At 41.1% G+C, this 288,358-nt stretch overlaps 4 protein-coding genes across 8 annotated transcripts; 3 read left to right on the top strand and 1 right to left on the bottom strand.

Moving 5' to 3' along the window:
• Nucleotides 1-41,109: 41,109 nt before the first annotated feature.
• SQLE (squalene epoxidase) lies at nucleotides 41,110-57,079 on the top strand. Its single transcript, XM_075141168.1, has 11 exons — nucleotides 41,110-41,827; nucleotides 43,944-44,196; nucleotides 44,512-44,692; nucleotides 47,338-47,434; nucleotides 50,061-50,174; nucleotides 51,814-51,985; nucleotides 52,194-52,289; nucleotides 52,884-53,026; nucleotides 54,156-54,252; nucleotides 54,791-54,878; nucleotides 56,538-57,079. The coding sequence occupies exons 1-11, from the start codon at nucleotides 41,543-41,545 to the stop codon at nucleotides 56,728-56,730; spliced, it is 1,719 nt and encodes a 572-aa protein (XP_074997269.1). The 5' UTR covers nucleotides 41,110-41,542; the 3' UTR covers nucleotides 56,731-57,079.
• A 13,884-nt stretch (nucleotides 57,080-70,963) lies between these two features.
• Nucleotides 70,964-99,717, bottom strand: WASHC5 (WASH complex subunit 5). Of its 3 annotated transcripts, none has more exons than XM_075141163.1 (29): nucleotides 99,564-99,717; nucleotides 98,343-98,643; nucleotides 95,940-96,085; nucleotides 94,757-94,841; nucleotides 94,385-94,485; nucleotides 93,235-93,427; nucleotides 91,101-91,253; nucleotides 88,446-88,559; nucleotides 87,147-87,318; nucleotides 86,133-86,260; nucleotides 85,146-85,275; nucleotides 83,904-84,016; nucleotides 83,095-83,261; nucleotides 82,387-82,462; nucleotides 81,583-81,693; nucleotides 81,325-81,465; nucleotides 79,796-79,876; nucleotides 79,014-79,115; nucleotides 78,205-78,384; nucleotides 77,376-77,500; nucleotides 76,808-76,970; nucleotides 75,941-76,043; nucleotides 75,751-75,830; nucleotides 74,618-74,721; nucleotides 74,003-74,132; nucleotides 73,786-73,882; nucleotides 73,225-73,378; nucleotides 72,856-72,943; nucleotides 70,964-71,391 (listed from the first exon to the last, which is right to left on the bottom strand). In XM_075141163.1, exons 2-29 carry the CDS (start codon nucleotides 98,526-98,528, stop codon nucleotides 71,335-71,337), a joined length of 3,480 nt encoding a protein of 1,159 aa, XP_074997264.1. In that variant the 5' UTR covers nucleotides 98,529-98,643; nucleotides 99,564-99,717; the 3' UTR covers nucleotides 70,964-71,334. The 3 variants fall into 3 exon arrangements, 2 of the variants coding, with proteins under 2 accessions (XP_074997264.1, XP_074997265.1); XM_075141164.1 differs by lacking the exon at nucleotides 99,564-99,717 and adding an exon at nucleotides 99,234-99,328; XR_012672256.1 differs by lacking the exons at nucleotides 70,964-71,391; nucleotides 72,856-72,943; nucleotides 73,225-73,378; nucleotides 74,618-74,721.
• A 15-nt stretch (nucleotides 99,718-99,732) lies between these two features.
• NSMCE2 (NSE2 SUMO ligase component of SMC5/6 complex) lies at nucleotides 99,733-236,324 on the top strand. 3 transcript variants are annotated; one of them, XM_075141165.1, is made up of 8 exons: nucleotides 99,733-99,919; nucleotides 101,003-101,061; nucleotides 103,038-103,185; nucleotides 130,047-130,153; nucleotides 164,840-164,993; nucleotides 232,190-232,290; nucleotides 232,611-232,717; nucleotides 235,949-236,324. In XM_075141165.1, exons 1-8 carry the CDS (start codon nucleotides 99,751-99,753, stop codon nucleotides 236,106-236,108), a joined length of 1,005 nt encoding a protein of 334 aa, XP_074997266.1. In that variant the 5' UTR covers nucleotides 99,733-99,750; the 3' UTR covers nucleotides 236,109-236,324. The 3 variants fall into 3 exon arrangements, with proteins under 3 accessions (XP_074997266.1, XP_074997268.1, XP_074997267.1); XM_075141166.1 differs by lacking the exon at nucleotides 99,733-99,919 and adding an exon at nucleotides 100,177-100,819; XM_075141167.1 differs by lacking the exons at nucleotides 232,190-232,290; nucleotides 232,611-232,717; nucleotides 235,949-236,324 and adding exons at nucleotides 182,562-182,695; nucleotides 182,842-191,503.
• A 9,563-nt stretch (nucleotides 236,325-245,887) lies between these two features.
• Nucleotides 245,888-251,550, top strand: TRIB1 (tribbles pseudokinase 1). Its single transcript, XM_075141162.1, has 3 exons — nucleotides 245,888-246,460; nucleotides 246,891-247,183; nucleotides 249,282-251,550. Exons 1-3 carry the CDS (start codon nucleotides 246,158-246,160, stop codon nucleotides 249,748-249,750), a joined length of 1,065 nt encoding a protein of 354 aa, XP_074997263.1. The 5' UTR covers nucleotides 245,888-246,157; the 3' UTR covers nucleotides 249,751-251,550.
• The last annotated feature ends 36,808 nt before the right edge of the window (nucleotides 251,551-288,358 follow it).

Here is a 288,358-nt window from a genome sequence, read left to right as displayed (position 1 = left end):
TAGGACTGAGGTAGGTTTTCCATCCCACTTCCTCATGTCCTCTCCGTGGTCACGCAGGTAAAACCACAGGGTGCCCCGGGGTGTGTACCCACGATGTCTCCTCTCTTGAGCAGAGGGACGTTTGCTCCTAATGGCTGAGACGCTGGCCCGTGCAGGGGGGAAGCAGGACATATCCTCTTTGATTTGCTGGACCTCCTGAGACAGTTTCTCCACAGCAGAGACACAGGCCCGTAGGGAGGAAGAGAGACTTTCTTCATATTGCCGGAGTTGGCCAGCCAGTTCATCCACTGTTTGTTCCTCTCCATCTCTCCAGGTCATTACTGCCAATGAGTTTGCATGTGACGCTGGTGCGCTCCGTACAAACTTCCGCCACATGGGTCGGGTGCATTTGACCTCATCTGGGTCTTTGGATAACTGCTCGTTGTTCAGGTCATCATAAATCACTTCCAGCACGGCTAATTCTCTCAGGTACTGGATACCTCTCTCCATGGTGGTCCACTTGCCTGGGTGGCATATAACATCTTCCTTGAAGGGATACCTTTCCTTCACACCTGACAGGAGTCGCCTCCAGAGGCTGAGGACTTGTGCCCCTTGTCCAATTGCTTTGTCAATGCCCCCTTCCCTAGAAAGGGATCCCAGCTGCTTGGCTTCCCTACCCTCTAATTCCAGGCTACTGGCCCCGTTATCCCAGCATCGGAGCAGCCAGGTGACAATGTGCTCCCCTGGACGACGGCTGAAGTCTTTTCGCATATCTCGCAGCTCACCCAGAGATAGGGATCGGGTGGTCACCATCTCATTTACGGGTTCTGCCTCCTCTTCCTCCTGTTCTCGTGATGGCCCTGGTTCATCTTCATCCCTTACTAGACGAGCTGATTTTCTTGTGCATTTTCTTTTTTGTATAGGGGCGACTGATACCGGTGTGGGTTGGTTCTCTGTCGCAGGGGGCGGAGTAGCTGCCGTGCCTGCCCTGGGGGGTGAGGGAGCCGCTGTGCTTGCCGTGGGGGGTGGGGTAGCCGCAGGGCCTGTTGCTTTGTCATCAGCTGCAGAGACGTTTCCTTCCCCTTGGGGGTTCTGAGTGGTGTTAAACAGGGCTCGGTAGGCGTGGGCCAGGCCCCAGCACATTGTAGTGATTTGCGTCTCCCTGGAATGGCCAGGGTGACAGCATACTTCTTCCAAATATTCTACTAATTTTTCAGGGTTCTTCACTTGTTCAGGGGTAAAGTTCCAGAACACTGGGGGTGCCCATCGCCCTAGGCATTTGCCCATGCTATCCCACTCGCCCTGCCACTCATAACTATCCAACCTTGGGGCAGATCTCTGGATGACATTCTTAAATTGCTTACTAACCTTGGAGAAAACCGCAACAATATTCCCAAGGAGTACCAAGAGATATATCTTAACTACCCAGGGATGTTCAAGGTACTGGCAAGTTATTTTAACAAAGGAGATGAAGGTAGTGAGGGTGCCATTCTCTATTTCCTCCATAAAAAATCTCTCGGAGGAAAAAGTATAATTGCTAATGGTCTCCATGAGGTGGTACCCGAAATGCAGAAACGGCTTCATTACGAATCCCAAATACCAAATAACCCCCAATGCCAGCGTTTTAGTAACAAATCTCCCAGGCAAAACATCATTAATCACGGCAGAGCACAACAGACTACAAAACCCAACTCCAATTTTTAACAGGTACAGTAAAAACAAGAGCATGGTGCAGAACAAACGAATATGTTACCAGATATAAATTCCTTAATATGTTCTAAATAATCTGTCGTTATCTCAACCCTTCGTGCCCCACGTTGGGCGCCAAAAAGGACTGTCGTGGTTTAACCCCAGCCAGCAAAAACAAACGCCACGCAGCCGCTCGATCACCCCCCCCCCGGTGGGATGGGGGAGAGAATCGGGAGGGCACAAGTAGGAAAGCTCCCGGGTTGAGATAAAAACAGTTTAATAATTGAAATAAAACTAAGTAGAACAGTAACAATAACAGTGAGAACAACAACAATAACAGAATACACAAAGCAGGCAATGCACAACAGAACCGCTCACCGACCGCCGACCGCGTGTCACGAACGGGGGGCGAGCCCCCCCACACACCTGGTTTTTATACTGAGCATGATGTCACATGGTATAGAATACCCCATTGGCCAGCTGGGTCCACCACCCCGGCTGTGCTCCCCCCTCCCGGTGCAAGCATCACCCAGCAACAGCCAAAGCATCAATGGGCCATCAACGCTCCTTTCACACCAAACCCAAAACACAGCACACCCCCCAGGCTACTGGGAAGAAAGTTAACCCTGTCCCAGCTGGAACCAGGACAGGCAACCAAAACCTGGTCCAACTTGCTTATCTGACATACAAGGTGTTGCATTTAATGTGCATTTTCTACTAGTTTTGAAGGATTTGTACCAAAATACATTGAATACACTTGTAGATATTATATGCTAAAAGGTCTATGACCTGTATTGCACAGAAGGCCCAAACTCAGACTAATTAAGAAAATGCTATGCACATAAGCACCAAACTTTTTAACTCCCCCTGAAACAAGCAACACAGTATTTCTGTTGTCTCTGTAAGTCTGATTTTCTGAAGAGTTTATGCAGTCAAGCTATCTGTGTGTTCACACGTGTTTATGTATAGATGTGCCCACCCTGCAGAATCTCAGAACAGTTGAGCCTGGAAGGCACCTTTGGGGACCATCTGGTCCAAGCCCTGGTCAAAGCAAGGGCAATTAGAACAGCATTCTCAGGGCTGCATCCAGTTGGGTTTTGAGTATCTCCAAGGATGGAGACTCTACAACCTCTCTGGGCAACCTGCTCCGGTGTTTGACCACTGAACAGTAAAAAAGTTATTTCTTATGTTCACACAGAATTTCCTATATTTCCTATTTATGCCCATTGCCTCTCTGGTCGTGTCACTGGGCACCACCACTGAGAATTGTCTGGCCCATCTTCCTTACTTCCCCCTCCCCTCCAGTCAGGTATTTATACACATTGATAAGGTCCCCTGCAGCCTTCTCTTCTCCAGGCTGAATAATCCCAGCTCTCTCAGCCTCTGCTTGTATGACAGATGCTCCAGTCCTTTAATCATCTTTGTGGCCTTTTGCTGGACTCACTCCAGTATGTCCATGTCTCTTTTGTACTGGGGAGCCCTGCTCTGGACACAGCACCCAGATCTGTCTCAGCAGGGCTGAGCAGAGGGGAAGGATCACCCTTCACCTACCCTTCACCTGCTGGCAACACTTTGCCTAATGCAGCCCAGGAGGCTGTTGGCCAACTTTGCCGCAAGGGCACATTGCTGGCTCATGTGTCATTTCTCCCAGTTTTTTATCATCTGCAAACATGCTGAGGGTGCATTTGGCCCCATTATTCAGGTCACTAACGAAGAGAGAAACAGTTCTGGCCCCAGTATCAACCCCCTGGGGTTGATGGTGACTGGCCTCCAGCTGGGCTTTGAGCTGCTGATCACAACCCTCTGAGCCCAGCAGTTCAGCCAGTTTTCAGTCCACCTCACTGTCCACTTACCTAGTCTATACTTCCACATTTTGTCTTGAGGATGTTATGGGAGACAATGTCGAGGGCCTTACTAAAGTCAAGATAAACAGCATTTACTGCTCTCCCCTCATCCAATGAGCTAGTCATCTCATTGTAGAAAGCTATTAGGTTGGTCAAGCATGACTTGACTTTTTTAAGTTCATGCTGACTACCCCCAATTACTTGGGATTATTTGGTCCATCACTTTCCTAGGGATCATGGTGAGGCTGACCAGCCTGTAGTTCCTCAGATTCTCCTTCTTGCCCATGTTGAAGACAGGAGTAACATTTACTTTCTACCAGGCCTCAGAAATCTCCCCCAGTTACCACAACCTTTCAAAGGTAATTGAGAGTGGCCTCGCAATGACGTTGGCCACCTCCCTCAGCACTCATGGGTGCATCCCATCAGATCCCATTGACTTGTATATGCCTAGTCTGGCTAAATGTTCCCTAAATTAATCCTCACCCATCAAGGGTAAGTTTTCCTTGCTCCAGACTTTCCCCCTGTAGGCAAATCTTACCATTAAAAAACAAGGGGAAGAAGGCACTAAGTACTTTGATCTTTTCCATGTCCTTTGTCACCAGTTTCCCTGCCCCATTCTCATCTCATCATCACTGCATTCAAGGCTACCCCTGACTTTCACACTGCTGACCAGTTCTTCCTTGTTGGTAAGGGTCAGGTAGAACAGAACACTTCCTTTGGCTGGCTCCTCCATCACCTGTGTCAAGAGGTGGGTTATCATCAATGCACTCCAGAAACAGCCTTGATTCCTTGTGCCCTGCTATGTTGTCCTTCCAGTAGATATCAGGGTCGTTCAAGAACTAGGACCTGTAAACATGAGGCTTCTTCCGGTTGTCCACTGCTTCTTCCCAATCGGGTGATCTGTAGCAGACACCCACCACAGTTGCTCACATTGGTCTGCCCTTTAATCCTGACCCATGAGCTCTCAGCTGGCTCATCTCCTCTCCCTAGGCAAAGCTACGTGCACTCCCACTGCTCTTTCACATGAAGCTCTCACACCCTCATAACTTCTGAATCTTCTAGTTGATTTCAGAGAAATATCTGTCTCAAGCATGTGAAGTTCCTACTACATTTTTCATGGAAACATGTCTCCATAGGTGGGGGGAGAGTGGACAGATAGACACACAACAGGACAGTGGGATGCAGGAGCTACTCAACCCTTCTTAGACAGTGGAAATCCAGTTATAGGACCCAAATAAATGGGGATCCAAATAAAGGGGAAAATCAAGCTACATTATTTCTACTGTGTACAACACAGTTCTGTATTTTTTTATAGAAGCATTGTGAGGCTTTGGACCTTATAAAATAGAAAAAAATCTGAATGTTATTCTCAGAAGAAAGGAACAGCTATATCATAGGACATCCCAAGGCAACTGAAGAAAAGAGTGAGATGTTCCTTACACAGCAGGAGTCCAGATCACGAAGTCATTATCCAGTCCTATAATTGCCCATACTTTCCACAAGAATTTTGACTGAGCTACAGCCCCTTAAAATAATGTATGGACTTAAGGATTTTGTACTATCAGAGAAAATATGAAATATCATTCATTGGGTCATACACATTGGGGCTCTCATTTCTAAGTATCTCATGAGCACCGGAAGCTCCCACTAATGTAAGGCATTTTTATAGTTTTGGCACCACACAAGCTATTACCACTTATTTGTTCTTTACTGAAGGCCAGTAACACACTTATACCAAGCTTATAGAGAAGAATGAAATAAAAAGCCCTAAGACTCCAAATGTAAAGACACAGCTCCCACTTGCTATTTCAGAGCCCCTCGACTCTCAGATTTACACAGGAGGGAGAGGGAATGAATCCAGTCACTGGATGAAGTTACAAACCGTCCTTCAAATCCTGAAGAATTATTCTGATGGCTGTTGTTGACAATATGTTTATTAGTTTCCTGGTATAAACAGCCATATGTTCTGTGAAGAAAAAAAAATTGGATTTAAATCAGAGTTCCCACAGCTTGTTTGCAAATATGAACTTCTTGGAATTGTTTTAAAGCTTATCACTATTTCTGCTTTCTAAATAGGCAGGAATGAGGAACAAAAACATCAGTTGTTACCTCAGGCAAGTATCTCTGCAACAGGGCTACTCAAGTGCCAAAGTCCGACCTTGATTCGGGGTTGCTGCAGGTCGGCCATGGAAGAAGCCCTCAGCATTGGGTGTCCTGCTGAGCAGAGCTCGGTGCTGCTTCCAGCACAGCGAGAGCAGCCCTCACGCCAGGGAACGATGGCACAGCTGGCCCTGTGCTAAAGAATTAGAAGCTTCTCTTTTGAAAGGGTTCTTTGTTTCCATAAATAATGGGTAAAATTCTTAAAAGTGCAAATCATCTGTCTCAAAAGTGACAGGAAGCCCTTGAGCTTGAGTCTCCAACGCAGCTGCAGACAAGTTACCTGATCACAGGGATCCGTAGGATCCAACATGCCCAAATACTTTGGAGAATCTGGGCCAAGAGCTTGAGTTTCACCAAGAAGAAATGGAACAAGGACACCAAAGTGCTTTTTTTTTTTTTTTTGAGTACTTAGCTGTCCTAATATGGCATTGTGAAACACATCAGTAGGACCAAAGTACTCCTTGTAATTATACAGCTAAGAATTTTTTTCTGTGTCTGGTCTTTGCTGGTTTTGAAAAGTTTACCCCAAATCTTGCCTGCCTGTTCAAAAGCCCAACCATTCTTGAGAAAGATCTGCTGTCAGTTACACCCTGCAAATCATAGAATAGTTTGGGTTGGAAGGGACCTTTAAAGGTCAAATCATCTTGATACCAACATACATGGTGGCTAGATGCCTCCATCAGGCCAGAACAGCACTTTGCTAGGAATTTGAATGAAGTAACATTGCACAGGGGCAGTCCTCATAACCGTGTGATCTCTCCTCTCTCCATTACTGTGTGACCAGCATTAAATATCATTCCAGGCAGAAATGAGAGTGTGTCAGATGGAGGCTGAAAAACAGCCTTCTAGGCTCTTGTAAATCTGTCCCCCCTGCAAGAGGACCACTCCAGGGTCAATGTCAGGAGATTTCTGTCACCAGAAATGTCCTCCTTAGAAGATCTTCTGCAGCTCTCAATCATTTGTAATGAATTATTGCCACCACGGTCATAGAACACCTTAAGCACAGATGTCCTCCCCAGTCTTACTGCCAACATTCAGGATGTCTGTTTATCGAGTGTTTCTCTAAGCAAAGGTTTTCTCTCAGGTACAAAGAAGCATTTCAAGTATTAAACTTGCCTCCAGTAAAATACTGCATTTTGTCCTCCAAAGAGGACAAAACCCTACAGTCATCCAAAAGCAGTGAACGGAAGAACAGAAATTTTTTACTTAGTTATAAATACAAGCAACAGGTAATATTAAAAAAAAATTAGACCCCCCCCACTGAGCTGGTATTTTCATTCACTCATATCTGCCCATACTGCTTCCATATGAAAATGACAATACTGTAGAATTAAATTCAAAAGTGATATAAAAGAAATTTCATCTAAGTTGAACCATTTTAGTAGACCTGACGCTGACCCAGCCTCTGTGGATTTTTTTGCTAAATCAGAGTTGTTATTTTTCTTGTTGTTGTGTCCATGGGCCAGCAGAAGCTCAGGGTGGCTGCATGCCATCCTTCCAGAGTGACGTGCTGGAGATCATTCTGCGGGAATGCCTTATGTTAGCATTACTGCAAACTGCATGATGTTCTAGTACAGATGTCAGGTGAGAATTTCACAGTTACGATAAAAATCGGTACAAAGCCTGCAGCTGGCCAGCGTACCAGGAAACCTCTCCAGACTTATGCAATCCTGTTTGTTTCAGTTACGTCAATCAAAATTGCCCTGGCTCAGGAAAAACAAAGCAACTACAAACAATTATTTTCAAATAACAAAACTCCTGAAACGTAATTGAAGAAACTCTGAACTCTGCTTTATTCCCATATAAAAAAACATTCCGTACATATCAGGGATTCGCCAGAATTCCCCTTCCTCTGTCTTGCCTTCTTGTAAAATTTACTTTTAATAACTGTCAGCTTCCTGAACCACAAAGCTCTCTCTTCTGTTTTGCTGTTATTCACTGGGGCAAAATAAAACGCTAAGGCAAGAGAACGCAGGTGTGTTTATCCTGGTTCAGGGCAAAAGGAATTTGCACTCCAGCAGGAGTGGAAACACAAGCAAGGGGCTAATGGGTTGTTTCCAGCCTTTGCCTGCTGCAGTGGGAGGTCTCCTAGAGGGGCTTGCTAAAGGACACCAGCCAAAACTGCACCTCCACCTGCACCTCCTACGCCTACGTGCTGCCCACCGTGATGGCTTATCTTGGAGGGAATGTGGTCATCCTCTTCCTATTGTAGGAAGTCCCAGATTTGCAGAGAGCAGAGGAGTGGGAGGCATCTTAAACCCTGCAATTTCCCCCCGAGAAACCATCCCTCTTCCCTCGCAATCTGAAACCTTATCATTACAATCAGGGAGTAAGTGCCAGGGAGAGGTTTCAATGCCTTTCATCCCACCAGTGCCGCCGAACAGGGAGCTTGGAAGTGAGTGCAGAGCAGATGTTACAGTGCAGCTACTGAAAAAGTCTCCCTCTTAATGCAGTGCTCTTCTGATGAGCCACAAACGGCAATAACCTTATGGAAGAATATGATGGCACTGCGCAGAGGTGATGGGCCAGGTTTTAAGAAGCATTGAGCTCACTGCAGAAGTAGATAGATCTTGGGGAGAGATTCAATAATGTTTAAATCCCATCTATTTCCATGGCAATTAGGTGTTAGTCACCTTTCAGAAATCCTACTACGCACCATTCCTTCATACCCTGGCTTTTAGCTAGCAATGGACAGTGCCTATAAAACCATGTTTTGTGTGTGTGGGAAGAAGGTTGAGCCAATGACTTTGCTGAGAAAGTACAGGGAGAAATGAAGCTTAAGAAACTGAAGCAAAAAGAATTACACTTTGAACCTGCCATGTAGAATTCTATATAAAACATATAAAAATACTGAGAATATAGCAGTCAGTTCAGGCAACTAGCTTTTTTTTTTTTGCTATACTTTATAGACTTTGCTATAAAACTCTTGTATAATTTCATCTAACACCTAACAGAATTATTTTCCAGATCCAGCTCTCTACTTCTTCAGCACACATGCAGTGTGTCAGTGCAGTAACAGGCTATTCCTGGTGCAGGATGATGAGAAGATACATCTTTGGTACATACATAGTGCCATATTGACCTGGAGTATTGACTACAGACCCACATCCCATTCTGCCAGGAGCTGCACAAAGAGTAGAAAGAACTGGAGAGCAACCAGAAAGGACCTCTGCAAGAGCAGGGAGTGAAACAGAGCGCATAGTGCTTTTATGATCGCTTTGCAGTTAGGTAGAGAGTGATCTCTTTCCAGTCCCGGGAGGAGAAAAAAAAAAAAGCAGTTGTGAGACCTGCTTCATACCCGCTCTCCACAATACTGACTATCCAGTAGTAATTGTCCTTCTCTAAAGAGAGCTTTGCCAAGGTAAGCACATTTCCATAAGCCAGCGTAAGCACATAAACACCTACCATGCATGCAAATCAGGTATCCTCCTTGGTCTTTAAATCTGTGACCAGTTAGAGCATTCATGCTAATTCCTGGTTACAAACATAATCTTAAATTATGAACAAAATATTGTGAAGGAATGCTTGCATAGATAATAGACAAATATTAAAAACACATGAGAAAGGGCTCTGTTTTCCAAAGTAAATTCAGCAGTTGGTCTTCAACTACAAGCATGGTCCAATAGTTTATTACACCAGTTTGAAGCTCATTGCTTGATCTATGTATAGTCCATATATGAGCCTATTTGAAACTGTCTCAGCATAAATGCTGGCATTTCTGACCACATTTTTAACACCAAGTCTCCTCACCAGAAGATGTTTTTACTTGCTAAAGATATTCTCACATATGGATTTGTTTGTCAGGAACATCCACAGAAAGTTTTCTACATATATTGCAGAGTACAACAAAATCAAAAGCCAGCATCCTGCCAAAGCAAGCACCTGAAAAACAGCATTCTCTGTGTATACATGGGGACAGTTAGGACACTATTCAAGAAAGTGGGAGCTCTGGGCTCGTAACCTCTCAGGTTGCCATTAGGCTAAAAGACAGAATCTTCCTCCTCTCCCCCAAACCACACTGCTGCCCAGGTACATTAGACATAGTTTTGAGTGTATTTGATTTCCTATCAATACCTTTGGGAATAAATGAGAGCACTGGCCTGGGCTCCCAGGCAACTTAATATCTCCATTTTCAACCATCAATTGATTTTAAGGTTCACTTAACTTTCGAAGGCACATGAACAGCCTGAAGAAAGCCACAAATTAAGTGTCTCACGTCTTGACTAGGTGGAATTTAAGTCTAGGGTAGTTCTATATATTCAATGGGAGCAGCTCAAATGTTGACTATTAAATGCTTGTAATCAATTTTTCACAAAAATCAAGGAAAGAATTGGTAGAAAATATTTAATCAAAATGTAAAAAAAAACCCCAAAAAACAAAGTGCAGACAAATATAATCTACTCATTAACATCTTACAAGTAATAAAGTGTTGTGGTTTAACCCGGCAGGCAGCCAAACACCACACAGCCGCTCGCTCACTCCCCCCGCCCTACGGGATTGGGGAGAGAATTAAAAAAAAAAAAGTAAAATTCGTGGATTGAGACAAAGACAGTTTAATAGAAGAGAAAAGGAAGGGAAAATAATAATAATAATGATGATAAAATATACAAAATAAGCGATGCACAATACAATTGCTCACCATCTGCTGACTGATGCCCAGCCAGTTCCCAAGCAGTGGTCACTCCTCCCCGGCCAACTCCCCTCGGCTTATATACTAAGCATGATGTCATATGGTATGGAATACCCCATTGGCCAGTTGGCTCAGCTGTCCTGGCTATGCTCCCTCCCAGCTTCTCGTGCACCTGGCAGAGCATGGGAAGCTGCAAAGTCCTTGACTAGTGTAAACACTACTTAGCAACAACTAAAACATCAGTGTGTTATCAACTTTATTCTCATACCAAATCCAAAACACAGCACTATACCAGCTACTGGGAAGAAAATTAATTCTATCCCAGCCAAAACCAGGACATAAAGTTACTCTGTAAAAAAATTGACAGGAGCCACAGCTTGAACTGTGCTGCAGATGCCCTCAAATTCCTGATTTTTATCCCAGCTAGAACAAAGCATCTCGCAGTCCTTTAATACCAAAAGACAACAGGGTGCTCTGTAGATAGAAGTGAGCTGTACCGTCGTGAAAAATCATAGCCTGCAGGGACAGGGAGAGTAGTTGAAAAGTTTTCTTTTTTTTTTCCTGTCTATCTGCAGGCTGGTGGGCTCAAAGGAACATGCAGCAGCCACTGAAGCGGAGTCACACGAGCTGCCCTCCCCTGAAAGCCAGGATGCAGAGGGCTTCTGCCTTCTAGGGAAGGTCCAGGCACTTCTTCCTGCTTCTCCCATGTCTCTGGGAAGTCACACGCAATCCTTTTTCCCCGACTGCTTTGTGAGGCAGGAAAGCCCTGAAGAAACCCAAGTCTTAACCTCCTGACTATAAAATACAGACCGAGGCAGCCAGCATGCCTGAGCAGGCGTATGCGTGACAGGAGAAGGCAGCTCAGAGATAGGGGAGGAGAGGACTGGGACAAAGGCAAGGTGAGTAGGCTGGCAGCAACGAGACTGGGCAGGCCCGGCTGTAACAAGGGTATGAAGTTCAAACGGGGTGATGCACAGCGAGGTACAGGTTCTGGCCTCCTATCCACACTGCAAGGTGGCACCAGGAAAAGTAAGGTCTCCTGAGATACAGCAGAGAGAGGAAAGCCAAGTCAGGAACATGGCCTGTAGTCGAACACCTTCCAAAGGTTAGTGCTTTGAAAAGAAGAGGGTGATCTGGCAACAGTGGTGGTTGATGGGGAACAAAGTGGACTCAAAATCTTTTTTTATACCTTGCTATAAAAGTATCAGCAGTTAAACTATAGACCATGTCTCACATTCCTCTTTCCAGGCATTATCATTTATAGACATTTTAAAAAACCACCCTCCAGTTCCATCACATTATCTATTAGGCTATAAGGAAGCACAGAGAGGGGGATCCATGATTTCCCTGCCTGCAAAAGGCTCATCTGTGATCAGAAATATTAACTCAAACTGTCTAAATGATCACCGACTCTCCAAACAACATTTCTCTTTCCATTAAAAGAGTTAAGTAGTCAAATGGCAAACCCCCTAAATCCATTAATATAAAGGCAAGTTTTTCTGAGGGTGCCTTGGCCTTCAGAAGCTGTTTTGCTAAATTAGATATTAAAAAGAGAGAGAAACCTGCATAACTAAAACTGCCCAGGCAATGGTAACCTGGTCATCTCTTTCTCGGCCTCACATCCGTGCTGACCAGCAGCAGCACGCCCCTGCCAAATGGGCAACACGGCCCACTTCTACAGCCCCCACACAGTATGCATGTGCCGCCCTGCAGCATTACGCTTTTAGTGCCCAAGCAGTAAGGCCACAGATGGGTCTTTCCCACTTCATGCCCCATGCAACAAGGCAACTGCTGGCCCATGCTCTTTTTCTCTTTATTTCCTGCATTTTCAGCAGTTTGCAGAGTTAAAATATACTCAGTTGCTTAACCAGGGCCATCATCTGGAACACAATCGAGATTAGGAAATCTGCATTTTGTGCCTTTCTGTACAAAGTGCCTTTAGGTATCCTGAGATAACAGAGTCATTTTCAGCTCTGTGTCAGCAACAATTTTGTCTCACCCCCTCCTTTTTTTTTTTTTTTTTTTGTTTTAATATGAAATGCATTCAGACAGAACCCAAATCTTTCCAAAGCTAACAAGGAAAGGATTTCTTCCTCTGAAGTGGAGTTAGCAAGTTTGTGATGAAGTGCTGCATGCCGAGACCTGTACGATGCCGGCAATGAACATGTATTAAGATGATAGGAGTCATTGTAAAACTCTGGGCAAAGGGGTTGGGCCCATCTCTCTGCAGCTTGATGTACACCTCATGTACACCTCATTATTTCAACGGCAGACAAACAGCAAGACCAGATTGTTTACAAGAGCGTGGCGGTAAATCTTGACCGTATTTTGTTTCTTCTGTAGTTAGTGATGACAGAACAGGTGATTATGAAAAGCAATCAAAGTATTTCTTCCCAGATTGCATGATTTAAACTCCTTGATGAAGCCGTTGTCTCCAAACCAAAGGTTGTTGAGGACGGTGAGAGGAGGAAGAAGGAAGAAAAGAGAAGGCACAAAGAAGTAACACATTGCACTTGCAGCGCTCTCTGCAATTCTGAGCCACCCCTACGTGCATTCCTTAATGAGGAACATACAAATGAGCACGCAGTCCAACACACAGGTAGGAACAGGAGTAAAACATTAAAAAAGGTACAAAAACAATGCCTACATGGAAGGCAGAAGATTAAGTGCAAGCAATAGTCTAGACAGTGGGTCATGCACTTAAAGCCCATTCATAATTTCTCACATTAAACCATCACTCGGTATACGCCAAAATGAATAAGCCTGAGTAAAGCTCAGAAAAGTCTTTGTCGGAGCACAGGGGCCAAGACAGACATAGGTTAACATGTGCTATATCCTCACCTGCCTTACTCAGAATAACTAGAACAAGGCCAGTGCAGCTGTGCCAGTTTACACCAGCTTAAGCTATGACCTGTTTAAAAATTTTTGGATGGAGTCCAGCGATAAGAGTCTAGACATTGTTATTCAGAAATAACTTGATCTTCATCTTTTGCTTTTGTACAGAAAGGAAGAGGAAATGTATGTCACAAAGCAACATTTCATGCAGAACAGCAGGGAAAGACAGGATGGTAACCCAATTAAAGGCAGATCAGAAATCTTTCAAAGCCATTTATAAAGAAACATAAACTATCTCCATCCTCCTGTGACCGAATGAAAAGAAATTGCATGGAGCAAGGAATCAGGTGATCTGCCTTGCAAAATCTTCTTTGCCTCAGAGAGCAAAATTCAAGAGCCCATTTCATCAACCTTGCCCCTTCGGTCACTGCTGCAATCTTCTGCTTTTATCTTCCTCAGTTCCTGATCTGGCAGACCCAGCACCCAAGAAAACGAGTCTTGCTACCGTCTGCTATCTCATGTTCGCAAGGAAAAAATCTAAGGAGTTTGCAAGGTCTTCTGTGTTTAGGGGTTATGTCAAACAGCATTGGGGTTTTTGCCCCTAGTTGCTTACTATAAAGATTGTCTGAAGCAAAATACCTTCTCTAATTCGAATATTTTGTATCTTTCTGGTCTTCATGGCCTCTAGGTCTCCTGGTCACAAAGTTTTATTTTTAGCTTACTTCTCTTTATGTAACTTCCATGGAAGAATTTGGTATGCTCCTTCCACACGAATATCTGCACTAAGAGCAGGGAGATGAGGCATTCTTTGAAAGGAACATCTGTGAAGTCTTTGTGCTACAGCTTCCCGAAGGCCCTGACATTCTGTCTCTTCCTTTGTTTCTACATCAGCTTCTTGTCTCTTCATATGCAGCTTTTAAGAATATTTTTAGATAGTTGAACAATTCAAACAGTTTGCCTGGAGCCAGCATTTAAACTTAGACCTATATTTTCAGAAAAATAGATTTAAAGTTAGAATGGTTATTTAGAAGTTTCAAAAAGGTCAATCTCCTGCTGACATTTTTATATACCTTATTTTTGTAGCTGCTTATATTTCAGACGAAAAATTTGTACGTTGTAAAGAAACATCATCTGTTTCAAGAGAAAGAAAAAGAGGTCACTAAATTCTATCATAAAATGGCAGACTTTTATTTATTTACCTATATTTCCCAGGCTAAGCTCAGTGGGACTGCTTTAGTACAACCCAGACTACAATCTGATGAGGTGCTAAAGTCTGTGTTCAAGGTCCTAGTACTGCATCTCAAACATCATGCACACCATGACAAGGACTGGTTCAATAAAGCCCCCCTCAATTTGCTAGTTCTTTTTTATCAAAAACATCTTTGTAGGTTAATGTGGTGGGGGTAAGCAGTATGCTGCATTGCATGCTGTCTGTTCTCCTGTAGCTGGCCAAAACCAGCACAAACAACTTCTTGGGAGCCTTTGCTATTGAACAAAAGCACATTCATGGCCCACACGCTAGTCTGATCCAACAGGGCCCAGGTTCTACTTTTAAGTGGGGAACCACAGCCTTAGAAGATTCATGGAGAAGAAAGCCAAATGATCTCAGCAGCTATCAGAATGGATACAGTGGTTGGATATTCAAGAATAAAAATGCTGAAACACAGCCCCTCATCTCACAGGTGTGCCCCATCTCAAACTGCAGGATTCATTGGAAGACAGCAATCGAGCTTGACACACAGATTATTTCTTCTTTAAGAGAACTCCAGCTGTCACCACCACAGCTTGTCTTCCAGCTCCAGGGAACCCAAACTTCCTGACCTTACTCAAGTATTTGTTGAGAATTGTCTCCATCAGCTATGTGAAGACTCTACAGAGAGATGAAGGATGGTGAATTCCAACGGATTTTGCCTGGAGAAGAAAACAGTGGTTCCCCAAGGACCTCACCCCTTCCTGGCCAGAAAAACCTGTCTTAGGTACCCAGCTGGCCTCTGGATGATCTGATGATACCAACCTCAGCAGCTGAAGACTTGCTTCCTCCCACAGGTGAGATCTATGATCAGCAGCAAGGCTGTGCTGGCCCTAGACACCATGTCATTATAGGAGTAACATAGGAACTGCTAGAAAGCCACTAGTGTGGCTCAAGGGTCACAACACAGTTACTGCTGTCTTAGCCATATCTGCTTACTATGGGATTGCTGCTGTTATCACCTGCCTACCCGCTCCCCTCTATTGCTGCTATTTCATTAAGGCTCAGACTACTAGTACAAAACCAAATAAAACCAAACATTGCAGTTCCTTGCTTTCTTCTGGCACCACTCCTGGTCTGACTCATCCACCAATCACCTCTTCACTTTATACTTGCTATTTCTGCTGGTGCTTCATGTCCCTCTCATGCCTCCCATACAAATGATACCAGCTACCATCCAAACATCAGGATCTTCAAAGACTGCCACAACTGCAGTCCTGATACTAGGATACTTCCCTTTCCCACACTGCTAGCAGCATACCTTTTCCTGGCAATTACTTTGGACGTAGCCTGTGATGTTGAGTTAGAGGAGACTGAGCAGAAGGAAGACCAGAACACCAGTGGGGTGACTTGACCTTGACAGTCAAGGAAAATAGTATTTAGATGACTAGGACAGCAGATGGAAGGGTTCAGACAGAACGGGACTATGTAAAGAAAAGCAATTGCGATGGGGCCGTACTGGAAGGCCAATTTACCACTTTTCAGCTCATCTCCAGGTTTTCTCCACGGTAATGTGTTCTTATCTACAGCACATGTAAAGTAATCCAAAGAAACTTAGTCTTCTCATGGCCTCAGAATGGAAATCGAAAACAACTGGATATCTTTAGTATTTGCTTATCTGGGCTTCAGCTCTCCCTTAGTAAAACAAGGAATTATACTCATCTCCAGAAAGGTATAAAAATTAATTCAATAATATTAATGATAGTTCTGAGAACCACAGAAGAGCCCATTAGGAAATGAACATTTGTGACTTTGGCGTAGTGTTAAATAGAACCCACTGGAACATGGTCCGACACTGCATAGTGAAACTGTTAAAGCTGATCATTCAGCAGACATCAACCCTCTTTTGCACTGAGCAAAGCAAGCATCATATGGAAAATACAGCATGTAGTCATGCAATAAAACCCTATATCATAACCCTATATCATACCCATAGAAAGGGTATGAACTAAGGTAACACTTATCTTCAGAATTACTGCATTTGTAACTCAATTTTCTTCTAATACAGCTTCTTGGATGAAACACCGGTATATGCTAGCAAAAGAGAAATTCAAACCAGACGACTGGATGTCATTTTTTCCCCTCTAAGGAATGTCACGTTTGGAATGGCCCAGTGGGCAAAGGCGAATACATAATGGTTATTCAGAAAGCAATTAGATTCTGACCGCAGGGAAATGTTTTCTGAATGGATTGAGCTTTAATAGAATAGACCCAATAGTCTTTTTTGTTCCTCTATTTCTTATATAAGGAATCTTTTTTCCTTAGAGTTAAGATCTGGGTTAACGATGAACACATAATTATACTCTTCACACAGTTCTTCACTATGAACTCATACATATATCTTAATAGTTACAACAGCTGCATTCTAAGATAGATATAAATAAAAAAGTATCTAAAGATATTTTGAGGTAAATGACTTTATACATGCACTTAACTACAAGCACAGTTACGCTAGTGAATTTTTAGCCTTTTCATTTACAGAGACATGGTATCACAGGAATAGTCAGTGTTTGGGGCTGATACAAACAACAAAAGCAAGTAGAAACCCAAGTCAAAATTAAAAGGAATTTATTTACCTTTGAACAAATTCTAATGATTTAGAAATCTCACATCTTTTTGTGCTGTTTCTTTCCATTCTAAGGCATGAGAAGTTACACTGTATTTAGAGACCTAATAAATAACAGGCCTAATTCTGCTCTCAACAACACAGGCAAATCTCAAAGCAAAGGAAAGAGGGTTCAGGTAGGTTATGTAAGCCAACACTGCTACCAGATCTCATCAAAGACTAATCAGCGGGGGAAAACAATAAGGCTGCTATAAATCAGTGTTTGATAACATAAGAAAAGTTAAGTCTTTACAATATCTAATCTCATACCTCTGTAACGACAAACTGTAAACATCTACATTACCTGAAAAAACAGCAATAGGCAAGATTATGTAGTAACACAGCACAGGCAGTATAGACACTGAAGAAGGGTGGAGAGAATAAAAAAGGTTTTTCTTTGTTTTTCTTGAAGACATCCTCATACCAAGGGCAGGATGACAATTTGCCCCAACCTAAAAGGTGCAGGTAATACAGAATAGAAGTAGCTTTACTGCATAGCTACAGAGCAAAATACGCTCTTCTAGGTAGTGAAGTATTATCAGAGCAGCTTAAATTACTATTACTGGTTTTGGATTATTCCCAGTAACACATAGAGGCTCTACTAAAAGAGCACATTACTGCAACACCTCAAGAAGCACTGACACCTTACAGGCTTGTTTTTCTAGAGGGTTTGTTGGTTCTCAGTTGTGGCAGTTATGTACACCAGGGTTGTTTCATAAAGGTTTGAATATACCAGCTGTTGCTGGTCTTCATCAGAATCAATTTCAAGTGTCTCTAATTAGCCAGTGAGATCAGGTGCTCTCATAAAAGACTGCAGTGTTGGCTCAGCTTCTTTGTGCGTCAAAGCCAGTCTTCTGTGTTTGGTAGTGATCAACAGCTGAGGTGTGAGTGAAAACGCCTGAGGTTACATCATCACCTTTTTGATACCAGGTATAACATAAGGTGAATAAACCTCTTTTCTTCCCATTTTATTAAATTATTTCTTCTTTGTAACTGGGAGGAAAAAAAAAAAGTCTTTGTTATTCAATACATTTCTATGTCTGAGCAGCCAGAATACCTGTACATCTGTAGTACAACTCAGTTTCGAGGTCTGTGACGATTTAAAAGAAAAAAAGACTTCCTTGATTTGGTAGCAGTATCTATAAGAATATTTACTCTGTAGTGAACAGTAACCCGTCATTAAGTAGAAGAAGGGGCTTTTTTGTTATTAGTGACATGCAAATAGTGAATGAATTCTAATCATGAAGGTTGTTCATAAGAAAGATAAAACACCTGCTTGGATAGACACCAAAGTTAAAACACATGAATGATATCACGAGTCATCAAGTGATAAGATCTTGCTCTTATGAAGTGTTTTTCACTGGTATGCTCAGATCGTAAAGCACACTTAAATGGAAATCAATACTACGGAAAAACAATTGGGAAGCTAGTAGACAGAGAAGTGAAGAACATACTCTGCCAGCCAAGAGGTCAGTGGGAGCAGTGGGAAGAAAATCCTTGTCTCTCAATTCCCCGATTAGTTTTCTGTCCATCACACTGCTGTAGATTACTGTCATTTAATGTTGTTTTTTTAAGAGACAACATTATAGAGACAAGTGCAAAAAGACCAAAAGAAAGATAATCCTTGTGGATCATCCTTTCAAATTATTACAATACAATAATGGGAGTTTGTCCACTGAAACCGAACATCTTCCACATCACCAGTTCAGACTTCCAGTAACATATGGGAGAATCATGTTTTATGGTGTTCAAATAATGTGTGAAAGAAAACATATACTGTCAATTGTTTTTACAGCCACTCCTCAGCATATAACCTTCAGAAAGAATTATCAGGATTATGTTCTGGTATTTTTGAGAAGTGTAAAATATCTATTGTCATCTGCTATACAAGTCATTTCAAAGAAATGCTGGAAGAATGGCAACTGTGTTTTCATTTATTTTCTGGCTCTCTGTGAAACTGAAGGTAATGGTTTACTGCCTCTTCCTCCTTTCTCTATAACGGATCATTTAATTGGAAGCTGATAGTCTAGTGGATAAAAATATTAAAAAGCCCATAGAAATGTATTCAGTTTCCTGCCTTTTGCACGCAGGCCACAAAAAAATCAGTTGTGAAGATGTGATGGCAATTGATCTAGAATTGGAAAGATTGAGCTTCTCAAATATTTTTGACACGTACAATATCTGTGTATTACAGACACTGAAGTTTACCTGGTTTATGATCTTCCCTCTAAATCTCTCTGTTTGAGCCCATTGGGTTGGATCTGTGAAGGGCCCTGAATACCTGAAGTTAGACTTAAGTGGTGTTAGTTAGATGTCATATGGTATGGAATACCCTGTTGGCCAGTTTGGCTCAGCTGTCCTGGCTATGCTCCCTCCCAGCTTCTCGTGCACCTGGCAGAGCATGGGAAGCTGAAAAGTCCTTGACGGTGGTAAACACTACTTAGCAACGACTAAAACATCAGTGTGTTATCAATATTATTTTTGTACTAAATCCAAAACACAGCACTGTACCAGCTACTAGGACAAGGTACTAACTTCAAAATATGCAAATCTCAAAAATTTCACTTAGCACTACAGACATATTAAGTCTGTAGACATCTAAAATTTCACTCAAATTTTCCAGCAACTTAAAGTTCTGCTTCTGGACCTGCTCAGAAACACCAGTCGAGCTCTACAGTCAGGTCATCGCCCTACCTACATCTCCTGAAGGTCCTGATCCAATTGCTGTGCTCACTTAAACAACACCTATAACATCCTTTTCTTCCTATGACAACTGCCCCTTTTGTTTGGAGACACAGCTAGCAGAAACCTTTCAGAGCATATAAAACTTATTTTGTAGTTTAGATGCTCTCAGGAAAGGACAGCAAGGGGTTGCTAGCAGACATGAAGAAGAAAGTGGCAACCTTTTCCTGTCTCCTCAAAAGTACATCGGGATATTCCCACAAAGAATATTGTTGATAAAGAATTGCTGTATATGGCCTTAAGGATCTCTTCTTTTTTTTCCCTTTTTTTTTTTTTTTAAGCTTTGTTGCAAAATGAGTCATTTGTTTGTTTCTTTTTAAAAAGAGCAGAACAATATTTCTCTTTGAAATGTTTTCATCTTTCCTGGACACAATAGGGATTATCAGCGGTGTTACAAAACCTGTATAGAGTGTTTCTGAAATGTTCTCTGTGGTCATCCAAGCTTCACAGGGCTTCTTATTAAACAGAGAGAATAGCAGAGAAGACAATTTCATATTGTCCATAGGACACAGCTACGCGGCATAATTTTTTTTGAAAAGTGCTTTATATTGGATGCTACAAACAGATTTTAAGAGAGTGTTGTTTTAAGAAGTACATGAAGCTCCTAAACCTCTTTGTTCCTATTCCAACCTCAGTCTCAGTTCTTCTTAGATGCCCCAGGATATGAGTCAACAATGACACTTAAATCATATCTGTATTGAAGACAAGGAAAATTTGCAACAACCAGCAAGTCTGTTGTCTCATGATATGTAAATGCATTAGCTGCATTAGACGCACACCATCATCCTTGGTATAAACCCTGCTAACTGTTCCTGACTCTTCTTTCTCTAATCTTCCTGACTTTTACTGTATCTTACTCTTAGGTAAAACCTGAAATTTAATGGATTCTTTTAGTATACTCACGTTTCCAAATTCAAAGCTAAAGTTTGCAAGTAGGGTCTTAATAGATTATAAGGTGCCTTTCACAATTTTACACATGGTAAAATATTAAATCAATTTATTATAAGAATATATTGCTACAAGAGTGAGTCTTGAAATCATGGATCATCAACCAGAGGACACAAATTAGCCATCTAATGTACTCTGTGGGCTTTATCTTCTGTGATAATCCTGGAAAATGTTTTACAGTTAATTTTAATGCACTCCCTGGGTCAATTTTGAGCTGCAATTTGTCATGCATCATTAATTTACAAGTCTAAACAAGACCTGATATTAATTATTACTTCATAGCAGCCAAACATTTTATAAAACTATAATAATATTCCTGTTCTTCATCTCTACCTGTAAGCATCTGGTTGCTGAATATTTGGTACTCAGTGCTTGTTTTGTCTCATACTTTGAATTTTTTAGTCTGCACTTACTAGGAAAAATACTACAATATAAAGCATGCAATTATGATATTCATTCTTTAACCTTCTGTGTGGTATTTGACACACGCAGAGATTTTCCCAGCTCTGGGAATTGTTGAGTCAATGTTGTCTCAGCTACAGACCAGCAATCATAGTAAATGTTTTCAAAGCTGTCAGAAGCTGCATTCTTAAATCCATTATTTATACCCTTAGATAAAAGTTGATCTGATTTTTAGAAACATAAAAAACCCAATAAATTCCCAACTGAAATCAATGAAGAGTAATTATTAGCATTCCTAATTAGCAAATAGAAACAATAGTCTATATTGACTTTTATGTACTTGTGTCTAGTCATACCTCTTTTACCAGGACCAGTTTGGCCCAGACACTCCCATAAAACAGCCTGTTATATTAGAAAAGCAGCTCTTAAGCTTGGGATTAATATTTCACAGCCGTGTCCAAAGGGACACTATAATCCAGGTCATACCAATAAATGAATTGCAAGCAGTATCTCAGAGAACAGATGTCTGATAGTTTAGAAATGAATGTGAGTAGATAAAAATACCAAAGTGTAACATGGCTCTAAAAATTTTTCTTTACATACTTAAAGAATTTGAGAATGTTTTAATTCTAGAGCCAACGAATAGCTTTGTAAAGGCTGATAAACGAAAGAGGGGGAAGACTATTGTCAAAGAGCTTTCCCTCAGAGAATTGCCTGGAGGACACGGTGGGAGAGGTGAAGACTCCTTCCCATCACGAAGCTAAGAGGTGGAGGTTTCTTCCTTCACTGGCAGTGACTCCTTGGCCTTTCCTGCCACCCTGGCCCTCCTTCCTGTTACTGCAGGACATGGAGATGAACGCTGCAAGTGCCACACTGATCTCCCAGCCCTGCGAGCACAGAGCCTTCAGCCACTGCTGATGTTGCAAGGGGAAGGGAGGGGAGGAGGAGGAAAGCACTCCGAAGTTGGGTGGGGTAGTAGCAAGGGGAAGGCGCAGTCTTCTTCATGCTGTATCCAAACAGCAGTTGGCAGGAGGTACCTTCATCCTGCCTTCGAATCAGGACTCTGAGCCTACCCCACCTATTTAAGGTGCCTGGGTTTATGTTTCCTTTGCAGCAGTAGTGCAGCCTGGCCGGTCTGGCTGACCTCAACTGGCAAGCCTACAGCTGAGAGTCTCATTATAGCTCATGGTGATATGCTGTACTTTTATATCAAGAGCTGAAATAACAAACTCGGTTCATGCAGGGGGCAGAGCTTTGGACTCATCTCTGCTTGAGAGGCCTGGTTATTTATTAATTATATTTAAAGTTTTATAACAGCTTAAAAGGAATGTGAGCCAGAGGCAACACTTCCAGTGAAGCCTCCCTTGTGCAACGCTTGTGTAATTCTCTTGTTTTAGTGCTGGTTTGTGTAGCTACGAAAGGCTTCAGTCTGTTCCCTTCTCTAATGCCTCCACTGGTCCTGGTGATTTCTTCATCCTTTGACATGGGACACACAGACCCCCAAAAGCACTACTTTGTTGTGAAATCCTACTGCATGGGAGTCCAACGGGCAGACCAATGCAAAATCTTGCCCAATCACTTTCTAAGGAAAATCTGCAAGATTCCTGCCTTTTGATACCCACTCTGTGAGATTGGAGAGAATGCTTTGCAAGCCGCTTCCCTTGTCCGTGAAATCCCATTCACCATAACAAGGCGAGTGTGGTTGGTAGGCTGCAGGATCCAAGTTTCTGATCCAGAGCCTGCCAAGATTAGAGTATTAAAGGGTGGTGTAATTGAACGAGTTCAGGATAGTTAAGAATTGATGTATACCGGCTCGTTGAGTCAGGAAAGGCCTTCATAAACATATGTATGATTTGCCACGGCCTTTTGCTTGATGCAAAGCAACCATTTACGCAGTAGTAGGCACTTCTGAAGTAGAAATTCCCTGGTGTGAGTGGTTTGGACTTCAAAACACTGCACGGAGTGGGAACGGGAAACTGATTTTGGCTGAGCCTATTTGGGGCATGGATAACTACGGATCGGACTCCGCCATAAGGCTGCTTGTAAAGGTACCTGATGTTAATCACTTCAGTGAGCCTACTCCGGGTTTCCTCTGGCATGGTGGAAGGTATTCTAGGAGCCTGCCCCACTCTGGGGCAACTGCTGGCTTGCTCCTGCATCCTGAAGGTTTCTGCACTAGCTCCTGCAAGGCACAACGAGAAGATCGGGTGTCAATCTTTCATACCACCAATGTCTTTTTAAACAGACTGCACTTATTTATTTTGAGAGCAAGTTCTCATTCTAAACAGATCTTTTGAGATCTTTATTGCCTTTGTGTTCTCTCTCTTTTTGTATACACTCCCTCTCTCTTTTATACAAGCCAAGATTTACTTCCAGACACTTAGCGCATACTGGCTAATGAAAACATTGCAGTTTTGCAAAAGAGATTAGTATAATTATACCCATTTTGCAGCAGAGAGTACTGAGAAGTAAGTCAGGTGAAGGTTCAAGGTCTCTCAGCAGCATTATTGGTATGGGCTCTTGTCTGACCATTCTTGCCTACATGGTTTGATACTTGCTGGTGTTTCTTGAGATGCTGGCCCCAAAGAAAGAGAGGGTGGGAGATAAGATGTGCTGCACCCTGTTACGAAGTATATGAGGAGTCCCTAGAAATCATTTCACCCTCTGTCCTTCTCTACTGCTGAATTTAGCTTTGCAGGAGTGCAAGCAGGGAAAGGCAGGCCTAAGAAACCTGACATAAATTCAATGTATTGTAGATGAGCTGCGGGTTGTACTTTGATTAAATGAATTTGCATAGCCAGTATTAGCTATATCCTAATGTATTTAAAAAGATGTTAATCAATTAAGAAGTGCTTAGAAAATGATATGCAAACTAAATAAAATAAGGCATAGGAAGGCATGCTTAAGGGAGTGGTTCCTGAGAGGTTTCTTTGGCATGCTCTCTGTGGATAAGATGCCATCCTGCTTCAGCAAGGCGTTATCAAGGTAAGTCAGTAAGTGACTGCTTTGATTTTAGCAGTAAAAGATATTATCTGTGCTTCTTGATTTCTTTTAAATTAACATGCAACTTTCTGTAGTAATGTTACAGGTTTCATAAACAAACCCAGCAAAGGTAACAAATGTTAATTGGGCCTACTAACCTCAATTTAATATGATAATCAACATCTTTTGTTTTTTTCCCTTCCTGTGTTGCTGACTGTCATTTCTTCCCTATTCCCCTGCTCAGTGCATTAACCCTTCAGTTACCCCATTGATTTAATTTTTCCTAGGAAAAAAACATCTTCCTGGCCCATTATTTGTCCTTTCACATCACTGGCCTTTGGTGCTATCCAAATGAATAAAAGTGGAACACCTTGTCCTAGAGCTCTCGCTGTCTAAGACTGTTACAGAAAAGAAGTGGATGAACAAACTGATTGTGGTGGCAATAAGGAAATAAAAAAGATGTCTGTGATCTACAGTCTCAGACCAGTTTCAGTCTCCTTCTGCTGGCTCCCCTCTGCAGATATCCTCCTAGTAATATCACCGAAAGTCTACTTCCTAACCAAGGTTCAAGCCTGCACATCATCCTCATCCTCTCTTATGTATCTGTTGCCCTTGACACTACTATTAAATGCTTGTCCTTTCATACCTTGTCGCATTGGACATCATGACTTTTCTATGCTCTTTTTCTCTCAGTCTAGACTTACTCTCAAGCATCTCTCCCCAAAGCTTTTCCTCCCACCTCAAAATGTAGCCCCCTCAAAACCTCCTGGTGCCCCTTCCCGTCCACCCTCAGTTCTCTGTCCTTGGGTGACCTCTTCTGCTGATGTGGATGTAATTATTACCTCTATGCCTTCTAACTTTAAAATACTTATCTACTGCTGATCTTCCACATATCGGTTTTGCATCTCTCTGCCTCTGTAGTGCTACATCCTGACAGACACCTTGCTACCAAGCTCACTGAGATCCAAAAAAGGGATTCATTAAAAAACAAACCCAACAACACAGTTTTCCCTAGCTCTCTGGCCAGCAGCCAGTGTGTGTGTCAATTTTAATGTCTTTGATATTTAAATTTAGCTCTCTCTTACTGCTGATACCATTTGGCAGAAAGTGTACTTACAATATTATTCCCAAAGCTATTCATCAGGCATCTGTTTCCTACACTCAAACCTTCCCAGGAATTCACTTATGTGAATAAAATGTAGGGATGAGCAAACTATCAGTGCTGTCCTAATTGGCTAAAGGGATGATTTTCTTGTTTTCACTCTCTTCTTTCTGCTCTTTGTATGTTTGTATGCTGTATCAAATCTTCCCTTCTAACCAAGGACTGTCTTTAATTGTTCATGACGTATCTTCAGGTTTCTTGGAAAATTAATGTGTGTTTGTGCGGTTTTTTCATAGAATTACGAGGAAGAAAAAAAGTATTTCCGTAACAGCACAGTATGACTATACAGCTCCAATGCTGAAATGTGGTATCAGAGGCAGATGTATTATCTGCCTGAGAATGATGTACTTTTAGGTCCCACATTTGACACTAGTTGTGCAAGTAGTGCAGATTGGACTAAAGCTTTTCACATGTTGAATGTCTTGGTTTAAGAAGAGAAAAAACCTAAGTTACCCGGCAGCTAGACTCAATAAGATTCTTTCGATTATTTTAAGGGTTTTTTTTAGGAAACTTCAACACTTCAGAGTTGTGTAAATATTACCTTCATGTATTTCTTAACTTATGAATTCTTCTTCTTCTAATTTCTCTTTTGAGAAGGATCTGAGAAATGATTACTCTTGGTTTATTACGATTCAATTCTGTAAATTTTTAAGACATTACAGAATGTTGAAGTTACACAATTGGGATTCAAGTGATTCTATGTAATTGTAGGTGTTTTTGACCAAAATATAGGTGCTATTGGTTGTAATAAATGAATAAATACATTTTTAAAAAAGAGAAAATTAGTGACAGTTACTTAGATGTTGCCAAAACCTGAAGATCTTTATCATGCCTTGATACCAATATCTATGTCATTATAGCACCCAGATACTTTGAATTTAGACAGAAACCCCACCTAGATGCAGAGGACAAATTTTTTGCCCCTCCTATTTCACCTGCAGGATTTGATACGATATATATGCTGACATGCAATTCCATACAGCCATGGCTGAAAAGAGTCTGCCTTTTTTTCCATAGTAGCTCAGAAGTGAGTCATTCACCTATATCTAATTTTTCTCCAGTTTTTGTCCCAGGACATTGGAAGTGGCTAGGTGAGCACTATAATCACTCAGATATTCAGGGGAGAATTTCTAGACTCTGTTTTCCATAAAATGCTTAAATACTAATAAGAGTTGGGCACAACACCCACTTCTTGAATGCTCTAATGACCATATTGGAGTATCATACTCATTTGCTTTCCTTGTCGTGCTGAATATTCAGGTATGCCATACAAGCAAAACTTCCACAGGGGACCAGAATATCCTGCAGCAGATGGGTAGAGCGACAGCAAAGAGGAGCGAGCTCTGCATTTAAACCTTCTCCAGAATAATGGCACCTGGACTTTGGTGTCCCACATCCTGGATGCCTTACCCGGACAGCTAGATAATTACCCTGAGCATTTAAGTAAATGGTCAATCCCTGGCTATCCTTTGAAAGGGCTGATGACCTTCATTCTATCTCAAAGGGGTTCTTCCCAAGAGGAGTTCTTCTACAGCTCAGTATGTGTAGAATCAGAAGCCCAAGTGCAAATGGTTAGAAAGCAGGAAGTACAGTAAAGCTCCCATTGATAAAGTCTTGTAACTAGATAATTAATCTTTTATGAATGACTGCAAAAAAGGTCTCCCTTTTCTCTTGCCCCCTAGCCCTTTTTTGTTCATGAAAGCCTTATTATTAAGCTCTAGAGAAGACCTGCTCCTTTTAGCTCCTTAGAACTACCCAGCAGGAACTTTAGCAGGAGATACTTAAAAATGCAAGTTACATTAATTTTACGAGTAAATTTGGCAGATATAAAAATTCATTGATTCTTCCAGCAACAGCTCAAGAATAGTATTTAGCTGTGAAGTTACCTATGACTTGTTCTGTATTGCACCTTTTTCTTGCACAGTTTTTGTTCACAATATAATCCAAAGCCTGTTAAATTTAGTGGGAACTGTGGTGTTGCTTCTGTTGCTCAACTGGAGTTTTTCTCATGGTGCTTTAAAAGCTCTGCAGAAATACAAGCAGGAAAGTTTCAGTCTGAGAAGACTGCTTGACATAAATTAATTATTGAACACATATTAATATTAATAAGGGACCCAATTATCTGGGAAAGTCATAGTGATCTTATTTGCTGATTAGCAAAGAAAACACTGACATGATATTTTTCTTAAGTTCACCTTGTTGACTAAAATTTGTGTCAATGAGCAAGTGCAAGGTTAAAATGGAATAAGAGGATAATCACACTGGTGAGATAATAACTGCTGAAGTAAAAGTGACAGAAATGCAACTGAGTGATTTTTCAGCAGGTAAGAATCATTGAGTCATAAAATAATTTAGTTTGGAAGGACCTCTGGAGGTAGGCTGTCCAACTCCCCCATCAAAGCTGGGCCAAATTCAAAGTTACATTCCTCAGGGCCTGCAGGGGACACTGCAGTGTTAACAAAACATGAAACGGGAAATGCTTGAGCAAAGGACGTAGATATAATTAGGTATGAAAGGCATACTTAAGGGTTGTTCTTTTGAGTTTCATCCAGGGAAAAATGTTTTTTTAACTCATCATGCTGTCCTGTTTGGCCAGGCAGTGTTAAAAGTAAGCGAGATAAAAGGCTGAAACCCTATCTAAAATGAGTGCTTTAATTCTGATCATAAGGGAAGGTCTCCCCATTTTTGCTAAAATAAACCTCAAACTTCCTAGAAAAATGACAATGATTCAGGACAGCCATGAATGTAGTAAGTAGCAGCTGGGCCTTATCTAACAATTTAACTGAATAGTCAGCATCCCCCAAAACTCTGGATCACTTAATGAAGGGCCACTGCAGAAGTGGCTCACAGGAGTCACCTGCTACAGGTCTCAGGGGCTGAGAAGAGAGCTTCACAGCACAAATGTGTAGGGAGAATGGCCAAGCTGTACCAATGTCTTCCTGAGACCTGGCGTGTGATAAGCAGCAGCCCTACACGCACAAACACGTAACGAAGAGCAGCACGTCCTGTTCACAGCACGCCTCCTGACACATACTTACACTGCTCTCCATCACATATATTGAAGCCAGAGAGTACTAGTTTATTCCCATTCCTGGGAAGGGTCACCACCTCAAGATTTTATCCAGGATGCATTCAACCTTGTTACAGCTCTGCCTACTGCTGTTTATCTGACTCACGTTGAGGGTGAGAATCAAAGGCAAGTGAAGTTCTTGCGGGAGCTGACCTTGTTCAGCAGGGCTCTGCCATCTTCAGACAATTTTCAGGTTGCCTCTATACAGCAGGAAAAGGCTGACTCATTTGGTTGTTATGATGCAAAAAAGGTACTCAATATCTTCCGGGAACTTTAAAAATTGGATTTTGGTTTATATCATTTCCACACTGAGAATGTTGCCATTTTTGCAACGTTGCTGAGATGGGGCTAATTTGACAGATGGGGAAAAAAAAATTATAAAGATTCTCATGGAACAACTTGGATTTTTTTCCCCTACATCACTTACAGTTTTTTTGAAAGCCCCAAAATTAAAAGATTGGGAAACTTACTAACTTATGTGAGATTTTGTGAATGCCTAATTTCTCCTTACATTTGCTCCTTATTTTTCTCCCCATTGTTTGCTTTCTGTTTTGAACTACCCATGCCAGCACAGCCTTACTGACTGCGCATGTTTCATTATTCAGGTCTGATGTATTGGTGATGAAATTTTTGGGATCTGCCAGCTATTCTATTGTCCCAGAATGCTGTAACACTTGCTTTAATTTTGCAATGAAGGATTAAAAAGACTGCAGTCAGAAAAGCATGTAAAAGTCTGATTAGAAGGTTGTCTTTTCAGTGGTAGTTTTGGATTTATGTAAGAGTCATAGACTGAATTTTTTGTCCTTTCTGAAATGTTTACTAAAACATACGATTATTTTTGTAACGTGACCTCTCCAACACAAGTTTTATGAAAAGACTACTGTGGGTACAAAGGGAAGATTCTGAATAATATTAATTTGCAATTATAAAATTATTAAGTTAATCTCAAATAGTGCCTTCTCTATGCTGTTTTGAATTTAAAGCATCAGAAGTTCCAGACTACCTCCCTGAGAAGATCAGCTTGAATTGCCCCTCAGTCTAGATCTGCTTTCAATTGAACAGGAACATACATAGCCAGAGCTAAGGAAGATAAATTAAGAAAGGTTTTAGTGGTTGGAAAAAAAGAGGATGGGGTAGGGCCTGTAAGCTATGAACAACAGAAAGGCAAGGGAAAGACTTATGGGTGTGATCTTGAGAAGCTGAAAGATGGTCTTTATGGGTCCAGGCCCTGGAGTCACACACACCCACTTTTATGGGCGATGAAACTTCCTACCAATGTTTGCTTCTTCTGCATACACAGAAACAGGATTTATATAAATTTTTTGCAAATAAACAAGATTATACTAAGAGCATATCTAATTTGTATCAGAAATTTTTATTCAAGTAGAAAAAAAATCCTTGCAAGGCCTTGCAATTTGATGATCCACTTGACCGAAAAGGGCAACATTATTCAATAACATCTCAAATGCAAAACTCTTCAATAGACCTTGAAATGCTCTGGAGAGTTGACTTTTAGTTAGCATTTTGTTCTGCGACACTAACAAAGTAAACTAAAACATCAAATTACATTTCTGGTTTTTCTCAAATGCTGAAGAACAATGTGTGTAATTGTGCACAATAATACAAGACTGAAAGAAGAACTGCTCAAACTGATCTCCAAAGCAGGCAAATCTGGACACAGCAGACAAGCAAACAAACTGAAAAGGTTTGGGAAAGAAATAAATGAGAATCAGCAGAAAGTCTGAAAATGGACTAGAGATCTCAAACATGTTTGGTACTGCTACAGCAAAGGCAGGACTTTACATAATGGGAACTTCTACAGAGCTAATTGGAAATGCAGAAGAAAATTTTAGGAAAACAAATTTCTGAATTATTGACATTTATGAATACTTGACACTTGTGAGATACTGAGAGATAAATCTCTTTTTTTTGAAGGCAAATATATACTTGTGTATATATACACGTACTGTTTATTTATAGACGGAAAATTTCAAACTGCAGGAAGCTAATAAAATGAAACATCCATTTACTTCATAAAAAAGGACTAATACAAAGTTTTCATAGATGACAATAAATTGGATTAAAACAGGATTTTCTTGCAGCTGCAGATTCATCTTTAGGTCTCTGATACATACGCAGTGACAGATTAAATCTGGTTGGCTGCCAAACCTTTACAGCAGAGCTAATGCCACAATGTTTTAAATCTAAAATCCAAAAGCGAACTAACCCTAAACACAACTTGCCTTATCACAGTAGCCTGAAAACAGCAGCGGTCCAAAAGCTGCTTCACTTGCCGTTTACTTATCCCACAGCAGGGTGGGGCACATATGTGGGGTGGGCTGAATCTGCCATCAATTTTAATCTGCCATCACGTTGTATTCAAGCATTAAGTACAGTTCTGCTGCTGCAGAGAAGAGGAAACTTCATCCAAGAAATGTCATTGGACAAGACAAACTGAGAAAAAATGTTCAGTCTGATCTGTGAGGAAAAACATACTGAAAGCACAAGCCAGAAAAGCTGAAGTTTGTGAGTGAGATCCGTTCTGTAAAAGGTATTGATTTATCTTTAACTGCTTAGCCCATCACCTGTATCTTGGAACAAGATGTAGAGAAAAGAAGAAATACCCTTATTCATGCAGCTCTTTTTCTTTATAGCACAGTAGCATGAATGTGGCCAAAACCATTTCGACCCTAGCTAATGACTTCTTTCACCGGAGAACTGCCCACTAATTTGGACACTCTTTGCACAGTCTGCTTGTCATTACAATCCCTTGCATGGTTTTGAATGTGAAATCAGGACTTCTCCGGGCTCTGGCTCCACATAACAAGAATGCAGGCTGGTGTCCCAGACAGGGGAAGTTAATGGACAGACCTCACTTGACTTGACTCTAATGACGATGTTTTGTCTTTGCTACTCTTTTAGTAAAGTCCCAGCACTGTTTCCTCAGACCAGATCTCCCAGGAATATTTGCATTGCTACAGCCCATTAGGTAATTATAGACCAGGATTTCTCAAATGCCAGAACGTGGTCTGTGTTCAGGCTCTGAGCAAATCAGCTTACCAAGGTCTGGCAAAACTGAGGAACGACCAAGACCATAGGGAAAGCTCAGTCAGCAGTGCAGTAGGCACTGTGCATTTGAGGACAGGCTGCTTGGGCAGCAGGGTGCATCCCTGAGGGGCTGGCTCTATGATGCCTACTTGTTCAGTCCTACTGCTGCTGGCTTTCCTGCCAGAGCACCCCGAGACCCTCTCTGAATCCCTCCTGATGCTTGCATTTGGCCCTTTGGTAAATAGCGAAGGATGAGGCTCATCTCACTGATACCCACTTCTAGCACTTCAGCTTTGGCACAGAAGCTGTTGTCCAGCAACACATTGCTTGCTTTCACTCTTGAAGTGTCCCAGCCACCAGTCAACAGGGCTAGAGGTGCCATGGATAACAGAGTCTGAGTATCTTTTTGACCTTGGCAGACTTGAGGAGTAGGCAAACCTCATGAAGTTCAACAAGTCCAGGTGCAAGGTCCTGCACCTGGGCCAGGGCAATCCCCAATATCAATACAGACTGGGGGATGAATGGATGGAGAGCAGCCCTGCCGAGAAAGACTTGGGGGTACTGGTGGATAAAAAAATGGACATAAGCTGGCAATGTGCACTTGCAGCCCAGAAAGCCAACCGTATCCTGGGCTGTATCAAAAGAAGTGTGGCCAGCAGGTCGACGGAGGTGGTTCTGCCTCTCTACTCTGCTCTGGTGTGACCCCACCTGGAGTACTGCGTCCAGCTTGAGGTCCCTGGTACAGGAAAGACATGGAACTGCTAGAGCAGGTCTAGAGGAGGGCCACAAAAATGATCAGGGGGCTGAGAGAGTTGAGGTTGTTCAGCCTGGAGAAGAGAAGGCTCCGGGGAGACCTTATTGTGGCTTTTCAATATATGAAGTGCACTTATAAGACTGAGAAAAAATTTTTACCAAGGCCTGTAGTGACAGGGCAAGGGGCAATCATTTTAAACTAAAAGAGGATGAATTTAGATTGGACATAAGGAAAAAGTTTTTTACGATGAGGGTGGGGAGACACTGGAACAGGTTGTCCAAAGAAGTTGTGGATGCCCCATCATTGGAAGTGTTCAGACAGGTTGGATGGGTCTTTGATCAACCTGACCTAGTGCAAGATGTCCCTGTTCATGGCAGGGGGGTTGGACTAGATGATCTTTAAAGGTCCTTTCCAACCCAAACCATTTCTACGATTCTATGATTCTTCAATCCAAGCCCAAGTAAAGAGTAGATGGAAAACAGGGATTAGTAAAAGGGAACTGCTGTAGACAATAAAATAGAAGAGGTCCCCTTTTTCTAGGCTCTTCTTTGTCCCTCCAATGGATTTGCTTCAGACTTGCCTTGGCTTTTCTCATCTTCTTGCAGTTACTGTACGTTTGGGAGTTCTCTTTACATACTGTCCTGGTTTCGGCTGGGATAGAGTTAAATTTCTTCCTAGTGCTGTGTTTTGGATTTAGTATAAGAAGAATGTTGATAACACACTGATGTTTTCAGTTGTTGCTACGTACCCTGCTAGTCAAGGATAGCTCCCATGCTCTGCCAGGTGCATAAGACGTTGGGAGGGAGCACAGCCAGGACAGCCGGCCCAGCTGGCCAACAGGGTATTCCATACCATGTGACGTCATGCTCAGTATATGAAGGGTAGGCGTGATCCAGGAAGTAGCGATCACTACTTGGTTATCGGTCAGTGCGGGTGGTGAGCAATTGCATTGTGCATCACTCATTTTGTATATTCTATCATTATCGTTATTATTATTACTATTTTCCCTTTTCTGTTCTATTAAACTGTCTTTATCTCAACCCACGAGTTTTTCTCACTCTTACCCTTCCGATTCTCTCCCCGTCACATCATTTTACTTTTCCTACTCAGTCTGCCACATCCAAAGATTGCTAACTTTAATACCTCTTGCTACAGCACTGTCATGGTTGTGCATGTTTAGTGATTTTCACAGTTGCTTCTTTCCACAACATAGTCCCTCATTTTATATTGACTGAAGTGTCAAGAGAGCTTTGAAGACCTGTGACCCTAAAAACAAATAAAACATGAGATAAGACTCAAGTACTCATTAGTTTTTAAAAAAATTCTGCATCAAGCAGTTAAAAGAAAACTAAAAAATCAGAAAAAGCTAAAGACACAGATTGAGAAGTCCCAATAAACAGAAATTAGTGATTAAATTGAAAATAAGTTAAATTCCTCTACTGGAATCGCCTCCCGTCTAGCTTTGGCCCGTTTGTATTGCAAAGTAGTGCTGCAGGCAGCAGCGTAGCTGTGAATCAGACCCTGATTTAGAGAAAAAGTATGGGACAGTTTTGGCATGTAATTTAGCAAAACTCCACAAGAGGGGGATACTAGCCACAAGCAAAGTCTGCTCTGAAAATGTAAATATAATCTGACTGGGTTGGTCTGCAGAGGGTTTGGCAGTGAGGCTTAACTTACCTGGCAGCGCTTCTGGGGGCTCTTTGGAGATGGAGATCCAGCCCCAGTGTGGTTGCTGCTCAGACAGCCCTACTTCAGCTATTTCAGGATTCTAAAGTAGCTGAAATACTTTCTATATAAAATAGTTGATAATTACATGTATTGAAGTAAACATTGATTGAAACTATCCTATCTGTCACTTCGGCTTTTGACATAATGGGAAACAAACTCTGACTCTAAAAAGAAATACAGCGGCACTTAACAGTAGAATTTGTTCCCATGCCTTTATAAGAAAGGAAAAAAACCCAGATATCCCTTTTTTACAGGGAACGTTACTGAGTCAAAACTACAGATCTAATTTAAGCCAGCACTGTTCACATATCACGGCACCATACAGAGCAGTATCTAATTCCGTATTTAACCCCTTTTCTTACCTTTTGGCCCCAGATAACTTTGGGTGGGTTTTTTCCAAATTTGAGAGTTTGAAACAAGAAAGTCTCAAACTTGAGTCTTGTAAAATCTGAGTTTTACATGTTGATTTTCAATGCAGCTCCGTTCTCTTTTTCTCAATGCTGCATGCTTAGTAGAGAAGTACTTCTGTAACCAGGACACTGTGATAGCTGCATATCTGCGGAAGAAAAAGCTCAACCTTAGGGTCCTGTTGGGCTCATTTCCAGACAATCCAGCACATATAAATTTCTCCAGCACTGATGGAAGCTGAAAGCAACTAGCGTTCCTGAAAATCATCCCAGTTTTAGCTAAGAAAAACAAACCTGAGATTGTACCTGAAAGAACCTTTGGGGAAACGTGTAATTTCAGGTAAATTCAATGTGTTTATGTTTCTTGACGTTTATGTTCCCTCTGCAATACATGTGTACTCATTATGCACTCCTTTCTCTTTTTGAAAGCTACGTGATTGCTGGTTACCTCTGCTGTTGTCCTGGAGGTAAGCCAACCCGCAGCTGTTGTAACTCAGACCTATTACAAGAGATTTCAGTAGGAAATGCAGTAACTGTAGCCTAAACTCCTGGTCTGGAGGAAAGGGACATGGGCTGTTGTCCCATTAGAGGTGACTATCAGCTCATCACATGCAAGCAGGGAGTCCTGTAGGAGGCCACAAATGCTGTTAAAGTGCTTCCTACAAGGGTTACATGCAGGAATATTCATCTACACTTTGACAGTGGGGCTTAAGAGCATCTAGAGAGTGACCATGCTCTACCATGGGTAGGGCACTTTTGGAGACACTGCTCATCCCACCATCCTGTGTATCTGCTAACCACTGAATGAGCCAGGGAAGGGAGATAACCCAAGTAGAGTGTGAGTCCTCTTGTCCTTCCACCAGTCCCCAGCACCTGTGTTTGTGGCCGGTTGTAGTGGCCAGCTAGAATACAGACAGCAGCTCTACAAAGCCTGCCCTCCTCAACGGCTGTACAGAGGATGTTCATCACCTGCCCCGCATGTCATTTGTCAGGGACCCAACCTCTCCCTAGAGGAAGAGGCAGGCCAGGAAGGACCATCAGCAAGCCTGATTCTGCCCATCAGCCTTGACTGTGCTGAAAGAGGCTGGCATTCTTGAAAATCAGCCTGGTCTTAAATGCAGAAGAACAAATTTAGGAGCCAGGGACCTGCCCTAAGCTAGGGGAGAGAGAATCCATGGGACTTGGCATTGACAAAAACACATGAAAGAAGCTAGAGCAGAGGTAGACCTAGGACATTCAGCAGTCACCACTAAGAGATGATGAGGCAGACAAGGGCAGAGATAGGCAGCTGTTTTAGCAGCTGTTTATAATTGTAGCAGTGAAGCAAGCTTGAGCCATGGTTGTGGGTACCTGAATAGTCCCATCATAGAGAGACTATGCAGTGAGCTTTCTTTGAGGTACAGGTAACACCCCTCTGGTGGAGGAACAGTAAGTTAGAAGGCAGTGCACCCTTTCATCTAGGGGTTCCTCTGTCTCTCATCCAAGACCAAGTTTGATGTAGTACAGCTGAGTGAATTTAAGTCACTTTTATCAAGAAAATTGTTAAGATGTCAAAAAATACATGAACTAAAGCCTTGCCAGATAAGAAAAATAAAAAGCAGAAGTGAGGCTGTTGAAATCCTAGCAGTTAGCAGCATAAGGATTAGAGGAGAATTATGATATGAAAGGCATAAAATCCTAAAAAACAAATCAGGAGATCAGAAGATAGCAACTCAGCAACCCTGAGGATCTCTTGTTCTCCACAGAGCAATGGAAGTCAGCCTCTCCCCACTTGACTGATGTTCTTCTGAAAAGCAAAGAGCCATAGGGCGTCTTATCTAGGGCAGTGAGCATATGCTTAGACCAGTAGCTCATTAGTTCTAGCTCTGTATTTGTTATGTGTTTTGGCCAACAAATTGTTGGGTTTTGCTCTTCACTTGTGTTTATCCTGCCTGAAGAGTTTTAGCTTGGACAGTAAAAGTTACCTGAACCAAGTGGCTTCTGATATCCGCAGCTGGTGAGGGTGAATCACTATAAAAATCAGTATCCTTAAGGATGTGAAATAAGAGATTAATGCCACTAAATTAAGCTTGGACTTCAAAGGAAAATATTCAGTCCTCCGATCCAAAAGACTATTTTGTCAGGAGTACTTTTTCCAGTTTTTAAAAATTAAGAAGCAATTGCACCTCCTAATGAAAAATTAGAGTAGATGCAGAAAAGACTGAAAAGAAACAGGGAAAGTGAATGGCAAGGAAAATATACAGAACTGAGTGGAAGAACTTATCTGCACCTTGAGATGATGAATTTTCAGAAGTTTTTATCACATGCTCCTACATTCTAAAGAGACAATCTTTGGTTCACAAAACAACCAACCAACCAACCAACCAACAAAACTGCTAAATGGAACTTGCCAGCTGTGTGGATTCTCTCCACCAAGTTCTGTAGGTCAGGCATCTTGCTGTAATGTGCCCCTCCAGGGCCTGTAATTACAGGCTGTCCCCATTTTTACTGACATTTCCAACTCCTAATCTTCAGTCATAAACTTTACCTATCCTTGACATTTATAGATGTCAAATGATTTATGTGTAAAACACTTCTATTGGCAAGCAATATTGCTTGTTATGAAGTCATGTGGAATTTAGTATGTGGCAATTAACCCTCTTGGGAAGGAAGTTTGCTCAGCAGCAGGAAAAGTCAATGTGTCTCAAGATTTTTTTCGTATTTGTTAAGCTCTCTCTTCTGTTCCATTCTGGTTGCCTGGCTTGTCCTTTCTATGTGCCCTCGAGAGCTCACCTGTTCTGAAATTCTAGTGCATGGATGGATTGTCGTTGATGTGTAATTTGCAATTCCAGCTCAAGGGAATTCACTAATGCTTTCCTGTTTATAGAGCTAGTGCATGTCTTGCTTCAGCATTGCTCCATACTGAACTTGATAGTCTTGTGGGTGAATCTGAGCTCCAGCTATGCAGAAACAAACTGCTCTCTGAGCAAATGATGGAGAGAAATGGCCTCTGGGATCCAAGCGAGGTCTGCCGTAAAGAACCATTTGGATTGCATGTGGAGAGAGAAACTACAGAGGCTGCATTTCTGTTAAATGCTGCGTAACTGCACAAGAAGACAGACTTTTTAAATAAATGCCATTGCAACATTGATATGCTGCTCTACCCTACCTCTGTCTTCTGGTTCTTTAACCTCTTTTTCCACTCTCGGTATCTGTAGTTTGTCTGCTATCTATTAACCCTATTCCCACATTGCCACCTTCACACCTCAAGCCTGAGGACTGTATATGCCTGTAGTGTCTTGCAAAAACATTTTGCTGTCTTCAGCAAGGCTTGACTAGGAAATGTCTATGGAACAGAACTTCAAAATCAGATTAAAACAAAAACTGTGTCACTGCTGGTGAGGATTGTAATTTTTAAAATAAAGGAAAATTTCCTTTTCCTTCCTTCCATCCCAGTCAGCTGACTTGCAATTATGGATATCATTGACTGAACACTCGCTCACTCTATACACTAAGAAAAAGAGGTAGACACATCGATAATATATTAAAAAATCACAATCTGCAATCTAAGAGTTAAAATGACAGAAAAATGGACAGCATAATGCCAACCTTATAGAGAAAACAGAACCAAGAAGGGGACAAGTGTTTACAGATGTAGGTATTGGGGCTGACACAGGGGGCACCTGGCCACTGGCTATACGACAGCCCGTACATTGCCTGTATTCCTCAAGCCCAAATAACTAAATTACAGCCTGGACTCCCCAGGCATTACAGCTTTGCCCCCAAAGAGGTACCCTCTTAAATATTCTGTACTATCAGACTGCAAAGAACATAATAGCTACTGGCTTTAATTCCCTAATTATGCATTAATAAGAGACAAATTATTTTACAATCTTCCTGCTGGGATAGAGAGAAAACACTGCTGAGCATCCCTTTGAACACTTTATAAACACAGTATGTCATCAGGATGAACTTTCATGATGTGCTGCATAATATTTAAAACTTTAGTGGATTTCCAATTAATGCATTACATATATATTTGATAACGTTTTTGCTGTTGCTCAGACATTAAGCTGTTTTTTTGACATTTATTAAAAACATATTGAAAACATCTGCAGAGTTCTTCATTGTGATCAGTCTTGAAAATATCCAACTGTACTGCACTACTTTGTTAGAAAAATGAATTAAACCACCCAACTTCTCAATATAATAAAATCCCCACATGAAGGATAACAGTTTTTTATTCCTCCACATACCCACTGATATATATGTCATGATTACAGCATTTTATGCAAGTGGCCTTTTGCTTCAAAGCTCAAAGCGCCTCTAATTCTGAATAACTGCAGTTTCATAAAATCATCCTCCTCATTTTTCAGCAACCCTACCACCTTCCTCTTCCAAACATTTACCAGGCTCTGCTTTTTCTCATAATGATTAGTGAAACATAAGGATAGATATTTTTCTTTCATCTTTTAGTCTACACACCAGACTTTCTCCATCTATCTACCAGTGTAGGTAGATGACCATTAATTGGATGCGCAGTGAGACCAGACACTACATCATGTGTAGCATCTCCACGGACAGCAAAGGTCAGTCTCATGCAAGTTGTGCGGCATATAAGGAATAGGTCTGATACCTCCGATATTGGTAGTTGTGACTGCAAACTAGGGGCCTGTCTTGTGTTTTATGGGTCTGCATCTTAAGATGGCATACATATGATGCCTGCTTCTGCACAGCTGGCAAAGTCTTCACCAAGTGATTTACTTTTTATACCCTGGAGTTCAGCCAACCATTTCTGGTTATTTCAATTTCACATTGCTGCCCTGCCAACTGCTGGTTGTCTGAGCCTGAAAACAGCATTTCGCTGAGTGACGCTGCTTCTGGAGAAGGGCTAAGAGAAAAATCTGCTCAACTCCAACCTCTTCTCGGGTGCCTTTATTTCCTGGTTGTGAAGTTGTTATGGAATTTTAGAGTAAAATTTCATTTTCTGCTTTACTGCAACCTACCAAAAACCCCTCTTCACTAAACTGAACATAGGAAATCAAGTCCAGATGTATTTAAGAGGTTCAGTCTCAAGTGGTTTAAAAATAAAACTTGCTGACAGCTATAATAACCCTAGTTCAAGCTGGGGAAAAGCAGCTCCTGCTGTGAACACACTTTTACAGGTAGATGCCTATGATTATGGATGCCTCTGCTGCACCAGAGTTCATTTCATCATTGAGGGAATAACCATCATCGTTGGATGAGACATGTGTCTTTACCATGTAGGAAAACCTATGCTTGACCCCTTTAGCTCACAGGATCTTTACTTTTAGCCTAAACCGATCTGATGAATGAACCAACCCCCCATCTCTTACTGGCTCCTCTTTTTGCTTTTAATCTTCCTTTTACTGCATGAGAAACCACTAGTTTTTCCCCTCTTCAAAATCCACTCCATTTTGCCACTGAAAGGATACTCTCTCCTTTCTCAAGCCGGAGTGTGCTGCTCCATTTGCGTGCAACTGGGTTCCCTCATTCTTTTACCAGTTCTGGAGTGAGGTCCTGACGTGTTACATGGCATCATCACTTTTAAGTATTCTTATACGGCAATAGAGAGACATGTTCAATATTGTTGCGCTGCCACAAGTACATAGCCCAAGAGAGGTCCCTCTCTCAGAGAAAAGGGAGGACCACACGTGTGTGCCTCTGCGGAGCTCAATGCTAAAAAAGGACTATTTCTGTTTTGTTTGTTTTGTCCAGCCATACAAATCATCCCAGGAGCAAATCTCCAAATTCCCCATCCCATCCACGAGGCTGAGGCACAGGGGGTCTTTTTTATCTTTCACTCCCTTCCCATTTCTCCCGTGGGTTTTATATTTCTGGGCCCAGTTTGCAGCTGAGCAGCTACCAGCCTGCCCCTGCCCCTCTGCACCCTTACGCCTTTCCCTTGGAAAACGTTTTTAGATCTCCTCAAGAGATTTAAAACTTCCTGCAGGACGCTGCCGTCCCTCAGCACTGACCAGCGCAGGGACGAACATTTGCCGCCCCCTCAGTTCTTTGAGCTGTTCGCCCTCAGCCTCCTGCCCCCCGCAGCCCGGCAGGCGCCGAACCGAGCACGGGAGACCGCGGTGCCGTCGCCTGGATGCCACCGCCACCCCCCGAGGCTGCCCGCCGTCTCCCGCCCGCTGCTGTTACCCTCCCCGCTGCCCCCTCAGGCATCCGCGCCCCTCTCGGAGCGCATGCGCGGCCCCCGTCAGGCAGCGGCGCGGGAGGGGGGGAGCGGGAGCGATCGCTCCGCCGCCGGCCCGCCGCGGCGAGCAGCGACCCCCTCATCCCGTGACCATGGCAACCTCAGCGCTCCCGCCCCGCCCTCCCCGTCGTCACATCGCCCTAGAAGCCCGGCGGGCGCAAGCCCCGCCTTCCTCCCGCTCGGATTGGGCGCCTGGCCATAGCGCCATCTCGGCATAGCACCGCCGATTGGCAGATGCCGCTGAGGCACGGGGCGCGCGGTACCTAGAAGGAGGCGGAGGCTAGTTGCGTATTAGCATAGCCCCTCCCCCGACGGCCGGTCCCTCCCCCCGCCCCCCACGCTCGCGGGGTGCTCCCTGTTAGGCGCCGCCGGGGCCCGGGGCGCCGGGCGGGGGTTTGCCTGGTGCCTGGCGGCCGGGCGGGGGGCCGGGCCGGGAGGAGGCGGTGGCAGCGCCGCATCTTCCCTCCGTGAGGCGGCTGCGGGGGGCCCTGGCGCGGGCAGGTAGAGCATCAGCCGCGCCCCCCGGGGCGTGAGCCTTCCTCCGCCCGAGCCGCCTGGTGGGTGTGTCACGGGCGGCCGGGCGGCCCCCTCGCAGCGCCGTCGCCTCCCTGACTGGGCGTGGGGGCTCCGGTCGCATCGACGCCGACGGAGGCGCATCCGTCCCGGCAGCCGAGGCGGGGCTGGGCACGGCGGAGGGGTGACCCCGGGAGGCGGTGGGGAGGGAAGCCCCCGGGCCGCGGCGCGGACGAGCTCCAGCTCCGCGAGCATCGCGTGTGGCGGGCGGCGTGGTGCATTTCCTTAAGGTGCTGTGGGGAGCGCGGTGATTTTTAAGAAGACGTTTTATATTGATTTTTTTTGGGGGGGGGCGTTTTTGGAACCTCACTCTGGGCTCCTGTGGCAGCCCAGGGAGGCGGGGCTTGTTCCTCTACAGGGTTTCGTGGAGCTCCTTGTTTTTTCATTGAGATCTCTCTCCCATCGCAAAGCAAGTCTTTGCGTTTCTGTACATATATTTTTTCATACCTTGCACAAAACCCTGTTTTGGGCAGCATCCATCGACGGGAAAGCTTTGGAGGAAGCAGCCAGGAAGAGTGACCCTCACGATGTGGACCTTTCTGGGTATCGCCTCCTTCATCTACGTGTATAAAAAATGCGGAGACCTCATGACTTACGCTAATAAGGAGGTGCTACTCTCCGTGTTAGTGTTTTTCTCCCTCGGCTTGCTGCTATCGTACAGGTACCACTTCAGGGGGCCCAAGCAGCAGCAGCAGCGGAAGACCCACCTGGGGATGCTCTCTGATGTTCTCTCAGCTTTACCGCTTGTTGGCTTCTTCTGGGCAAAACCCACCCCAGGATCTCAACAAGTCAAACAACCCAAATCCAGAAAGGTAGGTTGAATTCAGATGTGGCATGTGGGGTGCAACGTCCTCCTGCTGTTCCCTCTGGCCACTGGCCCTCTGCCTTGGTGAGGGAAAGGAGCTAAGACAGGGTTGGAGAGGGTTTGTCTTTAGATGCTGGATGTCTGATTTGTCATGTTTTGTGTTAGTTTTGGATGACAAAAGAAACAGTGAAACACTTAAGTGGTAGAGCAGGGGTTTTGTAGAGTCAAATCAAATGTAAGTGTTTGAAGAAAGATTTGTGGTAAAGGATTATTATACTAGCAGAAAAATATCTTCGGTTGCCAGTCTGTTGTAGAGATGAAGGACTGGAGCATCTCTCCTATGAGGAGAGACTGAGAGCGCTGGGACTGTTCAGCCTGGAGAAGAGAAGGCTCAGGGGGGATCTCATCAATGTATAGAAATACCTGAAGGGGAGGGTGCAAAGAGGACGGAGCCAGGCTCTTCTCAGTCATGCCCAGTGACAGGACAAGAGGCAATGGGCAGGAACTGCAACATGGGAGGTTCCCTCTGAACATTAGGAAACAGTGTTTCACTGTGAGGGTGACCGAGCCCTGGAACAGGTTGCCCAGAGAGGTGGTGGAGTCTGCATCCTTGGAGATACTCAAAACCCAACTGGATGTGGTCCTGGGCAATCCAACTGACCCTGCTTGAGCAGGGGGGCTTTGGACCTCCAGAGGTCCCTTCCAACCTCAGCTATTCTGTGATCAACTTCCTAATATTTCTGTATAAAACACATTTGTCTAGACAACTGCAAATATGTTTTTTTGAAAATTATTGCTAAATTATTGCTTGTACAATAGCTACAGGGCTTGAGCTCAGATGGTCAGTCTGTTCCACTGAGCCCAGCGTGAGACTTGCTGTGAGACAGTGGAGAGAGCTGTAGTTCGTGGCTGGAGCTTAGCTGGAATCCTGCCATCTAAGACTACCGACTGGATGTGCATATTCAGTACATCTGTGGGTCGGCACTGTTTGGCTACTTTCCTGTGTGCTTCTAGGCATTTTCAGCTGGGCACTGACCCCTTGCACAAAAGAACTTGAAACTATTTTTGGCTGCAAGTCAAAGGTTCTGGATTTTTATTTTGTTTTTCTGGTAAAGCCTGCCTTTACCCCAATTTCCTGTATTATCTGAATTCAGATAGATAGTTTTGCACACCCTTGCTGCATTGTAGATATAAACACGACACTATGCCACTAGAAATCCTGGTGTCGGTGTTGTTCTGGGCATTTGTTTCACTGATGCAATCGTGTTTTTACCGCTGTCAGCACTGTGGTGCTGAGGTATTTGTGAAAGAGTGAAGTGGACTCTATTCTACCAGCTAGAGAAATGACTTGCAGATTTGGACTGGAATTGCGCTTACAATTTTTTTTCACTTTGAAGTGTATGTGATTAGATGCTGGTCTTCAGGTACCACTTTATATGTTAACTGATATGTAATCTGATGTACGTCAATTCTTAACAGTTTTAAACACAGGTGAATGGTAATTTTGCCTGTACTTTTGACTGTCTGATGAGTTTTCATTTCGGGACCATTTCTTTATAACATTTCCCAGGTAGCTGGTTCTGCTGACACTTTTCCATACTGAGTATTACCATAAGCTGTTATTTTGGTAGGTAGGTTCACTTACAGTAAAATTAAAGAGAAATAAATTTTCCAGTGAATCTAATAACCTTTTTCATTGCAAAGTGCTAAGGCCTCCGTGTAGTAGTGACTCACTGGTATGAAGGCATTGGTGTGTTACTTTACAGACCAAGAATATGGGACAGCCATGGCTTACTGCCTTTTATAGGAACTTGACTTTCAGTCTCTCTAAGACTATGTTAGTGGTTTGTCTTTGATCACTGGGGCAAGTACTTTAAGCAAGTACCTTGATTTTGTTTGGGGGGTGTTGTTTTTTTCTTTTCTGTTTGTTGTGTTTTTGTTGCATTGTAGAGTAAAACTGATTTCATTTTGGGCAAAACTAAACTGGAAGATGCTCTCCAACTACCAATGCGCTCTCAGTCCCCTGGGTCAAAGTAGAACTGGTCTGAAGTCAGCCCTCTGACAACAAGGTTATGGTACAGATACATTGGCATATGTAACTTTGTTGGCTTTCTTTTCTAAAGGGTAAAAGAGAAGTAAACTTCTCAGATGTATATCTGACAGAGACTGCTCCAAATACAACATTATCGCCCCAATACGATCCAGAAATTATCATTGTGGGATCAGGCGTCCTTGGTTCTTCCTTGGCCACAGTGCTCTCGAGGGATGGAAGAAAGGTGACTGTGATAGAGAGGGATCTGAAAGAACCTGACAGGATAGTTGGAGAATTGTTGCAACCTGGAGGTTTTAAAGCACTTAGAGACTTGGGTCTTGAAGGTGAGTGCACTTCAAAATGTAAATATATCTATAACACAAAAGTTACTGCACTCAATTATTAGAAAAAGCATGCCTACAGAGAAAATGAAAAAATACATTATCTTGCGTAATACTTACATACGTAGAAATGCAATAACTATGCTTAATATTTGAATTAAAGTTGCATATTTCCAGTCTGCCATTCTGAAAATATTTGTCCTTCAACATGTGTTTTGATTAAGAAAATTGGTCTCTATGTAAAGAAATAATTTTCATACATAATTAAGCTTTCTCAAAAACCTTTTTTTAACTCATCTATTGGCTTATATTTTGCAGATACGGTAGAAGGTATTGATTCACAAATAGTAAATGGTTACATAATTCATGACATAGAGAGCAAGTCGGAGGTTGAAATTCCTTATCCAATGTATGAGGATGGCTGCGTGGCCAGTGGAAGATCTTTTCATCATGGCCAGTTCATCATGGGTCTCCGAAGGGCAGCTATGGCAGAGCCCAAGTGAGTCACCTTGTGAACATCACAGCTGCGATCCAGAGATTCAGAAGCACTGTTCCCAGCATCCGTGAGATTCCTTAATCATTTCACTCTGTCCCAGCACAGAAGGCTGCAGTGAACAAGGCTGAGAGAAAGTAACAGCTATAGTTACTCGCTCTGATTTTTGTGGACATGTTCATGAGTTGCGTATACATCATACGCTAGCCTTTGGGACAAGTTAATCTTTAAACTATGGGAATATAGGCTTTAAATATTAGGCAAGGTACTGGCCCATCCATGTAAGAGAACAGTTCAAGGATAAAGAGTTGGTTCTTTTCTACTGATTCTTGGGTTTGGCATTTTTCCAGAAGCAGCGACCTCTTCCCAGTGAGCAAGGCGTAGAACTTCTTTGGTCAAGAAACAAGTGGGAAATCTGGTATAATGTCTTAGAATCATAGAATGGTTTGGGTTGGAAGGGACCTTTAAAGGTCATCTAGTCCAACCCTCTTGCCATGAGCAGGGACATTTATTTCTCCCACTGATGTTATCTGTGATGCCAGAAATCAAGCTTCTTTCACATTTGCATGTTCTGCTTTTTCTGATAACAAGAAGTCAAGCAAAAGAACTAGAAAGGAGCACTAAATGGAAGTAGCTCTTTCCAGTTATTAACCTCTGTTTTTCAGAACCTTGAAGACACCTTCTCTTCCTAATGAAATAAAAATTAGTGTTTGGTATTTCCTCTTTAACCAATTGCTTTCTTTCATACAAGAGATGAGGAGGAAACTTTTGTTGAAACAGAATAGATTCTAGGTGCTGTTTTCTGTGGGGTGTTCTTTTGTTTTGTCTTTTTTTCCCCCCTAGATAATGCTTACAAGGGAAACATGGCTTTATCATCTTTTTACCTTACATGTCTTTATTCTGAACTGGAAAATCGCATTCTTCTATCATACCTGTTATATCATATGAATTATTAAAAGTAGCACTAAAAGATAGCAGCTCTGTAGTACAGTTAAAATTAATGACAACCGCGTTTACTAGCTATAAAAGCTAAAGCTTTGTTGTTGAGGCTTCAAGTTCAGTGAAATTTGGGCACCTGTTTGTTCAACTTACAGGAAAGCTCTAGTAGCTGTACACAACCTTTGAAGCAGAAACTTGCAAAAGCTAATGTTTGTGACTTGTATTCAATTCTTGCCCTTTTCCCACACTCTCTTTAATGTTCATTTTGTGTATGTTTGTTTTCCGTTTTAGTTGTAGCATAGAAAACTGCATGTTAAATTAAGATGCGGGAGAGATCAAGAACTCTTAATAATGCCATGAGCTTTGTTTTTCATCTCATAACTTGTGAAAATATAGGGGATAATTATTACTGATTAATATATCCTCTTTATAAGTACTAGGCAATATGAATTTATTTCATATGAGTAAAATCAATTTTGCAGAGGGAAGAGGTAGGGCATCATTAGTTAATCATTTTTATAGTGGATGAGAACCAGAAAAAGAAGTGAGCGCTTACTTAGATCAGTGAAATGACAACTATAACAGAAATTTAAAGCTGATAGGATCTGCAGAACTCTGATTTACCTGCTATTAACCTGACATGTTGCTGCACTCGCTTGCTGTTGAAGTTTTTGTTAGTGTGCTTACACATAACCATTCGTATTTTGATACAGCTAACCTGCCTCTTGCCTGGCAAATTAAGCCAGTCACGATCTGCTCTGAAATTTCTGTGCTGGCTGACATGTAGAAAAAACATGAAATCAGTTGCTCATGTTCCCTCTGAGAGCCTAAAATACCAAGCTGTTGTATTCTCACATGGACCTTTACCTCGTTTCTCCAAGTTGTGGAATTCCATCTGGATATGAAAATATTTGTGAGGGAGAGAGAGTGTCCCTTTCGAGCCGCTAAGTTTGAACTGCTGGGATCAGGTCTAACAGCTCAGACCCAACAAGGGATTTAAGTTTACAGAGATTTAATTTGTGAAACCCAAATAGCCCTGGTGGAAGTTGAGGATGCTCAGTTTAAACTCCAAACATTAGCATTAGCAGAACTTTAAAAGCATAAATAGCCAATTAAAAAAAAAAAAGTGTATCCTGAATTCCTGAGGTGAAAAGCTGGATGTCTCTGTCCTAAACAGGTTGGTTAGATTATTTTGGACTACTCTGAGAATTAGGTACCTCACTATTATCTAGTGTACATGTTAAGTGTTGAAGTGCTACTTCGGATCTTGCTCCTGAATTCTGCTTGGAATTAGGTCTCACCCGCACTGTCAGCATTTCCCACCATTTAGCAGGGATGACTTAGTCAGCTGCCTGATTTCTCACCATTATTAGGGTCAAACTTCTCTCTGCATCTCTAACATGGCCGTGGAGCACCTGAAGCACAATTGGGGATTCTGCTAAGTGTTTAAGATAAGCGCTACAGTTTTAGAATATTCTCAAGTATCAAACCAAATGGTAGTGTTGAACTGAAAATAATGACAAGCACTTTTTTCCATGGGGCTTCTGAAGGTGGTCAAGAACACAGCTTTGTCTGTAAAGTTTAAACAAAGTGTTTGTGTTGGCAGAGACAAGATTAGTGAAAATCCGGTTTTCCTTCTGTGTCTAGTGCCTTGAAATGTTGGCATCATTAATCCTCTTCCATTCTGTTCTAACCCCTCTATTTTATTTCAGTGCAAAATTCATTGAGGGGACTGTGTTACAATTGCTTGAGGAAGATGACTGTGTCGTGGGTGTTCAGTACAAGGACAAAGAAACTGGAGACACTAAAGTAAGACAGTTTTCTGTTATGATCTTTGTTAAACTATTGAGAAAATCGAGGGTTGGTTTTTATAGATATATATATATATAAAAAAAATTTTAAAAAACCTCTGTTTCAGAGCACTGGTATAGAAATAATGCAATTATCAAGAAAGCGAAAGCTTTAAAAAAGGGAGATTACTTTCTAGTGCATACAGTCCCGGCATATGGGAATTCTTGTTATAACTTCTTGTGCAGCTTCTCCTTTCAGTGTTTCTGGAGAATTCAGTTCATTATTTATTTCAATATTCATATGTCTGGAGTTTAAAATCTTCTGAGAGTTACTCGTGGAAAAAACAATATATTAAGATTTATGCTTTGCCTATGTGTAACAGTCTACATTTCCACATACGCTTTGTACACTTCCACCAGAGTTCTGGCCTATTTTAATTGCATCACTGATTTGATTAATGTTCTTTGCCTCAAATAATGCTAAACCGCTGGCTAAACGCTATGAAACTGTATGAACTTACAAGAAAAAGTTTAGGAGAGATCACTGTAGGTAGAATCTATGTGCTCAAGTTCTGGATTCTGCCTATTCTCTAGAAAAGCCAAACTTGAAATCTCCCCCTTTGTTGACTTTAAAATTGCTTTGCTGCCTAAAGTTACGTAGCCGGTGTGTTCAGATGTGCTTTGATGGGGAAGATGGGAATCTTCTGTCTACGCTCTGCTGCCCTCCATACAAGATTGAGAAAGTTCCTGAGTAGTTGGAAGATCCTGCTCTGAGCATTACTAACAAAATCTCTCATCTTTAAGTAATTTAGAAATGGAAATGGTGATATAAAACCATATGTAAAAGAGCCTTTTAAAAGTACTTGCCCAAGATGTAGGAGAGCTGGTTTTAGACCCTCGTCAGGCAAAAGGCATTTCAGCCCACTTGAAGGCAAAGTGCTGTACGTAGGAAGCTGTAAAAGAGTTGAGTGGTAACAACATCCTTGGCCCCTCTTGAGGTAGCTAGAGGAAGGGGGATTTCCAAGTCCTGTTCCTTGGTCTGTCTTACATGTCATGTGAAATGTATAAAACCATATTAGGAAATCCACTCTAGTAGAATAAGCCATTGAACAGCACGTAGGTACTGGAAAGATAGGGAGTTTGGAGAGGAGGAGGTTTTTGGGTGGGTGAGGTGGTTTGTTTTTTTTTCTTCCCCCCAAATCCAATTGGCTTTATCATGCAGCAATGTAGAACGTTTGTTTTGTTTGGGGGGTGGAGGGGGATAGCGCATATTTTGCTTTGAGATTTGTTTTTAAGCTTTACACATTTATGGATATTGTTGTTGTAATTTTAAGTATGACTTATTTGACCAGCAGTAGGGTGACCAGTGTTTTAGCCTGCCTCTTTCTTGAGAGCATGGATGTTGTTCTTAAGGCTTTGAGTTTCCTATCCGTATAATGGGGATAATCAAATTCATGTTTTGCTCTGAATGCTGAAGTTCTGTGTCTGGAAAGATTTGTTTCATTTGCTGTCCTAGATCTCCTTTGATTGTAGAAATCTAGTGTAAGAAATCTCCACTAAACATTTCTTCTTAACTGTGTTTCCCTACCTGTGACTTTTTACAGCTGGGAAACTACTTATGGAAGGGGGGGGAAAAAAAAAACCACCAACCAAAAAACAGAGCCTGTTTACATTCCTTAGCCTGTTTTCATAAAGAAAGGAGGCTGATCTATGTTGTGTGTCTGTGTTTTTCTGTTCTCTCCATCCCCGTTTTCCACCACATTACCTTTGAGATTTTTATTCTCTTAAATGAGGTTGAAATTAGCCAGTATGCTAAAAATCAACTTATAAAATTTATCAAAACCAGGCAACTGAATAGAGTAAAGGTCTTAGTATGTTGACTGTAGAAAAATTGTAGCATCAATGTTCAGATCATTAGACCCTAGGGAACCCGTATGGGCAGGTGACCTTGCTCTAATTGCAGGAGTAATTAGAGCTTGCAATCATCTGAGACACTTATCCATAGAAGGAGGTTTCATCAGCTCTACTTAGGAGCTCAATTCTGTAAGCTCAGACACCATAACATATATTATTTTACTTAGCTCTAGTCTCATCTGATTTTGCCCGACTTCCCTTCACACAGCAAAAGATGTGTGACACAAGTGACTGAGTCCATTCCTATGCAGGAGAGAACTGCTCATAGAGGAACCCATTCACATACTGGCTCACCAGATGCTTCCATCCAATAGTAAAATATTTATCTTTGTTTAGTTGCTTATGCATGGTTCTTTAATTTAAAATGTCGTCTTTGTTTTCTTTTTTCTCCAGCATTAAAGGCTGAAGGGAGCAATTACTCTACTTTCTTGTCTTCTTTTTATCCAAGTTCCTACACAGTCCCCATAACTATGTTATCTGATTGCATGTCTAAAAAAACTAGAATATATTGTTAGATCACTTTTAGAGGAAATAGAGTTAAATATGAATATGAGGAAGGAAAAAATACTGTATTTCTTATACATATATTATAAATATGGTCTGTGATCCTCTTACGTGTTTATTGTGTTGTAGAACATCTAATGTGCAATTAAAAATGAGAGCTTGGGAGTTGTTTTCTGAAGTAAAATGGAAAATGTCATACCTTTTTTTATTTTTTCTTTACGCTGCAGGAACTTCATGCACCACTTACTGTTGTAGCTGATGGACTTTTCTCCAAGTTTAGAAAAAACTTGGTCTCCAACAAAGTTACTGTTTCATCCCATTTTGTTGGTTGCATTTTGAAGGTAACTTCTATGTATAATACTATATAAACCAGTATGCTGCCATTTCTTAGTGTGGGTCTGAATTTCACTGAATATGTTGTTGTTTATTATCTTTTCCAACAGAATCAATTAGAGCTATGCTTTTAGATATTTATCCAGCTGTTCTATCAGTTTCTGTTTCCCTTCGAGGAGTGCTTGGAAATTTTGGTCTATGTTTTTAATGCTTAAATTATTGATGCATATTCCATCCCAGGTCTAGGATAGCTGAACTTGCTATGTCAGACTTGACATATTTGATACATTTACAAGTCAGATTTTCAACTCTTAAAACACTTTTAAGTAACTGTGAGCCAGGTTTGGGTTTGGTTTTGTTTTTTTTTTTTAAAGTGGATATTATTGTTAAAAGTTAGATTTCTGGTTTTAAGAGTGGAGTACGGTGTTAATCTTAAGCACATAGTTGAACAAGTGAGGGTTTAAGAAACTGGATTTAAAAAAAACTGGATTAGGATAGCTAGTTTAAACTGAGCACTGGACTCACTAGACCAGTTCATAGAAAATACTTCTTTTTTTTTTAAAGGAAAAAAAGTTTCAGCATCTCATAAGGTAGTTCTATGTGTGCTATTAGTGCTGTATCTTACATAGCACTAATCTCTGGATTAGAGATAGGCACCATTATAAAGCTGGAACCTAATTTGTAAAATTATTTCCCTGGATATAGGTGCTTTGACTGGTTTATGTTAAGATATCGGTAGCTAAGATGGTGACAGTCATTTTTTCACAATACTTATGGCAGTTGTTCAGGGAGTGGAAATCTTGAGTTTTAGATCATCCTAGCAGCTGTGGGTCAAACCACCTATATTTTGTACTCCAGAATACCCAAACTGTGCTCCTGCCTGAAGGTGGTACTTGTAACCAAGTACATATATACCTGCAGGACCTATAAACTTTTAAGAGAGAAAGTGGGAGTCTAGGTTGGTAGCTGGTGGTTGGAAAGCTCAGGTAGGAATCCTGGCTGGGTTTTGCCCTCTGTGGCTGCTGCAATAACCATTGGATTAACAGCAAAAATAATTGAGGGAGGAGGAACCAAAACTACAGCACTTTCACTGGACTGGGAACACTGACTTGGAGGAACTTCAGCAATTCTTGGGTCCCTCCCCCTAGAGTTACCACTGCCCAAGTGCCTCCTCTTTCTCTACTTTCGGAAACTTGTTTAGGACCTGGTTAGATAGGACCGTATGATTCTTCCTCAGTTGGTATCTCCATGTAGTCGTATACAGACTAGTATATTTCTTTCCCTCCCACCACCTTCTTTGTGAAAAGAAAACAAAGTGATCTTATGGAAAACTACTATATTGATTACACTACAGGTTTTCAGTGGTATGTATTAAATGCTAGTGAGGTGTTCAGATGAAATGTATAACTTAACATACATTCTAGTAAATATTAAAATGTATTGCCAAAAGAATTGTAACTACACTGAAGTTCAGAACTTTCTTTTTGAAAACACGTCTCTTGTTTGTTTAAAGAGAAAAATAACACAAACTTAATATGATGTGGGATTTTATTTCAAAATATTTCAGAAACTTATTTTTTATATCTGAAGTTTAATATCCTTTCATTAATTGGTCTCAATCTTTCTCCCCCTTCTTTTCTTTTTAAGGATGCACCACAGTTTAAAGCTAATTATGCTGAACTTGTTTTAGCTAAAACTAGTCCAGTGCTAATCTATAGGATTTCTTCAACTGAGACTCGGGTCCTTGTTGATATTCGAGGGGAAATGCCAAAAAATTTAAAAGAATACATGATTGAGAACATTCATCCACAACTACCTGGTAAGTCTGGAAAGAGTTCCGTCCATGATTGTCACAATTAAATGTGCCAAAAAAGGCACATTTCATTGAATCCATTGAACTGTGTGGGCTTTTTCCATGTGTGCAGTTACTGTTTATAGGATTATATCTCTTAAAAGAGGTTAAAATGGGTTGTGTGCAAATTATTTTAGACTCTAAGTAGCGTAACTTAAAAATTTGGTTATTGCAGATCACTTAAAGGAACCATTCTTAATAGCAGTTCAGAATGATCGTTTAAGGACTATGCCAGCCAGCTTCTTGCCTCCTTCAGCTGTTAACAAAAAAGGTGTGTATTATGAAATAAAAGGAGGGAAAAAAGCATTATAAACTTCTTTTGGGACTTAAGGCTTTGTTGTCATAGGCGTATGTTTGTTGTGCAATACAACTGTCTCATAATTCTTCTGTGAAAAACAGTATTTTGATAAATGTGTACCTTCGGCGTAGTTTAATTGGAATGTTTATATTGACACCAGACTTCAAATCAGTGCCTGCCTTGCTTTTAAGTTTAAGTCACTCAGTTGCTCAAGCTCATACAAGTGTGGTCTTTTTAAGCAAAACTTCATTAAAAAAGTAAAGGAATTACCTTGGAAAAGGTGTGTGTGTGTGTGACTGTGTTCTTTGACAGACGCATGCATACCTATAGGGAAAAAATATTTTGTCCTTAACAGGCTTAAAAAGGTTTTAAGGTGATCAATTTCAAGACATCCTTTTTTTTTTTTTCCTTTCTTTTTTCTTTTTTAATTTTTAGTTGTTATTCATCTTATTTTCTGGTGGGAATGAATTCTTACTAAGTTTGATTTTTAAAAAAAAATAGAGGATTTGAGTTCTAATATTACGTAATGGTCATGCAGTATCCCATTAATTTTTCTCTTCTACCTAGGTGTTCTTCTTTTAGGAGATGCGTATAATATAAGACACCCTCTCACTGGTGGAGGAATGAGTGTTATTTTAAACGATGTTAAAATATGGAGAAGTTTGCTCCAGGATATTCCAGACCTTTATGAAGATTCTGATGTTCTTAAGGTGAAGCTTTATTTTGGACTTATTTTAGGCAGCTTTTGCTGCAATTTAATGACACACTTTTAAGTTTTATGCAACCTGGGGACATGCAAGTTATTAGTGAAGCACAGCTGTTTTCAAAGCTTTGGATAGATAAATCATACATTAGGCATTCACCAGTAAGCGGAGTGGCGATTTGTGAGTGCTATGGCTGCGTGACAAAAGGCAGATTCAAAACTCTGCTCACTGACCTGTCGTGTTTTGCTTAAGGAGACTGGTGTGCTGTGTCTAGTCAGCATGCTTTGCTAGTATAACCTGATATTCCCATATTAGTAGTGTATTTATAACGTATATTGGTCTTAAATGGGGTGGGTTTGGACCATTACACTTGTGTGAGTGGTACTTAGAAAATAATGAGCATATGTACTGAGTTTTTCAAGATGCATCTAAATGCTCCGCTAGCTTCTTGGCTGCTGCATTAATCTCAGAGCAGTAAGTTAGAAGTCATCCTTCTTTCCCAGGAATCAGCACCATCAGTGTTGATGCTGGGTTTATTTTTTCAGTGAGATTTATACCCAAAATTCTGATGAGTAGGTAATAAGATTTCTTATTTATATTTTTGCTGCTTTTAATTGGGTTAGGCATATTGTCTTGGCTAAATTACAGCTAGAATAATTACATAATTACTACAAGTAAATGATTCAAAAAGTGTATTTGAAAATTGAGAAGCACTTAGAGGGACCCTGAATGTCAGGACAATACAGGAGTTACCTGACCAAATGCAGATGCTTACATCTCAGCTAGTCACCTCAGACTTTCAGTTATTTCCTACTTATTCTCAGTCAACAGAAAGAACTAGGTGAGTGTTATCCTTCAAGTTTCTGACCTACCTCAGCCACCTGCTATAGGATGAGATGAAGCACACCCTGGAACTACCTTTTTTTTTTTTTCCCCCTCTATATTTAGTGTAAAAGAGGAGCCTAGATAGCTGGTTTGACAAGTTTCCAAAGTTGCTTAATGATCTAGCTTAGATCCAATCTAGTGTATCATTAAATCCACTCTACATTTTCATTACCTCCTTTTCGGGAATCTTTTGAATGCTCTTCTGTATTGACTGACAGAAATACTTTTTTTTTCCCCCCCACCTTTTCAGGCAAAAAGAACATTTTACTGGTCAAGAAAAAAATCTCATTCTTTTGTAGTGAATGTTCTTGCCCAGGCACTTTATGAACTCTTCGCTGCCACAGATGGTAAATATATTTTAAAGATAACTTCTGACGAATTACAACGTGATAAATAAATATGCCTGGGGAGGGGATGTGTATGTGTATGAGCGTATGTCCATGTGTTAATTTGTATATATTTATAAATATGTGTGTATGTATATATGTATATTGATATATATTAAAAATACATCAATCACAGGATTTTAATGAGTTAGCTTGTGTTCTCTGCCTAGTTGTTTAGTTCTAGTGTTATGTAAACTGAGTTTTAGCAATGTGAAGGCAAGTCTGGAGTTAGTATTAAAACAAAAAAAAACAAAGAAAAACCCCACAAACAACAGAAAAAACAGAAATACACTTGTTCTTGTGTCAGTTAATATTCAAGAATATGTAGATATTCTGTAAATCTATCCTTTACTTAAATAAAACTAGCTCAAAATCCAGCTGAATTTAACAGAACAACAGCTTACCGCAGTCCTGGATTTAATATCACTGTTGTGTATGCCGAAAAGGTTTTCGGTATGTGTTGAATATATTTATTGAGTCATTTTAATTCATTTTGTAGATTCCTTGCATCAGCTAAAGAAAGCCTGTTTCCATTACTTCAGACTTGGTGGAGAATGTGTCTCAGGTCCTGTTGGATTGCTGTCTGTGTAAGTTCAGTGTGATGATAATAGTTAATGTGAACTGGTTCGAGCATTGTGAGCCTCTGTGAGGATCTGCTTTGCTCCCAATCGGATGGCTCTGCACAGGGAGAATTATAGAATCACTTAGGTTGGAAAGGACTTTTAAGGTCATCGAGTCCAACCATTAACCTAACACTGCCAAGTCCACCACTAAACCATGTCCCTAAGTGCCACCTCTACACGTCTTTTAAATACCTCCAGGGATGGTGACTCAACCACTTCCCTGGGCAGCCTGTTCCAGTGCCTGACACCCCTTTCAGTGAAGAAATTTTTACTAATAACCAGTCTAAACCTCCCCTGGCGCAACTTGAGGCCATTTCCTCTCGTCCTATCACTTGTTACTTGGGAGAAGAGACCAACACCCACCTCGCTACAACCTCCTTTCAGGTAGTTGTAGAGAGCAATAAGGTCTCCCCTCGACCTCCTCTTCTCCAGGCTAAACAGTCCCAGTTCCCTCAGCCGCTCCTCATCAGACTTGTGCTCCAGGCCCTTCACCAGCTTCGTTGCCCTTCTCTGGACACGCTCCAGCACCTCCATGTCCTTCTTGTAGTGAGGGGCCCAAAACTGAACACAGGATTCGAGGTGCGGCCTCACCAGTGCTGAGTACAGAGGATGGTCACTTCCCTACTCCTGCTGGCCACACTAGTTCTGATACAGGCCAGGATGCCGTTGGCCGCCTTGGCCACCTGGGCACACTGCCGGCTCATGTTCAGCCGGCTGTCGACCAGCACCCCCAGGTCCTTTTCCTCTGGGCAGCTTTCCAGCCACTCTTCCCCAAGCCTGTAGCGTTGCCTGGGGTTGTTGTGGCCCAAGTGCAGGACCCGGCACTTGGCCTTGTTGAACCTCATACAGTTGGCCTCGGCCCATAGATCCAGCCTGTCCAGTCCCTCTGCAGAGCCTTCCTACCCTCCAGCAGATCAACACTCCCACCCAGCTTGGTGTCATCTGCAATGGTCCACATGAGCCTATATTTTTAGGATTATACTAAAGGTTGGAGCATTATTAGAAGCTATGTCTTTAAATGCTGACTCTTTTTTTTTCTTTGTAAATTGCCACTAAAAGCTGGAGATGTTAATGTAGGTGGCATGGGAGTTTGAATGAAGTAGAGGGGTCCAGACTAGCAGAGGAGCTGGTGGAGACATTTCATGCTTGACAAGTTGAGAATAGTAAAGGATGAGGTCTTCCATAAAAGACCATAAGGAAATCGGTAACTATCAAGGTGTTTTGAATGACCCCTCAGAAACTAGTAAATGTACAAGAAGTCATACTACTTTGAATATGTGAGAATGCGTGCATTTATATTTCCCCCTTTTTGGAATAAGAGCTAAAATTGATAGAGCCTGTTGAGAATAATCCCCTGGGGGTTGATAAAGGCAGACACAGACTACTGGAAATGAAGAGAAAGCAGCAGTGTGTGTTGGCTATACTGCAGACAGGAATACAGGGTGTGTAGCAGCTCCAAGGCAACCAAGTTCGTATTTTTAGTTGAGATGGCAGGACCAGAGCTGCCTAAATCGGAAGACTCTGTATAATCTTGAGTGGAGATGTCTATTTGTAAAATGGAAATTTGTCAGTGCTTTCTGATTCTGTTTATTTACATGTTTTATCTATTTATTTTTAATACAGGTTATCTCCTAAACCAACGGTACTGATTGGCCACTTCTTTGCTGTGGCGTTATACGCTGTTTATTTTTGCTTTAAGTCAGAGTCATGGATCACCACACCTCGAGCATTTTTCAGTAGTGGAGCTATTCTTTACCGGAGTTGCTCTATAATATTTCCACTTATTTACTCTGAAATGAAGTATTTAGTCTATTAAAATCCAGGGGGAAATGACTGGAGGAAGAAAACATGAAAATCACGATGCCTTCAAAATCTTTGGACATGTACTATTTAATATTATATTATGTTTTCTTCTCTTCAAAGTGCAATTTCCTTGATAAGGATTTGACTTAATTTTGGTTTTGTGGTTATATACATATATATTATATGTAAATACTCTTTTCTTTGCAATTAAAATTCAAAAAGGAGTTAACTGTTTACAGGGACCATAATTAAGTGTTGACATGTGGTAGATAATTGCCAGTTTTGTCAGAATTTCATTCCTTGCTTTATCCATTGCTGAGTGCACCACTAATATTAATAAACTGAAAAGTGAAAACTGTAAACCATATGCCGCTATTATCCTTCATGCTTTTTTCTGTTCAGTAGTTCCATAGACTGTTTCTTCATTACTGTGATATATTGTAAGAACATTCTTGATTTGGGTTATTTCATTAGGATTTGCCTCTTCTTTTTCAGTTGCAGCTAAGATACTAGTCCACTGACACTTAAAAGGACACTGTAAAGGACTTCAGATCTTAAAGTGTCACCATATCTTTAACTTCAGTCACTGTTGCAAGTGCCATGTTGCTCTTCTGAAATCATTCTTTACACCAGAATTAATTTAAACAAGTAATAATCAAACCATAGTTATGTTGACTACTGCATTGCACTCAGGTACTGAAAGCACATGTTTTTGAAACTTTCTTCCTATCCTGCTTCCTTTTAAAAACTTTGGGGTTTTGTTTTGGTTTACTTGGTGTGTGTGCAATTGAAGTTTAACACTGCCGCGAAGTGAAGCACAGCAACAAACTGTATCCACCGAAACAAATTCAGTCCAGGCTATTTCCAGTAGTCAGTAATCTTTAATATTCTTAAAAGTCATGACAAGTACCACAAAAGTGTCCTTTTAATACTTGGAGTGTGTTTTTTTTTTTCCCCTGTAGAAATTACTGCATGCTACTAAAGAGTTCATGTTTTTTACTGTTAGTCACTATTCCTCTCAATGTTACCTTTATCAATATGCTTTCCTTTGTTGTGTATTTTCATTTTTCCTTCCCTTTCTTATGATTGCTTTGTGTATCGTTTTATGGCTCTCCTATTTTGGCTTGCCTAAACAATCACACATCAGTGCAGCCAACAGGTTAGAGAGCAGTAACAGATTATGTTTTTCTGTACTGGCGAAACTTTGACTATATATTTTGAAAATGACAGATTGCGTAAGCTGTACATAAACATACATTTTACGTTGGACTGTAAAAAAAAATTTGTGGAGAGACTTTTTTAGTATTTTATTTGACGGATATTTCAAATGACCTGTTCTTTTCCAGAAGCAAAAGTATGTATATTTTTCTAATCATATCACTTTTGATACCCTCTTGAAATTACATGCATCATGAATATGTTTAAACTTTAGGGTAAAGTACTAATATTTTCAAATACCATTATATATGGTAACTAAATAATACCCCTTTAAGGGTGTACAAATTTTGCAGAATTTATACAAGTGTTTTCAAAATTTGTGACAATTTTGAAAATATGGATTAATTTTACATTTTCTTTTTTTTTTACATTATTTGTGGTCAGTCTCTTTAAAGTCAAGGATAAACAGCCCTGAGCTAAATACGCATCCTCAGCTAACTTAAATAAAAAGTTACAGTATCTGTAGATTTTTTTTTTTGTTGTGTATCTCTGGTTAATGAGTTTTGTTAGGTCCTGATTTATCAGGAAGTACCAGTGTGCTTAAATTTACATATATGTTTAAGCTCTTTTTTTGTTTTCTTTTCTTGAACACAGTGCCTGGTTAAGTGTCTTGATGATCAGGGTAACGATCACTTGTGGGAGAGAGAAAAATCTTGCATGTATGTGTAAGGAAGAGCAACCTGAAAATATGACTCATGAAATGGTTACATGCCTTGTCCTCGGGACAAGATGAAGGACTGACTTTGAAGTATCGAACAAACTGGGATCATTTGGACACAGGACAGCACAGGATGTGGGCTTCTAACTGAAATTACTGCTGAGTTAGTCTTTGGTAGTGTTTGACAGCATTGGCTGGGCTCCTACTCCAGCTGGTCAGTGGCACGCAGCAGCAGCGCTGTGCCCTGGTGAAGAAAAATCGCAGGGCAGAATTTCAAGCTCTGTTCTGCCTGCGGTGTTTTTCTCAGGGACACAGAAGGAGGCTGGGGGGTGAGGAGGAAGTCATGGAAGAAGCAGTTCTTGAGCCAAATGAGAGTAAGAAGAGTAAAGTTGGCAGTGAGTGGGCAATGTCTATAGGTAAAATGGAATCTAACAACATCTAGCCAAAGTATGCAGCAGACAGTCTGTAGGAGTCCTGGGTTTCATTTTCTACGCCTGTATGCAGCAAAGGGAAGCGGTACGCCAGGAAAGATGTGTCACAGGCATGATTCAGAATCTGAGAGGAACACAATGCACATACAGACAACTCACAAGTTGCATCAAATATATACGATTTGTACACTGCAAAATTTAATACCATCCTGTACCCCTAGCAGCGTGCTTTGATTTGTGGGCACATGAGACATGCATCGTGCATATGTGGTCGTCCCTATGTTCCAGGACCAGTTAGCTACAGCTGAGAGAGCAGAAGGAACAAGAAAAGCGGCTATACGTAGTGATAAGACTGTAGCTAGTGACATGGTGCAGGAGTATGAAAACTTGCTAGTGGTGGGGAGGAAAGAGGAAACTGTGATTGCCTTCTCTGCTAGTAAGTGGTCTGGAGGCTTGGTCATAGGTGGGGAGTCGGTTCATGCATGCAAGTGCCACATTTCTTGGAGCTTGTTTGAGAAATTTGTATCATGTAGGTTAAGTGTTCTTGGTCTTCTGGTTTTTGGGGTTTGTTTTGTTTTGAACAAGCCCTTTACTGGAAGAATATATGGGACAATGAGAGTATTTTTTATTACAGCTTTAAAATGCCTGCTAGTGCAGGCATGCAGTGTTGGATTTCATGTGAGGAGTGATGCTTGCTTGGTCTGTGCTTAATGCCTCCTCTAGCTCCAGTGCGAGCAAGTAAAAGGCAGAGTGGTCGTAGTTTTCCTCCCACCTTCACTATAATCACCTGGAATAAAGAGAAAGCCCTTGATTAGTCCTGGATCAGCTGATGGATTTTGTAATTTATGACTTGATTGTGCTTCTGAGATAGTGGTAGTATAATGTGATGTTAGAACTCTCAAGCATAATTACAGTGCCTCTCTGAGGAGTTGTATGAATAGGGGCTTAAATAGTCTCTTCTGCCACTGAAGAAAACAGGAGCGGGTCGTTTTCTGTAGATGTAAATGATTTGTTAATGATGTCTGAATAGCACTTGGAAAACTTTACACTTGAAACTATCACCTTGATATCTGCAGTACACTCAGGGGAAAAAACAACAACTAATAACGAGGAATACAGGGTATTCCTCATCTGATTGCCCCACCTCTGTTTCAGTTGAACGATGATTTGGTTTTGAAGAACCACACTTGAGTTTGGTAGTAATCAAGCTGTTCCAAAGTCCGTGCAACACCAATGCTGTTAGTAGGGTTTCCAAACATCTGTGGAAATCTGAAAAAAGGGGATGATTAAAACAGATTTCTCCCTCCCTGATAATGCCAATTTCTGTGTAGTCTTTGTCCCTCATGCTCGTGTCATACGCCTGATCTCTGCCTTCTACCACTCAGTTTTCTGGTCCTTGCTCCGCATTCCCAGCCAGAAGCATGCTGCCATGTAGGACTCAGTCACTGCACTGCAGAAAGTTTAGTTAGGAAAGGTGTGTTGGGTGTGTTGCCTGTACTGGTTTCCCATGTGGAAGCTGTGACCTGTGCTACTTCAAAGGCTGCTCGCGTCTCCTAAAACGCACATGTTGGTATTTACTGTGATACTGTTGATGCACACTGGTTGTTCTGTGTCAGTAGGGCAGTAAGTTTATGGTTGGCTCACGGTGCTTGCACATACTGCTCTCTGGAACCAGCTTGTGTATTCTGGACAAAAGCAAAATCCATTCAATCCAGAATAAATAGGAGCAGTTGATAAATTATGCATCCTGAAATTCTGGCTTGCTCAGCATGACATTATTACATGGAAAATAGTGTCAGCAGTTCCTAAATTGTTCCCTGTGGAGCTCCAAAGAGCTGTGCAAGCTCCCGTGCTGCGCATAGCAAACAGCAGCGTGACAGAGTTTGCTGAGATAAAGTTATTCAAGGTACTGAAAATAAAACCTGAGGGGGTATTTTAAATAGTAACTGAAATCCACTGTTAATATAAGCGAAGTAACATAAATAGGAAAAATAATCCTGGTGGTGGAACCCAGCTGTGAGTGTCCTGGCATCACCATGACTGGTCCTCTCCAAGCTTCCACTCAGTTTGCAGCAGCAGTCAAAAAGGTAAACAGGATGTTGGAAATTGTTAGTGAAGGGCTAAAGCAAAAAAACACAATTCTGCATGAAATGAGCCTTTGCACTAACTGATGTATGTCAGAGCAGGAGCTAGTAATGCTTTGGGCAGAGTCAGGAGAAACTGTAGAGTGAAGCTTTGGGCCTTTGCTGGTATCCGTTTCCGAAGGTAAGGAGGTAGTGATGAGCCAAGGAAGAACGGGCTTCTGGTATCGCAGCCAGGTTTTAGAGCTGGTCCTCAAGCACGGCTTACCAGGCCAGCCAAACACAAACAGCAGAACCATAGGCCAAATACTGAAATACTTGTTAAATTAAGGCAATAGGCATATACATAGTGAGCAATTCTGGAGAAGCACCCAGATGACTTAGTGGGTGTGTTGCATTCTCATATACGATTTTATACGGTTCCACCTATGCTATTACAGTGGCTAATTTATTTTTCCATGGGAATGTTTGGGTTTTCTTCAACTCAACACATTGTTTACCTGTGGGTCACTCTTAGGCAACTACTGCTTTTTCAAGTGTCTGTGATACAGCTAGTTTCCTTCAGATGCAGATTCACATTGTCCAGGCAACGGCATCTTAACGCTGTCTTCCTAGGTGTGGTTTTTGATAGCCCTAATATAGGGGCTGATACATATATTGTCCTGAAAATTTACGTTGCCTAGTAAAACTATACAGAATTATATATATAAATATCAACTGCTTCTAACTGTTGTCTATATACTTAGAATCATAGAATCACCAAGGTTGGAAAAGACTTCTAAGATCATCAAGTCCAACCATCAACCCAACACCACCATACCCACTAAACCATGTCCCTAAGGGCCTCATCTACACGTCTTTTAAATACCTCCAGGGATGGTGACTCCACCACTTCCCTGGGCAGCCTGTTCCAAGGCCTGACCACTCTTTCAGTAAAGAAATTTCTCCTAATGTCCAATCTAAACCTCCCTGGGCGCAACTTGAGGCCATTTCCTCTCATCCTATCGCTTGTTACTTGGGAGAAGAGACCAACACCCACCTCGCTACAACCTGCTTTCAGGTAGTTGTAGAGCGCAATGAGGTCTCCCCTCAGCCTCCTCTGCTCCAGACTAAAGAGTCCCAGTTCCCTCAGCCGCTCCTCATAAGGCTTGTGCTCCAGGCCCTTCACCAGCTTCGTTGCCCTTCTCTGGACACGCTCCAGCACCTCCATGTCCTTCTTGTAGTGAGGGGCCCAAAACTGAACACAGGATTCGAGGTGCAGCCTCACCAGTGCCGAGTACAGGGGCACGATCACCTCCCTGCTCCTGCTGGCCACACTAGTTCTGATACAGGCCAGGATGCCGTTGGCCGCCTTGGCCACCTGGGCACACTGCCGGCTCATGTTCAGCCGGCTGTCAACCAGCACCCCCAGGTCCTTTTCCTCTGGGCAGCTTTCCAGCCACTCTTCCCCAAGCCTGTAGCGTTGCCTGGGGTTGTTGTGGCCCAAGTGCAGGACCTGGCACTTGGCCTTGTTGAACCTCATACAGTTGGCCTCGGCCCATCGATCCAGCCTGTCCAGGTCCCTCTGCAGAGCCTTCCTACCCTCCAGCAGATCAACACACCCGCCCAGCTTGGTGTCGTCTGCAAACTTACTGAGGGAGCGCTCGATCCCCTCGTCCAGATCATTGATAAAGATATTGAACAGGACCAGCCCCAGTACTGAGCCCTGGGGAACACCGCTCGTGACCGGCCGCCAACTGGATTTAACTCCGTTCACCACAACTCTCTGGGCTCAGCCGTCCAGCCAGTTTTTTACCCAGCGAAGAGTGCACCTGTCTAAGCCGTGAGCCGCCAGCTTCTCTAGGAGAATGCTGTGGGAGACAGTGTCAAAGGCTTTACTGAAGTCCAGGTAGACCACATCCACAGCCTTTCCCTCATCCACCAGGCGGGTCACCTGGTCATAGAAGGAGATCAGGTTGGTCAAGCAGGACCTGCCTTCCATGAACCCGTGCTGGCTGGGCCTGGTCCCCTGGTTGTCCCACACATGCCAGAAAGCTTTTCTGACTAATGACTGCTGCCTATATTGCATTTTTCTCCAAGGTCTCAATTTTTCCTGCCATCACCAGGCACGAATCAGATCCAGTACCTGAGTTTTCAACTCCAGTTGTCTTTATCGCTGTCAAACGTGAGCTGTAAAGCGGCACTGCCGTATGCCGTGGCCATACGGTAACTGGGTAACCACAGGTAATTACACAGCGGTGGAAGCTTCATGTTGACTTACCATGGTTTCCTCTGTACACAGAGTACACTTGCTAATTGCTATAGAGCATACACGGAGCCGCTCTGTCTCTCAATAATGTATTTGGTGTCTGCATTTTTATCTTGTCCAGAGCTATTTTCTCCTGCAAACGACATCTGGAAACAGCTAGTGCATACAGTTGTTATTTGCAAGCCCAGCTTGGGGCATTTAAATCAGAGGTCTCTTGTTTTCATGTGTCTAATCACATCAGTATCTCTGGGCATCATTCTGCTCCATATAGTATCTACACAGTACCTGTCAGCTGCTGTATTTGTCACACACCATCTTTATAATCAGATAAATTAAAGCCTGTAATGGGAAAGCATTTATCCTCTCAGACTTCTGCATTACCAGTCATCACTGCCCCGTGCTGCTAAGATGACTCTTTTGATGCCCTGGAACAATACTCTGGGGAGCTGCACACCTTAAAAATATCATTACAACCTGCTTTTAAGGACCGACATACCTGTAGAAAGGATTATCTTGATTTTATTCAGTTATATTTGGACAAGTAAATGAAGGTGCTTATTTGCTAAAAGCAAAATAGGGAAGAACACAGCATTCAAAGATTTAAAAGACACGAGCACACAGAAATGAGGTTGTATCTGGATTAGCCTCGTGTATAACGTCAGCTTTAAAAGCCCAGTGTGATTCAGCCAGTAAGATCCTTGAGGCTTCAAAATCTTTTATCCCGGTATAGCCAGTGCAGTGCTGGGGAGTGTGGCCGGGAGGGAGTCCTGCACTGGGGCATGTTTCTTTTTTAATGCTGGAAGAGTCTCGATGGAGATTCTTGTCTGGGGTGGTGATGCAAGTTACGGATGCCTCCTCTCCCCAGGAAGGTGTTTCAAATGCCATGTTAACGTGCAGGCTAAATAAATGCAAGCATCCCCTGGGCAGATCAGGGTGTGAGTCTTGGACTCAAGCTTATTTGAAGGCAGCTAATGAGCTTTCCTGGGCCTGGTTAGCCAATTAGGCAATGGATAATGGTCCTGGGAGACAACACTGTCTGCCACTGTCAAACTTAAAGGTAAAAGCAATATCATGTCTTTCGTTTCACGCCAGAATGTGAACTGAGAATTACATTTTAAACATACTACTAACAACTTCCTCTTGATTCCCACTAATGCTAGTGGGAACCAAACAGCTTGCGGTGGAACTGGCTGTAGGGTGAGCTACAGCCGCGGCAGCGCCGGTTTCTGGGCAGCAGTGGGACGTGACCCCTCGCAGGAAGGCTCCTGCCGCTGCTCTCAGGCGTCCCGGGGACGGGTTCACAGGGGCGTGGAGTGACCGGCACCCTCTGCGCAGAGCAGCAGCTCAGTCCTGAGTCCCTGCTCCAGTGGGGTTTCTTGGGAGGTGAAAACTTAGATTTTCTTTCCTTCTTGCCTGATACTTAATTTTTGCATTACAAAGATTTATAGATGGAGAATTTGAAGATGGAGGACATTATTTGATGTTGCTTCATTTGTATATAATTGGATTTTCATTAATGTCTTATTTGTTGTTACTTTTTTAAAAATACAGAATGTGAAAGCTGGAAGCCTTGTTTTCTGTGGCTTTCTACTTATTTTGATTATGTGGAAGGATGAGAAAATATCATGGGTATAACTAATACATGTCTGCTAGAATTAGACCTCTATAATTATTCTAAGCATTAATTTTTCTGTTTTCGTCTGAAAAGCCACAGGACTTAAAATTAAGCATCATAATTAAAAATGGCATAAATTGCATTTTAACTTCTGTGGCACGCTACGTACTGGTCGGTTTGTACGTGCTTGAAGTGAAAGGGAATCCCTGCACTGGTGTTTTATACCCCAATAAAGCATGAGATGGTAATTTCCAGGGAGGAATGCCGCTTAACTCTGGCATTGTGGGTACGTCCCAAAGCAGATGAGTTCAGAGTCAGGTCTTCATAAAGCATTATTGAGACTTTGGGCGTAATATAATGTTTTAAAGAAGAAATGCAGGGATATATTCCCTGCTGAGGCATACTGCAATGAACTAGAGCACAGGAAAGATGCTTGCTGATGTTTATGGGCTACTTCAGCTGCAGAAACTAATTACAGGTATTTTTCCAGAGTTTTTATCTAGTCTGTCTGTGACCACTAGTTTTCCTTAATAATAAAATCATTATTGATTTTTCTGCTTGCTGAGTCACAGCAGTAATTTACACTGCCCTTGAACTGCCCCTTGTAATCCGCTTTTCCCCCAGGGCCCAGTGTAACTCTTAAACAGGAACTAAAACTTGAAGCTTATTCATGAATAATTGCATTAATAATAAAGGCCCTAATGTATTAAGAGTTTTCTGTGTGTTTTAACTTACCTTAACCAACTTCAGGAAACTGTACTTCTGTGGTGGGGACAGGATATTTGCTTTTGTTTTGGGAAAATTTAGAGCTTTCTAAAGGAAAAGCTTAAAAATAAATTCATATAGGGAAAAAATAGTTACACCAGTTTGTATTCTTCCTCTGTTGCTCTTGGCTTCCCTACCCACTAAAATAGGAGTACGCGGTTCTAGCGTTGGCTAGACATTAAAGGCTTCAGGTTATTAATGCTGGGTGGTACCTACTCCCCTCCTCCCCCATTTCACCCTATCTATTCTTTTTTTTTCTGCAGTCTTACCCTTGTGTTCCCTCTTTCTCCTGCTGCGCATCTGCATTTGCCTATCTGGTGTCACAGGTGAGTTATTAAGAAAGTAATCGTTATGATGTTAACTCAAAGGGTTTTATTAATGATCAAACAATGATCAAATGGTAATTAATTGATGACCGAATGAAAATCGAATGCTAATCAAATGGTGATTAAGCAATAATTGAATGTTAGTTAAACAGTGATTTGACGATGATTTAGATGGTGATTGGACAGCGGTCAAACGCTCCACTACGCTTCTAATAATAGCTGGATACATAAATGTCGCTAGCGTACAATATACCTTGAGGCCTAATGTAAAATGTCGCTTACCTCCTTATAGATACCAGATGCTGGGCAAGGGGTCTCTCGGTCTGGAGGGGGAACCTCGAGAGCGTCCCTGCTCGGGGGGAGATCGCCGCCGTGCAGCGCTGCCAAGCCCGAGAGCTCGGTGGGCTCGGAGGGGCTACACGTTCTTACAGCACGAAGCCATTGACTCGTAGTCAAACCCCGCTTTGGTGTGTGTGCAGGAGTGCAGCTGCAGCGGGTTTAATTGCGCCCAGTCTCGGCTCGGGCCGATACTCAGCTGCTGCTAAGTTGTGGCCCGGGCTCCTTAGCTGCTGAGGAGAGACGGCCTGGCGCAGCTCTCGAGGCTGGCGCAGCAGGGCTGAGCTCAGTCGGGCCTTCTTGTCGCTGTGCCTGAACCTCCCTCAGAGCGCGCACCCGCCGCAGCTGGAGGCAGGGGCGGGGGCCAGCAGGCCCTGCCTGCCGGTGGGGAAGCCTACGCTGTCTCTCGGCTGGCGTGAAGACGCCAAAGCTCTGGCGTGGGCAGGGAGACGGGCGCTGGGCAAGCCTCTGCCTGCTGGAGCGGGAAGGGCTGTACTCCTGACGAAGCCGGCCGCTGGTGCAGAAGGCAGAGTTAAAACCCTTCCCCCTGAAAGCCGAGTTTCTGTGACACAGGTTCAGCCTTGCAAAGGTGAAACAACAACGCTCAGCGGCGCTGAACCCCACAGATGAGGACTCGGTCCCTCAGCAGAGGAGGACTAGGTCGGGGAACATTTAAACAGCGTGGGTGTACACAAGTCCGTGGGAGCTGGCGTGGCGCACCCGGGTGCTGGGAGAGCTGGCAGGTGTCAGCGTGAGGCCACTCTCAATTCTCTGTGAACGGTGGTGGTGACCCTGGGGCCTGGATGACAGCAAACGTCGCTCCTGTTTTCGGGAACAGCAAGGAGGAGGATGAGGGAAGCTGCAGGACGGCCAGCCTCACTGCGATCCCTGGGAAGGTTATGGAGCAAGTAGACCTGGAAACCATTCCCAAACATACAAAGGACAAGAAGGTGGCTGGGAGCAGTCAGCATTGATTTACGAAGGGAAAATCAAGTTTAACGAACTGGCTGAAGGGCTGGGCCCAGGGGACTGTGATCAGCGGCACAATGTCCAGCTGGAGGCCAGTCACTAGCGGTGCACCGCAGGGGTTGAATCTGTTTAACATCTTCATTAATGACCTCAGCACGTTTGCAGGTGATACAAAACCGTGAGGAGGGGCTGACACAGCAGAGGGTTGTGCTGCCGTTCAGGGGGACCTGGACAGGCTGGAGAAATGGGCTGAGAGAAAGTTCATGAAGTTCAGCAAAGGGAAACGTGAAACCCAGCACTGGGGGAGGGATGAACCCAGGCACCAGAACAACTGCTGGAAAACAACTTGGCAGAAAAGGCTCTGCGATCCTGTGGGACACCAGTTCGCTCCTGCACTGGCGGCCACCAGACTCCTGGGCTGCATCAGGAGGCAGAGCATTTCCACCAGATCGAGGGAGGTTATCCTTCCCTCTGCTCAGAGACATGGACGTACTGGAGTGAAGGGCCATGAAGACGATTAATAGTTTGGAGCATCTGCCATATGAGGAGAGGCTGAGAGAGCTAGGACTGCTGAGAAGAGAAAGCTCGGGGGAATCTTATTCATGTGGATAAACATCCAATGGATGGAGGGAGTAAAGACGACAGAGCCAGAGTCTTCTGAGTGGTGCCCAGTGGCAGGACAAGAGGCAATGGTCATGAACTGAGACACAGGAAATTCCCTTTAAACATAAGAAAAAACTTTTTTTTACTGTTCAGGTGGTCAAACACCTGGCCAGAGAGGTTGTGGAGTCTCCATCCCTGGAGATACTCAAAACCCAACTGGCCCTGACCCTGAGCACCCTGTGCTGGCTGCCCTGCTCTGACCAGGAGGGTGGACTGGACAGTCCCAATAGGGGACTTCTGACTTAATTTCAAAGCAATGGAGACAAGAAGGGTACAGCCCCACACTGCGAAGAATAGACAGGGCTTAGCTAAACAGGAAACCATCAAAGAGTTCAGTCCTGTTTCATTTTCCTAGCAGTTTTTCTCCCGAGGCTTTCAATCATCTCTTACATGTAAAAGCACTGAGAAATAGGAGGAGTGCTGCCTGTGCCAGTCTGCTCACACTATTCTAGAATTTAATTTACAAATGTAATAAAAAGCCAATACAAAATAATGTTAATTCCAGGGACCTGAAGCAAGCCGAGTATGAGCACAGTGTTGTCCGTCCTTGAATTGTGACCATTGCACAAAGCCATTCAGCCTCCTGCTGCTCGCCTGCCCTCGTTGGAGCTGCCCATAAGGCTGCTACGGAACTTTAACTTTTAGTATGTTGGGCAGCACCCTGCTGCACTGGCTCCCGGGTGGTATCTGGGTGTGTGGGATGCCCTGGCTTCGAATCCATCTGTCGATGCCATCCACACCCAGATGTCCAAATTTTTTGTGGGCCCGCTTAGTGAGAGCTTCATCATCGGACAGCAGAGCACCAGGGGATGGGGTATCAGGAAGCAGCGCCATGAATTTTACCTGATTGATCAGCTGTGGCATTGTGCTCCTTGCTTTCCTGACACCCTGGGCGACATGAGCGTCAGCACGACCAAACCACAGGCGTAAATTCACATATTTCTGAGTTAAGGGCTTCCATAAATCCTTCCATAAACCCACCATGGTTTCCTGTGTATTGTCCAGCTGTCCACTTACCACTAACCCATGCAGTTAATGCCTTATATACCACCCAGAAGGCAGTATATAACTCAGGAGTGGTGGTGGGGGTCTCCTCTAATATCAAGAGCATGGCCTTTAGTTCTCATACTGGCTGCTACCCCCACCTTGCTGAGTAAGCTTTGCTTGGCAGGATGACAGGCAGCATCCTTCCACTGCCTCATCCCTGACATATTTTGCTGGGGGTGTGTGGGGGTGTCTGTGTGTCTGTGCGTGTGGCAGGGCTGCCTGAGACCAGGCAGGGGGTAGCGGCCTTCCTTCACCTTTTAGCCTCAAACTCCAATGTGCAAGATCATGTCCCGAAACGAGGAAATCCAGCTCAAAAGGTTTCAAGGCTGCTTAGGTCACAGTGCAACCACAGGGCAGACAGTGTGCTGGGCTTGTTTGAAAGCTCTTTTTTCATCTTTCCCCCATACAAACTGGTTCCTCTTTCTCACTGCTTTATACAGGGGCCTTAAAACCTGTGCTTACTGCGGGATAAACTGGCACCAGTATCCCAGTAATCCTACAAAGCACTGCACATCAACCTTGTTTTGGGGCTCAGTGTATGAAGTTTTATTTGTTTCTGTAATCTGGCAGGCTCCTTGCCAGATGATGCCTAAACATTGTACTTCATTTGCTGGTCCTCGTACTGATTTCCCAATCATGCCCTCGCATGGCGCCCATGACACTGCTCAGTGCCTCCCCAACATCCTGCTGGGTTTGTCCAGTCAGCAGGATGTCGTCAACATAACGGAGTGGGTGACATACTGGAGACAGGCTGCAGTCCTCCAAGGGCTGAACTGCAACCCCGTGACGAATCGTGGGGCTGTGCAGGTATCCCTGAGGCAGCAGCCGGTGCTGTTTGAAGGCTATAGGCTTGGCGGGGCGATCAGCACAATGGTGGGAGCCAGAGTCCTCCCTGCCACAAGCTCCGGGGTCCCAGCTGGTCAGGTACCAACGGAATATTTTCCTCTAGTAACAGATCGTGCCCTGTGATATGTTCAGGCACCCTCGAAACCCTCACTTGATCCAAAAACTGTGGGTACCCTGCTAGTTGCAAGATAACAAAATCTTCTTGATCCACCTCTTCCCCCCCTCCCAAATTCGTTAATATTACTCTATTTATTCTTGCGGTAATGGGACTGATTTCTATGAATTAAAGCTGCTTCTGCACCAGTAACCAGTAGGGCCCTAACCTGTTATTTATTATGCTGGCTCCAATGTAGCACAAATGGAAGGCATGGACAGACACCTCCCTGGCCAGATCCCTTCATCAGCCGTAGTGGAGGGGGACCGCACATTCCCTGTTCTTTTTTCCAGGGAAAAAGGTTGGGGTATTTAGGGGCAGATGAAGAAGATGCAACTTCACTGCAGAGGGTGATGCAGATAGGACCAGTGTCATGGGGCTCTGCGCTTCCCATTGCCTTTTCTCCTTTGCTCTTTCTTTCTTAAACAAGGAGTCGATTTGCCATCTAGCCACTCCAGCTTTAGTGCCATAACCACCTCTTTCCAAGTAACCTTTCCCTTCAGCTGTTGCATTTGCCTTCTGTTTTCCAGTCTGATAATCACCACGCTGTCCCAGTGATAGAATAACATCCTCCACTAGCCTTCCCACAGCAGCTCCTAGCAGGAGAATTATGCCAGGTGTAAAAGGTTCCATACCAAGACTGAAAGTTAGGTGAATAAACACCTTGCGCCCAACATTAGTCATGTTGAGTTGCACTGGAAGAAATATTTGTGCCTTTAAATAGCATGACAGGACTTTTCAGCTACGGCTATTTAATTATTTTTCTGTCCTCTATAGAGGAAAACTAACTTTTTGTAGTACAGAGACAGACACCAAACCTCTTTTCACTGTATATTCATTCTCACTAATGGTTCTTTTAACAGGAAAATTGACACTTTGGAATCATCAGTCCTGGCAAACTATCCAACACTTTTATTTCCAACTTCATTGTTCATTTGTGATACAAAAGTCAAACTTCCACAAATAGTTCTTCAGAACAAAAAACTAAATGATTTATACATAAACAATTACATACAGCATTTATAATGTGCAGTACAAAATGTACACTGCTTGGATGAGATACAAATTGCGTATCATGCCAAGATCTAAACAGGTGTTAATTATATAGCCTAGTGCTGATGGTTACATTTCATAGAGACAGTTGTAGGTACTGCCTTAAAGCACAGAAAAGATACAGTCCTGAAAAGCTGTACTTGTCTCATCTTCAGTCCCCAAGTCTCCGTTTCAGGTTTGGGGGAAAGACATGGTCCTTCTCCATATTCATAGAACAGTTCTGAATTCATCAAAAATGAAGCTAGGCACATGTGCTTCAACAACCTAAAGTAAACAGGGAGGCACAGTTAGGTATTTTCTTCATTTGTATGCTCTATCCACCTGCTAACAAGCATATCTAATCTAGGAATCAAGCACACAACACGATTGACCTGAACCACCCCGGCTTTAGTGCGTGCTCTCGCTTGGTGCACACAGCAAGGAAGGAGCACGATGTCAGGCAGGTAAGGCACGCCCTGGGCTGTGAGGAATTGCCGGGACCACAGGTACTGTGTAAGATTGGAGGAACACTGACACCCTCTCTGCTGTTTCCCCATGTAGCACCAGGCTGAAGTGGAAGCTGACACAGGTACCAGATACATCAGCTGCAAGACTGACACGGGGACTGACACATTGCACTGTGGGCTGGGAAGAAGAGAGAAACTGGAAGAATCTCTCTTTCTTTTAGCTGTGAGTATTAGCTGGGAAATGGCTTATTCAAGAATCATTGAGGTACAGCCCATAGCAAATAGGATAATGACTTATTTTTAATACCATGTGCAAATCATCTTCAAATGCAGTTCAGCTGCATTTAACCCTAAAATAAAGTCTCTCTACAAGCCCAGGCTTTCAGAACTTCCCTTGCATGTGAAATAAAGCAGCTGCCTGGGAAGCCATGCTTTGGCAGGAAGGAAAGGGAAATTGGACATTAGGAAAAATTTCTTTACTGAAAGAGTGGTCAGGCCTTGGAACAGGCTGCCCAGGGAAGTGGTTGAGTCACCATCCCTGGAGGTATTTAAAAGACGTGTAGATGAGGCCCTTAGGGACATGGTGTAGTGGGCATGGTGTGTTGGGTTGACAGTTGGACACGATGATCTTAGAGGTCTTTTCCAACCTGTATGATTCTATGATTCTATGAAATCAAGGACTGGAGATGGTGTTTTACCAAAATTTAGACTTGCTAATTAGCTTTTTGCCCTGCATTTAGAATATTGCTAAGTTTATTATTACTTAATTCTGCAACATCTCAGAACTATTTTACTTCTTCCCTTCCCAAAAGCCCCCCAGCAATGTATATGCTCTCTGAAGATTAAATGGAACAGACTCTTCTTAAATCCGCTCAAAGTTGAAATCCTTTCTATATTTTGTATGCTCTCTGTATTTTCTAGAAAATAATTCTTCCGTAAGGATACTATGACTAGTATAGGAATAGTTACACAAAGTACGCAAGTAGCACAATTTATAGTTCGTACAGAGTAAAAGAATTCATTATGACCCAATTCCTATCAGGTAACAGATACAGATTTTTCATCTGTATTTCTTTTGGCAATCTTTTACAGAACATCTGAAATGGTTCAATAGTGCTTTTTGGACAGGATTAACAAGTCCATTATTTTGGATATGTGTTTACAGATAATGCCACGTTCCAGAGTGGGTACGAGCAATCAAACTGCTAGTACGTAACCACAGCTCATCTGAACAGGACTCCTGCTCAGGGCTACATACAGAAAACATGGAATTCTTTCTTACCTTTCTTGGTAACTTTGTGTAGCGAATGTAATCTTCCAGGAACATGAGGGCACCCACTACATCAGCAGGCATTTCTGGTATCTTCTGGCTAAAATTAAACCACCATGAAGATCATACTATTACTAGCCAATCAGTTATTTGCATAAAGTTACACGAAAATGCCAGCCTTCAAATAACAACCGTTTCCACTAGGTACCATATGGTTCCATTACAAGAAGGAATAGTACTTTAATCTTACCTTTAGTCAAATTTATTGTTATTATTATGTCAAATATACTCTGCTAGAAAAACATACTGAAAAAGCAGTGATAATACTACTGAAGCCCGCTTCACAGGGTGATACTTAGGGAAAAAGTAAAACATGGATACCTTGTGCACTGTTCCATTGTTGAACGAATAAACTGACCGATCAGAGCCAGAAATTGTTCTGTGTATCTTGAGTGAAACTGTTTCAACAGGGTAAGGAGTCCCAGAACTAAAGGAAGCCAGTCAATTTGATCAGCTGGCCGTTTGCACACCACTCCTGCACAGAAAAAAAACCCCAAACCAACATAGGTTTATAAAAGAGAACATATTCTTTATAGCAGAGGCAAACTTACATAATATACTCTCTTGAGGTTTTTTGCTGTGCCTCCCCTTCTGCTTGCCCACACATAAAAACTAAAAACTAATGTAACAACTGCATTTCTTCCATAGTTAATATCATTAAGCCATTTGCTAAGGCTTAGGATGGAATGAGAAAGTCAGGAGTTTGGATTCTGTTTCCTACTCCATTGTATTTGGCTTCAATATTATAACAAACCTTCCTGGACATGATGGACCAATATCAGAAACCGAGTATTTTCTATGCAGATAATTTTACTATCTTCTCTACAGATAATCTCACATAGGTTTTCATTAGATTTAGACAAACAACAACTTACACAATACCTAAATTTCTGTTGTACTGGAGTTTCGGAAACTGGGAAATGAGAAATAGGAAGTTGACAGTGGGAAAATATGGCAGACGTTTTGTTGTTATGTAGATCTGAGAGGGGAAAAAAAAAAAGAAGGACACAGTTCTTCCACATACTATTTTTTTTTCTCAGTTAATAATCAATAAAATAGAAAAAGCAAATTGTACCAATCACCGGCATGTAAGTCTGACCTTATTTAATGGATTGTGAATGCCAGCTGCTTCCAGATAAGCTGTGATTTCATACAAAAGAGTGTTGTCTTCTTTAGGATAAGGTAGTGATGGGTTCTGATAATGTGCTTCAATGTCAGCCAGTATTGCTCTAAAAGGAAAATAAATTGATTATATTAAATACTTATTTAAATTATCCCAAATAAACCTTACACGATGCCACGTCATATTAATTTAAAAGCTTCAAAGACACAAAACCTGTAAATAGTTACAAGCAAGAGTAGATCACCTTTTTTGGAATATCTTTTTACAAACATCACATTTGTTTCAAAATCAGCACGACACATTTTCACTGTTCTTACTTCTCATCCAAATATGACTTCAAATCCAGGTATAACCAAATGCAGTTAGTAGCTGTGTTGTCCACTAGCATGTTCATACAGATTACTTGCCAAGTTATTTTTATATATATATATTTAATGTTTTTGTTGGGTTCAAATTCAAATACTCATCAACAAAAACCTGAATACAATCAGCCTCCGTATTTTTCCGTAATTTTGATTTTAAGGATTGCTGAGCCGGTAATAATTACATCACAGTGATACAAGCAGCTCTTCAGCACATTTTGCTTCTTACTTATTGAGATTTTCCAAAGCAGCAGCCAAATGCTTGGAGTCAAACCTGCAGGAATAATTTAATTCATTGGTAATCTGTCGTCTTAAAATTTGCATCTGGCCAACCTGTTGAAACAAACAAACAAAAAAAGGGTAGGGGGTTATACTGAACACAACAAAGGAGTAAAGTCAAACTACGGAAAAACTTAATGAGTAACAATTTACAGTTAAATAGATTACACAAGGTCCTCATTACACCTAACAGCCTTTGTAGGGCTGCCCAAAGCAGCGACATACGTAGTGGTTGGAGCTATTTCCTCGTTTTGGTAACGGAGCACTGATTCAGACTGCCTGCAGTCAGAACTGACAGACCCCAACTGTGCAGTGCAGTCAAAGGAGAGGAGCATTCACAGCGCTCAAGATTTACACACAGTTCATGGTAGCAAAAACAGGCAGTGTGAAAAGGGCACTAAAAAGGTAACAGATATAAAACCCCAGTTACTTGCTTTTTTCCCACTGGTCAGTGAAAGTGCTTGTTCTCTTTTCCCCACCTCTCCCTAGACCTTAAGGTCAGCAATGTCAGGGATAAAAACCAACAGAAGCTTGTTGCAGTCAACCTTCCCCTTCCTTCCCTGACCTTTCCTCTTCTCTTCAGTAACACAAACAAACATTCACAGTACTCTGAAAAGCATGGGTCGCAAAATATCATTACACAGACAGATAAAGAGACATGTTAATGGGATAGCTTGTTTAAATTTTCAGCATGGTAGACTGCCTTCTGCGTGAACAAGGCAAGTTCAGGAAATACTGCTGCTCCAGACTTCAGCCTTAGGTACGTTACATTCACAAGGCACTGTGGGGAGTCTCAGAGCTCCTGATACTGAGCACTAACTTGGTCTTCCCAGATCAGATCTCCAGTGCCAGACTCCATTTTTGGCAAACTATTACATATGAATCTCAGCGCTAAGCACTTGTGAAGTGTGAGCTGTCCATACAAACGAAGCTCAGGAGCTCTTGCAAATCCAGGCCTGCTTCACTTGTGATATTACAGAATTCCAGGTCAACATAATACAACATTATAAAATAAGCAGATTAAAGTATATAACCAAAGAGCCTAGAGTGAATTCTGCATATCACTAAGTCATGTAAACCTACCTTCATAATGGAGTCTAAATATGCTGTCCAGATCTTCTGAGTTTTTGCAATCGCTGCGGAATAAACCTTGCTTGAATTTGCTGAGAAAAGAAGAAGGGTGAGGCATTAAAAAAAGAACAAGTAAGAAGAGAAATAAATACAAGTGTACAAAGACAACGGCTTTCTTCCATCTTAACCAGTAAGCACTTACCTATAATTCCTTTGAGAGGACTGACAGCATTCATAAGTGCTTTTAAGGTCTCCTGTACTGTCCTGTCACGCAATATATTTTTCTGAAACATACTGAGGAAATTCTAAATAAAAGAAAGAAATAAGTAAGTAAAATCCTCACACATGTACTCTATGCTTAATCTTGGTGGTACAAGAGCCACATTTTTTAACAGCAGGGAAAGAATATTTCCACAGATGAAGGGTGGAGAAATTCTGTAGTCAAGACTTCGTGCTTTTCTGAGTTATGCTAATCAGTGTTAGGACAGTTAGCAGATCCCCCTCATCAATATGTAATACCCACTGTAGACAACTGTTAGTTCAATTTTTGAGGAAGAACTGTTTTCATCAATTCTTATTTTCCTTAAAATCTTTAACAAGGCCAGGACTGGATTCTTCTCAGAAAACAAAAAAACTTGGTTTCACATAAAGGTATTAGGGAAAAAGTCATTACATAGGATTGACAGCTTATTTATATCATGGTAGACCCAAACAGTCTAATTCTTTGTTGATATCTAGACAGAAAAATAGAAGTTGACCTGAGATCAACTTTTAAGTATACACAAAGTGTACACCTTCAAAAGGCACGCTTTGCAAACCACTGTTTAATGTAACACACAACCTGGTGTTACACAGCACCATTTACTCAAGAGTACCAACTTTCATAATTATATCTGTAACTGAAATTCTTACCTTTGGGTTTGAACACACATTTTTCAAATGCTTTTGTGAAATCAAAAAAAAATTGAAATATTTACCATTTCAAAAATTAACAGATTTTTTTATTTCACTAGAAGTTATTAAACAATAAAAGCATCGTGACCTTGAGAAACCAAAGTTCAAAAATTACCTGCAGTTCCTTTACAATCATGAAACACAGCAGCCTGTCTAAACCATTGAGACCAAAGGTACCTAAAGTATCTTGGATCTCTGAGAAGAGACGACTATTGGTTAATTCCTGATGAGTTTTGATATCATACCAGGTGTTCATTTGGTCAATGTAACACGTGATTCTGAGGAAAAATTAAACAAACAATTACTTCAGAATAAGCAGCAGACAGCTCCTGTGATAATCTGAGTACTGAGTTATTTTATTCAGGCAGAGATTAGAAAGACTCTCTAAGTATCTCAGGTGATGTTTAGTTACCCCTCTCTCTGCAAGGGTTCTGTCACCCTTCCCTGGTTTCTCTCTCCTCTATTTGTGTAACACACTGTTTTCCTTCTTAGACTAAAATCACAACTTTTCTAGACTAATATTAAAATGTACAGGATGGATTCGGTAAATTTGGTTTTAGATAAAGATGGTGATATGACAGCTAAGGAAAACCTATTTGTTGTGTATTTTGTTTGTATATGGTGGAATTGGAGCAATTCAATGCACGGTGCTATAATGCAAGCTTGTGACATACAGTACTTACTTTGGGTCTGTGATCCTCAGGATTTCTCTACAAAGCCGACCAATAAATGTTACAGATTCATCCACAGGTGTGAATTTTGGTATGGGAATATGAGTAGACTGGTATATGCTTTGCCAGTCTTGAATCTGAAAAATAAGTTTTAGAGTAATTTGCAGTGTTACCATTGCACATTTTTAATTTGTTTAGAAATTTTATTCCTTTTGCTTAATTTAAAAGTAGTGCATTGTAAAACAATATTGTAAATTACACACAGTAGAACACTATAAAATGAGAATAACGCAAAGAGAAGAATGAGTCTTATGACAAAAAGCAAGCAGAAGGTAAGTGTGGAGGCTGAGGGAACTACCTACACTCCTGGTAAGAATTCCATCTGCTCCTTTCTACAGTAAGACTAGCCACCATTTTGTTAGTTAAATTTAAGATCTATTCATTCAACCCCTTGTGAAATATCACAAAACGAGCTGGTAACTACTGCAATCTTTCTAAGCCTGCATTCTCATGGTAACAATAGATACAGAGAGGACTACTGTGATTCAGTAGTTACTTTCTGTTTTCTTTGAGAAAGAGAGGAAGGATATTGTTCTCTGGCAAGAGATATTAAAATATTCTGTTTGGGGTACTTTGCTCTTCTGTACAACTAATGCAGTGGGGATGCTGAAATCATTCGGAAAAAGCTGGGGGCAGATGTTTTACACACTAGTTAGCACATTTAGTTGAAGTCATAGCAGTATGGATTGTGCACAATGGGGTACATATGCTCCATCATTCACAAGCTTTAACATCCAAATATAAAGACATTTATCAACATTTTACTCATTCTTGACTAGACCTTTGTTCTTAAGAAGTTATTGCACTCCTGTTCCACATTGTAGTTAATAATACGAGACACTTCCTCTTGCCAAATTTTTAAGCCGTATATGTTGACATAATCCTGGATATATTCAAATGACCGATGGAACCCATCCATTGTGGCTGCCATTTCTTTCAGTTTGGGCATCAGTTCACTTGGCTACAGATGGGGGAAAAAAAAAAAAGATAAAAACAAAACTGTGAACAGGTAGAATACAAAGAAAATGTAAAAGGCTTCTAAATGCCTTTACACAGCAACCTTGAGAGGATTTCAATATGCTCCAGCCAGAACTGAAAAGTGCTGAGAAATTTATCAGTGGTTGTTTCATATCTGAAGTAATTATTCTTGCTAAATATTTCTTCCTCCTGCTTTTAATGTTTATTTTAGGCTTCAGTGGTACTATTAATTGATCTGGGAGACTCAAGAATCTGGACACACTCCTTATTCTGTCATTGTCTTTCTATGTTTACCTGGCTTATACATATCATGTGTTGTCATCAGTCATCACAGACAAAGACAGAACTGTGAACTCAGAATTGATAGGACACTTGGCAATAGAATTAAAATATGCTTTTTAATTCTATGTACTCTTAGCAGTTTATAAACTCATTTTCACATCAAATAAGGCATTCCAAATAACCTTTAAGAAGTTCAAAAAGTGTACTTCTTTACCAAAAGGAAATCTGCACAGAAAAGTACAAATTATTTTCTAGAAGGTAGTATCATAAAAGAGGTCCCAGAAAACCCAAGATACATTAAAAAAAAAATTAAATCAAGCTATTACACACCTTGGCTCTAGGATTAAAGATGAGTCCCCTGTGAAGAGCTAGGGCTACCCGTTTTACCAGCTCCTTCCTTATTCCATCCTCTAGTAACTGTTTTGGGTCCACCTAAGTAGAAGAAACATTTTTTTCTTAAAGTCAGAAAGGTATAAAAAAATACAAAGGATTTCATTTGTCCCAAGACAGATATTAAATACTTATGACGAATTGGAAAGCACTGCTAACAGATGCACTTTCCCACCACTGCTTGTCTAAAGAATAAATATTTAAATACTTCTACTAGACAATAAATGACTCCTTTAAGTTGAATGGCAAAGGTTTGTAGTCCCCATGTTCAACCTTTGTTAATGATGCATTGAGAATGTCATACAATTATAAGAAGCAAGTACACATTAAGAAGTGTATATCTCTTCAACAATACTTGCTCCTGGTCCTGAAAGAGGTATATCTTAATGTAGGAAGAGCACTCTTTGCCAATGGAAGAAATAGCTCTTCAGAAAAGCTTGCAGTCACTTTTCGGGGGGCGGGGGGGGGGGGTAGAGGGGTGGGAAGAGTGTCAAGTAAGGTTGATGAATCTATTTACAATGAGGACTATGGGTTCTTAACAACCTTAAATAATACAGTTCTTATCTGAATGCCAAATTAGGCATCGCCATTTGAAAATTTGTATGCAAACTTATTTTTTCCCGTCTTTTTATCTTTCCTCAAGGTCTTGCTTAATGTCCTGAAACATCTGTGCTAAAGTGCTAATTGAATGACTTCTTCCTACTGGAATAATGGAACATTACCTTGATGATACCAACTAAAGTAGTTTTCATCATGAGGATACCTTCAGTGAAGATTGAAATCGCGTGGGTTAGCTTGGCAACCTTTAATAGAAAGAGAAAATACAATTTATTGAAGTGATTCAATAGATTCAAATAATTACTCTAAAAAGATATATCTTTCCCAATGGTAGCTTCCTATTTTAGATTAGTGTAATTTGCACTGATATACTTTCAATTTTACATCTTCTTCTAGACTTACTTATAGTACAATAATAATCTTTCTTTTAATTAGATCAATATAGGTATGTAACCAGTAGGAAAGAACAGGTAACTCTCACAGGCTTTACCGAGATTACGGGAGGAAAGACCTAGCTGGCTAAATCATGTGTGTACCAAACATCATGGACAAAACTCTAAGCTGTCCCTTTGAGCAGGCTAGGGACACAGCTTGAAGTAGTTATTCCATAATAAAGCCTGCTGCCAGCAATGAGTCCAGTATTTCCACTGATTTAATACAGTAGCACATTTACTTAGTTTTAAATTATTAGGTGAGCACCCTTAGCTCAGAGTTCAGACGAGCCAGCCTTTTGCCGTTAAGACATTTACAACATAGAATAGAGACAACATAGTTCAGACTTACAATTCCACAGTAATCAAAAGTGAAAAGCTTTTATGTGAGATGATTAGTTTCCCCTCTACCTCCTCAAAATAAAAGAAATATTGAATACTGCCTCTTCCTCCATCCCTGCCCCCCCAAATGTCTTTCCAAAGTTTAATGGGGGAGTCTGAACCTAGTGTTTAGGTCTGTACGTCAGCTTAATCCGAGACCACAGCCTGTTTATATAAAACTCCTAACAAGTGAGCACTTTGAAAAACTGCTGGAAAATGCTGGCATCTTAACTGATAATTGGAGAGCTAAAAGATACGTTCTCTGAGGGAAAGAGTTACTGGTCTACTCAGGATTTTGCTCCTCATCTTCCTCTATTAAAAACAAACCCAAATAATTTTAATGTTTGCTCACTCTTCCAGACTGATAACAGTGCAGAAAAAAAACCTACAAAAAGCCAATGAGCAATAGCAGCTTTATCTGATCAAATCAATGTGCCTCCATCCTGTCTTCACATTTGAGGGCAGCAAAAAGCTTAAGCCTGCTGACTTATTCAGTCTTCAACCTTCTTCTCCTGGAACAAGCATTCCAATTCTGGAGAGCTTCATTTCAGACTCAGGTTTTTAGGGTTCCCCCCACCCCCCTTACCTAAATAAGCCCCAAAATCTTTAACTTCATTAATAAATATATTTAGTTTTCCTCTTCTTTTCTACAAGATCAAAAGTTTAAACTTTTACAAACAGAAGAGCAGAAGTTACTCATTTATCCTCAGGAAACTTAAGGTATACTCGTGATAACACTAGTCAATTTTAATTCTTACTCAGTCAACAAATCCAACTTCACTATTAAAGTAAAACTCTATGGAGTGGTACCTATTTAAACTTAGGTTGAAGTTGGCCACCTATAAGATACGCTTTTTCAGAATTCCCTGTTTTAACTGCACCTCGTATCGTGGTCCAAGCTGAGCATAATCTCGTAGCTTGTCCTTATCAAGGCGAGTAGGCACTTCAATGATATCATGAGTCTGAAGCTTTATAATTTTGAGAAGAGATGTAAACATGCTTTCGGGAATTATCTGTAGAACCTTTGTAAATGAGAGAAGAAACAAACGTAGTCAGCATATTCTCATTAAAAAAAATAAATCTTCAATTAAGGAAAAGTAGTTAGAGAACAAGACAATTACGTCTCTTCAAATGCCTACCTTTCTAACATAGGAAACCAATTCGCCAGAATAATACTGTGATACGCTGAGAAGATCAGGACTGTTTGCTTGATTGATACGGAGAAGTGGCAAGTCAAGAGCAGAAGCAAGCTAGAAATAAAGTCAACATTTTAACTTCACATGTCTGTTTTTCTAATATAAATTGCATGCTTGAACTCTCTTGCTCTCTCAGGCTCTTAACCTATAACTCAAAGCACTAAGTTCTTCCTAAGGAGCAGTGTTACAACATCAGGTTTGTCAACAGAAAAAAAAATTGTTAGAAGTCAAAAGTCCAACAGTCTATAACGCTATGCTCCCTTATTCATTTTTTTAAAATCTTACCATGAGATACTTTTTTCCATGTAATTTTACACTCCTCCCCATGCTATTTCCCATTCTTATTTCTACAGAAAATATTTTCATCTGATGCCAGATCTTCATCATGACAGACAAAGGGCATAGCCAACGTAACTTTTGCAATTCCTTCAGCCTCCTCTGGTACATATGCAGAGGATGCCACCTATGCACCAATGTTTCCAGCAAATAACTGTAATGAGTAAAGGCTGGATGATGAGACTTATTTGCCTAACAGCAGCAATATAACTGGTTGCATAAAAAAACTTGGTTTTCTTTTCTTTAAAATAACCTTGAGTTAATTTAATACTGTCTAAAAACTCTGGATATAGACAATGCTGGTAAAACGAAGTTTTGACTCTCTTGTGACTTCACAGCCTTAAGACCTATTTAACAAATGCTTTGGTTGACCTGCAGCATTCAAGTACATTCACTATTGTTCATACTTACCTTGAGAAAAGTGGCTCTGAGTTTAGTTACCATAGATGGACTGACTCTTATGCTTTCCTGCATAATAGATGTAAAGCTGGAGTAGGAAACAAACAAAAGAAATCAGCTTCTTCCCCTGAAACTCTTATTTTCAGCTCTTAAATCATATGTTACCAGCACCAGTGTAATCTAGAAATGGCACAGGAGATCACTAAAGATCTTCACTAAAGGAGGATTTTGGTCTGAAGAGATACTGACTAGGAAAAACCTGTAAGATAAAGGGGTAGGTGGGGCAAAAGAAGAGGGCGTCAGGGAGCGTTAACAGCCAAGGTACTGAAATAGCAGCTCAGCAAAATCACACCATGGAAAAGGAGTTCTCTAACATTTGTCTTTTTGTTTGTTTTTGGTTGAAACAGGAACTCCAGCATTTTGGAGAAGACTTAATTAGACTAAAGGCTGGAGATAGAAGCTTAACAAAATTGTTACAGTTAGAACAAGATAGACAGTAAAAAGATACAGTATCACTTAACCTGCAGCTAACATGACAAGGATGGCTGTTAATTCTTATTCAAGTTGATGAGAGTTAAATATACCTAATTCACAGAACAAAGCTTCAAGATTGTTTTTAAATTGGAAAAGTTTATAGTATTAATAATATTTATGCATGTTATTTCCCACAAGTTTTGCAAATGATGACTGATTTAGAAGAAAAAGCTCCTGCTAAGATACCTGTCAATTAATTGCCAAGCATAAGAAAGATCACCAACTATCTGCATGGTGATCAAGACCTCTTCTTTGATGTTGATAGTTCGGATCATCTGATGGAGAAATTTGCGGGTGTCAGCCAGAAACTGGCAAACTTGCAGGTTAGTTTCCAGCTGGTGAAACTCTTGGACCTATATTTAAAAAACAAACAAACAAACCAACCCCATAAAACAACCCCTTTTTTTTCTGTCCATCTTTAAGGACAGCAATACAAATAGAATCAGTAAACTGACATATTTCTTCAGGATTACTGTTATTACAGTAAGACACTAACAAATCTTGGCCTACTTTAAACCGCAGTTAAATAATAAATTTCACAAAGTTACTTGAGGAGGTGTACTGTGAAACACCATACTGAATATTCTTTTATACCCTGGAAGTAGAAGAAATGTACACATAACAAATATGGATATTTTTATTTTGCCTTTCAAATTACCCTCTCTAGTTTCAAATGAATTTATTTTCAGAGTTTCTAATAAAATAAGTAATGTTGCCAAATAATGTTTAATACTGAATTCATTTCTTTGAAAAACCCTACTAATCCTCAGCTGCAGGTGACATGATTTTTCATGCTATATCCCATATTTTACAATCACAAGGTCTATAAGCAAGTCTTGCTGACTGTATATATAAAACTGCAAAGATCTACAGACTTAACAATTGTTAAAATGCAGATCTGTTTTGTAACTCATCTATCGGAAATCCGTGCATGTGTATCAAATGCTATTTTTCAAAAGGACGAAGTAATTTATCTGAAAATTTCTTTGCCATACCTCCTCCAGTGCCTGTATTAGCTGCACAGTTTTTCTGCCTGCTGCGGTGGAATCATCATAGTTTAGAGACATTATTTGCTTGGAGATTTCTCTGAACCAAGCCTGAAGATTTTCTATGTAAGAACAAGAAAAATTTAATCAAATCTTTGCATGTAAGGTAAGTAACAAAGACACAGGGAACTTGCTAGTCAAAACAAACACACACACACACACCCCTATACATTTAGGAGATTGTTTAAAAAGTTTTCATCTTACTCTTTCATTTCTAGTCTTTCAACATGTAGACTTGTAAAGTGGCAAATGCTCAGGTAAGTTTCACATACAACATTAAAAAAACAACTACCAACACAAATGGGCGTTATAAAATCTATACAAAGATGATAAAGCCCTTTAAATCATAAATTTTTGTTTTACAAACTGTTTTACAATGTTAATTGCCTTGGCAGTTGCAATTTCTATGTTTCAGCTGCAAGCTTGCTGACATCAAAAAGATGAAGGGAAATATTTCAGTAAGGTAATTCTGCTTTTAAGTGGAAGCAAGTGAGAAAATTGCCTGTATTCTAAGTTTTGTTGTTTTGGATTGATGACAAATGTTGCCCTTACATTGACACTTTATGCAGTGTTCCTGATCAAATGAGAGAGTTATTTACAATTTTTATTCTTATACCAGTTCAAGAAATAAAAAAGGTATTTCAAAAAACAGAGCAAGAAATTTGGAAACAAATACAGGCTCAAGGCTTTTAAGTCCTTTGAGAACTTGGAGAATACCACTCAGTGCAGATGAGAAGTAAAATGAGGTTTGAAAAAATGCTGATACAACAGAAATCCAGGTTACAACTAGAGAGAGAATGAGAAGAGAGGTTAAACCATCCCCATATTTAATGGGCATCATCTTTGCACTTCTTTATACATAGAGCACAGTAATGTGAACTCCATTATACACAGAAAAGTGAACTCACATTTCATAGTCTTACCTGGCGTATCTAAATAAAGTGATAAAAAATATTTTTAAAAATATGGCCATCTAAATATTAGGTACCTAAATACGGCTTACATATGGAATATATGCAGGAAACCTAAATAAGACAGCGTGCAAGAGACCTCTGTGGTAGCTAAGGGGAAAAAAAATGAAAATTTTTCTCATTATCTGTATTAGCCTCATGTGTTTTCTTTTGGTATCAGCTTAGAAATAAAAAATAAAATTACTTTTTTTCCCCTTACAGTTTAGTTTTTAATAATTACCATTTTTCTCCACTCTAGTAAGAGGTTTAACTCCTGAGAAGACGTCAGCAAGCTCAGTCATCCTTTCAGATCCCTCTTTTTTATAGTTCTCCCATTTTGTTTGTTTTTCTGACAGCATCTGCTTGAACATCTATTGAAAAATGAAGCATTTGGTTTACAAAACTGGCAAGAAGGCATACTACAATAGATGAAATAAAATACTGAAAACAGATGGAACTGACTTACAGTGACTACTACGTAACTTCAAGATCTTGCCAGAATATTAAATACAAAATTAAAAACATTAAGAAATACAGCCAATGTGATGGACATACAATGACAGAAATTAACTGAATTTGAAAAAACAGTATGATGCAGATATTGTTAATTTTTAGTCACTTATAAAAATATCCAGTAATTTTTTAGCTTAGAGATCCTAGGAAACTCTCGTCTAATATTGACTTATACTTCACATAGTCATCTTGGCCTATGCAGAGAATTCCAAGGCAAAAAAGCATGTACTTGAAGTTAAGCATACTCTCATATATTCCACCAGGTTAGTAGCAGAGCATTAATGGGGAATCTTTTAGAAATGGCAGAACTTCATACATAGGTGTAGGAGTTTTCTTAGCAGCTTATGTTCAACATACATAGGCTTTCGTCTCTGTTTAAAAGAAAGCCTGAAAAAGAGAAGTATGGCAGCATAAAATCTTATGCAGCTTCCTCAATAGATTTTACTATGCCTGTTATCAGGATGTTCATGCAAAATTCTGAGTAAATATAAACACGCTGGGTAAGAATGAAAACTGCCAATTATTGAGAAGACTGCAAAAGTCACTTCCAAGCAATAGTAGTTTGTAATCTTCTATAGGAAACTCACAATTAACAAATCAAAATAATCGTTCTTTATGTAAGTGGACTGTGCAGTAAATGTACCCCTACTATGCAAGTCTTCAGCTCTGTTCTGCCATCCAGGGGAAAACTCTGAAGAAGGCAGCAGCACATTACCTCTTTCAAAATGAATTCAAATTGAGCTGTATCCAGAAGAAGCTGGAAAAGGATCCTGGGATTGTACCTTGAGTCTGTTAGAATTTGATCCTTTATCTGGCGGAGACGTTTGTTATTTGGATCACAAGCTGAAAACAGAAAGACAACATTTCTCCACTGTTACAGAATTTGGCCAAGCTTTTCAATCTTTGTAAATAGACTCTTTTTTTAATAGCTTGAAAGCAAAAACATTTTGCTCTGATATGTAAGTCCCCACTTGTTCTCCATTTACATGGATCTCACCACCCTAGTACAACCTTTCCTTAGAATAGGAAATAATTAAGGTTTCTGTGGTGCTTCAGCCTTCTTAAAACTCTTCTGCTGGCTTCTGCAAACCAAATGTGAATTTAGTACACCTGACTGAGAAGCCCAGAGATCAACATTTCTGAAACCGTTACAGAAAATGGATGGAGGTGTAACAGAAGCCCTCTCACATACCAAGAAGCCTCAAAGACAGCACAAGCATTCAACCAAGAGAATGTCTACATAAGTAAGTTTACAGACCCAAACTCACGTCAGAGACATTATTCAACAGTTTCAGTTGAATTTCAGTTCAACAGAATAAAAACCTTGATTTTAAACTATTAATTGCTAAGATATTGAGAAGTTGGCAACTGCTTTCCTTTTGGTGCTAGGTAAAACTTTCAGAATGATGCTTTAAGTGATAAGGCAGAAAAAGATAAATTTCCCAGACTTTTTCTGCAGAGCATTATTCAACAGGATCACGACTTCTTCTACTACTTTTTATACCTGTGTCTAGCTCGCAAGAATTACGGAAATGCACGTGTGCCGTTTCAGCCGAAGACTTTAAGAGACTGTTAGCAAAAGAACAGCTCAACAATCTATTGGAAACAGTAGATGAAACTCTGCTGACTTCAACAGCAGCACACACTGAACTTCCCTCGGGACATAGCATGAAGCACCAGTATAGCAGGATTGACCGCTCTGTAATAAAAGTATAGCATGATGTCTTACCTGTGTCTGCAGTGTGAAGCATCAGCCAGCGGATTGCTACGTTGCAGTCTCGCAGGCAATTCAGCAGCTTGGGAATGTTGTCCAGCACTAGCTCTTCCCTTAGACAGCCTTCTTTGAGAAACTGCTGCACCTGGGTGTGCACTCGCTCAGTGACTGCAGCATATCTGCTTGCCTTAAATATATAAAGCTTGCATCAATATAATCCTTGCCTCAAATGGAATACTTCATGTACAATGTGACTGTGGCTTCCGAAGAACTTAAAGGGCACATAGATCAAAAAAGTGCTATAAAAATTATTACCATTACTAGTAAGCAATATCATATACTGCAACTGCATGACAAAGGATGCAAGCTAAATTTTAAAGCAAAGAGCCTACACAGGAAGCATAATGTTTCAAAAATGCAGACTTGTAAACTTCCTATACTCACTTACGTACTCTATAGAAACCATTCCTAAAAAATAGTACTAATATTTTGTTGCCTAATGCAAAAGAACAACAAAAAAAATCTATTCCAGAACGGAAATACTTGTTATGAATTAAATGTCAGTTTTACTTAGTGAAATTCTTCCCTAAAGACTAAGGAAAATTGTCTGCTCATATTCCCTAAGTTTACTAGACAATAAATAGTACAGTTCTCTTAATTAGACACTTCTGTATGTTCTTTCCTGAGCACTGAGGTCAGATTCTAAGGAGGCATTTAGCTATCATCAGTCAACTGATTTGTTGATTGGGCAAACAATCAACCAATTCAGTATTACTCATTGTTTTTTAAGTATGGAAAAAATGATTTCACATAAAAAGAACTAACTGCATTGCATCATACAATATTCCAGTATCATTTTTTTAAATCAGATGCTTTTTCCAGATTATTGTTTATTTAATTTGGAAGACCCCATTTAAAACTGAGTGCCACACACTGTCAGCATAAATGTGTAACTTCTAAAACTGTTATCTATGAAAGACCAAAGTCACCTTAAGTCATCCCAATACTGAACAACATGGCAATGAGTGCTAGCATCGGTTCAGTCAAATCACAACCCTGAAACTTTTAGGGGAAACAAACACTGCAAGAGGAAGTAAAACAAGCAGTGCTATGAAGACCAGATTTTGAAACTTGGAAGTATTTTTAACTCAAAGTTATGTACAAAGTTATCTACTCAAAGTATTGTACTTGAATGTAATACAAACAATTGTATGCAAGAAAAAAAGACCCATGCATTATTGATGTCATATAACATACTTGAGATGCCCACACAGCTTGAATCTTGCTAAAGATACTTAACTCTCGCTTATGTACCTGCTCTTTGACATTTGAAAGATCCAGCGTGTAGTTGAGGGCAGTTTTAGCAGCTTTGTAGGGTTCCCATGCTTCTGCTAGATTTACAGTGATTCCCATGTAAATGCTAATAACCTAAGATTGGAAGCAGAAAACAAGAAGCTTACATTCTTATTAAGAGAAAGACATACTTTTCATTTAGCAATATAAGTAGAAAGTGATATGCTGTGGGTATAAATATGAGACAACTAAACCTTTTTGGTAGCTCCATCACCTTTGGAAATCAAGGAGTAAGAAGACTTTGAAATAACGGGTACACAGTTAACTAGAGGCTTAGTTCTGAAGACAAGCTGACAGTTCTTTCAGTCACTATGTATGATCCTTGGCCTCTATTTTTTTCTGCCCATGAACTTATGACTTCTTTTTCATTTCCATGATGCTATGCAGGAGACTGACAAAAGCAACTGGGGAAATGACTATGTAAAGGGAAAAACTACTACAATTAATCCTACTCTAAGAATGCCCAAAGGTCAAAATTGAAATGTAATGCATCTTCTACAGTGACCACAAACAGAAGGAAGTTATGATTCCATGCTGTGATTTTTAAGGAGCAAAGAGAAATTGATTTCAGATCCCTAGCCCAAGTTTGAGTGTGATTAAAAACACAGAATTGCGATTGACTTGCAAGTGTTTGTAAGATACTTGATTAAAAATGGAAGTCTTGGGTTACCGACAGACGAAGGATATATAGAGCTGTGGCATTATGAGCTTTGTCACACTATTGCTCTAATATTCCCCCATCCTGGAGTGATCACATCTAGGGGGACACTGTCAGCCTTTGAGCTCTTCTGACAGTGTCAAAAAGGAAGCCAGTAAAGGCAAATGGGACACTGGTCTGCTGATATGAGGATCCCTCTCATATTGCTGAAGTGAAACTCATCATTTCCTGTAGATGACAGTTCCTCAAAAGGCTGCACTTCAACTGCTAACAATGATTTGAAACCAGCCTAAGAGTTAAGTATTCTGTATGATGCAGCTAACTCATCCATACCTGATCACAAGAAGATAGGTGTTGTCTTAAAATAACAGTTTGTACTATCAAGTCAAGTGAATAAAAATGCTGGCATAATCAAAAATTCACAATGTCAAGTTCTCATTTATAAAATAAGCTTGCCGTTTTTCAGAAACTGATGGGTTCTAATGTCTATTAAAACAGCCAGCTATTACAGTTTCTTCCCTCCTTTCTTCACTGTTTCACTTATGGTACAGAAGAATACAATTTGAAACCAATAGAGATACACAAATTAATTTATAGATTCTTTGTTAAGTCTGATTCCCTTTGATATAGACTACCTGGGGACTCTATTGTTACATGCCAGTCTACTTCAGTAGCATTTTTTGCAGACTAGGGCTTCTGAGTGGAAAACCTAAGTCTCAATAATGAGACACATGGTAATTCCATTTTGATCAATGCATCTGAAAACATCTACAGAATTGCAGAGTGACAGGTTTTGCTTCTAAGTTATTTGGACAACGGCATGGAATGAATCTTCAAACAAGTTTTCAAATAACATCAGGATGGGGGGATTTGTTAGAGAGCAAGACTGCCATCCAGAGCACCCTTGACAAGCTGGTAGAATTCACCAGCAGAAACCACACGAAGTTCAATAACGATAAATACAAAGTCCTGCGCTTGGGACAAAACCAAACCCTTGCAACAGCACAATCTGGGAACTGACTGCCTACGTAACAATTCTACAGAAAAGGACCTAAGCGTCTGGTGGACAAACTGAACATGAATTAGACATGCAGCCTTATGACAACAAAAACTAACCATACACTATGCTACGTCAGCTACACTGTAGCCAGCAGATTGAGGGGAGTGATTATTCTCATCTAGTCAGCTCTCATGAGGTCCCATTTAGAGTCAAGTGTCCAGATTTGGGCTCCTCAGTATGAGACAGACATGAACAAATGGGAAGGAATTGAATAGAAGGCCACTAAGACACTTACAGGGACCCACTATGAAAATAGAAGCTGAGGGAGTTGGGTTTGCTTAAGCTGGAAGAAAGATGACTAAGGGCTCTGACTGCGGTCTTCCACTACCTAAAAGGAAGTCATGAATAAGACAGAGCCAGACCCATCTCAGACGTGCACAGTGAAAAGACAAGAGGCAACAGTCACAAGCTACAACAAGGAAAATTTCAGTTTTACAGAAGGAAGAAATTCTTCACCATGAGAGTGATTAAGCACAGCCACAGGTGCCTACAGAGGCTGTAGATATTTTAGATATTTTCAAAACAACTGGACAAAGCCCAGGCAACCTTACTTAACTTTGAAGCTAGCCCTCCTTTGAGGAAAAGGCTGGACTAGAAGATGCCTATATCACCTTCCAGGCTACATTTTTCTATGATTCACTTTACCATAATGGTATCAAGAGTGGTTGATTTAAGTATTTTAGACAATAACGGATATTTTTAAAGGGTAGCTTTCCACGCTTATCCAGAGGTTTGACTCAGGCTGCTTCATTCTGAACAAAGTAAAATTTCCCCAGGGAAGAACCTATTCTAGTTTTAGGACATTATTATTTTCTATAATGCATGTCGTAAAAAGAAGGGAAATTGTTCCTATTACATTAAATCCAGGGAATCATTTTAAAACAGAATTATTTTTTACCCAATTATCTGGAAAGTATTTATCCACTATCTCTCTCATTTTTGCTTGTTGAGTGTGAAGAATAGAAGGGTCAAAATACAGTATCACATAGAGCATAGCAGCCTGAGTAGCCAGGGCAGTGCTGCGGTGTTCTGGTAACGGATATGCAGAAACCTAGGAAGAGGGAACAAAACAAAACAGAACACAATATAATGCAACTTAAACCACTTGCAAACATTATGGGGCACATTAAAGAGTATGGTATATAGATACTAGGAGGTAAGGAGGATATGTGGGTAAGCTGAACATGCTTACACATGCAGCATATTTACCAGATATATTTTACAGAATATAAAAGTTGACTGTGTAGACGCCTGCTAACATTAACAGGATATAGTAAGATATTACTATGCTGTAGATGAGTCAAAGGAGGGATGAACCAAAGAGCTTAAGATGAGTTGAACAGAGCAGAGTTAGAAATAAGTATTTCATAACAACTGGGTATGTTTAGTTCATCGCAGATAGAAACAAGTATTAATTTAACTGAAGTAAGAGGCAATTAGGATGCAGATAATTCAATTATTCACCAATTCCATGTACCAGCAAGATCAAAAAGAATCAAACTATCAACCGAATTTTAATTTAAAAAATCCATAGGATAATATATTAAAAGACCTCCATGCTAGAAAAAAGTTGGCATCAAAATCATATTCAACAAGACATAATGATTTGTCATTAGGAAAACAGTTCTTTGCTTTTATTTAGTAACATTCTATTTTTCTTTAATTTTCCTTGGTTATTTTATCAGGTTAAATGTCAGTAAGAAAAATCAGGAGGCTTCTGCCCACTTCCATCAAGAATAAGCTGCAAGTATCAAAGGAGGTAACACCTCAACATAACATAATTTAGTGAAACAGGCTGTATTCGGTTTGGGTTGAGCTGAAAATTTCTATCCTACTTTTTGTACTACATTTGGAAAAAGCGCATAGGTTATAATCATGCTTTGTATAGAAACATGAATGTTTTTCATTATCAACTGTAAGCACTACAAAATAAAAATCACAAATTGTAATATTATTTTAATGCAAAGGCAATAAACCAACAATATTATATAAAAACGAGAAAAAGTACTTTTGATACAAAATATCAGCTGATTTAAGTAAGAATTCTAGGTTAAGTACTTTACAAACTCACAAACAGTCCTCACAAACACTTCACAGTTTCCTATCATAGACATAGATTATGTCATAAAATAGGCTCTCTTCACAACTTGCTAAGTTCTCTTTTTTTGTTTCTAGAACTCTGCACAACTTAAAAAATTCTTACAGTACAGTAGTACCTGAAAAGGCATTTTTTTCCGCTTTGAAGGTTAATATGTCTGTCCATAGTATCAAAGTGTTTTCGATACGGTCCCTTCTTTTAAATTATTACTCCTGTCTAAAGACTTAAACTTTTGTTTATTTCTTACAATCATTCGTTAATCTTCAAATGCTTGTTTTCTTAAACTGCTTCAGTTTTCCAGGATTCACTAAAAGTGTGCCAATAATTACAGAAATAAGATTGCTTGTCCATGCTAGAGACTGAATCCTGCTCAAAAGCAAATGCTTTGTTAAAGATCTCTCACAGGACCCATATTAGAAAAGACTGTAAATATAGCAGTCATTACTCATATGTTGCTTCAATTTTTGTTCTTTTACTTTATTAATACAATTGTCATAGTTAGGAAGTGCGATATTAGCGTTTCTTTTTAAACACAGTCTACTATGGGATGATGAATCTCTTTGCAGAAACGAAAAGAATGGGAATCTCCAAAGGAATTAGAGTTATTAAGAGTGGCCAATCATTTATGATTTAAAGGCATTAAATAATAAAGTTGTTTTTTGCTGTGAGATTGGCCAAACACTGGAGCAGGTCGCCCAGAGAGGTTCTGCAGTCTGCACCTCTGGAGATACTCAAAACCCAACTTGATGCAGTCCTAGGCAATCTGCTCTAGCTGACCCTGCTTGAGCCAGGGGGTTTGACTACGTGATCTCAAGAGGTTCCTTCCAACCTCCGTGATTCTGTGATTTATTTTTTCTGGGCTTCATGGTTGAGTAACCTGAGACACAATTTTATATTCAGTTTTAGATCCCTCTTCTATCTCACAGTAGCTTACCTGGTTATAAATGTCATCTGACCGTAAGCGGCCAATAACCATGCTAATGAATGTTTCACTTATGGGTACCCTGCTGAAGTAACTCTCGGGGTAGTTTGGAGGTCTTTTAGCTCCAGGTTGGCTTGAGTATCCAGTGCTTCGAAGCAATTTACAGATATCATCTAAATTGGAATCAGCAGAGGATCGGGCTGCACTGTTTTACAAAAGAAAGGAACAAAAATTGAGCTGTATGACCTAACCATTTCCTCTTCTCCCTCCCCTTGTAGCCACATCTTTTCCTCCAAGAAAATGATCAGATACTAAGATCTGGGAGATTTTTGGTTGTTTACTCCATGAATATAAGGTTCACCATATTACAGGAAGACACTGATAAATGTCCATACCAGAATCCCAGATAAGCACACAAAGCACAAATAAAAAAAAAAAACTTTATTCAGGAACAGAAACAAGTAGCTTTAAATTCAGAGGAGGAGTTTTGTTCTGTTTTTTTTTTAATTTTTCTTTTTTGCTCCCCATTTCTGAATTCCCCTTGTTGATCCACTCCTGCATTCCAGAGTTAACGAATCCTCTCTCATTATATACTGAGAGGCATAAACATAGTCCAAGAAGCATAGGAACAGGACACCACCTTTTTTATATGTGGGAAAGGATTTGCACTGATACCCCTTGAGATCCTAACTGTCACATACTGATGCTGTCAACCTACCCTGGAAACTCATTATTGATTTGACTAATCAAGCACTGTAACTACAAGAAGTCTAACTCGCAATACATTTGTCGTCTAGATAGTCAGGACTTTTCACCAAGATTTGGTCACACATTTGGGAACCTGTGATACCTTCATAGCTGGCACTTGCAATGTTAAAGTTTTAGCTGAAAGTTTATGTCAGTGGACTTCAAATTTCTATTGTGACAGCATGAAAAATCTGTTGCTTCAGTTTTGCAGCTAGACCTGCAAAACCAGCTAATGCAAGGAGTTCTACAGACATGCAGAAAGCTCTGCAGAATTATCAGAGTCTATCTGCATGGTCAGACAGTCAAAAAGTTGCTGATATTTCCATTTATCTTAATTCAATAACCTAGTTAACTGAATATACTGCATGTTACATCCTTTCAGCCTCGAGTGCTTCTGAAAACCAATATACATTACCTGTATCTGTAGTAGGAAACCAACATTCTTTCTCTGACTTCTCCTTCAATCTTCTGGTCAATGACCAGTAGCATGACTCCATATAAATAGAGAGCTTCACACTGTTTAGTAAAAGGAAGAACGAAGGGAAGAAATCACATGAATACAATTTTGCAGGAACGTGTAAAGACAAACATGCACTGGCAAACTAACCCAACATCAACTACGTAGTCAATACAATATGAAAAATGGCGGGCTATACATTTTTGGACTTTGTCCTCCTACAAGTGAGTCACAGCATTTCCATGCATTCAGTAAACTTACATCTTTGTCTAGTTTGGCACTAAACTAGTTGGTTCATTTTCTACTATTACAGAACAGTTCAATACTTACTAGAAGCTGTTTTCCATCTTCATTAAGGAGGACCGTTTCTAATGTTTGCTGAATGTAAATTCCTTCATTGAGGTCATCTAAATATCTAGGGATCATAACAAAGAGTTGGTCATTGACTATTTTGTTCTCAAATCGTATGTCCTCAGAACTCAATTGGCCAATTTTCTCTGAAAGTCAACAGACACATCAGAACATTTCCCTAGTACAAGCAGCATGGAGTTTTTCAAAGGAGAGATGTTCTACTATGAAATGAGAGGCTAGAACTCCTAACTACAGCCTACCAGTTGGCAAAAGCCTCCTTCCATATCCTGCTGGTGTATGTGAAAGAGACTAGAGGATACTTTGTAACTTACAACCAACATCCTCTTGAATCTTCTTCTGGATGGACGACAGCCTGAGAAGAGAGTACTGAGAAGGCTTTTACTCCAAAATTTAGTAAAACTGTCATTTTCAAGTTACCTCAAAAATACCTCCTGGAAATACCATAAATTCATCTCAATTGCAATTTGGAAGGTAGAGCTAGAAATAGAGTATGTTCCTCTCGATTAAGAGAAGATTTCTTCCTATTAAAGGATTTTCCAGTAACACTAGTTATTAATAAGTAATGTTAAACATCTGTTAAATCTTTTAATTAATCTTTTCATATAAGATCAGTAACAAAAACAATTCTTATGCTTAAGATTCCCTGGAACTTTTTCTTAGAGTATTTCATGAAGTTTTCATATTGTTTTTTACACGTAAGAGTAGCAAACTTGAGAATAATAATAATAATAATAATAATAATAATAATAATAATAATAATGATGCCAGTGAAAGTTAAAGAAAAAACCCTATCTGATATTCTGTTTTGCAAGACCACAAAAAACTTAGTTTAATAATATGAAGTCTCCTTTCATTAAAAAAATCTTCAAGACAATCTCCAAGATAAAGAAGAAAAATTAGCTCTAATATACAATTGAGGAAATGAGGTAGAGAGGTTAAATGTTTTCAAGTCATATATTAAGCTGGTAAGCAACAGCAGGAGTAAAAGTTAGTGTTTGCTCCAGCAATCCAGGTTTCCAGGTGCATAGGAATATGATCCAACAGCAAGCGTATTGGGTCTCTAAGGAAAAAGCTTCCCATTATTAAGACCAAACAGTAATCTAGTCTTCAAGAAAATCCACATGTATTTAAGATACCATACCTGTTTAAATCTACAATGTATTTATGTACACTCTGAAAAGCTAGATAAAATCTTGTCAAAATTTCAATGTTGTTTTCACGAAACTCTTCATCTAAATCCAATAACTCAGGTTTGGCTTCCAATCTGCCTTCACATGTCTCAGGCCCCTAAGAAAAGAAATTAATCTTTAGAGACAGTATTTGACTTTGACCTCTATTTGACATCTCTTCAGTAGGACACAGAACACGTACAACCACCGCTGTGTGCACAACACCAGAATTAACATTTCTTACTAAACCAACCAAGCTACTTTATGATTGAACATCGATTCCATAAAGATCAGTTTTACACTTCGTTACAATCTGCAATGATTTTAAATACAATTTATCCTACGTACCCAATGGAAAAGAATAATTAACACTTTGGGTAAAGCCCCAGTGCATTTGAAGCCACTGTGTGCTTTTTGTAGAGCTAACTATCTCCCTGCTGGAATTTTTTCCTTTACACATTTGATCTGATTGATTTCTCAGCTAGAAACCATAACATTGAGGCCTCACAAACAGTGGCGAGCTTAAGTAGCTTCTCATACATTTAAACTGCTTGAAAGTATTAGACCTACGTGAGAATTTTTTTACAGATTCTGGACCTAATTCAGCGCTAGTCCCCCAAATTAATGCAGAAACCATGTCATTAAGAACCGTGGGGGTTAAAGGGTTGGGATGAAGAGCCTGACTTCCTTAAAGCAATGGTACAAACTTTTTTGACCATTTACCACTGTCAACGTATCTCATAACCATCATTTGGTCTTACTACCACCATCTAAATGAAAATATCATTAGTTTAATTGAAAATATTATTAACACTTAATTGAAAATACGTCATTCCACAGAACGTTTCCACAGCATGAGATCATTGCTTAAAAGGATTTAGTCAACACAAACGCCATAAAACTAACTTAAAATAGAGTTAAAATAAAGTATCAAGCTTAATACCCAGCTGACAATTTTTTTGTGGTTTTAAAAATGCTCCTGTTCTCTTTTTGTGCAAAATACCTACATAAAACAAAGTATAAAAGCAGGCCCCAAACCGCCTATGAAGTTCAAATACAGGAACTAAACAGCCTGAGTTTTGAAAATCTCAAATCTCTTCTCATTAGGTAATTCTAAGAATCATGAATACAGCAATGGTGCATTCGCAGTGAAAATATCTGTAAATTCACTAATCTCTGCTGTGTAAGTATGCCTTTCACGGATTTTGGTGCTCTGAAAAGCAGCAGCACTGTTGTGCTTCCTTAACATTCAAAAATCTTATAGTTTCAAGGATAATCGTATTTCTTACCAATTATTCCTATCTGCTTTTAAATTTTCAAGTAATTAGTGTAAAAAAAAGACTTCTAAGAAACACTTAGATCTGAAGGTATCTCAGAAATTATTTGTGCTCAGGGTTTTCAGTGTCCACAGCTCATAGTTAGCACTTGAAATTTACAATTCTTACTAAAAAAAAAAAAAAAAAGCCCCCCTCCCCCCCCGCTTTACTATTAACACTTCTTGAATTGCACAATCTAGATAAAGTCAGATTAGACAGTCTCTGTAGTTCCTTCTTAATCATGCTGGAGAATGATAGAGGGAAATAAGTACTGCAATAAGCTTAATTTTTTAAGGGAAACAAGGGCTTTTCATGGACACTACTCTTTGATTTATTTGTTTATTAAGCGCATGTGACAAGTCCAGTGAATGAACAATCACAGTACTGTCAAACAGGAAAGCGGAAAGCAGTTTTCATGGCTGCAAAGAATAAGCTACAGATAACCAAAGGAAGATGGGCATACTGCCCACAGTACTGCTCCAAAGGAAAACAACCAACTGCACAGGCTCAGAACCTGCTGGTGAAAGTGTAAGTTAAAGTTTCTGCAGGAAATAATAATAATTTAAAAAAAAAAACCCAGAACCAATACTCAAATCTTATATAATCAGTATCCATCAAAGTTCACAGGCCAGATGACTCATCAAACACTTTGAAATGTGTAGCTGGAACTGCGCTGGTACGGATGCACTTAAAATTGCCTCCTCCTTGCCCTGATACTCTCAGTGCAGGTACCAGTTATATTCTGCCTAGGGGCCTAAGCAGAGAACCTTCCCTAGACTGTTTCTGCTCACTGAAATGAGTAAGATGAGGCTGAGTATGGTCAGAAGCACATAAAATACAAGACAGCCCAGAAGCAGAATGTTAGCATGCAAGCATATCCCGATTGCTACCTCAGTTTGGTGAATTTTTGGTAAAAACTAAGCAAGTAGGAAGTCATGACAGTCAACTCTGAAAAATGCTAATAATAAACACAATAGTCAGGAATGGCTGTTTCATAACCTGAAGCATCCTCATGCAGGACAGCAATGCTTTAAGAAGTTTAACAATAAAAGGATTTACCTTAAAATAACTGAAATCAAATATGATATCCCCATACTTCTGTTGATCAGCCTTGTCTTTTAGCCTGAAAACACCAGGAATAAATTCAGAAAGTCTCAGAAGTTCTGCAATGATGGCATTTCCACAGGAGACAATCCGAAGAATTGCCTGACCACAGAGATTGTTTTCAGCTAGAAAATCAACCATTGTGGAGCTGGACGTGACAGAGCAGCAGAAGTACTGCAGTCAGATTCTGATCGTTAGTCTTTAGGTTATTTGAAGAAGAAAGTCTGATGAGAAAACTAGCTGCTCCATTAATAACCTGTAAAAACAAAACCACACACATTCAGAGTGGTTCATATTCATATTTTTGATAGTTTAATCTGTGTGTTTTTACGCATACTCTCAAATCTTTCAGTTTATGAAATCTAAATTATCCACAGCTTTGTAAAATGAAAAAAATGCACTGAATTAATCTTCAGCACATACACCGTGTTTGCCTCAACGATCAGCAATACTGAAGCAATTGAGACCACACAAGGAGATAGCAGCAAGGAAAGCAAAAACATGTTACAAGATGTGTTTACAACAGTCACTTCAAAAATACAACCCGTCATTGTAATAGGCTTCAGCAACAAGGAAAACTTTTATAGCAAATGGAAACGATATAGCTCTATTCCTTTTCTGTTGCTGAAGGGTTAGCTTCCGTGCTGTGCATTTCCTGGTCAGTTTTATTTATTGACGTGTTTCCTGCAAGATAGAGAGTGCAGCACTGCTAAAACTAAGCTTTTATGCTTAGAAACATTTATGGGAGGTTATGAGTTGACCTTACTTTTCACCAATAACCTTAGAGACCACTGAGATATATTTAAGATGCTGTCTCTGCCCCAAAATGAGAACCAGGAACCCGACCTTCCCGTTAGGCGAGACGCAGGGCGTTGTTACTGCTGCAGCGAGCTCCTCCGCGGGGCCCACAGCGGGCCCTAGACCCCATAGCAGCCGGACCGGGCTTTAAACTGCATCCCACCCCCCCTCCGCCAACGCGAGTCACCGGCCCGTCTTGAACGGTCCTGCCTCCCTCCCGCCAACGCTCTCCCTCACGGTTTGAACCCCGCCTCGGGGCAACCGCCGCGGCGCGAGACTCAACCGCCCCGGAGCGGCGGCGGCCCCCCGCCAGCTCCCGCCGCCTCCCCTCACCCAGCGGCCTCCCCGCCGGTGCCACCCCCGCTCGGCGGCGCTCACCCTCCCCCGCCGCCGGTGCGGTGAGTGGCGGCAGCGAAGCGGGTGGCCCGCTCCGTCAGCGCCTGCGGGCCGGGCCGGCGGCCGCCCGAAGGGAGCTGCGGCGGTAGGTGAGGCGCAGGCAGCGGGAGGCAGAGAAGGAGGCGGCGGTGGCGGCCCTGCGTGCGGCGCGGCCGAGCCCTCCCATCACATGACGGCGCCGTCATGTGGAGAGGCGCCGGCTGATGAGGCGGTTCCGCCGCCCGCCTGGACCGCCTCCCCCGGGCCCAGCTCGCCCGCCTGCTCCCGCCGCCGAGAGGGTCGGTGCGGGGGACGCCTGCGGCCCAGGAGCTCCGTCGGGCCTCGGCGGCTGGGACTAGGTAAGCAGCAGCCGCTGGTGAGGGTGGCTGCCTTCGCCGCCCCCTTCCCCGCTGGCGGGGTGAGGGCAGCGGCGGGGGAGTGCGCGGCCCCGCTCTCCCGGCCGATGGAGGAGGGAGAGGCGGGCGGGGAGGGGACGTGGGGCCGTTGCCCTCCGTGCATGACTGACAAGGGGCAGGGTGGGCCGGGCCGGCTGCCCTGGCTTGTCATGGACGGGGTAGGGGAGTAAGGTGGAGGGCTGGCAGAGCGGAGCTTCCTGCTCGGTGGGCTCTGCTCCCGACCTTTGTGGCAGGGAAGTAACCTCTGCCTTTGATAGATGGCCACCGAGTGAGTCTAAGGAAGTCGACACTAATCCTGGTAGTCAGTGAGCACTTGTCACCTATAGATCTTGTGTTACAGAAGTAACTTTTTTTTGTTATCTCTGCTTCATAGTTTGGGATGTTGAAGCATGGAGAAATTAGGTCATTTGCTCAAATATTTAAAATAAGTGGTGGAATAGAAACTGTAATTTAAGTTTGCTGCTTGGTAATCCTGTCTGGACCATTTGGTCACTTACTGTTGAAAGAAAAAAAACTGCCTTGGTAGTCTCACTTGATCTCCTTTTCAACTCTGATTTTGCTGGTTGTATTTTCCAGAAGTGAGGGGGCTGGGGCGTGGGAGTTGCAAATTTTAAGTGCTTCATTGATGCACCCGTTGAAGACCTTCCTGGCAAAAAAGATTGCCTTAAAAACACTGCTGTGGACTCAATTCCAGTGAGGAATGTGGCTTTTCCTCTGAAGGCATAATGGACAGCTGCAAGCTGAAGTTGAAGAATTCACTTATAAAATTCAAGAGTGAAATCTTTGCTTGGGATCATAAGCAGTTCCTAAGAAAAATAATCTTTTATTTAAAAAAAAAAAGAGGTAAATTTGTCCAAGGGTACTTAAATTACCTTCCAAAAGACAAATTGAGATGAAACTATCAATGCAATGGTATGATTTAACATTGTAAACAATAACTTATGCTCCTGTGTAGTTTGTTCGGTGCTTCCACAAATGTCAAGAAATGAAGAAGCCTTTTTAACTTTTCACTATTTTTTTTTTCAGATTCCTGCTTTTCACAGTGTGTATCTGTGAAATTTCCAAAAGAACAGCAGGCTTTCTCAGTGAGTGAGCTTTACCAAGTTCAAGAAGGGAATTAGGTTCTCACTGTTGATACACTTTGATACACTAAATGGTCCCAGAAAGATAAAGCTGCTAACTTGATTTTATGTGTCTATTTAATAGTGTATATTTGGATCAAGAGGTTCTATACAAAGTCTTGCTAACATGGCAAACAGGGGTTTAAAAAAAAGAAGTTAAATAATGTAACAGCTGAAAGCATTGGTTGTTAAATCTTTAAGACCATCCTTTTCCTTTACTTTCAAGGAGTTCTGTAAGGAACTTTTTCCTTGTCTTCTGTTGTTAGTTTGACAGCCTCTAAAGATCTCTAAAGATAGCAATCACAGTCTTTTGGTGGGGAGAGCATGAACTGACATAACTGGAGCTGTTGGTGAAGGGCACTGGCTCCTCTGTGGCAAGATGCACCTTTAGAAGGAGATAGAGAGCAAGGCAATTTGTATGTAATTCAGAAGTTCAAGCGGTGAACTTGAACTGTTGTTAAAATGTTGTTGGAAGCACATGACCTAAAAATGGTCTTGATAGTCTTGAGTGGCCAAGCGCATTTTTTAAATGGACAAAAAGAAAAAGATATGAAAGAGAACATGAGGAGAGAAAAGAGTGTGACAGCAGGTTTTTACGTCTCATAGTCTGCATGGTATTTGCGAGGAGTGTGGCAATGTTGTTCAGGTTAGGATGAGCGCAAGATGTAGTTCTGGAATCCCAGAGAAAGTAGCAGAGGGAGATACAGCCTTGGGTATGCAAAACTTGGGCAAAGCTTTATCCTTTCTATTTAGATATTTTCCAGATTTCTGTTGGATTATAGCCTGTCAAAGGCTATGGTTGATAAAACAGTTCGTCCCCTTGTTATGTTGTATGATTCAGATAAAACTTCTGGTGTACCCCAAATTTGGTTGTGGATTCCATTCTCTCCCTCCCCCAATATGATCTCAGTATAGTCCTTGGACATACCAGTTCTTCTTTACATGAACTAATGCGGTATTTCTGTCTGTCCAAGACTCTTTTGGGTCTGTGTATCTAAAGCTGAGCAGAATTTTTCTCATCTCCTGCAACTTGAAGTATAAAATTCTGCACACCAGGTTCATGTTTCTTGTAATAGCTACATGTTGTCCGAGCGAGTTATGACAAAGCATGAAGAAGGAAGAGCAGAATTTGGAATTTTTGAGAAGAAACCAACTGATGTGAACAGTGTGCATAGGCACAGCATAAGCAAACCCACTTGAAGGTTGTATTAATGACAGAGGAGAATCAGTTAAACCTCGCAAGGCTGTAGGTTGTGCACCTGTATTGGAAAGGAAGATGGTGGTAAAGAAGATAAACATGATTCCTGAGCGACACTATTTTGTGCTAATGGAATGTTGGTACTAAAAATTTGTGACATCTTTGGGGGAAGTAGGCACCATTTGTAAGGTGGGCTTTTATTTAAAAATTATGCTAGATGATTTACTGTTAAATGTGTTCTTGGAGCAGTTGCCCTTTATTAGATTATTTTTTCCGAGGGCTAGCTGTTGAAACAGGCTTGTGGTTGGTGAGGCTGAATTGGATGTGAGAAGTCGTATTTCTGTCTAGCCTAATTGATAATATCCCTAGAAAACACAAACAAGTTTTTGGGGCTGTGGGCTTCTTTGGATCTGTAATAGAGCAGTAATTTTCAAGCGAGCATAATCATTGAGTTTGAACCTCATTGTGGTTTAGCAATAGGATTGAGCAGATGAAAACTGCAAGTTGCTTTTTATGTTGTAGTTTTGCTTAATATTGAATAGAAGGTGAATTGAAAACCTCTGGTGAATTGCAGTTCCACTGAAATTACTGACATCTTGGGAGCTAAGATTTCATCCCAGGTCTCTGATGGTTCAGTGGTTCTGTTGACAGTGCTTTATGGTTAGCTGTCTGTTCTTCTGTTTTCTCTCCCAAATTCTTTGGGCGTAAACTGCATTCAAAATGTTGTATCTGTTATTTCTAGAGTAACGATTTCAAGATGCCAGGCGGTTCAAGAATCTCATTCAACTGTGTGGATTCTTCTCTTTCATCTCTGAAAAACTGCCGGTCTTACATAAATACTGGAATGGATATTGCTACTCATGTTGCCCTTGACCTTGTGGAAAGTTTCAGTAAGTATATTCTCTCTTGTATTGCATCCTGAATCTGACAGATGAGTCTTAGGCATATTTTGACGTAGTTGCTGTCAATATCTATCTTCATTATAGGAACTGTAGCTCTTCTGGCTAGACCAGGGTGTTTTTATTTCAATCACTTCATTGTCTTAAATGATAAATTCAGTGAAAATGTAAATATCAGGCAAACATTGTCCCAGCTTTTGTAACACCCAAGACTATTTGCGTTCCAGTGGTTGTTACCCTACAGCTTTGTAAAAACTTCAGTGTTGCTGAAGGAGGTGGAGAAGGCCTCTGAAGTGGGTGAATAAAATGACTTTTCATTCTAATATTGCTTCTTTGTGTGTGTTTCATTTGATGTTTAGGGCAAGATATATTAAAATAATGCTAATGATTTTGAGTACAAAGCTTGAGACACCTGTTAGGTGATGCAATTTTTTTAAAATGCTGTCTCTTTCTCTGCTGAAAATCAGGCCCTTTTAGGGTGCTTCAATTTGGACACTTGCAAAGTGGGGTACCTTAAATCTATAATCACTTCTAACAGTCTCGTCATTGCTATTTCACAGTAACAGGTGCACTGCAAAGCTACTTTTCAAAGACAAATATTAGGCATCCCATTTCTCTGTCTTCTTAGATCTATGGTAATGTTTTCACTAGGAAAAAATAAAGAACTTTAAAGCTCCAGAACCCTAATAGTTTTAATTATGAGTGGAGAATGAGAATCCTCTGAAACAAAAGTTTTGCTGTTCATTATAAATCTTGCACTTAGCTAAGCCAAGGTTTATGTACAATGAAGATGAATGCTTTTATCTTTGTTTAGTGTGATAGTTCTCTCTCCTTTGACCTTTTTATCCATACAGCTGTCAGAGACAATTGACATGCCATTTCTAGTGGGGTAGAGGAAATGGAAAGCTTGTCAACTGGGGATTGCCTCTGAGGTAAAACTGGTATAACCAGTTCTGTTTCCTCTCTGCTTTTGCAGTCACCATCTCTCCTACTTTGCCGCAAGCAATACATGGAAATACACTGAATATATTGAATTCTTTCAATCCCAAGACCGCAGAATGATCCACAGAAATTAGTTATTGGTAAAAAAGTTAAGAGCTTTGATTAATTTCACCTTTCAGTAGAAGGCCCTGTCGCATTCCCATTTGGAGGGGTGAAGGGCAACGTAAGCTTCATTGTGCAGGTCTGCAGCTGGAAGTCTGTGCATTATATTCCTAGGAAATGTCATTATCTTCCTCACTTACCTGCTTTTGACACATTAATTACAACCTTGAAATTATTTTGTCCATTTCATTCAGTAACCAAAAGGACTATATTTAGCATTCTATCCTGAGAGGAGGAGATTACTCTTGATGAAATACCTATGGTCATTGTTACGGTTAAGTTATATCATGTGACTGGAAAACAGCTCGTAGACCATAACACTCATTTAATTTTAGCGGGGGCAACTTTCCTGTAGAATCATAGTTACAGAATTATCAAGCATGACCTTTTAACATAGTCCATCCCATTGCTCTAGAGAAAAGCTATTCCAAACTTGTAGTTTATACCTTTTTGGTCTGGTGTTATGGTGTTAGCTTTTTACTTACAATAGTTGTCGTCTTCACTCCTACACTGTTCCTTGCAGATGTATGTACATGTGTAAATGAAACGAACGAGTGAAGCTCCTCACTTTTATAAGGTTTGGTTTTTACTCCCCTGACTACTCCACTTGGACTTCAAGTTCTTATGTTCCCTATACAATGCCATCAGGAAAGATACAGGGTTTCTGTGGCATGACATACTTTGTTAAACAAATACTTTTGGTGTTTTTAAAATTAGCATCATCTGATCTGCCATACTTGACTGTTCAGCTCTTACCTCCAAATGTGGCGATTTGTATTTCCAGAATTGTTACTCATCTATCCTACTTTGCCTTCGTGTTCTGAGGCAAAATACTAATTTAATTTTGAGCCAGCATTAGATAATATGTTTCTGCATTCTTGTTCCCATCCCATTTGCAATTTGTCTTAATTTCTTTTACAAAAACTTCTGACAGGTTTCATTGCCAGGCTTTGTAGAAGCAAAGAATTCTATTGTGACTGTTACTTTATTTTACAAGGACTATTTCTGTGAAGGTATTTTGTTCCTTTGGATTTTCATATTGGACAACACTTTTTTGGGAATAGTACCAAAAATTTTCATAGCAAGTACATGAGAGAAGTTACATTTACATCTGAAGATAACTGAAAAGGCAGGCAAAGTTAGTGCAGTAAGTGATGTCTGTTTCCTCTCTTAGTTGCTATTCTCCACAAGCCCAATCCTGAAAACATTTACTGGTAAGCATATTTATTAAATAGTATACAGTAGTGTTTGCTGGACTGGCTACTGTTTAATGCAGTATCATGGAGGGACTTCCCATAAACATACCTGATGCTAAGCTAAATCAAAAGATCTAACTGGATCACTTTTCCCTGCTTTCTTCGGTATGATAATGGGTTTGCTCTGGTGCTGTATTTGAGATGCTTTCTAGGCAGCAAACACCATAGTTTTTGGGGGACGTTTTTTGGTTCTTTTTAGCAATTAAACAGTAATTTGTGAAAGAACCTGTGTGTGATTTTTTTCTAACTTCAGAGCTCTAGTAAAGCAGAGAAATATAAATTAACAAATTTAAGTTTTCTTTGACATGTTTAAAGGGATTTTATGGTATGCCAATTTTGTCGATGTTTCCCTGTTCAGTAAAAATCACTTCCTGCATATTAGCACTCTAGGGCTAGAAAAGGCTCTTCGATTTCTGATGTGTTCAGAGGAGAATGATATGAAGAACGCTTCCAAAGGATGTAAAAAGAAAAGAGTTTGGTGTTTCAGCACTTTTGTATGCATATAAATTATAAAGCAGCCACATGATTATTCAGGTAGAGTGAAAATCAAAGCTCACTAGGGGGCAGAAGAAGATAGGAAGTCAGCAGTACTTCCATTTCAGTTAAAAAAAGCATTGAAAAGAAACTGGCCTCTTTACCTGTCTGTTGGTCTGGCTACGACCCTTGAGTAGCCTAAAGTCCTCTCCAGTTAAACCATCCAGAGAACAAGGAACTCTTACACTGGTTATGGAAGCTACAAAATCCTCTCAGAATGATTTTGAATTTAAGCTTTGTAAACAGATGGTGGTAGCGTTACATAGAATAAAGAGGGAATAAAACTACTTGTTTGATTGTGAAACCAGGGGGCTGCCAATAGGAAGAGGTGCCAGACTTGTGGGCAGGAATTGGCTCAGGGTATTCCATGATTTATAGTAACCTCGTAACCTATAGTAACCTTTCTTCAGACATTTCAGATGCTCTGCAAATACTGGCTAAGCCTCTCAACTCTCTGGGAGGTAAATAATGGTTACAGGGATTACTTACTTCACCACCAGTGAAATGAAACTCTTTTGGGTGAATAATGGCTGCTATATAGAAACATTGTAACTGTATCATAATCCAAAAGAGAAAAATAAAATTTCCTCCAACTGACTGAAACAACTGAGAAAACTTTATTAGAGAAGACAGGTAGAGGTTTTTGAGCTGGACATCAGGGACATCAGATTAAATTGCTTACTCATGAATAAATATCACAATAGATCTTTCACACCTTCATTTTGACATAATGTTTGAAATTTTCAGAGCTAAATCAAACACTGGGTTTTCATTTAAACGGTAATTTCATATGGAGGATGCCTCCTGTTGAATTGAGACTATCCCTTCTGTCAGCATCATAATTCCTTTTAGGAAGCTACTGTCCACCTACTGACTCACTTCAGTCCTGCTTAAATGGAATTTATCTGTTTCTGGGTAAAGGTGGCATGGCTGCAAGCCAGTGCACGTACTGATGCTATCATTGATTACTGTGCCTACTGTTCATTACTGTGCTGCTGTAGTTTATTCTGTCTTAAGAGCCCTATGTACATTTATTCATTGTATTCTTAAAAAATGAACACTTTTGCTCTTCATAGTTAACTTACATGAGGCCATTACTTTCTGGCAATAACAACAGAGCCTTTTAGTTTGGATACAGTTCTCAGGTTTGGGGTTCTTTGCTTTTCTTTTTTTTCTCCTACACATTAATTGTGCTCAGAACTTCCTATCAACTTGGTATTTTCCCCTATAGCTTTTGACTTTCTGTTCTGGAAAGATAAAGTAATCTTACCGGTCGCAGCTATTCTGAGGAGTATAAACAACTGTTAGAGAAATTGATGGGGAAGGAAGGGTTCAACTAAATAATTAAACATTGTAGCTCTGCAATAAATAGTGGTCAGAGAAATCTAGAGAAGTGTGGGAATCAGTTTCACAGATATAAATCGCAATTCAGATGACTTTGAAGATCTAAAGATTTATAGCCTCTCATCACATGGTCCCACATTTTGGAATGTAGGACGGAATGTACCAATTAATCTAATTCTCCATGACCTTGAACAAGTTCATTTTACTACTTTCTGCAAAATAATAATACTAATAAAAACGCTTTCCCATTTCATGTGAATAATGGAAAGATTTAATACTCAATATTTCTAGGCAGATTCACATTGATCTCTACTTACGCATATAGTTCTCTTGACATCTGTTTGCAGTCCACAACAGTAAATTTAAAATTATTCCTGTCCATTTAAGCTTTATTTAATGCTGTGAGATGTTTTGGGAATCCTAGTGAGAGATAATGTGAAAGTATGGATTTTTTACTATGGAATTGTAAATAATAACAGACCTCACATGAAAAAGTCAAAAGGAAAATATTTCACAGTAGAATTAAAACAGTCTGAAATGTCTCTAAGGCCTCTAATGGTATAAACACTCAGAATCTGTTCCCAGCTTTGTACTACCTCCCCTTTCTTTTATGCCTTTTAGCATCTTGTTCACTGCTGCTGCACTCTGGAGATAAATCTTAAGTTAGCTCTAACTATAGTGATTCCCTAGTCTTTTCTTCAAGGAATCCACTGTTCGTAAGGATGAGGTATTTAGACTACTGTAAGGTTCATTGCCAAAATTGCACTTAACCAAGTCTTAATTTCATCAGTGATTCTATTGCTTAGTCCACACATTTGCGTCCATTTTGTTCTAGTCCTGTATAGATTTATGAAAAGAAATTACTAGTGTTAAATATTCAGGTCATGCTCATTTATGAACATATACGATCTCTAGCAAATAAGGTTACCTGCTGTTAATTTAGAATCATAGAATCATGGAATAGTTTGGGTTGGAAGGGACCTGTAAAGGTCATCTAGTCCAACCCCCCTGCCATGGGCAGGGACATCTTCAACTAGATCAGGTTGCTCAGAGCCCCGTCCAACCTGACCTTGAAGGTTTCCAGGGATAGGGCATCTATCACCTCTCTGGGCAACCTGTTCCAGTGTTTCACCACCTTCATTGTGAAAAATTTCTTCCTTCTATCTAGTCTAAATCTACCCTCTTTTAGTTTAAAACCATTACCCCTTGTCCTATCGCAACAGGCCTTGCTAAAAAGCCTGTCCCCATCTTTCTTATAAGCCCCCTTCAGGTACTGAAAGGCCACAATCAGGTCTCCCTGGAGCCTTCTCTTCTCCAGGCTGAACAACCTCAACTCTCTCAGCTTTTCTTCATAGGAGAGGTGTTCCATCCCCCTGATCATTTTTGTGGCCCTGCTCTGCACCTGCTCCAACAGGTCCATGTCTTTCCTGTGCTGAGGGCTCCAGAGCTGGACGCAGTACTGCAGGTGAGGTCTTACCAGAGCTGAGCAGAGGGGCAGAATCACCTCCCTCGACCTGCTGGCCATGCTTCTTTTGATGCAGCCCATGATACCGTTGGCCTTCTGGGCTGTGGGCGCCAGCTCATGTCCAGCTTTTTATCCACCAGTACCCGCAAGTCCTTCTCAGCAGGGCTGCTCTCAATCCCTTCATCCCCCATTTAGGTGAAGAATAATTTTAAGGCATCTGATCCTGAAAACCTTTTGTTTTTCAAATAACTTTGTTGATGTCCATGAAGCTAAATTGTCCGTTAAGACCTCCCTGTCCATTGAGAATCTGCAGACTTTTAGCATTGAGCATCTTCACGGTGTTGTGTTGTGAGCATGTGCTGGCAAAGAGACAAAATTTAAAAAGATCCTGTAAGGGATTAAGGATGTGTATCTAGAGGAGAAAACTAGCTTCACCAAACTGAATGTCAAAGGGAAACAGCCAATTTAAAAGCTCATTTTATTTAATGAGTTAAAAAGAAAGATAAGTTTTATGTCCATTTCAGTCTTTCTGCTGATTATCTTTAGATACTGACATTGTCTAAAGGTTATGTTTTTCTCTTCTTTCCAGAATACCATTGTGGTATAGAAACATTTTAAAATGTTACTATATAAAAAAAGGTGTAAGCAGAAAAACAGACTGCGCACAGTTGGTTTCAGTATGTCCTCCCCATGCTCAAAATACTCTTAGATGTTCTGTGGCCCACTCTAGCAAAATACTTAAGGAAAGGATACATTGAAATTCTTGAGTGGTCCACCAACTTTCAGAGTGGTCTGTATATTTTAACGCTTAAGCATATGCGTGTATCCTTTGCTGGATTAGGATTGGAGTCCTAATAGATATGTGAATTTGAAGGTGATGCTGTTCGAAATCAGTTATAATGCAAGTAAAATCATCTAAGTTCTACTGTGATTTGCATTCTCCTAAATTTAGCCTCAATCTGTTGTTGGAGCTTTATAGTAGTGTGATTGAAAAAAGAATTCAGTGAGTCAGTACTTGTTTGGCAATGTCTCTCAATTGTAATGCTCCTAGTATTGGACTTTAGGCCCCTTATTGACACCTCTGTACACTGAGGAACAGCTGTTTGCACTGCTAATTTAACTTCTCTTACAGTAGTTCTGTAGAGTTTGAAAGCACTGCTGGACATCCATATGAAATACTTGAAGAGTAAGTCTTATTTTCTGTTTTCGGAATTATTGTAACTTGCCGTGTGTGTTGACTGATGTGCTGATAATGATTTAAATATGCTGGCCCAGTATAGGTCTGCCATACCCAAAACGCATCCATTTGCAGCTCTGCTCAAGTTATTGGATGTGAATTCTGTCAACTTGCTGACGATGGCAGTTTTATCTGACTCCTTGGGAGAAAGCAGCAGAACTTTTTCAAGAATATGGGACTGTGAAGTACGGAGAGTTGTAGATGCCGGAATGAAGACGACTAAATGGTCACCTCCAGGCTTCCAGCCCAGCAGCTTGCTCTTCAGAGGGCCTGTTGCTTTTGTCTCTGGGCTGGAGCCAAAGCTGTGTAGGACTGGGAGGAATGTCCAGTACAAATGGGAAATAATTGGGAGGGCTGGAGAGTATGCTAACTACAGACAAGATGATAAGAATTTCTTAGCATAAAACTTCTGAAAAGCGTTTTAAAGCATTAACAGATAGGGTTTTTTCTAATTAGTTGAACAGGTTTTCAAGTAGAGAGCAAGATGCTTCCTTGATGTCTGGGACTTTTCTTCCAACCACACATTACGTTCCCACTGTGAAGTGTAGAGGCCCTGGAGTGTAGAATAGCTGGGTGGGAAGCAGTTATTGCACCTGAACTCTAATCTTATTTGGGGAAAAAAAATGAGCTGCTTTTCTTTTTCTTCAAAAACTTGCCCTAAAATGTCATGGTCAGCTGCTACCCATGGCTGCTTGCCATCTGTATTACATAGCAGTGATCTTCCTGTAGCAGTATCAGGATCTGCATGAGAATTCCTCCTCTCTTCCTCCACACTTTGAAGGATTTTTCTGCTCACCAGTATGTACAGTGCAGGCCCATGGGTCTTACAGAGTGTTAGTGATACGATTCTTTGGCATGTGCCCCGGATTAAGTTAGCCCTTTACAGCTCCGGCTTTTCCTGCTTGTCTGCTCGTTTCCTGTTGCATAACCTGCTCGCTCTGCCAGCAGAGCTTACCCCAGTTCCGGCTGCTTATCCCATTTGTCTGTTCCCCTTGCCCCAGCGCTGTCTCTGCGCTTTTCTTCATGTGTGCTGCACTGCTTCTCACATGTGCAATATCCTCCCTTTACTGACTGCTTTCTATTCTCCAGATTGCTTGGGATCCACTTGTGTCATGATACCTCTTAAATACTAGCCAAACAGCAGTTGTAATGTAGGATCTTTTTTCAATGTGTATTTAGCATTGTGAGATTACCCACAGTACTTTGATTTCTCTCACTGCTCTCTTAAAATGGTATTAAACAGGAATCACTCTAAACATTGCTGACCCTTGTCAACATAGGAAGGAGTATAGAGCCTAGTTCTATTAAATTATTGGCAGCCTTTTAATGGACAGTTGGTTCATGCGTTTCTATGGAATATCCACTATTCTTACATGCAGTGGTTTTCTAAACACATTGCAGCAACATACAACAAACAGTCAGACTTAAAGGTCATAAGTTCGTTCATCACTGAGAGCAGGGGGCCTTTCCATGGAAGTTTCTCTGTCATTGACCTAAAACTTCTACTTGGAATGGTGCAGCCTCCAATATAAGGATGGACTCTGTAGCTGTGTTTGAATATAAAATGGTTTGGTTAATTTGTTTCCTTTGTTCTTTTTTTTTTCTAGTTTATTTTACATTGAAAATTCAAATGCAGGATTCCTGCAGTACTGTAATATAACATGAAATCTTAACATTGGCAAAGTTCATTGTGCAAGAAATGACCATGATGTGATTGTTTTGGGATCCAGAAATGAACCTGCCAACACCTGTGCTTCTAAAATCCTCATACTGTTAGTTTCCATGGTGTTAGAAATCATTGTGCTTCCTAAAAATAATCAAAACATAAGGTACTTGTCCTGAGAACAGGCTATAGTATATATACTATACTATAGTGTATATAGTATATGTGCTTGAGTAAGAGGTAGCATGAAGGTCTGCTGACTGAGGAAATGAGCAGAACTAAACGTTGACTTGCTATCCCGTTCTTGTCCAGGAAAGATAAGCTGTGTCAAGATGTTTTCTTGCACATCCTACTTTCCTTCGCATATGAATTGTGCTTTCCCCCTCATAGTGGCCTCATAATGGACAAAGCTGTGGCCTGTGTTGTAGGGACCCTGCATGAGGAATCAGACCTTGTTTTTCCCTTGCAAGCCCATATATCTGTGAAGGTTCTCATGGGAAGCAAATAGCGAACAGTTTTATATGCAGTGTAGGAATAGCAATCCATTAATTCTTTATGGACACAAGGGAATAATCTTACCTGCATTTGAAATCCCCAAGAGTGTGCCTCAGTCTCTCAGAATTTACTTTGTCTTTAGGTTAGAGTAAATTCCAAGTAAGGGTTGCAGGATTTTTTTTTCTTTTTTTCTTGTTGGAGAATGTTAGTGTAGAATGTCAAAGTCCATCCTGGAGATAAATGGCTTTTCACTGACACTTGCTATACAAAAATGTTTTCTAGCTATGAGAGAAGGTACTGTAGAAAACGAAGAGAGACCAGTGATCCATTAAGTTCAGTAACCCTTCTGTGTTAGCCTCTACCAGATGCTTCCTGTGAAGCTGCAAGAATTCCCTCATGATACCAAGCTGTTCACAGAGGAAGTTTCTCTCTGACCCCAGACATTTATCTGCCAGAAGCTGTTTGTTAACTGGTCTGCTTTGTTGCTACACCAATGTCTGTGGTACTAATTGGTGGCATGCACAAACTCAGTGTAGGCACCAAAATTACATCTTTCTTCTCGGGAAGTTTCTTTTCCTGTTGTTTAAAGTAAACTTGTATTTTGGGGTATGTGAGATAAAATATTTCAGATTCCCTTTCTCAAAAACACTAATTTTGCTTTCAAATCCCTCGTTTAAGATTCATCCTTTTAGGAAAGATTTTTTTTTTTTTTCCCTTAACTTATGCTGGTCCTCTATGTTGTGCTTCTTGGGTTGTTTTATAGGTATTTAACCTTTCAACTAACAGTGAGGCAGATATGTTTGTTTTCTTCTTCTAAGTAATTTTATTTTTTGAAACAAAAAGGACTGGTTGGGTTCTTGTGAAATGCTTTTCTGAAGACAAAAAAATTACATTTTGTGCATTATGCTTTTCAGTAAATACCAAAATTTTGAGAAGAGAGGGTTGGATTAATTTTTTGTCCTACCTTTGTTCTTCAGTAATTACAGTGTAGAAATTACTTACAACATTTATAGCCAGCACTGATGAACCCATTGCTGGAATACACTGGTTGGTTCTGAAAGCTGTTCTTCAAAGAAGCTGTGTGAAGAATCAGAATTTGGAAATGTGCCTTGTTTCAAAATCTGGAAAAATATGACTTGTAATGAAAGATTTGTATTCTTTTATATTTATCCAAAAACCACCCTGACCATAGTCTGTAATCTTACAAAGTGGGAAGAAAAAAATATGTGGGGTTGTTATTATTTCCTAGCTGGAATTTTGACTGTAAAAAGAGCACAGTGCAGCGAGGGGAAAGTAGCTATATTAAGCAGCATGCTTTTGTTCTGCTGGCTCTTTTTCATTTTGGGTACTCAGTAAGCTCAATGCATCCAAGTGTCTTTGTTCCTCAACTTGTGCAGTTCTCGAAGGGAAGAGAAACCCATTAGGTGGCAGCAAAGGCTTTCCTGCAGCCTGTGCCTGCCTCCTTCACCTGCTGTGGTCGGCGCTGGCCCTGCAGTAACTCACGCCTAGAACGGAGCTAGAGGTGTGGGTGCCATATCGCAGTACTCTTGCATTTAGTAACACTAAAATGTAAATGGAGGATTAAGATTAATAGCGGAGAGAGAGAATTAGTATTATCAGATCATAGATTTTTAAAGCTGTTTGGGACCAGCATGAGCTACTGCTTTGACTTCCTGTGTAATACAGATCATTGCATTTCGTACAACTATTCTTGCATGAAGCTGGTATGTTGTGGTTGAATTAGACAGTATCATTCAGAGTGAAATCCAGTCTTGATTTAAAGCTAGCTTGCTGAATAACTGTCTTTAGTGCATTCTCATGGAAATGTACTGACAGCTTGCACCTGAACAGAAGGTCGTACTCTAGACAGTCTCGTTTTTTGTCAGAATTCTTGTGAGTGCTCTGATGAAAACTGCACAATTTTTATATCTCAGGTTTCAGTAGGTGGTATTCACATAGTGTCTGATTTCAAATACATATATACATATGTATGTGTGTATATTTATACTTTTTTCTTATGTATTTTCCTAAGGAAGCGGGTAATTTTCTCCCCCAAAGGTCATTATGAGTTAGGGAGGTTTGCAGTCACCTGGTGGGTTACCTCATGTACCCATAGTCACTATAAATTTTTCTGTGTCCTAGACCTCATAAATTCTCAGCAGTCTTCAAAATAGATCATAAGTGGTATTTAAATGCTGTATAGACCTTTTTGCAGACCCTCTGCACACTAGTGATGTTAACCTTGAGAGAATGAGTGAGCTTACAGCTGTAAGTTATAGGCTTGAAATTGCTGGGTGAGGTTCTTTGGCCTCTACTATGCATGAGATCAGAATAGATGATCCTAATGGTCTGTTCCAGCTTCAAAATACTATGAAGTACTGCAGAGGTCTTGTGTGGGCTCTTTCGCACACAGATAAATCAACCTCTTTGAACAAAAGCCAGAGAGGAATATTTTATCTGAATAATTTACTGTATGAAAATATTCTCTGTAGTATATTAATCTGTCATTTTCTTATCGTCATATTTCTGCCACAGAAATGTAGCAATAAGAAAATACTGCTAACTCCTGTTTAAATGTAGAAGCATACAGTATATATAGAAAGTAGTGTGGGCTTTGAAAAACCCGCTCTGAAGGCTTTAATTTTTATCAATTTGAGTAGATTAGTATTTAGCTTTCAGTGATCTAATTGTGTGTCTAAATAACTAGGGAGGGAGGAGGAACCCACAAAAGTAGAAAAAAATCTGGGGTTGGCAGCATTCAGAAAGATTAAGAATATAAAGCAATTGTATTTCTTTTCTTGATTCTTTCCATTAGGGAAAGATTTATCTGGGTTAAAAGTAAGCAATGTGCTGATATGTTCTCAATGTTTGGTCAAAACATGAAAGAAGCCCTTATGTAGACATGATCATTCCGAAACCTTCATCCTGATCCCCTACCAACAGACACAGGACACTCATCTCTTTTTTTTTTTTTCTTTTTTCCTTTCTTTTCCTTTCTCTTCTTTGTTCTTCTCTTCAGGAATTCAAGAACTTGCGACTGTTTTTTTACCTTTCTTTTTTTCTGATACTCAAATAACTTTTTTGTCAGTGCATGTAGAATTAATTATAAGAGGTTTTTAATACTTTCAGCTAAAAATACTTAAAAAAAGAAAACTTAAAAATGCATTCTGACTCAAATCCAGGTTTTATGACTGTTTCCATTTACACCAATATTATATAGCACATTGACGCTCTAGTGAAAAATGAAGATTATAATATGTACTGATTAAATTCCAAGAATTTAAATGGGAATGTTTGCTTTATCAGTCAGAATCACATGTAAGACTTGTGTTTTCCTTATGATTGCTGACACTGAGACCTATGAAAAATTTCATCCTTTGGAGGACAAGCAGAAGTTGGTTGTCTGAACTGTAGATTTAGAGTATTTTTTATTATAATTTTCGTAGATTTTTTGCCTCCATTCTCATTTTCTTTCCCACTTTCTCTCAGGAAGAACAAGGAACTCATAATAGCATTATATGAAAGAGATAAAACAACTGAGATGCTCCAAGTCTGATTTTGCTGAGGCCTTGAAGCTAGGAACAACTGTGCTTTCAAACTGGCATTGCCACTGTGTGGCCTTGGGCAGGTCATTAAATTTCACTAGGCATCAGTTTCCCTTCTATAAAAAGAGATGTTAGGAGTGTTTTGAGAGGATGTGTGAACATCTGAATATCTCAAACTCCTGTGTAGATATTCACTTCTGTTGTTGCTTGTGTTTTCTGTGCTTGTGGAAATTGTATTGCAAGAGTCTAGAAACAATTTGAGTTGTCTGTAATGGCGGTAGGTGATTGGGAAAGGTAGGAGATAGGTAGCCAGGAAAAATACGTGTGCAGAAAACAACGGCCTAGCAAAGATGTCATCTATACCTTTTGTGAATTAACAATTAGGAAGTATCACATCTCCAAGAACCATTATAGGTGATATGAAATGGTTTGAACTACTAAAATATACACAGGACACTAAGTGAAGATTTGCACTTAGATGAAATTTATGAGTGGATCCTTCAGCCATGTCTACAGGAGGATAGTCTGATGTTTATTAGTGGGTCAATAAATAATACTATGTGAAGAAAGAAAATATTACACTGATTCAAAAAATGTGCTACTAAAACTGCTTATGGAAAGAAAATTTACCAGTGAAACCCACAGTCCAGCAAAAAGTAAACTGAAGTGATGGAGAATCCATCCCTTCTCTGAATAAACAGTTCAACTCTGTTTGGCAGAGAACCTTGTATTTTCTTTCTTCGTTAGCTTTGTTTCAGTTTTCAGGCACTGGATCTTATGTTTCTGTCTGATAATCAAAGAGCCCAATACATTCAGAAATCTTCAGGATGGTAGTGGTAGATCACGAGCAAGTCACCTTTAGCGTTTCTTACTTAAACTTCGCAAGTTGAGCTGCTTTAGTCAGTCTTGATGTAAGTCACACTTTCCAGGCATTGAGTAATTTGTGTTGCTCTTTCTTTGAAATACTGAAAGAGCTTATTGAAGGAAAATGCAATTAGCAGGATTTAGTCTCATGCTTGTTGGTCTAGAAAGAGCCTTTGCCCAAATTATACACTATGTGCCATATAAAGATAGGGATGCATATGCAAAATTGTCAGCATACAATCAACCCCTTTTTTAAAAAAAAAAAATTAGAACAATCCTTGTACCTCTCTTTACACGTTGAACAAGGGTCTGGCATTCATCATGAGCGTCATACAGCATAACCTTCTGTGTAGGGTATACAATAATAGCCGGGTAACCTGCCCCTGCCATCGCTCACATTGCTGCCCCAGGTACTCTTTCAAGCATTGTTTGCATTAGGTTAGTTCCCAAACCGTGCACTACATAACAGTTACTATTAATGACTTGTGAGCTTTTGTCTTTTTTGTTATTGTTTCAGTTTGGTTTTTTTGTGTATTAATGGACCTTTATGTCAATAAAAGAAAATCAACAGCCATGAGTCTGTTAGAGCTGCTATTATATAAAAGGATGGGAGAAAGTAGGAGGTGACCCCCAAAGATTGTGATCACCAGGAAGATATCACCTGCTAATAGAGAAAGAATCAAAAAGCAGGCTAGCAAGTGCTCAGGGAAAAAAAGAGCAGGAATGGGGAAACTGGTTGAGGAGGAAGAGAAGGAGAGAGGAGCAAGTGGTAAAGAAACGTGTAATGAAGGAGAAGGAGAAGTAAGAAATAAGAAAGCCACAGCAAAAGGATTAAGCAGGACAGTACGCTGATCGTGCTTTAGATGACGAAAGATATTTAAATGCCTTCCTAATGATGTTTCCCATGTAAGCAACTTCTGTAGTTTCCACAAAGGTGTTAGCTTTTGCAAATGGGAAGAGTAGTCTGGTATATAAATCGAAGGAGGACTGGTTCATGTGACTGAAAATGAGAAGAGAGATGTGGTCTTTCTGATGAGTCTCACGCCAGAGTTGTACAGGATGTATGTGTGTGAACCTCCTTACTTTTTTGACATTATCAACAAATGCTATAGAGTGCTCTGAAATATGCATGTGCTGTAGCACTCGATAGAAGGTGACAATCTCAGACTGCTCCATAAATTACATATAATGAACTTTGTTATTAAAAAAGACTTAACAAAAGGAGCCAGCTGGCTTAAAGAGAAGGTGGCAGATGAAAAGAACACAATTCAAAGAAGTGTTCGCACATTAAGGAAGTATTTTAACAGGCTTTCCCCAGACTGTAAGTGGGAATGGAATTATACATTGCATGTAAATGTCAAGTGACAATAATATCTTCTGAGTTAAATCAACCTTGCAAACTCTTTCCTATTTTTCTTAAGCAGATGAATAAAGTTTAACTTGTGATTTCCTTACTAATCATCTTAGTAAGCAGTGGGTGAGTAGACTTTTTACTGTATGGGTAGATTAATGTGACATTTTCACAAGACTTTTTTTTTAAAGTTTATTACTTGTGGGTGTGGATCTAATTCACAGCTGTTTTTTGAGTGAATTAGGTGTGCTATCACTCATTCAAATTCTGTATTTCTTTAGTATTTTTAGATTAATCTTTTATCCATGCTTTGTTGGAGGTGTGTAGTCTGTCCTGATGTCTCAAGGTAATCAGACTTCTCCTCCGCTGAACACAGTTACTTTAGTGCACAGATTTGGCCCAGTCACTTTTATAGAAAACCAGATTTTAAATTGAACAAAATTCAAAAACGTATCAGTATAAAGGGGAGAAAATTCTCTCAACTAGAACGTGTCAGCTACGCAAATCTCAAGCATAGTCCTATGGTTCTGAATTTAATTTATTTTAATAACATTATGTCTGATACCTATGTGATAGTTTACCAGTTCTGTTTAAGTACTGCACAGAAGGAGCCTTCTACTTCTTCCTATCTAGTTACAGAACATTTCCACACTCGGTTTCAATTTATATTCCTGTTTTTTCAAAACTGCCCCTTTAAATGCCATGAGGCCCCCACAGAGCTACTTCTTTCCTGCTATGGACAAAGATAACAGCGTTATCTAAAAAACATCCTGAGAGACCATCATCTGTGGTGTACTGTAAGCTATCAAACAAATTCCTGTTTCCTCTCAGAAACATAAATATTTGTGCATATGTGAGAGACCCAGGCAATACAGAATTGCATTGCCCTTTTTTGCACAGAGAAGTGCATTTTCCACATGAAAAGTAGCAGCTCCTCATAGTAGGAGAAATTTTTGTATGAAGTTTGAGGGAAAAGAAATTCCAGCAATGGAAAGATTTAGCTCTGTCACTTACCAGTATGCAAGCAACAGGATGAATGCCACATACCAGCGATTCATGCCAAAAAGGGGAGATCTGCCAATTCACAGAAGAGGTTTTATGCAAAGGAGGCCTGCTAGAGGCAGAATGAATTGCTGGTTTTCATTATGCTTGCAGTTTGTGTGCAGTCTTTGCCTTTGCCTTGTCTGTGTAAGAGGATTAGGTTGTGGGTTGTTTTTTTTGTGTTGGGTTGGTTTTTTTTTTTCGGTCATATTGAGGAATTGTGGGCTCTGAAAGTCGTAGCTTTAGTATTGCTGCATGGTTGGCACTTCAAGTACTGTATCAATATGTGATTCATGCTGAATTGGATGTTTTGTATGGGGAACATCACTTGACCTTTGCTTGCATGACACATTGGTTTTCTAGACTCCTTTAGTTTAACCTTGGTTGTGTTCTGTCTGTTAGCTCTCTTCAACAGAAACTGGAAAATAACCAAAGCATATGGAAGTATCTACATTTTCAACAAACAATTAACTTTGGAGATGATACTCATATCTATATTACTAACCTTCCCATTTCTCATAATCTAGCAGATCAGTGTTTCAATTTAAAACCCCAAAACTTTCCATTGTTAGCTGTATATTATGAATCTGATTTATCTTTTGTTTATTCCTTTATGTATGTGGACCAGTGTCAGCTCTGTTGTAAGACACATCACTGCTCTGTCCACAGTGGTGTAGAATGTGGAGTTGCCTATCAGCCAGATTTGTCTAAAAATCTGACTATAAAACTGGATTGTTTTTCCACCCTGAGCTTGCTTGCCACTGCAGCTGCAGTTCGGCTAGCCTTCCGGCTAGTTAGCTGATGTCCAGCCTTGCTCTGTCTGGGGCTACTGATTAACTTCCCTAGATTCTGAAGTCAGTAGTGCCAAGGGTTGTAGAAGCAGAAGTATAAAAACTTAGAATGGGAGGAAAAAAGCTATGTTTGGAAGTATCTAATAAAAATAGTTGACATTTAAAAACCAGACATATTTTGGCATTTTTCCTCCCCCAGCTGTTTCATTTTAGGTCAATAATGTTAAAATTTCAGTGCTGGAAGTGTGTTCATTTGTGTCTACATGAAGCTGTTGCTGTCAGTTATGGAAGCTTAATTTGGATTCTGTGTTGTGTTCATGTGGGAATATAACTATGACCACTGAACTGAGCTGAAATAAGTTGGTGCTGGATTGTCTTGAAGTGAAGGATTGTCGTGGTCTTACCTTCCTTCAACACGTTTGATACGTGTTCTACTGCTTTAACTTGTACTAGAGCTCATGCACACTGCAGTCTGGTAATTGGGCTTTGCTTGCGTTAGAAAGAACAGTTCTCTCAGTTTTAGTGGGACCAGTTCGTTGAGCCGTTCATGCACAAGCACTAGTACTGACACCTGTGAAGTGCGAAGGGAGTATGCAAGGGACCAAGAATGAGACTGCGCTCTCAGTCTCTTTGTGAGGCGACTCTCCCATGCTTCTGTCCTGTGTCATGGCCCTGTTTTCTGGCCAGGCCATTGATGATGCGCCATGTGACTCCTATTTCTTGTGGTGCCACATGCAGCACGTCTAGTTTGTGCAATTAGATTTCGAAATCTGATGTATCTGCACCAGACTCGGATATTATGGTGGCTTGAGCCCAGAACCAAGATAGTTGCATTTAGTGAAACATTGTATCTGATTAAATAAGCTCTGATGAGGGCTTGCTAGCTTGGTCTCTGAGCTAGGCTGCCTCCAATTCTGCACCGAGAAGTAATGTTTCTCAGAATTTTGAAGGTCTTGGGTGAGAAGCGTTAATTTTCCTACCTTGACTGTTTTTTTTTACTGAAATGTTTTTCCAACCCATTTCCTGTTTCCCCCAAATGGAGGAAATTCTAAGTAACTACTGCATTTAGTTTAATGAAGGTGCACTTTGAATGAGCTTCTCTGAGATGAGAAATATAATAGGTTCATTAACACAAGCGAAGTTTTTTTGTGAAAAACCTAATGGTGGTGTTTACTGCTGAATAATAACAATCATGCCTGAGGCAGACTTGCACTTCACACTAAAATACTTATTTTCCACCTGTCAATGCAATTTAAAATAAGAGAAGAATTGGTTACTGACAACAGAAAGCATTAACACTATTGATTTGTAAACAAAACAGGGGTGGATTATCCCTGTAGAATTCATAACGTGCAAGTAGAGATCTTATATAATACAGAAAAAATTGTGCTTCTTAAAAAAAAAAAATTCTAAGAAGTTGGAAATGAACTTGTTGGAATCATAAAAAAAAAATTACAAAATGATTTTATTGGTATTCCTTTCCAGTGGAGATCATAGATAAAGCAGCCTGTGAACCTTTTATGGAAATTGTAAATACCCATTAAAAGTCTTGAAATAAAATACTTTCATTTGAAATAGCAGTTTTAGAAACTGTTCTGAGGGATCAAAGAGTAGCAATTATAACACCTTAACAAATATTTTGCTGTTCCTCGTGAGGAAAAATATTTCAAGAAAATTTTTGCCCAAATTCTAATGTTACTATATCAAGTTCTGAGAGGAGAAAGTGGGTAGAAGGAGGACAGCAGTAGTCCCCTTCTTTTTAAATATTCCCAGCCCTCCCATCTCTCGTTCTGAGGAAGGCAAGGTCAGCAGCAGCTCGGGGCTCTGAACCATGCTCTATTGTGTGGTGTAGACATGCCCACGCCTCCACAGGCAAGAAGCTTGTTAGTCATAGGAAAATCCTTTCCCATTAAAATTATTAGTGAATGTTGTTTTCAGCCTTAATTTCATCATATGTTGAAATCCACTGAGAAGAGAGGGATATATATATATATATATATATATATATAGTTAAGAAAATAGAGAGGGTTTTGTTATTTATTTTATGAGAGAGTGGTCAGATTTCTGTGTGAAGATAACATATGCCTTGTACTTGCTTAGAAAATACAGGTGTGGTTCCTCTACCTTTTTCTTGGCAGACAAATTGGCTTAGGAAGTTATTTCCCCCCCAACTCCACCCTGCTACAGTTTGCCACCCCCTCAATCGTACTGGTACTGTTTGTGTATCTGCACTTCAGATTCCGTTACTGGAATACCATGGTTTGGGTTTTTTTTGTTTTGGTTTGGTTTTGGAGGATGGAATGCTATTTTTAGCTTGGATTGTTTCATTAATCCAATTTATAGTATGAAAAGTCATATTATCCTAGCTGAGGGGCAGCAGAGGAGGAACATAGAGGAATAGCGAGGATGAGTGCCTGGGGAAATGACCTGTGAAACTCCCTTTGTTGCCAAAGAAAAGGTACATGAACCTCAGCCTTGGTGTTTTCTTGCTGCTTGTCTGTCAATGTAACTTGTGTTTCTGTTCTTCTTGGGCCTGTAGATGTAGATAGTGGTGAGGAATGCTGATTTACTCATTTGTTGAACTGAGCACAGTAGCTCTGGATGGATATCACCATAATTCTAGGAAACGGATACAGAATTATGACAGAGGAGAGCTTGAGTTGCTTCTCCAAACTTTTCCATCTTGTAAATGCTTTATCCTCCTTTCAGTGCTCCTGCTTACTAGTTACACTGTCTTTGTTAACTTTAAATTGGTCTTTCTGCAAAATTAAGTGTTAATTGGTAAAATAAAGATTAACCTCACCATGACCTTGGAATTTAGTAAGGAGAAAAGAGGTGCTGGTCAGGTCCTGGTCTCTTTTGTCTGAAGGGAGGGAAGTAGCCTGGGAATTGTATGGGCCTTAATATTTAGTCAAGCAAGCATCCATTTTTATTTGGGGAAGTGTGTACATACTACCTGATTCATGTCTTGGTGCTGTATGTGTGGCACCAAACAGAGGTTACAGTAGCAAAAAATATGTAGATATGATACTAAGACTTTTTTTTTCTTTCTGTTCCATAGCAAACTGTTTACTTGTATGAGAGATTAGTTGATGTCTTTTTATTATTTGTGTGCCTCAGCCTAAATTAAACCATCTCTATTTATGTTGAATAATATTTTACTTTGGATTTTGTACAGCAAAACATGTCAGCACATGTTGGAGTGTTTTGCTAAATCAAACTCTCTGTGAGAACCCTGTTTATTTCATTAGGTATTACCACAGTGTCAATAGGTGTTCGGAGGTATTGTCCTTCTTTATCTTACAGTCTGTTTGGATACTATGGCAGAAATATCTGGTAAGATAGATCTTTGTTACTGCTCTCAAGTCTAAACTGGGATCATTATGACTTTTTAGACTTCCCCTGGTAGTCTTGAAGAAAAAAAAGTACTGTAAGGAAGTTGCTTTCAAAAGCACTGTTGGCCTAGTTCTGCTGGCAATGGAGTTGAAGGGAGTTTCATGTTGAGCAAAAGTTTCGTGATTACTTTATTATAGAATAATATAGTAAGTTATTTTCAAAAGTGGTTAGTAATGCTGGGTGCCTCAGCTTCTCTATGCCAATTCTGAGATGACGCTGTTTTCAGAATGTGTGCAACTCCCACTCGCTGGAAATGCTGGCCCCTTGACATGTTTCAAACTGGGCATTCCGCAATTGAGATGTTTCAAAGTGGGCATTCAGACCCTGCATGGTCTGTTTCTGTTGAAATTCTGACTCCCTCTACAGTATAATGTGCTGGGGTTTCATTTCCATGGGATTGGCAGGAGCCTCCTGGGTCACTGAATCTTGTCTCTTCCCATTTCAGACTGTCATAGCCCACAGGGAAATGGCTTGTAACAAAAGATGTTTTTTTTTGTCCGGAGTAGTCTGTAATCTAACAGACACTCTTGGCTCATCTTACTTTAAAAAAAAAAAATTAAGCAGGGAGAAATGGATAATTGAAGATTTTTTTCAGTTACTTGCTGAATAAAACAAATATTTAAATCCAGACTGAAAAGCACTGCCCTTTCCTTTCCAAAATAAAACCTCAGAAGACTTGACTCAGGTACAGCAAAATGCTTGATCTGAATCCAAGTGTGGTAGTTTGATTTGGAATTTCTAAACAGAAGCCGAATAGAAAATAAGATGAAACTTTAGAAATCATTCACAAGTGATAGTTCTGATGCAACTGTGGGCACAGTCAACTAACGGTGTTGTTCTGTGGTGGTCTTTCCTTTATAAGTTCTAGTAGTCCTGTCTCCCACACTTCTCTCACTTTTATTCCTGCTACTCAGATTTTTTCTTTGATAGAATATAGGAAACTCAGACTCAAGTTTCTTCTTTGCTTGAGAGGACTTGAACTTGAACTCACTTTCAACCACCTTCCAGAAGAATGGTTTAGAGATGAAGTTGTTGGATATTGAGGAATATCACAGAATCACAGAATGGTTGAGGTTGGAAGGGACATCTGGAGGTCATTTTGTCCAACTTCCCTGCTCAAGCAGGGCCACCTAGAGTAGGTTTCTCTTTCTCTCACTGACGTAATTTCATTTTGTAAGACATACCTACTTTTCGCTGGAGTGCTGGTATCTAGGTGAAATTATTGGTCTGTAAAATCACTCATACACACTCAGTCTCTAACTCTGTGTATATGAAAGCTTTCTGTGCAGGCAGAATGGCTTCATTAGGGGACAGTGAGGGAAACCGAGCTCGAAATACTCTACAGCCCAGTTAAGGCATTTCCTGAGAAGTTGGAGGTTTCTTTAGGACCAGCTTCAGCAGTAAGTTGGATGGGGGGAAATTTTGCAGTTACTGCCCTGAGTTCCCCTTTACTCCACCGATTGCCATTCCCTGTATGGTCATTGGCTCTCTAATCAGCAATAATTTTTCTTCTCTTATGAATTGCAGTGGTTAGTTCCCTATCCAAAGGGCTCTGTGGAGATTTTTGGGCATTCCACTTTCAACCATTTCTCTGGTTTTAATGTAAGGACACCTGCATTCAGGAGATCAAATTGGTTTTCTCCTGTCTTTTGCTGTTCTTTTGTATTGCTTCTAATTTCTTTTAGTTTAGAATTTTCTGTACTAGCATTTTGTTCTTTTTGCAGCCTAGTAGATAAAATATGTTACAGGTCAGGGAGATGAGATTTGGAAAGAAATCTTCGTTGAGAGTTTTCTGAGGAGCTGTCCATGTATCTGCAGGAGAAAAAGTGAAGATGCACCGTCAGTGCTGCAGAAGCAATCAATCTCCCGTTTAAGTTCCTGTTGGTCTGTATAGTCTGGAGGATCATGGCAGGGTTCAAGTACATATAGACAGAGGAGGGAAATAAGACAGTGGTCTTCTACATAGGTCTGCATCCTCTCACTACCGAGCATCTAGACAGTAAGGGGACATCTTGCTACTGTCTTCTCCAAGTGTTTTGTGAATCTATTTTTAAAAAGTGTGGATTGGTTGATAGGTTTTTTCAAGATGTAATGTCCAACTTGAATTACCAACAGTTTTGAGTAGACCAAAATTGGGCGCGCAGGTGGGTGTCCTAGCACTTTTGGTTTTGAAGATGAAGTATTTGCTAAAAACAACAAAATGCTTAGCTGTATGCTGAATTGAGAATGTACATTCTCCTCCAGAAGGTGGAACTAAATCAAGGAGTTGGGGAGCTTGTGTTCCTCTGCTGTCAGCCATAACTTGAAACCTGCTGGCAAAGTGTGTATTTTATCTGTTGCTGGTGCATATGAAGACAACTGCCTACTACTGCTGTTGCTATTGGCTCAAGTGACAGATGTTTGTGCTACGTGTGTTTTAAAAGTCTGAAATCTGCTGTCAAAATTTGTGGGCAATGGTATACCATTCTTCTTCTGCCTTGAATGAGGGAGAGCTTGACAGAAAAAACAGCATGTAGCCTTGAAATTCAAAGCAACCTAATATGTAGTGCAAGAGGTAGAACTGACAATGTCCTGTTTTCTTTAAATTGAAAGTTTGACTTTTGTTAGCCAATACTATAAAGATATGAGAGTGTATATATATATTTATGTTAATCCATGTTGTCTGTGCTTAAGCATTCATTTTAAATACTGTTATATTTGTAGGCTTAGAGCCTTCCTGTAATTTCATGGTATTCCAGACTATTTTGTGTTTGAGATAGTCTGCGGTGGAAGTGAATGCTTATTTGAATTGCTGTGTATTGGCTGCAGGACAGCTGTAATACCCTGAAAAAGCAAATACTCATGTTGTAACTTTTGCACAGAAAAAGAGGTAGTTGTGAAAAATCTTTAGAAATTTTGCTAACGTGTGGAAGTATATAGGGAACTAAAGTAAATATGAACTCAGAAGTTAGAAGGAAATGCAAGTTTTGGATAAATGAGTGGCATTTTAGAAGAGTGTTAATACAGGAAGTATTAAACTAGCGCTGATTTGACTCTATCCTGTTACTGCAACTTCTGTTTTAACACTGTGGGGTTCATGATACGTAACCCAGCCCTGATTGATTACAGTTTGAATCAGCAGTAAGGCACCTGAGCATGATCAGTTTGGTCTCTTATTAGAAATGAGAAATTGAACTCTTGCTAGTCTCTTTACGTAATTTTGTTCTTTAATATTTAGGGTGGCTTTTCAGAATAATATCCCTGTTTCCATTATAAAAAGAGTTCATAAAGTCATGTGAGCTGGAATTCATAATCATGAAGTGTGCATATTCAGCCAGCTAATTTTAACATGATGCACATGGGCCTTTGAAAATTAAAATTATGGCCTTGAACTGGGCTTTCTGTGAGTAGAAGACGTAATATTGCAAAATGTATAATCTCTGGGTGGTGAGGGTAAGGACTTGTGGAGAAATGCTTACTAAACTCAACATATTTAGCCTAGATAACAAGGAGACTTAACTACAGTATGCAACTTCGATGGTATTTTGTGGCAGTAGCTAAAAGCATATGCAGAGAGTTTGGAATGCATTCCTTAGATATGAATTAGAAACAAGATTAGGATAAATTTTGATTAGATAACAGAAAGGCACTGATCCAGCACTTGCAAAGCATTTGATTTTGGTGTTGATCTAGGTTGTTGGCCTGCAGAGTGAAAGATGTGAGTGCTTCAGAGAGTTAGCTGGCTTTGTAGCTGAAGTCTGGCTGGAGGGTATTCAGCAGATAATGTGGTCACAGTCTGCTGGAAGAGAGACAGTGCCTTGAATCCCTTTACCATGAATCTCTACTGCCTGCCTCACAACTGAAATAAAAGTAGCAGCGGGGCTTGCAGAGCGGATAATGGACAATGCGTTTTGAATCTTTTCAAAAGCCTGATATAATTATTAAATTTTGATTCTTCTTCATATTATAGCGCTGTTAAACTAACGGGTTGGTGGGATTTGGGAGAGTGAGTTGTGGGATGATGGTGAGGAGAGATAAGTGTTTCTTTTCTAATTTCTTGTTCCCTAGTAAGATCAGGTCAACTGGTGTGCTCTGATTAGTCTATGGTGGACTCTGTTGTAAGGAAACATTAAAGGTGCTGAGATCCCTGCCTTGGTGAGCTATAAAACTTTACAGCCCCATACAGTCACCTACAGCTTTTCATCATGTGTACCCAAGCTCTGCTCTGCATCTGCTCCTTACCGGGCAGGGGCAGTCGTGCCCCGGATGAGCTCTTAGCTCATCAGGGGAAGGGAGAGTGTGGTGGGAGCAGACAAGCCATGCATAGCAGGTTATTGCAGTGTGTAATGTGGGATGACAAGAGTTTTTTAAAGGCAAATAGAATAGCCTGTAATGTAAGTATTCTTTTAAACCTTGTTTAGGAGATGGGGAGATGAGTGGCTGGGAGCAACATGGGAGATTTCCTCTTAGCTCTCAGCACCTTGGACTATGGATTGAGCTGCAGATAGAAAATGGACTCTAGTATCTGTCAAAGAGCAGAAATAGGGGATGGACAATAACTGACCTGTATACAGTCTTTCAGATCTAACTTTATGTCTATAATGCCATCAAGGGCAGGCTATGATCATGCGTTAGTGATGCATTCAGCGATTTCCCAGTATATATAACATACTTCATGTGCATGAAAGAACAGCAACAGGGAAACAGCAGTGAACATCACTGAGACTTAAAACAGCCGGGTGGATGGGTGGAACGGTCAGTACATGAAGAATGTAGGGCAGGATGTAGTTACAGGTAATGTCCCTCTTGCCTGAGCTGTGTTCTTTGTTTGAGCTTTATTTTAATGCATCTCTCAAGCAACATTATTATTCTTTATCAAAGGCTTTTTTTAACTTTTAGGAAAGACAGCATTAATACAGTTCTCTTGGTGTTTAACAATGCACTTCTCTTCCCCTAAAAAAAAAGATTTAGGCCACTGTAGCTTCTTTAGGTCATCGATATGATTCATTTTGGCCATGGGAGGAGAATGACAGTTACTTGCTACACAAACCTTTCCTGTGATTCATGGAGTTCCATTTGTGTCAGCCTTGAAGGAGGCACTTCATATGCTTCCTAGCAGGAAGGAAAAAGAGCATGATCGTGGTTACCAGATAGGATATGGAAATTGGGTGGGAGGGAAGGGAAGAGGGAGAGGGAAAGGCTGATTATTCAGAACAAAGTTGTAGGAATGCCAAGATTCTGTCTGCAATATCCATTCATCTACTTAATGAAAAATGGATACATACCAAGCCTATATATAATTAAGGGAAACATCATGACTGTAATTGCCATGTTCACAAAATAGTATGGCTTATTATGTAACTTTTTTGTGTAAATATATCTTAGCGCTTTTCCTTCTGTCTCCTGGATCCATCACTATTTCATATGGTATGAAGCTCCTATCCCTGAGTGATGTGTTTCAGCAATAGTTTCAGGTTTTGCTCTCAAGCTAAGGCGGCCATATACAATGCTTTATGTTACCTTTCTGCAGAGACAGATTTTTGTGCTCTAACATACTAACATAGTTAGCAACTTAGGAAGTGCACTAGCTTGCCAGATCAGAAGACATTTTCCTTTCTTCACAAAAAAAGTAATTAAAAAAGCTATACCATGATTTTCTTCCCAAAAATATCAGCACAGATTGGCTACTTAACCTGCTTGTAAAGAAGATTACTCCATTAAATGACAACCCCTAATGCTACATGGCAGACTTTGGGGCTCTTTTACAGCTTCCAGCTGTTTTCTCTATACCTGGAAACTGCAGGGTAGGAATAAATGGGAGTAGAAGTGGAAACTTATGTTTCCTGATGTCTTAATTTCCTAAATGGGTTAGGGGCTCTTGGCTGGCTGTCCTCCCGCAGTTGGCAGTATTTGGTGTGGTACATGCACCTGTGTCAGGAGATACAGGTGTGGCTGTTCAGCCCTGTAGCATCTATGAAGAGTCCTTATCCAGCTAAGCAGATGCACAGCAATGTTAGAATGGGAAAGCAGAGGTGAGTTAGAGGTGAAAGGAGTGAGATTAGGAGGAATGCAGAAGAGAATAAAAGTGGATGTAAATTACTAAGCACAATGTCCTGTATTCACTGATTTTCACTGGCAGTTAAAATTTTACTGCTTGATTCACCAATACTATTCAATCTTTCATGAGATTGAATTAGATGAGGTGCTTAAGGACATGGTTTAGTGGGCATGGTGGTGTTGAGTTGATGGTTGGACTCTATGATCTTAGAGGTCTTTTCCAACTTTAATGATTCTATGATTCTATGATTATTTCCTGTGTTATAAAATGCTGGCTCTGTTTTGATTTTGCAGTAGCTAAGTTTATTGGGGATAAGGGGTCTAATTATAGCTGTGAACTATACTGTACTGAGAGGGCATTTAAGTTTCTTCTGACTGTTTCTGAGGCAATGTGATGAGTCATGAAATATAACTTTTGCGGAAAATATCCTGATTGCCTAATGACTAGGTGTTGGTAGATGAAATTACACACACTCTCTCTTGTTCACATGAAACCAGGGAAGTGTCTTTCTGAGTAAGCTGTTTGTTCAAGTTACCCAAGAAATGTCAAGGTTTACAGTTGCAAAATAGGGAAAAAGTATATGTTTAAGGAGCTTGAAAACACCTGCTGTGCCTTACAGATGCTTTAGATATTCACAACATTAATACTTGTCTTCGTATCTGTAAAGAAAAAATTCTGCCTGAAAATAATACAACTGATCACCCATGTACAAAATATTTTGTTTTGCAGATGATGTAGAGGATGTTAACAGTATGGAAAATGTCATGTTAGAATATGTTGCAATGGACAGAGAACTTAATCATTATATGAAAGCAATTGAAGAAACAGTAAATCAGGTAAAATATCACTTCTATTAAAGTTACGAAAATATATCCTTATTTAAATATTATCTTTTAATAGATACAAATGTTACATTAAAACAATACATAGTTGGAAAGATATGTCTTTGACAGGTATAAAATACTAAAGTTGCCAATACAACTGTTAATTTTTCTACCTAGCTTGCATGCGGTGTGATACAGTTTCTAATTCCTCCCCATCAAACTCTTGCACCAGTTGGAATATGGGATGAATAGTGCTTTGGGAATGACTGAGGACTGTGTAGTTCAGACACTGTAGTCTCAGATACCAGCTTCTCGTATTGTGGAAGATGGAAGCTTCATAATGAATGAGGCAGCTGATTTCAGGAATAAAGAAGTGGTTGTGGCAGCGGGGAGCTGATGAAGCCTGGTTTCCAGTGTCTTCCTGCCACATGAATTTGGTGGTGCTTAATAAAGGGTGAGCTTGTTAATTGTGCACTCAAATAACTAGGATCTCGTTTGCTACATGACCACTCATTTTTGCAAGTGCTGTCGCATTTCAGCATGTTCAGGGGGTTTCTAGCTCGGCGTTGAGGACGATTGCAGTTGCACAACAGGTGCCGGGGCTATTCGGATGAAACACACGCAGCACGGGTTGCGTAAGCTCCGTTTCATTAGCAAACCGGGCTCGACGGAGGACGCCGTGGGTTAGGCAGCTGAACACCAGCTTTCGGAGGACTTCTCCCTCCCTGCCTTTCGCGGACAGAAGGCGACGTCGAGCACCATCCCTTGCGTGCCCCCGCTGCGCACCGAGGACCGGAGCGCGGCGCTGGGGGAACGGCCGGGGCCGGGCGGGGCCGGGGCGCGGCGGCGGCGGCGCTGGCCGCCAGGGGGCGCCGCCGTTGCGTTGCCCGCGAGCCGCGCTCTGGGGGACCGCGGGGCTGCCGCGGGGCCCCGCCGCCTGCGCAGCGCCTCTGCTCCGCGCCCCCGCCCGCCAGCGCCTCCCCTCTTTGCTGGCCGTTCCCGCTCCGCCATTATCTCATATTTCCTCACGATTATCGTCCTGTCAGCCCCCGTTGATTCTCTGCCTCTGGCTCTTGGACTCTGCGTAGTCCAGTCAGCTCTGTAACCTTGTTACCCCCATTCCAGTGCACGGCTGCTTTTTCTGCATTCTCTCAGGCTGTCCCTGACCACTCTCTTGAAACAGCTCCTTAGTTTTCTCTTTTCTGACCATCGCAGCCTGGCCATTAGCAAGCAAGGTATTGAAAGTGTAGGCTCCACAGCAGATCCAGACATTGAAAGAGTCAATTTCAGTGCAGTCTGTACTTGATCACTTCATTTTTGGGCCACATCATGCTTGGAGAGCTCAACTTTCTAAGTAACCTATAGACTATCAGGTGTCAGTTTTGTATGGATTTCTCTAGAAAAGGCAAAAAGCATATTGCTGATTTCCCTTCAAGATGTGAAATTTGTGTTTCAAAGCATGAAGGTGGTGGAGCTTTTCAGTTAAACCTGTCTTGCTATTGTCTTGCTATTGTTTTTTGCTATTTTAAAAACACGAACAGGAGAGCAAGGCAATGCATTTTCCACTAGTTCTATTCTGAGAAATGCCTACATGGTTTTTATTTTGTAGGAAGGTTTTCCTTTAATACATTTTAAAAATCATCCTGAGTCAGATGCTTAACTGAAAAATCTTCATTCAAATACTTAAATATTACATGTTTAAAAGGAGTTGAAAACTATGTCTACATCAGCAAATGTTGGACAGCATTAAATACAGTCACTGTTCCCCATGCAGTCTTTAAATATACATTTCAACTCAGATGTCACCATAATTGCAGACCTCCTAGTTTATATTTGTCAGAAACTGGATGGATCAGAACTTTTTCCTTTTACTTGGAATATTCATTATTTTTAAAGCTTTCCTTTTTAAAGGTAGTCCTCACATCATTAGGGATGAATGATGTATATCCAGACTTGAGTGAAACATAGCAGGTTTATATTTTGATTGTAAGCTATTAACTAATTGATGTGTTATTATTATAATAGGAATTTCAGGTCATTTTCAACAATGTAACTTCTTTAATTATTCCTATGTATCAGCAAAACACTTTCTTCATCCTTAGGAATATAAAGAGTAAGCCTGTGCCTTCACCAACAAAGCACTCACATCCTGTTTACTTCAGATGCATTCGCTCATGATCTTTTAAATTAAGCACAGGTTTAACTGCTTGACTGAAGTGAAGATATTTTTGTGGGTTTAGATAGAGCAATGACATGTTCATGATTTTTAGGATTGGATTCAGCAGCATCTGCTGTGTGCATATCTATGCTTGTGTGCAAAAAAAATAAAGTCCTGGAGGGGTTGGTTTTCATTTTTTCCCCTTTTTTCCCTAATGTAGCTCATGTATGTTGTGTCATGAGACTCCACCTTGCTTTGGTAAAACAAGGTCCTTCCCTGTTCTTTCATTCCTAAGGTTTTAAAAATGCAGCTCCAAGACATTTAACACATTTAAGAGTCTACATGGATTATAAAGTCAGTAATGGCTAATCTACTAGCCTCTAGCCACACTTCTCCTATCTCTGTTTCCTAGCTCGCTCTAGGGAATTTTCTGTACTTTCCACTGCCAGCATCCTGAACAAACCTTTCTGAGTAAGAGAAAGAAATTTATATAAGCTTCTGCAGTAGAACAGAGATGCTATCAGTTCTCTAAAAAACAACAGCTAGTGCTTTGTTTTGGAGGATAGCTACATGCCATGCCTCTACCACTGCACAGCAAATCTCCAGTTACCTGTCAGAGACAGCTTAAAATCTGCTTCTGGGAAACAGATACTGTTGCTGAATTTAGGACTGTAGCTGGAGGTAGCTGTAGAAAGGCTTGGCTTTAAAATAGCCTCCACTGGCTTGCTCCCTGGTTCCATCTGAATTCCTTACCTGAGGGCTTTCTCTGGAGAGTTGCAGCAGGCCATTCATTTTCAGAAGCAGACTGTTTTTCATTTACAGTGTTAACAGTATTTGTCTCAAGCTGCAAAACACATTTTATCTGATTATGTTGTGAGTTTGTATGTTGTCATTTTTTCTGGTCTATAGTTTCTTCATACAGCAGTGAATCTGAAAGTATGTTATATTCTGTGTTTCACCATCTAACCACCTGCTTGTAGTGAATGTCCAACTGGAAGTTAGCAAGATAAGCAGACAGCGACAGTTAAAATTCCCAGTTTATTATTTTATTATGTTTACCTTTAAATGACATTGACAAAAAGATGATATTGTACAACAAAAGTATGTAATATAAATAACTAGAAACTAGCATGAGATATAGTCACATGTTTTTAAAAGCCAAGTTTTTTTGTGGATTTAGGCTGCAGTAGGTGGAATGCAGAAGGTGAAACATATCAGCATCTTCTTCTGGTTGAATCAGCAGCCTGTTGAGCAAGAAATGAGCAATTGAATCACAGTGTTTCCAACAATAGGCTGTGGGAAATCCTTTGTCTGTGGAAACTCCCTGTGCCACTGGATTTTCTTGTACCTGTGCAATGACTGGACTCATACTGCTGCTTCTTTTTTAATTTTTAACGGGTATTTTTAAAATAAGTTAGCCAATATTCGGGTCCTTTCCATGCAAAGTCCAGACAGCACTCTTATTTTTAGCGTAACAACAACAAAAGACTGATGGAGCTGGAGTATATCTTGCAGACTTCTTTATACTTCTGAAGTGGACCCAAGTGATTGGGACCCAGGCTGACTTAGCCGGTTCAAGTGTCCCCTACTCTGGGAGAGCTCTCAAGTGGCCAGTACCAGCATATTGTGCCTGCTCTCTCTCTCCCACTCTGCTCTCTAGATTAGCAGGGGTGTCGGCGGAGGACTATGATCACTATTTCAGCTTTTCAAGCATTTGGTTTTTTTGGGACTGTAAAAGCTGGGGTAAATTTTCTGAAGTCCCCAGCCTTCTCTAAATAAAATGAATCACGATGTATTGTAGGTCTACATAGAGAACAAGGAAGACATAACTAGCTTTCTAATGTTGCATTATTCCCACCTCTCTTTTCTTCTGCACGGAAAGAGAACCTGGGCTATTTTGTTTCTTTTGCAGGTGAGAACAAAGTGTTGAATGTGGTAGTGGCATCTCTGGCAAAGATTGCTTACTATTTCCTCTTGTAAGTTACTGCTTTGCCAAACGTAAGTCTATCTTGCTTGAATTGTGTCTGCCTTTTGCTAAGCCTGAGCACTGTGAGGGAGGATAAAATCTAAACCTGAGTGAGGTGGAAGAAAAACATAGGAGACGTGTTTAGGAAAAATTTTAAGAGCCATGTTAAGGAAGGACTGAGAGTGGGGAGAGGCAGACGGAAAGGTAAAGGACATGGGCTTAGGAAGTCATGAAGTCATATAGACAGATGGGGAAGAGACTGGTTGAAAGAGTGCTAGGAAGGAGGTGGTGTTGAGCTGGAAGAAAAAGATGGAAACATTAGAAGTTATGTTGATGCTTGGGTTTTATCCCTACTTCTGCTACAACTTTTCCATGTTATTCTAGGTGAATCATTTCTATGACCATGGCTGCTGACATCTTTGTTTTCTGATTGTCCTGCATGGAAATCGATTTGAGCAGTTATAGCTGTAAATTAGATCAAAGGTAATTATAGTTTGAACACAGGAAGTGAAATTAAACATATTCTTTGTTGGGATTTATCTGTAAAACTACATACAACTGATGTAGGTGTGTGTCTTGTACAGGGGTTGAAGTCTGCGTCATTCATGCCTGTGCGACTTCACACCTTGTCAAGTGTTCAGTGTTCCTTTGGCAAAGATGAGGAGTGCACTGTGTTCCTTATACAAGAGCGGTTTTGTCTCTACAGAGTATACAGGAACTACCCTTAGATTTGTTTTGTATTTTTGATAATAGTTCTCTTTAGACTAGTAAGTTCATTGGGCAGGGGATAGGAATCACTTTGTCAGTAATTTAGAGCAGATTACTTAATATTGGGGTCTGTTGTCTTCATGGCCAAGTGTGTAGGTTTTAATCCTGCAGAGGAATAATTCCCTTCAGTGATGTAGATCATATTCATTCCAAGTGTGCAGCTTGTGAGTGATCTAAGGACCATTTGCAGAAAAGGAAAGGATCCTATTTAAAACTGCTGTACAGGGAAGTCCGTGGGCTATGTTTGACTTGCAAACTATTTAGAAGAATTCCAGTTTCTTCACTTAAAACTCATAATATAATGCTTTAGTGACATGGAAAGTCTTCCTTGGTCTCAGAAAAACGAAAGGGACTTAAAGATAATATCTTTGTTACCCAGGTTTGCCAGCGTAGCTCTGTTGGCCATGGGTCCTAGTGGAGAAGGTTCTCCCAATATATCCAAGTCATCTCTTTTGACAAAGCAAGCTAAACCAACAGAACACTTTCTGTAGTGGTAGCTCCACCTGCAGTCTGGGTTTTGAAGGAATAGCAAGGTCAACCAGGGGATGTGATTCTACCCAGCTCCCATCCTTGGTGGCACAGCTATGGCAGCAGAACTGATGTGATGACCAAGTCCAGTCTGTGTGGCAAGCACTGATGGTGTCATCAATGACCTCTGCTGCCTATTAGAGACAGGGCTGTGCTTCAAAATCAGATTGTCACTTAGTTTTCTGTAGGGCTAAGTAACAGGAAGACTATGAAGCCCATGGGATTCATGTGTTTTAGTTGATTCAGGACTCTCTGCCAGTGACTGGCACTGTGATACCCATTAGAGTGTTGTCAATGAAACATTTTTTGGCATGGAACTATCTAGTTTCATGGAACAAACAGCCTTGTTTGGTGCTGATGCTTTCTTAATGATCACTTTGCTCTTCTTTTTCCTTTTGCTGCACTGTCATGACAGCATGTTTTAGGGCAAAATCCACTGATGATATCCATATCTGCAACTGTGACCTTTACTGTTCCAGCTGAGTTCAGAGCATTTTCTCTGATATGTGCAGTGCATCAGTGTTTCATGATTCTGAAATCTTGTATGCTAGCCATGAAAATTTTGAGACCTTCTTTTCATAAAAAAAGTCCTCTGCTACACAGAAATGGCTCAGGAAGATGTTTGTGAAGTCTGCTACCATGAAAATGGGTTTAGTGAGATAGATATATCTTTTCTTGGGCTGGTAGCAAAAATAAAAGAGCTCTTGTAGTCTTTCACTGCATGCATTCTGACTCTGTAATTGTAGAAGCTAGTGAATCTATTTTGAAGTTCACTTACAGTGTACTGAAGTGCACCATCAGCAGCAACAAGTCAATCCCCTGGTGAAACACATTGTACCTGTGCAGTGTCTTCTCTCCCATCAAACAGTAAATAGATTTCTGGAGAACTTGCTTAATCTTTAAAGTTTTTGTTAACAATGGATGTCTCCTTGGCCATTATTTTGGTACCTTGAACACTAACTGGAATTGCTCTTTACTGCTTGTTTCAGACTGCTTGCCACTTCAGACTGATAATTCATTTTACAGTGTAAGTAAAATATGGACATTGGATCAGATTCTTATCATGACTCGGGCAGGATAGTAGAGGAAAATAACATGTGACTCTATAGTATGCCTCCGCATATATATAATGCCATAGGGCTTAATAAACCTTTTACAGGCAAACTTACTTCTGGCACTTACTAGCTATGGAGTTCTTTAACATTTTAAAGTTTCTTCAGTGCAATTTCTTTGGTATAATTTATAATCAATAGTGCAATGCTTGCTCTGTCCTACTGCTGTCTCCAAACAGCAATTCAAACAATATTGCACTGTTGAAGGCATGTACTACATTTCCTGCAGAAACTGGGACAAGGATGCATTTCAACACATTTCTAATATTTACTTTCTAATATTTACTTTACTTTTTTGTGTCTGTCTTTGTATGTGTTGGGGTAAGCATTTGATGGAAGCCGCTTTTTTATTTTCCCAGAATTAGTAAACTATGTGTATAGTTACTACTACTACTATACTACAACTACTACAGTAATATGTTAGAGTCCACATTTGATGAGCTGCAATAAAAATATTTTTTTAGTAAGCAGGATATAAAGAAGTAGGAGTAGTGTTTGATTTTATGTGGGTTATATAGCACATCCTCAGTGGATTTCTGAGTGTCTCATAGCATATCCTGCTTTTTGGAGACTAAACCTTGGAAACCCTTGCACATGAACATAGGTTTATTTGATTTCACTGCGGTAACTTACATTTGTCAAGCTAAACATTTTCCTAAATATTTGCAGTGTCAATACTGCAGTTGCTGAAATGGCCCTTGGCTTCTGTGGCTAGGGCTGGGCAGCAGGGGCCACAGCTGATTAGCAGAGTGAAGATTTGGGTGAAAAGAAATGTTCTGGACCTAGGACCATCACATGGAACTGGGAGCTCCGTAGACAGGGTGGCAGCAGGGATAATATTTAGAACAAATGTGCCAAAGAAATCCTCGGAACCCCATCTTAATTTGAAAACTGTGTTTGTTATGTTGGGCAGCAGTGCTGCCCAGTAGGTAGCAAGCTAGCCTGGGATTAAGGAGGACTGGATACTATTTTCAGGTCTACTAGCAGCCTGTGTGGTTGACCTTGACAAATTGTTTCAGTCTGTGCCTTGGGCTATAGTCCCATGTTCCTTAATATGACTTTTGTGCAGTACCAAATCACCTGGTAGCACATTCTCATCAAATAAGCCAGATCACATGATATCATGTTTATACTGGCTGTATGTCGGCTGCAGAAGGACAGACGCTACCTGACGGAGCATAACTCTGTGCAAAATTAGAATTGGCGTAGTGGGTTGCACTTAATCAGTGCGTCATGCAGCTGTGGTGTTTTTGATCTTGTAATAGACATACTGAAACTCAATTTACTATCTGGTTCAACCACGATCTCAGTCATGTGGACAGCATCCCATATATCTGTCTGGAAAGAGAGTTTTTTTTTTGTAACTGAAGATTTCAAACCAATTTGAATTCAGTTTTTTAATGATTTTATTTTAATATTAAGGATTGTAATTGGCAGTCTGAACTGTTTCTGGAATTCCAGAAGATCACAACAGCGAGCAACTGAAAGTCTCTGTGGTTTGGATCCCTGCTTTTCTAGGCAATGTCTGCATTTCAGAGTCAACATGAGTTAACTCTGTCTGGCTTAGCTTAGCCTAGAGGAAGAAGATAAAATGAGGAAATGTAAAGAAATTGGTAGGTGTTGAGGTAGATAGCCAGTGCAAATTAAAGGCCATCTTCGATTATTACATTTTTTGTTGATGAAACTTATTACTGGAAACACTGGAGTTGTAGTTTCAGTTGATCAGTAGTGAAAATAGTCTTTCAAATTAACCATCTCATCTAGAAAGATCCTGCTGACAGTCCAAGGATTTAAATACTGGGGTGGATGCGGGGGGGGGGGGCGGAGGGGGAACGCTAAAGGCTGGATGATTCTCAGCAGCAGGGGTTTTGACTTGAACTTAATTTCTCCTGTTAATTGAACACACCCAAGTTGATCAGTGTCTTTGGGGAGACAGTTCTGGAATGCCTTCCATAAAATGTCTCTCTCCAAATATTCAGTGTTGTTTTAATTATTGTAATTGTTTCCAGAGATTATATGTGTATGTTGGGTATTTTAATGTTCCTCCCCCAAAAGTTTAAATGTTAGGTCACTCATTTAAAAACATTTACTCTTTCTCCTAGTATGTTTTTTAACTGACCTTATAATTGTTATAGATATATTGAAAAATATTCAATTACACAGATTTTCCCTCTGCAAAATTCTTAGCAGCTTTATAGAATCATAGAATCATAGAATCATTCAGCTTGGAAAAGACCTCTAAGATCATCGAGTCCAACCATCAACCCAACACACCATGCCCACTACACCATGTCCCTAAGCGCCTCATCTACACGTCTTTTAAATACCTCCAGGGATGGTGACTCAACCACTTCCCTGGGCAGCCTGTTCCAAGGCCTGACCACTCTTTCAGTAAAGAAATTTCTCCTAATATCCAATCTAAACCTCCCTGGGCGCAACTTGAGGCCATTTCCTCTCGTCCTATTGCTTGTTACTTGGGAGAAGAGACCAACACCCACCTCGCTACAACCTCCTTTCAGGTAGTTGTAGAGCGCGATGAGGTCTCCCCTCAGCCTCCTCTTCTCCAGACTAAACAGTTCCAGTTCCCTCAGCTGCTCCTCATCAGACTTGTGCTCCAGGCCCTTCACCAGCTTCGTTGCCCTTCTCTGGACACGCTCCAGCACCTCCATGTCCTTCTTGTAGTGAGGGGCCCAAAACTGAACACAGGATTTGAGGTGCGGCCTCACCAGTGCCGAGTACAGGGGCACGATCACCTCCCTGCTCCTGCTGGCCACACTAGTTCTGATACAGGCCAGGATGCCATTGGCCTTCTTGGCCACCTGGGCACACTGCCAGCTCATGTTCAGCCAGCTGTCGACCAGCACCCCCAGGTCCTTTTCCTCTGGGCAGCTTTCCAGCCACTCTTCCCCGAGCCTGTAGCATTGCCGTTATAATGAATCATGGATAAAATGTTGCTTACAGCATTAACTAAATCACACTTTTTTATGGCTGCTACTACCATGAATATGTTTTTGTTAAAGAATTTCAATTAAGAAGGAGTTAGTAGAAGTTGCTACTTTCATTCCTAGCTTCCTCATAAATTATATAATTTGGGACTTTTTCTCAGTGAGCTGTCCAATAATGGGTGTAAGCAGGAATGTGCATGTAACATGTTACATGTAGCTTAGAACGTACCAAATTCTTGCGACTTCATAATATGGATTGTTCTGGATGTTTTAACGTTTACAGAACTGCATATTTAGGGCCTTTGTTAAAATAGAAAGAACTACAAGGTTTGTGGAGCATTTCTTTTTTTTGATGTTGGGAGTTTAAGAGCAGCTTTTTGATGTTTATTTTATTAAATTATGTAATGGGTTTCTCATGATTTTTAACACATGCACTCAACCTGTTCTGCAAATGTTGAATTGTCTTTCTTTCTCACCTTTCACATTGCTCCTGTTGATGGGAGGTAGTGCTTTGATTTAAAAGAAGCAGCATAACTTCTTTGTGTTTGTGATTTGCTGCAGTATGTAACTATGCCTATTTTAATGCCAACTAAAATAAAAAAAAAATCTGCTTAATAGTACATATCCATTTTATTATCTTTCCAACTTGCGGTAGAGGTTTCAAAAAAGACCTAAATCCTGCCAGAAATCAATACCAGATATCACGGTATCTCCCAAACATGGCCCCATTGTTGATAACCTACTGTGAGTTACAAACACTGTGCTTGATAATACGGGTTGGCAAGTTGGACTACTTTCTGAGCTCTCATCTTATTTAACTGATCTAAGTGCATAGCCTGAGTAAGCTGATTTAACCAGCTGAAGTATTTCTTTTATCCTTAGACTTGTGTGTTAACACTGACAGTGAATAAAAAATATTTTAAAAGACTTGAGAAAATAAGTGTGTACATCAAATACACTCAAAACTTCCTTGTAAAGTGTAAAGTTCCCATGTTAATATGTACTCACACATACTACGCCTGATAAATTCTACAAAAACAGAGAAATGAAAAGCTCAGTGATATTGCTACTGTTAACTCTTCTGGCTCTTCTCAAATGTTTGTGCCTTACTGCATTGCCACTGCTTCTGTGTGAACAATTCACAGTGTTTTTTCAAATAGATATTCATCCTCTGTTCAAAGCTGTTACGATGCTATTTTTTCCCCAGCAGTCTGTTGCGTGGGGAGAGGATAGGATAGGAAGAGCTTGGATGCAACGGTGAATTTACAAGGGTTGCTGCAAAGATGGCAACGATAGTAGGGAAAACTTATGGGGTGTGGTTTTGTGGTGTGTGATAGTTGTTGTAATGGTGAAGTGTGGGCTGTACATGAAACGTTTCTCCATGGATATTTTTATGCTTAGTTGGAGGTGATCAAGGGATACAGGTAAAGGCAGGGCTGCACTGGAGGCAGTTTGGTCCAGTTCAGTAAAACTGTCTATTGAAACAGGGCGTTTCTGGCCTTAGCTATTAGCAAGGCCACTGTGCGCCTTTACTCCCCGCAAGACAACCCCACCTTCCCCCATTGCTGTCTGCTAAATTCCGCTAACTACTGGAGCCACAGCCCTCATCACCACCTCTTCTCCCCTGAGTCACGTTGATTATGTTCATTTTGCTGGGCAGCTCCTCTTCCTCTCCCCTTGCTTCTGCTCGTATTTAGAATCCCTTTCTCATCTTCTTTTGACCAAAACCAGAGTTGGCTCTTGTTAGTTGGTGGCATGTACTTGGAGAAGACTTACAGAAGCATTGCCTTTTCTCCCATCCACAGCAGTGCATTATATCTCTTGGCAGACCAAGTCTGACAGAACAGTGGAGATCCTGTTGAACAGTGTCTTAAGAGAATCTGGCCCATCAGTTGGATTTGCACAGAGCTGCCCCATCAATTATAATGACTATGTCTCTGCTAAACCTCTATGAGCTAATTAGGCCTGAATATAGATAGTCATCCTCCTAAATCTACCAGTTAGGTTTGCATATGCCTGGCCTCCTTCATCAGTCAGGCTTATAAACATATATACAGATAAATCCCATCAACCAGGTTTATGTGCACAGCATAGATAACTATAGTTGTAACGTGTATTACAGCTCAAAGTGAATTTACATTCAGCTATTTCAAAACCCCACTAAACTCAAACTCCTTATATTAGTCCCTCCTTATACTAATTCTTTTCAGTACTTTTTTGTCTGTTAAATAATAGAAGGACAGTATTTTATGGTAAGGAGAAAATCCAGCTAAAGCAAAAAGCACCTATAGAGGATGACAGGTGCGGCTTTACTTCTGTTCAAGGAGAAACTGCCAGTTAATTCAGATAAGAGGTGACTATAATAGCAGTGTGTACGGTCATGGATGGAACAGAAGTGCTTGTTCACAATGTGTCACATAAAAACAAAGAGCCATTTAATAAAATTATCCAGCAGCAGGTTTTAAACCAACAAAAGGAACCAACAAAAAAACCAGTGAATAATTAAATTGTGGAATTAATTGCCACAGGATGTTATGGAGACCAGAAGCATTAATGGGTTCAAAAAGCTACTTGACAAATTAATGGAAGAAAAACTCATTGACAGCTATTAGATGTAAAGATTCAAATACAGTCACTGTCTTGGGAAACCCCTAAACTGCAAGTTGCTAGAAGCAGGGAAAGTGTATGGTGGGAAACAGGGGAAGATCTTTCTGTTTGACACTCTTCTTGTACTCCTACTCCAGCTTTTTGCTTCTGCCACTGTCAAAGACAAGAGAATACGCTGGATGGATCTTTGGTCTGATGCAGTACTCACATCTTTATGCAACAGAACTACATAGAAAATGTAGAGTCCACAAGCACTACTACATCCTGAAATTTATGTTGACTAACTACGTAGCTTTAGAGAAATAACGCTTACACTCTGTTTCAAGCCTATTTTGGAATGTAGTTCTATCTAAAAACTACCTTTTGCCTCCATAATTGTAATATTTGGAAAGTCTTCAGGTTATCTAATAATTTATCTCTGTGTTTTTACTCTTACATTTGATGATTTAAAAAATAAGTAAATGAACAGCTCCTGCTCTGGGCATTGTTACATAATTGAAAAATTCTTAATCTCAAAGCTCACTTCAAATCTGTATCATATAAAACCACACAAACCATTTAATAATTAGGTACCAGCAGATAAAATCCTGCTTGAAGTTAGCAGAGTTACACCCACTTGGACCAAAGAAGGGAGGAATCTTCAGCTAGATCCTTGTCTTACAGCCAGTTTTCTCCCTTAATGCCTAAGAAAAACGTAGTAACTTGTTCTAAATAACAAATCTTGCTTGTAATGTTGACGGGAGGAGGTGAACTAGAGCTTTAGGTGAGTATCTGTTAGGAGCCCTTCTTAGAAATTTGATGAAATTCCAACTTAAATACCTGCTCTGATCTCAACCACACCAAATGGGATGAAATGTTTTCCTAGATGGTTAGGTACCATACAGTATAGGTTTTTTACTTATTTTAATAGATCAGAATCTGAAGGTTTTAAGATCAGTCCTTGAGATTCCTGGATCGGTGAACATAAAAATGCTTTTTATATCCCCATCAACAGTGTTACAAACTAGAAAGGTGGTCCAACTGGGATTATATATATGGTCAACTAAATTGTGACTATGGGCTTCTTATTACAGGAGATACTGAATAAGAGACAACAAAGCATGTCTTATTTTTATAAAAAGAAAGCACTAAGTTGATAGCACTGTCAGAAAAAATTGTGATTTTACATGTGCTTTCATTTACCTGAGGAAAGCTTGGCTCCACCATTCTTGTAACTCTTCTTCAAGTAGTTTTTGCCTCTCTTAGCCTCCTGTTTATCAGATTAAAAAAGCCCAGCTGCTTCAACTTCTATCAGTCATGAGCCCATGGCCCCTCCCCAGTTTCTTCATGTACCTCTTGAACTGAGGAGTCTGATGCTGGATGCAGTATTTCAGCTGTTGCCTAGTAAGTGCTTCATATAGGAGGAGAGTAACTTCCTTTGTCCTGCTGGCCACGGTGCGCCTAATGTAGCCAGTATCCAATTTGCCTGATTAGCAGTGAGAACATTTCCTCACATTTCTCTTGGCATCTACCATAACCTCCCTGTCCTTTTCAGCAGAGCTGCTACAAAGCCAGTCAGTTCCTAGCACACACTGATGTATGGGGTTACTCTGCTCCTTGAAAAGCTGCAGAACATTTCTTCTTGTTGAACTTGACATTTCTGTTGATCCAGTCCTGAATTTTCTCAAGGTCCTTCTTGGTTAAAGCTTTACTGCTTAATGTGTCAAACGCCACTAGGTTAGTATTGTCTAGAAGATTGCTGAGAGTGCATTGTGTTTATCATCCAGGTTGTTGGTGAGGATTTTGAACATTTTCAGCCCTACTGTTCACCGCTAGAATACTCTGCTTGGTACTGGCTACCAATTGGATGTCAAACTAATGTTTACTGTGAGTGTTACCCTCTGAGCTCAGCTGTCCCGGTGATTTTCAGACTACCTACCAGACCATTTGATTACATCCACCATTCTCCCCACATCTGCATTTCAGGTCATTTCATCACATAAAGCGATCAGTTTGATCAAGCATGATCTGCCCTTTGTAAGTCCATGTTGATTGTTGCTGATTACCTTTTTATTCTCTACATGTTTGGAGGTGGATTCCAAAAGGATGTGGTATGTAATCTTTCCAGGGACTGAGGTGAGGCTAACTGGCCTGTAGTTGCCCGAGTTCTTTTTCTCATGCCTTTTTTAAAGACAGGCATAGTTCTAGCCTTTTTCCAGTTTTCAGGGACCTGCCCCAATGATCATGCGTTTTTTGGAGATGACAGGCAGGACTTTTGGAGTTATATCAGCCAACTCTTTCAGCACTTTCAGATTAATCTCAACTGTCCTCATGGATCTGAATACATCCAGCTGCTCTAACTCATTCCTAACTTGTTGTCCCTAACCTGTTCCTTCCCAAACCATGCTGGTACACCTGGAAATCTAGGAGTAATCTTTGCCTGTGAAGATTGAGGCAAAAATGTATTGAGTACTTCAGCCTTTTCCATCCGAAACACCACTAGGTTGTCTTCCCCATTCAGTAACATCCCCACATTTCCTCTGAACTTACAATTCCCTCTTGCTGCACTTTATATCCCTCATTTCTTTTAATTCTAAATGTGCTTTGGTTTTCCCAATTTTGTTCCTAAGTGCCAAAGTAGTGCTTTTGTACTCCTTTTTTGTTACCTGTTCTTGTTTCCTGTATGCTGTCTTTTTGCATTACAGTTCATTAAGCAGCTCCTTGCTTAGTCAAGTGGGTCTTCTACTGAAATTTCCAGTTGTCTTGGACAACCGGATTATTTATTCCTGAGCTCTCAATAAGTTTTCTATAAAAATTTACCAGCTATCCTAGGCACCTTTTGCGTCAGCTTCTGGGGAGATTCTGCTGAACGATTCCCTGAATAACCCAAAGTCCACTTGCATGAAATCCTGAGTCGTAACTCTTCTGCTTACCTTCCCAGTCGTCTTCTGGATCCTGAATGCAATCGGCTTGCGGTCACTGCTCCCAAGCTACAATCTGTGACCACATTTGCCACTTGTTCTTCCCTGTTTGTGCACAAAGGTCACATAGAGTATTACCTTTGTTTGGTCTCTTTAGCATTTACATTAAAAAGTTATCACCAATGCAGTCTAGAAATATCCTGCATTGCTTGCACAATGCCATGGTGTCCACATGGTTGAAATTCCTAACGAGGACCAAGGCCGGTAATCGGGTTGCTTTTGGTAGTTGTTCATAGACAGCCTTATCCTGTGTAACAGGCCTCCACTGCTGCGTGGCCAATGTTGCTTTTGCCTTTGCTTTTGACCAGAAGATTCCTGTTAGATATGTCTCTGGTTTCACACTGGACCTCTGCATAGAGAAGGAGGTGCTTTGTAAGAAAGTGCAACTACCTTTCTTCTTCATTGCTTGTTCTCCTTGAACAGCCTCCACGACACTGTTCCAATCGTGGAGCTATCCCATTTAATCTTTGTGATCCTGATCACATCAGAACTCTCTGACTGTGCATAGACTTCCAGTTCTTCTTGTTTGTTGGCCAAGCTCCGTGCATTAGTATCCAGACACCTGAGGTAAGCCTCTGCATGCCCTCCCTCCAAGTAGAAATATGTAACTTTCCCTTGTGGCCTTTTCTCCTCCATATGCACCCTTCCCTTACCTCTGGGCCTAAGTATCCACTCTCCAGTGAATTTAGTTTAAAGCCATCCTCATTAGATTGGCAAGTCTCTTCACAGAGATGTCTTTCTCTTTGTCAGGTGGCTTCCATATCTTCGTAGCAGTCCTTCTTCATCGAATGAGGCACTGTAATCAAAGAAACCAAAGTCTTGCTGGTGACAGCAGCTGTACAACCAGGCATCAGTCTGCTAGTTACACGTGCTAGCCAGGCCTCTCCATTGACTAGCAGGATTGAAGGAGAGCACCACTGGGATTTCTGCCTTCTCATGTTTGCTCTGAGCTCTCTGTTCCATTTGAGCTGCTGCCCTTGGCTGTGTTACTTCTGTCCGACAAAGGTTAGCAGCAAGAGGTAGAATTTGGAAGGCTGGGGGAGCGTTGGCAATTTCTCTGCAACATCAGTGATCTAGGTTCTGGGCAAGCAACAGACCCACCTGGATAATAGGGATGCGTTCTTCTGTTTCACACAAGGGAGCATCATCAGGCTACTAACACGGCTGATTTTCTTTAGTACTGGTACTAATCCAAAGACTTGAGATACCCACTCAGAATTTTCTCCCAAAATAGCCCCTACTGTTCCTGAAACTGTTAGCTAGGCACAGCTGGAGGAGGAAACAGAGCTTTATTCCTGTTACCTGAAGTCACAGGCTTCCAGCTTCCATCCTCTGCAAGTTTGTATCCTCTCCCTGGTCCTTCAGTCACACCTTTCTTCTCACCCCAATGGGGCTTAAGCTTGTGCCCTGGAGAAATTTCTTCAAAGATCCTGCGGGTGTCCTGTGCAGCACCCCTGATGCAGTGAAGCCCGCTGACCTCTCTTGGCAGTTCCTCACTGAGAACAGCAGTGACTTGATCAGAACGCACCTCCCTGGCTTCTGGCCCCAGGGAGGAGCACCAGGCGTCTGAGCAGTCCAAGCCCTAGATGGCAGAATGTACCCTCAGCACTTCCATGGAGGCTGAGGTTGCCAAAGGACCAGAAAGGCTGTACTGGTGCTATCACCTTTTGGGAGCAGCTTCTGTTGGTGGCATCTCTGGGATTTCCTTATGCTCCCTGCAATCCAGCTGCCATATTAACTGCTTTGCTTCTGGTTTTGTGTCCTGGTGGCAGGGCTCCTTGTTGCTGGTGTTCCCTAAGGAACACCATCTCATCTCTAGATGAGTAGGAAGTTAACTCCGTCTCTTGTGAGACTCCCACCTGACAGAGAGCTCCTCATGCTGCTGCTTAGTTAATTAGTTCCCTGCCCTGTTTGCTTGCCTTCTGGTCAGATCATACATTGCTTCCTCTTGCACTGCTGTTCAAAACAAGGGCTGGAAACGGGATGTGAGTTAGCCATGCTGCTTTAGGACTAGGACTAGCAGTCCTTGTTTCGGGGTAGGCAAATTAAGGTGATTTATGCAGGATTTGGTTTTATGTGTTTTCCACAACAACCATTCAGTAAAGTAAATATATGTTGTTATTTTTTTCCATAAAGTATTTTTAGTAAATCCTCAGTGCCTGTTTTATTGAATGACTAATGCATTTTGGTACATCTGAATTACATCTATACTGAGTCATTTTGTTTTGTAATGACATATTTAAATGTTTAAATCTTTACAGAAATTAAATATTGTAAAAGACTTTAACCTTTTGTTCTGGGGGTTGGTTTGTGCCTGTATTATGTCACCACAAGCCTCTGCTATGGGGAAGAACTCCTGTAAGCTGAAGACTAACAGAATGTTGTATCGCAAAAACATTTCTGGAAACCATAAATGAGCCAGTATGGTTTTGCACAGCCAAAATTTTATTTTTTTGAATCAGATCTTCCCCTGCTTGCTGTGTAATGTTGCATTTAACATTTCACAATACTGTTGCTGGACTCTTTAGTTTTCCTAAGCCACTGTTCACCCAACATTTCTAAAATTTTCCCTCATCTCTTCTCAGACTGTAGTTACTTCACATTTTGAAACTAAGGCTTTGTTTATGGGGAAGATTTTGCCAGTGACAGAACTAAAATAGTTATATCAGTGTTCCCTGCATTCTTGCTGTGGGATGAGTGGGGTTTTTTTTGCTTTTCTTGTGTTTTTTTTGGTGGGGTTTTCTTTTGTTTTGTTTTATTTTGTTAAACTTTGATATAGGATATGTAAGCTGAAATGAAATAAAAGGATCTGCAAGTTTTCTACGGGGATAACTGTAAAATAAATGTAAACGTTTATTGCTTGTGTAGACCAGTTGAACAGCCTTCCTTGAATTACTTTGTCATGTGTACTACTTCTTGAACTACTTCTTCCCTAGTCTGCTATCTTTCTCTTATCAGCTCACGATGCCCTTATAGTCCTTGAACAAATGCCTGTTATACCAGGCTGTCCTTATTTTGAAATACCTTACAAGCTTTCACTTGTGCTTTGTTATCCTGGATTTGTAATCTGTGTTTCTCCCGATGTGTGGTTTATATTGCGTCTTTGCTTGTGTGCCAGCTCCATCTTTACTCTGCAAGCTCTTTAGGGCAGAGAGCTGTTCATCACATCATGTGCTTTCTGAAGCCCATACCATATTTTTAGAATCCAAAGAACTATCATCTATCATTGTGAAAGACCAATCCCCTTATTCTGCTATCTATGAATACTGTTTGAGGCTTCTCGTCACCTTCTCCAACCAAGGACTCAAAACTAAGAACCACAGAAAAAGTTGGTTTTGCGCTTACACAAATGGGTCGTATTGTGACAAAGGGCTTGAAAAAGAACACCCTCCCTCTGCCTCAACAAACAAACGAACAAAACACCTAGCTTTCACCATTGAGCAAGAGAGCTGGTGCTATATATGAGAAGAATGGGAGATATTTGCAGTGGTAGTTCTGAAATGAATGTGACTTTCTGCTCTGTGAATGTTTGTATGTAAAATACAGAGAATAGGGTTTTCAAAATTACCTACATGATTTAAGAACCTTGCAGAAACAAAATGAGAAACTGAATCCACAGCTGAATGGTTAGGCAATAACCTGGGATGTGGGAGAGTCAGGTTCAAGTACTTGCTCCAATTATCTTTTAATTAGTTATACAAAGTGGAACAACTTCAAACAGGAGAGATCGAGATGTCTTACCCTTGAATACCCAATAGCCTATGGGCTAGGACAACTAATACGGGATGAGCAGAGATTTGAAAACAGGTCACTCACCTTACTGATGACTGTTTTAACCACTGAGATATTAAATCTGATAGTGTGTGGATTTCTCTCATCATTGTTTATGAGGAAGGATTTGCCTGGCTTAAGCAACTAACTCAAGGAAAGGGTTTGTGGTGGAGGCATCCATTGCCATTAGAGGAATAGGACTCCCTGTCACTTAGACAATCTTTGCTTAGACAGCTGGCTTTTGTGATTCCTGTTTTTTGACACTTCGCTTTCTCCACCCATTTTATAAAAAGTCTAACTGTCTAATTTAGGGAGGGGATTGCATTGGGTAGCAGGATCTCTAAATCTTAAGTGCTACAATTTGTATCCTTGCTACAACTTAGTCTTTTTGTGCATCTAGTTGTCTGCCACAAAGTAGGGCCTTATAATGATGCTGACACACCAAACAGAAGGGTGCAAAGGACTTTTAGTAGGGTTGACATGTTAAATAGCAGACACAAAGACATTACATATCGTTAAAATGTATTTACTGCTAAAGGAGGAAACCATGCTAATATACTAATTACATCATCTTGAGAGACTCATCATTATCTCTACAGGATTTCATGAGGCCGCATCCGTTTGATTTGTCCTAATTCAGACCCTTGTCATCCTCATCTGGAATCTGTTGCCCGGATGGAGCATGGAAATCGACACAAGCGTTCCTAATATGCAAATAGAAGTCTGCAGTTCCACTTCAAAGTGGTAGCTTCTGAAGTAGGAGTTTTAGTTATTCCATTTTGGGTTAGTGACTCTGCAAAAGAGTTTTTTTTTTCTGCCAGTGAGTTGGGTGTTCTTTTTTTTCAGTTTTGTTACCTAGCTTTATAGTAGGCATGTCTCATTCTCTGTCATGTGAACAATGAAACGGTTGACCAGTTAATGATCCATCTGTTTACTGATTGTAATCCATAACTTCCTCAGGGAGTTGTTTGTCCTGTTCTTGTGTTCTTTTGCATGTAGTATTTTATGTAACAAGATGAGATTCCTCATTGCTCGTCACAGGAGTTTGTCAAGAACTTGAGAAACAATGGCAGATATCAACTGCCTTATATTTTGTAGAGATGAGCTGTGTCTGCTGTCCAAACTAAAGTCCCTTGGACAAGAGAATGTGCTGGTGAGGTTGGTGGAGAAGAGGAACTCATGAAGCAAGGAATATTATCATGTGACTGTATATTGCATGGCAGAAGACAGAAACAAAGGGGAGCAATCGTGATGGAGATTAATAATAGTTAATCTACAGGAACTGGCCAAAATAGCAAGTGATCAGCTGAGAAGTAGCTGAAATGTCATCGGATTGTGAATAACTACAGAGTAGTGTCAAGTCAAATTTAAATAATTTGCTGTGATGTGTACTCATAGAGAAGATCCCTCTTGAAGCGTGAAATGCAATTATAAGGTTTAGTTACCTGTGGTGACTTATGCTGTTCCACTTTGGATGGTGTATTTTCACTTTGTAGTGAGGTGACTTAAGGAGGTCACTGACAGTTGAGGAAAGTGTGCAGCAGTAGCACTCTCAGGAGAAAATGTTCCCAGGTACCAGTGGGTGCACTTGGGAGAGCACGTACTGCAATACCCCCCGAAGAGGTCAGCGACACCTACTGTTCCTGTGAGACTGATGACCCATGCATGGAGGGGAGGCAGTCACTCACTCCGTCTGCTCCCTAAATCCTTTGCCAGTGACTCAGGAGCTGGTGTTTGGTGAGAATGTAATATGTAAAAGCAATAATGGAAGCATCCCATAATTAGGGCTAGTAATAAGAGAGGAATCAGTTTAGCATGTGATATATAGTGAATGAGTCAGAGAAATGAAGGAAAAGCGAGTTCAATAGAGTTATAAGAAGGAAAGTGCAGTACTGAAAAATTGTGATGAATGGTGATGAGATGAGCTTCAAAAGAAGCTAAAAAAGGGAAAGCAAAGTAATATGAGAAAGAAGAAAGACGAGTTCAAAACCAATACTAAATATGGGAGCTAGGACTCTAAATTCAGGAAGATGTAGGGAGAAATTCGAATGGCAGGGGAGATGTGATCAAGAGAGTTGGCTGGTATAGGGTTTATGCTAGCAGCCTGAAAGAATTTGGGGAGACAAATTTGATAGCGTTGCAGAAACTGAGGAAGAAGAAAAAATTTATCTATTGAGTTTGAAAATAACAGAAAGGAAATAGAGTGATAAGTTTAGAAGACAATGACTTCTTTTATATGCTTTTAAATCTTACGGTAAGTGGCAGTTTCTAGTCATGGACAACATCACGTTTCTGGGATTGTCAGCCAGCATAATGGGAATGTTTTTGATAGTCAAAAAAGTACTGATTTTTTTCAGTATTACAGCCAAACTCATACTAGTTTGACGTCCTGTGTGAGTAAGTTCTTATTGAGACAAGATTTCTACTCCATAACCTTTTCTTGTCAGCCGAGGCAATATTAAGAAAAGTGTATCTAAATTTGAGGCTAGGCTTTTTAATTTATTTCGCTTTTACAAACAGTATTACGTCAGTATATGTGAGGAGTACCCCCATGTAGGAATTCTTCTGTTTCATGCTCCTTTTTTTCCTATTGCCATGCAGACAAACTCTCAGGTAGAACTGTCTCCTTCAGCATTAGAGCTGCAGTTGTGAACTCTTATTTTTACCCTGTTTCTTCTCTCCTTGCTGTCACATTTTGCAGACATGAGTAAGTTAATACTACTGTCACACACCAGTCTCATTTACAGAAATTGTTATTTTAACTATGAACTATTTAAAAACTGTTTTAAATTAAAGTTGGGTTTTAATTAGTTCTAACAACATGTAAAAATCAAAGGCTTATGTAAAATGGAGGAATCTATACTTGGCTGGAGAGTTGGAATATGATTTCATTTTTAGTCATAATTTTAAACCTGGATTGATAATTTACATTTAGATTTTAAAAAAGGCATATAAATTGCAAGAGAGTTGCCAAACAAATGTATCTGAATTTTTAAAAACTCTTACGTGCTTTCTATTCTACAGTCATTGCATCCAGTATCCACCTTACAGTTAGATATTACTGTCGCTAACATTGTGTTTAATTACAGCTTATTATATCGTTCACAATTTTTCAGGTTTCCTTTAATGTGGAGAGTACGAAGCAAGTTGGTTTTGAGCTAAGATGTGGAAGTCCGTGTAATGACCTATGATAAAAAAACTGTTTAGATTTTGTCAAAAGTCTCAGGACCCAGTTTTGCGAGGCTCTGTATAAAAAGAGATGCTCTGGAATCAGGAAGTTGGGGTCAAGTCGTGCAGGACACACAGCTGTTATAGCACAGAAACAGTCGGACAGTTGTGAAGGGGTTTGTGGGCATCATGATAAAGGAAGATGGTTTTAAACAAGGATTTTGAAGAAGTATTTAAAGATACATTCCCAAATGTTTATGAGGATCTTTCCCACAACAGGAGGACCAGGAGAGAGAAAGCGTGAAAGCATTTGTTTTGAAAATCAGACAGGTAGAGTGGCAGGGACTGGCATCATCAGATATCTACTGGCAAGAACCAGCTTCTTGATGCTCTGATAGATAACAGGAAAGGTGTGCATAGACTTCGAGGATTTTGGAAGGTTGGTGGGAAGGATGTGTAGGGTGGTAATGTAGGCAAGATTAATCCAGGCTGTTAAACGGCACGTGTTGTCTTTCCAAAAATTGGTGACTATAGAGGAACATACAAGCAGCTTAATTTAGCATACTAGGAGCAAAGGTAGTTTGCTAATTTTCTGATACAGTTCTGTTTCTGAGGCTTTGCTGTTATTTGTGTTAATAACAAAGATGGGACCTATAAGCAAAGAGGAGGAAAATAATTGCAGTTGAAAATATCCTTCTCTGTCAGATGATATACTCCCTTCAGGGAGCCTATAAAAACTAGGGAACTGAGATATCCTGGGACACCTGTATAGCAAAAGGGGTATGTTAGCATTCCAGAGTGTCCTATGCAACCTGACAGGAAAGAATCACTTGTGCATGTACTAGGAAAGCACAGAGTGTTTGCCAAGACGAGGGAAGAGGTGCAAGCTGTCAGCCAGAACTGGTAAATCAGGGAGGATAAGAATGGAAGTAAGACCAGGGATTTAGTGGCTAATAACTCTATTGAGGGCTGTCCCAATAGGAAGCTGGATAAGAAAACATCACTAATAATGATTAAAGAATGTGATACGTGGAAAGGCTCAAAGGAGACACTTGCCTCTGAGGCATTTGCAGTAAAGTGCAAAGTAAAAGGCAGTTCTGCCACAGGGCACAGACTGGGACTGTCATGCAGGTGAGGTGTTTTGCACCCACTGCAGTGCAAGTAAGGTAGGTCCTCCCTGTTTATAAGGAAATTCGGGGGGCATACTGCAGTTGCACTCTTTTTTTTTTTTTTCTGGTTAGTGCAGCTCTGCACCATCACTGAATGCAGTGATCTGGGTTAAAGGTGGAGCTGACCCTGATGGAAGTATTGCCGTCTTTGTCCATATATTAATTCGGTGAGTCTAGGCTGTAAGTGTCAGCCAGGATATATGTTTTTCAACTAATGTAAATTTAAACAAAGCATGAGTTTGTACTTAGAAATCTTATTGCTGTTTCCCAAAAGTTTAAAGGTTACATTTAGTCTTAATGAAAAATGACAACATGACTCACATCATTGCTGTTTTGGAGAGTATGAAGAAGAAATGCTGTCAGTGCTAAAGAACTTTTTGTGGACAAGAATTTCATCAGGTGAATGAAAAAAAAATTGAGAGGAGTAAAAATTGAAAAAGTCCGCTTGATTTTCACTGGAGGTATACCCAAGGAATATGGAAAATATCTCTCTGGAAAATCAGCTGATTTTAACAATACATGCTGTATGCAGTTCTCCAAAGGATAAGTCACATTTTGTATTTAAACAGGGATCAGCTTCACAGCTGGCATAAATCAACATGTTTTGTAGGAGCTGGTGAAGATAACACTGAATTGTACTTGTTTTAGGATTTAGCCCTTTATTTCCACACTATGGAAAACACGGGTTTTAGTCATCTCAGTCAACCAAGCAGAGCTGTACAAGAGTAAACAGGTTGTTAATCTGAAATCACCTTAGGGCCTTCTTCTGCTCCCACTGAAATCAATGTCTAAATTCCCATCAGTTTGAGTGGGATATTAAAGAAAAAAAAAATGCTCTAATATCCATGTTAATGTTTTTCTAAATATGTGAATTAATCAGCAGCTTGGTAAACTGGTTCAACAGCCTGATGCATTTGCTGAATCAACCTTGCTAAAACAGATGCACCATCTGCCTCAGAGTTTCTAACATGCTGTTAAAACAAAGCATTTATAAGGATAGTTATTTTTGCTGTTATAGGCCTTAATCTGTGTTCAGGCAAAACTGCTTAGAACAAGATGCTGTGTATCTCTCGTGCACCAAAATTAGCTTGCATATAAACTATGTTTGTGGCAGAACTTTACATAGAGAAGAAGGAATTAGTAAATTTATGTACTTGCTCCTCCACTGTGTTGTGAACCATATTTTTTAGGTGTTTTCATAAATGTCTCCTAAATACTGTAGAATTTTTTGCTTTGTCATATTCATACTTCATATATTGAAAAACTGCGAAGAAACAAGATGAAGACAGACTTCTGTTTGGTTGAAATCATTAAGAAAATTCAGTTCAACCCTCACGGCAAACCACTGGCAAGTTGGGCTTTCAGAAATGCTGAAGGGATTGAGGTGCGAAATATCCATTAACTTTCTTCACTTTGGTACGTTGGGAAAACCTCACCTTTAACACTCACATTTATTGCTGTCTTTATAAGACAGTTTTACACTATTGGTAGCAAGTAGTTTCAATACTGGTATTTAAATAAGATCCCCTTTCATTGCTTCTTTTTACCCCTTTGCACTGTGCAAAGCAGTGCACAAGAGGTGTTGGAGAGAAAGAAAAAGATGTTCACAGTCTTGTCTCTACCATAGTGGGTAACTGGGAAAAATACAAAGAGCATTTTTTTCTGTTAAAACATGTGCAGAGTAAAGCATTTTACGTGAGTTGAAATGTCTAACAGATGGGAACCCCAAGAAATGCTGTTCAGGCTATAAACTTCGCATTTGCGCCCAGGCAATTTTGTTTCTTCACCTGGTGCTCGTTTACTTTAATCCCACTCTCTCTATATGGTTCCTTTCTAAACAGGAGAAAGACAGCAAACAGGGTGGGCCAAAGTCCATTTCTAGCCTTACCAAAATGAATCTAACATGCCACAACTTGTGAGGAGTTGGTTTTGGATATATCCCAGTATACATGGAAGCAGTGTGTTCCCCTCTGTGCTTACTTTCTTTATAAAGGTTAAATATCTTCAGCTGCTTTCGAAGTAGGGAAAGGAAACTGTGGAAGGTACTAACAATTTCATTGTGGGGGACACCTTAGCTACAACCACTGTATTGACATGCTGCTTTTGAACCATGGCAACCCTACCTCACCTTCAAACTGTTACTCTGGCAGAGTTTTGGGATATTTGAAATGTGCTGACCGTCATTTTCTGTTGTGCTGGCTGGGTTTAATAGGCAGTATGTGTCATAAGTATGGGTCAGCCCTCATAAATATGCCTCTCTTGGAATTTCACAATTGTCTGCAAAGGTGTTGCTCAACTGGAGTCCCAGCCCTGCAGCCATGATGTATAGAGGTGTTGAATCTCCTGAATCAGATGTGAGCCCTTAGGCAATTCTGACTGCAGCAGAGCTGTGTTCAAACTAGTGCAGCTCCTGCTGCTGAATGATGATATCCTTTTTGACTGCCCTTGCAGATGTTTCCAAGAGCTGTGTTTTATTTGTGCATCAACAAATGATCTGATATTCGCTAAGGGTTTGAATCCAGCCATTGAAGAATAATAAATGACTGTTTAGGTTGAGCTGAAATTTTGCAGCCTGATTCAGTTACAGTGGTGACTCACTTAGAGTTGGTTCTCACATGATTCACGAAGTGTATGGGTGACTCAACCCACAAATTTACTTAGCTCCCATGTTATTTTCCCTCTCAGTGAAAAAAATTGGTTATAATAAATAATCACAGCAAACTTTAGCTTACCCTGAGGTAAAATAAATGTGTGTGTTGAAAGGCTGCATATTTGTAATAATAAATTATTTAGTGAGGTAAGGATGAAATAATAGGACGTAGGAATCGTTAAACAAGAAAGAAATGTGATATGCGTTTTTGGTTGATTTTGTTGCGTAGCAGATGTAAATAAAGGAAGAATAGTTATTTTTATCTGATGGAGATGCTCAGAGAAGCTGTTTTGACAATATCTATAGTTATTGCTATAGCCACCTGATTCTTGGCATTTGTTCTCTGAAATAAGTAGTTTTAGATATGTCCGTGTCTGGGTCAGATATTTTAAGGTGATGTCAATTCAGAAAGTGTGAGATACCCAGGTTCTGAAAACTGGGTCTTTGTAGGATGTCTTAGGCTAGTCACCCCACGTTCTGAAGTACCTGAAGTTGTCTGAATGACTGAGTTCCTTTACAATATCAAATTCAGAGAGATAAGAAATTCTGTCCCAACAGAGCTGTAAGATAGTAAGTTTTTCTTCAAAAGATGCAGCTGCTATCAGTGTTCCATAAGCATATGCACAGGCACATGGCTATAGTGTAAATACAATCTAAATTACTAGGAGTTTAGAGTTAGCTGGAGACATCAGTGTATCTTTTCCGGGTTTTCCCAAAAGGATATAAATATCTAGGTAACTACATACCTCTGAGCTTCTTAGCACTGAGTGACTAATCACCCTCCCTTTCATAAATGAAACAACAAAGAATCTGGAAAATGAAGAAATTCTGCCATGTCAGCTGACTTGGTCATCAAAAAGGTCATTAGCAAGCAGAAATGTTTCTTTGCCTCACAAATACCAAGTGTCAATAATATCCATAAATTAAACTTTAAAAGTCCATATATTGTAGGGATTAAATTACAGGGAACAAATAATATGTGGCTTGAAAGATTAAGGTGGGAATTCTGAATTCTTTGCAAAGATAGTCCTTTTGCAGATTGTGTCACTGGTTTGAGGAACCCTCAACATGGTTCAGGTGCGGCAAGAAATTTCTGAGAAATAAAATGGATGGCACTGGCAAACTCTCAAAAACCAAGGGCCATAAAAGATAGTCCTCAGAAAGGGTACCTATGAACAGTGACAGGATTAAGAACGTGCAGCGAAAGGACTTCTGTGCTAGAGAGAAAAGAAAGAAAAGGCTAAAAAATAACTGTGGCGTGTCACATGCTGAACCACTGCAATGCAAAGTCCAGTGGAGCATTTTTGTGGTATGCAGAATGCCGCTCTTTTATCACAAAGTTTGCCAAGCAGCCACAAGCTGTTTCAGGCCTCTTTGTAGAGAGTGAAGCCAATGCACATGTTAATTTGAACTTTCCCTCAGTTAAAGGAGAAGGTAAAAGGATGGCTTTGTGCTCAAAGCACAGAACTGGGATTTATTTATTCTTGGTTCTACCACAGTCTCCTTGTGCAACCTTAGGCCAAGTTATTCATCTCTTCATGCCACAGTCTCCCCATTTGTAAAATACAGTTGATGGTACACATGTCACAATGGGCGTTTGAGGCTAAATTGTTTAATGTTTGTAAAGTGTTTTGGGACATAATACTGGGAAGGACAAATTACTAAACGCTGCAATGCTGCATGCAGAGTTATGCTAATTAGTGCCTTTTTAGACACCGATCCTTTACTGTATGTAGACTAATACCGCAAGCAGGCCATCCCCATGTGCCGAAAGACGAGCCGGCGGGGAAGGAAGATGGCCTGGCTGAACAGAATGCTTTGGCTATAACTCCAGAAAAAAAGGAGAGTTTATGACCTCTGGAAGAAGGGGCAGGCAACTCAGGAGGACTACAAGGATGTAGCGAGGTTATGTAAGGAGAAAATTAGAAGGGCCGAAACCCAACTAGAACTTAATCTGGCTACTGCCATAAAAGACAATAAAAATGTTTCTGTAAATACATTAGCAACAAAAGGAGAATCTCCATCCTTTATTGGATGTGGGGGGGAACATAGTGACAAAGGATGAGGAGAAGGCCGAGGTACTTAATGCCTTCTTTGCCTCAGTCTTTAATAGTAAGACCAGTTGTTCTCTGGGTATCCAGCCCCTGAGCTGGAAGACAGGGACGGGGAGCAGAATGAAGCCCCCATAATCCAAGGGGAAATGGTTAGCGACCTGCTACACCACTTAGACACACACAAGTCTATGGGGCCAGATGGGATCTGCCCAAGGGTTCTGAGAGAGCTGGCAGAAGTGCTCACCAAGCCACTTTTCATCATTTATCAGCAGTCCTGGCTAATCGGGGAGGTCCCAGTTGACTGGAGGTTAGCAAATGTGATGCCCATCTACAAGAAGGACTGGAAGGAGGACCCGGGGAACTACAGGCCTGTCAGTCTGACCTTGGTGCTGGTGAAGATTATGGAGCAGATCATCTTGAGTGCCATCATGCGGCACGTACAGGACAATCAGGCGATCAGGCCCAGTCAGCATGGGTTTATGAAAGGCAGGTCCTGCTTGACTAACCTGAACTCCTTCTATGACAAGGTGACCCGCTTAGTGGACGAGGGAGAGGCTGTGGATGTTGTCTACCTTTAGTAAAGCCTTTGATACTGTTTCCCACAGCATTCTCCTGGAGAAACTGGCTGCTCATGGCTTGGATAGGCGTACTCTTTGCTGGGTAAAAAACTGGCTGGATGGTTGAGCCCAGAGAGTTGTGGTGAACAGAGTTAAATCCAGTTGGCGGCCGGTCACGAGCGGTGTTCCCCAGGGCTCAGTACTGGGGCCGGTCCTGTTCAATATCTTTATCAACGATCTGGATGAGGGGATCGAGTGCTCCCTCAGTAAGTTTGCAGACGACACCAAGCTGGGCGGGAGTGTTGATCTGTTGGAGGGTAGGAAGGCTCTGCAGAGGGACCTGGACAGGCTGGATCAATGGGCTGAGGCCAACTGTATGAGGTTCAACAAGGCCAAGTGCCGGGTCCTGCACTTCGGCCACAACAACCCCATGCAACGCTACAGGCTTGGGGAAGAGTGGCTGGAAAGCTGCCCAGAGGAAAAGGACCTGGGGGTGCTGGTTGACAGCCGGCTGAACATGAGCCGGCAGTGTGCCCAGGTGGCCAAGAAGGCCAACGGCATCCTGGCCTATATCAGAACTAGTGTGGCCAGCAGGAGCAGGGAGGTGATCGTGCCCCTGTACTCGGCACTGGTGAGGCCGCACCTCGAATCCTGTGTTCAGTTTTGGGCCCCTCACTACAAGAAGGACATGGAGGTGCTGGAGCGTGTCCAGAGAAGGGCAACGAAGCTGGTGAAGGGCCTGGAGCACAAGTCTTATGAGGAGCGGCTGAGGGAACTGGGACTGTTTAGTCTGGAGGAAAGAAGGCTGAGGGGAGACCTCATCGTGCTCTACAACTGCCTGAAAGGAGGTTGTAGCGAGGTGCGTGTTGGTCTCTTCTCCCAAGTAACAAGCGATAGGACGAGAGCAAATGGCCTCAAGTTACGCCAGGGGAGGTTTAGATTGGATAGTAGGAAAAATTTCTTCGCTGAAAGGGTTGTCAAGCCTTGGAACAGGCTGCCCAGGGAAGTGGTTGAGTCATCATCCCTGGAGGTGTTTAAAAGACGTGTAGATGTGGTGCTTAGGGACATGGTTTAGTGGTGGACTTGGCAGTGCTAGGTTAACGGTTGGACTTGATGATCTTAGAAGTCTTTTCCAACCTAAATGATTCTATCATTCTATGATTCTATGATTCTAAGCTGGTCCAATTTTAGTCTGTGGTACCTTTGACCTCACTGGTTCTGGGATTGGTCTGGAACAGAATAATTTATTTCCCATTTGGTGGTTTTGGTAACTGATGAAATAAAAATTCCCCAGACTGCCCCTTAGAATACCCTGAGTTTACAGTTATCTTAGGCTGTGCAATCTGGCCTTTCAAAAAGCCTGATTTTTGGAGGCATAGTCTAACAGTTTATGTATGGATTATACACACTACCAGTGAAAGAATCTACAAAAGGAAGGCTGATCCTTACAGATAGATATTGGCAGAAGTCAAAGACCTGCCATGAACTGGCTCATTTCATAAGCATTGCCCATCAGTCGGAGTAGCCTCTTTGCACATATCAGCTGTGACCAGGTGGTGTGGTATGTTGCCATGAGCAAATGTATCTTTTGGTAGGTAAACCGCAGCTATGTTTTTCTAAACAATTTTTTTTTTTTTAGTGTTTCTAAATGTGTTTTCCTATCAGCACTGCTGATAGATCAAGTATGGAGTATCATTAATTATCATATATAACATGTCTGTTCTCCCTCTTATTGCTGAGCTCCCATGTAAATACCCATGTGGTTCTTTGCTGCTATGGGACTGTCACAGCAGATGCTTTTGCTTTTTCTATTGCTGTAAACAAGCTGTTGTGACTGATACTTCTTTTCACCATATGTCCTGAACACTCCCAGTTCATAGTTATATGTCATTTCTAGGATGCTTTGTAGGGTGTGTATGCCTCCACCCCATTTCAAAATCAATGTAACTCTCAATGGATTGACTAATGACTGCAAGGTGTTACTTAGCATGCTGGTGTTGGCTGACAGTGCTACTAAACGAACAGTTGTTTGCTTAACATGTCTTTCATGGTTCCCATGTGAAGTAACTTTTACTGACAAATTGAACATGCCGATGGCTTCAGGTTTGCCAGTAAGCATCTGTCTGACATGCTGCTGAGACCAAAAAGAAGTATGACCCCAACTTATTGCCTGAATGTTGATAATTTTGCCCTGTCCCTTAGCCATGTCCTATGTTTGTATTGTCCTATACATTTTGTTATGCTGATCTGATCATCACTACATCCGTCATAAATCTGTAGAGTAGGAGTGGGTGGTGAGAACTAAAAAAAACTGTAATCATAGAATCATAGAATCATAGAATCATACAGGTTGGAAAAGACCTCTAAGATCATCGTGTCCAACCGTCAACCCAACACCACCATGCCCACTACACCATGTCCCTAAGGGCCTCATCTACACGTCTTTTAAATACCTCCAGGGATGGTGACTCCACCACTTCCCTGGGCAGCCTGTTCCAATGTACCTATAAGGGTGTTGTGCTGATGCAGTGTATAAGATGTTGCAATTCTGTCCCACTGTGAGGAACTAGGACTGATGTCACATTTTCTTTCATTTGTTTAGACCATTCTCAACCCTCTTCATGGAATAGGATATGCAGCACCGAAGAAAAATTGCTTGTGCACAGCAAACGTATTTACTTGTTATTATAGTGGGTGGACATGCCTTATTATTCATCTGTGACGTGTTGACCTTCCAGAAGGTCTACCTGGCATTTCAGTAATAGCATACATGATGGTTCAGTATTGAGTGTGGTCAGGGATGATGTCTCTACTAATCATTTTAATGAAAGCAATTGTCTGGAGGTGAACAGAAACTGAATTTAAATTGTAAATGTGAAAGAAGTTAAACTACAAGAAAGAGCATTCTTTGAGCATCTCTGTCATCTGACTCTTTAGGTTTCTATATTAGATGGTTGTCTGAGCCTATGTCATATGTGCTGCATTGCTGGACTCTCCTCACAACGTGATGTATTGCTATTGGGAAAATAGCTGGTGTGAAAGACTTTTTTTTCCTTGATAACTGGTGGAATTGTTCATGTTGCCTTTAGCAAATACCATGCTAGCTCTTACTTTGTTAGACATATGGCAGCAAGCCATGGGATTATAGTTAAGTAGCCAAGGGAGGCTTTTGGATAATTATTCTCTTGAGGTTAGTACAGATGTCTATATGCAAATTTTTGTAGCTCCACAGTGGCAGGGGCAAAACTTATTCGTGTGCATATAATGCAGCTTCTCAGAAATCTGTCCTTTTTGCTAACATTATGAGTTACAGTTCCTGCTCTTTTTCTGCTCACATGTGTAAAGTTCTTTAATTCTGGAAATTGGAGTTGAGACAACCACTGTTCGAACTAACATTGTCTGTGCCCTTCTCTTCACCTCTCACTCTGAGGGTATGATTGAAGACGCTATGTTGGTGAATTTCTGTACTCAAATCTTCCATGAGTCAAGAAAAAGATAAAAAGAGCCTGATGTAACTACATCAATGTGTAACATAGTCCCTGTGGAGAGGAAAAGATTATTGACATTGTCTTTGCTACAGATAGATATCTGTAATGAATGTCCACATAATTTCTTTTACTCTTTGTGTGAGTATTAGCAACTTTGAAGCACTTGGGGTTTTTTTTAGTATACAGAGCTGGATCTTCTATATGGTATTTGGCCATAGTGCTCTCATTCGTGATGAGGACAGGCCTTAGTGATGGGTTGTTATTTGGGCTATGCTTGTGAGTGTGGTCCTGTGTTTATGCATTATTTTTACGTTAAAGAGAGAATGTCTGTAAAAACAACCTGATGGAGTTCATAGAATCATAGAATCATAGAATCATTAAGGTTGGAAAAGACCTCTAAGATCATCAAGTCCAACCGTCAACCCAACACACCATGCCCACTACACCATGTCCCTAAGCGCCTCATCTACACGTCTTTTAAATACTTCCAGGGATGGTGACTCAACCACTTCCCTGGGCAGCCTGTTCCAAGGCCTGACCACTCTTTTAGTAAAGAAATTTCTCCTAATGTCCAGTCTAAACCTCCCCTGGCGCAACTTGAGGCCATTTCCTCTCGTCCTATCACTTGTTACTTGGGAGAAGAGACCAACACCCACCTCTCTACAACCTCCTTTCAGGTAGTTGTAGAGCGCGATGAGGTCTCCCCTCAGCCTCCTCTTCTCCAGACTAAACAACCCCAGTTCCCTCAGCCGCTCCTCATAAGACTTGTGCTCCAGGCCCTTCACCAGCTTCGTTGCCCTTCGTTGCCCGCTCCAGCACCTCCATGTCCTTCTTGTAGTGAGGGGCCCAAAACTGAACACAGGATTTGTGGTGCGGCCTCACCAGTGCCGAGTACAGGGGCACGATTACCTCCCTGCTCCTGCTGGCAGAAAGGAGTTGTTGCAGAAAGGAGTATGTTTGCACTACATGTCCAAATCAAATCATTATTTTATAATGTGTTGGATTTTAAATGTATTTTGATTTAGTAACTGCTTTCTTGTGGTTGCATACACCTGATGGCCGAGTTTCTTCTCCAGCTGAGTACTGAACAATGTTGATTTTGGTTGTGATGGGTCGTCTTTTGCAGCAGTTTGCTGTGATGCTGACACAGGCAAATTGAGGGCATATGATTGCCCCCATTGCCCTGGGCACAGGATGTTCTGTTTTCCTTTGCTCCTTTTGGCAAATTTTATAGGATGAGAACTGTATGTTACTGTTTGGCTTTATGCAGCAGTCTGAGCATCTGCGATGACCTGCTGTTGGCCTTTCGAAGTTGCTGTGCTCCTTTGGTACTCCTTTGGTATTCCTGAGTCTTTCCCATTCGCAGTTGGATGTTGTAGTAGGTGATCTTTTATCTTCAGGTAAAACTGAAAACTGCATGCTATCACCTGCCAGTGCATGGTTTTTTCTTATTTTTCTTCTTGCCACAACTTGCATCTGCCTAACGTAAATGTGCCAAACTGGCTTTACTCTTGGAAGAAATAATCATTCTATGGATTGCTTTGCTTTGATTAAAAGGAAAGTAAAGTTTTCTTGGCTATGTGGCATTTAATATATCTGCAAAGTCCATTTTTACATGAACATTTGTTATTTCTTTGGCTCCTGAAATAAAATACGTTCTGTAGGATTTCCAACCTCTTTGTAAACTCTGGAAGCTGTAAACAATTTGATGAAGTGGACTTCAGTAGGCTCTTTTCCTGTCTTTCACAACGAATAGTATGATGGTCTGGTGAGGGGCAGAATTTGATGGGTGCGGTAGGGAAAGAGTGGCTCAGCAGAAATGGTGCTTTCCTTCCTTTTTTCAGATTGGTATATTTTGCCATATGTTTGGGATAGGCTAGATTAGAAATAACCTTCACATTAAGGATTTGACAGATGTCCACCTTCTTTGAGAGTTTGTGCTGTTGCTGATCATCATTGCATAGCACTGTCCCCAGCCCACCACCTGTAAGCTAGTTCTGATGAAGACCTGTCAAAGGTACAGTTCCCTAGAATTTCATGCTGGCTTGCGAAACAGAAGGAAAAACTCTAATTATTGTTTATTGGGGGTACCCGAAGTGCTTTTTGCATTCTCGGAGTAGCTTAATATTGCCTATGTGGTGACTTCCCTTTTATTTCCAGTCATTCATTCTTCAGATCATTCCACATACAATTACTGTAAGCTTTTCAAGAAACTGTGTTTTTGCCTGCCTGTATGGCATAATGCTTCTTGTTCACACAGGACAAATACATTGAGGTGGTTTCCTTTTACATTAGCTATCTGTACAGCTTTTGCTGGTGTTATCACACTAATCATCCACGTAGATTATAAGGTTCTGAAAAGCTGATTCAGAAATGGTGAGAGAGTGGAGGTTTTGAAAACTCTTAAAAAAGTTATTTCTGTTTTTCAGTCATCTCACTTTTTTGGACAGAGTAATATTTGGTTTCATTCATGTTCACTGTTATGCTGGTTGTTGTTAACATGTTGACCTTTACCACTCACGGAAGTAAGTTTGACTGCAGAGGTTCAGTTTTCCATATTGTTAGTGTGAGAAATACCCTGTATAGAGCAACTGAGTTAAATGACACTGAAACACTACGTTTTATAGTTACTTTTGCTGAAATAAATAATAACCTTGAGGTTATGGTTTCAGAGCAGGAAGCCCAACTGGAGTCAAAAGAAACTGAGATTATGCTTATGAATTTTTGCTTGATGCCTTTTGCTTTTTATTAAAATATGTGTAATAATAAATGACATTCTATTTCTTATTGCTTACAGATAAAACGAGAAAAACCAGAAAATATACCGGATCTAAAATATTTAGTAAAAGAAAAATTTACTGCACTGGAGAGCAAGAACAGTGACTCAGATTTGCAAAGGAATGAAAAATATATATATTTTAAGGATCAACTTAAAGAGATGAGAAAACAATGTAAGTCTTATTTAAAAAAAACCAGATTCTTTGAATGCTAAATGGTAAGATGTGACTAACTGCCCTAAAATATAGAACTACCAGTTATGGCTCAAACTGAGGTGAGTGTTCTTATTTAAAAACTTACTTAAATTGATAACTGTGTAGAAAAAAAGCCAGTGTAGTTACCTTGGTAGTTTTATTTAGACTCCCACAGTTCCTGCCGTGTTTGAATACAAATATCATGAAAATCTTGCTTCACTTCTTTTTGTTGTAAGGTGGGCTTTTTCATTTGAAGACTTTTTAATTTTTTTCTTAATTGATAGGATCTTCTAAAAGGATTAGGTAAGCTGTTTTCATTTGTCACTTAAACAAATTGCTCCTGTTTCACAACTTAGGATGTGTTGCAACTCTAAGAAGACCTTTGCTTTAATCGTAGAACTATATTGTTGAAAAATGCTTACTGTGTGTGTTCTCAGGTTTACAGCTTCTATGCATGCACCATGTAACACTGCAACTTATTAAAATCTGTTTTTCTTAATTCACGTGATTTATCAAGTGTTAAAGTTTTAAGTTACTTGTGCTTGAATTACCAGAAAAATTTGAGAGTGAACAGTTCTAGTATTTATGCAACACAAAATTGTATGCTTTTATTGCCCTGCTCATATAGCAGCCATTAAAATATCACTCTGATTACTGTTGCTGGGAAAGTTCATGGGCTCTAACACTATTTGTGCTGTTCTTCCCCAATCATGATTATGTTTTGAAATCATATTATTCTGCTTGCTGTCCCTTGACCCCTGTACCTATTGCCTCCCACCCTACATTTTGATTTCAACATAAGCTGGTATCTCAGGAACTTCAGGAGTCATAGATTAATGATTTATACCATTGGAAAATGATATTCTGGATGCTCTCCTGTAGCTCTTCTTGAGTTTTGTTTTTTTGGAGCCCTATCCAAAACCCGCTGAAACTAGCGGAAAGAATTTTCCCGCTGACTTCACTGGACTTTGGATTACTTCCCTATAGAGATTTATGAAGTGTGAGGACATGCTTGACAAGGTGAATTTTAGATCTGATATCTCAGGACTCCCTAGGATTAGAGCTTGAGAGCTTTATATATTTGTTTCCCATCTTTATGGTTTTTAAGATTTTGGATTTGAGTATTAGCACTGATCTCTGAGTTTAATAGGCTCTTGGCACTATTCTAAGAATGAAAATACCAAGTTGCAGACCACAAAACAGTGTAATTTTCACTCCCTACATAACCATAAAATTATTACTGCCCCACCATTATGTTGTAATTCCTAATTTCCAGGTGTTTGTAACTGAGAAGATAAAATCTTGATAGCTGACTTTGGATTTACTTTCCACCCTGTAATTGCCTGAGGAGGGGGTGTATGCTCTAGTAATACATTCAGCTCAGGCTATGGGACTGAGTTCTAACTGGCAGACCTGTTGAAAAAAACCCAAATTAAATAAGGACAATACGAGTTATTCTTTTTAAAAAAAAAAAAAGTATGAGGACATTATTCTGCTACTACTGCCTGAAATCCAGATTTGTCTTATTAGCCACTTGGACTTTCAGTTGTGCATGGAGGTCAGACTGTGCCCAGAATGAAATGCATGATGATATTGGATGGACTGCTGTGTTCAGTACGTGGACTATTGATCAGCTGGGTCAGCGTGGGTTTTGTAGAATTCATGATGTTTTTGATGAGGTAAATCCATCACATTTGCTCCTGTTGCAGCATTTAATGCAATTTAAAAGGTTGAATAGAAAATTGTTAGTTAGCTTTCACAGTCTTGGATGCAATATAATGATTGTGTATTCAAATAAACAGTCTGGTTCAGCCCATCTTCTTTTAAAATGGATAACTAAATGCCACCTCAGGTCTGCAGATAGGAAAGAGGTGGAAAATTCAAAGTTAAATCTTTCAAAGCAAGCACAATTCTGCTGCCTTAAACTTGCATCAGTGTTGTCTCTTCTGCCTAAATAATCTGTTGATCCACCATAAAGTCACTTTCCTACTTTACTTTCCTCTTCAAAAGGCTCTTTTACCAAGAAGGCTCCCAGAAATTCTTCAGTAATAATGGGTGACTGAAGATCAGTGGAGTCTGTTTATATTCACATATGTAAATTTGCTTCTACATGATACAGTGACCTGGAACCAGTACGACTGTCCAGTTTCTCTATTTATTGTAGTGACATGATCTTCTTGCCATTGCCCTTATTCTCCCTGTCTCCTTTTGTGTGTTTTTCTCACTCATGGCTAGCCTTTAAACAGATCTACAGAACTGAATATCACAAATTTATTCACAAGCTTAAAAATGACAGATACCCACATTCTTATAGGAGCAGGGCCTCTGGTCTTAACATCTTTGTGAGAGGATAAACTGACACCTGTACTCCATCTGGTGCAAAAAGCCTCTTATTGTTGGGCTCTGTGTAGTAAATTACTATGCTGAAATGTGTAATTGAGCACTGTCAATATTATCTAAAATGTCACATATGCCACATAGAAGGTAGTGTTACTGTAGAGAAAGAGCAGGCTCAGAGGCAGGAATTTCTGGGTTGCAGTACCAGCTGAAATGAAGATTCATTAAATCTGTAGAAGACATCTACTAGTTTCAATAAATTGGTGATTTACCTTCTAGCACACCGCGTATACATGTTGGTTTATTTTTCTTTTATAAGGAGAACATTAAGGTCACCCTGTTAAATATTCAGCAGCCATGCTTAAGTCAAGTCATCTGTGTCTTCTTTAGCTTCTCCTGTATGAGCTGTGATTTCGAAAGCATGAGTCCTACCATACAGGTCCCATAATACAGCATATTATAAGGTGTCTGCAAATTTTGGGACACTTTTTAAAACTACTTGATGTGAGTTACATATTATCAATAACTCATCAACAGCTACCTGGTTAATATTTTGTTTTCAGATATTAGTCTTGGCAGGTTTGGGCACAACTTTGTGCATAACTCCTGGCCTGTTTCAAGCACACATATACAGCACGATTCAATTTTACCTCTTCCCTGGGATTTGGTTTTATTGCTAAATCAGATAAAATACCAAAACTCCAGCCAAGTTTTCTCAGAGGGGCTTTCTTGGAGTTTTCTTTTGTCCTAGCCTTTTCTATCTCAAAGGAGCAGATGGGGTAGATGCTGAAACGATTTGCCTTCCATGATGAGTTACCATTAATAATTACATCTCTTTTTATGCAGAGTTTGACATTTGTATTCTAGAATAGCTGAACAAGAAAACGTTATATTCTCACGTTATCTTGCTACTTAGAAATTAACTAGGATTTGAAGGAGAAAAACTTCCTTGTCACAAAGTTTTTAGGTATGGTGCAGAGTGTGAAGCAGTTAAATATAACCTTATTTTAACAGAAAATTAAGAAAGCTAATACATTTTCTCTCTTGAAATTTGCTGCCACAGTGATGAAAGGGAGCTGCATGGTTGTTCTCTGCAACCTGACAGGTGACGTGCAGTGCGGTAGGTAGCTCTAATACTCAGGGAGGAGAAAGGTGCTGTATCACCTTCAGATTGTCCTCTCCTCTAGGCAGTTCTGCAGGAAGGAGACCTTCTTAGCTTTGAACTTTAGCAACAGCTAAGGTGCAGAAATGAAATTGGGAAGGTGCATCTCTGTGGCAGTAAGGATGATATCGTGCCTCAGAGCAGTTTCTGTTCTGCTCATCTTTCAGACAGTTTGCAGGCATTTTCCCTCAATCTGTGAGCCTTTATTATGCAGCTACTTTAGCTGGAATTTGTGCAAAATGATGCAAAATCTCCACCTCTGATGATATGTGTCAAAACACTGTCAGACAGGTTTTATGTGAAGAGCAAGTGATTTTTCTGAAGTCTGTTTTCAGAACTATCTTACATTCCTAAATTCCCACTTCTTATTTTTAATGGAAAACATTTTCATTTTTCTACTCAAACCTGCTTAGAATGTAAGCAGTAGAAAAGAATTGTTCATTAATTTTAACTTATTTTAAAAATTTTTTAACCATTTCTTGTACCCCAAAATGACTACATTATCTTTTCCAAATAATTGAGCACTTGGAAGGATACTCACTAAATCTGGTAATATCAGAAAGTTCTAAATAATTGCATGTGTGGTTTGTAAGGAAGGATTTTTGTGAACTTAACTCTACATGGCTGATGCTCTCTTTACACATAAGGGTCCTGGACCTGCAAAGTGCTTAGTGATCTCCTTTTGATTAAGTGAAATGCTTAAGCAAGTTGCTTAAATTAAATTGCATGAGTAGATCCTTTGAAATGAGTGAGATTGCTGGAATGTTTCACTTCCTTATTGGAGTGTAACCACAGTACAGAACCTTGCAGGACTGAGCCCATAGGAACTAAGTCATGATTACTGCAGGAATTGTAACTTTGCATTTTGTATCTTCTGTAAATTTAAAATCCCACCTTCTATTTAAAGTTGTATTACCAAGTCTTTTTATTTCATGCCAGTATATATATATCAAAGGCATCTTCTGGCACAGAGTATGAGAATTTTGCCTTCACAAAATGAAAGTAAGAGCTGTCTTTAATCTCTATGTATCAGTTTAAGTTTCTGATACTCTGTGAAAAGAGCTAATCAGAAGGTATAATCTCTGCTCCTGTGACCCTAGCTGCCACTACTGTATTTGCTGAAGGTTATTTAGTTTCACATTTGGTGCACAAAGGATGACAGGTTTCATAGCCCTTTTATAGCAGCTGATAACATGCACTTTGGAATCCTTGATAACTATGGTCTCTACAAACACCCAACAGATGCATGCTTCAGTAGTCATTTTGTAGAAGGTGCTAAGATTTGAGTGAATGACAATATTGTTGGTTATACCAAACAATTTAAGGAGTGAATTTGGCAAATGTAAGAAAGATAATTTTTTTTTTCATAGGAAACAAATAATTTTGAGATGCAATAGTAGTTTAGGCAAATTTTTGTCATAGGAAAAAACTCATTATAATGTAGTTTGGAAGGTAAGAAAGAAAAAGCTCATCCTTGCCTTCTCCATTGAAGAAAAAGGTCTCAGAGGTTTTGAAAGGAGGAAGTATGTATTGTGACTTAACATTTTGCTAGGAGAGATTCATAGTCATTATCAATAAGCAAATATTTGCAAAGGAGAAATTTTTAAATTCAATGTTTAATGTTCAAGTAGACACCATTAAAATACATACATGCATTTTAAGCCATGCATTTGCTGAGAGATAATGATGTAAAAAAAAAGTGTTATTTTAGATGCAGTTTGAGGTAGAAAAAATTACACTGTGAAAAGAATTCTCTTTAAATTCATAAAACAGTCCATCTGGAGATTCCAGGAAAGACTAAAGCCTTTGATTTGCTTTTAGTAGGATAAGAAAACAAGCTGCAACACGACACTGTAGCATAATGCTTGGCAAGTTTCATCCAATTAATCCTCACAACATCACACTGAGGTAGGCAAGTTAATTTTATTCCTCACCATATAACAGAGGTGAAACTTGAGTAAATAGTTGAAGTTACTTGTGCAGAGATTTAAAATCCCTTTGCTGACTAATTATGGGAAAACAACTTCAGCACAAAAGCTGAAAATTCTAACTGAAAGTGGGATTGGTGTAATGACAGTTCAGTGGTGTGTGTGGGATATGCGCTTTTCATTTATGTAAAATTCCTTATAGACAGCCCTTTGACTAGTAAAGAAATGAAAGATGATCTAGGACTTAGGAAGGTCGCTTGCAGTTTAGGAGACCTTGGCTTAGTTCTTTGTTTTTTTACAGTCGTCTTGTATTAGATCAAGTCATTTAGGTTCAGATCAGACCACTGGGAGTTAGCTGCCTAAAATCTTTGTGGGTCTGAACCTTATACCTACACCTGAAATTCACCTATGCATATATTGTGTTTGTGTGTGCAAGGAGAGACTAATAAACGTAGACTGGCTCATATCCCTGCTGCTCCGAGCTAGTACCCTATGGAGCAACGTAGCCATGTCCACTCTGCACTGCAAAACACTCAATTGCCCTGCTTCTCCTGTGGCACTCTTGTGGCACTAAAACATCATTATTATTTTTTGTGATTTTTTCAGTTCAAAGAGCTGGAAATAATAATATAACTGTGTTTTGGTCTGCCAGAGTAAAGTTTTCATGGCATGATGCTGAGGGAGCAAATTGCAGCCCCTGAGGAGTGACATGAATATGTTTAGAGGCATTTGTGTGAATGAGATCTAACTTTTGGGTGGCGTTAAAGGACTACCCTGAGAGAGAAACTTGGCATGGTTTTGTCCTTTTAGGACTGTCCTGTCTGGATATTTTCTGGAAGGAACTAGTTGGCTTGCTCAGGAGTGAGCTAGCCCACTTGTAGTTTTGAAGGATTAGGAGATCAGGGCCTGGGAATGAAATGGAATGTTAAAGTGATGATGATTATGTCTGACATACAAACCCCCCATTTCACAGAGTTATTGGAAAGCTAGTGTCCTTGCTAGTTTGCAAAGAACCAACTCTAGAATGAATGAAACTGTCAGAACTTTTCTTTTACAATCTGGGACAATTTTTCCGGGTCAAAAATTAGCTATGTTGATAGGATAGTATAGCAGAAGCTTGCATTAACAATAATTCTGTTAGTAGATTAATGAAAAACATTAATTGCCAATGGTTCTGGTGAGGGTTTCTTTGATGAAATGATTGCCTTTCTAATGTGATTGATCAAATAAGAAGTTTCTTGCTTTGGCATTTAGAGTTCTGACGTGGAATTCGTAGTTGAAATGAAAGAGGAATCAACCCACCCCCTCAAACAGCCCTTCTCCATTGTGAGTAACCTGGAGTATAGGAAACCTGAGCTTCAGTCTCAGCAATTTAAAATCAGAACTTGACTGGCCTATTAGGTGATTGACCTGTAGCTCTGGAATCAGTTTCCCTCTCTCTCTGTTCAGTGTGTATTTAACTATATATAAAAATGGAAACAACTGCAGAAGGAAATACTGAGAGACACTGATCCTTTAACCCTATGGTAAAGGCACTCAGCTGAGGGAGGTATCTAAATCAGAAAGAGCATCAGATGTAGGTCTCTCTTGTTATAAATATCTGCCCTTCCAATCAGTGAATACTTGAGGGTAAACTCTTTTTATCTCTTTCTGTGTCACTCATCTGATCTATACATGTTTTTTTTAAAAGATCTATGTTTTATTCCGTTGCAAAAGTCTTTGCAAGATATAATTCTTGCTTTTGTATCAGCCTAGCTTTCAGATCAGCACTGAGTATATAAAATCTAGAAAGGAAATGGAGTCTTGCATAGAAATAATTTTTTATTATTATTATACACTTAGGGATAATTCTTTGGGTAATTTATTGTTACTGTCATGGGATAATTCTCTCTTAAGTGAGCACGTTGATGGCTACCAGCATGGCATTTTTACGGTTTGTAAGAACATATAGGTCAGGAAGGGAGCTTCTGGATGGTGATTCTGTTCCCTTGATGTTGCAGTCAATCACATTATCTAATAAAATGCCATCTTAAAATACATTAATTTTTTCCCCTTTACTTCTGTTGGAAGAGTGATGAAAAACCTTAGAACCCTGCTCAGATGGTGAGAAATTTTCAGGCAAAGTAAGTCTGTGACCAAGTGTTTGCTCATTTGTTCTTGTGCCAGTACTGCACCCTAGCTTATATAGGTGTTCTCCCTCAATGCTGTTTAGTTCAATTCAGTCAGTTCCTGTATTTCTTGACTCTATGGTAATCTATTTGTGCAACATGGAAACTTATAAAATTTCATGTCTGGTGGCCATATTTGAACTCATCAGAAATGTTTTATAAATTTCAGATGAGTAATAAGCATAGAGATAGAAGCTAAAGCTTGCCTGTATCTGAAATTCTGAAAACTTCAGTAGATGGATTATACTGTAGATGGAAAATTTGCTTTCTGGTAATAAAACATGAGCGATTTCACTAAGAGTTTTCATTCACTTCTTTCATGGTGTAATAATACATACTATTTTGCTTGTAAAAATCTGAACAGTGAAAATGCAAGAACTGCCTCTGCCAGCTCAGTACAATTTTACTTGCCATTATGTCTTTTGCATGCTATTCAGACAAATTTAAAAGATAAGGATGGAGGAATTCCATTCTTGTGCCATGAGCTTACAGCTTAAACTTCAAGTGTGATCACAGGAAAACAGGTGAAGAACAGTCCAAGGAGAAGAAAGCAAAGAAAGAGGAAAGGGAGAGCATCTCAGTCTTACGATTTTTCAATTGACATGTTCTCATTTTGAAGTTAGGATATTGAGGAGGAGGGAGGAAAATAAAGTTCAGTGGAGATTTAAACTTAGGGAACTTTGTTTTATTTACTCATTTTTTCTGTTACTTGAGTGTTTATCAAACTCCTGCAGGGACAGTAGTTTTTTTTTTATCCTTCCTATATGTTCATTTTAATTATTTATATGTGGGACTTTGTGCTAGCAGTATGCACAGGGATCAAAGCAAATACTACTTCAAGTAGAACTCTACTCCAAGTAATGCATTTGGATTGAGTGCCACCACAAAAAGCATTTGAGGAAGAACAGGGAAATAGATCTGAGATAGTGCTGACTAAATAATAATCCATCAGTGCATATCACACTGCATGGTAACTTCAGAGTACCCCAGTTCAGAGAAAGGAAAACACTTGGTGTTTTTATGGTTCCTGAAACTATTTGCCATGGAGTTCTTTGGTGTGTCTTTCAGAAGAGCTGCAGGTTGAGCTAGATCTTGGTTTGATAAGCGTCAGTGTAGCTTCTGAAATCCGTGGAATTTCCCTGATTTATACGTGCAATGTACAGTACCATGTAAACTAGTAATGTGCAGCAAGATTAATAAGCATCCTCTAATTCCTTATGAGAAGTTCATGTGCATTGGCTGCTTACCATAATTTTTTATATCTGTATTGTTTCATTTCTCTCTCAAAAGCTGTAGGCACCAATAACCTCACCGTGAAGCATGATTTCTTTCCACCTTGAATTTTATGCCATTAAATGTACTGGAGATCTTCTTCACACTACCCCAAACCTGTTAAATAAGTTGAGCTGAAATGGAGGAAGAAAGCTAAAGGAAGCGCTAAAGGACTGCAAAACCCATCTTTTAGGTTTGTGGACCTCAGACTGGATGCCAGAGTCCAGAGTTAAGTGCCTTCGCTGCCACAAGGAGGGTTAGGGCACATCTGCGTGAACAACTTTGTTCAGTGACAAATCTATTCTGTCAGCATAGCATGCTTTACACCTGTACGTCAATCACAATATTGCATAAGATGACTAAAAACGTGCCAACTATAACGCAAAGGGAATGAATCAGGGCTTTTACTGTGAGACTGAGCACACATACTTATATTATGTAGCTGGAGAGGAAATGGACCACGGCTCTAGTCTGTAGATTTGGGACTTTCAGGCGCTCAAACAATTACTGATGTTATCAGGGAGGTGAAGTGGTAGTTGTGTGTACTGTGTAACCTAAGATATGTTGCTTTCAGTCACCATTAGCACAAAGTCAAAGAAGTCAAACACCTTCAATGACATTTGCACTTACTTTAAAACAAGCTTGGAGTATTCAGATGTTCTGTCACAACTGAGGAGTGCTTTAAGTTGTCATCTTTCAGCTGTTATTAGCTCTCATTTGAGACACAGCATCTGACTTTACAAGTGTGGATAGGTTTATCGTGTCTTATCATCTCAAATATGGATGTAGATTTGTTGTGTTACCAGACTTGCTGTGAATGATCTCAGGATTAAAGGCAAGTTGGTTAACAGGTGTTCCAGCAGGCACCAAAAATACCTCATGAAGGAGAGAAGCAGTTAGTGGAGTGATGGTGAGAGTGCTTATGTTTTATATCATAGCATTGTGTCTACAGCAGTTGCCTAGGAAGTGATGCAAATAAATTCACAAATAAGCATATAAGAAAAATCCCTTACGGGGAAGATGTCAGTTTTGGCTCCTATCTGGATCCTCCAAGTGCCCCTGATCAGATTACTGGAGGCTGGACAAGAATACCAGGAAAACATTGCTGTAGGCTTTCCCTGCCTCGTGCCCTCTATAGGGATTTGCTATTATTCATCATCAGAGTAAGACTGCTGGATGGGATGGACCTTACATCTGACATCATACAGTTGCTCATAGGCTTTTAAGCAAGCCCTCGGCTGTAGGCTGGTCTGTAGAGGGCACTCTTCAGCCCTTCAGTTGAAGCAAAATATGCACCGTGTGCAGCTGGAAATGGACGGGTGCGAAGAGGGTGCGTGATTGTGTACTCCAGTAGTTAACTCACTTAGCAAGGAATGGGAAACTGGGTTCTCTACATCTCCATCACCACTTTCTCTTATTCCACTTGGATGGAGCTGTGCCTACTTTCAAGAGCCAAAGAGGTCTCAGGACAAACGACGTATTCCTTGTTACTCAGGCTGGGGCAGCTCTGGGCAAGTACAGAAGTCAGAACTTCAGATCCCTGGAGAAGCTGGGAGGGGCTTACCAGAGTTAGATGCCTTCAGGGTTAGGAGGCCACTGAACAGGATTTTTCATCATTTTGGACTTTAGTGTCTATAGTTTGCTTCAGTTCTTTGGATCTGGCCCAGACTTAAGTATTCTCCCTCACTCCCTATTTGAAAGTTTATGGATCAATCCAAGACTTAATGAAATCATAAGAAGTCTCTCCAGGAAGGCTGTTCATCAGGATCTATCTATAAACTTCCAGTGTAAACTGAGTGGCTAGTCTATAATCATATAGGAAAACGGGAAAAAAAGCCCAGCTTATCGCAGCATGGAAGAAGACTTCATGCAGGAAAGGTAAAGAGTTTTCTTTGAGGGGAAAAAATGTAAAAGCTTCCTGATTGCTTTATCAGCCTCTACAGTAAAAATAGTAATTACTGCAATTTAAGACTAATGAATAAATCACTGTATTAAAATGTGAACAAAAAAGTTTAACAAGCAATCACATGTAATCATTTGGCAGCTCCGTTATTAGTGTGGGCAAAGTAAGCTATTCACCTAACCTTTGCTGCAGCATCCATTGCTTTGGGGTTTTTGCTGTTTTTTTTTTTCCCTACAACCCAGATTAAATTCTCCCTTCCTGTTCTCCAGCAGTTTTGTTATGCCATGTCAGATGTCTACATAGTTGGGGTCATATTCCTCAATTTCACAAATACCTGCTCACCTAAGAAAACACGGCTGTGCAGATAGCTCCATTGAAATCATGCTTGCATATGGGTTTTGTCACATCACAGCTATGTCATGGACAGATATTTTCCAGCTCTGTCGTACTCTCTTTACCACTTCTCTCATTTTACCCAACTGCTCCCCAGCCTGAATCGCCATCCTTCCTTGTTTTTCTGCAGCTGCTTTCCCTTTTCACATGATGCCACAACCTCCTTCCTCCCTTCAGTGCTCCTCTTTGGCTTTCTTCCCTGCCAGCTCCTCCTTAGAAGTGTCCCAGAACATGTTACCCATGATTGATGTACTTAGTTTCACTAGTGAGGCCTTCATATTAGTCTTGTTTTGTCCTGAAAAAAATATATGTAACTTCATTATCTTGATAAATTGTTTGATTCATTTACATTTGCTTTTGACTGCATAGTTACTGATATGCCAGTATGCTTCCAGCTCAGTTGTGTACATGGCACAAGCCATAATTTAGAGGAAAGTAGTGGCTATTGACCACTAATAGTATGGTTGGTGGTGTGCTAGCTATACATTTTTGTTAGAGTTGGAAAATCTAGTAGCTGAGTGAGTCATGAAACCCAATGTAGCAAAATTCAGTTGTAAATGAAAGAGGAACATTTCCATATTCTTCATTTGGGTTAATTCCTGTGCCTAATGGCTGTGTATATACCATAAACATTGTGAAGGAGCAACCATGGAAACACTTGTTTTCTTGCATTGCTAAATTTACTCTGGGTTGAATATTAACACAGCGCCTGGCATTACTTTAAAAGCAAAAATAGCTAAAGCGTGACTCACTATGAGTCATTTACTGCTAGTCCTGCTATACTGCCTAGAGCTTGACATTGAACAAGTTGGCAGCCTGCATTGCTACATTTTTTTCTAGGAACTTTGAACACATTTCATTCTTGTGAATTCTCTTGTGCAACAATATTAAACACAGCAATGTGTTTATTTTGCTTCCAAAGTCGAATGAATCAGAAAATGGTGAAACAAAGAGTATTTTTCTTGGAGATTCTGGAAGAGCTGTATTCTGAGAATTATTTTTTAGCTGCAATAACAGAATGATTGCATGGATGTTAAAAGTTAATTACATTTTAGCCAGATTATGTAAGATATACTTTAAACATTTTAAAATCTCTTTTTTTTTATTATTTATTTGCATTTTCAGCAAAGGCATATGTGGAATCACAAGGCTAAGCCTGTAGGTTGAGAACGTTTTCTCTTTGGTTGGCAAAGGTTTTATGATGGGAAGGCAGTCAACTCTTAAGGGGCAGACAAAACGAGGCAACTGTATTCCTATTGGCCTCTGTATTTAAAAGGCACACCCTAAATATGGTGCTTGGTGTCTGACAGCGAGTAGTTTGCTGGCTGACTCTGGGAATGCCTATAAAAGATCAGCTGATTTCAGTCAGATGGGAAGGGGTAATGAGAGAGGGCTGAAACCAAAAGGAACTTGCTGAGGCAACCATGTGATGATATCCTGAAATACACTAGCAGGGCCAAATATCACTCTTCAGTATGCTAAAATTTTGGTTCCAGCTAAATGTCATTTCTAACTAAAAGCCACTTCTCTGAACAATAGATAACGAGGTCCTTTAATATTTTCCATAATTTTTTCTACTTTAAAAAAATGTTACTATGATAATTGAAAAAAAATCTTATGCTATCAGCATACAACCTTCTGCATTTGTTTAAAGGAGGTACCATAAATCAAATTAAAATACTAATAGTGTAAGTTCAAAACATCTACAAAACTAAAATCCCACATATCTGGGTATGGTTAAAAAGCTTGCTGTGTATCTCTTCCTTTAACTACAGATGATGGAAATAGAGACTGTATGGTACATTCATCTGTACATTTAATAATACATGCTGTTGCAGGATCTTTATAAGCTAAAGCATTTTCTCTATCTAATCTATTAGAACACCAACTTCAAAAATTTCTCTTGAAGTGGTTTCCCTATAAAAAAATCTCATTATGATGACTCAAGAGAGAAATAAGAATGATTAATTAAGCTTAACAGTGGCATCCTATGCATTGTCCTGATGTGCACTATTCTACATTATTTCAACATGAATTTGTGAATAAAAGTACAGACATACCTGCACTGAAGAGAAACTTCTGTTTAAAACTTAAAATTGTTCTGTAAACTTAACTAAAACAAGGTTAAAGTAATTTTTCTTTAAGTTTTCCTGACTAACAATCATACTAAAAATGATACCATGTTATTTTCCTAAACCTAGAATAAAAAAATGATTGTGTTATATCAAACAGTGTAAAGCGGGACAGGATTTTGATTTTTTTCTGTGTTACCTCTTTGACAGTGACCTCCAAATCACTGTTATTAAAATGGTTTCAGTAGTTACTCATGGTATATGCTCTTTAGCAATCTCTTCATAGCTACTGAATAAGCTGTACCTCAGCCACACCTCCAGACATGTTATGCAGAATATAGACATGAGAATTTATGTTAGGAGTAAGACTGTGCCTTTTAAAAGACAGCTCTGTGTAGGAGGTTTTTCTGCTCTGAGGATCATCAGAAAGATTGGAGCTGCCTAAGGCATGATATCTCTTGGGCATCTCTATACACGTCGTTTAAGTAATGCCTCTATTAAGCTATAGCAAATTATTCCCCTCACATATGCGTGTGTTTCTTTGTACACATTCACACATACTGACACAGAGAGTATGGACAAGGCATGATGTGGAGTCTTTCTCTTTTGGACATATCAGGAGACCATGTGCTGAGTTCTAGATTAGCACACAGGAGCAAGATAGTCTAGCACTGAATGTGAACTTCATTACAAAGTATTAACTGTTTTCCATAAATACATAAGAAATACTCTGTTGAACTGAAAGCTGTTCCATGTGCATCCTAAAATGACAGATGAAAACTCTCAGTTCTCAAATCACTTTCTGTTCCAGTTATGAATCCAAGATGATTTTCTTTAATATTTTCATATGATAGAACAAACAGAACACATTATGCAAAGCTGTAAATCATGCACAGTGCTTAAAGAATTAATACCCACTTAACCACTATGGGCTGTAAGGATGTCCATCTTGTTGCATTCTTCTCCTGGTCTTGAAGTGTGTTTGAGGTACAGTATAGGAACCAATATGTCTGTGAGTTGTCAATAGAAAAGTGATAGGAATTTTGGACTAAAAAATTGTGTTCTGTGGATATATTCAGTTTCAGCACTACTTTCAACAGCAGAATGGAGGCTTTTTTTTTCCCACCCTTCAAATTGATTTTATCAGATACTTCTAACCTGAGGAACTCTTTTTCATACATAATGGATGGGATGCTTAAGATGTAATTCCTTATTCCGCATGAGTTGTGAATAATATAGTTATTACTAAGCAAATTTGCCATTATATGTAGTACTTGTATAGCATGAGCTACAGATGGCCAGAAAAAACTGTTCTTTGTCTGTTGCACTATTTTTTATGTGACTGTGCCCTTCTAGAACCAACCTTACTGACTAAGGTTGTCCTGTGAGCCTTTAATCTTAAAAATAGCCCTTTTTGCTGCAGTTTGTCTGAGATTGATTCACAAGCATAGTCATACAAGATCCAGTAGCATCATTGGACTGTTAATCACTGTCACCTTTTGAGAAAAAGAGACTGAATGTTAAATTGCTCATTTCTAAACAGCTGCCAAATTATTTTCTTTTTCAAAAGCCATTAGTCTCGCATATTTCACTGCTTCTGTTTTTTGTTTTTTCCACACTTAAAATCTATGGCAACCCTTTTATACTTACGGTGGCAGGTGTTTTTGTGAAGTATTAGTGGACAAATTTGTCCTGAGATTAATTACAGACCAGAAACTGCAAACAGATGTTTGCAATTGAGAAGATCTTCCAAGTCATGAGAGTCCTTAGTCTTGGGAGGGGGTCAAGTCACCAAAGACGATGGGAGTGAAGAGACATGCTTTTCACTAAGCAAGTTAGAAACTCCTACTTTAAGGCATAACTAGCTTGTGTATTTCAGATCAACTGTGCCAGTTGCGAAATTTAAGATACTGAAAGTTAACTTTCTGCATCAACACTGCACATTACAAAGTTAATTTCCTAAATCCACAGTTAGGAATCTAAATCTGGAGCCATATTTTTAGTTTATATATAAACTTGGAGTATCTCTTTAGCTCCCTGATTGAGAAATTTGATTATCATCTTTATTATGTTGCCCTCTGTATATCGGGGAAAGTCTGCAGCTCAGGATGAGTGTCTACAGACATGTGCAGACATATTGAGTTCCTCTGCCTGCGTTGTCTCTCCATCTAGCCAGTTCAGTGCTATGCAAATGTGGCTGTACAAATTCTGAATCAGCACTAGTCTCCATCAGTTCACCCAAGGGAATGGGCGAAGGAGCTCTGTTTACACCTACCTATGTAGATGTGCCCTCAGATTCTCCAAAATTCCAGAGAATGAAGATTGTAATTAGAACAATGTGCTCATACTTCTGCTTATATAGATGTCTCTACATGTGGGTTAATTTGCTTTTACTGCTTGTTCCTCCTGAGCAGAGGTCAAGCCTCTGCTTGAGACATCAGCATGATTAATATTATGCTGGATATCTAGCTCAGCATCATTACTGTATTTTTTTAAGCAGGTAAAAATAGGTAGCAAGAACTGAGAAGCTTTTAATAGGCTGTGAACCTCTTGACATACCTTTTCTTTAAAGAGGAACACACACAAAAAAGAAAACATTCTGTATGTAGGATGTATGAAGCTTATTCCAAAATTGCTTGAATAGAGTTGTTTGTTAAAAGAAAAAGATCATCTTTGCAGTTCAGGTATCGTTTGAGACCTTAGTAAAATACTACAGAATGTGATTCAGCCGATGGTTATCTATGATGAGCAGGTAAACAAAAGATTTATTTCCCAATGGGTTTTTCATATGATGGTGACAAACTCCATTGCACAACAATGGTTACATTCCAAAGCTGCAACCAGGTTCTGGAGGGCTTAATTTCACAACTGCCTACTGTGTCCTATTGCATTACAGTGACCTTTCAATAAAGAAGGGAGATTGCTCGTTTGTTTTTTTGTTTTTTAACTTAAAAACTGAATGAGGATATAGTGCAGTGCCCTACTTCTACATGACAAATTTTGTCCTTGACATTTTTAAACTATGTCCTCTAGTAAAATATTCAGAAGCTTTTGTGTTTTCTACCTTTTTATTGATCTTGTAATGTGTAGATCTTCTTAAGATTTGCATTTACATTGGCAATACAGTTAACTGTAAAAAAAAGTAATTTCTGATATTGAGAGACTGACATTAAAAGTATGTTTTCCTGGTGTAGCAACTTATATATCATCCTTCTGACATATCAACACAACAAAATTATTTATTGTTTAGTTTATATGTGGGGTTTTTTTCAAGGTGAACTCATGAAGCCCTGATTTCTAAAAATTATTTGGTTGAAAAAATAGCTACAAAGAAAAATAAAATCATGTTAACATAATATGATATGAGAAGGGTATAAAAGGTCATCTAAATATTATATAGTTCTTCGCTGTTACAATTTATTTTGTGCTCATGATATTTCCTACATAGTAACTTATTTTGGAGTTTGAATTTTAATAACATGAAGCACTCTGCTACAAGTACACTCTTACTTCATAGTGTGACACAGACATGTAATCTTCAAAATAACTTCAGTGAGAAATTATCTGAAGCTGATAAATGAAGACAGTATCCAACAACCTGAGAGAGCAAGCTGAAAAGGCCAGACCTGCAATGAAAAATATTTTACTGTTGGTCCTGGGAAGGCAAGGTAGAGAGAAGCCCAACAGACACTAGCCATAACCGGGAACGAGCAGCTAGTTAGATAGTTTCTTACAACAGCTGGGTCTTAGATCATCTGTGTCCGTGCTGTGTGAATATCACGTTTAGACCTGAGCAGGCATTAGGTGAATAGTATATAGATCCTGAAGTTTGAGTAAATGCCTATTCAAGATAACTGAATAGCAACTATTAAGCCCGTTCTCAGCTGCAGACTTGCCCATCATCCACATTGTTTATGTTGGGTGTGTGCTCCGGTGCAGACTTAGGTCTGACTCTGGGAGATGCTCTCAATGAGGAAGGCTTGAGGCTGCTAGCCTGACCCCAAGCTGTCAATCATGTGGTCTGATCTGATCAGGTGCAGGTAGATTTGAGCACCTAACAACCACAACTCACCAGCAGATCACATAACCTCTGCTATTTGTAATCATAATTTGGATGCTTTGAGCTGGAGCTACAGCTGTGCTGGCAGCTGGTAGCGTGGTACCAGCTGTGACACCTATAATACTTCGCTTTCAAAGAGCTGTTGACCTTACAGTATAGACAGAGGCCAGGAATTACCCCTGAAATTCAGTGAGAATTAAATTGAATGTATAACACTGGCTTCAAAGTGGTCTGTATTGTTATTATCAATAGATGTCTTCAGAACAGTCCATGGCTCTAATGAGATTCCTAGAAGAGAGAAAAGGTCACTTCCATGGCGAAAATCTCCCCCCCGATTTCCACACCAGAAGGAAGCTTTCCATGGTGCCAGCGAGTCTGAAAGCAGTGTAAGCAATTAGCAAGGAAGAGCTTGAAAATTCCATCGCAAGAAGCAGGACTGCTCAGGAGTGGAGACGCTTGGCATTTTTCAGCCTGATTAGCTCCACTGACAGAGAGGTGATGTATGCTAATTACAGCTCCTTAACCTCCTTAGAAGCAGTTGCATAAAAACACAGAACATCTCCATGTTGAAACGTAAGGCACTGCAGCATTCCCTGGCTTCTCTACATTGGTATTCTCAGACCATCTGTACAATCCTTTGACCTGCCTGGATGATGCATAGAAAGGTGTGTCTGTGAGCCAACCCGTCAGTGGTTGCGGGTACAGGAATGGGAAAGTTTCTCATTAGGATGTGTGGCTGAGTAATATAACCCCTGATACTATCTCTTCGGGTCAGTCAGCCTTTGAGAGTGGATCATGAAAATCGCGGTGCAGTATTTAGCACTCTATAGTGCAGGTGTGATCCAAGTATAAATGATAGAAAAGAGTTTTTTATGTAAAATGTCATTTCAGTTTTACCAGGTGATATTTTCTACTCTGGTGTGTTTTTTATGCTGTCTTCATTTTAAAAACAAGAAATAATGGCATTTGATTTATAACAGGCAACGTAATGAATTCTGATTGTTCAGTATTGCTTGGAGGGGGAAGGAGAGATCAACACGATATTAAAATTAACTCTTTGTAAATACAAAAGTCTCATCATAGATAATGACTGTCACATTTTTTTCCAGGAATTATAATGAAGGGATGCTTTTCAACTATTTTTCAACACTTTTTTTTCAGGTGGTTCATGGAACAGATTGTTTAAGACTTAAAATAGAAAAGCAGTCTTTAGGCAAAAAATTGTTTTAAGATGCTGTCTTTAAAATAAACAACCAAAGACTTGAACAAAAGATCTAAGTTTTCTGTTCTGCTCTTTTTCTAGGCAGTTCTCTTTAAATTGATGGTAGTGTTGTAACACCAAAACGTAATTCCCTTATAGAAATTAATTCATAAACAATAATTAAATAATAAGGGATGTTTCATATATGCAGCACTAGAGTTTAATCTGGAAAACCTTGCATATTGCATGGCCGAAGTCTTATGAGACACTACAGGAAATATGTGCCACAGCAAGCAGTTCACACCATCATAAAATATGCCTATATTTTATGGAGGTCATTAGCATTGAGGCAAATGTCATCCCCACTATATAGTGAACTTTTTCCAGAACTTCCGTATACATTTGGTTTAATGCTTGGTTTCAACATATTTAAGGTGAAAATGAATATTTAAGTGAAACCTGATGACTGTAAACATGGCAAAGAGATGTTAGTGCACTTTTTTTTTTGAGAAATTGCATCTTCTAACTGGTTAGGCATTGTGTGCAGGGATCCTTTTGTAACCATTGACAATGTCATTTCCCCAGATCCTGTTGTAACCATTGACATTGGCAGTCTTTTTACTTCTCAGTTAGCTTTTCTTCAAGAGCTGAACTGGAAGCTATTTGACTGCTCTTTCTCCAAAATCTAGCAAAAGTACAGTATTCTGCTGAGGTTTGAGAGTAAATATACAAATGGCTTGCTGTTCCTGGATGGCGTGTATGAATTTAGTTCAGAAGTAAGTATTTTAAGCGCACATCAAAGCCGTCTCCATTGGCTCCAATGCTACAAAGCTAGAGAATAGGCAAATACATCAAACAACGTACTTGAAGTGCTGTTAGAAATGCGCGTATTAAGTTTGAACATACTATCAACTAATCCAAAGTCTGTCCAGAAACACTGAAGAATGCAAAATATATGAGTTAGGCCTGCACCCATGGCCACTGTGGGACTTGACCCAGGACCATTATTCTTAAAACTTGTGTTTATGGTCTTTTATAGCTATCAGTGTGGTCAATTTAAGCAGGAATTTTCCCCTTTTACTAATGTTTTTAAGATACTGTGTATATGTTACATGCTGTGTACATATTCACTTCTGTAACTGTGCCTGCTACATACTCCTGTCAAGCGTTGTGCCAACCGTGGGGGATTCACTGATTTGAGCCCTATCTCACTCTCCTTCCTTGCAGTGCCTATATCTCACTTCTTTGCTTTACAACCCTGCGGTCTTTCCTTTTCTGGTCAAAGGCTGATGGATGTGTTCTGAAGTTTTGCTCTCACAGTGGCAATGCTATCTAGCCAGATCCCAGCTTGAGAAGTTCTTCCTGGAAGGTTCTTTCCTTGAGAAAGAACCTGGCACCAGAGCCCTCTCTAGATGTTCAGTCTGGTTTGTCCTCACTGAGGATCTAGATATCCACTGCCCTTGTGGTGTGTCACCAGGTACATGGAGGGTCATGCATCAGCGTTGAGTTACATTGAGAGATCTCTAATGACAAGTCCTATAACCTTGCTCTTAAATCCTGCCAGCTGTTGAAGTAAGAACAACAGGAGGAGAGCTCCGGGTGATTTCTGCAAATTCAGCTGATAATCCAGCAAGGCTTTTTAACTCTTCCATATGAAGCCTACAGTAAAATCTGTTTAATGTGCAGTCCAGCTTGAGTAACAGTAAATAAATCAAACTGCTTTGACAGTGTATTGCAACGGCATTGGTTTAGGAAAAAAAACACAGTGGATTCAAAATACCTGCTTTAAAAGTTAGGAAAATAAAATACAAAAAAATGCCTTTGCTGCTATTTTTATTAATCTTGTATTCTTGATTTACTTCTGTGAACTAATTTTCCTGGAAATAGATTTTGTGTTAAATCTCCTTGCTCATCACCACTTACGATTTTTTTAACTTGTTTTGATTAAGCTATATTCTGATGAGTATTAGCTGTTCAGAGATTGCATGGTGAGGCTGCTCAGCATGAGGCACATGTACTAGCATAGTTCCTTTTGTTTCTCAAGGCCTTTGACGTCCTTGCCCGTGCTTCACTGTAACTAAGTTTCCCTTCATTTTCATTTCCTTCATTTCTGTTATTTTCAAGAGTAGTCTTATTTTTCTGCTTTCAGTTTTACTCAGTTATTTTTCATCCTTGATCAGTATTTTTGTTTTGGGATGCTACAAATGCAGACACACAGCTGTGACAGCTGTGAATTTCCCCCAGATTTTGTCTTAAATACAGCAAATTTGCTGCTGTCAGTACCTATGGTAAAGCTGTGGTTATCTGTTGCTTGCTACAGGGTAATGGTTGCAGTCGTATTTTGCAGCCGCTCAGGGTATCCACCCATAATGTGAGCTCTTTTTAAGAGCAGGCTTATCCGCACAGAATTTTGCAATACTGAGGCCTCAAGTTCAGTGAGCTGTTTTTCCTGTCCTATTAGAAACTGAAAATGACTTACATTTCCAGAAAGAAGGGACCATGTAATTGTGTAAAAGATTGTATTTACAGAGAATGTCATGGAACGTGGAAAGTACTATTTTTGCACCTTTATATTCAGTAGATATGTTGCAATGCTGTAATAACTGTTTTTGCTAAACCTGAATTTCATGACTATTTAATCCGTAGTCCCTGCTCACCTAATGGAGTGATTTATTAGAATGAATTGAAAATGAAATCTCAAGTTCTTCACTTCAGAATTGAAGGGCACAAATCTAGATACATTGATTATGTTCTGAATTTACAGATTTAAAAGGTTTGAAGGTGTATTGTGTATGACCATTCTATTTCAAGTGTTTAAAATAGCAATTGCTAGAGTAGGTGAAAACAGCAGTTTATTAAAGCAGTTAATGTATTTTGGTTTCCTGTCCTGAGAGAGAGAGACATACTGTTTTGGAAGGAAGGATAGAAACCCAAGCAGGTATCATTATGTCTAAGCAAAAAAAAAAAAACCACCACACTTGACTTCCTAATTTAGAGAGGTTCATGTATAATCCTGAAGAAATACATTTTCAGTTCTTTTAAATCACTCTCTTGGTGTTCACACTTCCAATAAAGACGTCTTCACTTCCAATAAAGACATCTTCATTTTGCTGTAAATGATCCCAGTGCATTCTAAGAAGTACAAAGGAACTGTTCAATGCCAACAAGTTGAGTTTATACCCTTTCATCTAAGATAGTGTAACTGGAAATAGCAGTTCCCAGTCCATTGTAAATGAGAAGTAAAACCAGTTAGCTTAAACTACCGTGAAGGTGACTTTTAAAGAATGTTCTGACTCTGTGAGCAAAACCTAAACAAGAGAATATACCTTTCTACCATTTAGCCCTTTCTGTCTGTGACCTGTTATCTCACTACGTCCTTGACACCTGCCTTTGTTGCTGGTCTCAATCTTCCATTTCTCCTTGGGCGTCTTTATCCTTTCTCTCATCGTACCTTACTGAGCATAGGAGAAGCTCGAAGACAAGTTCTGTCTTCCTCCAAGTGTCTCTTCAAAACTGCTCTGCTGTACTGCATAGAGAGAACTCTAATCTTACAGGTGGGCAGATGGCATGTTGTGATTGTTCTTCCTCATGGGCTGCAAATCCTGTGCATCCTATTATTTGTTACCCCGTCTTTGCTACCACCCCCAGACCAACCCACTTGTTTGTCTCCTCTACCTGGTTTGTCTTGCCTTTTAGGTTGCATGCTACAGAGCAGAGACTGTCATTTTGCGTAGTATAATGCTGCTCTGCCCAGGCAGGCATTTAGGTGCTACCGCGCTATAGATATTATATAATTGTAATACTTCCGTGGAGATGGAACAAGTGTTTTATATAAAAAGAGACTCATTCTCTTCCAAGGTGCACCACATGCAAATATTTTGTGGGCTTAGCTATACGCAGAAGCTTATATCGTATACATCTAAATAGAGCTACTTTGGCAGACTCCCTGTGAAAAGAGCCAGCATTCTATGAATGTAATTTAATCAATGAACTGTATTTAAACTACTGAAATTTATTCAGTCTAAACAAATCCATACTCTTTCATGACAAACATTTAATCCTTCAAGATTGCATAACTGGGGGATTTAGGGATTAGTTGGCTTTGAAAATAGGTCAGGGAAAACATCTACATTTGGTTAAAAGCTAATCAGGCAAGGAAATAAGTAAAATAGTATTAAAGCTTTAGAAAAAGTCTTTTGCAAAATGAGTTTTATGTAATGGTACAAAGAATGTTTTCTATTTATGTAAGAGATGCATAGGCTCGTCCCCACCTTTGTTTACACTGCTAGAATTCAAGGAAACTCCACTAAACAAGTGATGCAAGTGTGTGCAGAGTTAGGAGTTGTGTATTTTGTTTCTCTTGTGTCCAATGCTTTGGAATAACTTCATATAATTTTGTAAAAACTTCAAAATTACTATCAAGAGCAGTGATTTGCAAGTATGGACACTATCAAAAGTTGCAGTGAAAATAGGGTTGTAATCCTAGAAGTGGGGTTATGAAAGAAAAGTTTAGGAATCACTGCAATGGGGCTGTTAACCTAAATCTAAAAATCTCCCCAATCACTGAAGCCTGAATTCCTTCTTTCCTACTATTCAACTTTTCTTCCTCACTTCACTTCTTTTGCTCTCTGAAACAGGCTGTCTGCTTTCTAGGGCTGTCTGGCATCATGGAATGGCTTGCATTGTCAGAGGTTATACATTCTTACCATCTGGGTTCATAAGGGTTTTTTTCTGTCAAGTTATTGGAGAAATAAGTTCCAAAATGCCTTACAAGCTGGTGCTCAAAGTTTAATCAAGGTCTTTGTGATACATAGAGAAAGAGATGCTGTCTCTAGAGATGCACTCTGTAAATCTGTGTAACTTTGTGCTTTTGAGTGTTGCAAGAAGCAAAAAGCACAGAAATATCTTCAAAACTGCAGCACGGCTCACAACGCAAAATGTGCTTCCATGAACAAGGACTGCAGACTAAATTTTTTCACCTCGTGAAATTTGTGTGTAATGCACTGAATACTTCGCAGTTTAACATCAGCAAAGCTAAAATCCATCACAGCACTAGATCTGCACAGTCTACTAGTCAAATGAACAGTTGAAGAATATTTAAATACAAAAAAGTTTTATTGACTACAATAAGTGTCTCCATCTCCAACATATCCCGGATTAAAAAAATGAATGTCCTCAACCACTATATAGAATTGCTGTAAAATTAGCTGATACTGTAATTCCTATGAATACAAGTCTTGCAACCTTATCCTTTTTCTAACAAAACATACATTTCGCCTGAGTAAGGACTGTGGGGGTTTAGGCTGCTGTAGGTGTATTATTGTTTATTTGTTCAAGGTTTTTTAGCTTTCTAAAATTTCATCGTCTCAAGGTGACATGAATGTAACTAACCAATTTCTCTCTTTCTTTAAACAGTTATCCTTGGAACACATGTAGTGTTTTATTTTCTACCTGAAAAAGAGTTTTAGTAAGTGACAGTTTATATAGCAGGCATGTGATACTGAGATGGCAGCGTCGTTACAGAAACATTGAAAAGCATGCTAAAGGTTAGCTTAAGTTGAGCATTCAAACTTAGGTAAATTAATAATGAAGCTTCTTACTAGGCTGGGAAAATGAGAAAGGAGGAAAAAAAATACCCAGCAATGCATGAATCATTGACTTGTGAACCAAAATTCAGCGTTAGGGTCCCTTGTAGCACTATGAAAATCTTCTCTTCTGTAGTTCTGTAGAACTGATTTCCTCTTTGTTCTTCGCTGTTTTCAAATCTTATTTTATAAGCTATTATTTTCTATGCTGTGCCTTCTCAGTTACCTCATTCCTCTGTTAACCATCTAATCAGATGCTTTTTTATGCATCTATTTTCTTGTCTTATTTAACACAATACATTAGATTCTGATTCAGCTGAGAAACAGGAAGATAAATGGCACAGGGTTTTGATTCCCAGTTCTAGGCTCAGATCTGAACTGCCCAGTGAGGCTGTCGAAGGGCCATCAGAGCAGCAAAAATCAGTGGAATGCAAAGATGGCCCGTGCCACTCGTCTCCTCTGTGAGTCATGCAAGTGCCTCAGAGAGGAATGGTGGTGTTTTGAGCTTTCTTAGCTGAGCTGCAAAATTTAAAAGACATTGTGGAGTCTGCACAGATCTAAGCTTGATAGAAATCCATGTAACTTCTTTTATTTAGAGCTTACTTTAGAACTGGAATTTCTTTGGGTTATAAATTCCATCACATTTCTTTTGTCCTTGTGCTTGACAGATATGGCGAAAATAGCCAAAAATAGGATTTTCATTTGTTGAACTGATTAAAATAGAAGATTTCCTATGTATTGAAAATTGTGAAAATACTTGCTGGGAAAAAATGGACAAGTTGTTGCTCTGAAATGATACACAGTGTACCAGTGTTGACTCGAACTGTGGTGTTCTTGTTTGTGTAACTACTATGAAACTGGCAGGAATGCCACTTCCAGCTTCAGGAGCCCTAAGACTGCTCTAACGCAACCTCTCCTTGCAAGACCTACCTCCTGCTTCTCTGGCCTGCCATATTCCAAATCTTGAACACCGACAGTCCCTTGTTAGGGCAGTCAGAGAAACTACGATGGCAACGGAGCCTCTCCCGTGCAACATGGCTTTGAATTAGATCTTTGGGCTTCCTTGCCTCTTACTGCCGCAAAGTCTGGCAAGAGCAGGATCTTGTGGGCCTTGCAATGGCCAGATTCCCGAGTCTGCAGCAGGAAATTTGGAACATCTAGTACAATGAGACTTTTCGTGTTTGGAGAAGTTCCTTTTCCCCCAGGAACTCATCAGAAAATCAGAAATGTGCTGGTGACATGAAAAAAGGTGTATAAATCCACAATGTTTTCTTGAAACATATGAAATTGGTCAACTTTATGTTTTTCATTGTAGAATTTGTGGCTGGCTTTAGTTGATAATCAGTTGCTCATGAATTTAAGACAGAAGCGTATTTGGAGCCCCATCTGGTTTGTGGGACTTTGTGCAGCATCCTGTGTAAGCTGGCAGGAGTTACATGAAATTGCAGGATATCGGAAAAGCTGAGAAAGAGAACTGTCATTTAATACAAATGTCTAGAAGACGTTTAATTTCTGCTATTGGGGATTTCATTTCAACATCTATACTCAAATGTTGAATTTAGAAAATTCCACTGAGAGGCTGAGATAGCCTATTCTCCAGTATCCATCTTTGTCTTCATTTTCTGGACTTCACCAGTCAAAACCAGTATTTTCTCAAGACCTTTCAAATTTAGATTAACTCCAAGCATTAGATTTAGTCATGAATCCCCTGGTATAACTGTGTACATAAAAATGTAGACAATGTAAAATATTTATTCGTTCAGGACAATTTTTGCAGAAGCCAGCTGTTGAGCTGACACGATACAGACTAGACTCCCTTACAGGGGCATTCAATCAGAGCAGCAGGTTTTGTTTCATTATGCAGTGGTGTATGCTTTTGATGTTGACTTTCATATTCAGTTGTTTATGACCCAAATTTTGGTTTTAGCTTTCAGTTACTGTGGAGTTCACTGCATCATCTAATGTGAACTAACAGTATAAAAGAATAATACACTAGTGGGAGAAAAAGAGACAACAAGCTGGCCTTCTTGATACTTCACAGTCTAACGACAAACAAATCAACACAAATGTGTTTGATACACAAAAGAAAATGTCTTATGCTAAAATCAACAACCTGAACTGCAGTCCCCAAGCCAAACTATAGCTATAACTGTTTCTCTGTTAACTTGAGCAGATACTTGTCCTTTATTATCCTCTGACAAACACGGGAACACAAGCACAATGACAGGTCAGCCATAACTAAATGCTGTTCCAAATATAATCGTCATTTTACAGTCAACTTTTTATATTTGTTGCATCACAAAGGTTTATTGAAGAGATAAAAGTGGTTATGGAAAACACTGTCCAGTAACTATGGCAACAGTTATTTGATCTCACAATAATTAGCTTAGCATTTGGTTGCACAATACTTTCACAATACCTCCTTGGTTAGTTCATTAAACAAAATTAGCTTTTGTTTGAACTTTCATCATTTGTTGTTTTAAGATTAGTCTAAGTTCAAAAGAATTGAAAAATATATTTTCAAGCTGCTATTGTACATGAATAATGTATGCTATAAGTGAATTTGTTAACGTCATTATGCAGTAACACTGAATATATTAGTTCTAGATGTATTTTATTGGTTTAACTGAAAATTACTTAGTATATAGATATAGGTGTACACACAGTGTTGGTGTGGAAGATTTGGGAGTGCCTGCATGAACATCAATATGTGCACACGTAATGTGGAGTTAAAAGGAAATTATGAAGGCTGCAAAGGCAACCTTACAAAGTAAGTGTCTGAATTAAAATTATTATTTTATCCCCTCCTCCTTCCCCCACACGTAAGCAATCAGATAGCCTTTAAGTTACACAGTTTACTTTTTCCTCTCAATTCTCATTCAGTATTTTGTATTCTCTACCTTGTTGGCTATATGGTCAGTGCCTTTTTCTTACTGCTGTTACAGGTATTGCTTACAGTCTATGAGTTATTAAATACCAAGATTTCATTCTGTTAAGATATAGACATAGACAGAGAACAAAAGGCCCATTTGCTGTTTACCACAGACTAATGAAACCCTGTTCTTCATGCAGAGTTAGTACTTCTCTTGTGCTTTTTTATGATACTCATTACTACAGTATCTGCAAGCATTAATGAATTTGTTTTTACATTACCCATATGAGAGGATTATTATTATTCCTACTTGACAGATGGGAAACTGAAATTCAGAGGGATTAACATAAATGTTGTTGGTAGCTTTTGAGAAACCTAGGACTTGGTTTATCAGAGTTGTTGTTATATGGCACGCGGTTCCCACTGACTTCAGCGTTTATGCAAAGCAGACTGAAGTCTTACGTCAGGTTTCATAGGTCATCTTGAATCACTCCTTTTCTAAATTTGGAATAAGGAAACTCCCTTCCTAACTTCCCTTTTCCTTTCCCTACCAGTCTTCTATTCGTTCCATCCCCCTCAGGCTGCTTTTCTCAATCTTCCTCTTTCCTCCCCAAGTCTTGCGTCTTATCCTGTTTTGATCAGCAAGCCTCTTCCTCCACTTACTTAGTCCACTTAGTTTAGGCAGGGGAATGATCATCTTCCTTTCTTCTTTCTGGACTCATGCCCATTCTAGATGAAAACTCAATATTACTAAGATTACCAATTACTAAGATTACTAATTACCAGAAGCCCAGAAGAGAATGTGCAGATTTCAGCTTTTCAGAAAGTTATTGTTGGGTAAAATGGATAGATTCTTATAGGAAAGACAAAAATTTATTCCCAACACCGATGACTTGAGTTTAACTTCAGGTCCTGCTTCAGCACAGAGGGACATTGGAGCTGTCCAAAGAACAAATTGTCAGAATTATGGAGGTAAAACTGCATAGTTTTCCTTAACTTTGTGATTTTGGTGCTCTGGATGCACTTTTTTTGACTGAAATGCAGTCAGTCAGTTTCAGTCCAAGTGGGTACTATTTAGCAAAATTATAAGCCCTATATTGCTGTATTACTAACACTGCTATTTCTAATAAAACTGCTGAATGTGATCTGTTTGTGTGTATGTTTGAGAACCAAATATCATTACTTCAACTTATTTGATACTAGCTTTGTCAGATGGCTTTACATTGGGACATGAAAGAAATGTATGGATCTCTTTTTCTTTAGTGGTTAATCTTCTTTGATTAAATTGCTACCATATTATTGCACTATATACAATAGAGTGTTTCAGCTTCTCCTTCACAGATACAGCGGAAAAGTGGCAGAGATACTCTCCTGAGTATCCACAGGAGAGGCAAAATCTTGAGGCTGATACAGAATATACTTATCCTCTGTGATGGCATGTTCTAAGGTTGATCCTCTTGTAGCACTTGCAAGAGTCTAGCAGCAAACTTTGGAAAGATTACAGGTCAGAGTTTATCCATATTTTAACAGTAAAGAATGTTATATTTAGTCCTGTCTCAGACAATTTGTTTGTCTATGCAACTATTCCATCCAGATATTAGCACCGACAGTATTGGCAGGACAGCAGAAATACTGGAGAATTCTGCTTGATGCCCGCATACCTTAACAGAATATATTCTAAGTGGCAGAAACTATGTACTTCTTGGGCATCAGGTCTGATGAGGCCAGAAAGAGAAAGCAAGTTTCATCTGTAACAAATGGCTTGTTTATCTGAAAGTACTGTAAACAGAAATCTTATCGTGTAGCGATTCATAGCTTCTGAATTTGTGGGCTGAATTGCTGTTACGGGTTTTGTTTGTGCTGGATGAGAAAGATAATGAGATTAACAGGGTTTACGAGAAAAATGGTTTTCAACTTTTCTGACTGAGGCCAGACTGAAAAGAGATGCACATGTAGGTTTAAGGCAAGTTCAGAGTAGTGACTGGTAGCTGTAAGAACAGAGCTCTTTTCCCATTTTTGGAAGCAGAAGAAGAGAAGGTAGTGAAATTTTTTGACAAGCAGAAGTCTAGACCCATCTCCAAAGACAGCTTGATGAGCTAGTAAATCCAGCAGACAGTGTGGACTAAATAATGAAGAGAGTATTAGGGGAAATCCAGGACACTTGGAATCTCATGAACAGCTGCGTGTTTGTGGGAGGGCTGGTCTATAGATCCTGGTCCTACTAACGTGGTGTGATTTGTCTATTGCTAATGCAGTAGTTACCAATTTCAAATGCAGGCTTCACACAATGAAGGTGTTGGCCCTTAGAAAACAAGCCTAAGTCTCATGAAGATTAGTTTGCTTCTCTTAACCCCTACAGTCTCACCGACCACAGACTGAAAACCGATGACCTATAGCCCATTAATGAATGGGGCCTTACCTTTGCAAATCCTTGAAGACAGAAATGTTAATTTTAAAATATTTTTAAATGGCGTGGATGCACAAAGTACCACAATAGTAAATAGCATTTCAGGACTTGTATTATAAATCATAGAATCATAGGATCATTAAGGTTGGGAAAGACCTCTAAGATCATCAAGTCCAACCGTCAACCCAACACCACCATACCCACTACACCATGTCCCTAAGCGCCACATCTACACGTCTTTTAAATACTTCCAGGGATGGTGACTCAACCACTTCCCTGGGCAGCCTGTTCCAAGGCCTGACCACTCTTTCAGTAAAGAAATTTTTCCTAATGTCCAATCTAAACCTCCCCTGGTGCAACTTGAGGCCATTTCCTCTTGTCCTATCGCTTGTTACTTGGGAGAAGAGACTGACAGCGACCTTGCTACAACCTCCTTTCAGGTAGTTGTAGAGCGCGATGAGGTCTCCCCTCAGCCTCCTCTTCTCCAGACTAAACAACCCCAGTTCCCTCAGCTGCTGCTCATAAGACTTGTTCTTCAATGGTACTTAACTACAGAGGGAACTTTCAGAATTTAAAAATTCACAAGTGCTGTACACAGCATGACCAGATATATATAAAAAGACCATTATACTTAAGATTAATTGTCCAAATTAGTGTATTGAGATTTTTAAAGGAAAGTTACATTCCATACTTGCTAATTGCCTAAGGTTTGGCTGTCAATTTCCCAGGTGTGCAGACACCTATTGTTCAAAGTATTTGCTTCTGCAATAGCTCTAGGTGTGGCAAAGTACACTCAAAGTTGAGCTCTTTCTTGAAAAATGCTTTTGTTCATTATAGTATTGGCCCAAAACCTTTCAGGTAAGGGATTCCTAACTATATATATGCATAGAAACTAAGGGTGTTCAGCTCCCTTGGGGAGTGTTTGGGTTTGAATCTTAACTTAAACGCTGTAATTCTGGCAAACGGTATCAGAAGAGATATGAATGCTGGAGTTGCTTGAGAAGGAATGGATTGGAAAGTGTAAAGGGAGTGTGGTTAAAGCTGCAGGAATGGGAACCCTTTCTTTGCATAAATTAGAACAGAGTCTGATTTGCTCTAACTACGTCCGTATGGAGACTCACATTTACACAAGAGGCTGATTTCACAAGATAAGCAATCATGGATTTACCTGTACATCGGAGTTTTGCATGTGGTACATGCTATTTTTTCCTCTTGGCAATCTCAGAAGAAAATATCTGGGCAAAGGCACATCATAGTTTGATCATTTCAGTTGGGTTTTCTGCTCTGGATATGGAAGTAACTCACGTGAAAGCTATTAAACAACAGATTTTGATTCAAAAAATTACATGCAAGGTCAGATTTTTTGAAACGTGTGTGCCCAGTCTGGTTCCTCTATTCTTTTTTTAAGTTTCTTTTCAGAAATATTTTCCTTTTGGATTGGCTTCTTCAGAGTTGCATATTGAAAGAGTCAGTGTGGTCAGCAATATGGGAGGAACAATAAGGACATAAAAGATTTTGTTGATGTTTTAATGACTTTTATTATTTGTTCTCAAAGATCAGTTTTCAAGTTAGTTATGAATTTGGGCATCTGGAAAGATTTTAACTTCCTCTTCTTGAGCTTTAAGGAAGTTTGTACTTACGTTGTCTTCACTTTCTAAGAAAAAGAAAAATATAGCCCAAAGTTCACCAAAATGTGACCTTCCAGTAATTATTGTTTCTGTAGTCCCCAACCAAGTATTTGATTCAACAAAATCTTTTGATCTAAGAGATGTTTTTACCCCTTAATGACTGTAGAAATTGTGAATGTAAGATATAGCTCAGGATATGTCCTGAACATGTGATTCTGAAAGTTCTTCCAGGTATTATGCAGGTAGTCTAGCTGAAGGAGACTGGAAATTTTTTGGTGTGAACACCTGTTTAAAAATTAAACCCAAACACCAAAACCTACTGTCCTATCATTTACATTAATGTAAATCACAAATAAATAAAAAAAATAGTCAGAATAAAATCCAAGTAATCAGTTACATTATTTAAAATGGGATTTTGCTTTCTTTTCCTTAGCCTCTAATTTATAGGAGAATTGTAAAATCAAATATGCTCTTTGGAACTTTGAAAAGAAGAAAAAGTCTTAAATACGGTCCCTAATGTACATAGCCCTTATGGACTAACTCACAATGACAGGTCCCTGCTCCAAGCAGCTTACAGTACAAATACTTCATGGAATGTGATGTGCAAGAGAAAATGCACATTGTTTGTTAATTCTGGAATATTCGCTTTGGTGCATTTATATAGGATTAGCTATGGATTCAGTATCCACACAGTGTAGCATGCATTTTCAGTCTCTTCTTACAGCACTGTGAATAAGCCTTTTCTTTGAAGCAAAAGTGCTTAATTGAATGTTCTATAAGCTGGATCCTTCTCCTATTGTGTTTCCTTTGATTGGGAACTCCTCTGGGAGAACATAAGTGAAAATTCCCGATAAAACACCTTGCACAGTTTGGGTGCTGCTTGAACACTAATAAACCTGGAAAGTAACAATAAACTTGCTTATTCTCTTCCAGCTACACAGAGTGATCAGAAAATATTTCAACTCATAAAACATCCTTGTGAGAAATCTTACCTGTCTATAATCAAACTTGATCTGTAGTGTAGACTGTGGTTGGCAAGATAATAGACTGTTCAACATCAAATACTCCATGTTCTCTACACTTACTAGGCTTGTGAGTCTCATACTTGTTAACACAACAGAAATCGGAGCATACCTGAAAGGAGGTTGTAGCGAGGTGGGTGTTGGTCTCTTCTGCCAAGTAACAAGTGATAGGACGAGAGGAAATGGCCTCAAGTTGCACCAAGGGAGGTTTAGACTGGACATTAGGAGAAATTTCTTTACTGAAAGAGTGGTCAGGCCTTGGAACAGGCTGCCCAGGGAAGTGGTTGAGTCACCATCCCTGGAGGTATTTAAAAGACGTGTAGATGAGGCGCTTAGGGACATGGTGTAGTGGGTATGGTGGTGTTGGGTTGATGGTTGGACTCGATGATCTTAGAGGTCTTTTCCAACCTTAATGATTCTATGATTATATGATTCTATGATGATAAGCATATTCCTGACATAAGCAGCAAAGCTGTCCAACTATGTGTAATCAAGGAAATATTTTTATTGCCCTATAAAATACAGAGTTTGATAGGTGAAACAAGACACTAAACCTGCATACTTTGCTGTGCCACTTGCCTAGGTTGTTGATATCCTTATGTAATTCCCTGCCTTGGTCTGTTAAGTCTCCTTGTGCCTCTGTGCTTGGTGCCTCGTAAAAGGAGTGTGGACTTCTAGGGCTAAACAGAAGTGAGATACGCACTGAGTTCTGGAAGGGTGTACTGAACATCAAACAGTTCAGCCATGCACGTTACTTACTCTTGATTTCATCATCGCTTTTTCCTAAGCCTGCTTTTTTCTGTGGTGGAATTACATGTTTATTCAAGCTATTGCCAGCTGAAAATGGCTTCACATGATGCCAAGTGCATCTGTGAAATAATCTCTTGACAGCTGACTTGTCTGTTCCTAGAATCATGTTTCTTAAGCAGAAAGTGGTATAATACTCAAATGATCCAAAGCAGCTTCTCACTTACTAACTGCTGCAGACAAGGAAATAATGAACAGCTCAGACTGGAAAAAGGCCATCCTGATAGGGGAAGTAGAAAGATTATTATTCTATTATTCAAAATGTAGGGAAGCTGCTGCAATCTTTATCTGCCAAGAAGAAAACTAAACAGAGATGCTGGGATCCTACTGCACAGCTGATGAATGTTTCAGGTATTATCCAAGAGGAAAAATGCTTGAAAGCCTGACAGTTAATTTCCTGCAAATGAATTACAGGCATTGTTAAATGGAGAGTTTTGCTTTTGACTTCAGTAATACAAAGATTTCATCCATTTGGAAAAAACGAGGAGAGAATAGTTTGAATTTGCCTGTCAATGGCATTTGGAAAGGTTCTGGGCCAAGTTTGGCTTTTCTCTGTGTTTTGTACTAGGTGTGTTGGTTGTGCATTTTCTTCTTCACTCTCAGATCTAGGTTGCCTTATCATCACATTTCTGCTGAATGTCTAAAAGAACATTTGATTGTTGTTTATTGCTTTCGTGAATGAGGGACAGTGCTGATATGTTGGAGGCTATTCTTCTTGCTCTTCACTTCACTTCTGAGAAAGGGCTTAACAGGTACTGGCAGACAACTGTATGTCATCATCAGCTGTTTTGAAATGCAGCCTTAAGGCCATATTCTGCCTCCCAGGTAGTTTAATATGATGCCTTGTAGAGCCACCACTTCAGAATTTAGAAAGGAGACTCATCAGTATGCTGGTGAAATACAGACATGCCTCTCTTTACTCAGAAGAACCTGAAAGTTCAGCATCTCCCATGGAGTAATGCTTGGATGATACTGCCAGCTGGCTGTGTTAAAGCTACCTTATTTTCAACCCTGGGAAAACTAAAGTGCTGCTGCTGAGTAAAGGTCATTGATATAAGGAGGTTTATTCTGCCTTTGTCTCCCTGTTTATCCAGCCTATGTGTTCACAAGTAACAAAGCCAAGCTAAAGATCTCAGAATCTCTTAGGACCGTGCCCTTTTCACAGAAAATCTTCTGTGTTGGATTATTAGGATGTATTTTTTCTCACTATCCTGTGCTGTCTGGGGTTTATTTTGTTTGTAATTCTATCAGAATAGCAGCATATATCTTATCCATCAGTGCTCACAGATGGGCTTTTCTGTTGCCCATATTTCGTTGATTCACCAAAACAGCTGCTTACCAGTTTGCACGCGCCTTTACATATATGACTCGTTTTTGGATTCTTTATACTAATTGTCACCAGAGTAACAAGCTAACCATAGAGTTGCACCATTTCTTTTTAATGAAGCAGATTCTGGCAGCGTATTTGTTTCTTTTGAGCTCTCCGTACTGGTGTCCGTTACCCTCACATTAGTGTGTCTAATACATGAAACCTTCGTTAGCTTCATCCATGGAGGCATGTACTCATGCTGCCTGCCACTTAGGCAGTCTGTTGTGATGTCTTCTTAAATCATCAGCTTGATCACAATTCTAGCGCATTGAGACAGTTAGCATGAAATACATTCAATTGACAGTTTAATCATGAAATGAGAGGCGTAAGTCCTGAAAAGCCCTAAAATAAGGGGCTTTGACACTGTCACAAGCTTGCTGTGTTAATGTGTTTCTTTGAAAAATTGCTTGGGTGCTCTTTAATTTACAATCTTGCAGCCTTAAAATTCCAGCTGTTCAGCAGACTATTGAACACCATACACGGTAATTTCCATTGTATGTTACTGAACTTTTGAATAACACACGCATTTTATTTTCTAGCAGGATGTGGAATTTCCAAACTCTCCAAAGTATGGCTTTTCAAAAACTTTTGCTGTCATCGAACCTAACACCCATTTTACACTGTCTATTAGGATAGATTGTAAATAAGTTGAGCAAATGACAACTGCTCTCACCAATGTGAGAGTTCATATAGAGAAAACTTTTTTCATACCTAATGAGATAACTCTATGCAGCAAAAATGTCTCTCTTAGCTTCACATCTCTGTGACATGCTAGGATGCAACTGCACTGTAGATTCATAGTGAGGCAATATGAAATAGGTGCTAAAAATAGGCAAAATGCGACTCAATTTAATTCTGCCTTGAACCTCAGATCCTATACTGAAGTGTTGATCCAACTGAATTTGATCAGTATTTTCCAAATAATTGTCATGTGTAGGACTTTATTTTTCTCTTAAAGTATCTATTGTAAATATTTACTATAAATAGCCAGGACAAGCAAGCTGTTGGAACACTTCATATGATTTTGATTACATGCCTGCTGGAAAGGAGAGTTTAAATAGGAACAGCAGGAAGTGGCAATAAATCAAATGCATGAAACTTAATGACAACAATATTTTGGCAGAAAATCTTTGATTCTGTTTCAAATGTAGAAATGTTTCCTCTTTCTATTAATTTTTGAAAGGAAGGGTAGGTTGCTATAGCCTTGCTGGTTATCTTTCTTTTTCCCATGCTAGTAGAGGCACTAAGATTTTTGCTATTCTGGAATCTTCCTAGTGCAGCAGTGTGTGTCAGAAAAGCCATGACTGCTGAGACACTGGGACTGTTTATTTTAAAGACAAGTACAGCTTTGGGACTGAAATGTATTTTTCTAGGTCTCTTTTTCTCCTGTTTATTTGTGTAATATCCCACATAGTCAGTACTGTCTTTAAATTCTTTTATACTGTGGATACTAATGGGGAATATGTGAGCTGCTTCGGAAGAAATGCTGTTTTGTAGTAATACCTATTTTGTGGATGGATACTGGAGACCCAGAAAAACAAGACTTACTTCCACAAAAATATTTTTGGGGACTTAACTCTCAGGGGTTTCAGTGGAAGTTAGGCATATAATTTTCTTTGTGGATCTGGGTTGAAGTGATTTTTACAGGAGCTTTCAGAAAGTGTGTCAGAACAGAGAATTGAATCCACTTCTCTTCTGTCATAGGTTAATACTTTTTCTTCCAAATCATCCTTTCTCAACCATATCTTTCCTTATTTTCCCTGTCAGTCTGTCTCTATACACACCTCAAAGCAGAACATACACCTGGACAATACTTGTTGCATGGTATCTTTGGCCACAAGGAACCCGTAAAATGCCAGCTCACCAGCAGTAAAGCTGTGCAAATGAAACTTAGCCCTAATGAACAGACACATAATTTTCAGAATTAGAGTGCCAGAACCCGTAAAGCTTTCAGAAAGCCTTTAAAGTATTTCTGTTCAGGTGGTGAACAAGTGAACATTGTTGAATTTTCTAAGCATGAGAATAATTTCAATAGAGTATTGTTGAACTGTGGAATTAGTCTGGTCTCCTGACCCGTGGCACAAAATCTGAAATTGTTGTTGATAATAAAGTCTTTATCAGATTTGGAAAAATTAAGTCCCTTTCTATGGCACGTGAGAAGCCTTGTATTTCAAAAAGCAATTAAATATGGACCAGGAGAGGATAAAATAAAGAACAGGAATAAGTAACACATTTTGTCATGACGGAGAGTCAATTTGAGGTGACTTAGGGGTCCGTTCAGAAAAAAGGTCATAACACAATAACTTATTTTATTAAGTAAATTTGAAAGAAAAAAATTAACTTAGACCAGAGTAGAAAAACTGCGTGAACTGTGGTACGCATTACCTTAGATTAATTCAAGCTAGGACAGATAAGTTTAGGGGTAGTGCCTACAGAATACAAGTCTGCATACGTGTGATTGGACTCAAAACCTTCTGTCTGCCCGAAGGACAGCTGGGAAGTGTCGGCCCGGGTCCCATAGCCTGGCACAAGCACAAGGAGTGGAACGAGGTGCTTCTGCTTGGCAGCCAGCAGTCTCCTCTTCCAAAGGACTTGGTACAGAAAATCAAGGCATTTCAGAAGGAGAAATTAAGTTCTTTTCTGTAAGAGATTTTCTCATTTAAGTCAGTATAAAATACACTTCAAAACACAGACGCAGCTCATGAGGTCAAGTAGATATTATAGTCAGATGGCTTTGTTGTTCTGCACTTGTGTTCTTTAGAATAACTCTGTGGAGGAGAGCTCTGACTTTCCCAAGAACTGATCCCAGCAACACACTAGCTTCCTTGTATAAAGCCCTCTTGATCGCCGGCTTTTCCTCCCAAGCTCTTTAGAAGCAGAAATAATTTCAGCCTAAATCTCTCCAGCTAGATGTTGCCTTGTTTTGTTACTTGCCCCCTGGACAAGAAGGGCCCAAAACAATGAGTGCTTTCTTTTCTGGGTCCCCAAAATCAGGTCCATCACAGTACAGCAAGAGGAAAAGGCTCATATTAAAAATGAATAGAGAAAGCTGAGAGATTATATACAAATTATGTATCCTTACCATGAATGCTGTATTCATCTGCAGGGATCTTATCTTCAAAGAGAAGGCAGTTAAAGTAAAGTTCAGAGAGAGGCAGGAAAACCTATTAAAGGCACAAAACAACTTTCTTGTATGAAGAAATCTAGACTGGAAACGAAATGACAGAAGAGAGGCCCGTAAAGTGATGAATCATGCCAAGAAAACAAATTAGAGAGTACAATTTACTCCTTATTTCAGATAAAGATATGCTCTACAGTGTTCAAGTAGGTTCTGTTTAAACCTGCAGAGTGAAGTACTCACTTCATTTTAAATGCAGAAGCTTAGAGTAATTCAACATTAAAAACAAAAATTAAAATATGTATTTTGAATATCTCCTCAAATAAAACCAAAAAACTTTATAAGTAACTTCCAGAAACCAATGTAATTACATTAGGAAACAAAAGATATTCTGAAAACTCAGAAGCCAAACCTTTACAGAAATTCAAAGACCAAATAGGAAGAAGTCACTGTGAGAAGGGTTTTTTTAAGGGCGTAATGATTTTAGTCCTAAGTCTATGATGCTAAATAGCCAGCTATTCAGACTGAAAGAGTTAATCATAAATATGTGAAAAGAAGAGTCTTCCAAATATTTCTAGTAAATACTCAAAAATTAACACATGAATGATTCTGGGTTGCATTTGAAAAGTTAGCTACGTTTTTAAAAGTAGATCTCATTCACAAAGAATTATTGACAGACAGTGATGCAAAGGAATTACTCAGGACTGTAGTTAACATCAGAACTATTGAGAGAAAAAAAGCATTCTTCTATAGTGAATAGAGAAAAAAGTATTTTTGTCTATGGTGAATAAAGATGACCAATAGTTCTAGCGCAGTTAGCAAGGTGTGTGCATGCATTCATACATGCAGGGCTGAATTTAGTAACAGGGTAATGATCACCCCAAGTTCGGTGATGACTTCTACATTGCTCAAAGAAAAGGAGGTCGGAAGTGGGCAGCTGGAGCACGGTTGCAAAAGTGTTCTATGTCCTCTCGGTACACAGAGTAACAGGTTCAGATGACATGCTGAGTCACAAGTTTTACAGGAAATCAGCAAGGAAATAAATGAACCCGTAACTGACATTTGTAGATGTTTGCTGCAATAAGAGAACTGTTGGAGGGTTACAAAGAGAAAAACAACATTGTACTTTTAAAAAATTGGATGTAACTCATAAATTAAAACCAAGGGAAAATAATTTAATATCTTGATTTCTACTGTGAAGTCTGCAAATACTGCATATATTTGTGCTGTAGAAATACTGTGAGCAATGTCAATAGCACTGTGTACTGCACTGTTCAGGTGTGTATTTGTATTTCCACTTTGTAAAAACTAAGGCCACCTACCTGTATTTTGCAGTCTGCATAGCTATTAGGCAAATCTTCAGTATTGTTTGGAGAGTTTTCTTGAGTGATTGCTTTGTTGTTCCTATTGTGTCTATTTTCAAATTCCTCCCCACACACCAATCTGTTCCCATAGCTGTACTATTCATATTTATGTATGCATTCATGATTTTCACAGGAATAAATTCTATTCATCTCAATTAAGATGCGTAACCCATCAGACTGGGTGCTACACATATGCATAATAAGAAATAATCCCTGCTCAGAAGAGATTATAGTCTAGATGCAGAACAGACAGTGAGAAATTCAGTACTATTCCTAATTTCTGTAAAGTAAAATCCCAAAGATTACATGTCATAATGCCCAGATCTTCTGAATTCCAAACTATTCCTTTGCAACAAGACTGATGCCTGCTTTGGGGCGCTCCTTGGGAGAAATATTGACAGCCCCTACTAATTTTTTGTTTGTTTTTTTTTTTTCATTATCATTACTTTGTAATGGTTGGAGGGGGAGAGGGTGATGAAAAAGGGGTTGGTTTGGTTTTTTAAGTAATTAGTATTACACACTTTGGGTCCTATCTTGAAGTAATATTCTGAAAACAAAGTGGAAAATGGTGACTGGAAGGTCCAAATCTAAATTAACCAAGCAAAAGTATCCTGTAAGAAATTGTAAGGCAGAACACTAAGGGTCACAGAAATAATTTCTCAATTGAAGTCAACTCATTAGATCGAAGAGTTTATATTAAAATAGAGAAGCAAAGCGTAATCATGTGCTATTTACTCATTTTCAGCAGAAGTTTCATTAAGCATGCTTTATTTCATAAGTACTTGGAAATGAGGTTTCACATCCTTTCCGAGTCTTCTGTAGTATGAGCTCTCTTTGATATGCTTAAATATCCAGCAGTCCCTTTTTCTAGCAGCAATTTTGTCATTTTACTGTACAGAATGTGTTAGCACTACAGAATATATTTTAATGCAAAAAGATCATCTTCTCTAGGGCTGTAATGGAGGGCACCTGTAAAATCTTCCCTGGGTGGCAACAGGGCAAGTTACTGCTCTTCTATTCTCTTTTGTACCTTTGTCCATCACTATTGCCACTATGAGATTCCATGTACGGATGGACTTTAGGATGAGAACCAGCAATAAACCCCATTACTTGGTTATTTTCTTTCACTGCTACTGTTTGTATTTTTTTCTTTTGAAAAAAGAAATTATTTAAATATATTAAATATATTTTGGAGTTTCTTTAAAAGGCTGGAAACTGGAGAAAGGCTAGTAAAATTAGTTCCTTGTCAGCAGATTCACTGAGAACCCATAACAGATGATGAATGGACTTGCAGAAGTCCATTGCTTTTAGTATCCTTCTTTACCTGATGTTGAATTTCCTCACTTTAATCTAGTATTTGTCAGCATCTATACAGAAAACAGCTTCTTTAATATTCATGTATTAACAATAACGATAGTCATTATCATGGGTACCATTGTGTCAAGACTGGTGAGTGTGCTGATGACTTTACGAGCCTGTGCACCGTAAGTACAAGATAACTGGCTTTTACTTAATTACTACTGCATATATACCTTGTTTTTAATCACTGGGTCTCAATGTGTTTTACCAACAAAGGCATCTCAAATGAGGAAATTCAGACACTGAAAGGGAAAGTGATTTTCTGAAGGTCACCCCATCAGTCAGTTCAGTGTCAGGAATACAGGCCAGTGGCATGGAAGAGCCTAGGAGGAAACGGATCTTTCTGTAATTCTGGTTTTGATGGCTCTAGTGAATGAGACACTGAACCACACACTGAGTCCTGATGATAGAATGAAATATTAAAGACTGATCTATTTATTGCTCTGCAGCTATCTGTGCTACCTATAACACAGGCATCCCATGTATTTTTTTTTTTGAAGTATGAAACTGTATAATTAAAGGACTGTTTTGTAATGCACACGTGACAGCTTATCTTCAGGAAAGAGTGATATTTTAAAAATATTTTTAAAATGTGGACATGTAACTCTTGATGTGCTCCACTGTGATCCTTCAGAAGATGCAAGTAAAACAATTCAAAATTTGTAAAACAAATATAAAAAATTCATTTAGCTTCAAGTTCAAAGGTCAAATGCACTTGGTTTTTAAGAGCAAAACCATAAATTTGTAGTAGGGATTCTTTAGCTTTCTCTCTTTTCATAACTTCCTTGAGAATTTGTGGACAGGTATGAATCTCCCAAACTTAGATTCTGCAAGTAGAATGGTAAAATCAGTGAGTTTCTTTTTCATCGTGTTAAAGTAGTCTAATGTTGTTGTGCTTTATTTTTTAAAAATCTCAGTGCAGGAAAGAGAGAGACAAAAAATACACATTACAGGAAGAACAACACAAATATTTTTTTCTGAAAAGAAAAAGAACAACTGTAAAATAAGGCTAAAACAAGCAGAATAAGTTAAAATAAGGCAGAAAATAAGGCTAAAAGTTAAATTATTGACTTAATTAAAAATATAAGCTTACATAGAAGCTTTTAATATGAAAAAGCCAAAAGAAAACAAACCTGAGAGGATAGTTGTGAAACAACTGATCCATGAAGTTATGTCTAAGGCATTTAGAACATCAAAACTATTAAGCAGATCTTAAGCTATCTTAGTAGGAGATGATAGCCTTGTCAAAGTTAGATAGCTCTTCCCATTCATCTATTCAAAATGATTGTGAAATACTTGGACAGTAATTGGAACAGAGGACTGGAGGACTCTCATGTAGTGAATACAGTGCAGCTATTATTAAGATTTATTTGATGTTTTACATCACTGAATTTTAGATGACTAGTCATTAAAATCACAGGAAGAAGTAGTAGTTAATTGACTTTGTAGTTCTCTCTGTAGCAACAGAATAGATTTCCCTTGCTGCCTTAGAGTTTTATGTTATGTAGAAATACTGTTAACAAAGAAATGAAATACTAGACAGTTATCCTGTTAATGAACATTCTTGATATAATATGATATTTCCTACTCTCTTCTTTGGTTTCCAAGACTTACAAAAAAGTAATACAAAATATAAAGATAGGCAGTATAATGAATCATAATTTCGGGAGAAATATATATAGAGAAGGGAGTTTACATTGGCTACTTGAGCTGGATAATGTCTTTCTAAGTGAACATGCAGGGACACTTAAGACTGGAAGAAGATTTATATGAATACGTTTTTAATTGCATGTTTTTAAATTGAAGGACAAGATAGAAGTAGTGTCAAGGAGTATTCTAGCAAGATGTTTCAGTAGAATATTGCACAATTCCAGCACTTCAAGGTGGAAGTATTTAATCACACTTGCTGTTAAGAAATATTTTATTATTCAGGTCAAAACTGTAGATATGAATAAATATGAATGGAATTATATTTGGATGTGGCTAATCAGTTTAGAAGATTTTTAGTTTGATAACATCTTGAATAAAGTCATTTATTTACTTAGACATGAGGTCAAAAGGGTAAATTCTAAATGTGTAGAGAAACCACAAATAAATTTACATAGCTCAACATTTTTATTTTCCATGCTTTTTTGATTTTGCATTCAGTAAAATTCTCAGCCATGTATGTTACAGTAAAAGTGTTATTTTCTATTTAGGAATATTTTTTGTTAAAGAGTACGTAAACAGCTCATAGAACTAGATTTGTCACAGTTTTCATCAGAGTAAATCTGTTTTCTGTTTTTCTGATGAGAAAAAAAGGGATTGATTCTGTAATGTTATGCCTGGTGTCTTGTATTTTATATTTACATGTGTTCCTTCTCTTTTTCAACACCCATTTCTTTTCATACCAATGCTAAAAATATCTGTCCATATAAGATATCTGTAGTGAGTTTATTGACTCCTGACACCAGTTACATGTGCGGAGTGCAACCTATTGAAGTCTTGTCTTTGTGGTTCATATGGTCATCAGAAACCAAAATAAAAACATATTCTTATGTCATAATGTTACACCTTGTAATTGGTACATCTTGTGCAATTCCTTCAGTGGGGATTTCCCTTTCTTTCCTGTAAACTGCAATCTTTCATGTAAGCAGTGTTTAGACATACTCTTTTGTAAAACTGATCTTATCAGAATTATACAGAGCTTCCCACTTTTATACAGGGGTTAAGGAGTGCTTACCACAAATGGTACTAGTATTTCAACTGGAAAAAGGAGATACTTTCAAAAAGAGGGTTTTTTTTAAGTCTTAATATTTGAATTTTTTAAAATGGAACAAAAGCTATTGTATTTCCATGAAGACAGTATACTGAGTAGCATATGTGGAGTTAGACAACTCCCTCTTAGGGATGTAAGGAATCCCTTGTTAGTTTATTATCCATTATTGCAACAGCTTATAAACAGGCTTGAGTATTTTGTAAGTTTTATTGATGTTGGAAAATGATTCATTGAAATGTCACAGAATAGCCTTATAAAACTTCAGAAATATGTCTCATTGTTATGCCTTACTCCTCCCTTCTTTTCCACCTACCAACCTTCTGCTAGCCCACTACCCCACTTCATATGTATTGTCACGCCAGAACACCACAAAACTCTTACAAGACTTGCAAGATGAAAATTTTAGCACTTAAACTTAGGAAATACAAGAACTGGCATTGTTTTTTATTTGGTTTTTGGCTTTGGTTTTTTTTTGTATTAGTTTTGATCTCATGTCAGATATATTAAGATTAGAATTGGTTGAGCAAAAAAATCCAACTTTTTATTCTGACTCAGAATGAAAACTAGCCAATTTGACTTATTTTCACGGGGGGGGGAGTAGGGGGGATGAAAAGAAATGATTGAATAATCGTATTCCATTATAAACAATAAAGCAGAATGGTGCAGCTGGCTTGTCCTCACCTCTTGACAAGATACCCCCAAACCTGCTGGGGGGGGGGTTGTCAAGAACTGTCAAAGAAATTCCCTTTCAATGTGTTACTACAGGCAATTTAATTCACACGGAACCATACAGAAAAGATTAAAAAGATAAAATTGTATTGAGCCTGCATGTTATCAGCTGATATGGAACATCTGGGTATATGGTGTCCCCTGCCACTAAGGCAAAGAAATACCAGCAGGAGCAACAGTTTATGGTTCTGTTTTCTGACCAGCAACTAGTGAGAGATTTTCCCAGTGTTGAGATTCTGGAATTTCAAGTTTAATTTCAGACTCAAGGAAAAAATGATGTATTTGTAGAAGCTCTCCTATTGCAGCCATGGATATTTCTCCCTGCTACCCTTTCCAGATTTTCCTGATGTTCTTCAACCCAGCCCCTGCTTGTGCCTTGTCACTCCCACCTCTTCTCCTCCAACCCAACTGCTACTATATTTTTCATCTTACCATCCTAATTCTTGCCCAAATCATTCTCCTTTTGCATTCCTGCCACTTATCTTGCTTGTTACCCAAATCTGCCTCCCTTCCCCTTCCTTCTCCTATTCCTAGTTTCCTGTTTTCATTCACTCATAACCTCTGCAGACTCAGTTTCTAGGCTACAGAAGAGTTTCAGCATTTTTAGTCTCTCCATGTAAAGCAGTTTGTCCCTCTCCTTGATCATTCTAGTTGCCTTTTTCTGTACCTTTTGTAACTCCACTTTGTCCTTGAGTTGCAGAAAACAGAACTGCACATAATACCCTAAATGTGGGTACACCAGTGTTTTATGTACAGGCAGGAAGGCGCTCAGTGTCCTGTTCTTAATGCCATTCCTGGTGATGCCCAGCAGCTTCTTGGCTTCCTTGACTTGTCCTGTGCATTGAGCTGCTTCAGGACTGGTAGTGGCAACTCCAAGATGTCTTTCCTAATTTGTAACTACAAGGTCTGAGTTCAGCACTGTGCAGGCATGGTTTAGATTATTTTTCCCTAGATTAATCACCTTACATTTGTCTACATTGAAGCTCTTCTGTCACCTTTTTGACCACTTCTGTTAAGTCTTAATGTAGTTCCTTATTATCAGGGCAGCACTTGACTGCCTGAAATAGTTTAATAGCATCCTCACACTTAGAGATTTCACCACCTTCTCATTTCTCTGGGTCATTTGTGAAAATGTTGAATAAAATTGGTTCCAGTAGGGATCCCTAGAAGGGATCACTGATCCTACTGCTGACTCTTCTTCAACATTCAGTATGTAAAAGCATCTTTCCTTAGTCCTGCAGAAACATAATTTCTTTAATAATCTTTTAAGTGGAACCTTCTACACTTCAGATCCTGCTTGTGAGGAAATCCTTAGAAATTTTAACTTCCTAAGTAATAATAATTTAGTAAGATATGCACAAATTTTTTTTTTTGCTAAGCTTTTAACATGCCCAGTTTTGTGTGGGGACACCAAGTGTGAAATCCATGACATGATGGTGTCCCTTTCGTTGCCAAATATCTGATACTGGAGATTCTTGAAATCATCATTTACAACACAATTTTGCTAATCTTTGTAATTCTTACTGTGTGTCTTGGCCTAATTTAATCTCAGAACAGACTTGTACCACGTTTGCTGGATTTGATATCAAAACATACATAACAGCCAGAGCCAGGCAGCTGGCTCAGAAAATTTCTGTCTGAACCCTTACAATTTAGCAGCATTATATCTGCTGAAAATTGCTATCATTCTGCCCGTAATTTCTGTTAGTATGTTCACATTATGAGAGAGCCTGCCTTCTGCTGGGAAGTGATGCAAAGGATTAAAGGTATGAAATTTTGAAAACATAATTTGGGAAGAAAGGTAGCTAATTTACAGTGATAGTGTGAGGTTTAATTAATTCAGATAAAGCATCATTCTTGAAAATTATTCTGGTGTAAGGGAGGTCCAGGAATTCTTACAAAGTCATTGGTTACTTGGATAGTTTTAGAAGGGCAGAGAGTTTAGAGGGGCAGAGAGTTTTAGAGGGTATTTGCTGGAATTGTAGAAAAGTGGCCTTTCACAATCTGAGCAGGACAAATTAATTCACTTTTAGTCCTGCACTTAAAATCCTTCTTCATGTATCTACCAGGTAAAATACATAGTGAACCTTCCCCCCTCCCATTCCTCCACTTTGCCCACCCCAGAGCATAATTGTCTGATATAATTTATGGTGGTAACTAGCCAAAGGAGCTAATCAGGGAGCTGTACGGAAACTGAGACTTGTTTAAATCAAGTCTTAACTCCTGTTTGGCCTCTTCTGGCAGGCCTCCACAAATGGCAAAGAAAGATTGCTCTATGGCCTTGCTGAGCGTCGCCAGAAACAATTGGCAGGATGCAGAGAGCAGATCCTCCGAGAGAAAATCATTAAGAGCAAACAATGCTAACTTGTGTTGCGAACAAAAATATTTAAAAGCTAGGAAGAAGTTCAAACATTTTTAACTGTGGTTTTAGAAATATGGCAGAGATACTTAACTTTCTTTGCTGTTTTCCCTTGAGCTTTATGAATGATCTTGAGCCCTCTGAGATTAGTAGTTTCTGTTAATCCACTCTTGCACTGCAAAAACACTTAGGTAACTGTAACTGTTTACTTTTAAAGATTTTGTTTTATTCTCAGTAACACTAGAATTGGTAAGATATTAAAGATCTAGTTGTTAAAACTTATTTTATACCTCTCTCTGTAACCGAGGACAACTGATCTAAACACTTAGCACGTTCATGCCCAAAACTTCTCTCCAACACTTCTGTGAGGAAGGAAATTTTTATGCTCCCAGTTTTACTTAGGGGAAAAAATGTCTTAGAGAAACTGATTATTTATTGAATAAGACAAAAGCATTCTATAGTAGGATTAGGAGCTGAAGCCAGAATTCCCTGAGTCTCAAAGTCCACTATTCAACCAAAAGCCTTTCTTGAAAACATGAAGTGTGTTTTACAATGATTTGGTGAAATCAGGACTCTGTGATAGTTGTGTACATTGTTACATTTCACACATTTCCATTAGCTTTACAGCTCTCATATTTAATCCTTTTTTTTGTGTTCATTTTGAAGATTGAACTGTGTAAGTTAATCTGATTTTTTTTATTTGCACAGTTGTTGCACTCTGATTATTAAGGTCAAGACAAATTAGGGTCAAATTCGTGTAAGGAGTAAAATGTATGATACAGTATAGTACACTTCTAGCCCAGAAATATTAAAAAGCCAGATTTATTAGGTCAGCAGCTCCAGACTTACGGGAAAAAGATGGATAAACACTGAAGTAAGGTGGTTTAAAGGCTACTTAAATAACTGAAAATTGCTGTTGGGAAAACACAAAAGCAGGATTGGGGGTCTGTTTCATTCTGCCCCGCTACTTTACTGGAAAGGTGGAAAAGATTTCTTGGTGTCAAAAACTAGCTACGCATGCTTAATTTGAAATTCCTAGTTACTTGCAGAATTTGAAGGTCAAATCTACATTTCTCAGAGGAGATCAAGTCATATAATCAGTAGAAGAGCAGAGTTGACTGCGTTAACCTTGAATGTATTTGCCTTAGAGGATTTCAAGCAGATTGACTAAACTTTAATGACATGTATGACTTCATTATGTCTTTGGAGAATACTGCTATTTTATAGTCTTTGTGTTTATTTCTTGCCCAAAAAAATAAGCACAAAGGGATTTGTTTTGTACTTGAGAAAATGTGGACTTCTGGAAAGTAAAGAAGGTCTTTTGGTAGCAGACTTTGTATTCCTCCTGTGTAAATAATTGCATTCATATGTGGATAAAGAATTACTTTTGTTGGAACATTTTGTATGAAGACAGGAAAATAGTGTATCGATAAATACTTTTGAGCTTGTAGATAACTAATGTTCTAATCTGAAGGCCAGTTTTAACATAAGGTTTCATTCAATGCATGAGGTAACTAGCAATACTGTTTCTTAGAAGAGATGCCGATTCACCGTTATGGCATTTACTGGCATAAACTGACCCAGTGTTTAGACATATAAGTAGGTGTCCTGATTTCTTAGAAACACTGAGGCCCAAGTGAAAGGAATTATGCATAATGAGTACCTCGAGAATCAGGACATTTTTGTTCAAGTGCCTAAAAATCAGTTTGCAAATAATATGTTAAACAAATTTCAAGGTGTTGGTTTTTCTTCCATGGGTTTTCTATTTTTACAGATACTTTTCTTTTTCTGACAGGTTTTCTATTTATACACTTTTCTTTATCTTCTGACTCTAATGAGTTTATATTCCATATTTGCTTGTTGAACAGTATCTCTCATCTTTATTTGCCTTTTCCCATTAGTTTTGTCATCAATTGAGAGAAAAAGTTGAAAGACACAGATGTTGGCTTTGTCAAAGTGAGTGTATGTATGCTGTGATCACAACAGGGGCAGAAACAGTTTGTTAAACTGGGTAGTGCAAATACTGATAACAGAATTTTTAGCCCAGCTCAGGCTAACGTGCCCATGGAAAAATAGGTTATCAAAGACAACACTAATGTAGACATGACTAGGGGCAGGTAATGGAAGAAGTATAGGCATTCAAGAGGAAATGTAAGGGATGCTCTCTCTCCAGTGGTGTAAAACCAATATTCACTCGCTAGACTCCCAGTTCTAAGGAGCATAACAGATACTTCCGTGACTTTCTTGGAAGTAAGGGGCCATCATTGGAAAGGCATCCCTGTGTTCTTGTTATCACCAGGCTCCAGAATAGCCCTTTGGTATCATTAGTGGCCCTCTTCAAGATCAGGCAATGTGGTTTCTCTAATTCATGTTTGGTGTTGGACTCTGAAGAACTTAAATCTTTTTTACTTTCTTATTCCACATTTTGTAGGCTGTTGTACAAATCCGTCTGAACAGTAGATTCTGGCCTAAAAATTGTATTTCAGCCCTTTCTATGTTGGTCTCAATGTTGAGGTATGTGAAATGAGATGGGAGAGAGATGGGTTGAGATACAGGATCAAATGAAAAAAGGGAGGTGAGAAAAGGAAAGACACAGGTATGAACTGCAGATAGTAGTTGGAGCTATGTAAGTGGTTGAGGTCACTCACCGATAAAAGTATAGTGACAAAATAAAAGATATTAATTGTCTCTAGGACACAGAAATGTTAAATTAGCAGAGTTCTGTAAATATAGTCTGTGAAAATTTGGGGTTTTTTTCAGGCTGCCTCTAAAGGATCTATCATTGTTTGCATACTAATGAAGCAACCTAAAAGAAGACAGTGATTAAAGCTTTACATTAAATGGCTTATACATTTTGAATATATAAAACACAGATAACCTGAAAAAGGAAAAAATCTTTTTTAATAAGTATGTTTCAGTATTTGTAGTTGCAGAAACGAAAAAAGGATAATTGAATGAATTGGTCAACACCATAAAAAATGTTCACTATAGCTCAACTGTTGGTTATTCTCCACAATTAGTTTCTAAGCAAGTGTAGGTTTGGATTATAAGCTTTTTTGTTATTATTTTTCCCCTCATTCTTTTTTTCATTGTAATGAGCACACAAAATCTGCACTTTAAATGAGATTGCCGTAGAATACACAAATCTCTGCTAAAAGAGAAATATGCCTTAGGCTTTATGAAGTCCATTAAGGATTTAGATCCTGAAAGAGTCAGACGAAAAAGAAAGAGTGGTTGGGGAGACATTTGTAGATTTAGACATATGTTTCTTAAAAACATCAGAACACGAAGTAGAATGCCTAATGCTGAATTAGGCACCTACATGTTCTGTACAATGAATGAAACAGACCTTTAAGGATAGGATTTACAACAAGTAAGAAGCTTAAGCAGCAGAATACTTAGAACACCTAAATGATCTGGGCTGCTACATGGAAATGAAGCAGTGTCTCTCCTTTAGACACAGGAACTTTGTTCAGGGAGGCAGCTAGTATGTTCTGCCATATGCTGTTCCTGTGAGAGAGACTTCTGTGTCTCCAGTGAGCAGTCCAAAAGCCTGAACTGAGCCACTGGATTTGTTTATTTGGGTGTAGACCCCTGTCCCCTCTTCTCTTAAAAAAGAGCAGGGGTAGCAGGAGGAGACCAAGCAAAAAGTAACGTTTTTGCTTTTAGTGATTGGGGCATGCAGCTAGGTGTTGGCACTGGTACTGCTCTCAAGATACTGAGGACTGCATTTTACATTAGGCAGCATGTGCGTAGATACTAGAAATAACCCAGGGAGCTAAGGGAGAAGCTCAAAAATTTCTCCCTCCCAGTTGAATTCCCTGCTCTTGGAGCTGCAAAATCATGCTCTGGATTTTTGGCTCTTGTTTTCAACCTGTTGCTCCAGCTGCATAGTGGACCAGCTTCAGCAGAAGACGTCAGAGTGGCCCCCTGCTTTTTCCTTAGTAGGGCTGCAAGCTACCCAAGAATAGCTGAACTTTTTTTCTAGCTTCTTAGTTATTGAAAGAAAGGGAAAGAGTGGTGCTATTGCTTTCTCTTCTTGACATATTTTGAAACAAACAATATTGTCTCCTATTGGTTTGAAAGAAAGAGCTTTGAGCTCCAGAGAAGCCTTAGAACTCTAAATCTCTAGTGGCAGGAGGCTTTTGCAGAATAAAGCACCAAACTCCCAAATATGAGATCTGAAGTGTTGTCATCAGCATGTGCTGTGTGATATCTTTAGCAGTTTCAAGGTCGGTGGTAGTTGCAGATCCCTTTGCTAGTTAGCTGACTTTCCTGAAGCACTGTTTAAGACTCTTCAGCACCTAACTTGGTGCTCTTTCTGCCAATGCAGTGGCTGGGCACCTGTGGTGGAATCACCTGAAAAAGAATCACTCTTAATTTTACATAGCAGGTACCCAAGCAACTTTAATAGAAAGTTATATAAAACATCAAGCCTGACAAAGACAGGCCATAATCTGGGTTGGTTTGCGTGTCCTTGTAGTAACAGCTTCTGAGGCAGAGCTAACTTTGGCCACAGGATTTAGATAGTTATCTGTAGTAGTCTATACTGGTGATTACTATACATCTTCAATTAGCAATTCGGATTACTGTAAAATAGAACCTTCCTATACTAAAATTTCTTTACCAGCTCTGCCAGCCCACGTGTGCATGCTGAGGAAGGGATCCACATTGCAATTTGTGTCTCCAAAAGAGATTCGCACCCTCAGAAAACTAGCAAATCCTTGTAAACTGTACTGCATGGCAGACTGGTGTGCCATTGCAACAAATAGTAATTATAGGCATGCTTGAAGCAAGACTTTCATAAAACTGAATGAAAAGCATGAGTCATTTCACAGGAAGACCCATCCACCCATTCAGCAATTGACATGTCTGTTGTCTTCTTTTGCTTCTTCTTTTTTTTAAGTTTCAAAGGCAAATAGGATGTCTGAAATAGAAGACCTGCCTGAACATATTCCTCTTCTGTATTTAAATCAATCTGTAAAATAATGTTTTGATTATAAGGTTTCCTAATTTCTCAAATGTTAATAACTCTCTGCATTTCCACCCATCTATTTGTGTACTAATCACAAGTATTGCTCAGTGGATTAAATCTGATGTTGGCCTCTGATAAGGAAGTTTTCATCATTTCAAATCATATTTGAGTATAAGTTGCTAATATTGGTTAAGTGCTCTATCTCAGAAAATTTTACATATAGCATTAGAGCTGTGCATTATCTCAAGATAGTTAATTCCTTTTGGAAAGAAATGCGTGATGTTGTACTGCTAACTAAGATTTCAGTTAGAAACTTGTTTTTACACTATTATAATGCTCAACCCACTTTAAATGTTCAAGCATCCAATAACTAGATCTTTATGATGTTGCATATTAGAAAAGATGCCTGTGGCAACCTAATGCCAGACAAGTTTGCAGGATTAAAGCAAGAGTGCAGTGGGGTGGTGCCAATGCTACTGGTTTATATCAGTTTTAGTATGTCAGCACTGCCTGGTTTCTGTACCTTTTTCAGGGTATTAGATCAGTGTGAACAGAATTCTAATTATTTTCTTCCAAATAAAATTTTCCCTGCATCTTCAAAAGCATTTTTGTATTATTTGATATTTGTAATTGTATTTGATTTTTCATGCATGGATATGCTTTGTCTAAGTGTTACTTAAATTCCAAATTTTGTGAGATCAACAGACTAGACAAAATTCTTCTCAAGATGTTACCCATGACAGCAGCATATGTAAAGAGGGATTTCCATCCTTCAGTGAGCTTAGGGACAACGAGATGACTATTCAACACAATTGACAAGACTGCTGGTACTGCCCTTATGGAGCTCATTTCATGGTCAAGATCATAATATAGAGTCAAATTCCCTAGTTAAAAAAAAACACCAAACCCACTCCATTTGTGATTTTATTGGAAGAGGAGAAAGTATTTCATAAGGTACTTAGAAATTCACACTTGTCAAAAATGAAAAGAGATAGAGTAAAATGTACATTGTAAGATCTATTGCTGGGTCAGTATGCAGACAGGAGAATGCATAACTTACATGGCAGTGTATAATATTATATATGGTCAATACTGATATCTCAAATGCAGCCTCAGTTTACCAAATCCAGCTGATCAAAACACCCAATTAGTCAAAGATGTATTCTTGTCTCCGGAGTGAACTTTACTCTTGTGGAGAACTGATTAATGTGCTTTGGAGACCTGTAATGAGGGAGAGCTTAATTATTCAGATTCATCAGCTTGCAAAGGTGTTGGATGATCCCACATAAGCCTGCTCAATCAGCATTCCAGAACATGTGCAACCTGCGTGTTTAACAGTGGTCGTGGTTTGTTTTAAGCATACACTTTAAGGTTAACCCCAAGATTTTCAGTAATGTTTTTCATTAACTGAAGAGATCCCCTCTTCTAGACAACTGATTTTTAATGCTTATTTGAGAAGTTTCACTTTATATACTGAATGAATTAGTATTAATTATGCATACAGTGCCATAAAAGCACTGCCTTTTTACTATATAAAGATGCATTCCCTGCCCCAGAATGCTTGCGATCCAAGATAAGTGAGACAAGACAATGAGAAAGCCATACAAGAAAAGGAGGGTGTGGAGTGAAACAAGAGACAGATAAGATGGAAAAAAAGAACCTGACAGATAGGACTCTTACAGCAGTCGGCTCTGGGAATGCTTTACTAGTGAGAACCTTCAGACTGCTGCCGCCGCACCCAGCTGCGCGCTGTGCGACTTCATGGAGTCACCCACTTCCCCTCTGCTTGGGCAGCGCTGCCAACCTCCATTGTCAGCTTCACTTATCTTCCCCTAAGCATCCCTTTGCTTTTTCTTGTGCCATCCCTTACATGAGAAACACTCTCCACAAGGAAGGGAGCCCTGCAAAATAAATTTGCCTTCTCTCAACCCCCCCTTTAATGACTGCCATTGTAGAAATACTAGTAATCCCTGAAGCAGTGCTAAACTAAAGCTAATAATACCTTTTTACTGATTAAAAGAAACTCAAAATGCTCTATAAGTAGAAACTGTATGCCCTGCTAATCTGGAGAAACAAACATGCTGCTTGTACACCATCTCTCTCACTCCACCATCTGTTTGCTTCACATACCTATTATGTTTTGTCTTTAGTGAAGTGTTTCTTGGCTTTTCTAGATAAAGTAGTTTTTAAACTTACACAGCTTTGCAGCTGGACACATAAACTTGTAGCAGTGAAAATTATAAAGAAGAAAAGTGGAAGGTGCTTTCGACAGAGAAGTAAGATACTGTCCTGAGCCCAAGAGAAACATAGCCCAAAGTAGGCAGCAGATTTGAAAATAGCACTGAAGAGGTACAAGAAGACTGAAAGTTGGAAAGAGGAAAGAAAGCAATTTTTCTACTTTTGATGGAAATCTGGGAATAATGAACCCAGCAGCTCCGCTTTTATGAAATCTCCAGCCGTCAGCATGAGCCAGAATTTCCATTTCTATCCAGCAAGTAGCTTTCTGTCTGAGGAAAACGGGGCAAAATTCTCATCAGCTTTTATCAGTGAGATTCCTGGTGTACAACAAAGTGAATTCAGAAGTCCGCTGTGATCACAGACAGTGTATCAGGGTCAGAGAGCTGAGGAAATGACCTGCCTCTTCTTTTAAAGAGCTCTTCCAGCGTATCAACCTGCATAGTCTTTTACAGGAAAGTAGGCTAAAACTTTGGATGGCAAAAATATGAATAGAAATACTAACCTATTATTCTGTTTTTGACAAAATAATGCCACATCTAGGTTTTAGCAAAGTGCATTGGGCTAAAAGAAGCTGCTACAGACACCTACTTTAGCTTTGGCTTGTTTTCCACCTTTGTTATAATTTTCTAGATTCTTTTGTTCTTGAGATTGCTGCAGTAGTTCTCCAGCAAAGACTTGTCAGGGAAGATGCTTAGAGACCTATGGATGCTGCCAAAGCCAGGGAAAATATGGAGAATCTAGATGTTCCAGAAAGAACTTGTGGACTGCTGAAAACAGTGCATCTTAGGTGTTCCACAGGAAAGCAAGAGAGGTACTGAAGCAACCACATATATATGCAAAGTAAATAGTTTGCTCTGCCACTGCATTAGCAAGGAAACCACTTCAAACAACTCTCTCTACCTAGGGAAAAATGTAGTAATAATAAGCAATAGCGTAAGTCTCCACTCCTTGCCCCAGAGGTTGTCTACTAATCCTTAGGAGCCTTTGCACTCTGCAGGCTTCCTTTTTCTATCCTCATTTGTCACTGGAAAAATATTTGTATGGGTCAGAGGCATAGTGCAAGTCCAAAAAAATATTATTAGAGAAAAAATGAACAGTTCTCCAACGAATCTCTTTATATATGAGAAGTAAACAACAAACAATTTATCTTCTCCAAGGAAAATCGAAGCTTGTTAAAGAAGCTAGAAATCCCTACTGCTCGTGAGTTGCTGGTAGCCCATTGTGCTGATGCTTCTGAAAGGAAACTGAATGCACTTGCGAGGGTTTTCTTTTCTTTCATTTCAAAAGCGTTCTCTGGTTTGAGATCTCCCCATAGCTAATTAAAACAGAACACAGAGCAACATTAGTTATGCACCAGAGTGGGAGTCAGAAGATGTAAGTTCAGTTCCCAGCCCTGCCACCGACTTCCTGGGTGACCTTGAGTAAGCCTCTTGATGTAGATTTTCAAAAGACCTCTGGGCCAAATTTTCATATTGAAGTTTGATTTTCAAAGGAGCTCAATATCTAGTGATTTCCATGATGTTGATTATGGCCAGAATTTCAAGCGAGCTCAGCAACAAATATGCTGAGCTCATTTGAAAATCGGGCTCTAAATCTTTTTCTGCCTCAGTTTCCCATCTCTGACAGTGCTGGTAAGATATTTTCCTTGTCTGTCCTGATTGTTTAGACTGTAGCTCTGCAATGCCAGAAATTGTCTTTTCATGAATGTGTATAGTGTCTTGTACAATCTTGTTTGATCTCTATTATGGTTTTAGGCATTACTGTAATGATTGTTACACCAGTGATCTATTTTAGAGAAAAAGAAACTGTAATCAGAAGAAAGCTTAATTATTGTGTGGTTTCTCGGATCTGGGTGAAGATCTATACTAATTTCTTCAGTTTGCTTGGGAGAATGTCATCTGGAGAACATCAAAAGCTGTGTTTAAAATCAGAATATATATGTTAGCTGACTTCTTTCGTCCAGCAGGGACAGTTAATCTATCAGAGAAGCAGGTTAGATCAGTTTGGCATGATTTGATCTGGCAAGAAACATATTGACTGCCTCTTACTACCTTGTTATCCTTTAGCTGCTTACAGTTAAATTGTTTAATAATTTGCTGAAGAATATTTTCAAGCACGGAGTGGTGTGGAATTCCGTACGCCTTCCTGCCCCCCCTGGTAAATAACGTGATGCCGTTTGTAGTTCCTACCACACCAGCTCTGTTTGCACTTTTCCCACACTGCTTGCATGCTCTTGCAACATCGGAGCAACATAACATTCTCTGTTGGCAAAGGTATAGAGTGCTTCTTCACTTCATAGATGCTGTTTGCTTCCTGGGACCCACTACAACCCATTCCTGAAATTCCAGATCAACATTGTCAGTGATAATCAAGCTCCTGGTTTCAAGCTCTGTGCTGTACAAGCCAGAGGCCAAATGTAGTAACCCAGGAATGCGTGATTGCAAAGACTGTCACTTCCCAAGGAACTCTGCTTACTGCTAAATGACTGCCCTTTCCACATACCTGTGGGTGTCACTAACACGGTGACTCTTCCCTGTTAGGTTTGTCATATATGGGTGGACAGCACCTCAAGCAGCTGAAAGTTTTGAAGCGATCATTTCCTATGTTTACAAAATCGGCATGCGACTCGCTGCTGTTTTCCAGATTCCCTTATACTCCCTGGCTAGAATTATTTATTATTCAAGTATGTATGTGCCCTCTGAGGAGCCCTTTTGATACTTTATATGTTTTCCTTTATATGAAATGGGATGCTGTACCATGATCAGCTTTGCAACGGAAAAACTAGCAGGATATGTCTAGGAAGTGTATGGTCATAGCAGTTTTTCAGTTAAGGCTGAGTGTGTTTTGTCATGGGGAGAACTTAACCGTGTCATTTGTCTGTCACTAGCATTTTCTGTTGTTACATTTTTTTAAGGATATAGTCCGTTTATGGTCTTCACTAAAAGTGCTTTTCAGCTTCTTAATCTAACAAATAATTTCCTAAATTGTGTTACATGTTCTAGTATTGGCATGCACGCCGTATCAGGGTAGTATTTGATCCTGAAGAGCTTTAACTGCCAGTGCTGGTATCTACAATTCAAAGCTTGGAATCAGGGAAATATTATGGAATGGTTTGGGTTCAAGTGACCTTCAGAGATTGTCTAATCCACCCCCCCTGCCATGGGTAGGGACATCTTCCACTAAATCAGGTTGCTCAAAGCCCCATCCAACACTTCCAGGGATGGGGCATCCACAGCTTCTACGTTCCAGTGTCTCACCACCCTCTTAGTAAAGAATGTCTTCCTCACACCCAATCTAAATCTGCCCTCTTTCAGTTTAAAAGCATTTCCCCTTGTCCTGTCACTGCAGGCCCTGGTAAACAGTCTCTCTCCATCTTTCATCTCTCCATCTTTCCTTTATATATTGATTCTGTCCTTAAAGGCTCTCCATTCCTTCATGTCACTGAACCCAATTCCCACGTATTTTTACTAGCTGTAGACAAATGTGTAGAAAAGGAGGAATCTTAATTACCTGTACAAACCAGAGAGTCTCAGTAACACTGACCTAACCTAAATTCTGTGTTGCAGGGCTGTGCTTGATTTCTGATGTGAAAGGAGCATTGACAAAAACAGGCTGTGTGTTATCTTTGTTGTTTCGAAATGGTGATTCCTTAGTGCAGCTCTGTTGTATTCAGTTTTGTTTTCCTTCCTTAATTAGTGCAGTTTGATTGTTTCACTTATATTAAGCTGTTTATTTTGAGATATAAAATCTTGATCTTTCTCAGCATACATGTAGGGATTGTATGTGTTTCTGCAAGAGCTGATGTGCCAGCCAAAGAGTGCAAGGGAAGTTAATAGTTCTTAAGAGGACAACTAAAATGTTACTCCATCCTGGTAATAACTATAAGATTGAAATAGCGAGCGTAACATTAACTGCTTTGCTAGAAAGATGAAGACTGTGCAGAATGTCATGTGATTTAGCTATGTGCTCGTTATCCTTATTATGAAGCACAAGTGACACTGCAACTGCTGTCCCATCAATTCAACATCAGCTTCCCTTGCTCTACTTGTCCTGCTTAGCCGTTCTTGTTTCTGCTGCTGTGTGCATCTGTGCTGAGGGTGTTCAAGTCCTTTCTGTGTCCCACTTCACTACCCCATTAAACCTGATCTGGAGAGGAAAGTGTAGACATAGAGAGACCTTGAGGGTTTAAAAGACTTTGTCTTGTGCTTGACCTTAGTTAAGCCCCTCACAGTCTTCCCAGCACATTTGCCATAAAGCACAGTCATTTCCAGGTTGTCTATTATCTGCACCATGCAAAAATGTCAAGGTGAAGTCCGAAATGCATGTGTTGCTACATAAATGACACCTATAGAATGGTAATGATTTTCTGATGCATGTAGCATTAATGAAGATGCACTCTGCCAGTTACACTCCTGGCAAATGAGAATCTGCAGAAAGAGATTTAAAATAAATATCGATTAGATTTAAAATTAACTACTAATTACCATCAGAAGCTATTAGCTGCTGCAGTTATAATCCATAAGTATTTATAGCTCAGGGCTTTAGCATTAGATTTTTTCTACTGACTGCCATTCAAGAAGCCTAATCACAGGACAGGTTGAGAAAAATAACTGTTCAGCTGTTCCTAGCTGATGATAGCGTTATGTTTAGCTGCACAAGCCCCCCAGTGACATTGTTTTGGAGGATGCTGTATAAATTGGGATTAGCAACATTTTTTATTTGTGTTAGGGAACAGCTTACCAAGGATTATTATAGTGAAGATCTGCTCAGTGCGCACAGCATAGTTTATGCAGAATGTCTTAGTGCACACACATGCAATATGTCACTCTGCCTTAACCTAAATTAAAACCTTGCAGTTTTACGATTGAGCAATGGCAGATCTGTACATTCCTCTCTAAAAAAAAACCTGTGAGATTTATTTCTTAATTTGTTTTGATATAATATTAAATGTTGATTTTTTTCCTCTTCTCATGTAGTTTAGCAAAGAAGCATTATTTTATAAATATGACTTACCAGAAAATTATCATGTGTTCTTCAGTGCAAGTGTTAGTTTTCTCAAAATAAACAACCAGATATTGTGCAATTACTGGAAGATACTGGTTTCTGTATCGTATTTTTTGCTTTTAGCATGGAACTGATGCATTCACTAAGAATGTATTTGGAAACTGTTCATAGCCTTAGTTACTCAGGGGGAAGGCACTGTGGTCTAATGGGAAAGACAATGGTCTAGCACACAAAATGTGCTGGTGGCTCTGGACATATTTCTGCCCTGTGCCTCAGTTTTCCACCAGTGAAACGGTCATAGTAGTAAAACTGACCTTTTTTATAGTGCTTTGTGTTCAAGAGAGGAAGGAATTGGATGTTATTACTTCCACAAATGATTCATTGCTTTAGGAAAATTCCTCTTCTGAGGAGGTTGTTGGGGCCACAGGCTGGTGACCAAAGGCAGGAGCAGAGCGGGAGATGCAGCCCTGAGCGGGTACCCAGCCAGTGCCCGGAGCAGTGACTGCAGCAGGGACAAGCTCCAACATGGTGCTGGAGTAGTGACCATGACATGCAGACAGCTGAGTCTTCTTGCCCATCCCAGAGGCCATTTCAGCAGAGGCCATTTCAGGCAGTGCAAAACTGCAAAATTCAGAATAACTGAATTTGTAAATGTAAAATACAGAAGAAATTAATTTCTATAGAAAAAGCTTGGGAAATGAACACAACTTCTCTCTTCATACATCTTAATAATATAACTCAAATAAGTTACGTGGATATATATAGTGCTTCACTGCACATTGACTTGTAGTCACTTGATGTTCTATGTTTCTAAATGAGTAAACTCATTTTTGAAGTAGTTAAGAGTTTTAGAAAGCACTGTGAAGGATTGAAATGCATCACTAAGAACAGACTTGCAAATGTTGCTCTCCTCATTAATACTAATTTTGAAATAAAATCTCTCCCCTAAAAGTTTCTTTCAAGTGTTTCAACATTGGGCTTTAGAGGGTGGAAAAGAGAATATTTTGTCCCCACCATTTCAGTTTCACTTTTTCTTATTTGTACTCATGTCTTTATTCAAGAGCGGTATAGTACATCTGTCTTTTCCTGGTAAAGAGAGGCAGATCTGTCTCTCCAGCTTCCTTTGGGTGAAGGGGCAGTGGAGCTGGTTTCCTGTGCTACAAACCTCCCGATTCCTGAAGGTGAGGGATTGCCCTTTCCTGTGCTCTCTCTCCAGTTTCAGACAGCTGCTGAGTCGGTGCCATCCTCGCCAATCACAAGATCAACAGGTTAATGTTCAGGGATTATAGCTTCATGCCCTCTCACCCTATACCTCATAAATATTCTTACCGATGCCCCAAACTACATGTGTCTGACACTGGGGCTGGGGACATTATTTTGGTAACTTTTTAAAGATGTTTTTCAACAGAGCTGCTTAGGAAAGAAATACCATGAAGTCTTTGGCAAAACATCTTTTGAGGACAATGTGAAGAGACATATTGAAACAATGATCAGAATGATAATCTTCTAGGGGTGTGATCATCTGGGCTATCTAGGGGCTTTTCTGCGCACTAGTTCCATAGCAGCCTGTTGGATGGACTGCTGGGAAGCTACGCTGCCTGGGCCACTTGCCTGATCACTGCTCTTTTTGTTTTCTGCCCCTCTGTTATCCTGGAACAGTTCTGTCCAGGAGTGTTTTCTAGCAGAAGCTTGTTGTACCTGAAAATCTGTTACCACTTCAGCTTTTCAGAAGTGAATGACTACAAGAATGAACAAATGACATACTGAAATGGGCAAATCGACCTCCAACCATATAGGTTACAAGATACATGATGTTACTTTTTGTTCAGAGATGTTGTAGACATGGTTTCTGCTTATGAGCTAATATGTAGAGAATATTTGGCATGGTTTGTTCTGAGAGAATTTGAATTAAATTTACAGAACAGAACATCCAAGGACTGCTAAAGACTCATGCATAAACAGACGTGGCTCCAAACTGCTGTCAATACCGACAGCTTTCCTCTCACTACTCCTGTCCAGCATTAACAGTGCCTTTCTCGAGTCCACTGTGGAAGTGGATTAGGCTAAACAGCCAAAAGGCACTCCTAATGCAGAATAAGAGCGTCCACACAGTGAGTTAATGCCAAGTGGCTAATGCATTCTACATTCACACCCTCGCTTATTTTGCAACAGCTTCCCTGTGTAGGCAAGCCCTACATGTTCATGTCATTTGATGGTTAGCATTGCATCAGTGACATTCCAGATTCTGACCACAATGTTAGTAATGGAAAGTGGTTCATCTTCTAATGAAATGGTAGGCTTTTTTTTTTTTTTCCTGGTTGCATCTTTTGCAACTTTTTCTTTCATGTGTCTGGAGTGAATTTCTTAATTTTTTAAATGTGTGTGATATTCTTCTAATCTCTGATATACAAAATGATGCTCTCTAAGCATGGAAATTGCCTTTATATGGTATACTGTATGAAGCACTGATTGTTCAGCCTTTTTTCTTCTGAAGAGCAGGAGAAAATCCAAGTAATAAAAATGTTCTTTACATATATTTGCAATTTAGTAGCTGATATATTTTTTCCTTGTAAGATATTCCAGTTTTTGTCTTGCTTTCCTCCTACTGTGGCATTCCTAACACTTCCGCTCTATTGTCACATGTCTGGCACACTTTCATGTAGACCTAGAGTTTCCTGGTGATTTAAGTAATCTGTTTATCAGTTAGGTTTATTTTCAGCAAGCCTTTGGTATTTAATTTGCTTCTAAAGTTTGCACGCCATTGTGGGAGACGATAGTTAAGATGGAAGAATATGGCCTTCTTAGATTTTCCAGAAATAGCGACTCCTCTGAGCTTACTGATGAGCCTTCATGACATCTTCTTAGGTAAACTTCATCTCCCCCGGGAGCTTCTTCAGATCTCGTCCAGACTGCAGTGATGAGGAAACTTCTGTTGAAATGTCATCCACGGACTTTGAAGTGTGGATTTCTCATGTTTGTTTGCAGTAACAGAGGGAGCAAGAAAGCTGCCTCTGTCTGTTTGCCTACCAAACTGTTCGAGTTGCGTGGTTTATAATCAAAGATATCCTTTCAGTTCACATTTCTAGGGACACAGCTCCCACTGCACAACAGTCTGAATTTCCCAAAATCTAAAGGCAAAGATGATGTCTTACTTCTCACAGGGCACCTCTGGAGTTTGTTTTGTTTTTTTTCTAGGTGGGATTTGTAGTCACATTTTATTTATTAATACATTAAACAGTAATTGTATCTAGCTTCAAGTGTCTTTCCGTCTCCTTCACTTACATTTCTGTAACGTGTGTCCTATAACATTTCCATCAAATCATGAAGTCTGTCTTCATTTTAAGGTCATTCTGGAAAACTGGCATCAACCAGCTCTACCCTGTAGTGAAAGGATAAAACAGGAACAGTATTTCCATTTGGAATACTGTATTTTAAAAGGCCCGTAGCTTAGTGGGACAAAATACTGTAAAATATGCAAGTGCTGTGAATTTGATGGCATTAAAGGAGTTTTTAGAGGATTGTTGCTTAGTGCAGGATACTGTCCTTTCCTTCCCCACTCTTACTGTGTAAGGGAACTAACAATTTGCTGATTTGTTCATTTAATTTGTCTTTCACACTCCAGGAAAATCAGAATGGCTTATATTTACAGGATTACCATTTTATTTTGGATTGACCAAATGCACGTCTATGTACTTCTTACACTAGTATGTGTAAAACAGGGCACATACAAGGGACTTGTCAGTAAATAACCAGCAAATTGCTTGGCCTGGGCAGGAGCAAGTAAATTTGCAATTGCAATCTGGAGCAACGTGTTAAGAGGCCACCTTCCTTAGATCAACTTGTGTATTGCAACACCAGCAAGTAATCAAATTGTACTGTACTTTAATGCAAAGCCTAGTTTGGCTTGGTTGGCAAATTAAACTATCGCATGCCTCTGGCAAAAGCAGAAAGCCTTTGAACTGTTTGACTGCAGCTGTAGTTTGCACACCTTATTTTCCCTCTTAAAAATCAAATTAAACTGTAACCTGCAGCCTCTGCGGTAAGTTTCAAGGAAAATTAAACTGTTGCTAACCTTTCTAGCAAAGATAACTGTCTCTAATCAAGCTGAAAAGTCCAGGCCCAAATTCCCCTTTCCAAGTTTAGACAAATTCATTGGAGGACAACTCCAGGGCTTATTAAGTACAAAGATATTACCTCTGACTCAGGAAGTCCTTGGCCACAAATTGCTAGAGACTGGGAAAGTTTGCCAAGTATTACTCTCTGCTTCCCCTCTTCTTTCACTCCTCCTACAGCATTTACTGCGGATCCGTCCCGGGGGCAGGACACTGGACAGTTGTTGTGGTCTGCTTCTCTGGATCTGAAGTCTAACCCAAATTCAGAGCACTAAGGGGCATGCTGACCCACTCTTAAGCATCGCTCATGGTGATCTCAGCAGTGTGTTTCGTGGAAAGCGGTGTTTGGGCTCATTCCCTCCTTCAGACTTGTCCTTGGACTTCCTCACCCCATGCTAGCAGTGCCCCAGACTCCTTCTGACTCTTAGAATACAACTCTTGGATGTGATGATGTCCTTCACCTCCCCTACCTTTCATTATTTTCTGTGTCCTGCTGGCAGGAACTCTTGGCGTTTGACTTGCCCTCATAACATTCATGTTTTTCTTGGAGCTCTCAGAGGTAGGATTTTTCCCAGCCTGGATGAGTTGCTGTTATTTCTATCGAGAGTCAGCAGTACAATAGACCCTCTTGGGAGCCAAGACCTTGTCTGTCTAGTGGCTCAGGCTTACAAAGACTCAATCCTGCATGCTTAACATTGCCATTTGATTTGTGGGACTAGTGTCTGACTGATGGCAGGTGAGAAGGCAGAACAGCGCAGCACAAAAGGAAAGAAATCAAATAAGTTTACATTGCAACATGTACTCACTCCTGGCCACATTAGAGAAACAGGTATTGGGTAGAGGACGTTGTAGGCACTGGAAGCAGTGAGCAGACAGCAGTCTGTGACAATGACAATGGAGAGGATCTTTCCTTTAATGCTTTTTTAATATGTATACTATCCATGCTTAATATAATTCACAATATAGCAGTTAATGTCTCCGCGCTACGGTTTTCTTATTTTTAAAAGTTGGCTTAAAAGTTCTCAGTCTCTCTCAGCAGAGTAGGTAAAAACTGAGCTAAGGCATATTAGTCACATTTTTATCAAGAGATGAAAGTGGTAGAGATATAAAGTACTACCAGCTTTTAATTAAAATTGAATAAGTAAAAAACAGTTGGCAGTTGCAAAATTCATTACGATGTGTTACCAAAAATAGATACCTTTATGAGAATGCAGTTTTATTACAACAGTGGGCACTAATTAGCTGTAAACATTATTGCTGAGATAGCCAGATAGAAAATGGGTTACTAATACTCATAACAGGTTTCAAAGGGGCTGGAATGGAAAACTAGAAACTCTTAAGGCTCTTAAAATATAATCTCTCAGACTACCAAAATAGATGTATGTACTTCTGTTACTTAAGGCAACATCTGAATTTCAGGAACAATAACTTAGTGTTTTCTGCATCTGGTTTTAATTTGCAAGGAAAACTCAATTTTACAAAAATGTAACCTGACTTAGCTGAAATATGTATGACCCGGTGTTCTTATTTCTTCTTTCTATAGAATAGTCAGACTTGCAAGTTAGACCCTCCAATTTTTTGTACATTTCATTTGGTAAAAAATACCTTTGACCTTAATAAAAGGTCTCATCTTCCAGTATGAGTTTGCAGGTATAGATCTATGGTTTAGAGCATCTTACTGAGCAGTTCGGGATATACGTGTGTCTTGTGTAATCTCTGCAAAATTTATTGTAATTGAAAAAAGTTATTTTCCTCTCTCCTCCTGTAATCTAGAACATCAAGCAATAACAACAAATCTGTGGGTGGTTTATCTGATTTATGCTAATTTGCTATTGACATGTTTGAGGTATCACTTGCATCATCCCAGTCTTGCATATTTATTATTAAAAATATTAGCTGCTTATGAAAAGGAAATATTTTAAATAATTATTCATTTGTGCTGTGATAACCTCTTGAAACCAGGGCCCCACGCTGGTAGACTGTGTACAAAATCATTGCAAATGAAGTGCAACCTGAAGTGTTTAAGATAAGCTTGCAGCAAGAGGACGATTTGAATCCAGGAAGATTAGTATATCCCACCCACAAGGAGTGGGTCTCAACTCATGGAATTTCAACCATTAAACACGAGGCATCTAAATCACCTCCAAAGCCAGTACAAGAAAGAGGTAAACCCAGCCTGTGATTGAGTTCACATAATTTAGAGACCTAAGGCCTTGAGGGGAGACTCCAGCACCGGTACCCAAGCTTGTGCTCATATTTTCAAACTTGGATGCTTCAACATAGTCTCCTAAATTCTTGTGTCGGTACCTAAGTAAGCACACACAGAAGTGATGAGTGAAGTGGTGACTCCTTAGCAAAGTCAGAAGGTGCTGCGCGAGGTGAACATTCTTCCAGAAGAGGCCACTTACATGCCTAACTTGGAGTGCTGAGCTTCAAAAGTAAAATCAGAGGCACAAGCCCCACATTACCTTGGCATCTACATATTGATTAAAAAAAAAATCATCCTTTGTAAACAATCACCTGTCCTAGATCTTGCTAGTAATGCTGCATTCTAACTTCATTGACCAATGAGATGCACTGGTACGCTGGAACTACATGCCAAGTTCATGAGTTGAAACAAAGTGCAACATAGAAAAATGTGAGTTTCCAGATGTTTTCAGCAGGAAAGATTAGAGCTGCAGTATGTAAAAATTTGCAGGTACATGAATTTAGGGAAATTCTGAATCTCTTGTTCTTTGTTGGCATTACTCATAGGAAAAAAAACAGTATGATATTTAAATAAAGCAGCCCATGCCAAAGCTGGCACCTACCAATATTTCCAATATTGTTTAGCCTTGCTGTCTCAGTGGGATTTCACCCATTGCTTTGTATTTCAAAAGCTTCATCAAAAACCCCCACTTTTTCCCCAAAAAGTTGTATTTTCTTCAAAATACTATGGGTTTATGATAGAATAAACCTTATATATGAGCAATCTAAGAATGATATGCGACAGGTTTTTTTTTCTGAAAACTGGTAACTGATGCAAGTCTTTTTCTGATGTCTATACCATTGCAGTTTCAGTATTTACAGTTAAATTGTGCCCATTTTTTCCTTCTGATTTGCAAGTGTTTACTTTTGTTAGGGGGTCTGATAAAGGTATGTTAATATTCTTGGGGATGAAAGCCTTAGAATTATTATTTACCTTGGACATTTGAGCTGCTTTTCGCCCTGCGCACCCTATTGATTGAATGAGGCCTTAGTAACAGAAACAGAAATACCCTTGATGCTTGCCTGAGGATTGCTTAAGTATTTGCAGGAGTACCTGGGTCAGAAACATTCCTCAGTGCTTGGAAGACTCTTGGTGTATTGGAATGGAGAGAAGGGCAAGCTCTGTTAAGGAGGAAGGAAAAATATGCAAATAAAACCGGCATACCGAGAGGTGCTGTGGTGGAGCGATGGCTGCAATACTGATGCCAAGAGTACCTCAACCAGAGATGTGCTGGTCCACGTGGCACTGTGCTCAGTCTAGACTGGGTGTGAGAGATTGTGATTGCTCCAAGAGCGATGTCTGCTGTTATCATCCGGAAAGTGATGGTATTATACAGGCATGCGGGACTGACCATATGTTAGGAAACACTGGTCCTTAACAGATGTGCAAGACTGAATACCAGGGATGTAAAGATGCAAAGATCAGCTGATAGTGTACAATACAGCAAAGGGAACCAAGGCTGAGACTTTGTAGAAGGCAAATTATGAAGTAACTTTAAACCCTCTGTGTTCACTTGTGTTTCTCACTGCCCCGTTGGCAGTCGAAGCCAACACAGGCCACTGAAGGATTTCATCCTCTCCGAACCCTGTGTTGCTACATTGCAAACTAGCGTGTGCAGCTAGAGAGAAAAAATGTTCTGTTCAGTTTGGGACATGTTGAGGACTACACCCCAGGGCACTGCTGCAAAAACATTGCAGAACTACCCCAAAGGAATGGAAAGTTATGGCAGGTGTTAAGTTTGCTATTATTACCAGATAAGATTTAAAGATAAACAAATGCATTGAACTAAAAGCCTAGATTCACAATAGTAGACCGAAGTTAGGAAAAGATAAAACAACATGTATACATTTATTAAGGTTATACTTAGCAATATATATCCTCCTTAGCTGCTCCTGTGTCTCAGCTTTTGACTCTGGCTAATTAGTTTCTGCATGGAACCCTGGGCTGGCAAGTTGCTTACACCTTGCCTTCTTCTTCTGGTAAAGGTGGGGACCTGCATCTTCTCTAGCTCAAGGTGGATTTCTTCTTGTTTGTCTGCCCCTCATTCCCTGGCATTGGGCCATCAGGTGTTTTCTGGGAGATTTCAGGAGATTTCATTCTGCCCCTCCTCCTTAAGGTTACTTCAATAACGTTTCTATGGTCCATCTTAAATAACACTTTCTTGGCTTTTGTTTTTCACTAATTATAGTCTTGTTAAAATATAGCAGCATCACTTTACAGATGATGCATTATGATAAATAGTATAAATTCCTTTTAAAGTATATACTGTGTATACAGGCTATACAGCAAGCCCATTTATAACATTAAAACACAAACTGATCATGAGGGTAGGACTGCCAAATTTGCAAAAGCTCCACCTCATCCTTTGTTAGATTTTGGGGACTCACCTGCATGTTACTGGTTTTCTGTGAACTTGAACAGAGAATACCAAAGGCTTTGCATATATTCAGGCCAGCTTGCTTTTCTTCCCAGCCCTTCTTTCTAGCATTGGCTATAAATAGCCACACACACACACACAAAAAAGTGGTTACCATTTAAAAATCCACATTTTCTGACAGAGACAGTATTTTTTGCAGTATCTTTTTCAGGGAGCGGTACAGAAATGTGTTGTGGCATCTTAGATATCACTGTGAGATAATGCTTGGCAAATGCTGGATTTTATTTGCTTAAGTATTGACTACCTATATTAAATATTAAATGAAAATTGTCTTGTTTCCCATTATAGTCTGTCATCAATCAGGTAATGATAATGAGGCCATTGAACAAATCGATGAAGATATAGCCGTGACTCAGAGTCAGATGAACTTTATTTGTCCCATTACACAGGTATGCGCTTACTGCTGCTATAATCGATTGGGAAATAGTTACTTCATATTCTTCATTGGATTGTTTATTACAAATATGCAATACTTGTTAAAAATCAGGCAGTATAAATTACAAGCATTATCAGAGAAGAGCAACATTGCTTGGGAAAAAGCCCCACGTAAGTAGGAATGCAGTTTACCGTGCAGGACCTGACCCTGTAATTTGAGTGGAATGCCGTGTATGAATGGCAAACACACTTCCTGCTGTTTTACATGAAATCTCATAAGAAGCATTTTCATGGGCATTATCAGTTCCTTTAAATCAAACCTTATTGATTACAGATGGAAATGAAGAGGCCAGTTCGAAACAAAGTCTGTGGACACACTTATGAAGAAGACGCCATTCTAAAAATTATCCAGACTCGAAAGCAGCAAAAGAAAAAAGTCCGGTAAGCTAACAAGAATGTGTGGAAAAGCTATTTGCTTTGCTGTGTAAGTGGAATTTTACTCCACTTGTTCTAGGAAATGTATTTGGATTGGCAAGACTGTAGGAAGTAATACCTCAGTGTCTGCCCAAGTCACAGTCTCCTCATTAGTACTGTACACGTGAAGGAGCTTTTCTTTTTAATGAAAACAATGTGTAAGGAAATATTCAGGAAGTGTGTGGGGAAGTTACAGCTACTTGTGGTACCTGCACAACAGAAGCAAAGAGATTTTGTACAGCCATGAACAACAAAGAGAAACTTCAGTTTCCTAAAATTTAGTTGCTCATTTTTTTCCCACTGCTTATTTAGCAAGCCCTGAAGTTAATGAGGAAAAAAAAGTCTCCTCTGTGCACCCTCTTTTGCAGTCATATTCCAGTACAACTGAGAAATATTAAAACACTTAAATGAGTATTAAGATGAGAAATATTAAAACACAACTTTTTAGGTAGTACAGAGTTTAAGAATGATCAGACAGAGCTTTAAGAATGATCAGACAGGATTGTGCAGCTCCTACTACGATGCAATTAAATAATTCTTACTTTATATCATCAAAGCGGCCTGCCACTTTCTACACAGGACATATTTTTTTGAATGAAAAGATGTAACAGTTGAATTTTTAAACCTGAAATTCTCCCCAGTAAGTTTCAAATTTAGGATGGTTTTGATTTAAAAAAAAAAAAAAGAGAAGAAAAGGGGCTCAAATGCTTTTTAGAGCAAGTTTAGAGGACGCATCATTCCATTATTAATGTCACATTTGTTTTTACACCATATATGCTAAAGCCTCATGCTTTGGGGTTGATGACCTCATGGAAACTTACCAGTTGCGGACTTTTTAATAAATGAGCAGTTTGCACATGCTCAGGAAGGTCTGCCAGAGACTAGCAACCTGATTTCTCCAAAGATAGTGCCACAGGCAGCTTACTTCCTCCATCCGTTGCTCTTGCATTTCTGTTAGACTCTACATACTCCGCCATGGGGATACAAAGGTGGAGAGGGACTTTGTATTCCATGCTCCTTCCTGGCTACAGGAAAGCACTGCTGTGAAATTAAGCATCGATTGGGATGTCCAGCCACTACCTTAGTGTCAAGACAGCTTGAAGAACAAGACAGAATCACCTTGCCTGTGTTATGAGGTCTAGGGAGAAAAAGTGGAGTGGGTGCAATATACTGGGAATAACAACAAAACTAGCAACATGGATGGACAGAAACTTGGCTGGAAAAATGAACGGGAGTTGGGAAATAGCTCACAAGTTGGAGAGAAGAAAGCGAGCGTTCTGGAGGATAGAGACAGGCTAGAAAGCATGTGCTCAACAGCCCAAAACCATGACAAAAATACCTTCTGTAATACGGAACTGAATTTAGGATGTTCATATCTTAATAATTCTCTGTGTTATTAAATCCGTCAGGAAAATGTCATGGTAGTAGAGACTGTTGTGGTGAATCAAAAGTTTCACCACTGCTGAAAAACTAATAGGGTCACATGACTGAATTTTTATTTTACTTTTTAAGAAATTAAAGACCTAGAGAAAATATGGAGTTTAAAAAAATCATGTAAGCTGTACAACATTTAGCTTTAAAAGGTACCTTATACCGAAACTGAAGTTGTTTGTGCAGTCTGAATCCTGGCAGTTCTTAATTTTGAGCTTTTAGCTTGCAACCTTACCATTTTTACGGAGTTATTCCAGTATGCTAGAAAAGCACAAGCACCGCAATAACTTGGCTTCTCTGTAACTAAGTTAAGAAAGACTGCTTGGTTTTCTCTGCCCAATCTCTGACCTGCTGTAATTTTAACTTTTCTCGTGAAAATGCAGTCAATTTTGAAAAGCCATAGTCTGCTGTGGTGGGAAGACAGGCCAGTTGATGCAACAAGTTCCCCATTTGAGTACCCTGTTCTTGTGGTGTTGCTACTTGACTGTGCTCCTGCCAGCAATATTCAAGTGGAAGTAGGTGTCTTGATAGAGAGAATTGTAGAACTCTCTGTCCTGACTCTGAAATCAAAGCTGTTGCTCACTCTAGAGTTACAGAAGTGGCTGTTTCCTCACACGTACCTTCTGGCTTGAATCTATGGGATCCCTTCGGTGCACTTGGCAGTGCGCTGGCTGAATGCCAGCTCTGCAGCTGACGTATGCACAGCCACCGGTTTTGTGCTGATAGACTCGCCATAGACTCCTTTAGGCAACTTTTACGTGTCTCAGTTTGCTCACTATTTTCCACTGCCTGGAAGGACATACTAATACTTTATGCTTACAGGAAACGTGGGAAGCTTTCTGAGCACTTGTTATTCATTAATCTGGCAAGCCATTGCTTTAATAAGGTGATAAATGGGAAAACTGAGGCACAGAGCAATTAAGTGACTTATCCATGACAAAAACAGTAAGCTGTGAACAAATCTGGAGTAAAAGCCATGAGTACTGAGTGTAAATAAGTTCAGCGCCTCAGACAAAAGTTACTCCTAATAGAGGAAAATTTCAGGAAAAGTGTTATTTCTGAATACAGGTACCATCTGTGCATGTTTGGGCCACTGCCAAAGGAAAATGACCTTTGGTCCCTGAATATCTTTCACCCTGCTGTCTTCATCTGGCTGTTTCAAGTAGTTGTAAGACATTTTGTACTTGATTATCATTTAGAGGCTGTTAATTTGACCCCATCTCTCCTTTCTGTGCTTTCTCAGTTCATAAAAGGACAGGTAAATTTTTACACCAATTAGATAGTCCACTGATTCACAGGTCAGCTTTTGCAAGTCTCATTCTCTTTTATCTATTTCCCTATAAATTAATTTCCCTATTTATCTATCAGTGAAGATTATACTTCTGCACTGCAGACTAATAAGGTAAGAGGTTACCTACAGTTTGTAGAGGACTGCAAAGAGAGAAAGCAACACAGAAAGATGCAATGCTAGTATAATTACTGATGCAGGCAGCTTGTGTACATGAAGCAAGAGAGTGATCTACAGGTGAGAGGCTCCGTCTCTCGCTGTGTTCTTTCCTTTCTTCAGCTGTTCATTCCCACCAGTGTTGATAAATGGATTTATTTTTCCTCACAGAGAGCTGGTAAAGGGAGAAACAGGTAATGAGGAACTGACAGACAGAGTGAATCCCAGATAAATACAATAAACCAGCAGATGTTATGTAAAAGCCTGTATCTGACAAATACAATTCTTCTGATTTAATGGAGTCTCTCTTTTCTTTTTAACAGATGCCCTAAAATTGGCTGTAGCCATGCTGATGTAAAAGGATCAGATCTTGTGCCAGATGAAGTACTTAAAAGAGCGATTGACAGTCAGAATAAAAAAAGCTGGTCAACGCTGGAGAAGTCAGCTGGATATGCTGATGCCACAAAGAAAATTTGTTGTTAGAGGTCTTGTGAGATAAGCTGCTGATTGTAAGTAGGTTGTGTAACTGATTGTTATTTAAAGTGTTTCATTTATAGGCAAAGTTGAAGGTCTCAGCTGTAACTGAAAGCATTTTTTAAACTGCCGAATATGAGGAATTCCAGTTTAACTTGTTTTTTTTAACCTTCCTGCAATTCTAAAAGCTTGCATTTGATCAATAAAACGTGTTTTGCAGCATTTAACCTTCCTTGTCAGTGTGCTAACTTTTTCAGCATATTAGAGACGCAGGTTCTGGTGGCATGTAATAGCGAGCGCCTTGCTCAATATTGCAGATAGTTCTGTTAGTGTCTCTGTAACTGCTGGGAATACTCAGAGTAGGGCACTCTGACCAAGGATTTACCCAAGTCATATATCCTGCTTGGGAGCATGTCTGTGTTTTAATACAAACCTCACGAAACTTTAATAGAGCTTAATTTGCAGGAAGGGCTGCACATCTGTACCTCGTGTGTGGACACACAAAATTACCACTCACCTTTGACAATCTCGGCCTCGTTCTTATAATTATTGAACACTCTCCCCTAACTTACGCTTTTCTTTTGAGATTCAAAAGTTTTTAATTCAGGCTTTTAGCATTTGGAAGTCCCAGGGGGCTTTACCTTAATACTGTAGGTTAGGAGACTACAATTATTTACAAATTTATTCCAATAACTAATTTGTAGGTAATACAAATACGTTGTAACCATATGCCTTGAACTGAAAAACAGTTAATCTCATTTTGTATAAGCTTCAGATATCTATGCATTTGGGCACAGATCCAAAAAAGGACTAAAACTTTGTGACACACCATACTTACTACCTAAATTCATCTGAATACCTCTACCAGATAAGGCACTACATATATGAATTAGAAATAGCCGTAGGTAAAAGGAGCTGCCTTGGTGGTCAGACGGCAATTATCTCTTGGCATATGTGAAGCAGAAAATACAGGTTTCTTTGAGCTTTGGGATCCTTAGCGGGTTAGATGGTATTTTCCTAGGTCATTTTTCTGAATTTACAATCTGACATTTAGTGTAAAATGTAGCTAAGATACCTAAATGCCAAGCTTTTCACTCTGGGTTACTATTTGCTAACAGCTTTGCTTTCGTAGACCGTTATTAACCCCAATTGCACTTAAGAGTGCAAACCACTTCAAACTGAAATTGTTATTTTGTAATTGAAGAATATTAATGTGCAAGCTGATTTCATAGCTAGAAAAGGGAACTGAACCATTATTATTTGCACTGAACTTTTGTGTTCAAAACACTTCATGGGAATTAACTGGGTAATTTTCATAATGTGGTCTAACCCCAGAGGTCCATCTTTTCAAAACTGAGCAGTGATCATGAGTGCTTCTGTCTGTGGAAGCCCAGCTGAAATAGCTGAAAGAGACTGGGGGGCGGTTGAGCAGTATGTACTTGTTTGTATTTTTGTGTGTAAAAATCAGGTCCCTTTTAAGACACCTCAGGTCTCAAACCTATAGTTTTTAAGATGGGTCACCAATTTTCAGTTAAATACCACAAGGGAGGATGTTAACTATAGCATTTGTCAAAACAAAAAAAGGTAGGGGGAGGGAATGTCCTAAACTGTGCATAGCTTTTTGTTTCATCTTTAAGTTTGTGGTTAAATTTACTCCAGTGCCATTTATAAGCAGAACACTCAGAAACAGAAACTTGCGTTAGTTAAACAATCTCTGCAGTTTCTGACAGAGGTGCATTAATGTTGTCCTCATGGATCTAATTCAATCCCTAGTAGTAATCAGTTTCCCAAGTTTTCAGATGCAAAGATGTACATACATTTTACATGGCTGCAGTGTCACACCTCAAATTTAGTTCATGTAGGTGTCTGGATGCTTGAGTGTGCCTTCCAATAACACATAACATTATAAATACTAAATTATACCCAGATTAATTCATACCGACAAACTGGTGGCAGCAGGTTTGGTTTGCTACGTGTGGTGTTTGTACCAGTATACCCTTAGATAGCTACAGTTCCTGATAAGGTCGTTACCCTCATGTTCCAATGAGTAATGCTATAAGGGAGATTGCTGTCTTGGTTACACCTTGTTGTCATACTTTAAAGAGAGAGGCTTGACCCATAGCAGTGCTGATGGCCCTACTGGAAGCTACACTCAATCTGTCTCTGTGTTAGCTAATCCACAGGTAATAATGTGAACGGCCTGCTTAAGATGATGCAGCTGGGAGAAAAAACAAACAAATCTGAAGCAACACTTTAAATGAAGAGAACAAATAGTCAAGCACTCACTTATTGCCACTCCAAGTGGAAAGGCATATCTGAATATTCACATTCCTGCCTCAAAATACATAATCTTCCTTCTCTCCTTTGCTGGCTGAGCCAGGCAGCATCAGTGAATCAGAGAGCCTGAACAGCAAGTGTAGGTGCAGCCTGAATTCTGAAATCCTTCCCAGTCTTCAGCTGAAAGAAATGGACTGATTTTTGGCAGCACTTACCTGCTTAGCTTTAATGACAATCAATATGAGATGAAGAGGCATGTGTATTTAAATAGAGGTAGGTTTCTTTCTTTTATCATCAGAGATACCTCTTTTCAAGTATGGCCACAGCCATATTATCCAGAAAAAGACAAATACTCATGCATTTATGTCAGGATTGCTGATGAGAGTAACTGAGTCCCATCGAAATCAGTGATGCACCACATAGATTCAACTGCTAGAGAAAACTGCCTGTATTTACTGAAATCAATTAAGTTCTCCCCAAAATGTTTGGCATTTCTGGATTTAAACTATATTATAACAGCCAAGGAATCCTAGTACGATGAGTGAATTTTTGTTTTCTCTGAACCTGGAATTTGAGCCATCCTGTTGATTTTTAATGGCTGGTTCTCTCTTGTTGTTGGTTCTTACAAGTAATTTTCCTTCTGAAATTGAAAGATTACAGGCTTGGTCATCAGCATGAATTGCAGCTGGCACTTTGCTGGATGGAAGGACAGACAAGCCTTGGCAATTGGGGAAGGCTTCTGTGCCTGTCAACTGACCTGATGGAAGTTATAAACTGCTACTGGTTCCGTGGGGTAACTGTAGTTACTGGCAGCTCTTTGCTCTTTCATTTGTGAAGTTTGAGGTTTGTTATGCAGTTGTGACCTCTCTGTTTCCAAGTGTCCCATGTCCCCCATAAACTCCGCTCTGGATAGAAGCCGCTTGAAACAGTTAAAGAATAAAAACAAGTGTCTGTGATGAATAAGCTGATCTGTATGATTCACAGAAGTGGAAACTCAACAGCAGTTAAACCTTCAAATCTTAATCTGTTTTGGCTATAAGATATCATATGTAAACAGGCATATGTTAACAGTTCACAGGGTAATTTGTGTCTCATTGTTTGACGTCAGAAATTTCGCAACAATATTTAAGGAAAGAAACTCAGAGGTGAGGTGGTTTTTTTTCTTTTCCATAAGGGGTGCTTTACAAATGCAGCAAACCTCAATGTAGCCGATAAGGGTCTGTCACTGGTGAGAATCTGTCTCCGCCAGAGAACAGAAGTTCCATGTAGTATTTTGAGTGATTAAAGAAACGTCTAATCAAACATTAAAATAAAGGCAAGAGAGATCTATATGCAACAGCTTTCAGTGGTACCCCGAGGCACGAGCCATTAACACAGCTCTTTCACTTGAACAGATTCTCCCTGTGAAGCAGAATTCTCCATTTTATAACTAGAGATTGAAGTTTTCAAATCAGTGGAGCCATGACGTGTAAAGATAAAAACTAATCAGGCAGGCATCTCATGGAAGATTTAGCACACTTGTGCTAAAAGGAGTGCACATTCCTCTGAATCAAGGACGTATTCATCATTACTGCTCAGAGCTGTGATCTTATTCATTCTAGAAGAATCAAAAAGACTAGGCTAAGTCAGTGCTCCCTTGAGAAATACCCGGAGCAAAAGCAGGGGCTGCAGGAAGTGATACCGATGACTCAACAGCCAAGGCCAACACACTGCCTTATTTTAGACAATGTCCTCTTGGACATCATCATGTTTCCTCATGAGTGGCTGATGACAAAGGTCTTGCCTACCTGTGGTCACAAGTACCTCATGACGTTTTTCTCAGGAATACCTCTAGTATTGTGGCCAAAACTAGCTTAGAATTCACTGTGCAACTTGATTAACTTCCACTGCCATTTCAAGTGAATGTTAACCTCCACCTTCCCTAAAAATCTCCACGTATGGATCCTGAGGTACTGTGTGGTCCCTTAACTGAACATTTGCATAATGGGTAGTGTTCTGTTGTACAGTGAAGAAGATGCACCTAGAAAAGGGGCTTCCTGGAGTGGAAAATGTTAGAATATCCCAAGGACAGGTCTTCCTTTCTCTTGCTACAGCCAAAGCCGTAAGCTGATGGCTCCTCACTACAAGTACAGACTAGTACTGACTGCAAATTCCAAGTCTTCCATAAATAATTATTTCTTTTCTGGTCATAAAGTACTTGCTGTTAATACATATTATTTCAAACGCACGACGTGGTCACAGCAATGCTCAGAGGAGAATTCTATGTGTAGGTGCCAGCAGATTCTAGGCTGCCAGCCAGTAACTATAAGAAGTAAAAACATTAGATTGATTGTTAAGCAAGTAAAATCCTGGGATGTGTGTACATCGTACAGTAGTTACCTATGTATGTGCTTAGCCTCTTGATGCATGAGTAATCTCAGTGACTTAACAGGACTGCAGCAACGTACAGAAAACACAGTGTGTTTCGTAATTTCAAAATGCTGCAGAAAATGCTGCGGTGGGCTAAGAAGAGAGCCTGCCTCACTCGCTTATTCTGATGTTAGTCCAAACCCGAACACAGAGCTTGAAAGCAGGCACATGAATTGAATTGCATGGGAAGCTTACCAAAGGAAGTGTTTGCTTGTAAACTCAGTATGAATAGGATCTTCTCTGACCACAAGGGAAATGGAGAGACACTCATTCACTGTCCGCTTGTGCAATCAACTTCTGAAGTAAAAACAGGATTTGAGGTTTAAAACCTGAACCTTCACACGTCTTTCAAGCAACAGAAGAAGCCTTCATGCTTTTTAGTCCGCAAAGGAACAAAGTCAGGAGGTGCTGCTCATGAGACTCCTTGGATTTGATAACAACTGGCTTATCAAAAGGGAATTATTTAGAGATCCTAGCAACAGCAACCCTCAGAGCAGCTTCTGTGCGGGCTTGAGGGGAGACATCTGAACACCATTACATTTCACTTCTTTTGATGTCACTACGTGCTCGTCATGTGTTTTATATCTTAACAGTGAATCTGCTGCTGAGTTCCACAGTGTCTAAGGATGGTTGTGGGTTTATCACAGATGCCCATCCTGCTATAAAAAATGATACTTTTAAGTTCTTTATCACCTGGCCACACAACTGCTCTTTGAGCCCTGTCTCTGCAGGGTGATTCTGTACACCAGTAGATTATGGATGACCTGCTGGTTTTAAATTGCTGGCTTTCAATCTAGCAGTAGTTTAAGTTTCGTTACATGAGATAACTTGTAAAATAAAGATATTCATTTTTCATTATTTGCCTGATGATAGTTTAATATTAGCTAAAGTATTTGTGTGTCACGCCTCTCTCATCCAATAACTAAAATAATGACTTTTTAATTTCTTCCCATAGCAAGCAGCCAGTTTATTTATAAGTGGCCTAATCTAATAGAGATTTACTCTGTGTATCCCATGAGACTTATTATCAAAGTTACCAGACCTGTCCCAAGCACTTGGGAAGTGGGGAGATGGTTACACAATTCTCATTGCCTCTGGCTGTTCTAGTTACAAAGATAAAGGGTCAGAGAACTGGAGCAGCGGAGATAATTTTGTGAGCATCTAAGGAAAAGCAGCTGATCAGGTGAGTGTAGGCACTGGCTGAGGGCGAGACCGGTAGATGCTTGAATACCGTGTAACAAAAATCCCTTTAAATAAAATAACATGCCAGGAAAATGGAGTGTTGATGCCTGACCACCAGAAATTCTGGATTCTTAAATCTTCATCTAGCAGATGCAATAGTGCTGCTTGTCTGTTTTAAAAAAGAGAAAAAATATATGAAAAGCAACATACAGCTTGCAACAGCACTGGCAAATCTGTGCTGGGCAAGACCCTTCCCTCTACTGGGATGGGCCAGATCTGTGATACACATCCCACAGGACCCTGTTTCTGCTCCTTGCCCAGCAGCTGGGACTCCAGGAAGAGAGGAGTCCTGCTTTGACCATCCTTTTCCAAGGCAGGATCTGTTTTTTGTAATGATTTTATAATGTCCTTTGACTGGCAGCTCCTCAGACTTCCTTAGCATTTGGAAGGTGCCTGTTGCACGCTGTTGTCCTTTGCCAAGCACAAAGACTACTGATCTGTACTCCCAAAGGCCATCCCTGCCCCGCCTCACTGGTACCCGGCCCCGTTTGGAGCATCCCAGGCTGGGTGGTTGGTTCCTTGTAGTTTGCTGGCTCAGTTCAGCGGTTCAGTTTTCTGGCACTTGGGTAGCAAGACTCATCCACAGAGTCAGTGTTTTATCCTGAAGTTAGGTCTGTAAGTGTAATTCTGCGCTGATCTGTGCTCCACAATGATTTACAGTGCTATCCATCGGAGATGTGTAAGACTGCCTGCATTCATTTGGAAGGGCTGTAAAGCCATTCAGACTCAAATTCACTGCAGGCGCGGCTGAGAATTGCCATGCTAGTATTCATCTCATGTATGCTAAGCAGGTAGCCCCCCAAAAATCTTTTCTGGGGGAGGGGGAGATGGAACGATGAAGGCTTGTGCAGGGAATAGAAGGAAGACCCCCAATGGCTTTTGATTTCAGGAGGAGACTAATGCAGGAGATACGCCTGGATGCTTAAAAGCCTGTGGTGTGACCTACAATGAACGAGAGACCGCTATGGCAAGTGTGGTAGCCCCACATTCTGCAAAAATCTTCTAATACTGAAATGCTGCAACAGTTCTTCTGTTCTTCACAAACCTCGCCCTGGAGTTCCTCCTGTTCTCTGCACTGGTTCATAACCAAACCAGGCTTGCATGCAAGCACTGGTGGAGATGGGTAAGGAGGACAAGTTTCAACCCTTTGAGAAGCACCATGCTGTGCAGGTCATCAGACACCATCCTTGGCATCCCTTTTTTTTTGCTTTTGGGGATCAGCCAAAATTAGAAAAAACGGAAAAGCCAAAGTGGGAATCACTTGTCTGCTCTGCATGTTGGAATGGATTTTGTGGGGATGGAGAGGAGTCTGGATGTGGACCTTTTCTTACGATCCATACCCAAAACATAAGACTGAGAATAAGGCAGTGAGCATTATTAATTTGGTTAATAATTGCTACTATATGTTTATTCATGACATTAATGCTTTGAGTACCTGAAAGCATGCCAAGCATTTTAAAGAAGCAGTGAAGGTTTCCTGAATGTCAAGAACTGCCCCATTTTGCAAAGACGTGACACCTGGGAGATTGAAGCTTGGGTTCATCCCAGCTATATGTAGACAACTGAAGTTTGGTCTATACAGTCAGCTGGGAAAGGGCACCCACCAGCACTTCTGGGATGAATTGCCCAGGGGTTATCTTTTCCTGGCCTTTGGGGACTGCACGCCCAGTTTCTGTGCTCCAGTTAGCAGGGACGCCCCCACAGAGCATGAAATCTGGGGAATCCCTGTTGAGAAGAGGCTGCCCAGACACCAGGAGCCTGTGGCAGGACTGTGGGGTGCCATGCTGCGTGTACCTGCTCTCCTCTCACACCCCTGATGGATTTTGGGGGGGACAGGATGACAAGGGGGGCTTTTTGCCCTTCTTAAGGACCAGTGGGTGCCATCCCCCATTTGGCTGCCAGTAGCCTGAACCAAGCACCTGTGCTGGTCCTGGTGGCATAGGGCCAGCATGAGGTGACCAGCTGTGGACTCTAAGAGGCTTTAAATGGCTGGGAGGCTGGGAACTTGAAGGATACGGTTCCAACAATGTGTGCAAATGGATCCTCAGTATAGCCCTTCTCCTCAACAGGGACAGTGAGCTGGCACAGGAGCTGAGAGGGGGGCATCTTCAGGAGGGTGAGGACCAAAGGGCTGTACTTGCCCCAGGTGCACTCCCTCAGCCTGAGAGCGCTACAGGGGATGCCGTTATACATCAATAATGCTTATGAGTACATTTATGTAGGTCCATTACTAATTTGATGATGTGTCTACACCCTTCCCCGTCCCCAAAATCACTGGCACCCTCCCCCTCCACCTCGCACTATCTCAGACATAGCAAGCAGCCCACGCATGCAGAATTCACCTAAATTCACCCGGCAGCGGCATCCCAATCGTAAAACTTCCAGGAAGGGAAAAGTAGAACAAAGGCCTGACGGATACTTGCGTGTGTTTTACCTATGAGAGGAACGAAATAAAGTAGCGTGCTTTCAGAGTTGTGGTGAATCGCTCGGAAACAATCTGCAGACATTAACGGAATTGTATTTCTGGGAAGAAAAAAAAAAAAAGAAAAGGAAAATGCAGGCCCTGGGATATCCCTTTATGGCATATGCATTTTATGTTTAAATGCATTAATAGGACTGCTATGCTATGAGTCATCCTGCACAAGAGTTTCATGTGTTTCTTAAAATACACTAGAAGTAGCTGAAGGCATGCATGGGTTTGCCGTGCAGTTATCTATCAGGAATCTGAGCAAATACCTGCACGTGTGGCATCACGGGCTTCAGAGCTGGGGGGGCCCCATCCCGGTCCCTCTCTGCTGCTTGAACAGACCAGGGTTGGGGAAACCAAAACGGGATAGGAACTGATCCTACAGAATAACAAAACACAGGCTCCCTGTGTTATTAGGGAAGCCTCAGCACTGAATTACAGAAAATTTGCATATATATAAACAGAAAAGCTGAAGAGTTTCCTTCTGAAGTACTCTTGTCAAAACTACAGCTGTCTGCATTTTTTCCAGGGATGATTTGTTGTCTGGTTTTCTCTCATTTTTCTTCCGTTTACGAACAGTCCTGGCTGCAAGTTTATTTACTATTCCTTTAAACCCACAGATCTGAGCCCGATGGTGGCTGCTGAGCTCGACTCTCCGCTCCTCACAGGTCACTTCAGCTGCTGGCTGCTGCTTGCTCTCGATGCTATTCCTTTTTCAGAGAGCAGATAGTTTTAACGTGGGAAATACCCAAGGCAAAGTATTTCTGATGGTGCACATTAAGTCCACACTTGTGAACGAACGGTGGTAAATACACAACGGCTTCGTGATGCAAACCTGAGGATGGACAATCATTATTTAGTGATTAGTGAAAAGCAAGAATTGGGGCTGGGGAGAAGCGTGGCAGATGTATAAAGGAGAAGCTCCCGGGAACGGAGCTGGGCTCGCTTTCTCTCCTCAATTAGCCTGGCTTAACTTTTTGTTTTTACACATTGCACGAGGCGATGCTGTCTCGAGAGCACTACAGCGGCATTTGAAATTTCTGGCACCGCTTCCCAGCGGCACACGCGGGTCATGGATAAACCCGCTGCTGCCATTTCCAGGGCTGCCTTTGCAGAAGAGACGCTCATCCTTCAGTGCCGGTGACTTTCTTATCGCTTAGCTTTGCTAGAAAACGCTCCCTGCCCCTGTCTTTGTGCTCACAAGCGGGCAGCGGAGGCTTGAGGGTTTTGCGAGCACGCTGGGCTTGCGAGGGGTGAACCCCAAAAGCAAGGGGTGACCCCCAAGCGCTGCCATCCTCAGGAGTTTGAATCGGACATGAGATGTCGGACGGGAGGGGGGTCCCCGCCGCGCCCCCGGACCCAGCGGGCCACGCAGCTCGGCTGCGTGGCCCGCTGGGTCCGGGAACGCGGAGAGCAGCGGGCGGAGCGGAGCAGGCGTGTCCGAGCCTCCCTCCTCCCATTTCCCCGTGCGTCAGTGCCAGGAGGAGGAGAATCACTTTTTTTTTTTTATTTTTTTTTTTTTTTTTTAAAAGCCTCCAACTACTTTAGCGCGGAGTCGGCAGCAGATGGTGGACACGGCCCGAGGTTTCGGCGGGGAGAGCGAAGGGATGCGCCAAGCGCGCACCGCCCGCCTCTAGCTCCGCGCCCGCTCCCGCTCCCCTCCATGAGCCGCCCCGCGTCCCTCCTGCCGGCCGCCCGCTGCCGCAGCGCTCCGGCCAAGCGGCTCCCACCGCTCCACGACGGCCCCGCCGAAGAAGCGCCGGCCGCCAAGTGCCCTCGCCTCGCCGACTGCGGACCCCCGGATTGCCTCAGCGCTCCCGGCTCGCCTTGTTCCCCCGCTTCTCCCGCCGGCGGGGGAGCGGCGGGTCCCAGCCTGATCGCCTCCTACCTGCTGCTGCCGCTGGCCGAGCGGGAGCAGGTGTCGAGGGCGCTGAGCGTCAGCTCCGGCCGGGAGCTGCGCTGCAAGGTGAGCGCGGAGCTCCGCGGGCGCGGAGGGGAAGGCGGAGGGGGAGGGGGGGATCCTCCCGGTGTTTCTGGGCGCCGCGTAACCGCTCGACCCGGGGAGAGCCTTGCAAAACATCCTCCCCGCTGCTCTCCGGTTAGAAACGCCCGGCCTGCCGCCGGTGGGGATTTACAAGCGCTGGAAGTAAGCTGTAACTCCGGGTTACCTCGGAGTACCTTCCCCAAAAGGCTTTGGGGTTGGTGGCTTGTTTTATTCCCCCCCCCCCCCCAGTATAAAATGAAGAGGAAGGGTCTCTGTAACCGCTTTGAACGGAGCTCCTGCTGAGCTCTGGCTCCCCTCCAGCTCCCTCGTCATTGTTTGGGGAGAGTTGCTACGCGAGCGGCTGCTTTCAACGCCCTTGAGAATGAATTTTGGTTTAATTTCCTCTTTACAGGTATTCCCCCTCAAACACTACCAGGACAAGATCCGGCCGTACATTCAGCTGCCATCGCACAGAAACATCACCGGGGTCGTCGAAGTCATCCTCGGGGACACCAAGGCCTATGTGTTCTTTGAAAAGGACTTTGGGGACATGCACTCCTACGTGAGGAGCTGCAAGAGGCTGAGGGAAGAGGAGGCTGCCCGGCTGTTCAAGCAGATAGTCTCCGCTGTAGCTCACTGCCACCAGTCGGCCATCGTACTTGGTGACCTCAAGCTCAGGAAATTTGTCTTCTCTAATGAAGAAAGGTAAGCGGTTGTCACCAGCCAGCCCTGGGGTGAGTGGGGAGGGAGGAATGTCACATCCAGAGACGCAAAAAGCGTCCCAGGGAGTGGAAACAGCCGTGTCAGCCGGGCATCACCTGCGAGCGATCCGACTAGGTCACCATCATGTGTGTGTAGCAGGTCACGGATCTAACCGGTACGCACTCACTCTTAGTTAGATCTCAGCTGATGAAAGGGAGGAAGCTCGCCGGGAGCTTCCTCTCATTCAGCAGAAGTTCAGTGAAACCCGCTGGTAGACAAAGGGACAATAGTTCGGATGCTCATTAGCGCCAGAAGATGTCATGTGTGCACTCATTCAGTGTAAAATGAATAAAAGGCAGAGGGAAGGAGAGGAGGGAGGCTGAGGCGCTGGGCTGGGCAGGGGGATCGGCCCGTCGCAGGCGGTGCGAGGAGCCGGAGCTCTGGTCCCTCCTCGCGCCCAGGAGAGCTGCCCCGTGGCAGAGCCGCCGTCGGGAGAGGGGTGCTCGGGAGGGGTCTCCTCGCTGAAATCCCCTGCTGATCAGGGTTACCCTGCTAACGAAAGACCGGCTGTGTCCTTCGAGGCTTTTATCCCTTCTCCACTACCAGTGGCAGTGCTTTCCGTGCCCCCTGTGCCCGTGGATGTGGGCACACAGGAGGGAAGGTGGGACACGGTTAACTATTGCTTTTGGGAATCCTGCACCAAAGAAAAGCACTTTGGTAAAACTTAGCCTAAAGCCTAGGTTTATAGAAAGGACATCCAGAATCTAGTTGTTAAATTTAGATCAGGGGAATAATTCAGGATTTCCCTGGAGTGTTTGCTGCTCTTGTAGTGCCTCACCACACATGGCAGAGCCAGAAATACATTTTTAATCAGCAAAACTGACTCTGACTAGCTGCTTATCCCGTGGAAAGCTAAAATAATAAGTAAAAGCTGTAATGGAATTGTGCTTAATCTGATGAAACTGCAGGTAATATTACTGAAGCAGAAGAAAACACGCTTTGGTTTGTTTTTTTTTTTTTAACTGGGCTAACGCTTCTTCAGGATATCGTTTATAAATGTGATAAGAAAATTAACCAGCACTGCCCCTCTTACACAGAAACAACCATATGTTGACATGCAAAGAAAGTAATTCCTTTGAAGGAAACTATTGCAGCTTTTCCCGCCCATAAGAAGATGAAACATTTGTTGAAATGTTACATTGCACACAGTCTCGCTCATTTGGAAATAACGCGTTGCACAGGCGAGTGTCATGTGCATCCCATTTGGCAAGAAGAGGGTTAAGCAATGGCAGGCGGACTCGGGCTCTCCGGCACAGGTGCAGTTTCAGGGCTCTCGCAGCCAATCCCGGGCCCACGGTTCACGTTGAGTCATATTTTCCGTTTGCAGAACCAATGGGTATTTGGCGAGGTCACGCTGAGGACAGGCTGCAGCCGATGCGTCTGCACCCCAGCAGGCTGCAAGGCAGCGCAGAGCCCTTCCAGGGCGAGCCGATGGCTTCCTCGCTGATGCGAAGCTCCCCTTTCCCCCCCAAAACGGGAGGTCGGGGTGGACCCATCTCCACCTGAGAGGTGGCAGGTGCGGTGATACCCTCCAGAAAGGCGAAAAGAAGAATAATTAAAAAATAAAATTAAAAAATAAAATACAAAACTCAGGAAAGCCGATGATTCCCGCAAGCGCAGAAGGGTGCGGGGCTTTGAAGTTTGCAAAATCAGGCAGCTGGACGCTGTTTGCTCAAAGCCTGAACCGCACATAGCGGCGTGTGTGATGCGTTGTAGCCGATTAACCCCCTGCAGTGGCAGTGCAACCTGCGAGGGTGGAAGGTGACTTGCTGGCGTTCCTCGAGAGCCCTCTGTTGTTGTTAAAATCCCCAGTAAATAACACAAGCAGGCATCGCTGAGCGCCTACCCGATGCCCATAGCTGCGCTTCCGTTACACGAGTCCAGGCAACTTCTCGGCTGCAAATTAAAAAGTGTTTCCTCTCCTTTTCTTTACGCCTATGTGAGAAGGGGGGTGGGGATTGCCGCGGCGGGGGGCTCGCTGCTCGCTTGTGCCTGGGTGTTGCTATTTCTAACCTGTGGCTTCCTCTCCTGCCCTCCCTAGGACTCAGCTGCGGCTGGAGAGCCTGGAGGACACACACATCATCAAAGGTGAAGACGATGCGCTCTCAGACAAGCACGGCTGCCCGGCGTACGTCAGCCCTGAGATCCTAAACACGACGGGGACTTATTCTGGAAAATCGGCCGACGTGTGGAGTTTGGGAGTGATGCTCTATACCCTGCTGGTGGGACGCTATCCCTTCCATGACTCGGACCCTAGCACTCTGTTTTCCAAAATCCGGCGTGGACAGTTCTGTATTCCTGACCACGTCTCCCCCAAAGCCCGATGCCTCATCCGCAGCCTCCTACGGCGGGAGCCCTCTGAAAGACTCACTGCTCCGGAGATCTTGCTTCACCCTTGGTTCGAGGCGGTCTTGGAGCCTGGATATACAGACCAGGAGACGGGAACTTCGGATCAAATTGTTCCAGAATATCACGGGGACAGTGACGATATCAGTTCCTTCTTCTGCTAACCCCAAAATCTCAAAAACCTCGGCGGTTCTCACCTCCGGCATCTTCGTAGGGTTTCATTTTTCCACGTTTGCAAACGCAGCAGCATCTTAAAGTGCCAGTATGGTCAGCAAAGTGACCTTGTTTAAAATAAACACCAACCCACAGACCTCCGCTCCCTGAGCGTACCCAGAGTTTCATCCTCTTGCTCTGCCGGTAGGTCCGTCCCGCCGGCCCCGGAGGACCCGTGCAGCTTTGCGAGAGCCGCCTGGCTTTTCTCCCGCCTCCCGCATCCTCCACTGGTGTAACTGGCCGCGTCTTGGCTGCAGAGCCTTATGGCTGGTGAGGCGTGAGACAGAAAGGCAGCCCCGTCTGCTTTCCCATGGTGGCTGCGGAGGTGCGGAGCCCTGGCCGCGGTGCTTAGGGGCTGGGGGGCACGAGGCGTGCCTCTAACTGAGCAAATCTGACAGAAATGGGTAAAAAGGGGAATTGACTCAGCGTGCCACGCCGGCCGGCTTGCAAAGTAGCTTTCTGACTGTAAGCGCACTTTAATGAGGGAAGGAGGTCTTCGCCCGCCACGGCCAGCTGCCTGCTCGCTGCTGCTCCTCCAGCTGATCTTGCTTTCAGAGGCACGAAGCTCCTAGATCCACCCGTAAGACAAATCACTGCTGTGGCTCTTTCCGAAGCAGAAACCGGTGGATCTCCCAGCCGGATCCCCTCCGATTCCATTCGCTGAGCAGGAAAGCATTTTAAATAGACTTAAGCCTCGCGTTACCATGGCGTAACCTATATAACTTTATGCCCTCAGCGAGCTTGTCAAGTAGCAGGTCTCTCGTTAGCTCCGAGTGCCAAAACATATCCGTTTACCAAACCGTAACACTATCGGCTGGGGCGCCTTCCCTTGGAAAATGATAAGGGGTATCTTGTACAGTACATGTAAACGCGGTCGTGTTTTCCTACAGGCTCAACTCTTAAAAACATCACATCCCCTCTCCTCTTTCCCCCTCCACCCCCCAAAAAATTAGTCTTAAGAGTAAAATCTCCATACACCCTTAGTTGATTATTCAGGTATGTTGTTTGCCTCCAGCTACATTTCCCCCCCCACCCCCTTAATTTTTTTTTTTTTTGCATGATTATTCATAGTCTTTCCAATATGCGTGGATAATGAATATATTGAAATCATTAGCTTCCTGGGTTGGGGGTAAGTAAAGCTTAGTCCTGCCTAAAATTTCTGCTTCGTTTCACACTTGTGTCCAGTGGCTTTTGCAAAGAGATGTCCATTCGCCTTAGGTGAGAGCGCGGCTTCTGAAATGGCCGTGGGCTGGGTAACGTACGTCCCGGACACGGCACAGTTCGAGTGAAGTCATTTTAAGGGTAAAACCCCCAGCAAGCTGCAGTCCCACCACGCGTTGCGAAAATACCATGTATACCTCATGGACTGTGTACTTTGTACATACCTTACTGTTTGGGGTTTTGTTTTCTTGTTTTGTTGTACTTTGTTTGTCCTAATAAGAGGTGTCGAAGAGCAATTTAATGTGAATTATTGTTGGCAATACTAACTTGACAGAATCATGAGCATTAAGAGCAGGGCGCTACAGCTCTCCATTGCACTAAACCTCTCATGATTGCTTGACATTTGTATCTGTGATACAGTTTAACCCTTCTATGAAAAACAGTACATTTGTATATATTGGTAGAAAACTCTGCCAGAAAAGCTAAAAACACTATGTCCAACTTGTAAATATGTATATGTATGTGGAAACCTGGATGATAATGTCTGACTTGTAGAAAGTTTTAATAAACTTGGTTTCATAATGTTTGTCCCCATTTCTCGCGGTGTCTCGAGGGGAACGCAGCTTGAGTGTGTTTGGTTTACTGTGAAAAAATGGGGTTTGGCCTCAGAGAGGGTCAGCTCATGTATGGTCCCTATGCGTGCTCCATCGTGCCTGAGCCGCCCTGACTGCCCCAGCTCTGCCTGGGGTTGAATCCCCATGGAGATGAGTGGGGACAGGGGATGGCTCCTGCCTCTTGGGGGGTGGAAAGGCTCTGAGATGTCCCCAGAGCTACGTGAAACGGGGTGTTCTATTAATCTGATAAACAAGGGGGAGAGGAGTTACAGCTCTGCCTCCGAACTTCAGAAACCCTATTGCCTTTCAGCACTTGCATTCATTTCCATCCGTGCCCCACCATCGGAAAATGCAATGGCACCACAAGGCTGTCACCCTGCACCTGTGTGCGTGGCAATGTGATGCTCAAGCCAGTGGAAAATCAGATCTCAGGTGTCTAAAAGTGAGCAGCCAGAAGCGGAGGCAGTGGTCGAGAGCATCGGCTTTAACGGGGAGCCGGAGCCGGTGGGCGGGGGCTTGACCCCGCTGCCGGGAGGCAGCGCAGAGGCCACCCGGTCGGTGCTCCCGTTAAAAACGAAGGGAAAGATTATTAGAGCTGCCTTTCTTTGTGGCGAGAAGAGAGGAGTATAAATAGCAGCAGTATCAAGGTTAGAGAATGTGCTTTCCTGAAAGAGATCAAGCCACCCTTGTAATCCACCCGGAGCGGTGAGATCATCGCTCACAAGTCGAGAGGAGGAGGAAGAGTCTTGATTTTTATTTATACTTTGCCTCATGTTTAACTTTGTCCTTTTGCTTGAAATCTGTTCACAAAAGCAACTGCTTCCAGGCAGGAGCAACTTTTAAATAGGCTCTGCTTTTAGAAGGGGAGTGGAAAGAGAAAAGGAGGGAACAGGGACCTGGTCAGTGCTAAGGCAAAGTGCGCTGACTCTCGTTAGGCACCTTGACTCCCACTCTGGGAACCCAGCAATCCGTGCAGTAAGCATATTTTCTTAGCACTTGCTGAGTGAATGTCAGACACCAAAATATCTCAAGTTACTTTACTGATGTTATTCTTGCAAGACTTGTAAAAATACATGCGCCACATAGCCTGGCTGATTAAATTACCCCCTGCCCTACCATGCTTTCGGGCTTGGACAGAAGCCCTGATGCATCCTTTTAAAACGACTGCAGGAGGTTCGTGCTTTAGTGAAACCTTGAAAACTTTCAAAACACTTTTTTTTTTTTTAACCCTGCAGTTAAGTCACCCTGAGTAGGTGAATGTGTAGGTCATCTCATGACTTTATTTCACATGAGCTACACTGTAGAGCAATTAAAATAAACGCCAAATTGTAGTAACATCTGCAAACAGCCTCTGTGTTGCTTTAGGGATTATAATGCAACATCCGTTTGTACAGCAGAATAAATTGCTATTGCTTCGTAACCCCATCGTTTGTATTATTGTATACAAAGTTTCAGAGCATGTTGAAAGAACCAGCATATTAAGTGATTAAACTTTGATGGTGGGTGTGAGAACTTTGATTTATGCAATGCATACATTTCTTTTTGAGAGAGTCATAATTTGTCTATTTTTAAATGGTCCTTTTGGATGAGGACTGTCTGAATCTCTTATGTATTTCTCAGAGCGGGTCACCATTTTCATCCCAAAGTTGCAAGATATTGCTGGCCTCTCTGAGAAGTGCTGGGAGCCTTCAGTCCTCCTCCGTTTGCTGCTGAAAACACAAAAAAATGGAGGTTTTTTCACTACATCCCAGGCTCTATCCTAAACCAGCATCAAACTGCCTCCCAGTCAGGCTAGATCTTACATCCTAGATATATATTTTTGTCAACTCTTGATACTTTGGCTGCATTTTAGGCATCAGTTCAATAATTTTCCTTTCAAAATAGCACAGCAGAATTTATAAACCAGCTTCCTCTTAAAGCGCCAGGTAAAACAGCCAGCTCAGCAAGCTCAGGTTTAAGGTCAACATCTCTTTGCCAAGCAGGTGATACTGCTGAGGTTATTTGCAGTTAATTAAGAAGGATTGGTAAGGTTCAGTTTTACCTATGCTAAAATGTGCCCTGATTTTAGGAGAAAACCTTCAAGTCAGTCAAAGGCACTTCTTCATCAATGTATTATTTATGAAAGAAAAGGGGGAAAAGAGCAATTTTTTATAAAGATGAGCAAGACGAAGACTCATTGTGCTTGGCTGGATCGCAAAGCTTGTGCATGCTCTTCTCTAGCTCTGCTTTGATGCATTGAGGGTAGGCCTGGGAGGTAACTTGAAAAACACATTTTATTCAATCAGTGCTGTGTACGTTCTGTCAAGCAAATCTCTTCAGATTATCTCTTTATACAAAAGCAGATTTTTTCCCACTTTTTTTCATGCTATTTCATTCTGTCAGGGAAAAAATCCCAACATTTAGCGTTATGGCACTGCACAGATTTAGCAGCACAAAGAAATATCCTATGCAAATGCTTCTTGCAAATGTAATGTTTTCCTAGCGAGCATTGAGAAGAATAGCTTGACATATAACCACGGTCTGAATTAATCCCTTGCAAAAAAGGGATTGTTAAATTGCTTTGTTAAATGCAACATCTCTCAGAACTATTGTTGGTAAAAGTACCGTGAAATTTGCAACAGTTCTTGCCATGATTCCTCCATAACTTGCAAAATCCTGGTCTCCAGGTGAAATCCAGAGTTCAGATTTCAGCCAGGATCAATTTTTGTTGCAGCAAAACGACAAATCCTTCAGGATATGAGTTCACAGCAGGAACATTTTTTTATTTTTTTTTTATGAAGCCAGCTACTTAGAAAATGCCTTAAAGAAAACTCATTAGTTTTCATTGCACTGTATGTATTTATTTACAGTATTTAACCAGCTAAACAAGCTAATGTGCAGCACTTCATTTCCTAATTTGGCTTTGAAGCCGGAGCAGCAGAAGTATCAATTACATTCTGTCAAATGCAAACATTAACATAACTGTATGAAGCAATCATGTTTCTAACAACAGCAAGCACTGCCCAGAGGACCAAAATAAATAAAATTCATAGAGCAAGAGGTAACGCTTTTCTTTACGGCAGGATTAGGGCTGGCGAGCGCCCGTGCGCTTTCCTCTCAAGGGACGATTGTCTCGCAGGGCTGCGGAGGCAGCTCCGGCGCTGAAATGCAGGTGGTTAATAAGGCACTTGCTCACCGAGGGCACGGTCTCATCACAGCGGGTGTGGATTTCTGCATGCAACTCCCACTGTTATTAATGGTTAATTAATGTGTAATTTGCAGAAAGAGATGAAACTGGGACCTCGGCGGTGTGTTGTGAGCACACACGCGCGCTTATCATTCGAAGAAATATCAGGGTGACACGAAGGGTGGATGACAGAAAATAAGTGCGGCGTGAATCAGCTGCCCCGTGTTTATCATACGGCGCTGTTGTGGGAAAACATTCACCTCCACCGACTACCGTCTCCTGCCAACAACAAAAGTCGGGTTTGATAAATTATTAGTGGAGATGTTCTCAGTGGCTTTGCTTAGATTTTACTCCTCTTGCGCAAATCGCAGATTAGGAAAGGATTAAGTAACAACAGTGTGGCTAAAGTATTACACATCGCCCTGGCGATTAGCCAAAGAATGTAGCATGCAAAAGCTGACATTGCCTAAGAAATCAAATATAGCTCCGGTCACCACAGAAAATGACTCTTCCCACCACCTAAGGTAGTTGCTCAGTTTCTCCTGTGTCACCCAGCGTCTTGCACCAGCGAATTGTTCATTACAGGGCTTTTTTTTTTTTCCTTTTCATTTTTTTTTCCTTTTCTTAACTTCCAGGTAGTGAGAAAACCATAAACATTTAGATGAATCACAGAAACCATAAATGTAATTGAGTGTAAAGCCATTGTTGGGCCTTGTGATAACACCCCCGTCAAGTCTCGACTTGTCAGATTCGAAGTCTCGCTGAGGTTCAAATACTGCGAGTTTTCTTTGCCGTGCTAGCAACCGGGGGCAAAGTATCAACATAATTTGGGGCAAAAGGCTGCGCAAGACTCTCATGCCCAATGACAATGACTTTGCAGATGGGCAGCGGATGCCTGCTGTGAGCAGGTGTTTCCCCCGGTGAGTAAAGGTGGCAGAATAAGGCTCACAAAGGTCAGCGGCAAAGCAGGGGGGCAACGGCCCTCAAACCCCAGGCGAAAGGGTAAAACCCGCCCTGGTGCTTGTGTGAAATCGTTGGCTGACAAGCATGGTGGTGAACCCTGCTCCTCCCCACCCTCCCGCCTGTGCCCAAGCTGCCTGCATCTGGGAGAAGGTAGGGTGCTGATGGGCCAACAGGTCCACCCGGCCCCGGGAGAAGGACCAGCAGATGCCTGCAGATGTGCATGGGAGCAGGGCAGGTGCCCGTCGGGCTCCCCCTGTGATGTCCCCGCTGCAGCACAGGGACACAGCACTTACAGGGGGCCTACAGGAAAGATGGGGAGGGACTCTTCATCAGGGAGTGTAGCGATACGACGAGGGGTAACGGTTTTAAACTGAAAGAGGGTAGATTTAGAGTAGTTATTAGGAAGAAATTCTTTACTATGAGAGTGGTGAGACAGTGGAACAGGTTGCCCAGAGAAGTGGATGCCCCATCCCTGGAAGTGCTCAAGACCAGGTTGGATGGGGCTTTGAGCAACCTGATCTAGTGGAAGGTGTCCCTGGCCATGGTACAGGGGTTGATCTTTAATGTCCCTTCCAGCCCAAACCATTCTATGATTCTATGACACCGTGGCCCACTGATGCCCACCTAAGTGTTTAACCATCCTCTGAGGACCTTGCTATCGAACAGTTGCTTGGCTGCCTTTGACCCTAACTGTACTTTGGGGTCTTGAAATCCTGCGGCAGTGAATTCCAGAGCAGAGCTTGGTGCTGCTCCATTAAATTACTGTCGTGGTTTAACCCAGCAGGCAGCTAAACACCACACAGCCGCTTGCTCACTCCCCCCCAGTGGGATGGGGGAGAGAGTCGGAAAAAAGGTAAAGCTCGTGGGTTGGGATAAAGACAATTTAATAGGACGGAAAAAGAAGGGAAAAAAATAATATTGATAAAAGAATATACAAAACAAGTGATGCACAATGCAATTGTTCACCACCCAACCACCCACTGACCAATGCCCAGCCAGTTCCTGAGCAGTGGCCGTGCTCCCCCTGCCAACTCCCCCCCAGTTTTTTTGTTGAGCACGATGTCATATGGTATGGAATATCCCTTTGGACAGTTGGGGTCAGCTGTCCTGGTTGTGTCCCCTCCCAGCTTCTCGTGCACCTTCAGCCTCCTCGCTGGCAGGGCAGTGTGAGAAACTGAAAAGTGTAAGCACTCGACTTAGTGTAAGCACTGCTCAGCAACAACTAAAACATCAGTGTGTTATCAACATTATTCTCATCATAACTGCAAAACACAGCACTGTACCAGCTACTAGGAAGAAGATTAACTCTATCCCAGCTGAAACCAGGACAATTACCTTGCTTGGAAAGGGGATACGCTCCAAAACACAAGAATACGACTGGAACCACTGAAGAGGACCGACTGGCCCAGTTTTGGAGGGACTTTGTGCTGCCCTTGTTCCCTGTGGGGACCAGAGGTGACGCAGAGCGGCCCTGCTCTGTGCAGGGCAGAGCCTTCGGAGGTGGCCGCGATGCCCAGGGCGATGGGGACTCGAGCCCAGCGGACAGAAAGGCTTAATCAGCATACTCATGGGATTTTTTATCACGGGTCTTGTGATCCTTAATGTGTAAGAGCCCTGTCTGCTGAAGTTAATGATCTCCAAGAGATTTCAAACTTTCATGTGAGGAAGAACGAGCAAGTGTCCGGTCCTCGCTCTTGCAAAGAGGGATTTGAAAGGATGTGTCCTGTGAACTCTTTGGACTATTCGCTGCTCGTCACCGGTGTCCGGGCCAGCTGCTCCGTGCTGCAAAGGCATGCTTGACTGGCTGCCTCGTTACAGCAGACAGAGCTTTGTCCTTTTATCTGAGCAGCTGGCAAAACAATAAATTAAAAAATAAGGCAAAGTCAGCAAATAGTTTTCTTTCCCCATGCACGAGGTTAGAGGAACTACTCCCCCTCCTCCAGAATGATTTCCTGACTTGGTAACATTTTTCTCAATCTCCTCTTCTTCTTTTTCTCCAGGCGCGTGGGGAAAAGCAGGATTTGTGGTTCGGCTGGAGGGAGAGCACCTTTTCGTGCTGTGCTGTGGTCCAGGCGCTTCATGTGCATGTGCCAACCGCAGCGAAAGCCCTGAAAAATCTCTCCAGCATGGGGCAGGGGTGGTTTTGCAGGGAGAGTGCTTTCGACACGTCAGGATGGGACCTGGACTCCAGCCATGAGGGACCCCCCTGCCTGCAGGCTCGTTGGGCAAGCCGTGCTTGCTGGAGACAGCACCGCCTTTAATGGCCACGGCCAGGAGATGGTCCATCCTGGGACGTCTTTCTGTAATGGAGGGCAGATGCTGGAGTCGCATCTAGCTTCAGTCCCCGGCGCTGGGTATGGCTCAGGGTCTCTGGCAGGGTTTTGGCTGCCGGACGCAGGCAGGGCTGCTCCCGCAGGGCGCCGGGGGCCGAGCTGGTGACCCGGGGCTGGCCCGTGATGCACATCCTGCTCACGCATGTGGGCATGAGTCAGAGCCCGAGAGGAAGAGGCCTCACCCAGTGGCAGGCGGAGCGGCGCAGGGAGCTCGGGCTGCGTACTGATGGAGGAGATGATTGCTTATTACTGCTGACAGCCTCCCTCGGCAAAATCCCTGCACCTGGGGCGCGGGGAAGGGGATTTGGAGCTAATCAGGTCTCCCACCACCTTGTCAGAGGTTTAATGCAAATGCTATGGGATGGGTTTGTAGGGGCGGCTCAGAGCCTGCCTTTCGGCATCTGCGTACCTTCAAGCTGGAGGAGTTGCTGGGGGCTCCCAGCACACACATCCCAAGCCACTGCCCATCTCCTGCAGTGAGAAGGCACAGCAAAGCTGAGCAGATCCATGTCCATCCCCCTCTATTCCTATCTTGTGAGACCCCACCTGCAGTACCATGTTCAGCTCTGGGGCCCCCAGCATAAGAAAGACATGGACGTGCTTGAGCGGGTCCAGAGGAGGGCCACGAAGATGATCAGGGGGCTGGAACACCTCCTGTATGAGGACAGGCTGAAAGAGTTGGGGTTGTTTAGCCTAGAGAAGATGAGGCTCTGGGGAGACCTTATAGCAGCCTTCCAGTACTTAAAGGAGGCCTACAGGACCCTTCATCAGGGAGTGGGACCCTTCATCAGGGAGGAATCCTTCATCAGGGAGTGTAGTGATAGGACGAGGGGTAATGGTTTTAAACTGAAAGAGGGTAGATTTAGCGTAGATGTTAGGAAGAAATTCTGTACTCTGAGGGCAGTGAGACACAGGAACAGGTTGCCCAGAGAAGTTGTGGGTGCCCCATCCCTGGAAGTGCTCAAGGCCAGGTTGGATGGGGCTTTGAGCAACCTGATCTAGTGGAAGGTGTCCCAGCCCACGGCAGAGGGGTGGAACGAGATGATCTTCAAGGTCCCTTCCAGCCCAAACCATTCTATGATTCTATGCTGGGCAGAGGCCTCTGGAAAAGCAATGCAGTCTTTATCTCTCTTCTTCCCATTGGCTTGACCTCGGTCTTGCTATCTTCAGCACCCGTCAGCTGCTCTTTACCCAGGTGCTAATCTCGCTTGGGCACTGGGACAGCTGAGCAATGGTCGAGCCGGCCCCCCGCTGCCTTGCCAGGAAACAGGTGGCCAGATCTTTTGATCCCTGCAAATGATTACATTTAATTATTTCTGGAAATTTTCCACTATGGTCTTAGAGTGATTCTTCCAGAAATCGGGTTCATCCTTGCTAGGAAGCTGTCGCGTGTCTCAAGCAAAGGTCAGGATGAATCATTCTGGAAAGCGCTCCAGCTGCAGTGGACTCCCAGCACCGGGTGAGTGGAAGCGTGTCCATGGTTTGGCACTCAACCACAAAGCCCTGAACATCCCCAGCGCTTCTCGGAGTCAATGGGATGACATGCATAGAGTAACAAATGCCGGGTATGACTGTAGGCAGTTCAAAAGCCAGTGGTAGACGGACCGCGGTCCCGCAGCTGTGGCTTTAAAAGGGTTATTGATTCATTTGGAAACAACTAGCAGGAGTGACTTTGTAACAGACAGGATTATTTAGTCTCACCACATGCCAAACATAGACAAAGTACAGTTCAGCACTGAGATTCTTCCAGCGACTATCACATAAAGCACCCAACAGGATAATGCACCGATGTGCTGGATAATGCACTTTCCTTAGGTATGTTGGCAGCCGCTGAAGGACGTGTGTAGCCCTCAAAAGCCAAGGGAGAAATTCTTCAGTTAAAGACCTAATAGGGAGGAGTTAAGTTGGGAAGCAATCAACCAAAACAAAAAAAGTATGCGGGTAATGATACAGCCATGATCCAGGCTGCTGCAGCAGTTCAAAGTAAGGAGAAATAAATCAGTCTGTGCGTGTACAGAAAATGCATGCTCTGAAAACACACAAGAACAGCTTCTCATCTCATATCTACTTGCTATGCTGGGCAGCCTAAGGGAGCTGGGGTTTTCCTTTATGGGCCAGCTGAGGATGCTCCCGGTGACAAGGACACACAGCATGATACCAATGGACCCATCTCATACCCCAGTTGCTCCTCCTCTGCTAGCAAAGTGTCAAAAAATGCCAGGGAGTTACAGAGGCAAAGACAACCGGGGATGGGAACGACCAGCACGTCGCTGAGTTGTCTGCTGTGAGCCCTTGTGGGTCCTACCCCACTGGTGCAAGTTAGAAAGGCTTCACTCAAACCAGATGCCTCTGAGAAAGCAGAGAGCTGCAATCAAACCCTGGCAGCCCCACCGCGTCTTCTGCAGGGATGAGCCAGTTTCCGTGCATGGGGTATCTGGTCCCACAGATCCCACATGCAGAAAATCCCCAGCCGGATCATAAGGGTATATCCAGAAGTTTTGCTCTGACATGAACTATAACGCAACTATATTCAGGATACACTCAGGAGTCTTGCTCTGGCATAAATTATAACGCAAGCCCTGTAATCTGGAGCAAAGTCAGGCTTGGCCTGCCCAGCAGCCCACTGCATTGCCATCCTGCTTGCTGCGTGCTGGGTCAAACCTAGAGATCCTAACTCAGTGTTCACCCAGCGAAGCCTGAGGAGCAACCCAGGGAGAAATTCTCCAGTGCGTGCAACATTCCTGTGTAAATCAATGGGAACTGTAGAGTCTGGCCCGAAGTCAGGATTTCAGGATTTGACCCAATTTAACCTTGGCATAAATAGTTGCCCAACTCTAAATTTTTTTTGTGAGGCTCAACAATTAACTTTCAAAACAGCTTTAAAAAAAAAAAAAAAAAGGGCTGGGGTTCAGAAGTGCTGTGCTAGCCAGCAGTGTTTTGTTAAAGTTACTTCCACTATTATGGTATTTGTTGGCGTCAGCACTTTGTGCAAAGTAAAGCGCGGCTCCGGGCTCTCCATCCAGGGCAGAGCTGTACGAGCCCAGGGCAGAAGTTGTGACTCTTCCCATATTCGACACACAGGCGTGGTAGTTCCTTTTACTGAATTCAACCGTCGGGTTTTTTTTTTACTCACTGGAGTGAAATTCAGCCACGTGCAAAATGCAAGGACTGCTCATTGCTCAGACCCAAGGAGTGCCAGTGCCGAAGGTTTATTGGAGAGGCTTTTGAGGGGTGAGATAGGAAGATGGGAAGAAGCAGGAGATGTTTACACCCTTGCGGAGGGGTGAGCTTTACCTTGGGGACTCACACCCTCTCTGTCCCTTCTTGTTTCTATGCAGGGAAAGGGTACCGCTTCCCAGGCTGTTTTCAGGAATCTCTTTCAAAGAGCTGATGCAGATATAAAGCTCTTTTTTTTTCCGCTCACCTTCCACCCACAACAAAAGGCATCATTTCAACCTTAAAGATTTTATTGTTTTAATTACTCCACTGCATCTTGGAGTTTACTATGCCATTACTTGTTAATATATTTAATAGAGCACAAGGGATGCCAACACCGTTGGAGCCTGCTGACATTTTGTTTCACCTCAGATGCTGACTTGTAACCCTGCACCGGGCAGTCCCGCGGCTCCGGATCCGAGCCGGGCAGCAGCTGCCAGGGACGAGTGTCCGGCTGCGGTGGCAGCTGCTGCGGTGGGAAGGATGAGCCCAGCACTGAGAAGCCACTCACAGCCCCGTTGTGCCCGCCAGGCAAAACCAAATGTATTTTCAGGGAAAACTGGTTTTATTTCCCTTGGGGCAAATACATGCATCACTTCTTTTGGGTTTAGAATAAAATCGGCAGGATGGCCAGCTGCAGGGTGTTAACTAGGAGTGGGTTTTAATATGTGTTTAAGTGCTTTGCTTAGTTTTGGTTCAAAACTCCTTTCCCTTCTATTGCAGATGAATCTGGGTAGTTCCTTAGTGCTTCAAAACAGTTTTTGAGATTCAGACTTAGGGTCTGAATTTCTTTTTGCCCCCCAAAACATCTTCAAAGATTGGCTCCAGTTTTTTAACGCTTCCAGCTATAAGACATCCCTCTGGGCTCTTCAGCTGCAGCTTCACTTGCAAAGGACTGTGAAAATAAGAGAAAAATGGTAATTTTTGGAAGTAAAACCAGCCCACTGAAGTTTAAGAGGCACGGGGACACCCAGCCTCAACACCCTGAGATCTTTTGGTGCTGGAAACATTGCGTTGTGTTGGTGCGTGTGTTGGCACAAGAGATGCTCAGGAACCCACCAGTAGCTTCGGCAGGGGGAGGAAGAGTGTGGATGCGGAGGGGAGACCTGGGACTGGAGCAACCGAGGGTGGGAATTTTGCAGCCAGGGATGCCCGGGCTGCTGGTCATGTTTTATAATTGTGTGGGTGATGCCAGGCCACCGGCCACTTTGCTCCCGCTGCCCCTTGCCTCAATAAGCGACTGCAGCTCAGCCTCCAGGCTGATTCAGACCGGGGAGGGGAGAAAAGGGGGTGGCGGGACACGTATTCAGATGACTCTGAGGTTGCACCCAGCCTAATGAAAGCCAAGAAGCACCCTTCAACTCACTCGCTGGGCTTGCAAGCGTGAGCGGAGAATTGGAGGGTGTCAGTAATAGCGAAAATCTCAGATTCGTGTAGGAACTTTTTACTTTTAGCCTTTTACTTTCCCCCCCGCCGCCCCGCCTGTGAGTCAACGCCGTCGCCGCACGGCAGCGTAACTCCAGGCACAGAGTCGTCCTCCAGATATTACAACTGTCAGGCAAACAGATTGCTCACTCTATCCCATGCTCGGCTGAAAGGATTACAATATAGATTAGGATCAGGATTGCCTTCCTAATGTTCTCAGCCTCAAAACAGGTGTAAGGGGAAAACACGTGAGGGAAATTAGTTGCCAGTGGAGAATCTCTCCAGGAGGAATTGTTGGATAAATACTAACTGGAGATTGGGATCAGGCAGCTGCTGAGCTGGGCTTTTCCCACTCGGAGGTAGTCTGGGAGCAGCGTTACGGGCTGCAGGCCCATGCAAAGAAAAAATGCTATTGCATGCATGCATGATGGTAATGGCCTGTGCACTCACACGCTGCGTCCTGAGAGAATCTGGTGAAATGGTAATAAAATAATGGAAAAAAGATCTGAACACACTCCTTTGCCGGCGAGGCGGACGATGTAAGATACCTGCTGTTGGGGGTGGGTTAAAGAATGGAGTGAAAAGCGTGACTGCGGCACAGGATCCCAAGGATTCAAGCATATATACAGCCTTTTGTCCAGGTAATCCTGCATATGTTGAGGTTGTTTGAGAACTGCAAATACAAAGAAAGAGCCACAGGTCCAAAGTCAATACGTATTACTGAGAGCCTGGCATCTTTGTTACGGAGTATTAACTCTACCCTGCATGTGTGGTATATCAATTTAGATTCCTTTCTGTAAATACATCTGTGCTGGAAAGCTCCGATTGGATTCAGCATGTATTTCTTGCCTGCTTTTTTCAGCTGGATAGACTTAAGCAAACTGAGATCATGTGACTTGCCAAAACCACCCAGTGAGTCATTGGCTCAGCCCAGATTAGATCTCAGGAGCTTTCTAGCTTTGATCTAGCCACAAGACCACATGGCCTCTTTCTATAGTCTTTGATGAAAGGCTACATAAATACACATAAGGGAGTTTACTAAATTTTTTTGGAGGTTCTGAAAAAAGTTTTGCCCCTGCGGCAAGCAAAATTGGAATGGGCTATAAACGGGTGCCATGTGCATATCTGCTGGAGTAAAAAAAGTAACAGGGAGAAAAGTATATGTCCGAACACCCAAGAGAAAAACTCTGTGCAAACTACAACAGGATGCTCTGGATAATAGTGCCGTGGGTGCTGTACCTGCCATATGGGTCTTTCCACAAGAGCTGGTTACCTTATAAAGAGACGTTGTTGCGTCATCCTTCAGAAAGTATAAACACATTAAGCAATGTTATTCTCTAAAACATCAACACATGAGCTACTTACAATGGACTAAAAAGTCATTGTTGCTTTGAGGATGTATTTGTCCCAAGTGATTCATAACAATCTGTGGCACTGGGGCTATGAAGACTTCTAAAGGATGCCTCCACTTCCAGGCAAGTATCCACGGAAACAAGCCCACAAGTTTGCTTTGTTTGCCTTCTTTTACCTAGGATAACCTTTTAAGCTGCTTTGTAGACAGCCAGGCTTCCCGGCTGAAGCAGATGTCTATCCCCTCCGGAGGCTAGGCTTCGCTTTCTGTACCTGCTGCGCTGCTGACCACCGCAACCCCTCCAGGAGGAAGGGCAGCGGTGCCCTTTGGCGGGGCCGGATGAAGAGGAGGACGTCTCGGTGGCAGTAGCTCCTATAGTACAGTACTAATGTTGTTCCAGAGGCGGCTGCCAAGAATTGCTTGCCCATGCCTGCCTGCGCCAGGAGATGGGTGGAATGACGAAACCGAAGCTAGCGGAGTGCAGGGGCTGTGTCGCCGCAGCCCGTGGATTTGGAGCTGGACCCGAGAGCAGCTCAGATAGATACCCTCGTGCTCTCAGGACGGGCAGCTCAATTAGGCAAAGTCCATCCTCTGGCAAGGGAAAGCTCAGTCATGACCACTGAGGCCAGAAGACTGTTTAGGCCTGTAAATCATCCTTTTTTTTCTTTCTTTCTTTTTTTTTCCCCCTGCTCTGGCCTCCCTGTCCCTCCAAAATCGGCTCTGACATGGAGGGAGACATCCTGTAATATTTTGGATCCTGCGTAGCCCCCATGGCTGCCTGGAATTTAGCGCTCGGTTTTCAGAGAGACCCACGTCATTAGGGTAAACCAGCGTGTGTGTGTCTGTGTCAACACATAACAAAACACATTGTACGCACCCTGAGCTCAGGAACTAATACGTGCTCTGGCTGGAAGACAGCTGTACCAGCAAGAGCACAGGGTCATAAGCAAAGGCAATATTGTCTCCTGTGGGGCTAATAAAGACAAAAGACAAAGCAACTGTTTACTGTACTATTGAGGGGGCTGTTTGGGACATTGTACTGGGGAATAAAGCAGCTACTGTCACATGGTCGTTAAGCGCAGGTAAATGTTCAACCTGAAAAGCATACAGAAACTCAGCCCCAAACTGTACATAGATGTCCTGGGCACTGAGGCAAGTGCATAGCTGAGGCATGTCGGAGAAGCTTGTCTGCTGTCCTCCTCTCATACTGGTATTAACTCGTCCTACCTTCTTCATTTGAATCAATTGAACAGCATCCGCATTGACTCATGCTTTCTATTCAGATCAGTTGTAGAGGTGCAGAGTCAGATCCCTTCTGATGCCCTGGGAAACCCAGGACCTCTGTGCTTCTGCACCAGGACTGGGCTCTGTACAGCTGCCAAGCTCTAAAAGCCTGCACAGCATTTGTGCCCAGTACCAGCAGGAAATGTCTTCCTTCTGGTACTGCAAGTAATGAGATGTGATTTATGGAGTGAAGTTCTACTTAATAAAACTGGAAATGAGATACTGATGGGTGGCTGTGAAAAGACCACCTCACTGTGCAAGAGAACAGGGCGTTCAGTCCTCCAGTCACCTCTTCACAGCTCAGAGGCGGAAACCCCACCAGGATTTTAATTCACTGTTAGTTGGGTCACTTCATCCAGCCAACAGCAGTTCCCCAGAGTTTAAAAAAATAGGGGTTCTTTTCTTAAACTTCAGACGGCTCTGGCTAACTCAAAAGAGAGGCTCCTTCTGACGGAAATGGCAGGACTAATCACTCAATCTAAAAATTAGAAGTTGTTTTTGTAGCACAGATCATAATCAAATTAGATTTATCTCATGCAAGTAGATTAGAGCACTAATTATCAGCCTATGTATGCAGTGTGGACACACACGTCTGTGAATGTAAACACCCATATGTTTCTATATTCAGAATTACACACAAGGTTGAACCCAAAACCCAAGTGGAGGTTATTGCTGCCCTGTGTGGGGAGGAGGATCTCCACATCTCTGGTGCTGGACAATCTCCACTTCATCCATGGCTTTTGATGCTTCAGACATCCGGGCTTGTCCATAAAGATGGTATCTTGGAGGTGGAGGATTTGGCAAAGCTTGTGGTGGTGGTGGAACAGCAGTTAAGCCATAGACAAGTGTATGGCCTGGTAGGACTGGAGGAGATTGTATTGAAGATTGGGATTCTGCCAATGAAATGTTAGTAGCCATGGGGCAAGTTAAGCCCTCGTGACCTTGTGGTCAAATTTCTAGCTGTAGCCTCTTCAGGAGAAAATCCAAGTGATGCTGGTGCCCTTGCTGAAATCAGCAGACCTGAAGAACATGTATCATTGTCAGAAGCCCAAGCACACACTGACAAACTTCGTCACTTCTTGGAGACACAGGCTGGTACATCACATCATTACTTCACTGTGACTGATGGAACCGAGACCTCTGCGGAGCAGCAGAGAGCACCATCCTGGAGACAAAGATCACTGACTTTTTTTAGTAATGACATGACTGAAGGCCTGCTCACCATATTGAGGGTGGGTTAAACGCACTCTCTCACTTTGGTGTCATTACAACACATTGCCAAGTCTGTTCCTTGGTGTTCCCACTTCATACAAATTATTGCTAACAGGACCATTTTTTTTGTGATCCCCTTGTGTCTGAGTTTGCAGGGTTGCACTGTGTTTATGTGTCTGTGCACGTGCGCGCGCGCACGTATTTAAAGCAGTTGCTGGCATAGTTGACTGGGAACATAAGTGTAAAATGTGAAGTGTTAATGAAAACTGGAAATTATCCAAGACTATTCTACTGGATGTTCAAAAATCCATGATATCATGGAGATGGAAAATGGATATGTGGGGTAAGAAACAGCCTGTTTAAAAAGAGATGTAGAAAGAGCAATATAACATGAAGAAATGATGTATAAAGCAGGCACCTCCCCCCTGCCCCCCAGGAAATAAAATAACGATGATTATAAATTACAAGTTAAAACAATGTAAGTGACTGATAAAAGGAAACCAAAGGATTAATAGACTATCAACAGCCAGCAGAGTGAAAGAAATGCAGAGAACTTCAAAACTTCAAAAAGTCATGTCAGGAACAATGCTGCCTCCTCTCCCAAACCCATCCCTATGGCAGTATAGATCAATTGCTAAATGCAGATGGTAAAATCATAAACAGTGGTGTAAAAAAAAGGCAGAAATGTTCAATAGCTATTTCTGCTCTGCGTTTGGAAAGGAGTGGGGTATTCATCCCATATGATGTTGCGGATGGAGTACAGCATTTGCCATCTGGAACAATGGAGGATGTGAGGCAGCATCTGCTAAAATTAAACATTTTTCACACCATCTGGCCTGGCTATCTTTGCATCTTAAAGGACCCAGCTAAAATGCTTGGTGAAGTTTTATATTTACAAATCTGGGGAAATTCCAAAGACATGGGAGACTGCCAGGGGAGCTCTGGGACTTAATAGGCGTAAAAGGGACCCTCCGGGGAGCAATAAGCTGGTTAGCAGGACAGCATCCCTCGACACAATCACCAAAAGTTAATTCAGGCCTCCAACAACAAGGCATTAGAGGCTAAAAATAAAACCAATGCTAATCAGCAGGGTTTTGTGGAAGGTAAGTCTTGTCAAAGAAACCTGTTGTCTTTTTCTTCAGACAAGATTAGAGATCTGGTTGACATGGTTTTCTTGGCTTTCTCCACCACATGACAGTTTGATTAATGAGCTTGCATTATACGGGATGAATAGGGCACACACTACCTGGATTAAAAGTTGGCTGAGTGACAGATGTAAAAAAGCAGTTATTAATGGGGAAATAGCAGCAGGCCAGGGATGTTCAAGGGGGTAAAGTCAGCCATGTGGAGCTCAGTGTTTCTGTAGCTTCAGTCTGGGTAACACAAACATCTCCATCCTACAGTAAAGGGTTAGAAAGCCTAACATTGCACATTTGTCTTGGTAAGGTCTTGTCTGTTTGCACAGCACTAGCATACATCTGAGCAATTACCTCCATTATTCAGGTAGAAAAGCAAGGAGGTAACAGAGGAGGGCTGCTATTTTAGGAAGCTGTGAGAAACAGTGGATCCCGAGAAACCAGCCACTTTCTTAAGGGGCACTTTGGGCAGGCGATTTCAAATTTCTGGCCTGACAAACCCACCAAGGCCATCAAGCAAATCAGTAGCAGAGCTGGGAAGAGAGCTCAGCAGTCGCTGGCTCCGGGCCTGACCCAGCATGACTCACTTATCTTACACATGTTGCATCTTTTCCATGCAGGGAGCAGGCATTGACATTAGCAGAGCCCAAAAGTACTTCTCCCGCTGGCCAGCACTGATTGTTTGCTCTCTTCCCAGCACACGCATCAACTTCCACCATCAAATAACTGGAGCAGCACTTCATTTAAAAAAAACCCCACCCTCCTCTGTTACTAAATGGTTGATAGAAGATTAAAGAAACAAGTTCTTGTATGCTAATGTGCTCATCAAGTATTTACTCCTAATTTATCACTTCACTTGCTTTGTTGTCTCTCCTGACAACTTGACTATTTGCAGGAAATGTCAGCTTGCATGCTATCTATAAAAACACAGTTGTAGGAAGAAGCCAGGTAGGGTAAACTTTATGATGTGCATTAATTTTTTGTTTCTACAGCTGGCACAGCAAAAAGCTTATGTCTCAAATTTTGCCAGTACCCTTTCAGCAGCAGCTGGTACCCAGAGGCTGCAAGTAGAGCCCAGTTCTGTCCTGAGAAGGCTGGAGAAGAAACAAAAAACCCCTGGGGGAGGCAGCGCTTCGGGCAGCGCTGCCCTGCGCCCTCCCTCCTCGCGCTGCGCCCTGCCAGGCTTGTGCATGGCAGGGAGAGGAGCAGTAGCTGTTCTGAAGGTGAGGGTGAGATAACGTTTATTAAAAAAAGAAGAGGGAAATGATGTAAAATAACTGCTTTGCAAACACTTTATTATCTTATTAGCGAGGTTCATTTTATTTCCTCTGCAGTGCCTCTGCTTGACGTGGGAGAGCTGCCAGCTGTGACATGTCCCCTAGGATCAACAGCCCAGAGAGCAGGAATAACTGACAGCTGGACCCGTTTGGGCCTTTCATAAAAAAAAAAAATACTATGATTAATAAACAAAACACAGGGCAGAAAGCGTCATACTGGGGATGCTCCGGGAAGGGCAGGATCCAGCGCTGGGCTCCTGCGCCTGCTCCCCTGAATAGGCCATTTCCCACCCCTGAGGAAGGCAGGTCCCCCCGAGGCTGGGGTGGTTACCCCGTGGTGGCATCGGGGACAGCGGCAGGAACAGTGGCAATGAAGGTGTGGCTAGAAATTCCCTCTGGGCTCAGGGGTCTCCAGGGGCAGGGGAGCTGAAACTCAGCACTCGCCCACATGGCAGCCGAGGTGCCGAGCTTGGAGGGCAGCCGGGAAGCCCTACCTGGCTGCAGCCCTGTAACAATATGTCCTGGCATTTGTTTTCATCAGTAACAGCATTCTCCATGCTGTAATTACAGCCAATCGCCTGGGAAAATCGGCAGAAACTCTAACCCCTCCAGCTGTACGACTGCAACAAAAACCAGGTACGGAACTGGCACACCCCGCTGCAGCCTCCTGAGGTCCCAGCACAGGTCTGAACCCCTGGCCGTCTCGCTATAGTGGCAATGGCTGGCTTTTTCTGGAGACTCCAACATGCACCCACCTAGGTCCCATCAGCACATGCTGAGAGCACAGTCAGGGTAATAACCAAAAGAGATGTGGTGGGGCTGGGAGAGCCTCCTGGGGACCCTCAGGGCTCGGGCGCAGCTGCAGCATCGTGATGCAGAGGGAGACTCTTCCCCTGGTCATTGGCGACACCTCCATGGAGGTGGGTGACTGGGCACAGAGGCCTTGCAGGCAGCGTGCCGGGGACCAGGGCACTTGCTGAGGTGTCCCAATATCCCCGTTTGTTCACTTGCCACACCCTTGGGTGCGGAAAGCCTTATTGTTCCCGGTTATCTCAAAATCACCTGCAACGCCAGCCAGAGTGACATGAGATGCAGACAAAAGCACTGATGCACAGTGGAAAAAAATAGCCAGACTCATTTCTAAAGGGTGGAGGTGGAGACCCCCCCTTCCTTACCTGCTCACACTGGGATGAAGCTGCAGAAGTTCCCCCAGACACCGCCAAGATGTGCTGCCTCTCCTGATGTGGAGGTGCAGGCGCTGCTATTCTTCCATGGCTCTTACACTCTTGGACATCCTGGAAAGACCATCTGCCTTCCCAGTGGATTGGGGTAGTTTCAGAGCCTGCCTGCCCCTGAACATCCACTAAGAGGACCTGGCAGCATTTACCCATTTTCCCAGAAACTACATGATTTCTCCCTTTTTCAGGGGATGGGCTGATAGCTCTTGGTTGAATTAAGCCACTCTTCACCTCCTTGGGGCTCAGCTCTGTTGCTGTTGGATAGGTGCTCACGTACTTCCTTCACAAACTGATGGCCAATCCTCCTCCCTCCACTCAGGTACCTGTTTGAGTGGGAATCTCCCTTTCCTGGAAGCAGTGCACTACAGCCCCTGGCACATTACTGTACCTGAATTTACATTTAAACACAATCAATGTGCTTCTCAGCGCTGGCTCCTGATTGAGATAATTCACTGTGAGAGTGGGTAGGGGGTCCTGACTCCAATATTTTTCCTCTAGGCAGAGCTTAACACAAATTTCAAGAACACCAGATTCATGGGAGAGTCCTGGAGCGGCAGCATTTCTCCGTCTCCATCTGGTGCACAGACACCCCAGTACGCTGCATGCTAAGACATCTCCTGCCATATTTGTAAATACTACTAATTACTCTGAGCTCCTTCAGAAGCACTGGAATTCGAGGGAATAATAAGCAAACTCCAAAGCTGTCCTTCTGAGGTCCTGCAAGCCCGGGTTAATCAGACAGCATTACTGAACGCAGAAAACTCATCAGCTGCAGTGGTGCTGCAAAGCCCTGAAGGCAAAATGCAGCTTCGCCGGCGGGGCAGAGCTGGCAGCCCTCACCTGGGCTCAGACCGCCCTAAAACTCCTCAGCATTAGAGGAGGACATCAAAAGACTCAGTTCTGAGCTCAGCTGAGGAGTTAAGATGAAAAGGCCTTTTCTCATGAAGAAGCAGTGGGAAGCGGAGGCTCCCAGGGAGGCTGCGGGATGAGCTGCCCTGGGGCTGACAGCAGCCCCAACATGGAGCCACAGGAAGGGGCTCCTGTGGATGTGGGCTCCACAGCTGAGTTACGAGATCAGGAGTTTCTCAGGAGCAGTGCGTCAATGAAATCCATGAATCGATACGGAGGATGTAATCAGTGCCTTGTGAGGCTGCGAATAGGCCAGCAGCAGCTAAGGCTGCGATGCCAAACACAGGAGGTTCTGTGTGCTACGGCATGCTACGACCAGGCTGTGTAATTTTTCCAGATTGTTTGGTGCTGCTTTTTTATGTTTATCATAGAGAGAAAAAAAAAATCAATACTTTTCAAAGGACATGAAAAAGGGCAAAGACCCTCCCCTTTTTTGTATAAAATATATATTTTGCAATATTAAAAGAAATGTAACGCTTATAGCAAAATATCATTCTCATTCATTCATGGATCAAGCACAATTCACCCTCATTTATGCCCAAGCGCCAAGACTAATTTAGGTTTGTGCAGCTGCAAACTTGTCACTCACTGCCTCAGCCACATGCATTAACCACGGGCTCTCCCCAACAGTGACACATGTCTTCATGCTGTGGTCAGTCCTGTGGGTGCTGCCCGTAGCATGGAAATAGCTGGGGGAGCTCCACAGGCGAGTTTTGCAGCCTGAGCTGAGCTCTGGCTAAAGGCAGGTAGTCTCGCACTGACCCAGTTGCTCTAACGTGGACATGTCCAGACTGCAGTGGCCAGGAGTTGCACCAGGAGATTGGTGCGGAGCAAGAGCACATCTATGCCATGAAACAGGGTTCAGCGTGGGGCTGCCCGAGGTAGCCGAGACCCAGCTGGCACACCCACGGGGCACAGCGAGGGTCTGGCTAGCTCCGGGTTGGAGAAGCCAGGCTGTATTTACACGGCACTGCCTACCAGCTCCCAAGCCCTGGCTCTTGGCAGCTACAGCCTGGTTTGTCTAGACTGCATCTGGACTCGACCTGGCTCCCGGCCAGCTCGAATGAATCTCTCAACACCGTGCTTCCCACATGTCCAACCCTGGGATTAGCATGGGCAGAGAAAGCTCCCATCTATCTGCAACAGCCAATGCAGTCAGTCCCATAGATGTTGATAATATATCCTGGATTTGCTAGAACACTTATCTCCCAAATCCTTTGAAGTAGACACATCTTGTTTTGTGTTTGAAGCTTGTGCAAGGGTCTGTGTCCTTGACTGGCATTCCTTGGCAATACTGCAACATAAATACTATCAATATGCACTATAAATATATATTTTCTAGCAGCTGAGCCAAAGTTCAATGAAGTCCATAGAGAGGCATAGACAGCCTTCACTGGTTTTACAGTGGGACATTTATTTTTGTTCTGAATAAAAAAAATAATTACCATCTAACAAAAAGTTTTCAGGTCATAGTTGACTCTCGGGCTATGTCCATATTAGTATATTAAGAAGCACACATTCCTGGGCCCTGATACACAATCATCCATGCTATTGAATAGTTAAAATGTTCCATTGTGCAGTGCTGGCTGGTGTTAACTAGCAGGCTTCCAAACAATTCCCAGGCACCATTGTTTGGGAGTCAACACAGGCTATTCAGCTCTCAATGGGCAGGTTGGATATGGCTACCCTGTTTTGATCGGTAAGGGAATTTAACTGTACGAACATGCTGTTCCATGCCAGTTGGCCTCAGGACCAGAAATGGTCCCAAGCACATTTATTTTGCCAGTATAGACATAGCCTTTGGTTGTGACCACTTATTTAAGTGTGTGTAAACAGGTAATTAGGATTGCACAGTTGGTGCTTGGATTAATTGGATATGCCAGAGCTTTAAAAGAGGGTGGGCGCTCAGCACCCAATATGCACTTTTTTCAAAAAAAAAGAAGCAGTAATTGTATGTAATATACACTTGAAAACCTGGCCCCAGGGGTCTGTGTAAGGCTGGCAGAATTCCATAGGAGTAGTTGACTTTGCTATTTCTGTGGTGGTTTGGGTTGGGGTTTTTTGTTTGTTTGTTTTATCTTTATTGCAGTTTCTGAAATTTGTGGCTTATTGTGGCTGGCCAGATGGATGTGAGAGTAAATAAAATTGGCTACTCAACATTTTTCAGAGAAAATTGCCAAGCTAGAAAGTGGAATTCTTGAGAGTTCAGGATGGAAAAAGAACAGGAATGGTTAAAAACGAAGGCCTGGGGCTATTGGAGCATCATGCGCTCTGCCTGCTGGAGACCTGGTCCACAGCACTAGAATCATGACAGCGGGTGATTTAAACTGGTTATTTAAACAGTGTTAATTAGCACTATAACGAAAAACTCAATTTTTTGTCACTGAGGATCATAATAGGATTTTTTTCTATTAGTAAAATATGTCTTTTTCGTATTTCTTCAGCTCATTACATTACCTACTGCTCTTTAATTCACATTAGATTAATAGCAGGGAAGATTTCAAATGCAACTTGATGTGATTTAGCGTGTTCTCTCTTGATCAGCCTGGTTACTTGGGGACCGCATTCCTCAAACTCTTTCCTGCTGTGCTGGTCATTCAGCACAACCCCAGGACTAGGATAAATCCTGGATTACAGTGAATTTCTGTCAGACTCATGACCCTGCTTGTAGTTGCAGGCACTCCAGTTGGGCTTTTGAACCCTTTCATTGGGAATCACGGTGTTAGTGTCAAATTTTTGAAAGTGTTCTTCAATTCCAGTTGGCTCTAGTTTAGGTGTGCAGATAAGGTTGAAGGCTTTGTGATTCAGTTTATCTGTTTGCAAAATGACTATAATGCTAATTAATTAATCATGAAAAAAAATCTTATTCTGTATATATATATCCTTTTTCCCCTCCTTGTAGGATTTCAGAACCTCTTGAAAATGTCACAAATAGTTCCCAGAGGTCACTTTATCTCCTGCTGAAGTACAGCCAGCTTTGGAGTGATCTGTGGCAAATATTTAACATTCCACAGCAACAATTTAGGCTAGGAAGTGGAAAGGAAAGCCTTGTTCAATTGAAACTAGAGGGAGATTTCAGATAGGCAGGATGTAAGAACCTCAATTGTGCTTTGATTAATTATGGCTACCTCCCTGAGGTAGTCATAAGCTTGGTCGCCTTTTATAAACAGTCATAAGAGGAAAGGAACTATAGAAAGGGAATTTCAGAATCATCCTTTGCAAACATGAATGAGTTAAACACTATCTGATAAGAAGGCAGTGTTTTGGGTTTTATTTTCAAAACATCCCATGTGTAAATGAGTAATGCAACGTTCAACCTCTTGAGCAAGTGGCCATGTACATAACAAGCTGTTTACTCAAGATACTTCCATCAAACACTATCAGGTTGCCTAACTAAGTTTGCAAGCAAATGTTACAAGACCCCCATTGCAACAGGTACTGACTGCAAAGGCCTCGCACAAAAGTCTAAGAAAGGATTAAAGCTAAATGTGACATGGATAGATAGTGAACATTGACGTACAGAAATGTTATCTCTGGGAAAACAGGGCCGGTGACAGGCGGGCTGCTGGAAAATAAAGCCTGACAGGGAGCCAGCGAGTGTAATACTGGAGGGAAAACCTGCCAGTCAGGGGAAAGGTGAGAGAGGGGAAAGGTTTAGTGGGAGGTTTTGCCCTTTTCTGCGACTGATTAGATCCTTCACAGCACAGAGCCTGGAGCAGTTTGATTTGATTTGACTGCTCAAGGCAGTCTGGCCTGGAAATACACATGTTCTGCAAGAGCATGCACGATTTACTTTTAAAACTACATCTGATAAATGAGACCCATGATATAATGTACCAGTTTATCTCAAGAAAGCCATAAAGCAGAGCAGTAATCAGGAAAAGATTCATAACAAAATGCCAGGACGTAGATATATTATTCTGAAACCAATTACTCTCCAGTACTGGAAGTCTAAGATACCTGCATATTAAAATTCTTGGTCTTTCCAGGTTTTGGCACAGGAGCCATCAATTTCTGCTTCTCAGACATTATTCTTCAAGCACTGACATTTAAAGGTGGGCATTTTGAAAGTGTTATTCAAATTTACCCATACATTAGTAGGTCAATGTCCTCTGTCTTATGCCAGACAGGAGAGCCAACTCATGGATCAGAGACTTGGAGCAGGGACAAGAGTCTCACAGGCTTGGCCAGTCCTGAGGTTCCAGTTTGAAGCTCTGACACATCTTCCTGCATCATTTCGCTCTAGACTCTTCCATGAAGTAGGCATCCCTTGGGCAGTATTAAGATTGGCTATATGTTTAAAATGGGGAAGAAAGGAGGGGAGAAGGAAGAGGTGGAAGGATGACCACTTTCCAAACCCTGGAAAACTCTGGAAAAAGTATCATACAAAGTGCTTGTGAGCCCAAGAGATGGGCAGTAGTCAATATGGATTTGTTAAAAGCAAGTCATATAAACCAGATCTTTATTTTATAGTAGGGTAAAAGGTTTAGGGGATGGAGAGAAGATAAGGGTCTTCCATCTTGATTTTTGTCTTGACGTAGTCCCACATAACAGGCAAATACGCTCTAGAATAAATCACTTTGTAATCACTAGCTAGCAAAATGGCTTGTGCTTGGGAAAAACACTATTAGTTTAACTATGAGTTAATCACCATCGATATGGAGAACTGTAGCCAGTGGAGTTCTGTAAGGGTCTGCCCTGGGTCACCCTCTTCTATAACAACCTGGGTGATGACAAAGCTGCATGTATGCTAGAAGCCATGGTTAGAATTCAAAATGTTTGGGACAAGTTGCAGAAATGGGCTGAAAAAGGAAGAGTTCAGTGGTGCAGGTGCAAAATACTGCATGTGAGCAGAAATAGAATAACTAGATCAATTTGGAACAGGGAACAATTGTTTAGCTGGCAGTTCTCTTTCGAGAAGACTCTAGGGTTATAGTAGATCACATGCTGAACATGAATCAGCTGTGTCATGGGATTGCAAAAAAGGCAGACATTGTACTGGGTTCTGGTAAGAGGAATGCAGCTTGCGGGACAGATGAAGTCATCCTTCTGCTCTACTTATCATCGGTGAGGCCTTGGCTGGGGTATTATGTTGAGTCTGGGGCACTTCAGTAAAGATGTGGGTCAACTGGGGAGAGCCCAGAAGGGGGAAATAGGAATGATCAGATATCTGAAAAGAGTTGCTTTGTCATGCTGAGACTGAAGAAATTGTGGTCAGCTTAGAGAAAACTGAAGGGGAAGACAACAACATTCCCCAAATACAAAAAGAGTACTTAATCTTTCTTAAATGTATATAAATGCACTATAAGAGTGGCTTAAATTTCATTAGAAAAAATTCAGATTAGTCACTGGGAAAAAACCCTAATGATCAAAGGTAATGAAACACTAGAATCTATTGTAGAGCTTGAAGGACAAGCTAGGCAAACATGACAGGAATTACATTATTGTTTTTAAAGGATCTTATTTTGAAACAAGAAGGATCATCTTTAGAGATCCTTCCCTTTCAGTTTACCTGTGATGTCGGACAGCATATTTTAGGTGACCCAGTACCACAGCATCATGTCATGGCTGAGGTTGGAAGGCGCCTCTAGAGGTGGCCTAGCCCAACCTGCTGCTAAAAGCCAACTAGAGATGGTGGCTCAGTGCCATGTCCAGTCAGGTTTTGAATAGTTCCAGGGATTTAGACTCTACAACGTCTCTGTGCAACCTGCTCCAGTGTTTGACCACCCTCATATTATTTTTTTTTTCAATTTAATGGAATTTACTGCATTTAAATTTATGCCCATTGCCTCTTGTGCTGTCACTAGGTGCCACTGAGAAGAGTTTGGCTCCATCTTCTTAACTCCCCCCGTCAGGTATTTATTCACATGGATAAGATAGCCCTGAGCCCTCTGTTTTCCAGGCTGAACAGTCCCAGTTCTCTCAGCCTCTCCTCATGTGACAGATGCTCCAATCCCTCAGTTAACCTCATGACCTTTCTCTGGATTCACTTCAGTATGGCCAGTGCACCCAGCAATGGACATAACACTCCAAATGTGTCTCACCACGGTCGAGCAGAGGGGTAGGATGAACCCCTGATGACGCTCCATCATCCAGGTCATCAATGAAGATCTTGGCCCCAGTATCAACCGCTGGGGTAGACCACTAATGACTGGCCTCCAGCTGGGTTTGTGCCAATGATCACAACCTTTTAAACCTGGAAATTTAGCCAGTTGTCAGTCCACCTCACTATCCAGTTATCTAGTCTGTACTTCATCAGTTCATCTATAGGATGAACTGATCTATAGGAGGATTTTATAGGAGACAGTGTCAAGAGCCTTGCTAAAGTCAAGATAAACAACATCCACTGCTCTCCTTTCATCCACCAAGCCAGGCATCTCATAGTAAAAGTCTACTGGGTTGGTTAAGCACAATTTCCCCTTCATAAATCCATGCTGAATACTTCTGGTCACCTTATTGCCCTTAATATGTTTGGCAATAGTTTCCAGGATTATTTGCTTCATCACATTCCTTGAAGTAGGCTTACTAGGTTGTAGTTCCCCAGTTCCTCCTCCTTGCCCTTGTGGAAGATAGTAGTGACATTTGCTTTCTTCCAGTCTATAGGAACCTCCCCAACTGCCATGACCTTTCAAAGAAAACTGAAAGTGGCCTCACAATGACATCAGCCAGCTCCCTCAGCACTTGTGGATGCATCCCATCAAGTCCCATAGACTGTGTATGTTTGCTTTAAATTCCCTAACTTAGTCCTCACTCACCAACGGTAAGTCTTCCATGCTCCAGACTTCCCCTCTGATCTCAGAGCCCTGGGATTCCTGAAGGTAGGTCTTACCCATAAAGAGTGAGGTGAAGAGGACATTGAGTACCTTGGCCTTTTCCATGCCCTTTCACCAGGTCACCTGTCCCATTCAGCACCAGGCCTACATTTTCGCTAGTCTTCATTCTGCTGCTGATACACCTGCAGAAACGTTGAAGTCCAGCTTGTGATCCTGCTTTTTGCCATGCTCCTTCCTCTCAGGATCCTGTACTCCACCACCTTATGGTCACTGTAGACAGGACTGCCCCTGACTTTCATATCCCAGATCAGTCTTTCCTTGTTTGTAAGCATGAAGTTTGTCACTATATAAAGGTGTGTCAGTGTGTGGGGAAGGGGGAAATTGCCATGTGGGGAAGTTCAGTAATCAGATGCAATTCCTGACTGCGGTCTGAAAAAATTATGGATCTCCTCATTTTCAGCCCATCTGTCTATCCCACATATCCTGCCACTGCATCTGGACAGGAGCTACCTCTGAATTCATGTTTCTCTCTGGCAGGAAAGCAGGCAGGGTTGGCAGGTCTCTGCGTTAGACTTTTGAGTCCAGTCCACTGTAGTCGATCTGACTCACTTTTCCCAAAATCTTCTATCTGGACTAGGCAAAGAGAAACTTCTGCTGGGGCTGTGAGGGGAGATAAGAAGTCTGTAGAAATGGTGAGGATGGGATTGGAGAGGGCATGAGTAAGGGAGAAAAGGCAAAAAGAAGGTAAAAAGAAAAAAAACAGGACAAGAAAACCTTCCTGTGCGTAGAACATTATCCTGGGATCCAGAAGGCTGATTCAAGTCATACCTCCACCATTGACCTAGAATATATCTTTAGTTAAGTCCTGTCATTTCTTTGGGTTGTTCTACCCACTCCCTCCAGCTGCAGAAGTGCTGAGGGCAGGAGAGGGAAGAGGAAGGGTTTGGCCAAGGAAGATCTATCTATGCTTCCACACCGCTAAGCCTGCACACGGTAGGCGCGTGTCTCCCATCACGTGAGGTTAGCAGTTATGTGGTTGTGTAGCTCTCTTCCCTGTCTGCCTCAACCAGATGTGTAAGCTTGTCTGCTGCAGGAGCTTTTCCTCATTCTTGTAATAAGGTTGTGACCTCAGGCTTCAGCGATCTTCTGGCTGAGCATTGGATTTCCACTGCAGAATACCAGGTTTGGTCCATCTTCTCCATGCCTGAGAATGGCCTGAGTTCAGTGCTGTGGTGGCCCTTCTTCTTTTCTTGGCTTAGCAGAGAGGGAGGATGTTTGGGAGGTTGGAAATGAATGAGGAGAGTTGGAGGATACGGAGGTATCTTTGTCAGGGAAATACAGTAAGTTGGTTTATTTTTCCTGTTTCCAGGAAAATATTTTCTTTTCTCTTAGAGCAGATAGGAGAGGTTATTCCTCTGCATTGACAGCTGCACCTTACATGAACTTGTCCACCATTTGAGATGGCTGCTCTGAGGTGTAGTCACACAAATGAAAAAAAAACAAGACAGAATTCCCTTGTTCTGCAAATAAAACATGCAAAATAAAACCTGAATGAGATGTAAAGGGGAGGAGGATGGGCAAAATTATCACCCTCCATAGTCAAATGGCACAGCCCCAGGAAGGGATATGGCTTACACTTGCACAAACAGGCGTTACCTTTTGCCCTTGCTAGAAGTGACTCAGCTGCAAATATCATCCACAATTGATTGTTACCCCGGAAAAACAAATGATTCAAACTTTGTAGAAGGGCATGTGCAAGGCACTGGAGTCCGGCAATAGGACACAAGAGAGATCAGCAGTCTGCTTGCAAAAGAGCAGACTTTCTGCTTTCTGAAGACCACAACAGCCTTTGAAGCACACTTTAAGGCACAGAGTAGCACTACAAGCAGGGAAATAAAACCTGGCTCTCCCCAAAGTTAATGAAAGTATTGCCACTGGCTAACTTCCTGGGGAACAGGCTGGGAACTGTACCGCAGCCTCTAAACTGGGATTATATACACTGCAGCAGTACTTACTGGCCTTGGCATGTGAATAAACAGCAGGAACAAGCTTCTATGTAATGAGCAATGGAGAAATATTTACCTCCCTGAAAAGTCAATATTTTAGCACAAACATGATTGGGAGAGTTTATGAAAGTATTTTGTTTGTAAGCAAACTTCAAAGCTTTTTATGGGTCAGTTTTTTAGCTACTATTATTTACATTTTTTAATGGCGAAACAGTTCCCAGAAGACTGAATGGGATCAGTTTATGGCTCCAGCAAACCGAGGGAGTGACACACAGCACTTCAGCGCTGGCTGTGCAGTGGGAGTGAGCGTGCTAGGATGCCGGGCCAAGCTGTTTCCCAAGGAGATGTTCAAAGTGATGTCCTCAGCCTGGGCTTCTGGCCTCTGCTAAGTGACGTGATGTGCAAATACCCTGCAGATTAAAGAGAGCGTTCCAGTGCTCCCCACTTCTGAAAACTGTGCAGATTGACTCAAACTATAGTTGGCTGTTTTTTTTAATCCTGTCCAATTCAGTCCTTCAGTGTATTCCTCTAAGAGAATACTTTTTGGTATCTTGAGAGCTATTTTAAGGTTCCCAATTCTGTCAAACAAATGGAGGGACTCGAGAGGGGTGACCTTGGACACAGAAGGAATGAGGCCAGGCCACCCAACTTTAGTAGCGAGTGTCCCTACAGCTGATAGAGACATTACACTAAATTCTCCATAGCCCCTGAGTTTAGGTAGTAATTCAATATTATTACCTCTTTCCATTGACAGTACAGGGAGCTGAGGTAACCATTTTCTCAGCTTAGCAAAGTACCAAAAGCTGAGTGATGAAGTGGCTAACCTGATGCTACTTGGCAAGCCAAAGACTGGAGTCTTATCCCCCAGCCTCCCTTGTGCCTTACTGTGCAGACTCCCTGCTTAGCTCTGTAAAACTGCTTAGAGACAAACATCAAGCGCCTCTCCCTCTGGCTTCCTTACCAAAACCTCTCACTTTAATCTTGAAATGCTGTAAGAAGACGTGTGCTTTATACAAAGCCCTGTGGCTCTAAATAGATAGGTTAAATAAAAGATGAGGTGCAAAACTGAAAGGTCATGGAAAGATCATTAACCACACGGAACTGTAGAGTCTGCAGTTTTTCTCCTACCTCACAAATTATTCGTTTCCTGCTTTGACGACTTTAAGCATAAATGTGATATTAATATGGCCTTCCTAAGCACCTCTGTCTCATAGATTCCAGAGAAAAAATATGCTGTGATTTGCATCACTTTGCTGCATATGAAAAGAAGATCTATTTCTCTCTAGTGCTTCAGAGCTGCACCACTTAAAATTGTCCTGATAACTCTGTCTAAGCAAATCCCAGCTGTATAGCTGTTGCTGCTGTTGTTGCTATACCCTGCCCTGTGGATGGCTAACACGACAAAGAAGCCAGGGTTTCCTGGAGTATCTCAGTGGTTAGGAAGCTGGCAGATGACTCAGGCACAGAGGGGTTTAATTTTGCTTCTATTCAGTGACCTTGCATAAATCATTTCCCACCCTCTGAAAGTGCTTTGAAAATGATGGCTGACAAGTGGTATATAAGAGCTTGGTGTTTTAGCAGGGCCTGGTAGTCATTTCAACACAGCCATTTTGTAATCAGAGAGACAATGGTTTATACTGGTGCCAATGTATTTCATTAGGGCCCTCCAGTACTATGTAGTTCCCAGCGGTACAGCTCACTGCTGTGCCATGAACACCTCAGCTCTCTTTCCCACTGCCCTGAGCTCCCCATGCCTGTGTTGCTTGGTGAGAGTGATGACTCCAACTTTAAAGGAAAGCTAATATGGTTGGTGGGGCAAACACAATTTTCGGTTCCCCTGACCAAAGGAAAATGTGCAGCATGGGAGGATGGCAGACAGTTAGAGGAAGGGAATATGAAGATGGATTTCAGGAGAAAGCTTTCTGACAATGAGATTTGAAACAAGAAGCTCATGTAACAAGGACCCAAACCACATGGAAATTCCAGGCTTGCTTCTGAGTGTTGAATCAGTGGGAACCCTTCTTGGGAGCAGAGTGGAAGGGAAGCACTCAACACTCAGAGGAGTCCCTGCATCTGGGGCAATGGATGTTTCAGTGAATGTCTGCTCCTTACCTAAGCTTCCCTGTGTGCAGAGAAAACCCAATATCTTGTACTTTCTTCAGCTACTTCAGGTTTTGATTACTTTGGGATACTTTTGTCCTTTTTGATTGCTATGAACTAAGTGTCCATGATTGTATTCTGGAAAAGAAAGAGCTCGGCTGGGCTGTTACATTGAGAATCAGGTGGGGAACAAGCGAGATTTATACTTTCCTTTCTGTCACTTTGTCTCACATGTGGGAGTATTTTCACATTAAGCTGTCCAGATGTTTCTTAATCTTTATCCCTCCCTATCATCCTTCCTGTTCTTATTGGTCTTCTCTTTTTTCTTCTGCAATCCTGAAGCTTTTTTTTTTTTAAAGATTTGTTCAGATGAGGGGGCTTACTGGCAGAAGGCCAGTTGTGGGATAGAAAACCATGACCTCTGAATGGTTGTGCCTGCACAGCACCATTGCATCTAGTGCCGGCTGACTACAGAAAACACAGATCATTAATTACCAACTGGAGGCTGCTCTCTGCTCTAGAAGAAAGGGCAGTTTTCCAGTAGAAAGCTGTCTATATGCAAATCACCACTTCTGTTGGCATTAGAGACCAGATTGAATGGGTACAGGGGACATCTCTCTGAAGGACATCTCTCTCTTTCAGTATCAGGAGACACAGGGAGCTAAGTAAGAAGAACGTTCACCTGCTACATCTCTTGTCTCTGTTCTGTGGAGAGTAAGCAAATACACGTTTTGGAGCTAGATTACACCAATGTCCTTAACTAGCATCACATTGCATCACATTGCTAGAAAGGACAGGAAACACTAGAAAAGAGCTTTTGTTCCCATGTCCTGCCTACCTCTTTCACACGTGAATGCTCTCTGCTGTTGCTCATTGTTTCAGGCAGGTTCCTGAGATCCATGGGCTATGCTTTTTACGCTGCTGCCTGATCATGCACTCTGAGAGGCTGTGATCTAATCTTGTAAATTGTTCTGAAACACTGCTTGTGTGAAAGGTGCCCAACCTGACGTGATAGCCCTAAGAATCTCTTTTCAGTGTTTGCATTTCAACTCAATGCTCTGCCCTGACTGCATCTCTCTGTTTGAGTGCTCCTTTTCATAACACCTGGAGGCCTAAAAGGTATCTCAGGGTTACAGGTAAAAGATCTTCCAGTGTGTTGAGTATATGTACTTGATTGCTATGTTATTGCTTTTCTACAAAACCTATGTGTTGCTTTGCATCCTCTACCTTGTAGCCCTGAAGAGGCAAACAGTTGGCCCAGTGAGGTGTAAGTTGTATTTAACTTACTGGGAAGCCAACACTGCTTTTGCTTGTGTTGATCACCTTGAACTTTGAAATCCCATTTCCATGCCAGCATTGCACGCCTGCCTTGCTGCGAATGCAAAGTTGAGCAGTACTCCTTCAGGCTTGATTTCTATAAAACAGTTTGTCATTTGGGTTTCCTTCGCTATGCGTGACAAACTTTATGGCAAGAACTTTCTGAAAGCCTTCATCTAGTACTCCTGCACACACGAATGATATTCTACCCCAGTCCCAGCAAATAGGCATTTTGAGAGAGAGCAGTCCAAAAGCATTGTTTTCCAGTGTGCCAAATGCACAGAGCTCTACCAATTTCGGCTGGATTTCAGATGACTTGAAAAGAAACCAGGAACAAATCCAGTCCAATCTGCAGTGCTGAGACTGAACTTTCACATCAGTGTAACTCCATGGGTATGTAACAGCACAGGTTTAATATGGGAGTAAATATGGAAGTAAACAGGAGTTTATGGGAATAAACAGGAATCCACAGAGCTCTTGTGACAAAGATGCCCCTGACCTGATGGCCTGGGCCTGTGGGCTACCTTGTGCGTTCCTCACATTAGGGAGCAGCTCCTGCACCAAACATCGCCCATGGGTTCAATGGGTCTAACAGCAGTTGTAGTTTTTTTGCCAGTAGAGGAAAGTAGCTCATCCTTTGGCCCTACAGGTTCTACTCTAAAAGTTTTTTAAGGGTGTCTGTGAACATTGAAAGAAGCCCTTGTCCCTATCCAGACCCCCAGGTCTCTCCTCTGTCTGCGTTTGCGGTTGTGTGGTGGAAGCGTAGAGCCTGGGCCAGGAAAATCCCCAAGGCGTGGGGGACAAGAGCCCCATGTGTGAACCACGGCTCAGTGGATGAGGTCTGGCAGGTTGCTTATGTGTGAAAGGGCTTAGATGTGCTCTGAGCCATCCTTCAAGTGGTCCTCATCGGGGTGCTGCTGAGCTGACACGCGCTAGGCTGCAAATGCAACAAGAAGTGCAGAGCTGGGCCCAGACAGAAATGGAGAAAGGATTGGACAGCACTTGTAGAAAATGGGTGGGAAAAACATAAGTTCCTTCATACCTTCCAGCCATGCCTTATCTGCTCAGTTTAAAAGTAAAGAAAAACATCAGCTCGGAGAAATGCAAAAAAAAAAAAAAGGTCTCTACAGATTTGTCTCCTTTTTTTCGTTGAGTTTGCACATTTCACTTCTACAGGGGGAATAACAGCTGCAATCTTTCCTCATCACAATTGCAAAGAAATGATCATCCCCTTTTGCTGCATTTCCTAACTCCCCCAGTTCCTCTTTCAGGTTTATGCCTTTTCTGTATGAAGTTCTCTTGGCGGCATGGAAATTAATTGAAATGAGTGTGACTAAGAGGGGAAGACCCAATAATGTCAGGATTTCAGTAGTAGCTCCTGAGTTGCGTAAGTACTATTTTTACAGCGATTGCAGACAATCTCATGAATCATTGCAAATGTACACAGCTAAACACAGGCTGTTTCTTCCCAAAGGCTGGGCCTGAGCAGTTAAAGCTTCTACATCCATGGTGCATGGGTGCTAATAATAACCACTGCATTTAGACAGCACCATGAGCTGGTGTCACTCATAAACATCATGGGGCCTGATCTACAGAGGTGTAGCAAAACCACAGCACTCATTGAAACAAATCTACTGCAAGCAATTACCGATTCCTGTAGCCTCCTTGGACTTCCTGCAAAATACCTCACCCCCACAGATGATTAAAAATGTCCCTGCCAGGGGTCTAGAGGCAAAAACACGTCCAAATCCTCACCTGCTGTATTACTCCTTTCCTTCCTTTGTCTGTACATTATTTAAGTGTCTTCCCCTTGCCTTCAAGGCCAGCTGTAACCCTTAGAGGCCCCTATTTGAGGCAACTTCTGTACTCCACATACCGTTCGTCCAATTTTCCTGCGGAGGCATTTGAACTTTTTTCTGTCTGCATGCCTTGCTGTCTGTAACGGGAACTTCTTCCTGAACTGAGATTAGCTCATTGTTCAGTGCCCATCTGCAGAATTATCAGCCTAGGCTGTTTCTTTAGAAAGAATTAAAAAAGGAAAAGGGAGAGAAAAAGCTACCCTCTACTACATGACAGGCAGTAATCCTTATTAGGTTCCTCTGTAATCTTTATTGCTATTACCACTTGCTTCCCTCTGCTCTGCACTCCTTTTTTCCTTCTTTCAATCTAAGCAAGCTGGGAGTTTTACCCTGGTGTGCTTTTTCATTCACACTGACCTTGAGATGGCATATTTCATTTTGGGAGAGGCAATATTAATCGGTGCGGCTGCATGAGTATCTCTAATGCCTCATGGAGAAGGCTTCCTGTGCTTCCAGTCTCGACTCCTCTTGGGCCTCTCGGCCCCGTGGCCGCATTACATTACCCTTACTTACCGCACTGTAGTCTCCGTGCTGTCTACACTGACAGGATGCATCATGGCAATTTGATGACTGCAGTGCATTACAGAGACGGACTCCAGCCAGGGAGTCTAGCTCATGCAGCAAGAAGCAGGCGTGAGGCTAGTAAATGATGGGGACCGGGAAGTAGAAATGACATTAGCTGGGACAGACAGGTACAGAGACGGATGAGAGACTCACTTTCATGCAAAGGCTATGCTTGGTCCCTTCCATATTACTGGAAGGGTTGTGCAGGCATTAATGGGGTCAGGGAACCATAAAATACAGGGTCAGAAGAGACTGTGTGTCCATTCCCCAGCTAAAAATTGGGATCAGTGACTCAGTGGTGAGGGACAGAGGAATGTCATTCTTGCGCCATTTATATGGCTGCCAGGCTGTAGCTCAGAAGATGAGATTGCTTGGAGTCAGTTTTACGACGTCGCTGTCCTCCTCCAGGCGTTTGTGAAGCATAAGGGTGTATGCTCAGAACATTGCAGATTGAGAACGTGTTTCCATCGAGATGCATATTTACAGTTTGCTGTTGCTCTTAAACCGGATCGGTTTCCTGTTTTTCATCTGGCAGTTCTGGCTTTGGATGGCCAAGTGTGCTGCTCCTCTTTCACTGCCCGTTTGCCTTTGTGCTGATGAGCAGCAGCAGGACACTCTGAAGATCCTTAAATCTAAAGGTTAAAGTAGGTTGCAAATTGCTTCTCCTAACCCTATTATTAGGATTAACAGAGAGAGTTACCCATAAATCATGGCAGATGATTGTTTTTTTTTCTACAGAAGATGTATAGCTGTATTTATAGAGTTTAAGAGGTTGTGAAGTCATTTCAAGTGTGCTTCCCCAGCCAGAAGCAAAAGATGCTTGAATATAAATTGGAGTAGGATATTTTATTACTAATAATACATCTATTTGTGAAAACCCTTTACAGCAATGTTGTAAAATATTCTGCTTTTAAGAAGTACATGCATAGCCACAGGGAACACAAAATACTTTATATCTATGTATGAGGTAGAAATATGATAACAACAATGCAAGGAGATGTGCATGTATGTTTACTCTAATATGTAACTGTATTAGTCTCAAAGCATTGGACATGTAGTGAATAAAACATGGGCTTCTGGGTTAGAGGGCTGGGGGTCTGGGACTATCTGGGCATTGATATGTATTGATGCAGTGTCTGATATGATATGTACATTCAATAAAATTTCTCCAGCTGTGAGCCTTCCACTCCCCTCTGATCATCTGCACATTTGCTTGAATCGTTTTCATTTCTGTTATTTTGAAGAATACTCAAGATTTTTAATTCCATGAAAAGGGAGCTCGTAAACTTCCTCTCCAACCCTTTGCTCTGTGCCTTGCTGTCTCTGAAAGCTGGGCAATACATTACATAAAGGCTGCTGAGAAATAGGATGGAAAAGCACAACTGTTGTTTCAGAGCTTTTAGAGATGAGTGTCTCAAATGCCCAGTGAACAAGATTGTTGAAATTGCTGCTCTAACGAATCCCCAAAACACTAAAGATGGTGAAGATGTGAGGAATGATAGATAGACCTTAACTGTAACGTGCACCAACATTCAGGGTGTATTCCTTCTTGGATCCCTGATAGATTAGCTAGTTAGCTACTCTTTATCTTAATCTTACCTAATACTAATTATAGCAGCCTGGGCCCTGTAGGGACTGGGGATTTGTGGTAGGAGCTACACAAGGACAAAACCGTGGAAACCAAAGACTTAGCGATGTAGTTAAAAGCAATCTGCTCCCGTTCCTCCTCCAAAACAGCCCATCAGAGGCGCAGCCTGGGGAGGACAGCGGGGCTGTGCGAGGCAGTCGGGTGGTGGCTGAGAGGGGCTGGCCCGCGGATGAAGCTGGGTGCTTCTGGGGGGAGGTGGGAGCCTGCGGGCCCCGAGAGGGTCCTGTCAGCAGGGAGGGTTTTACGCTGGAGCTGGGCCAGTTCGCTGGGATTAAAACCTTAAAACCTTAAAAGTGGTGTCAGGGGGTCACTGCAGAGCAGCGGCTGCCGGTGCCTTTGTGGGGTGCTGCTGCGGAGCAGGCGGGCGCCGGTGGGGAGGGAGGGCTGTCTGGCATGGCGGGTGAATCAGCCGTGCTCGCCCTTTGTTGTCCCGCCTGGGCGCCGGCCAAGGCACTCAGCCATTTTCTCTGAGGTGATCCAACGAGATCGCAGCACGAGGAGGGCAGGCCACCTGCCAGGAGCCAGAGATTTCTTTTTCTGTAGATGCTCGTCCCGGGTCCCACTCCCGAGGGCAGGTGGCGGCTTGGCCCCGGTGGCTGTGTCACCATCCCATGCGTGCCACCAGTCAGGGAACTGTCGAGTCTTGTGGGCCAAGTGCCACCCGCCATCCTGGCCCTCGCCTTGCACTTGTGGCCTGCGGTGGCAGCAGCGTCCGATGGGGGGGCCCTGGCTGGCCCACATCGCAGCCCCAAAGCTGAGAAGGGTGCCAGCTGTAGAGTCCCACTGCCGCCACCCGGCCTTTGGCCTGGCAACGCCATCAGCCCCGCTCCCTCCAAGCCCTAGCCCTCAGTACACCTCTCCTCCATTGCCTGCCCATGGCTGCAGTGTCCTGGGGCTCCTGAAGGTGCCTGGTTATACAGCTGGGGCTGCGGTCGTGTCCATCTCTCCCTGGAAACGTTTACCACTGTCCTTTCTCCCTGCAAATATACGAACAGTAACCTGTACTG

This window comes from Calonectris borealis, chromosome 2, assembly GCF_964195595.1.
Source record: "Calonectris borealis chromosome 2, bCalBor7.hap1.2, whole genome shotgun sequence".
Lineage (NCBI taxonomy): Eukaryota > Metazoa > Chordata > Aves > Procellariiformes > Procellariidae > Calonectris > Calonectris borealis.
Note: the sequence above shows the minus strand (reverse complement) of the source record. Positions and strands in the feature narration are given on the sequence as shown.

Excerpts from the sequence above, each read along its gene's own strand:
- SQLE (XM_075141168.1), top strand. The coding sequence starts at position 41,543 with ATGTGGACCTTTCTGGGTATCGCCTCCTTCATCTACGTGTATAAAAAA. Across the intron at positions 52,290-52,883 it reads TTCAGCTGTTAACAAAAAAG|GTGTTCTTCTTTTAGGAGAT; the intron begins GTGTGTATTATG and ends TCTTCTACCTAG. Across the intron at positions 53,027-54,155 it reads AAGATTCTGATGTTCTTAAG|GCAAAAAGAACATTTTACTG; the intron begins GTGAAGCTTTAT and ends CCACCTTTTCAG.
- WASHC5 (XM_075141163.1), bottom strand. The coding sequence starts at position 98,528 with ATGGTTGATTTTCTAGCTGAAAACAATCTCTGTGGTCAGGCAATTCTT. Across the intron at positions 75,831-75,940 it reads TCCTCTCAAAGGAATTATAG|CAAATTCAAGCAAGGTTTAT; the intron begins GTAAGTGCTTAC and ends TTCTTTTCTCAG. Across the intron at positions 73,883-74,002 it reads TTCACAATCCATTAAATAAG|ATCTACATAACAACAAAACG; the intron begins GTCAGACTTACA and ends TTCCCCTCTCAG.
- NSMCE2 (XM_075141165.1), top strand. The coding sequence starts at position 99,751 with ATGACGGCGCCGTCATGTGGAGAGGCGCCGGCTGATGAGGCGGTTCCG. Across the intron at positions 103,186-130,046 it reads TGACCTTGTGGAAAGTTTCA|ATGATGTAGAGGATGTTAAC; the intron begins GTAAGTATATTC and ends TTTGTTTTGCAG. Across the intron at positions 164,994-232,189 it reads TAAAGAGATGAGAAAACAAT|TCTGTCATCAATCAGGTAAT; the intron begins GTAAGTCTTATT and ends TTCCCATTATAG.
- TRIB1 (XM_075141162.1), top strand. The coding sequence starts at position 246,158 with ATGAGCCGCCCCGCGTCCCTCCTGCCGGCCGCCCGCTGCCGCAGCGCT. Across the intron at positions 246,461-246,890 it reads GCCGGGAGCTGCGCTGCAAG|GTATTCCCCCTCAAACACTA; the intron begins GTGAGCGCGGAG and ends TCCTCTTTACAG. Across the intron at positions 247,184-249,281 it reads GTCTTCTCTAATGAAGAAAG|GACTCAGCTGCGGCTGGAGA; the intron begins GTAAGCGGTTGT and ends TGCCCTCCCTAG.